This window comes from Calliopsis andreniformis, chromosome 9, assembly GCF_051401765.1.
Source record: "Calliopsis andreniformis isolate RMS-2024a chromosome 9, iyCalAndr_principal, whole genome shotgun sequence".
Classification (NCBI taxonomy): Eukaryota; Metazoa; Arthropoda; class Insecta; order Hymenoptera; family Andrenidae; genus Calliopsis; species Calliopsis andreniformis.
Window position 1 is genome coordinate 7962377 of NC_135070.1, and position 243793 is coordinate 8206169.

General features: G+C 38.9%; 8 protein-coding genes across 13 annotated transcripts; 5 read left to right on the plus strand and 3 right to left on the minus strand.

Annotated features, from left to right (window-relative positions):
* The first annotated feature begins 47295 nt into the window (after nt 1-47295).
* On the plus strand, nt 47296-49811 carry LOC143183946 (heme A synthase COX15). The gene is made up of 6 exons (XM_076385785.1): nt 47296-47673; nt 47743-47899; nt 47990-48116; nt 48378-48510; nt 48583-49207; nt 49278-49811. The coding sequence occupies exons 1-6, from the start codon at nt 47666-47668 to the stop codon at nt 49530-49532; spliced, it is 1305 nt and encodes a 434-aa protein (XP_076241900.1). The 5' UTR covers nt 47296-47665; the 3' UTR covers nt 49533-49811.
* LOC143183949 (ubiquitin domain-containing protein 1) lies at nt 49649-54209 on the minus strand. The gene is made up of 5 exons (XM_076385794.1): nt 54083-54209; nt 53905-54016; nt 53183-53542; nt 52965-53083; nt 49649-52861 (listed from the first exon to the last, which is right to left on the minus strand). The coding sequence occupies exons 2-5, from the start codon at nt 53984-53986 to the stop codon at nt 52700-52702; spliced, it is 723 nt and encodes a 240-aa protein (XP_076241909.1). The 5' UTR covers nt 53987-54016; nt 54083-54209; the 3' UTR covers nt 49649-52699.
* Nucleotides 54136-58357, plus strand: Mms19 (MMS19 nucleotide excision repair protein). The gene is made up of 9 exons (XM_076385783.1): nt 54136-54477; nt 54834-55072; nt 55141-55473; nt 55553-56147; nt 56221-56493; nt 56571-57289; nt 57366-57623; nt 57688-57852; nt 57929-58357. Exons 1-9 carry the CDS (start codon nt 54381-54383, stop codon nt 58127-58129), a joined length of 2880 nt encoding a protein of 959 aa, XP_076241898.1. The 5' UTR covers nt 54136-54380; the 3' UTR covers nt 58130-58357.
* Nucleotides 58358-58393: 36 nt separating this feature from the next.
* Nucleotides 58394-59173, plus strand: Rtp (MORN repeat-containing protein retinophilin). Its single transcript, XM_076385795.1, has 4 exons — nt 58394-58418; nt 58540-58723; nt 58792-58901; nt 58965-59173. Exons 1-4 carry the CDS (start codon nt 58409-58411, stop codon nt 59111-59113), a joined length of 453 nt encoding a protein of 150 aa, XP_076241910.1. The 5' UTR covers nt 58394-58408; the 3' UTR covers nt 59114-59173.
* A 943-nt stretch (nt 59174-60116) lies between these two features.
* On the plus strand, nt 60117-64003 carry Fbl (pantothenate kinase 3 fbl). 4 transcript variants are annotated; one of them, XM_076385786.1, is made up of 10 exons: nt 60117-60253; nt 61622-61799; nt 62177-62355; nt 62419-62592; nt 62675-62842; nt 62918-62994; nt 63071-63247; nt 63346-63481; nt 63554-63667; nt 63756-64003. In XM_076385786.1, exons 2-10 carry the CDS (start codon nt 61676-61678, stop codon nt 63807-63809), a joined length of 1203 nt encoding a protein of 400 aa, XP_076241901.1. In that variant the 5' UTR covers nt 60117-60253; nt 61622-61675; the 3' UTR covers nt 63810-64003. The 4 variants fall into 4 exon arrangements, with proteins under 4 accessions (XP_076241901.1, XP_076241905.1, XP_076241904.1 ...); XM_076385790.1 differs by having other exon boundaries at nt 61622-61784; XM_076385789.1 differs by lacking the exon at nt 60117-60253 and adding an exon at nt 60503-60514.
* Nucleotides 64004-65427: 1424 nt separating this feature from the next.
* Nucleotides 65428-67646, plus strand: Gas8 (Growth arrest specific protein 8). The gene is made up of 7 exons (XM_076385784.1): nt 65428-65742; nt 65812-66073; nt 66145-66405; nt 66462-66629; nt 66699-66785; nt 66866-67075; nt 67136-67646. Exons 1-7 carry the CDS (start codon nt 65585-65587, stop codon nt 67349-67351), a joined length of 1362 nt encoding a protein of 453 aa, XP_076241899.1. The 5' UTR covers nt 65428-65584; the 3' UTR covers nt 67352-67646.
* A 1337-nt stretch (nt 67647-68983) lies between these two features.
* Nucleotides 68984-71883, minus strand: LOC143183948 (galactoside alpha-(1,2)-fucosyltransferase 2). 3 transcript variants are annotated; one of them, XM_076385793.1, is made up of 3 exons: nt 71208-71883; nt 69893-70150; nt 68984-69830 (listed from the first exon to the last, which is right to left on the minus strand). In XM_076385793.1, exons 1-3 carry the CDS (start codon nt 71228-71230, stop codon nt 69290-69292), a joined length of 822 nt encoding a protein of 273 aa, XP_076241908.1. In that variant the 5' UTR covers nt 71231-71883; the 3' UTR covers nt 68984-69289. The 3 variants fall into 3 exon arrangements, with proteins under 3 accessions (XP_076241908.1, XP_076241907.1, XP_076241906.1); XM_076385792.1 differs by having other exon boundaries at nt 68986-69830; nt 69893-70172; nt 71208-71674; XM_076385791.1 differs by having other exon boundaries at nt 68993-69830; nt 69893-70517; nt 71208-71600.
* Nucleotides 71884-89259: 17376 nt separating this feature from the next.
* On the minus strand, nt 89260-243176 carry LOC143183566 (spondin-1). Its single transcript, XM_076385139.1, has 7 exons — nt 243072-243176; nt 235293-235527; nt 132400-132713; nt 130797-130976; nt 98519-98691; nt 90937-91301; nt 89260-89799 (listed from the first exon to the last, which is right to left on the minus strand). The coding sequence occupies exons 2-7, from the start codon at nt 235525-235527 to the stop codon at nt 89588-89590; spliced, it is 1479 nt and encodes a 492-aa protein (XP_076241254.1). The 5' UTR covers nt 243072-243176; the 3' UTR covers nt 89260-89587.
* Between the last annotated feature and the right edge of the window lie 617 nt (nt 243177-243793).

The following is a 243793-nucleotide window of genomic DNA, read 5'->3' on the forward strand; positions in this document are numbered from 1 at the left end:
GACGATATCATATCCATGAATCAATATACACTTTTCACGATTTTATCAGTTTCCCTTGAATTAATATTCGTGCATATGAAATGCAATTTTATACTTTCCGCTAAAGGAAAATTTCATTTAGTTTAATAACTCTTGAATATGGAAGAACGTTAATTAGTTCTGATAGATTTAAGCTTAGTTTGCCTGAGTTAGTAGAGGATTGCATATAAATTATATATCAGGGCGATTCTAGGAGGAAAATCTGTCCTCCAATGGAGAAACGTTAAATTACGAGCATTTATATTCTCCAGAGAAATCTACCCCCTGGTGGCTGCTCGAAAAGGCGGGGTCTCCCTCGAGAGGGAGAGTGATACCGTTACCATGGTGTTATGTAAATCGTCGGATTACTCGGTCCTGCAAATTGGAAATCGACCCTCAGTAGGGGCTAGTGATGGGCTCGAGACTACAATAAAGGATATTGACGAAGATTACGTAAAATTATTCAAATCTGTGTCACAACGAAGGAACTTTCAAGAACCAAGGAAAACTAAATACACTAAAGCTTTCTTTAATAACAGACTTTCAATAAACTTGAAAACAAGAAAAAGAAGAAGAAAAAAGAACCAGTAAACTACAAAAAATCTATGTTTTCTTCAGATTAAAACATTTCAAACACAAAACCTCCCCAAATTCTGCTCAAGATGTCTATCGAAATCTCGAAAGAATTTCTTCGGTTTTAATACAGTTGAAAGGATCAGATAGTCGTTGACAAAATTGCAGAAGACAGTAATGTGGCCATCATCAAAAAGGGAGTGCCACCCTCGAGGTCTACTGGTGGAATGAGATGGGGCGATGCGAGGGCAAGGTGTCACCATCCCCCCCGACATAACGAGGAGCGTGAAACAGGCGCAGAATCGCGTTGAATCGTCCCACGAGTCGCGTTACACGCATTAGCTAAACGGCGACTCCGATTGGCTCCCTCCCACGACCCCAGCCACCATCAACCCCCTTTTACTTCTAAGGTCATATCGTCGGGGTAAGCCGAGAACGCCGAACCAAGTTTGGAAAACGATATTTGCATCCCTGATAAAACTTGGAGACTGATTATAGAATTGGATATGAAGAGTGAAGAAAGGGTAATTTCAATGTATTATACATGTATTAACTGAGGATTGAAAACTTGTTTTTCTTCTTCTTTGCAAGGGCAATAAATTTTAAATTCATGCTTTTATACAAGGAAACGAGAGACTGATATTTATTGAGAGGGTTAGTTTAAATCTTGGGGGTGATCTTTTTGGAAGTTTGCCAGGATAGTGGTTTGTCAACATTGAGACGAGATCAATTATGCGGTACAGATTCAATTTTGTGGCTGTTTATTAAAGTCAAAAAGGGTTTCTTAAAAAATAAAGTTAACAAACATCGAACATTTTTTTCTATTTTTATTTGAATAAATATTCATACATTTAGAGCATTATTGACTTGTATTTCTTGATTACGTCGTTGTATGGGATTGGCTATAATCGAGAAAACACTTCAGTGACTTTCCACTTCGTTACAGTCTATAGTTTACAATGCTATCGATATTCCATTCATTAACTACCTTCTCGCCCCAGACGATACAAGCAACTTCGAATCATAGAAGAAACAGATATAGGTTAATTTGTTGATCTCTTGGAAATTCGTGTAAATAAAAAAACATAAGATGAAAACGATGAGACAGTTAAGATTCCGTGACTTTGTCTTTCCCCCTGTGACGACCGAACCTGCTGTGACCCTGGACGACATATTGATCTACCTCGGCAAGTATACCCAGCATTCGACTTTATAATCCTTCGCCTTAACACGTTGACTGGCATGATGATCATCAGTGATCACCACTTTCAACTTATAATGGTCCTTTAAAATAGTTACTACAACCAGAGTTGTAACATTAAGACTTAGAAGTCTTTCAGAAGTTAAATTGATTAAAACTCCACTTTCCATACAATTTTCTATTTCATTGTCCAAGCATGTTATTACTAGATAACTTTTCAAGAATAAAAAGATCTAATTATATTGTAACATCTGCTTTAATGAAATACTTAATAGTATTATAAATGGCTCACATATTCTAATTTTCAAAATGTTGGTTCTTGAAGTTTAGGACTTATCTCCATCATAGACTTACGTTTTATTATATTCTCTTTTTTAAGGAATAAATTCCTTTAATTCAATCTCCCTCTACTAAACATGCAAGTTCTCTCTCGTAGACTTGAATTAAGATATAATCTCGATTCCCTAATTAGTCTATATCATTTTACTCGAATCACAATAATCTCTTAATCTAGGTGAATTCGGCTGGTACCAGAAGTATCTTTTCTTCGTGCTAATGATATTCTGTCTCTTCCTGACCTTCGTGTACTTCACGCAAACCTTCCTGACGGTGCTGCCCAAAGAATACTGGTGCAAATTACCGCAAGTTCAAGGAGTGTCCAACGAGAAATTGAAGGAGCTCATGATCCCCAGCTCGAAAGTAGTCCCCGACGAGCCACACATGTTACCCTATTCGAGATGCTGGATGTACGATCTGCCCGTAGAGAAAGTGCTAGCTGTGAATAAACCTGACGAAAGCTGGCCCTTGAAGAAGTGCACGGACTGGGAGTTCAAGCTCAGCCACGATGATATACCCTACATGTCCGTCGCTGCTGAACAGAATTGGGTACTCCTTGCTTGTTTAAGCAGTACAGTTCTTGAAAGAAATAGTATTCAATTGATGATGGAATTGATAGTAGTCAAGGTCTACAAGGATTGATAGAGTATACTGCTAAATTTACGAAAATTGATTACTTTAAGGATGACGTGGTGACTTGGTCAATAGAGGAATTTTTGGATTTAGTTGTAAACATTTGACGTAAATAGTTACTTGTTGTGATCTGATCTGACCTGACTGTAACTTCAATGTGTGGGTCTACTAGATAGTTTTATTGGTGAATCTACTATTAGGATCAGGTCGAAATCCTCTCAAATCTTTTTCTCTGTCCACTTTCTCTCCACTTTTGACAGCTTCAACAAATGACAATATCATCAACCGAAAAAGTGCTATTATCAGCTGGTTTAGAACTCAGTCATAATTTACACTGTTTTTCATAACAATAGTTAGTTCCTAAATTACTAATCGTTAATAAAACTTTTAAGATATATTTTTGCAGGTCTTTTACTATGTTCTCTCAACTCATTTAAAACAATCTATGCAACTCCATCATCAATTATATAGTGAATTATATGTGATTAATCAAATGATCAGTCAAACTAGATTTCACTCTTAAATTGTTTAGTCTCCAATTCAGTCTCCAATTTGGTCTTTGAATTCGTCAAAATTCAAAGTCCCCAATAATTCCATCCTCCAGGTTTGCGACGAAGCCTACAAAGCGACCGTCGCTCAGAGCATCTTCTTCGTGGGCTCGATTTTCGGAGGTCTGATATTTGGCTGGATGGCGGACAAATATGGCCGAGTACCAGTTCTAATAGCAACGAACATGATGGGCTTCATTGGAGGCTTCAGCACAATATACGTCAGCAGATTCTGGCACTTCTGCGCCTGCAGGTTCGTCGTCGGCCTAGCCTACGATAACACCTTCGTCATTGCCTATATCCTCGTCCTGGAGTACATAGGTCCAAAATGGCGCACGTTCACAGCGAACTTATCTTATGGGATCTTCTACACTCTTGGTGCGTTGACTGTGACTTGGCTAGCCTATTTTCTGGCCGATTGGAGGAAGTTAGCCATGGCAACTTCCATTCCATTGGCGGCTGTCGTCATCACGCCGTTCGTTGTCCCAGAAAGTGTCAGGTGCTTATCTTGTGCAATGGTAATCTGCGGAACTCGGAATTACCATTTGTTCAGTTAGAGGCAGGGTTAATTGTTGAAACACTAGGTAAACTGCTGTTGAATTTTTCTCGATGAAAGATGGCTGATCAGCAGAGGGAAGTTGAAGAGAGCAGTGAAAATCATCACGAAAATCGAGACAGTTAATCAGGCTGAAGTTCCACAGAACGTATACGAAGAGTTCCTCGATGACTGCGTGAAGCATGCAGAGCATTTGGAAAAGGAGGCACACTCGTTGTTTGATCTTTTTAGGACCAAACGCATGAGGTACTTCGTGTATCAATTAACGTATTAACACACTCGAGACTAAAGCATAAGAGTGCATTAAACTTCTAGAGTCCTAGTGCTCTAAAGTCTTAGAAACCTGGAGTCCTAGAACCCCAGAGTCTTAAATGCCTAGAGTCCTAGATTCATAGAGTCCTAAAGTCCTAGACTTTAAAAGTATTAGAGTTATAGTATTTTAGAGTTCTAGTGTCTTAGAATTCTAGAGTCCTAGACTACTAAAGTCCTACAGTGCTAAAGTTCCAGAGCTCTTAGCTTATTTCGTATCTCTAAATCAAAGCATTTTACTCCTTGATCCTCAATATCTAAAGCAACTCCGACTTACAACAAAAACTGAACACCATCAACCTCGAATTCCTCAAACCACACAAACCTTCTTTCGCTATATTTCACTTACAGTCACTTATTCTCATTTGAGACAATCCTAAAAATGATCAGCCACCCCACTATCACTTCCAACTTATCCTCACCGATAACCCTAGGAGAACAACGCTGCTGCTGTTGGTGTGTTGGGGTATCATTCAAATGGCCTACGACGGGCACATCAGGTGCCTGGACAGTCTGGGAATGGACATCTTCACCACCTTCACAATGGCCTCCGCGACAGAATTTCCCGCAGAGCTTTTCATAATCTACACCCTGGACGTGTTCGGCCGCAGATGGACGCTGTTCAGCGCGGTGATCCTCTCTGGTCTGTTCAGCTTCGGCGCGGCCAGCGTTTCCATTGGCCTCTCTTTCGCTTCGTTCGCGATCTGCGGCCGTTTCTTCATCAATATCGCCTCGAACATCACGATGCAGTACGCCGCGGAACTACTGCCCACTGTGGTCCGTGGCGAGGGGATAGCCTTTATTCATGTTATCGGATACGTCACCTCGATCGCAAGCCCCTTCATCGCATACTCCAGCAGGTTGATGTACAACCTACCCATGATCATTTTAGGCTTCGCGTCAGTGTTCGCTGGGTGCCTCTCCCTCTTCCTTCCGGAAACGCTGATGGAGCAGCTGCCACAAACTATGCTGGTAATGTTAATGTGCTAAAGACAGATCTGTGATTGCTGACAGAGTGATAGTTTAATGCGTGAATATTTTGAATATTAAAAACTTTGACAGTTTAGAATCTAGAAATTTTAGAATATGAAATCCAAGGAGTTTGAGCTTTTTCAATTTTGGAAATTTGAAACTTTAGTAGATTGTAATTTCAAAAATTTGAAAATCTGGATATAGACTAATTGAAATTGGCGAAGTTCTAGGGTTTTGAAATTTAGAAAATTTGGGAGTTTCAAAATCTATCGATTTGAAAATTTGGAAATCAAATATTCAAGTATCATTTTGTTCTTCTTCCTCTTGAAGGATGGAGAATTATTTGGGATCGATCAGTCCTTCTGGGACACACCATTTACGAAGAAGAAGAAGCATCTGGAGCCTAAAGGGCACCACATTCACGCGAGGCATCCTGTCTTGAGGCCAGAGATGCTGCGTAGCAGTATGATTTCTGGCTATACGGGTAATAAGAGCAGGATTGCTGCTATCCGACGAAGGGCCAAGCAAATGAGGTCCATGTTTTTGCCAAATAGCACATCGGTTGCCACGACTCCGCTTGAATATCTGGAACAAATTGAAGGAAGGTCGAAAGAAGGCAATGCTACTAGCAGTAAAGCATAAGCAGAGAGTAAGAATATATTGAAATTATAGAATTACATACGTTAGTCTAAGATATAATCACATTTATAACACTGTTAAGTTAAAAATAGTTTATTTTTAATTCATATTAAGAGGAAGCAGCTGTCAAAACAATAATATGTACAAAGTGTCTAATTTGTTGTGGTCTCTCAATATTTTAATGTATTACTTAATTTTAAAGCTGACTGCCTTGTTAATTGAACAAAGTGGTTCCAAGTTTCGATAAGGTTCGTGTATGTACAGTACTCAAAACCATGTAGTATTGTGTGATATACAAATATAAATTGATTAAATTTACATTCGTGATATTACTAGTTTCTAAGAGACGTTTAAAGATTAAAAATTGTTTAACTTACTCTACTAATGCGTTCTAAAAATTTAATAATTGAAAAGCAAGAAAATTGATCTTTTTCTAGAATAATTAAAGTTAAAAGGAAAAAATATCGTACTGCTCTATTTTCAAAGACACAAAGTATTCGGTAACGAAATTAATAATCATTAAATACAAAAGAGACGTTGCTGGATAGACGTTTAGTTAATTGCCGAGATTAGCGACAACAGAAGCACGACATGTGGCCCCGTTTAGCGCAGACACGTTCCCGAACTCGAATTTCGTTTCCCTTTCTCTGAAAACACATAAATCCAGTCGAAACGGGCTTTTCTTCTCGTTTCAGGGACGTTAGCTCGCTGTGGGTGGTTGGCTAAGAAAAGAATTCATAGGAAGAAGGAAACGTGTCCGCGTTTCGTCGCAAATTTTCAAACTTCTTCAAAGTCATGTTATCATCTTTTATGTATTTTCACATGAAACCACCCCCAAAGGGCTTTTGGGATTTTCTTCTTAAATCTTTGACATTTCCCTTTGCTGGAACACTGAAGAAAAATCAGTATTTTTCTTCCGACATAGTGAGAAATGACACCCTAAGTTAATATATTTAGAAATACCTAAAAAATACAATTAACAATTAGAATATGTTTAAAAAATAGGAAGGGCGATTCTTCGAAGCAGACTTTCAATAAAATACCACTAGAGTCACTCATATATGTATATCCTCAGAAAAGAGTTAAAAATTGCCTTCAACCACCCCACTGATTATCACATAACTCCTCAGCAACAACCCCATATGCCATATGGATTCCTATTTTTTCTTACATCATTTTCAAATACATATAAATTTCTTTTAAATAATTCTTCATTGATGGTAAAATATTTATCAATCATTCAATATGAAAAATACAAACTTTCTAATAGTGTAATTTTTATTTTCATTTGCACAGTGCATTTCCAAGCAAAAATGCGCTGGCGTTGAGGGGTTAATAACAGAAAAAAAAAAGAGAAAGGAAGGAAAGAATTTTCAACCACAAGTGCTCTTTCCAAAAGCCGCTGCCGTGGCAAAGGAAATTCGAGCCAAATTCATGGCTCGTCACTCGACACGCCTAATGGCCCCATAATGACCACCGTGTCCACGAGCACAGGGCACACCCACGCTCGTCACCCACGCGGAAAGCGGCGCAACTTGCGTCAAAATCTTCCGGGCGATCTTTGTCGGCTCGATTTTCGTAGCCGCGCCGCGGCAACCCCTCCACTCGACGAAGAAAGGAGGAAAGTCATAATCTAAGCGGCGGGAGGAGCGGAGCTTTCCGTATTTCAAGGAGGAATTGCTGGTCGTTGACAGGGCGAACGGGCGAGGCTCGTAAATGCGAGATTGCCTGGCCGCTTTACGAGCTTTCTATCGCGTTTTCGGGATTATTTGAGAAAATGGAATCCTTCGCGAGGCCCCATTCACTCGAATACTCGGGAAGGGACGATAGACCAAAGGGGGTGGAGAACGAGTCGCGGAGGGGGAGTTGGAGGGGCACGGAACGAAATGCAAACCAGCTGGAAAATCGTAAAAAGGCGAAAATGTAACAAAACGTAATCGCTGGACGACGATGGGCGGTGCAGCTGCGAGGGGTGGTGAGGAGGGTGTGGAAAACGGGGGCTTGGAAACGAGATACCAGAAGCATACGTCGGGGCGTTTTATTGCGCTCGCGTCCTCTCGAAGAAAGTCTCTCGTAAAAGGGCCGCGGTTGTAAAAGTTTTCCAGGCGGTCGCCTCTTTGCTACGCTTTCACGTTATCGCGTCTCTCGCCGTTTCGCCCTTTCTCTCTATCGCGCTCTGCCTTGTGTCTAATGAACCGTGCTCGAGAAAAATCGGAATGGGGGTCACGGACTGTTTCGTTCTTGCGGCGCCCTTTGCTTTTTGGGTACATTGTTTCTTCTGAGGATTTGAGCGAGACTGATGAAGAGGGTTGGAGCAAGTTTTAATAGCGTTTGAAATGTCTCTGGCAATGATTGAAGTGATGGTGGTGTTGGATTCTGGGGTGAGAAACGCCATAGACCGATTATACCTTACAATATACTTTAGTTTATAATTTATCTTTCTATTTACAACACTAGTTACAATTCAATATTAAGCTAATCCATGCGACATTTAGTACGTGCAAATGGAGTGCACGACTGTAGTATGGATGCTTCTGAGTTTGATCTGAGAGTTAGATTAGAATGTAGAGTGGTCTAGTAAAGTGTCTAATAGAAAAAGGTGAATTTTATTGGTGAAGAGAAATTGGGGAGGGACAGTGTTTAATTATACGTTAATTTTATTTTTTTTTTGTTTTTCGTGAACTTTATTGAAGTATGAATAATATGAGAAGAGAATATAACAATTTATTACTACTAGTGCTAGGTACTAGAATTTGCTCTTATTTAAACTTGCTATGTATTACTATTATTATTATAAAATTGAGATATTGCGGCTAGTAAAGACGAACTCAACAAAGGGTGAAAAATATTTTTGAAATTGTTAAGTACGCCCTTACCACCCACAGTGCCTCAATTGATAATTGATTGCTCTTCGTGGGGAAAATTATATATGAAAAATAAGGATCGTTGAAGATAAGCTATTATAACATCGAGCCCTAATTAGAGACATAAAAAATTAGAAAAGTAAAACACCCTGAGAATTCTTAGAAACTTAACTTAAGATCTGAGTACCTACTAAATACATAAGCTGAAAAATTTTGAATTTTCTGTATAGTGTTGTTAATCATATTACATGATGAAATTGCAGTGACTTCACCATATTATATTTACTATGTTAATACTAATACCACATTAATCAAGGATTAACGGAAACAAGACCCAGAGCAACTCCACCATACCCAGAACACTACCAACCAAACCCAAAGACCAAAAAGAAACCAGGAAACCATCACACTCTCAACACTATGCATCTCCACTTCCCACATTTCCCACCATATCGAGCCCACACATTTCCTATGCCCATTAACCGTTTGATCCAGTACCGGAAATCAGCGCCGCCATTTTGGCGAACGCACCCAACGCAGAACTCCGTTAAGGCGTCGGCGGCAGTAAAACTTGAGCAGAATTACACCACTGCAATTTCTCCGCGATGTTTCGCCATAATCTTGGAGTCCCGAGGTCGATTCTGCTCTTTTTCCACGAGCCTCGAGGAGGCTTCCCGAAGTAACAGCCTCGCGCAACAGGAGGGGCAAAAAGATGGCGGGGAGAGGACAAATGCTATTTACATCTTCCCTGAAGAGAAGGCGCGCATCTCGCGCGAGGATCGTGCTGAATAGAGGAACGGGGCGAGGAAATTGCGAAAATCTTTGAAGGGGCAGTTTCGTTGGGCGGAGTGGCCTGCTAAACAAACAGTAGTTGCCCAGCGAGCAATCACGTAGGAAGCGGAGAATCGTTCGGGGCGTCCGTGGCGGAGGAGAAGATGATCGTTCGAGCTCGGCGCAAGGTGAAAATTGCTGGTTTGGCCGTGGCGCGGCGGCTTCGAATGGTTTCACGATGCATCTACGGGATATGGTAGCCATGGCCGCCTCGGAGGGAATGCCCAGCAGCGTCGTTCGGTTTTATCGGCGCAAATTGCCCGGAAACTCGGCCGTCCGCGCGCGTGTGCCCTTCGCTTACACGCGTTTTTACTGTACGATTACTTCTAGACGGTTTGTTTGCTCTGTCCGCAATCTGGAAGGGTTTTACGGGTGAAGCAGAATTGGTCTTGCGCTGGATGGGGTGCTTTTAAATTTTTATTTTAGCACCGTGAAGCATGACGAGCAAAGAGGTGCGATTTAGTTAATGGCTTGGATATTCGTTTCTTCGCGAGCTGATAAATGTGCAGGAATTTTCATGAAATCTTGGATTTTTAATTTTTTGGTCTTTTAGTAGATAATTACTGAAAGGTACAAAACACTGGTGAACAAATCTTACAATTAGTGTGATAGAAGACATACTTCGCCTGTTAGAAATGATTAACAGTCACATCCAGTGAGCGTGGACTTATTTTAAAGGACAAAGTCTCTGGTTTCGTTGAAGTTGAAGTTGAAGATGAATTTTTCCCTGAAAATTATCCTAGAAAGATTCCCAAAATTTAGTAATCACAGTAGGTGCCTAAGTTTGGCTATTGTTGATAAAGAAGACTGTCTAGAAGTCGTTAGAAGTTATGAACAGTTACTGTGTGGTTAGAAAATGAATGACTTTAAATAATAAAATATAGACACGTTAGAAATAGGAATATTAGACATAACTGTAATTCGAGAAGAAACTCGTGATAACTAAACACACCTATGTCAGGTTAATGCCATACGAAATCACCATACCGAATGAAGCAATATGAATAAAATCTTTAATACCCGTATCTTCACATTGCCGACCCAATAACTCGAGAATTGGTCCATGAAGTAATAGAAAAAGTTATTATGAAAGTGCTAGTAAGGAGATCAGTGACTTCTATTATTAGAAATCTCAATTAACGTTTTATCAGAGGCGCGAAGCCATCAACGTATGGTCAGGAGAATTGAATTTCTGGCGACTATTTCCGCCCAGTCGGTGGCACAATTTGAAAACGATAGCCAGCGTAAAAGCTCGAATTAAAAGGAGTCGAGGCGATAGCGGGCCACTCGCGGCAGCGATTTATGCGAGCGCATAAAAGTCGACAATGCCCGTGTTCCCCATTAAAATCGGTGCCCGTGTCCAGGCTGCTTTACGGCCGTGTCGTAAACATTAATTAAAACAAGAAAAGTCGACGGTGCTCTTAATTTTTCGGAGCGTAATGTGGGTCGACACGACGATAATTCGATAGTTCATTCTGTTCGTCTGATGAATGGAATTCAAGCTTGCCCGATGGCCCAAATTCTGGAAACAACTGAAATAATGAAGTGCTATAAATTTGAAACTCTTGTATTCCTAGCTTCGTGATTTTCTGATTATTAGGTTCGATCCTAAACTTAGAATAGATGGTATGTATTTCGAAATTCCGACGTTCGTAATTAGAATCTTGAAGTTTCTAAATTTTCTGCGACGAAATATGTGTAAGCAAATGCTAGGATTCTTAGATTTGAAATTCTAGGAGTAAGGGAATTCGAAATTTGTACACTTTTCGATTTTACAACTTTTAAGTTGCAAATCTGAAAGCTTTTCAATTCACAAGTTTCTAACTCCAAATTTTTCCAACTCTCAAATATTGAAACTTGAAATTTCCAAATAATACCAAACCTAAAAACCTCTAAACTATCTAATTTCTAAATATAGAACTCCAAAATCCCCAAATATAATATCCAAATAGACAACTGTAAAAATTTCAAATTCCTAACCATATCATTTACAATAACTAATGAAGTTCCACCAAAATTCAACCATTTTCACCCCCATCCACCCCTTCCAAGCTCTCCTAAAAATAATATTCTTTCAAACACTCCTCCATCGAAGCTTGTCACAGACGCTCAAACCTACGAAGACACAAAGATACCTACAGACAAATCCAGAAAGCGTTCTCCTCTACACCCCCGCGTCGAAGCTTGTCCGAATCGCAGTGGGGTGAGAAGAATAACAGCGCCATCCGGGGGAAAGAGTCCCACCGCACGTAGTACATTACGCATTGTGTGCTTACAGTTTATAGGGTGATGCGTGGCTGCTGTACAGACCATAGGACGATCATCCCCCGGCAGTTAACTCAAATTGCATTATGGGAGGGCTGGTCGCGTTCGAGGGCTGATTGCGGGGTGGGCTGGAGCGACCCCAGCGATTGAGGGACGTCGTAACGCTTGTATACTTTACAAACACGATCGTATTTGTACGCTCCATTGTTATCGATCACGAGCGATTGCGATCGAGACGACAACGCGCGAAGATAAAATTAATATTCCATGGCGAGACGATAAAATCACGTCGAGACGGATAAGGCATCATTTCTGGGGATGTTTTTTTGAATTATTTACTCGTACTACTTGCTTTCGTATTTGACACTCATTTCAAATTAATGGACTTGTCTCGAAGTACTGTTTGTATTTTAAGAAGACGGTGAAGATAAATTGTAGAACAAAGAAGATTATTTAGTATTGAGATCAGATCAGTTTCAGATAAGAGATTTGTGATTTTAAGAATTGACATCATTTGAGTATTGTTTCTAGCTAGATTTATTTAGTATGTTTTGTTATACAAAACTTCTCATCTTCCTTCTTCTCAATTCACAGATTTTTCGACTCCATTTAAAAATAACATTATATATTCTATAATTTCACTTTGCAAAAAAGATTGATCATGGTTTATATAAATAAACCAGCTGTCTAGCGTTTAATATTTACTCGCCATATTGCAGATATAGAAATTGGAAAATTCCTAGGATCCTTAAACAGATGAACAAGTTTCAAAGCATTCAAAATCTTTCCACCCACGTTAGAATTAATGTCCCATGACCCGAAAGGTCGACAATTAAAATCGCCAATCTGGATTACTGTGGCCCACCGGCAAAGGCGATCGATCGGTCACGAACCACAGTAACAAGATCAGTCTGACGCAGCACAAAGAGGCCAGCATTGGGCAAAGGGCGTCACGTGCCATTTGATTTCAATTCTGGCACCCTGTCGCCCCCACTGCTCGACACAATAATCCCTATTAAACAAATAGCCTCGATCCGAGCGGGGAATGCTCCATTACGCTCGTTGGTTTCGCTGAAACACGCCTGTTGTTCAAGGATGCGCTTTCTGTGGCCCACAAACATGACTGAGACATTTCAAATATTGAGATTATTAAAATGAAGCCCCAGAAAAAAAATCATTCATGAAGACATGTACCACTTAATCTCGTTAATATCTTTGTAGAAACAATTTACATCATCTTAACCCTTAACTACTACTCCTATTAAAACTTAGCCACTATTAGCGGCCTCACAGACTGTTAATGTTTATTGTGTTATTATTAACATAGAATTGACAAATAAAAAATCTAGATCAATTGTTCTTGTTTTGTACATTAATAGTGAAAGAAGGGAAGTAACTATAAATAAGTAATTAGTAGTGGTCTCACAGTCTGACAACAGTAGTTAAGCGTTAAGATTATAATAATATTTGTAAAGTGAGAAAATCCTAAAGTCACATAATTTTAGATTCTTTCAAAAGCATTTTCTTCCTAGAAACCTCATTCTGGGATCGTCTTTGAATATCAAGGTGTAAGTTACTACATAATTTAGATAGATAAATTTCGTCAAAAAAGGAAACTACTCGACAAACTTTATAATTACCAAAAATCGTCTTCTTTTACTTCATCTTTTCCCAAAAATACACGACTAAGTATACTCGCCTTCCATCAGACCCGTAACTCAGTAAATCACGATCCCCTAACAAGACAGTTCAATCTGTGCCCGTTAATTGACCTCGGCGAACAGGGCGCGCGTGCCTCCTCGTTTTCGGAATTTCGAGGATCGTTCGTCACCCAGATCACGAGAAATCAGGAACTACTGGCGAAAGACCGTGGACAAAATCAGGAACGTAAGAGGGAGGAAAAAATTCGACAGCGAATGAAGAGGAAGGAAATCGGCTGGAATAAGGAAAGAAGTTTCCACGACAGGGTGAGGGCGACGTCGAAGAGAGAGGGAAGATCAATTCCAGGCAATATGTAGAACGATTTCTCTCCAGTCGTGAGTAACGAGAATCCACGGTGGCAAACGGCATCCCCCAGTCGCCTTTCCGTGTATTCTTTACTCCGCTCGGCGATTTATTCTCTGTCGTCTGCTGGAGGTCGCTCAAGGGAGGGGCGAGGGCGGAAGTCGCAAGACGGGGGCCATCTTCTCCTTCGAAAGAAGGTTTTATTGGGCTTTTTATGGGACGAATAAACGTGGATTTGCATGGAACTCGTTCCACCATTCGCCGACACCCGTTTCGACCCCTTCGTTCGTGCGGCTTCCGAGGGTGCAAAGCGATGGTTGAATAAATAAGTGGATGGAGGAGGGGGACGATGGGGTTGGTAAGGAAAACAGTCAATTTGTTTCCCTAAGATTTTAATGCACGTTTGTGGGATGACTGTGTGTACGCGATGAAAAATATCTGTGTTTTAATGCAAAAAAGAGAAGAGGAGGGAAACCTACCCCTTCTAAGATTTTACTGGGTGTGAACAAGAACAGCCGCCATGAAAGTTTAAGATTTCTTTCATACGAATATGCTGTAGTAGTCAGAAGTGAGTCTCATAAAAGTTTGAATTTATTGAACAAAGATTAAAGATGCTCGAATATTTTTTTACTCTTCTGGAAAAAGACAAAAATTGACAATGATCATTTTAATTATAAGTTCCTTGACTTTTCTATGCACAGACTTTTGTTATTATTCATGGATTATTTAATAGGTTTAGTCAGAGGTTAGACATTCGCTAATTTTTATGGATTATATATTGTGATAAATAATATAAAATCTTGACAACAAAAGAAGAATGATATCTGAAGAAGAGTTTTCATAACGTCTGTCGCAGGTGACAAAGATTCTAATAGGTCAAAAGTCCATGGGGTGAGAGGCAATTCTTACAAGATGGCTACGAGCGCAAAGGCAGCAAAGGCCACTGGATAATCCGACAGTTCTCCGTTGACACAGTAAACAGCGTCTCGGTGTTGGGAAAATATTATTCCAAGAAGGGTCCGTTTCCCTTCCGCAGGGCTCGTGAAAGCGATACACCGTTTTGTATCGGAGCCAGGTGGCAAGTTTTGCAGATAACATTAAAGCCAATAAAGAAAATATCACTGGCTAAGTAGAAAGAGGACGACAAAGGACGAAGAAAGACGCGATAATCGTCGAGTAATAATGGCGAATAATGGAAAAATAACAGCGAGGACCGTGGTCTAACGGAACGTTGAACGTTCAAACAGGTTCGAAGTTCAACGATCAGAAAAATGAGAAGAAAAGTGAGAATAAATTTCTTCAATAAGAATTACAGATTTCAGGAAATGCTTCTTGCAAATATCTTCCACTCGAGCTGAAGATATAATTTCAGAAATAAGAATCACTGCTAGAAGGAAAGCTTAGTGCTTAATTAATCAATTCTTCACGCATGAGACACGAAAACTATACTCTCTCGAACATCCAAATATATTACAAAATCCAAATAGGATGCTAATTAATTATTCCCCTTCGTTCAGCTGCGTTTCTACTTTCCTGAAAAAATGTTCGTAGACAAGCCGAGAAGGAGCAGACGGCACGCGCTTTCCTCTAATTCGGAACAGATTTTCGGGGCCATAAATTCGTAGCAAGTCGCGAGAGACACCCTTTGCCTCGTCCCCTTATCTGCCGCCTTCCACTTTCACCGAAAAAACCATGCTCGCGATCGACTTTTACTCCTTCGTTCGCATCTGGCGCGTCTGTCCTTTCGTTTCAGCAGCCGCCTCACCTTAAGGAACCGGAGGGACCACGTTATCTCGAAACACGCCCGTTGTCGAAACATTTAATGTCGTTGGGGGACTTTTGATTCCGACCGAACGCGGAAAACACGGCCGAAACGAAATTCTCTCTCGTGGAACACCGTGTTCCTCGGTTTGCAGGGCAATTAAATTCCCTCGAGAGATGTTACCTCTCCCCCCTGCACCTTTATCGCGATATTCGCGTTTTCGAGCAATTTTATCGCGTGCTTTGAAACCTGGGAGCTGAAAGTGTCGTGTGGAAGCAGGGGAATGACTGAAGGAAAGAAAGCGAAGAGATATAGAGGCTGATGTGAAGGAAGAGATAAGGGGGCATTGGGAGAGATATGACGAAACAGGTAAATGAAGAAATGAAGAAATGGATAAGACGAGAAAAGTGGAGAATTGAAGAGGTAGAGAGATAAAAAGGTGGAAGAGTGGACAATTGAAGCAGTAGAGAAACGGAGAAATGGAGAAATAAAGAAATGAACATATGAGATGGTAAAAGAAGATACATGCTAAAGAGGACAGGATTGATCAAGAACTCTGAAAGTAAAGAGTACATGTACTGGAAAAAGAAGAATACAAGAGAATCCAAGAAAAGAAGAACGCATCCACAGAAGAAATAAATACTAAAGAAAACAACTCTATACACATGTATATACCTAATGAAAAAATCAAAGAACAAACACTCTAAGAACCAAGAACATGAAAATAACAAGAGCATCCATATCACGTACCACAAAGCCGAAGAAAAGAAGAAACAAAACCCCCACAGACACAAGAAAAATAAAAACTAGATACTAAATCAGTTATTCAGTTATTTCCTACTTAATTACAACTTATTCCTGAAAAGGAGACAAAGGACCAATTCTCTTGTAATACCTATCCCTCGAAACATCTCAAGAGAGAAAAGAAGAAACAGCATCGTTCTCCGTCCCATCCCCTTCAGTCGCTGAAGGCGCATTAACGATACCATCTCGAGGCGTTCTTCGACAAATTCATAAAGTACAGTTCATAAAACGTACCCTTAAGATAGACGCGGGCGAAGGAGAAGAGAGAGGGCTCGTAACTCGAGCGTAAACGGGCGTCGCGTTTAAGCCGAGCGGATAAAACGATGGCTCGTGCGAACAGAGGCAGATGCATTCACGTCGAACGACGTAAGTGCAACTCTTGGCACTTCATACTGCACCCCCCCGCCCCTGACCCCTTTCCCATCGTTCTTTACAGCGATCACGGTTCCAAAGGCATCGATGGGACTGCACGGGAACCCGTTGCCGAAAGCTGTCAGCTCGTGAACCATAAAAACGTTCCGCTGTTCGGTTTAAGAAGCTCCGTCATAGCGGAGACGCTTTTTTTAGAATCCCTTGGGGGAAGCAGCTCGTTTCGAAAATGGACAGATACGACATTTCGCTTTCATTGAGGAGATCAAAACGCTCTCTGGTTAATGGATGTTAATCGACCTTCCTGTAGCTAGAAAATTACAAGCCTTGGTCATCTGTAGTAACCCTCAATCGATATGGTGCAAATACGATGACACAACGTGATACAATTGCTACCATTTCGTTATCAAAAATGATTAATAACAGTGAGCATGGAATTCACAATTTTCCAGTTTACTATTATACTGATATTTTCCACGACTAGTATCAAAACTGAGGCAGTATAAATGCTGTGACCGTGTCATATTAGTTAGACGTTAAGAAACGCGCGGAGTGAAGAAAATAAAGATTCTAAATTACCGTCAAACGATACACTCGAAGTCTTTCGTTTGAGAAATGACGAGTCCTAATCAAGCGCCATTTTCGACCCTTCAACGCGAGACAAAAAGAGGAAAGCAGAATCGAGAGATCCAACCAGTCCCGTTTCTTCGCGCGAACAAAGCCTTCCGCAATTTCCGCGGCTGGGGTCCTAATGGCACGAAGAAGCGGAATTAATTAGCGTTTGCTCGCCAGTCGAGGGGCCACGGTATAATATTCGTCAATGGCACTCTTTGCCCCTGGGGGCCAAACATCTAGACGCCCCCTCTCGCGCTCCTCCCTCGTGGAGGACTGCGAGAGAGAGAAAGAGAGAGGGAGGAAGAGGGAGAGGCAGCGAGGGATGTGTTAAAGCGTATTCTAATGCGTGAATGCGTGCGTGCTAGGCCGCGTGAGCGTGTGCACGATGGTTTAACAAGGGTCTGACAGGCTCGTTGCCGTTGTTATTTATCGGTTATGTCGGCGCATCTCCCATCTCGACGAGAAGGAGAGAGGACCAGTCCTCTCTTCCTTCCTCTTCAGATGCTTCCTTCTCGCTCGCCGATCGGCCTTCCCTCCATGCGTTCTCTCTTTATTCCTTTCCGCGCGTGTAGTCACTTCTGTGACCGTACTTTGGATACCAGTAGCGTAGTCATTCGCCATCTAGGTGGAAGGAACAGGAGAGGAAATTGAGAGGATGGACGAAGGATTGTTTGGGAAATTGCTTTTTTTAATAAATGAATAATCAAGGGGGTTTAGGAAGTGGGAATAATGTCTCAATGTAATTTTGGTGTATTCAGACCTTGTCTACTATTCGAGTTAACGCGAAACTTAATTTTTGTCTTTGGTGCTTTTTTAGTAACTTTTAATATTAGTGTTTGAGGTACAGCTGCATTCTTACATGAAAGCATAGTTTACAGTCTTACACTATTTTATGCGGTAAAAATTAATTGAATTATATTATACTTTAAGTAATATTTATTTGTTTAGTGTACGAGGGTTAAAGAGGTATAAGAGAGTTAACTTCATTATGTAAATTATAAATAGAAGTATATGTAGTAAGTTGTATAGTAGTGTACACGGTTGTCTAAAAATGAATTCTCCATAAATTTATACCTTTGTATCAGTGTGATTTAAAAGTGAAAGCTATTACTTACATGTAGATTATAAATCCTTAAAATTGCATCCGGTTAAGAAGGTAATCCTCATTTTCCTTCATTCATGAACTAAAAGCTGTAATACTGGTTTAATCATTGGAATTTATCCGAAAGCATATAAAATCAAACGTGTTTATGTTAATATATGTAATACGATATATTTAATTCAGATTCCAAAGAATAATATAACACATTGTACAAGACTTAATAAAACTAAAGTTAAGATTCAACAAGTAGTATACACCTACTAAGTAGATTACGACGTTGGTGGTCAGCCAAAACGCTCGTACGCGTAATATCACCAAAGTTCGAAAATTAGAAACTTTCTAATCACAGAAAATGACACAGTAAATACTCAATTTCATGATTCACATATATACATATTTTAATTTATAAAACATCAACTAATCGTTTAAAACAAGACACAATCAAATCTACAGTAAACCTTCTGATTCTTACGACTCCAATAATAGAAACTGACGCTTAAATTTCCAAGAACCTAGAATTTCCACGCCCTCTGCCTTCTCCACCAAACAGCTACGAGAACAAGGAACATTATTCCGTTTCCCTTGACGGGAAGTCCCGAAGCTACGCCTATGCGCAAGACGTGGCTTATGGAGAGGTGGTCGTTGCAGGGCTCTCGCCTTCTCCCATGGTTTATATCGCGGCGGGAAGGGGGTGAACTGTTAGGCGCTAGCACGTGTTAAAAACATAACCACTTACTCCGATGGGCTCGCGGTTTATTTATCGCGCGCCGCCACCCCCGCACAATCCTCTCAGGGTAATTCGCTCGCGCACCGTCGGCCTCGAACCCTGAGCAACGTTTACTCCTCGTCCCGCTGAGTGATTTCGACGCTCGACGACGACGGAGTTACGCGGTACACACTACCCTGAACGTCCAAAAATAAGTGAAGTTCCTTCCTCTCGCTTGGAGGGCTCGTTTCACTGGGGAACGTTTAATCGGTCGCATTAGCGTGTCGATATCTTAATGTCGGCGCCAAACAGGCGGTCTTAGAAACATGTTGCGTTAAAAGAGGAAGCTTGCTCCATAGTACTCGCTAGTTGATTTTTGTTGTAGGATGGAATCTCGATATTTTAGATCATTCATTATACTGTGATGGCTTTTTTCTATATTCTGAGAGGGGGAAAAGAGTAGGTATCATTGAGAAGTTGAAAATGCCTCATTGTAAATTCTTTTTCCAATTTGGTTATTTGTAGTATTGGAAATAATTAGAATTAGAGTACTGCTCAGGGGATATTCAGAGTATTCAGAGTGGATTAATTCAATACCTTCAGGTTTTCCCGATTCTATTTTGTAATTAAGTAGTAGAAACACAATTATTTTTCCTCTTTCTGGCAACTTTAGAAAACCACCTGAGTTTGTGTTATTTTTCCACTACTTAGTTTAACATTTTTACGAAGATAGAAAACTAAACACTTTTGCAATGAATAGGTATCTACCATAACAATAATAAATTCCTAATAGTACCATCAGGACCTATCAACTTCTCAATAATACCATCAACATCTAACGCATTAGATATGCAATATTGTAGCATTTTATTTATATTAAGTTCAGAAAAAATATTCTTTTCTCATCTCATAGTTTTCTTTCACTTTTAAATATCATCTTCAATATTCCTAATCTTAAAAGATAGTACACACTTATTTAATATTTTATAATATCCTGCTCACAATGAAACTTCCATTCCACAACACCCACCACGATGCACAATTCAGTCATCCACTCCAAACAATCAAGTACACACATAGACGCTGCCTTCATTTTCCCAAGAAAAGCAACTCCTTCCAACCCCCTTAATCCCCCTTCGTTTTCCATTTTCCAAGGGTCAACGGATGCAGAGAAACCCGCGAAGCGTCGTTAAAATATGGCAGGGCGTGCAGCGATGGGGGAATTCGCATAAACGAGCCAGATTTCAGGGAAATCAGAGTTAACATCAACCGGACAGATTTATCAGCGCGTCGCGTCCCGGGGGAGGCGTCGCGGCGGTGGTTGACTGAGGGGCCCCACGGGCACCACGACCGTTCATACATGCGAATCGGGAAAATTCTCCGCGTGGAAATCGCCCAGCCGACACGCTTGTAACAACAGCCATCAGCGATAGAATGGTGGCGGTATACGCTGGCGCGGGGGTGGGGCGAGCTCTCGTTACGGTTTTAATCGTTTCATCAACTTGTTGTTATCGCGGCGAATGTGCGGCCATTTTGCGGACGATTGGACCGGCAGGAGCCTGGCGCTGGCCTTTGTTTTCTCCCTGGCGGCTTTCTGCGGCAATTCGCGTGGAATATTCGCAGCAACGTGGAGTATTTTAAATTTTAAATGGGAAAGGTTCCTGCGTTTGCATGTATCTTGCGGCACGGAGGAAAGGAATTGGTTGGAAAGGGGCTAATTGTTTTCTGGAAAAGGGGGAGATTGAAAGGTAATAGGTGTGAGCTGTGGTGGTGGACAAAAATGATTAATATTGATAGCTTTTTGGATGTGTGAATTAAATTCTGTATTAGAACTTTGCAATGTAGATACATATTAGTAATTTAATTTTGAGAAACTTCTGATAAGAGCTAGGGAATTATAATGTTTAGTTAACAATAGTGCATTTCATTTCATCTTTTAATTTTTAATACTGAACAAATTAATTACATGCTATTTTAAGTAGTTATAAAGAAAAAAGACATACGTTTCTTTTTATTTTTAAGATTGTGAGATTCAGACTCCATAATAATTATCAATTCCAAAGCATAGACTTGCATCTTCTTCTACTTTATGTCTGAAAAGAAAAATTCCCTTAATTTAATTTCCTCAGGCTAGAAATATAAATTCTATCACACAGATTTTAATTAAATCACAAACTTACATTTTCAAAAATTGAGACATGTTTTGCCTCCAGCCACAAAAATATAAATAGAAGAATTCTCTTATGACAAATAAGAATATTTCTACAAAATGACTACAACAATCTCTCAAAATTCTCCCTTTCAAACTCGCTATTAGCACCCCCAAAAGAAGCTTCATCACCTTCTATTCACCCCCAACCACCTAACGTCCCAGAACTCCCAGCCAACCTTTCACTGCCCAAAAATATCGTAACACTGAAACCGCTCAAAGCCTCACCAGCACCCAGCATCCAAAACAAAAGTTCCCCAGAGCGAGCGTCCAGCAAATCTCCAGATTCGCGTAGATATAATGTTACAACGTTGAGAGTTCACCTACGCTGTTTAATAATCAATTTCGATTAAACCAGGCCCGAGTACAGCGGCAGGCGGGCCTAACGAGGCCATAAATCGCGTAGAGGAGGCTTTTTCCAGGGAAAAGGTCCGTGAAACGCGGTGCCTCCTCGCGACATTCGATCTGTTTTCGAATTAGACGACGGCCACGGAGGTAGTCGCTCGTAAAGATGCTCGGGACGCGCGAACCTAACCCGCCAGTTGTGTAGATTCTATCTGCTAGAATTATGTCTTTATTAGGCGGAATCTCTGTCCGATGACCATAACGGTTCCACGGCGTGTCCGCAGGTGTCCAGGGGGTTGAACCCGCGAGGGGAAAACGGTACACGTTCTCTCGTGTACTGGTTCGAGCCTCAGCTGGGATCGCGATCGTCGTTAGTCACCATGGAGCTAGATCTAGCGAGGATCAACGAGCGACGCAGATCTCGGGACAGTGCACTGTGATCGGTAGCTCGGCTATAAATCTGTCGGATTTTTTTCGCGGGCACCGTTACCTTTTCGTGCCTCCAACGGGATCCCCGATGGTCCTTGGGGGTGAGCAGGATGGAAGGATAATGGGGAAAGGAAGGGAGGAGGGTGGAGAGTGTTCAAGGGAGATCCTTGACGGGATAACTGGGCGAAATTAGGCAAGTGGCTGCGGGATGGTCCTGTTACGTTCAGTTTCTGTGGAAGAGGCTGATGGTATCTCTTGGAAGCGTGTTTTCTTCTGGTGGCCGTGGGTCTTGGAAAATGGTCCATCGCGGATTTTTGAGTAAGTGGTTTCGTGATTGTGAAGTTTGAGATGGGGCAGGATATTTATTTGTTTCTCTGGGGGTTTTCTTTTTAATTTAGGGATGACTCCCGGCTGGAAATCTTCTGGTGAAATTGGGGGTTGGGAAGTTGATTTATGGATGAGATAGTATTAGGCAATATAGTGTTAAATATATGTACATAGTAGGTAGTCTCATAAATAATGCCGCTGGATGTTATTTTATAGCTGAGAAGTTTAATATTTACTGTTATAGTTAATTGCTGAGTTAATAACTAGTTAATCGCTAACGTTTTCTAAGACTACTTTCAAAGTTTCAGATAATTTCTCAAACCATTCTCTTCAAAATTTGATACTTACTTCTTAAGTGGAATGTGTAATGAGAAAATGAGAAACGATGTTATTTCTAATTTATGTGGAGACTTAATATTTTTAGGTACTCTTCAATTTAGCACTGAAATTATTTTATTAAATATTTTTTGAACCGGTAACATAAAAGAGGAAAATCCGAGCTCGTAAATAACAAAAGTTATTTCTTAGCTATCTAGGTCATTTAACTCGTCTTTCCTCGGTCAACAAGTTACAACGTTGTCGGTTAAAAAATTGCGCATCGTTTAGTGCCATAACGCTTTCGCGATTATATTGTTTTTCCGTTAGTAAACTGTCGGAGACTAGGCAATTTGAATGACCCGCCTAATGGCTGTAATTAGGCATTTATTATCGTTAACCCGATTTATTATCGTCATTTCGCTTGTTCGCCATTAAAAGTTTTTAGTTCCACGCGATACCGATTGCCACTCGGCGCATAATTACGTGTAATTTCCAGCTCGTTCCCTGTTCTCGTTATTATAATGACCGCCACCATAACGACATTACGGGAATCTTAATCGTATGCAAATCGTGGAAAAGTATACTAGGTTTCTAGGTGATTACAATTTCCTCCGTCGCTGATCATTTTTCCCTTCGTTAACCGTTTTTGTAATTGATTTCTAATACTTGCCACCTAATTCGAGAACACCTTGTACATCCCGGATATTTTAATACCAGTTATGTGACAGCAATTATGGCCAATAAATTTTACATTTTTTACGTAGAACTAGTTCCTTTCTAAACCTTATCTATCGATGAGCAATATTCAATGGCTTTTGATTACATCTAGTAGAATAACACGTAGTGAATATTTTGCTCTTATAATTTGTTTAGACTACAGGCGGCAGAGTTAAGCTCTTCACAGCTATATCGTCTTCGATCCTGCTTTAACTATTATAATATATATTGAGTGGCTATACTATGAACGACTAATCACTAAATTTTCAATAGGTAAAAATAACAATGAAACGCTAGCAACAAATTTGGTATAGTTTTTAGAGAAATGAAATAGTTAACAAAACTGGATACATTTGAAAATTCCATAGTTTGAAGTATTAGAAAATCTTAAGATTTAAAGGTTTAAAAATCTGAATATTTTAAAGCTTGAATATTGGAACATTTCAAAATTAGAATTTTTGGAAATCTAAAAATGAAGATTATTTTTCATAATTGAGTAAGAAATGAATAAATAACTGAGGGTAACAGTACTCTTTGCCTTCAATATAAACATCACACTAGAATCAAATGAGTTGTCTATACAAGTCCCAAGAATTCGGGGCATTCTGTTCAAAATATTTCAAGTGGAAAGCCCAGTTGGATTCGACATTTCCACCGAACCATCGGGTAACATACGGACGTCCTGGTTTCCCGCGGAGATACTTGACAAACGATGCCCCATAATGTCCCGAATAACAGGGCACCATCGACTCGGGTAGCATTGTCGCGCGGGCAGCGCCGAGCACCAACCACCAGGAGGTCCATGCCCCGGCCACTTACTTATTTTCCCCCCATTGTTCTCGCCCCGACCCTCTTCGTCGAACAGTTTTCACGCTCGCCAGTTTACAGCGGTCCGTGAAACCGTGTCACGTTCCCTTTCTTTCTCGTCCTGTCGAATTAACCGGTCACAGAAGTCACGGTTCCTCGACAGTAATGAGAACCCTGTCGCTTCTTACGACTCTGTTACGTGAAATCTGGACGAAACTTGAGGAGAAAGAGAGGCTTCTGTAAAACTTTGCGAACGAGATGGGTTGGGTTAATAGCAGAAATTGAAGACTTCCTTTCTTGGAAGTTTTTGTTGATTTTCTGGGGAAGGTATGTTGTCAAAGATCTGTAATTTTAGTACTCCGATATGAACAGATATCCTGTACAGCGAATTTAGACTTTTCATTTTGGGCAATCGTCGCAGATAATTCATCCACAGTGAAAATGAAAGATGAAAGCTGCAGTATTTACGCCAGTCCAGTAGTTGAATTCACTTCATTAGTTTTCAATACGTCAGCGAGTTGAACATTGAGTGTCAGAATTAAATTAATAACTTTGTACCTTGTAGAAGAATATCACAAAGTATCAGAAATATCAAGTTTACATTTATCACTGCAGCTTCACCGTGGACGAATCATCCATTTGTTTCATCATAAGTAGAGCGTGGCACTACTTCCTTCGATGTCTACTTTCAATGCTCGCTTTGGATGGCATGCAGATGAAAACAGTATTTACATTTGTCACTGTCGATGATTCACGATGATCATCTATATAGAATTAAAAGTCTAAATTCGCTTTTAGCCTTAGTAGTTCTAATATTAAGTCAGCAATGTGTTTCTACTAGAACGCAAAGTATTTCTCAGCGAATAGTCCTCCTAAGTGTTAATAAGGAAAGTAGGAGGCTACGCCATTGGGTGGAAGGCAATCGAATCGCCATTAGTACTCGGTGGCACTAAACGAGCGTGTTCTCGAAGCAGGTAGCCATCTTCCGCGGCGGCTTCCACGAAAATTAACTACTCGTGGCGGTTCGATTCGAAATTCATTAATTTCCCTGGGACGCGAATGCGCACACACGCCGGTCGGGACGATCACCCGCGGTGTTCCGCTCGCTATTAATGCGCGGCTCGCCTCGTCCCGAAATCGAATTACACGTCGATGGAATTAGCTTCCGTCAACGAGCCGCATCGTTGCTCTTTATTAAAACGCGCCAACGACTGCACCTGCTCGACAAACGATCCTCCCCTCCACCTTTTAATCGCCCTCTGGATCCTCTCCGCCGTGGAATCTGGCGACTTCGAGGGAACGTTCTTCCAATGTAACCGGGGTAATAAACAAAGGTAAACAGCGGAGATAATTGGCCAGTGGCGGAGCTGAAATCTTGAGAAGTTCTGAACTTGGATGTTTGGGATTTGGCTCATTGGCAGTTTAGGATGGGTTGTTAAATGGGTGGAAATTGTGGCTGAGGGTTGGTGGGTGGAGAAGCGTGGCCCTTGAAGCTGGAAGTCAATTAAGAGCTCCAATCTTGACAATTCGAAATTGAAGGTAAAAAAGAAATTATAATATACCTATTTACGTTTTATTAGAGTGATGACCAAACCGAGACTTGCTATTTTTTTAGACACTCGTTTTTTACCTAAAGGCGAATCAGAAAATAATTTCCAGAAATAATTAAGAACAGTTGCGTTGACAAGTTTAGGTAACTAACTCTACATCGCGTTAAAAAGCTCGCGTGATTAATATTCGTGACGCGCACAGAGGGCGCAATAGAATTAATTAAATTACTCCCGTGTACTTATTTGTACAAGCTGATTAATTTAATTAAACCAATCTATTTGCCAAGGTACAGGAATTTCGACGGCCGGCTTAAATGAATGTCGATCGTTACTCCGACAACAGGGACGATCCGTATTAATCCGGAAGTGGTAGGGGCGCGGTGGTGGAAGGACCAAGAGCCACGCGGAGGGATAGTTACGTCACGATGTTCCTTAATGGAGGAACAGATACGATCACCCCCGAGAGGATTTATGCATGTCGCGTGTTTTTCCCGTGGCATTTCGCTATTCCGTGGCCAATAAATCGGACCGAAGTGACAATAAGACACTCGAAATTGGAGGGATCGTTTCGACGCGCGACCGCCATTGATATTGTTCCATCTAAATACCTTTAATTCTTTATTTTCATTCACTAACGCTCTTTTTAGCTATATTTTAAACTATTCAGAGAGTTCAGGGTATATTTTGACACTTCCTAAAGATTGACGAAAAATAATTCAGTACATATTTTTATATTTATCTTACTATACATCTTTTATCTCACATTTCTGTAAATTTTAAGCTAGTAAATTTCAAAATGGACCTTTGATATCAATTTTAAGTTAAATTCACAGAAAATTTTCATTACTGGTTACTTTACCATACATTATATAAATGTCATTGAATGACTAAAAATTAGAAATAATGGAAAATGTACTACCTATACTAATGTACTTCCTTACCCCTTCGGAAGATAGTACATTAATATAGATAGTACCCTAAGACTCCTCCAACGCGACTAAACAATCGTCTCACATCTTATTCTCAAAAGAAGCATAACTAAAATTATACATGAAGAGTAAACTTGATTCTCGTTGAATATTATATAGACAAGAAGAAATGTCCCTTCCCCACCACTAATTCGTCTCTGCTTCCCTCGCCAATAATATTATTCATAAACCGGTCTATTCCCGGACTAATCAAAATCACGAGTGCCATTAAACCAGCGTGGGCCGCGCCCTTTAATCGTCTCCTAACAACGTAACGGGGGCCCGATTTGTCATCCACGAAATTGAGTCGCATCTGCACTGGTCCCGAGCACGTCCGGGGCCGTTCTGCTTCCGAGCGCAAAACGGAACTCCTGTGTGTGCGTGAACCGTGAACCCCATTGGTGTACGCGACGCTTACTGGGGTATACGGTGTCCTCGAGGACAATATAATGGCGGCCGGCGAATATATACGGGCACGGACCATTAATATATGGCCATGGGGGCCATTGTTGCGAATTAGGTACTATTGAGCGATCTATTGTCGATGACAACGGGGGAGCAGAGCTCAACGCTCCGACAACTGCGTTTTGATGAACTTCGGCGGATGCTCCTTGAACTCTCGTCGTTCCTCGGTCTTGAGAACGATTAATTATAAGTAGATTCGTGTCCTTTTACGGTTTACTGCTTTGCGTAGAGGCGTGCTTGGGGAAAAGATTATGAGGGGATGATTGAGGGTGGAAGAGAGTTTGAGGTATGTAGATATCGACTGAGCTACAGGAATCAGTCAAGATTTAGCCAGGAGTTAGTCAAGACTTATTGTTACTCGGAAATTAGTCAGTAATTACATACCATGAAGAGTTAGTCACTTCATTTAGAATTAATATTGTCATATTATAAGTTTTTTTTTATGACAAAATATATTTTTAAAATGCATTTTCGCATACTACTTGAAATTACGTGTAGAGATGAATAAGAAATACAGTTGATGTAGTTTGACAACTTGTATATCGGATGGTAAGGTAGAAATATTCTTCGTTTAAAATAGCTTTACCAGCAGTAGTGACGAAAACACAATGTGTTTCCTACATTCACTAATCGAAAATCGTAGATGGCGCTCGAAAACCACAGGCATCTGTAAGACGTCGATACTTCAGAACATGAGACCTGAAAATCTATAAGCTGGTCAGTCTGTTCTGCAAATCTAATGTAAGGATGAACATATTATACCTTTCTATTTTAGGATTTCATAAGGAATTATTTGATTTGATTTATAAATTGTTGTGAAATAGCAGCTGCATTCTTGTGAGATAGCAGCTGTATTGTTATTCGACGACATCGTCCACATTTCTACAAAGGGCACACACGTATCGTTGAATTTCGCTGTAGCACCATCGAGTAAGTCATTCCATGTTTCAAGGTCAATAACCACCACTGTGACAGTATCAGCTGTCATCTGCACGGCGGCCGATGCAATCCATAATATAAACCACTAGCCCTATTTCAAACAACACATGTTCATGTATCAACCTTCATACTAATGGTACATCTACAGAACACTGCCCATTACACTTGTATAATACACATCTCTCAAATACACTCAAATAAAAGTCACCGTAAAAAATGTAATGTGTCTTTTCCTGATTTATTAAACAATACTACCACACATATTCCCCACTTTCCGACTAAATATACCACTTCCGCTATTAAAACCAGGGCGTCCTATACCATTTATCGAAAATTCCAAGATAACCACTCCCAATCATGTTTCCCTGATATATTTATGCTTCTCGGCCAAACCAAAAGTAACATCCTGCGAAGAGTTACGAACTCGAGATACCTCCATCGGTATCATGTTCTCCTGATACTTACCCTCAATTTCGCCAAATTCTGAGGTTCCATATTGGTAAGTATTGAGAATTCCAGATACCTCCTATGGTATCATGTTCTCCTGATACTTACCCTTAATTTCGCCAAGATCAGAAGTTCTATATTGGTAAGTATTGAGAACTCCAGATACCTCCTATGATATTATGTTCTCCTGATACTTACCTTTAATTTTGCCAAATTCTCAAGATCCATATTGGTGAGTATTGAGAACTCCAGATACCTCCTATGATATTATCTTCTCCTGATACTTACCTTTAATTTCGGCAAAAGCCAAACTTACATATTAGTAAGTATTGAGAACTCCAGATACCTCCTATGATATTATGTTCTCCTGATACTTACCTTTAATTTTGCAAAATTTTGAAGTTCGATATTGGTAAGTATTGAGAAATCGAGATACCTCCCATGATATTATGTTCTCCTGATACTTACCCTTAATTTCAGCAAATTCTGAAGATCCATATTGGTGAGTATTGAGAAATCGAGATACCTCCTATGATATTATGTTCTCCTGATACTTACCTTTAATTTCGGCAAAAGCCAAACTTACATATTAGTAAGTATTGAGAACTCCAGATACCTCCTATGATATTATGTTCTCCTGATACTTACCTTTAATTTTGCAAAATTTTGAAGTTCGATATTGGTAAGTATTGAGAACTCCAGATACCTCTTATGATATTATGTTCTCCTGATACTTACCTTTAATTTCGGCAAAAGCCAAACTTACATATTAGTAAGTATTGAGAACTCCAGATACCTCCTATGATATTATGTTCTCCTGATACTTACCTTTGATTTTGCAAAATTTTGAAGTTCGATATTGGTAAGAATTGAGAACTCCAGATACCTCTTATGATATTATGTTCTCCTGATACTTACCTTTAATTTCGGCAAATTCTGAAGATCCATATTGGTGAGTATTGAAAAATCGAGATACCTCCTATGATATTATGTTCTCCTGATACTTACCTTTAATTTTGCCAAATTCTCAAGATCCATATTGGTGAGTATTGAGAACTCCAGATACCTCCTATGATATTATGTTCTCCTGATACTTACCTTTAATTTCGGCAAAAGCCAAACTTACATATTAGTAAGTATTGAGAACTCCAGATACCTCCTATGATATTATGTTCTCCTGATACTTACCTTTAATTTTGCAAAATTTTGAAGTTCGATATTGGTGAGTATTGAAAAATCGAGATACCTCCTATGATATTATGTTCTCCTGATACATACCTTTAATTTTGCCAAATTCTCAAGATCCATATTGGTGAGTATTGAGAACTCCAGATACCTCCTATGATATTATGTTCTCCTGATACTTACCTTTAATTTCGGCAAAAGCCAAACTTACATATTAGTAAGTATAGAGAACTCCAGATACCTCCTATGATATTATGTTCTCCTGATACTTACCTTTGATTTTGCAAAATTTTGAAGTTCGATATTGGTAAGTATTGAGAACTCCAGATACCTCTTATGATATTATGTTCTCCTGATACTTACCTTTGATTTTGCAAAATTTTGAAGTTCGATATTGGTAAGTATTGAGAACTCCAGATACCTCTTATGATATTATGTTCTCCTGATACATACCTTTAATTTTGCCAAATTCTCAAGATTCATATTGGTGAGTATTGAGAACTCCAGATACCTCCTATGATATTATCTTCTCCTGATACTTACCTTTAATTTCGGCAAAAGCCAAACTTACATATTAGTAAGTATTGAGAACTCCAGATACCTCCTATGATATTATGTTCTCCTGATACTTACCTTTAATTTTGCAAAATTTTGAAGTTCGATATTGGTAAGTATTGAGAAATCGAGATACCTCCTATGATATTATGTTCTCCTGATACTTACCCTTAATTTCAGCAAATTCTGAAGATCCATATTGGTGAGTATTGAGAAATCGAGATATCTCCTATGATATTATGTTCTCCTGATACTTACCTTTAATTTTGCCAAATTCTCAAGATCCATATTGGTGAGTATTGAGAACTCCAGATACCTCCTATGATATTATGTTCTCCTGATACTTACCTTTAATTTCGGCAAAAGCCAAACTTACATATTAGTAAGTATTGAGAACTCCAGATACCTCCTATGATATTATGTTCTCCTGATACTTACCTTTAATTTTGCAAAATTTTGAAGTTCGATATTGGTAAGTATTGAGAACTCCAGATACCTCTTATGATATTATGTTCTCCTGATACTTACCTTTAATTTCGGCAAAAGCCAAACTTACATATTAGTAAGTATTGAGAACTCCAGATACCTCCTATGATATTATGTTCTCCTGATACTTACCTTTAATTTTGCAAAATTTTGAAGTTCGATATTGGTAAGTATTGAGAACTCCAGATACCTCTTATGATATTATGTTCTCCTGATACTTACCTTTAATTTCGGCAAAAGCCAAACTTACATATTAGTAAGTATTGAGAACTCCAGATACCTCCTATGATATTATGTTCTCCTGATACTTACCTTTGATTTTGCAAAATTTCGAAGTTCGATATTGGTAAGTATTGAGAACTCCAGATACCTCTTATGATATTATGTTCTCCTGATACTTAACTTTAATTTTGCAAAATTTTGAAGTTCGATATTGGCAGGTATTGAGAACTGCAGATACCTCCTATGATATTATGTTCTCCTGATACTTACCTTTAATTTTGCAAAATTTTGCAGTTCGATATTGGTAAGTATTGAGAACTCTAGATACCTCTTATGATATTATGTTCTCCTGATACTTACCCTTAATTTCGGCAAATTCTGAAGATCCATATTGGTGAGTATTGAGAAATCGAGATACCTCCTATGATATTATGTTCTCCTGATACGTACCTTTAATTTTGCCAAATTCTCAAGATCCATATTGGTGAGTATTGAGAACTCCAGATACCGCCTATGATATTATGTTCTCCTGATTCATACCTTTAATTTTGCCAAATTCTCAAGATCCATATTGGTGAGTATTGAGAACTCCAGATACCTCCTATGATATTATGTTCTCCTGATACTTACCCTTTATTTCGGCAAATTCTGAAGATCTATATTGGTGAGTATTGAGAAATCGAGATACCTCCTATGATATTATGTTCTCCTGATACTTACCTTTAATTTTGCCAAATTCTCAAGATCCATATTGGTGAGTATTGAGAACTCCAGATACCTCCTATGATATTATGTTCTCCTGATACATACCTTTAATTTTGCCAAATTCTCAAGATCCATATTGGTGAGTATTGAGAACTCCAGATACCTCCTATGATATTATGTTCTCCTGATACTTACCTTTAATTTTGCAAAATGTTGAAGTTCGATATTGGTGAGTATTGAAAAATCGAGATACCTCCTATGATATTATGTTCTCCTGATACATACCTTTAATTTTGCCAAATTCTCAAGATCCATATTGGTGAGTATTGAGAACTCCAGATACCTCCTATGATATTATGTTCTCCTGATACTTACCTTTAATTTTGCAAAATTTTGAAGTTCGATATTGGTAAGTATTGAGAACTCCAGATACCTCTTATGATATTATGTTCTCCTGATACTTACCCTTTATTTCGGCAAATTCTGAAGATCTATATTGGTGAGTATTGAGAAATCGAGATACCTCCTATGATATTATGTTCTCCTGATACTTACCTTTAGTTTTGCCAAATTCTCAAGATCCATATTGGTGAGTATTGAGAACTCCAGATACCTCCTATGATATTATGTTCTCCTGATACATACCTTTAATTTTGCCAAATTCTCAACATCCATATTGGTGAGTATTGAGAACTCCAGATACCTCCTATGATATTATGTTCTCCTGATACATACCTTTAATTTTGCCAAATTCTCAAGATCCATATTGGTGAGTATTGAGAACTCCAGATACCTCCTATGATATTATGTTCTCCTGATACTTACCTTTAATTTCGGCAAAAGCCAAACTTACATATTAGTAAGTATTGAGAACTCCAGATACCTCCTATGATATTATGTTCTCCTGATACTTACCTTTAATTTTGCAAAATGTTGAAGTTCGATATTGGTGAGTATTGAAAAATCGAGATACCTCCTATGATATTATGTTCTCCTGATGCATACCTTTAATTTTGCCAAATTCTCAAGATCCATATTGGTGAGTATTGAGAACTCCAGATACCTCCTATGATATTATGTTCTCCTGATACTTACCTTTAATTTTGCAAAATTTTGAAGTTCGATATTGGTAAGTATTGAGAACTCCAGATACCTCTTATGATATTATGTTCTCCTGATACTTACCCTTTATTTCGGCAAATTCTGAAGATCTATATTGGTGAGTATTGAGAAATCGAGATACCTCCTATGATATTATGTTCTCCTGATACTTACCTTTAATTTTGCCAAATTCTCAAGATCCATATTGGTGAGTATTGAGAACTCCAGATACCTCCTATGATATTATGTTCTCCTGATACATACCTTTAATTTTGCCAAATTCTCAAGATCCATATTGGTGAGTATTGAGAACTCCAGATACCTCCTATGATATTATGTTCTCCTGATACATACCTTTAATTTTGCCAAATTCTCAAGATCCATATTGGTGAGTATTGAGAACTCCAGATACCTCCTATGATATTATGTTCTCCTGATACTTACCTTTAATTTCGGCAAAAGCCAAACTTACATATTAGTAAGTATTGAGAACTCCAGATACCTCCTATGATATTATGTTCTCCTGATACTTACCTTTGATTTTGCAAAATTTTGAAGTTCGATATTGGTAAGAATTGAGAACTCCAGATACCTCTTATGATATTATGTTCTCCTGATACTTACCTTTAATTTCGGCAAATTCTGAAGATCCATATTGGTGAGTATTGAAAAATCGAGATACCTCCTATGATATTATGTTCTCCTGATACTTACCTTTAATTTTGCCAAATTCTCAAGATCCATATTGGTGAGTATTGAGAACTCCAGATACCTCCTATGATATTATGTTCTCCTGATACTTACCTTTAATTTCGGCAAAAGCCAAACTTACATATTAGTAAGTATTGAGAACTCCAGATACCTCCTATGATATTATGTTCTCCTGATACTTACCTTTAATTTTGCAAAATGTTGAAGTTCGATATTGGTGAGTATTGAAAAATCGAGATACCTCCTATGATATTATGTTCTCCTGATACATACCTTTAATTTTGCCAAATTCTCAAGATCCATATTGGTGAGTATTGAGAACTCCAGATACCTCCTATGATATTATGTTCTCCTGATACTTACCTTTAATTTTGCAAAATTTTGAAGTTCGATATTGGTAAGTATTGAGAACTCCAGATACCTCTTATGATATTATGTTCTCCTGATACTTACCCTTTATTTCGGCAAATTCTGAAGATCTATATTGGTGAGTATTGAGAAATCGAGATACCTCCTATGATATTATGTTCTCCTGATACTTACCTTTAATTTTGCCAAATTCTCAAAATCCATATTGGTGAGTATTGAGAACTCCAGATACCTCCTATGATATTATGTTCGCCTGATACTTACCTTTAATTTCGGCAAAAGCCAAACTTACATATTAGTAAGTATTGAGAACTCCAGATACCTCCTATGATATTATGTTCTCCTGATACTTACCTTTAATTTTGCAAAATTTTGAAGTTCGATATTGGTGAGTATTGAAAAATCGAGATACCTCCTATGATATTATGTTCTCCTGATACATACCTTTAATTTTGCCAAATTCTCAAGATCCATATTGGTGAGTATTGAGAACTCCAGATACCTCCTATGATATTATGTTCTCCTGATACTTACCTATAATTTTGCAAAATTTTGAAGTTCGATATTGGTAAGTATTGAGAACTCCAGATACCTCTTATGATATTATGTTCTCCTGATACTTACCCTTTATTTCGGCAAATTCTGAAGATCTATATTGGTGAGTATTGAGAAATCGAGATACCTCCTATGATATTATGTTCTCCTGATACTTACCTTTAATTTCGGCAAAAGCCAAACTTACATATTAGTAAGTATTGAGAACTCCAGATACCTCCTATGATATTATGTTCTCCTGATACTTACCTTTAATTTTGCAAAATTTTGAAGTTCGATATTGGTAAGTATAGAGAACTCCAGATACCTCTTATGATATTATGTTCTCCTGATACTTACCCTTTATTTCGGCAAATTCTGAAGATCTATATTGGTGAGTATTGAGAAATCGAGATACCTCCTATGATATTATGTTCTCCTGATACTTACCTTTAATTTTGCCAATTTCTCAAGATCCATATTGGTGAGTATTGAGAACTCCAGATACCTCCTATGATATTATGTTCTCCTGATACTTACCTTTAATTTCGGCAAAAGCCAAACTTACATATTAGTAAGTATAGAGAACTCCAGATACCTCCTATGATATTATGTTCTCCTGATACTTACCTTTGATTTTGCAAAATTTAGAAGTTCGATATTGGTAAGTATTGAGAACTCCAGATACCTCTTATGATATTATGCTCTCCTGATACTTACCTTTAATTTTGCAAAATTTTGAAGTTCGATATTGGAAAGTATTGAGAACTGCAGATACCTCCTATGATATTATGTTCTCCTGATACTTACCTTTAATTTCGGCAAAAGCCAAACTTACATATTAGTAAGTATTGAGAACTCCAGATACCTCCTATGATATTATGTTCTCCTGATACTTACCTTTGATTTTGCAAAATTTTGAAGTTCGATATTGGTAAGAATTGAGAACTCCAGATACCTCTTATGATATTATGTTCTCCTGATACTTACCTTTAATTTCGGCAAATTCTGAAGATCCATATTGGTGAGTATTGAAAAATCGAGATACCTCCTATGATATTATGTTCTCCTGATACTTACCTTTAATTTTGCCAAATTCTCAAGATCCATATTGGTGAGTATTGAGAACTCCAGATACCTCCTATGATACTATGTTCTCCTGATACATACCTTTAATTTTGCCAAATTCTCAAGATCCATATTGGTGAGTATTGAGAACTCCAGATACCTCCTATGATATTATCTTCTCCTGATACTTACCTTTAATTTCGGCAAAAGCCAAACTTACATATTAGTAAGTATTGAGAACTCCAGATACCTCCTATGATATTATGTTCTCCTGATACTTACCTTTAATTTTGCAAAATTTTGAAGTTCGATATTGGTAAGTATTGAGAAATCGAGATACCTCCTATGATATTATGTTCTCCTGATACTTACCCTTAATTTCAGCAAATTCTGAAGATCCATATTGGTGAGTATTGAGAAATCGAGATATCTCCTATGATATTATGTTCTCCTGATACTTACCTTTAATTTTGCCAAATTCTCAAGATCCATATTGGTGAGTATTGAGAACTCCAGATACCTCCTATGATATTATGTTCTCCTGATACTTACCTTTAATTTCGGCAAAAGCCAAACTTACATATTAGTAAGTATTGAGAACTCCAGATACCTCCTATGATATTATGTTCTCCTGATACTTACCTTTAATTTTGCAAAATTTTGAAGTTCGATATTGGTAAGTATTGAGAACTCCAGATACCTCTTATGATATTATGTTCTCCTGATACTTACCTTTAATTTCGGCAAAAGCCAAACTTACATATTAGTAAGTATTGAGAACTCCAGATACCTCCTATGATATTATGTTCTCCTGATACTTACCTTTGATTTTGCAAAATTTTGAAGTTCGATATTGGTAAGAATTGAGAACTCCAGATACCTCTTATGATATTATGTTCTCCTGATACTTACCTTTGATTTTGCAAAATTTCGAAGTTCGATATTGGTAAGTATTGAGAACTCCAGATACCTCTTATGATATTATGTTCTCCTGATACTTAACTTTAATTTTGCAAAATTTTGAAGTTCGATATTGGCAGGTATTGAGAACTGCAGATACCTCCTATGATATTATGTTCTCCTGATACTTACCTTTAATTTTGCAAAATTTTGCAGTTCGATATTGGTAAGTATTGAGAACTCTAGATACCTCTTATGATATTATGTTCTCCTGATACTTACCCTTAATTTCGGCAAATTCTGAAGATCCATATTGGTGAGTATTGAGAAATCGAGATACCTCCTATGATATTATGTTCTCCTGATACTTACCTTTAATTTTGCCAAATTCTCAAGATCCATATTGGTGAGTATTGAGAACTCCAGATACCTCCTATGATATTATGTTCTCCTGATACATACCTTTAATTTTGCCAAATTCTCAAGATCCATATTGGTGAGTATTGAGAACTCCAGATACCTCCTATGATATTATGTTCTCCTGATACTTACCTTTAATTTTGCAAAATTTTGAAGTTCGATATTGGTAAGTATTGAGAACTCCAGATACCTCTTATGATATTATGTTCTCCTGATACTTACCCTTTATTTCGGCAAATTCTGAAGATCTATATTGGTGAGTATTGAGAAATCGAGATACCTCCTATGATATTATGTTCTCCTGATACTTACCTTTAATTTTGCCAAATTCTCAAGATCCATATTGGTGAGTATTGAGAACTCCAGATACCTCCTATGATATTATGTTCTCCTGATACTTACCTTTAATTTCGGCAAAAGCCAAACTTACATATTAGTAAGTATAGAGAACTCCAGATACCTCCTATGATATTATGTTCTCCTGATACTTACCTTTAATTTTGAAAAATTTTGAAGTTCGATATTGGTGAGTATTGAAAAATCGAGATACCTCCTATGATATTATGTTCTCCTGATACATACCTTTAATTTTGCCAAATTCTCAAGATCCATATTGGTGAGTATTGAGAACTCCAGATACCTCCTATGATATTATGTTCTCCTGATACATACCTTTAATTTTGCCAAATTCTCAAGATCCATATTGGTGAGTATTGAGAACTCCAGATACCTCCTATGATATTATGTTCTCCTGATACTTACCTTTAATTTCGGCAAAAGCCAAACTTACATATTAGTAAGTATTGAGAACTCCAGATACCTCCTATGATATTATGTTCTCCTGATACTTACCTTTGATTTTGCAAAATTTTGAAGTTCGATATTGGTAAGAATTGAGAACTCCAGATACCTCTTATGATATTATGTTCTCCTGATACTTACCTTTAATTTCGGCAAATTCTGAAGATCCATATTGGTGAGTATTGAAAAATCGAGATACCTCCTATGATATTATGTTCTCCTGATACTTACCTTTAATTTTGCCAAATTCTCAAGATCCATATTGGTGAGTATTGAGAACTCCAGATACCTCCTATGATATTATGTTCTCCTGATACTTACCTTTAATTTCGGCAAAAGCCAAACTTACATATTAGTAAGTATTGAGAACTCCAGATACCTCCTATGATATTATGTTCTCCTGATACTTACCTTTAATTTTGCAAAATTTTGAAGTTCGATATTGGTGAGTATTGAAAAATCGAGATACCTCCTATGATATTATGTTCTCCTGTTACATACCTTTAATTTTGCCAAATTCTCAAGATCCATATTGGTGAGTATTGAGAACTCCAGATACCTCCTATGATATTATGTTCTCCTGACACTTACCTTTAATTTTGCAAAATTTTCAAGTTCGATATTGGTAAGTATTGAGAACTCCAGATACCTCTTATGATATTATGTTCTCCTGATACTTACCCTTTATTTCGGCAAATTCTGAAGATCTATATTGGTGAGTATTGAGAAATCGCGATACCTCCTATGATATTATGTTCTCCTGATACTTACTTTAATTTTGCCAAATTCTCAAAATCCATATTGGTGAGTATTGAGAACTCCAGATACCTCCTATGATATTATGTTCGCCTGATACTTACCTTTAATTTCGGCAAAAGCCAAACTTACATATTAGTAAGTATTGAGAACTCCAGATACCTCCTATGATATTATGTTCTCCTGATACTTACCTTTAATTTTGCAAAATTTTGAAGTTCGATATTGGTGAGTATTGAAAAATCGAGATACCTCCTATGATATTATGTTCTCCTGATACATACCTTTAATTTTGCCAAATTCTCAAGATCCATATTGGTGAGTATTGAGAACTCCAGATACCTCCTATGATATTATGTTCTCCTGATACTTACCTTTAATTTTGCAAAATTTTGAAGTTCGATATTGGTAAGTATTGAGAACTCCAGATACCTCCTATGATATTATGTTCTCCTGATACTTACCTTTAATTTCGGCAAAAGCCAAACTTACATATTAGTAAGTATAGAGAACTCCAGATACCTCCTATGATATTATGTTCTCCTGATACTTACCTTTGATTTTGCAAAATTTTGAAGTTCGATATTGGTAAGTATTGAGAACTCCAGATACCTCTTATGATATTATGCTCTCCTGATACTTACCTTTAATTTTGCCAAATTTTGAAGTTCGATATTGGAAAGTATTGAGAACTGCAGATACCTCCTATGATATTATGTTCTCCTGATACTTACCTTTAATTTCGGCAAAAGCCAAACTTACATATTAGTAAGTATTGAGAACTCCAGATACCTCCTATGATATTATGTTCTCCTGATACTTACCTTTGATTTTGCAAAATTTTGAAGTTCGATATTGGTAAGAATTGAGAACTCCAGATACCTCTTATGATATTATGTTCTCCTGATACTTACCTTTAATTTCGGCAAATTCTGAAGATCCATATTGGTGAGTATTGAAAAATCGAGATACCTCCTATGATATTATGTTCTCCTGATACATACCTTTAATTTTGACAAATTCTGAAGTTCCATATTGGTAAGTATTGAGAACTCCAGATACCTCTTATGATATTATGTTCTCCTGATACTTACCTTTAATTTTGCCAAATTCTGAAGTTCCATATTGGTAAGTATTGAGAACTCCAGATACCTCTTATGATATTATGTTCTCCTGATACTTACCTTTAATTTTGCCAAATTCTGAAGTTCCATATTTGTAAGTATTGGGAAATCAAGATACCTCCTATGGTATTATGTTCTCCTGATACTTACCTTTAATTTCGGCAAAAGCCAAACTTACATATTAGTAAGTATTGAGAACTCCAGATACCTCCTATGATATTATGTTCTCCTGATACTTACCTTTAATTTTGCAAAATTTTGAAGTTCGATATTGGTAAGTATTGAGAACTCCAGATACCTCTTATGATATTATGTTCTCCTGATACTTACCTTTAATTTCGGCAAATTCTGAAGATCCATATTGGTGAGTATTGAAAAATCGAGATACCTCCTATGTTATTATGTTCTCCTGATACTTACCTTTAATTTTGCCAAATTCTCAAGATCCATATTGGTGAGTATTGAGAACTCCAGATACCTCCTATGATATTATGTTCTCCTGATACTTACCTTTAATTTCGGCAAAAGCCAAACTTACATATTAGTAAGTATTGAGAACTCCAGATACCTCCTATGATATTATGTTCTCCTGATACTTACCTTTAATTTTGCCAAATTCTCAAGATCCATATTGGTGAGTATTGAGAAATCGAGATACCTCCTATGGTATCATGTTCTCCTGATACATACCTTTAATTTTGACAAATTCTGAAGTTCCATATTGGTAAGTATTGAGAAATCGAGATACCTCCTATGGTATCATGTTCTCCTGATACTTACCTTTAATTTCGGCAAAAGCCAAACTTACATATTAGTAAGTATTGAGAACTCCAGATACCTCCTATGATATTATGTTCTCCTGATACTTACCTTTGATTTTGCAAAATTTTGAAGTTCGATATTGGTAAGAATTGAGAACTCCAGATACCTCTTATGATATTATGTTCTCCTGATACTTACCTTTAATTTCGGCAAATTCTGAAGATCCATATTGGTGAGTATTGAAAAATCGAGATACCTCCTATGATATTATGTTCTCCTGATACTTACCTTTAATTTTGCCAAATTCTCAAGATCCATATTGGTGAGTATTGAGAACTCCAGATACCTCCTATGATACTATGTTCTCCTGATACATACCTTTAATTTTGCCAAATTCTCAAGATCCATATTGGTGAGTATTGAGAACTCCAGATACCTCCTATGATATTATCTTCTCCTGATACTTACCTTTAATTTCGGCAAAAGCCAAACTTACATATTAGTAAGTATTGAGAACTCCAGATACCTCCTATGATATTATGTTCTCCTGATACTTACCTTTAATTTTGCAAAATTTTGAAGTTCGATATTGGTAAGTATTGAGAAATCGAGATACCTCCTATGATATTATGTTCTCCTGATACTTACCCTTAATTTCAGCAAATTCTGAAGATCCATATTGGTGAGTATTGAGAAATCGAGATATCTCCTATGATATTATGTTCTCCTGATACTTACCTTTAATTTTGCCAAATTCTCAAGATCCATATTGGTGAGTATTGAGAACTCCAGATACCTCCTATGATATTATGTTCTCCTGATACTTACCTTTAATTTCGGCAAAAGCCAAACTTACATATTAGTAAGTATTGAGAACTCCAGATACCTCCTATGATATTATGTTCTCCTGATACTTACCTTTAATTTTGCAAAATTTTGAAGTTCGATATTGGTAAGTATTGAGAACTCCAGATACCTCTTATGATATTATGTTCTCCTGATACTTACCTTTAATTTCGGCAAAAGCCAAACTTACATATTAGTAAGTATTGAGAACTCCAGATACCTCCTATGATATTATGTTCTCCTGATACTTACCTTTGATTTTGCAAAATTTTGAAGTTCGATATTGGTAAGAATTGAGAACTCCAGATACCTCTTATGATATTATGTTCTCCTGATACTTAACTTTAATTTTGCAAAATTTTGAAGTTCGATATTGGCAGGTATTGAGAACTGCAGATACCTCCTATGATATTATGTTCTCCTGATACTTACCTTTAATTTTGCAAAATTTTGCAGTTCGATATTGGTAAGTATTGAGAACTCTAGATACCTCTTATGATATTATGTTCTCCTGATACTTACCCTTAATTTCGGCAAATTCTGAAGATCCATATTGGTGAGTATTGAGAAATCGAGATACCTCCTATGATATTATGTTCTCCTGATACTTACCTTTAATATTGCCAAATTCTCAAGATCCATATTGGTGAGTATTGAGAACTCCAGATACCTCCTATGATATTATGTTCTCCTGATACATACCTTTAATTTTGCCAAATTCTCAAGATCCATATTGGTGAGTATTGAGAACTCCAGATACCTCCTATGATATTATGTTCTCCTGATACTTACCTTTAATTTTGCAAAATTTTGAAGTTCGATATTGGTAAGTATTGAGAACTCCAGATACCTCTTATGATATTATGTTCTCCTGATACTTACCCTTTATTTCGGCAAATTCTGAAGATCTATATTGGTGAGTATTGAGAAATCGAGATACCTCCTATGATATTATGTTCTCCTGATACTTACCTTTAATTTTGCCAAATTCTCAAGATGCATATTGGTGAGTATTGAGAACTCCAGATACCTCCTATGATATTATGTTCTCCTGATACTTACCTTTAATTTCGGCAAAAGCCAAACTTACATATTAGTAAGTATAGAGAACTCCAGATACCTCCTATGATGTTATGTTCTCCTGATACTTACCTTTAATTTTGAAAAATTTTGAAGTTCGATATTGGTGAGTATTGAAAAATCGAGATACCTCCTATGATATTATGTTCTCCTGATACATACCTTTAATTTTGCCAAATTCTCAAGATCCATATTGGTGAGTATTGAGAACTCCAGATACCTCCTATGATATTATGTTCTCCTGATATTTACCTTTGATTTTGCAAAATTTTGAAGTTCGATATTGGTAAGAATTGAGAACTCCAGATACCTCTTATGATATTATGTTCTCCTGATACTTACCTTTAATTTCGGCAAATTCTGAAGATCCATATTGGTGAGTATTGAGAACTCCAGATACCTCCTATGATATTATGTTCTCCTGATACATACCTTTAATTTTGACAAATTCTGAAGTTCCATATTGGTAAGTATTGAGAACTCCAGATACCTCCTATGATATTATGTTCTCCTGATACTTACCTTTAATTTTGCCAAATTCTCAAGATCCATATTGGTGAGTATTGAGAACTCCAGATACCTCCTATGATATTATGTTCTCCTGATACTTACCTTTAATTTCGGCAAAAGCCAAACTTACATATTAGTAAGTATTGAGAACTCCAGATACCTCCTATGATATTATGTTCTCCTGATACTTACCTTTAATTTTGCAAAATTTTGAAGTTCGATATTGGTGAGTATTGAAAAATCGAGATACCTCCTATGATATTATGTTCTCCTGTTACATACCTTTAATTTTGCCAAATTCTCAAGATCCATATTGGTGAGTATTGAGAACTCCAGATACCTCCTATGATATTATGTTCTCCTGACACTTACCTTTAATTTTGCAAAATTTTCAAGTTCGATATTGGTAAGTATTGAGAACTCCAGATACCTCTTATGATATTATGTTCTCCTGATACTTACCCTTTATTTCGGCAAATTCTGAAGATCTATATTGGTGAGTATTGAGAAATCGAGATACCTCCTATGATATTATGTTCTCCTGATACTTACCTTTAATTTTGCCAAATTCTCAAAATCCATATTGGTGAGTATTGAGAACTCCAGATACCTCCTATGATATTATGTTCGCCTGATACTTACCTTTAATTTCGGCAAAAGCCAAACTTACATATTAGTAAGTATTGAGAACTCCAGATACCTCCTATGATATTATGTTCTCCTGATACTTACCTTTAATTTTGCAAAATTTTGAAGTTCGATATTGGTGAGTATTGAAAAATCGAGATACCTCCTATGATATTATGTTCTCCTGATACATACCTTTAATTTTGCCAAATTCTCAAGATCCATATTGGTGAGTATTGAGAACTCCAGATACCTCCTATGATATTATGTTCTCCTGATACTTACCTTTAATTTTGCAAAATTTTGAAGTTCGATATTGGTAAGTATTGAGAACTCCAGATACCTCTTATGATATTATGTTCTCCTGATACTTACCTTTAATTTTGCCAAATTCTCAAGATCCATATTGGTGAGTATTGAGAACTCCAGATACCTCCTATGATATTATGTTGTCCTGATACATACCTTTAATTTTGCCAAATTCTCAAGATCCATATTGGTGAGTATTGAGAACTCCAGATACCTCCTATGATATTATGTTCTCCTGATACTTACCTTTAATTTCGGCAATAGCCAAACTTACATATTAGTAAGTATTGAGAACTCCAGATACCTCCTATGATATTATGTTCTCCTGATACTTACCTTTAATTTTGCAAAATTTTGAAGTTCGATATTGGTAAGTATAGAGAACTCCAGATACCTCTTATGATATTATGTTCTCCTGATACTTACCCTTTATTTCGGCAAATTCTGAAGATCTATATTGGTGAGTATTGAGAAATCGAGATACCTCCTATGATATTATGTTCTCCTGATACTTACCTTTAATTTTGCCAAATTCTCAAGATCCATATTGGTGAGTATTGAGAACTCCAGATACCTCCTATGATATTATGTTCTCCTGATACTTACCTTTAATTTCGGCAAAAGCCAAACTTACATATTAGTAAGTATAGAGAACTCCAGATACCTCCTATGATATTATGTTCTCCTGATACTTACCTTTGATTTTGCAAAATTTTGAAGTTCGATATTGATAAGTATTGAGAACTCCAGATACCTCTTATGATATTATGCTCTCCTGATACTTACCTTTAATTTTGCCAAATTTTGAAGTTCGATATTGGAAAGTATTGAGAACTGCAGATACCTCCTATGATATTATGTTCTCCTGATACTTACCTTTAATTTCGGCAAAAGCCAAACTTACATATTAGTAAGTATTGAGAACTCCAGATACCTCCTATGATATTATGTTCTCCTGATACTTACCTTTGATTTTGCAAAATTTTGAAGTTCGATATTGGTAAGAATTGAGAACTCCAGATACCTCTTATGATATTATGTTCTCCTGATACTTACCTTTAATTTCGGCAAATTCTGAAGATCCATATTGGTGAGTATTGAAAAATCGAGATACCTCCTATGATATTATGTTCTCCTGATACATACCTTTAATTTTGACAAATTCTGAAGTTCCATATTGGTAAGTATTGAGAACTCCAGATACCTCTTATGATATTATGTTCTCCTGATACTTACCTTTAATTTTGCCAAATTCTGAAGTTCCATATTGGTAAGTATTGAGAACTCCAGATACCTCTTATGATATTATGTTCTCCTGATACTTACCTTTAATTTTGCCAAATTCTGAAGTTCCATATTTGTAAGTATTGGGAAATCAAGATACCTCCTATGGTATTATGTTCTCCTGATACTTACCTTTAATTTCGGCAAAAGCCAAACTTACATATTAGTAAGTATTGAGAACTCCAGATACCTCCTATGATATTATGTTCTCCTGATACTTACCTTTAATTTTGCAAAATTTTGAAGTTCGATATTGGTAAGTATTGAGAACTCCAGATACCTCTTATGATATTATGTTCTCCTGATACTTACCTTTAATTTCGGCAAATTCTGAAGATCCATATTGGTGAGTATTGAAAAATCGAGATACCTCCTATGTTATTATGTTCTCCTGATACTTACCTTTAATTTTGCCAAATTCTCAAGATCCATATTGGTGAGTATTGAGAACTCCAGATACCTCCTATGATATTATGTTCTCCTGATACTTACCTTTAATTTCGGCAAAAGCCATACTTACATATTAGTAAGTATTGAGAACTCCAGATACCTCCTATGATATTATGTTCTCCTGATACTTACCTTTAATTTTGCCAAATTCTCAAGATCCATATTGGTGAGTATTGAGAAATCGAGATACCTCCTATGGTATCATGTTCTCCTGATACATACCTTTAATTTTGACAAATTCTGAAGTTCCATATTGGTAAGTATTGAGAACTCCAGATACCTCCTATGATATTATGTTCTCCTGATACTTACCTTTAATTTCGGCAAAAGCCAAACTTACATATTAGTAAGTATTGAGAACTCCAGATACCTCCTATGATATTATGTTCTCCTGATACTTACCTTTAATTTTGCAAAATTTTGAAGTTCGATATTGGTAAGTATTGAGAACTCCAGATACCTCTTATGATATTATGTTCTCCTGATACTTACCTTTAATTTCGGCAAATTCTGAAGATCCATATTGGTGAGTATTGAAAAATCGAGATACCTCCTATGTTATTATGTTCTCCTGATACTTACCTTTAATTTTGCCAAATTCTCAAGATCCATATTGGTGAGTATTGAGAACTCCAGATACCTCCTATGATATTATGTTCTCCTGATACTTACCTTTAATTTCGGCAAAAGCCAAACTTACATATTAGTAAGTATTGAGAACTCCAGATACCTCCTATGATATTATGTTCTCCTGATACTTACCTTTAATTTTGCCAAATTCTCAAGATCCATATTGGTGAGTATTGAGAAATCGAGATACCTCCTATGGTATCATGTTCTCCTGATACATACCTTTAATTTTGACAAATTCTCAAGATCCATATTGGTGAGTATTGAGAACTCCAGATACCTCCTATGATATTATGTTCTCCTGATACATACCTTTAATTTTGACAAATTCTGAAGTTCCATATTGGTAAGTATTGAGAACTCCAGATACCTCTTATGATATTATGTTCTCCTGATACTTACCTTTAATTTTGCCAAATTCTGAAGTTCCATATTGGTAAGTATTGAGAACTCCAGATACCTCTTATGATATTATGTTCTCCTGATACTTACCTTTAATTTTGCCAAATTCTGAAGTTCCATATTTGTAAGTATTGGGAAATCAAGATACCTCCTATGGTATTATGTTCTCCTGATACCTAACTTTAATTTTGCCAGATTCTGAAGTTCTATATTGGTAAGCATTGAGAAATTGAGATACCTCCTATGGTATCATGTTCTCCTGATACTTACCTTTAATTTCGCCAAATTCTGAAGTTACTTAATAATAATTTCATCGATTCAGTTTTCGCTAAAGATTTGGACAAAACTTATTAATAGTCAAGGATGGTTAAAGTGTCTACTGGCTGGGCAACCCAAGGGGTAGCGGGTGCCCAACAGCTATTATGATTGAGGAGACCAGTATACATAATCTGGTGGTCAGGAAGTCTCTCCAGAACAGCGATGTTCAAGTACATCCGATGCAATCGCTAGCAACCGAAAATGCCTGGTATCGTTCGCTCGCGATATGTCTTTTATATAATATCTTTACCAGAATATCTTTTGTAAATAGCATTTTCGCTTGTTAGTTGAAATGATGGGGATGAATGAGGAAGAAAGTTTAGTGGGACACCTTGTATATTGGTTGGTATAGTAGGAATTTTTTCTCGTTCACTGACATTACCAGCGTCAATGATGAGAACACAATGTGCTTTCTATCTCCACCGCTTGAAAATTGCAGAGGGCGCTTGAAAACCAGTAGATTTTCACGAAGTCGGTATTTCAGAACATGAAACATGGAAATCCATGAGTTTTCCAATCTATCCCGATAGATTTATCACGGTTCATACTATTTATAGTTCGATATTGAGTCGTTAGATGGATAAAAAAAAAATTAACAATATTGCAAATCGTACACTATAAACATACAATATACAATGTGACGAGCCTATATAGATAAAAAACGTGAAGATTACTTTGCTTGTTACTCCTACGTATTTGTGTGAATGAAGAATAATTCGGTTTATCTCTTGATTTCTCCACAGTTGTTGCTTTTTCTGTATATGTGATATTAATCTGATTTTTAAAAGACATGCAAAATAAATGTAATCTTTTGTTTACTTGCTGTTGCTGAAAAGTAAAGACTTGTAAAAATAAAAGTATTGTTTAAGATAGAAGTACAATATGGCAATGTAAGTGCATAGATTTCAATTAAATATAAAAGTATAGTTATTAACTGAATATTATTTGTGTTTTTTTAGCATGCTTAATGTAACAAGATATTGTACAACAATTGCTAGAAACAATGCAACAAGACTGCTGCCAGTTCGGCAGAATTTATATACCTGTGCTCCAAAACCCAGAATTACAGATAAAGCATTTTTATTAACAAAAAGAAATGCTATTTACTTCCATAAGGTATCACTGATTAATTATAGATTTGAGTTAAAATATAATAGTATGTGTAATTATAATTGTAAATATTGAATCAGCTGATTTTATTTACAGGATTTACTCAAACAAGGAAGCACCATAGCTTTAAGTTTATCATCAAAATCAGTTCATAAAACAGATAAAATTGTAGGAAAATGGATGTTAACTTGCAGTGGCATGGTTTTTATAGCTGTAGTGTTAGGTATAACGGGTTATTTTTTATTTTATTATTGTGTTCGTACTGTAGTGAAAGTTGTTACTGATACAACTTATGGAAAGTAATTCTTAAAACTTATATAGTACTGCATATTATCTTGTATAATATAGTTTAATATATCTTATCTTCTAAGTTTGTATAGTCAATAGAAATTTAAGCCCATATAAAGTATAATACATGAATAAAATATATTACATAGCAAAAATTTACATTAAATCAATGAATTCTCCTATCCTATGTATTTAGGAGGTGTAACAAGACTAACAGAATCTGGCTTATCTATGGTCACTTGGAAATTACTTGGTGAAAAGTTACCTACTACAGAAAGTCAATGGCATGCAGAATTTGAACGTTACAAACAGTTTCCTGAGTATAAAATGTGAGGGTTTATGTTATGAAACTTACAACATTTTTATAAAATCGTATATTTTATCCTAACATTTTATTTTAGAAATAATCAAAACATGACACTAGAAGAATTTAAACGCATTTGGTGGATGGAATATTTACATAGAATGTGGGGGCGTTTAATAGGTGGTGTATTCATAATTCCAGCAGCATACTTTTGGGCAAAAGGTATGCTGAGACCAGAAATGAAAACCAGAGTAGCAGTCCTGGGAATATTGATTGGCTTACAAGGTCTTATGGGTTGGTACATGGTTAAATCTGGTTTGGAAGATCGTTTTGTGGAGCCATCAGATGTACCTCGTGTTTCACAATACCGTTTGGCTGCGCATTTGGGAATGGCATTTATTATATATACAGGATTTTTGTATAATGCTTTAAATTACTTACTTCCTGCCCAGAAACTAGCGCTTGATAATTCGAATATTAATATTAATAATGTAAAAAGGAAACTAAAATCGTTTAGAACATTAGTTCACTCTACCAAGGGATTAGTTTTCCTTACTGCTATGTCTGGAGCCTTAGTAGCAGGAATGGATGCAGGACTTATTTATAACACATTCCCAAAAATGGCAAATAAATGGATACCAGATGATCTACTTGCACTAGCACCTAAATGGAAAAATTTTACTGAAAATCCGACTGCTGTACAATTTGATCACAGAATATTGGTATGTCCTAGAGAGAGTGAAACAGTATCCGATATCTATAACTACTAATAATGAAATGCCGTTTTTACAGGGCATCACTACTTTGTCATTAATAACTTACATCGGAATAGCGTCTCGTCATCACAGGCTTCCTGGAAACGCAAAGAAAGCAGTAGCTGCCGCTCTTTGCGCGGGTTATTTACAAGTATTATTAGGAATTTCAACATTGATGTATCACGTGCCTGTAGCACTAGCTGCACTTCATCAGTCAGGAAGTCTTCTTGTTTTAAGTACAATGATTTGGTTGTGTCATGAATTGAAATATTTGAAATATGCTATTAAATAAAGTTTTATAGAAATATAAATATTTGACTATAAAATTATGTATGATAGTGCACATTGTGTCGTATTCTTTCTCTTTTTTACATAAATTAGGATCTGGTTAAAAAAAGTTGTGACACATTCACAACATTACGCTTTATTTGACAATGCATTAAGTTATAATAATCAATATTCATAAAAATTAATTTACATGTGTATATCTTAAAGTAATATACTTACAATCAAAATATCGAAGTTTAAGTAATTTTACAATATTTTGTAAGTATATTTAATTCCATATTCATTAAAAACAAATAAATAACTATCTTAAAATAACAGTAAACAAACCACTTAGTATTTGCATCAATCGCATAATTCTGCTCTTTTCACGATTTGTGTTAAAATTACACAATATGGACCTGATTGGATTATACTTCTACATTGTAAATCAATGCGGACCGTCTACTAACATCATTTGCATTTTCCTCGTATTTAGGAATTTATCAAATATTAAATGATGTTAGGTCTGGCACCTAATTTCAAAAATCAGCTTTGGTGAATACATCACGTGTTCAATTAGTTTAAAAAAGTGTGTAAACCCTGCTTAATAGATAATTGCTATCTAATTACAGTAACATTTTTATTAGCTTTCAAAAAGTTCACAATATCGTATTTACTAATAATTTCCGATCAGCAACACAGTAAATTCAGCTTTATTGGCAGTCGTGCTATCTGATCTCTTTTCTTTCTTTTCCGATAGTTTTAAAACGTTTTGTATCCATTGGTCCAACATAACAATATTAATATTAAGCAGCAGCAGTATTTATTAGGCGTTTTGAATTGCACTTTCGTTATTGTAACATTTTTTTTTATTTACACTCATTCTCTTTTTTATTTTTATTTCCTTACATGGCAATTGCACCACATCACATTTTTTATTTATTGTTGTATGCATATGAGTATTATTAAAGAAGAATGTTTTCCATTATTCACATAATAAGAAAAAGAACAAATTATTTAGAAAAAGGTTTACACAAAATTTCTATTAAAACCTTCATGCAACAATGTGCAAACAGTAAATGTAATTGATATTATGCTCAAGACAAAGTTCATGTACCATGTTAACCATCAACCAAGAAAGAATTGAATGTAATATTTTTTAACACAATTATAGGTAATTAAAATTCTGTATTGCAAAAATTAATATCAGTCTGGTAGTATTAACCGTTCTATTTAAGAATTTTATACATCTTAATTAATTCTCAATAGTAAATATTTCTCCATAAATGTGAAAGTATCATTTTCAGTTTGTGTGTTGTGAGCTTTGAGAATAGATAAAAGTAATGCTTTAAAAATTCTACCTATTTTACCAAAGAAATCATATATTTGATCATACTAATAATAGTATCTTATTCTTGTGTGTCACTGATGCATTATTAGTGAAGAAAAAGAAGTTTGCTTCTTTATACAAAGGAGTTATAGTTCTTAAACACAACGACCTAATAGAGAGACAGAATAGTAGTATATGTATGTAAATCGAAAATATGTGCTCCCTTTATTTGCACTCTTATTTATAGTATATCAAAGAAATGCATCATAGTTAACATAAAAATTATTTTATATATATATATATATATATATTATATATAATGAAGAAATGTGCATTTTATAAACCTGTATGTTTATGTTTGTAACCATTTCTTCCAGTCATTTATATCTTTTGCATGTGATCATCTGATTTAGTAATAAGTTATTCATATGATTAAATATTTTTTTTCTTTTGACACTCAAATGGGAATAGTGAAACTGATATATGTATCTGTATACATATATTCTCTATATATTATGTATTATACATTCACGCACACGCAATATTATATATTATAATTTTATGATCAATGTATATAAGAAACAAACTTTATCACCGCCATAATACAGTCAATAAATTCACACGCATAGTATGTCATTTTTGTATAGCTATACTTTAGACAATTTTTTTTTTTCGTGCAACATGTGGAGCAGAAGTAAAAGTGAAGTGCTTTCTAGGACTAACAGTACTGACTGACTTTATCGTGTTAATCGTTTTATTGTATACGCAAATAACAAACCAGTGTAAATGATTGTGTTCATAAAATAGTGTGAAAACGATACATTCTGCACCACATGCAATACAGTATTAGTCTTATTTCTTCTCTGTGCATTATTCAGCCGTGAAAACCTTATACAATATTCTATTAGTACTTATAGGAAGGAATCGTAAATTTCAGGCCATTAATAGGCCAAACATGTACTCTTATGAAATAATGCAAATTCGTGACTTATAAACAATACATTTACAAAAATTTAATTAACTGTGTCAAAAACAAAATGTCAAAGAATTTTATACGCTACATATTATGCAAAAATAACGCAAAATATTGTTCCTTTTCATTTGATCTTATAAAAGTTATAATTATTTAGTTTAAATTTTCAAACAAGAATCTTGGGTAATATAACCCATACGAAATGAGTCAAATGCATTTTAACAAGCAGCATATATCTTGATCCTTGTTTCACTATTGTCTATTGCCGTTTTTATATTCAATATAAATTTGTGTAATTTTTTTATTATTATCATTATTACTACCTTCTTTAAATTTATGAAGTATTTCTTACACCATATAATTATGCAACTTGATAAGCAGCAAAGAATAATTGTTTAAATGTATACTTTTTTTTTCAAGTGTTACAGCACCAGCACCTTAGTTGGTAGCAACAAATAAGTATGAGAGCATTAGAATTAAATTATACATGTTTCTCTGCTATAAATTAAATGTCAGTTGAAAAACACTTTCTCATTCTTTTTTCCAATTTTTTTCGAAATTTTAACTTATTCTTCAGTAATTTAATTTCGCATGTTAGCATTTCAAAATCTTTTTCTTGTATGCTAGCATAAATCAATAAAAATTAAATAATCACAACCCATAATTTAAACGCAATGATATTTAATTATTATAATATTTATGTATATTACGACAATTACGTTGTAAGTCTATTTTATTGTAAAAAATCACTTCAAGAATTGCTGCTCTACTCTTAACAATGATACAATATAAAATTAAAAAAATGTATTCTTACTTGAACATGTGTAAGAATATGTTTATTAGAAAGTGATTGGTTCAATATGATTTGTATTTTGACGTATACCTTAGTTCAGCTTGTTTTCATTGGACTATCATCCAATTTTTCTGGATTCACAATCACTTGTATGACATAACCTGGTTGTATTTTTGCTTCTTCTATGTGCATTTTATCACCTAATAATTTTCCACCAAAAAACCACCTTTGACGAGATGGTTCTAAACCTTCTTGACTCTATATTAACACAATTTTTATGACCATGAAACACCAAGTTATGAATCTTTACGAATCTAGTACATATCAACACATATTTCATAAAAAGCAATTTTATACACACCTGCAATTTCTTTTTAGCAGTAGCAATAGTATCTTTGCTGTAAACCGACAATTTAACTTCACCTAATGTAGTTGATAATCTGAGCTTCAGTGTCTGTTCAACTCCACTATCAACAGGTTCTGTAAATAATTAATAACAGAATATTTTAAACTTGTTTACAAGAGAACATGAAAATATTAAAAATTAATCTCCATTTTTATCAAATTTTAATCTATCACCTGAACAATCGGCTGGGGAGTCTCTTCCATTATCCTCTTTCACAATATTAATTGGATAAGATAAGCAGTAAATAGGAACTTGATATCTAGTTCCCAATTCATCATAACATTCTGTTAAAAAGCCATTTGGTACAGAAATGTTAGCTCCATCCAATATAGCTTGTGCTAACTGATAATCCTGAGCTTCTGCTGCAGTTGCACCTGCCCTCAAAGCATCCCATATTTCTTTGCGTCCATCAAATGCAGGTGCAGTATCCCAAAATTCGTCTCTTTTGCTTCGAAGTTGTCCTTCTGTCAAAGGTACATCTGATTTCCATCTAATTACTTCATGACAGAGTGGATGATTTTTTCTTGAATTGCCTGAGTAAAAAAAATCATTTCTTTCAGAGCGTTTTTATATTTTACAGTGTGATACATTTTAATTTCAAATTTCAATAAAACGATACAAAATCCTAAAATTTAAATATTCACCGGAAACGATTAAAAACGGTAAACTTAACATAACACGCAAAATATAACGTTCGATGTCGGTAATGAAACGTTACGATAGACGCAGTGACGATTAATTAGACGAACTCTCACGTAATAAACAATATGCAAATATAAGGTATAACGCGCAATAAATGCTAGATACGATAGCAAGAGAAAAAGCTGAAGTGCCTTCAAGGTTAGCCCGCTGTTGATCGAAATTTTTACGCACTTTATTTTGATTAAATTTTTACCTGAATTTACCCTCGTCGAATTTCCTGTAGTGTCGTCGACGGAGGCGTTTCTAGCCCTCGTTATACCTATGCAGCCTCCCATCCTAGGTGGCTGGAACGACCAAACATTTCACTGAAATTTAACAACACCTCGCATGCCATTTTCGTCCATTTTATCCATTAGATTACAAATTAGTACCATTAGAGGCGCTGGAATCGAGTCCACGGTAACATAACCTAGAACACCGTTAACGCGCACCTATTAAATGGATTTCAAAGTTAAATAAAACAAACTGTATATTTGAACTTCTCAATGAACGCGATAATTCACAGACAGTCGATATATGTGACATAACAATCACACGCAGATGTCGATCGCTTCAATTGTGACGATTTACAGTGAAAAGATTGATTATAGTCGAACACCATACGAATATAGTTTGATTCTCACGTAAGGTTAAGTGACACACAGTAAGAAGGCATATGTAGTTATTGCGATGGCTTCACTTACAAGTACCGTTCTTAAAGAGAAGCTTCTTACTGCTGTCAAAGGAAACGAATCACTAAACGGAACATGCCAGGAGATCGCCTCAGGTATTCGCTAATTACCATAATTATTTTTCCTCTACTTGTAATGTACGGCCTTGGTAGTAGAAGTGAATGAGAAATGATTGCACGTGCGTGAAAAATAGATTGATACTTGATACCATTAAATGAGAGGAAACTTTAGTTGAAATAAAGTAGAAGATAATGATTTAGAATATTTCTGTAATTTGTGACAGTACTAAGAATTAATGAAGATACTGATGTGTTAGAAATAATTGTCATTTTTTTATTTGAGATATCAATGAAAGTAAGAATTACATCTTTAAGATGAACAGGATATAAGTTCTGTTAATTTATGTGTACATTTCTAATTATTTGTTTTATTTTATCTTTATCTTATGTAGGAATACAAAGTGGATATATAAAGCTTTTTGAGATTGTGGGAGAACTTGGACCTTTTGTGACTGACAAAGATGTCAACATACGGGAAAGGGGTATTGAAACCCTTTCTTCTATTTTATCTTATTTGCCAAAAGATTATTTGAATGAAACTGAACTGCATTTTATAACATCATTTTATTCGGATAGACTTAAAGATCATCATAGCATTATACCTGCAGCACTAAAGGGAACTTTGGCAATTGTAAATATTGAAATATTCAATAACAATTATACTATAATAATATTTAAACAATATATATTATTTTTCAGGTTGAAATGAAGCATTTACCTAGGGATTCACCAGCCTGTCTATTTAGAGTTCTTTTTGATCATGTTCAATGCCAATCTCAATTATTACCTGATCGCCGTAACATATATTTAATATTTTCAACATTGTTACAAAACAGATTAGAAGACTTGAAAACTATGGGGCCAGATTTTATATATGGAATAATTAGTGCTATGGATGGAGAACGGGATCCTAGAAATTTGATGCTATTATTTAGCATACTTCCACACTTTATAAAAGAATTTCCATTAGGCCATTTAACTGAAGAAATGTTTGAAGTCATTGCATGTTATTTTCCAGTTGACTTCAATCCTGTAATTAGATCAACCAATCAAGATTTTAATTGTTCATTATCTGTGAATATGAATTATAATTTGACTTGACATTTTTCAGTCTGGATCAGATGGAGTAGGAATAACACGTGATGATTTGGCAGAAAAATTGGCACCTTGTCTTTGTGTTATACCACAGTTTGCTGAGTTTTGTATGCCACTTATACTTGAGAAGTTATGCTCCAATCTTAAAACTGCCAAATTGGACTCCTTAAATTTATTATGCAAAGGCGTGAAAACGTTTGGTACAAAGGGCCTTGAACAATATATAACTGAATTATCATCAGTTTTGAGAAAAGAAATTGTACCAGGTGGAGACCAAGACTTAAAAGAGGCAAGCTTAAAAGCTGTCACATCAATAATAGAAGTCTTATCAAATGATATCAAGCTTTGTGAAAATTTTATTGATGATATAATCACAGATGTAAAGTCTTCTTTGTATGATATACAATTGAGCTTATTTAGACCAACTATAAAATTGCTAGAATGCATAGCTACAGTTAATAAAGAATCATGTGTACAAGTGTTAAAAACGATAGTACCACTATGTCTTGGTCAATATTCTTCTAAAACTTCAGTAACAGATAAAACTGTTTTAATCGAAATATTAAACACTTTTATGAAAATTAGTTCTGATCATGGTTTTCATATAAGAGGTATGTACATAGTTTATGTATTTTCAAGATCTGCATTTTGAAAAATATTTTAAGAATAAAATATTTGACACAGATGTCCCAGAACTATCATGGACAGATATACCACAGCTATATTTAAACGAATTATCAATGGAACACATGGAGTTACAATCAAAACTATTACATGGACTCACAATACAGAAAATGTATCTGAATGGAACTCATAGAAGTTTACTTTATGATAAGATTTGTCACCTGATTGAAACAAATAATAATGAAATAAGAACAATTTCTACTTTGGCGTTTGCTGCATTATATCCACGTGAAATATCTACTTTAATCAAGGAAAGGTTTCAATTAAATACTGGTAAGTTAATAAAATTAAGCATCAATGCATTTTAATATCGTTTTTGAAATATAAATTTATTATATCAAATATTTCAGATGAAGCAAAAATAGAAGTTCGTAAACTGGAAGTAGTAGCAGCAGCAGCTGCTAAAACATACGAATTAGGTACTGAAGTTCTTCCATGCATTGTATCACAGACATCTGCTGCAAATTCTGAAATAAGTTTTACAGCTTTAGCTTGTCTTCACAGGCTAGTTGCTACAAAAGATATTGACTATGATATTCATCACTATCTGTACAATGAATGCAATATCATTGAAAAATTGATTGCTCTTAATGTAACTCCTGAGGATCAGATATTAGATTTGATTTTAAACATTTGTCGATTAATTGTAAGAAAACTTACATCTGAAGAGCAGCAAAAAATTGTTAATAGATACGCTGCAATGTTAAATGAACAAATTTCCGAAACCAATGCTGTTTTAATAATGAATATTATTATCCCTTTACGACAAAACATTAATTTAATCATAAGCTCTAATCTGTTAGAAAATTTATATAACTTATCACTCAACAGCATTTATTCAAATATAAGACTTATAACGTGTAAATTTATTGCTGTTATGCTAAACAAAATGAATGATAATGACGAATATTCTCAACATATTTTGCTATATTTTAAAGAAAAAATAGCTAATAAGTTAGACACAAGTATTAGTATTGAAGCAAAGCAAGCAGCAGTTTCCTTGCAAATGTGGCTAACAAAGGCCATCATTACAAAAGGTTCTTGTAATGCCTACATTCTCTTGAACGAAGTATGTAAAAGTTATTGAGAATTTTCCTGAACAATTTGTCAATACTATTCAACATTTTTTTTATTTGTCTTTGTAGCTGACAAATATTTTCAAACATGATCAAGTAGGTCAATATGTTGCACAAGAATATAACATTTTAACAAATAAGCAAGAAGATGCTTTAACAGAAGACAATTTCTGTAACATCAGAATTTTTTATAGGCAAAGAGTGTTTGAGCATTTAATACAAAAAAATCTTGATTTCGAAGGTCTATCAAGGCAAAATTATTTAACTGCATTGATACACCTACTAGAGGAAGTACCTATGGAACTTCTATTTATGCATTTAACAAAGGTATCAGTTGAATATTAACATAATTATTATCATTTATATATCTATATATATTTCCTTTTTTCAGTTGGTTCCACTGTTAATAGAATCCTTATCTCTTGATAATGAACAATTAATCTTTTCAACATTAATAACACTGAAACTTCTATTAGAGACTAAACACAGTATCTTTGGTGATAAAATACAATGCTTTATTCCAAGATTTTTGAAATTGTGCAGCTATAAAACTATGGTAATGTCTTATGAAATTCGTTTAGCTTTTGATATTATAAATGATTTTGTATTGATTATATTATTGAATGTTTCAGAGAGTTAGGATAGCAGCCCTAGAATGTTTAACAAATTACTGTAATTATCCAACAATCTTAATTAACATGTACAAGCAAGATGTATTAGAAAAATTAGCAAATTCAATTGACGACCGAAAACGTTTAGTTCGAAAAGCCGCAGTAAATGCAAGAACGAAATGGTTTTTAGTTGGCGCGCCAGGAGGAATTACAGAAGAATGATTTGTTCCTGTTGAGTGAAATTAGATTAATTGTAATAAAATGTTTTACGATTGAAAGATTTATGTACTTTTTATTTTTTTAAGCAAACATAAAATTTTTATCATATACGTTTGTTTATACATGTAAAATAGTCTTTATTCCATATTTTTTTGAACAAAGAAATTTAGATTTATCGTATTGTATTCCTACTATATTGTACATAATTGAATAAAGAATTGATTTATGTAATTGGATTGAAACCTGAAAGCTACTCCTTAATGCTTTTAGTATACTAGGAAGATGGGTGATGGTAAGACTTAACTTCCAGTGATTTCTTCTTTTTGATTACTTTTATAAATATTTTGATTTATATAAAAAATGTATTAAACTGGGAGATAACTAAATCAGTGTACATTCAAATTTAATTGTAGGTGTGGTAAAAAATGGTGCTTACAAGTATCAAGATGGTACAAAATATATTGGAGACTGGAATGGAAAAGGTTTAAAACATGGTGCTGGTTCTCTACTTCTTCCTGATGGAACACGTTATGATGGTGGTTTCCAAAATGGATTGTGCTCAGGTTTAGGAGTAATAATATTTCCAGATGGAGCAAAGTAAATGTCATGAGATGATTTCTTTAAATGACATAATTATCTATATTATAACGTCTTTTATGTGTCAGATATGAAGGCGAATTTATGCAAGGTTGGTTCCATGGTCATGGTGTATTTTGGAGGTCAGATGGAATGAAATTTGAAGGAGAATTTCGTGGTGGTCGTGTGTGGGGCTTAGGTACGTGAATAATTGCAACTATGCAATTTTTCAGATAGCAATTAAAAAATTGTGTTTATCTAGGGTTGGTCACTTATAGTGATGGATCACATGGTTTCCCTAGAAATGAAGGTTTCTTTCAGGATTGTAAACTAGTACGTCGTAGACATTGTCCTGATATAATACAAAAGGCACAGAAGATTTCTATGATGGCTCGTGCCCAATGCAGTTAAGTAGTAAATGTAAATAAAAATGAGTAGTATTGAAAATTAATAAAAATATCCATAATAATATTCCTTATTGTTCATTTATCAAATTCAGCTAACAAAAGAATTAAAGTTTTATCTTGAATTCATACCTTTTCATAATTGTACTGTTGGATGCAAGAATGTCCTCAGATGGTTATCATTGCTAAAATTATAGTTTTTCTAATTCATTTATTACATAATTCATGTTACATTAATGAGAATATAAAAAAATATTGTAGACTTCCAAAGTCCTAGAGAGTTTCAAACAACTTCACACTATACAAGAAACATGTAATTTCATAATATTTATATGCATTTCTTTTGAAATTCAATTTTGGTACTGAGACCATCTTTTTTGCACCAACAATACAATTATCGTTATCAAATTGTTTGCAATATAGGCATTGTAGACGAATAGAAATCTTAATTTCAAATTAGTATTTAATTTCATAAAATAAAAACAGAGATGAATTTATTCACATCCTAAAAACCGCTATTAAGCACGTGATCCAACTATTGCAAAATCTGTATACGCACACATGTACAAACGCCATGAACATAACCTGTACTCTTCGAAGTATAGAACTCAAATTTTTGGAAGAAGCACCTCAAACTTCATCAATTCGAGACTATATTTGTCAATCTCACAAGAATGACGTCGTGTCTTCGTTTTGTACACTCAAATATTTTCGACGAAAATTTTTGTACTCCGATCCATGACGTCAGCACGATGACATTACACGGAAAAAGGAAAGATTAACATAAACTCTTCGTGACTGGTGTCCAGCAGTGTCCCGGGAATTTGAAAGGCAAATAAGGGTTAAAGGGGAAGGAGTGAGCATTGGCTAATCTTTTCGAAACATTTCCTAGAGATAGTACTCAACTGCTGTCACGCGATATTGCTAAATCTAGATAACCGAGCGATTGTGACACATTTCGAATATATTCCTAAATCTGATTGAAAAGATTGAATAAAAGTGTAACAACTTTCTATTTGAAGTCACGATAGATTATGCAGTGACAGTGATACATTATCAAACAGAATTACTGTTCAATGGTCAACTAGTCTTAATTAAATTCGTTAACTGATGATCAACAGAAGCTATCGTAATCCTTCCATGAACGGTAAGAATCTGATTCTCCTTTAAACTGACATTTATAGATTAGAACGTGTACCAGTTATTGTTTTCTTTTACTTCCATTCACGGCCGCAATACCGTAACACGATACAGTTATTACATATTCGACCGCTTTGTTTCTCTATCGTTGGCTGGCATGAAAATTAGCGCTTGTATTCTGTCCTCTTTCGCGTTTCTCGATTAGTCAATAGTTAATACATACATATCCAGTGTTGGTACAGTTTCGTATTCTTCTCCTTCGTTCGCGGTAATTAAGATTCTAACGAAAAAGTTGCTGTTTCCGTGGATCTTCCGACAGATTCTCGAGTGTGTACACTCCTGTATGTGTGTGTGCCGACACTCGTATGACTCGTCATTTAAGATTGCACGAGCACCGATGGCGTTACCTCGCAAATAATATTTGCGATTTTAACGCCTGCCGATTCTGTAAATCGATTCGCGTATACGATAGATATTTATTTAGTGACAATTATATTATGCGTGTTGATTTATTATTTTTTATCGTTTCTTACACAACTGCTAGTTTCATTGCAGAGTTTAGATAAAATTTTTTATTTTCCCGATTGTTATATGTATTATATTATTTACATATTACTATGAGTCAAATTTAGAATTCCCCTGTTCTTTTTGTATTTTTCAACGTTTTGAGCTCTCCTGAGTTCAAAAGTACCAAAAAACTAACGATTGAATTCAGTATAAATGTGAATGTGTGCATTGCCAATTTTCATTGATCCATTTAATGTGTGTATGTAGGGCCAATTACTTGTTAAAGTTTGATTTCTATCAGTATTAGTGCACTGCCATGCACTTGTTTCGAGTTGAGTGGAAATTATTTGGATTGGCTTATCCTTATCCTTTGATGCAAGCTCTAGTGTAATCATACAGTGCAAGGCAAACTGTATCTCTTGATAAATTGATGAAGATAATATTATTTATTTTGTCTAATATATGTATTGTAGAAGGTAGAGGATAGTATACAGAGTGTATCTAACATTTAATAAGGAAAACTAACAATGTTTTTAAGATAATCAAGCAATAACAAATTCAAATAATTAGGCTTTTAAATATTTTTTATGAGAACACTAAACAGCAAATGATAAACTATATTTAAATGACCTGAATTATTTTACATTCTTTGTTACTTGTTTATCTAGAGAACATATTACTATAACTTATACAGTGAGTTTAAATAAGTATATAGAATTAATATTTCCATTTATAATTGAAGAATAACGTTTACTAATCCTGACAAATATGGTTACGTATTTACATCACCATTACATGGTAATTTATAAAACTCATCAAATCTTTAATAACATAAATGATTTTATACAATATGTTTTGTTATTTCCAGCTAAAGGAATATACATTGCAGTAGAGTGATTTATCGATAACTCTAAGTTAAGCAATGAGTCCTCAGAGTTATAAAAGTCACATCACTGCAAAAGTTATGGCATCTAATGGTTTCACTGATACTGAAGCTTCAGCAAAGGAGTCCAAAAATCATTCATCACCTTGTGAGTCATTTAATTGTATGTGTGCTTAGAGTAGCCACTTTTATTTTTTATTATAATAATAACTTATATGCTAGTAATACCTAATGAGTTTTATAGCTTGATAACAACTTATTAAGTGATAAACATTTATTCTCAAATGCTTAATTGTATTTTAAATCGCTCTTCTTATCACCTCATCCAATAACCTTTTGATAACTATATCTTAATTTATATTTGTTTGTGCCCAAAAAGTAATACAATGTATTCTGTAATGTAATGTCCCCTTATGTTTTGTTATTGTTTGTATACAAATTGTATTTGTAACATATAATAACTAAGTATTCAAGTATTTCTATATTTATATAATGTTGTAATGCTATTTGGAGTAATGTATTGTTTTTTATACTTTTTAGCAATGCCATGGTTTGGTATGGATATAGGTGGTACATTATCCAAATTAGTATATTTTGAACCCAAAGATATTACAAGGGATGAAGCAGATGCAGAAGTAGAAACATTAAAAAATATTAGGCGATATTTAGTAAAAAATTCTGCATATGGAAAAACAGGCCACCGTGATATACACTTACAGGTCTGTCTCCATAATCTAGATATTAAATATTTCATATGGAAATTAATTTATAACAACTTACAGATGGATAATGTCTGCATCAGAGGTAGACGTGGCACATTACATTTTATCAGATTTCCTACAAGTGAAATGGGAAACTTTTTAGCCTTTGCAAGGTCTAAGGGTATGGCTAATCTGGTAACCACTGTTTGTGCTACTGGTGGTGGAGCATATAAATTTGAAAAAAATTTTAAACAAGTAAGATACATAAGTTGTATTATCTAATCCTTCATAAATATATCATATATAATGTTTTTCTATGTAATTATTTTCTTTGTAGGAAGTAAACATGAATTTAGCAAAATTTGACGAATTAGATAGCTTAATACGTGGTATGCTTTATATAGAGACAACAAATCCACATGAATTTTATTATTGGTCTCATCCTACGGATGATAGTAAATGTCAGAAGGTTCCTTATGATTTTTCTGAACCTTATCCTTTTTTGGTATGTTCAATTCTTTAAAAATGTTTTAAAAAGTTCTTGAAGTCTGAATGTCATATTTATAATTATTTTTTAAAGCTTGTAAATATTGGATCTGGAGTAAGCATATTAGCAGTTTATGGGCCAGAGAATTATAAAAGAATATCTGGAACCAGGTTTGTTATTTTAACAATAAGTAAAAAATACATTGCTTTAGTTGCTTTAATATTGATACATTTATTTTACATTCAGTTTAGGTGGTGGTACATTCTTAGGATTATGCTGCTTACTAACTGGATGTAACACTTTTGAAGAGGCAATAGAATTAGCAACTGGGGGTGATAATACTAGAGTGGATAAGTTAGTTAAAGATATTTATGGTGGAGACTATGGACCCTTTGGTCTTCCTGGAGATCTTGTAGCAAGCAGGTACTGTTAAAGCATTATTAATACTTTAACAAATTAACATATTAAATTTCATGTTTTGTAGTTTGAAAGCTTTGCATATTTGTTAATTGTGTATATAGTTTTGGACAGATGAATTCCAAAGACCGTCGAAATGCTGTTAGTAAAGAAGATCTCGCACGTGCAACGCTTGTAACTATTACAAATAATATTGGTTCTATTGCCCGTATGTGTGCTGTCAATGAAAAAATTGAAAGGGTAAATGACAATTAACAGAATCATTTTACTCAAAAAGTTTTATATGATTCTAATAAAAGTTGGAACATTTAGGTAGTGTTCGTAGGAAACTTCCTCAGGGTAAATCCTATATCAATGAAACTTCTGGCCTATGCTATGGATTATTGGTCTAAAGGGACAATGAAAGCTTTGTTTTTAGAGCATGAGGTGAAGTATATACAAGACACATATTTTTAAACAATTTTGAACATTTTAAATGCCATAATTATATCTTTTTAAATTTTGTTAATTACAGGGTTACTTTGGTGCAGTAGGATGCCTGCTCCAATTCAATGGTGAAACAAGCTAAAATTTTAGAAGATTGCATAATATATAGCATTCCATTTGATACTCCAATTCAAATGAATTTCTTTTAGGAGGATGGTTACATAATTATTTAATATAATTGCTTATTTTTATTATATATTATTTAATTTCTCAGGAATTATTGTATATGTTGTATATGCAGTTCTATTATTACATAAAATTTTGTAGCGGCGAGAACGACCAAGTCACAATTGTATTATCTTCAACTATGATCATGTTTGTTACGGTTTCAATGATTATTCACAGTATAAGTTATTGTATTAAGACACGCTACATGATTGTTGCATAGAGACCTAATGTGGGCACAAACCTTGCACGAATGTACGTATACAAGGTGTCCCATGTAAATGTCAACAAATTTCGGAACTTTCCTTTAACTTTAAGACAAGTTGCCTTAAGACGCATGAGACACCTTGTATAGGAAATTACAACGGACCAAACTCTAAACGCATACAACTTATTTGAGTATTCTTTATATGAGTAACATGAGTCTACCTCATATTTTACTTTTTCAATACTACTTTTATAAATACACGCTCAAAATCCTACGTAGGCAGCACGATATTTGTCATTTTTATAAATTTTCGATCATTCGGAACTATTAAAAGAACGAAATATACTGCATTGACCAGTACTTAATCTGTATTACTTCTATTAGTTTTGTTCGTAATGTTACTTTACTTTATTTATTACAAAAAGTGAAATGTAACAATTGACTTATATGATGACAATTATTGCAAAGATTATAAAACGCATATAATGGTCAGTGGCCACATTTAGAAGTTATTTATGTGCATTTTGTGCATTTTGTAGGTTGAAATTTGAAAAATACTATAGGCGAATTGTATTAAATATTTATAAACACTGTGCAATAATATTTTGTGCATAAGGTGCTTTAAGGATGTGGACACGTAACATATTGTTAGATTATTCTTTTTACAAATTAAGTTGTTACACGACGTACAATAGAATGGAAATCATTCATGGGAACATTTGTATTGTAGAATTGTAGAATGTTTTTGCTATACGTTTTTATATGTTTGACGTTATAGCTAATATATGCATGAATTTAAACAAAATAACAATGGTTTGTTTACACGTTTATTTTTGTGGAATAGGAACATACATGTAATTTTCTTATATTAATAAATAATCCCATGTTTTGCATGAGATATTAGAAAAATTATTATTACAGGATTGAAAATACTGTTTCAATTCTATCGTCACGTTTGCATGCATTTATTAATCGTTGCATTTTTTTATATATACCACTGTTAATAAAACAGTACGATTATATACTAGACTAGACGATAAAATGTCAGTATTTTATGTTCTGTTGCATTCACACATTTTCAAGAGCACCTCTGCAACAAAGGTGATTTTGGTTGCTAAGCAACTGTTCCATCAAAATAGAGTAACTTCACTTTAATCCAATGTAATTGTCAATAAAGACTGTAAATACAGTTTACTATACAGTTAATATTATTGCTGTTTGTGATTTATTTTGCTAAATCGCTATTTTTAATTTCTGAAGCTGTAATTGATATCAGTTCTTAAAGTCTTCCAAGTATTTCCAATATTAATTTTTGCAAACATGGTAAGTTGTATTGTTTATAAGATAAGATTGTATTTTTTACATAATGAATATACTGATATGTTTTAATGTATTAATACGTTTTTTAATTATTTGTGAAAATTTTTTAGAGTCCAAAAAAGACAAAAGTACCTGATACTGTTGGTGTGGCAGACACATCAAAAATGAATAGAGAGCAATTAGAAATTTATGCTCATAAAATACTTGAAGAGATCGAACGTGAGAGAGAAGAAAGGAACTTTTTTCAACTTGAAAGGGACAAGCTCAGAACTTTTTGGGAAATCACAAGGCATCAGTTAGATGAAGCACGTGCAGTTGTCAGGTACTTGTATAATACATTTCTTTGTAGTATTTTAAATGTATATTGAATTAATATTTATTGCTCATGAAGAAATAAAGAACGCGAAAAAGAAGAATTAACAGAAAAACATGAAGCAGAACTTAAATTGTACAAGCAAAAAGTAAAACACCTAATGTATGAACATCAGACAAATTTATCAGAAACTAAAGCTGAGCATATGGTTGCACTTAAAATAGCACAAGATGATCATATAGTTCAAGAAAATGAATTGTTTAAAGATAAAAAGGATTTGAAGAAGATGCAAAAGGAACAAGAAGTGGCACATATGAATGAAATACGTACACTGAAATTGGTATGAAAGGAATCCAAATAAATTTGTATTACTATTGAACAGATTTATACAAATTAAAATTTGTTGTCTAGAAAAATGCAGAAGAATTAGATAAAATGATGAAACAATTTGAATCTGAAGCAGCAGAAATGGAACAAAAGTATGAGCAAAAAATAGCAAGCCTCTATGAATCTCTTACATTAAAACACAGGATGGAAATAACTGAAGTAGAAGAAAGAAAAAATACACAAATTGCAAATTTAATGAAGAATCATGAAAAAGCCTTTACAGAAATGAAAGCCTACTATAATGATATTACCCTTAACAATTTATCATTAATACAAAGCATGAAGGTATGATTAATATGTAATAAAAAGTTATCAATGTCATGAAGTTAATGATATTATAGGAACAAATGGATACAATGAAAAATAACGAGGAGCGCATGAAGAAACAAGTACGAGAATTGACAAACGAAAATAAAAAATATTCTGCTGATTTGAAATCTCAGGAAGAAACCTTAGCACACCTGAGTCATCAACTTTCAAATTATGAAAAAGATAAACAGTGTTTAGCAGTTGGTATTTACAGTTTCTCTTATTTCATCATATTAAACTTTCTAAAATATTATTTTAAATTATTTTAGAATACGAAAAAACGATTGGCATCGACTTCGAAAAACTTCGAAAATTTAAAATGGGAAAATGAAGTATTAGAATTACGTTTTGAAAAAGTATGTTCACAGCGAATGTATTCCACTTTTAATCAAGAATATTATCTCTATCATTCTAATCAAAATATATTTTATTATAGTGTCAATCTGAAAGAGATGAACTACATTCAAGATTTATATCTGCTATACTAGAACTTCAGCAAAAGACTGGGCTAAAGAATGTTCTCTTAGAAAAGAAACTTGAGAAGTTATCAGATTTACTGGAACAACGTGAAGCGCAAATTAGCGAAGTACTCACTGCCGCACAATTGGATCCAATGGCTGTTGTCAATGCTAATAAAAAATTAGAGGTATTTACATTTACACATTTATATATTTATACTTCTTTTTAACTAATCCTTGGTTTACAGAGTATGCTTAACAAAAAGAATACTGCGATACAAGATCTCCAATACGAGTTAGCAAAAGTTTGCAAAGCACATGACGATTTACTTAGAACGTATGAAGCTAAGTTAAAGGAATATGGTATTCCAAAATGTGAACTCGGTTTTCAGCCCTTAAGAGGCAAGGCAGTTAGTACAAAGTTAGGACTAGGACCAGCAGGTCTTGTTACTACAAACCGTTAATTAACAAGGTCTTACTAAAATTGTTTGTATTTTATATTATAACATACGTATATGCGTATATTATATTTATTATTGAATCCGAGTATGCCTTTTTTGAGTGATTAGTGAAACGTAAAAGTAATAAAATAAGTTTGGTAGGGAAAACATATAGATAACTTCCTACATAGGTGGTTTTATAATTATATAAAATGTAGAAGTTATACCACATCCATTTTATATTTTCTTTTTTACAAATTACATAAAATTATCACAGAAAATGTACAATCATGTCAGTGCCTGGAAGTTGTGTGGTTTTATAATTATTTTTATTCCATTTATGTCTTTTCAACATTTTTATAAATTGTGAATAGTGGTACGATTTTGTACCATATCTTTTGACTATATTTTTTATGATTAAACAACCAACAGGCACAAATACATTTTAAGATATTTCATATATAGACATAGACACATAAACTAAACTAATTTATAAAATATTATAAATCGAATATATCAGGTCACGTAGTTAATAAATTTGAAACACTTATATACTGTGTTTATGTAAAATATCTGTCCCTCCAATCTATTGAATTTTTCAGGTTTCACAACATTTATTTCTTATATAAGGGAATAATTTATCATTTTTTAATAATTTGTAAACATTATATAATATCTTGTATAGATATAATTTCGGTATATGTGTATGTATATACGTTTTTTTCCGTATTCGCATATTTATGTATGTATAAATACATACTTATATGTGCATAGACATACGTATATATGTTCTCTTTACATCTTTATGTATATTAAGAATTTTGGCACAATAAGAAATAGAATCACAGTTGAAATCATTGTACATTGTAAGAGTTACAGATCATTAATACTTCTATTTCTGCAAATTTGTCTTTAGAAGAAAGACACATTAAATGAATGCAAATACATTCAACTATCTTTTTTCGATTGTTATGTTGTATCACGAAACAATTCTAAGCTAGTCTAAAGCTAATGATCCTGTAAATAATAATACGAACATCCAAAAGTTATTGTATTTAATTTTGATCACTGTAAAATTTGTATTCCATGTCTCTGCAGATTTTTCGATTAGGCTTAGTTTATCGGTTCATTATGTCAAAAGAATATTGAACCTATTTCAATTTTTCAAAGCCATATGAGTATGAATCACAGTAGTAAAAAAAATAAGCATCTGTTATAATTTTAGACATTAGTGGTCCATTGTTCTGTTGTATCCCTTTCATACGTTACATCTTTATGAATTCTTTAAAATATATTAATTTCCTTATTATCATTAGAGATGTGCAGATTTCTAAACTTTACTTGATAGTGCTACAATCAAGTGAAAAACTATGCAAGTTATTTCTAAGCAATTTATCAGCATCATATTTAAATCACTTTAATCAAAATTTTGTGAAATATAACAATACACTTTCATTTGGTTCTTTCTCATAAAATTGGTGAAAAGATTATAAGTATTTTATGAATAAAATCATAATGGAATATAAACGTTTTACAAATAAATGTTACTTTTTACAAAATACAGTTGTATGCCATCTATATACACTTTAATTGCAAATAAAAATTATTATTCTCTAATTTAAAACGCTGAATATTGTATTTCACAAACCTTTACAGTTATAAAGAAATACAACTAAAATATGTTATGGAATAAAAGTGTTATTTCAATATATGCAAATATCTTAAGCAATACATCAGTATTTGTGCTTAAGAAAAAGATATGGAAATTTTTATTCTTGAGTAGTTTTAAGTCTCAAAATAAATAGCAGAACATGCAATTTTACATTTTGTAAAATGCATTTCCACATTAAAAATTGAAAGAAATGATTGTTTAACTTTATATAAAAAGTATTTTGAATAAAATATTTGTACATGTGTAATATTTAATTTTAGATCCATAGAAAGTGTTCTTTTGATTTTTGTTTAACTCATTATTTTCCAGTTTGGTAAAACATCAGCAATTAAGGTAGAAAAGTATGTAGTTACATTGTATACTACAGTTTCTCCAGCAGCCAAAATTGCCCCAAATGAACCATATGTACCATAATCTATAATACTGTGATTACATGCTGATAAAACTGCAAGATCTTTGCCAGGACCTTTTGCATCCATATCAGAGACAAATTTGATTCTATGTCGTTTACTATGTAAATTATACTTACACCAAACTATATTATCACTAGTCACTATAAATACTACATTATTATACTTGCCAATGAAGTAATCCATTGCAGCAAAGTAGTAACTGACTGGTGCAGGTCTGATTTTCATTTTCTGCCAGAGATAGTCTATGTAATCTGTCCTTCTAACATGTATGCTTACAAAAGTTGGCTCAGGTAACTTAAACTCTTCTGCTGCTTCTCTCAGAACCCTGTCTGCATAGGCTCTTAAATTTGGCTTAAATGTAAATTCTCTTCGAACATCATCTAGCCACATCAGAATGAGAGACCAATAGGCTGCATGCCTGTTAATAAAAATATTGAAAAATACAATTTCCATTATAGCAAATACAATAAAGGGATTCACCTTGGTATGATAATATTCTGTTCTGTGCTATTCCACTGTCCAAGGGAGTTTACAATTTGGCTAATGTCCAAATTGCATCGCCCGATGTAACTTAGTGGTGGAATGCTAAGATTCTCAAAGTACTCCTCAAGAGTTTTCAGTATACAACGTGGCATGAATGGTTCTAAGCCGGTTCTTCTGGCAGTAGCCCATACTGATGCGTACTCCCAGATTTGATTTCCAAGTCTGCCACCTTGGACTGCCGAAACTATTCCATACCTGGGACAAGGATTTCTCCACTCTGGTGGTATTTTGATATTTTTTAGCGTGGTGCGACAAAGGGCTTGCTCATACGTTGAGATCTTTATATGGCGAGCTGGCGGATTGGATGTATACATGGGGAAGAGGAAGACATGGATGCCGAAGACCACTATCAGAGCGAGAACTATTGCGCTTGCAAGTACATGCTGCTGAGCGTGACTCATTATCCTCATTTACTCTTGTAAGGTGCTGTCACTACGTATACATCAATTCTTTTTCTATCCTCCACACTACTGCTCTCTGTTTATTTTCTACTCTTCAACTTCCACTAGTCCAGCATTTCGTATCTACAGGTGTGCCATGTCCTTTGCTTTCCGACGTACATCTTTACAATGATAATATCATTTATATTGAATAACGTATGTTTTCCATATTGTAAATGATAGTAGGATAAGGGGATAATATATGATAATCAATAAAAAATAATAGAAATAATTCAAAACATAAGAATTTCAACACAATTCTTAACATAATTTGAAAGTGTATTATACTGTTCATATTGTTTAAGTTGTTCAGAGTAAGTAAAAAATTGTATGAAACTACTAAATTCAGTAGTAGATATCTGTTTTAGTCAGACAGTTAAAAAGGACATGGCCTTGTACTTGTTTTAAAACTACTAACTTGGCGAAATTTTATTATACAAAGCGTAATATATGTAAAACAAACTAGCATTTCTTCCCTTTGAATCTAAAAATATTATATTACATTTGCGTAGGGGGTCATTATAAAATAGTTAACAGGTGGTGAATTTTAAATGTAACTTCGATATATACAAAAATGTTTATCGTGTATGATATCTATAAATGGCACGTTAAAATATACAAAAAATAAAATTATGAAAAAATAACTTATATTTTTTCATTACTTAAATTTAAAAAAAAAAAGATTTATCAAGAATTTCATTACATATTAAGAATGATATTTCTGACCCATTTCGTAAAACTAACGACTAAATTGCGTTCGATAGCAGAGATCAAATTATTTCACGTATCAATTGCAATATTTAACTACTCACCTGTTCCAATAAAATATTCGCATTGCAATCGAAGTTTACTGCCACCCGCGAGGGTTGTGTCGATCAGCCTGTTGTTTCCTTTGCTCATATTTTCCCGGTAAAATCGATGCGTATCCTATGCATCGACGCTTGTTGCGTTTCCAAGAGACGTTTCAAGGTTTTTCATCGACGCTGACTTCTTCCCACGTATAATTACAATCTACCCCACTTTTTTAGAACGCGGCACTATTTTACAAACGTTTTTTCGGAATAAAACCACTCGGACGAGTTGCTAAATAGCAAATAATCCCTTCTTCGACTCGAACTTGCATTCTTGTAGGGGGATGTTGTCCCAGCCTATGACGTCATGAGAAACTCACCCCTGGACGATATGACCTATAGACACAGCTACACAGTCTTGTACACACGATAGCCCACGATAGACTGGCAGGGATGGTAGAGCTGTCGTTTCTTCTGTTCAGTAACCAGTAACGTCACAGGGTAGAGAGGGAAGTTTTCAAATGGGGTGGGGAGTCTTATGGAAACCCATATGGAACTCCCCTCGTGACCAGGGATGGTATGAAATCTGCTGTCCAGTGACGTCACGAGGTAGAAAGGGAACTTTTCGAATGGGGTGAGGATTGAATCACCTGTCAGTGATTACTAAGAATTTCCACATTATTTGAAAAATTCACCCTCTACCTTGTGACGTCACTGGGCAGCAGTTCATACCATCTCTGTTCGTGACGTTACTAGAGAGAAGAAACAACCCCTTTTTATCTCGTGATATTAATTGACAGAAGGAACAGTAGGTTCCCTGACATCTCTGTGGACTACTGGACAGCTCATGGATTTTTGTGTCGAGCGCCCTCTGCGATTTTTTAGCGGTGGATGTAGAAAACACATTGTGTTTTCGTCATTGACGCTGGTAATGCCAATAAACGAGAAAATATTGTAATATGTAATTATATATGTATATTATAATACGTAAAAGTACTAAGGTACGGTCAACTCAAACGATTCTAATCGAAACTCTCATCATTTCTGTGTCACTCTCAACCTTATCGACTCAGTTTCAAATAAGCTTGCAGCGCCATCTGTGATGGGAATTAAAATTAAATCCATCCCTCAAATACTTGTACCATTTGGCGATAACAAGGCTAAATAATCAATTCACTTCGACATGTTTTCCCTTCCATTTCCACTATTCCATTATTTTAATTCATAAGTTCCATTGCTAGATTCCATTGCCTGATGATTATAGTTATAATCTATACTGTTAATATTTAATTTGCATAAAAGTACAATAAATTAACAATATTACTGTGTAATACTGTCTGAAATAAATCGAAATTGTGAGTGATCTATAATGCAGACAAGGTAAGTAGATAAACCAATCAATAAACTTACTCTTTCGTTTTGAATTGTCACCTCAAATTGTACAAATTGTTCCAAGATGGGTAGTACCACAGTCAAAGGGTTAATAACTTGAAAACGGAACCCCAAACATAATTTCGTTATTCGTTATTTCCCTCTTATTTTGACTTATAGAATCATCATCTGTTCAGTTGTATCATTCATTATGCAACTATATACACACGTCGAAAGAGCAGAGTTACTTTATAACTCGGAGAAGAGTTCTTTGTATCGACAAAGAAGAAATAGAGCATGAAAGTTCACCGTCTCATTTTCGATACTCGGTCAAAATCATGACGAGGACACGATTTTATCGAGATCTTTGGTCGTTTCATTCAATCTTTTCCCGCCACCCCCTCGCCGCCCCGAAGGCCGATATACGCGAGCTTTATCGTGCATTCGATCGACGCTCGTATCCGCAATATTGTTCGAGAAATCGCCTCAAGGCTCTCCCCTGTGCCCACAATGAGACACGAAGGAAAACGTCTCGCGGATAAGCCGGAAAATTTCTTGAACGATGTGGCGCTGTATTTTCGCTCTAGATCTTCAAGCGTATCTAATGGCGATCGATATATAGATACAATGTACGTGCAAAAGGCTCTTTTTTAAACCGAGGACGAAATGGCGCCTCACAATTTTACGACGAACGAAATGGTTCTCTGGTGTGCTACTTTCTAAATTACTTGCTCCATATTCCCGCTATTGTTAGAGTTTTGTATCACTGAAGTTGCATGGAAACGTAATTTTAAGTGTGTGAACGCTGGAGTATTTAATACCCTCACATATTTACAGATGTTCTTGTTATTTTATTCACAAGAGATGAATTTCTCTTACGCAGAATTATTGTAATATAAGAACACGGTGTTACTTGATATAGGTTTACTGTTCACGAGCTTATAGCAAGGGATATTTTTTTTAGCACAACTTGCGTGTTAACAGTTTATTCTTTTTTTGTCGAAAGTGTGAGTGAAGGTATGTACGTGGCAAACGAAATTGTTTAAATTTAAATAATAATAGCAAGTGTTGAATATATAGTATTCGACAATAGGTGTCAGAAATTTGAACTATGTGTCAAAATAAAAAGAAATTAAAATAGTTATTAAAAAAGATAGAAATAAATAGTTATTAAAAAAGAGTTAGCTGACAAAATTTTAATTCCTGGATCTCAGAAGACCCGCTGACAGCTCTCTGAGTGATAACGAATTTATAAGGGCGTATTATACCGTATTATATCTTCGTTTTTAGTAATATACATGCACAGCGTAACCTTTTAGCAGATATGAGTCGTAATAGTTACAGGTATGCACTAATTTACATACCACTCGTGGTCGTATGTGTTAGGGCCGCGCCTGTTAAGGGGTTAATATCTGGAATAATGGAATAACGGGGCACTGAGGATGCTGAATATGTAAAATAGCGTTATACAGCATTCTTAAAGCTACTCTCATATCTCAAAACCACTCTCTAGCTTTTTTTCTTTAATCTCATCTCTGATGAGACGAACACCAACGCACGAATCAACCTTAGAAACCTGTTTCTCATATTCTACAAGCTCGCTGTTGACGAATCGCGAGATTATAGCAAATCGAGATCGTAGTTATCAGTGAAATTGCATTTCGAGGAGGCTGAACTGCATAGAGCTTCTCGACTCTTCCTTTCCACGTACCTGGATTTCCACGAGCAAAGGTGAAAATATTTTTCTCGTAGCAAGGTCGACAAGCACCTCGAAAATGCTCACCTGTACAGTGAAAAGGCAGGTAGGGATGCGAGAGGGTGGTGGGTAGGTTAGAAGTAATTTCGAAATGCACCAGGCTGACGAGAGGGCTTGATGTTCAATATTGACGTTAATGGACAGTTCGTTTATATCGATGTTGTATGCATTTTGCGAAATGCACAGAATGTATTTGCATCGCAGGAGTTCCTTCGCATTAACAGCTGACGTGACGAACATCTCCCAGGTTGCTCTTTCGCGCTTTCAGACCTGGCGACCCTTCGATTAATTTTGATTAAGTCGGCGACCGTTTGTCCTGCAGCCTGTCTGCTCTCAGGCGTTGGAGTTAATCCTTGTCTGGTATGAGGGCATCACAGGATTTACATTGACTCAAGTTTCCATCTACGATAATGGAAAATATTCATAGAAAATTGACATTGGATAAACTAAAAAATCGTGAATTTTTATACAACATTTAACACTATTAATCGTTCTTCATAAGGAAGTTACAGTGACCTTCTCAAGTCATGCTATAACACTAATGCCATACCAGTTAAAAATACATTTCACTGATAGCTTGGTTCTCAGATCAAATTGTCGCTCTTAATTATGAAGTGATCTTCCCCAAAAACATTTCAAATATTGTCTGTGAGTGGTCCTCTAAAAAGATACTGATGTTCAGCGTGGCCCACGCTCGTCACCCTCAGTTTGCTAACGAAGTTACAGTGTCTGGTGACAACGGACACACCCCCTGGTACATTCGCATAGCCCCAGATTTGGTTTACGCGAGGGATAAGTTGGGAGAGAGAGGAAGGTTGGAGGCTCTGGTAGCCAAGGGAAAGAGAGGACAGGCTCAAGGCCGAAGGAGGGTATCTTGCGGAAATTCGATGCTAATGAAGGAAATTGCATAGATGCCAAACCAGTATTTCCCCTATCTCCCTCGTCCTCGCCGCCAGCATCTTCCTATGAAGCGGTAGTAACGAATTTCTCCCCTGCTTTGCGTCTACGAGTCGTGTCTCCGAGCTCGCTAATTTTCTATTTACCAACTCGGTATGTACCGACTGTTACTTCCTTACATAATTCTCTACTTGTTCATATACTTTCTCGCTATGCTGCTGCGTCTGCCTTATGTCTAAGTAGATGTAGTAGAATATTTCTTGAGAGGTGTACATACATACATTGTAATAATGGAGTTCAGTAGGCAGCAAATCTGAACATACCTGAACTGACTCAGACACTCTGGGCCAGAGTATGTTCTCGTTGACCTAGAACACGTTAGAATGGAGGCAAACCATGTTCTAGTTTTAGTCTCTATAGAACATGTCCGAAGTAAGTTTAAATATGTTCAAAACCATTTAGAACATGTCCAAGTTGAGATACAAAATGTCTGGGCTGACGTAGAATACGTTTATACACGAGTCAATGCTGGTAGGTGCTGCGTTAGTTCATATCCACTCTCAATGAGTTTAGATTCGAGTGTTAGGCAATAGATCAAAATCCAGTTTATTTGAAAAAATTGATTTTATAGTTGTCCCTTGTCTATGTTTTATATCCATTATTCTATTTTATTACTCAATTGTTTTGCACTGTTAAATCAACTTGCGCAGAGAATATGTGGATAGGTCATATGAAAAAATGGAATGTAGAGTCCGTTATTTATGGTCCACTGTACGTCGCAGTGTTTTATGGGATAATCGAAGAATATCGAGAGAAATCGAGGGAAAGAGGATTATTACCCTATAGAATTCAGGGTCGGGACGCCCTTCCGCGACGTTATCTCTATCTCGTCAGAGACGTCGCCCTTATTTAAATGGGCTGCCAATGGGAGCGGGAATAGAAGGGACGTTTGCAGAGGGTTGCCATTCTCCTGTATCCATCTCCCGAGTGGAATGGAGGGGAAGGGTCTATAGCCAGAAACATCTTTTTGAAAACGTAATCGACGAGCATTTGTGCTTTTCAGAAGTTCGTACCGCTGGAATTGGACGAAGAATTCTCTTCGTTCAAGAGTTTCCATACTTTGAACAACCATTATACTCTTCGAAGGATTGAGAATTACTAAAGATTGTATGGTAATAATTTTGTTACGAGAGTAGGTCAAGCATCAGCGTTTGGAAAGTCCATGATACAATGAAACTCTGCTTTGCTTCAGCTTATTCTTAAACGTTGCTCCCGCAGATAATTTCCTACGATGATATTTCTCCCGGTTGGAAATGCTCGGAAATGAAAGTGTCCGCGCGGGGAATATTTAAAGCGCATTTGCGTATTCGCGTGCCGGAAAATCAACCCTTCTCTTCCAACCCTCTGGGTGAGTTCTTTTCTAAGATTCAGTAAACTGTGAGAATCTCGATACTTCGAAACATATCGTCGGATTACCTCGAAGTTTTCTGAATAATTTCTCAGCAAAAATCGCAGCTGTGGCGGTTCTCCCATCTGCAGTCGAAAGGAAAACTTAAGCTAGTAAAATTTCCATTCGACTGCAACCTAGTTCCTCACCCCAGATTGCTATCTATAAATTAATTTATCGATTCCATAGACACCAGCATTCGAGCATGTCCGCAACTAGTGTAAGCAAATGAAAAGAAATCGATCTGCTAGCAAATATATATGCCGTCCCGTGGATGATTCCGGTTCAAAAGTTTACTTCGTTTGCAACTGCATTCGTGTTCATTAAATTGCAACCAGACCAAACAAACGCGCTCCATTTTTCTTGGTTGCTTCGAGGCTGTCGATATTTCGTTAACCGCGTATCCTGTAACGCTGTGGATCCAGGACTGAACTCATCGAGCAGTATCCTCTGGCAATTACGTGAATGAAAGTTTGTTTACGTGACCTGGATACGCGGGAGGGAATCGAAGGGGAGGAAGTACCTCATAAGGGGTCGAAGGTCCATTCGTAGTCGCTCGAAGACTGATAGTCAGTTAGGGGAGGGCTAGGTAGCTTACGCCTCTCTCTTGAATTCCATCCCTAATAATAGAGTCAACTTGCGTTAATTACAGAGCCAATTAACGAGCAATTCAAGCTGTTATCGATATTCAAGAGCCAACTCATTTGGAAATGTATTTTTGCGGTGGATGTAGCGTGAACTAGTGACGATAGTAATTAAGATATGAGAATTAGGATAAATAGTTTAATTATAATACGAGGGTTCTTAGTAACAGAGTCATCTGTTTAACTAGATGACTATTTAACCTCCTTGTAGCTGTAGATAAGATATCTCACCACCTTATGCCATTGCGCTGACACTCAGGACGGGATATCTCACGACCTGATGTCGTGATATGGAAGATGGACGAGATACCTCGTCCACAGTGTCCTAGTAGCTATGCAACATCGTGAGGTATCTTGTTCGCAGTGGTGAAGGGATTAATAACGACATGTAATGCAGAAATGCATTATACCGAGGTGGTAAAGCACTCTGTTCATTCTTTTTTTTCCTATCTCCCTAAATTCCAGTTTCTATGCCGAACTCTTCTTTATTGCACAAGTATTTAGAAAAATGATCTTCTCTCCTTAGAACTATAGTTTTGCACGACCGCTACGGTTTGCTACATGCTACATGCATGTCTCTCAAGACAAACGTGGATAGATTTAACTCATTCAGACTTCAACTTAATTTTTCAAAAATTTTATGAGTATTTGTTTTTTACTGAAATTAAGAAGGTTTGAAAATTATCTATAAAATACGAAAAAATCTGTATTGCATGTGGGACAAGTATAATTGAGTTTAGAAATCTTCAATAAAGTAGGTTCAATCTTTTCCTACAGTTAAACCCGATACGAAAGCTATCGATCCTATCGGATTCCCCTATACATCAGATGGACAGTTTCGTGCGTTCAGACACCAGAATTTGGTGGAGCAGCCTCCCCTGGACGCTACTCGATACGTACTTCTCGTTTCGAGAGGCGATCGGCTATTTGCATCTTTATGGGGTGTTTTAGCTGCCCAACCCTCTGTAAACGTATACACGCGTTATTGCCTCATTTCAACGAGGGTCACTCGTAGGTTAGGCCATATCGATGAAATCCTGTCGAATGAGTTGAACCGCGAATGCTATGTAACTTGTTCCTCTATAAACAAGAGTTCCTCTACGTTTCTCTAGTATTTTTATTATATTGAACAAAAGTAATTTAAGATGTTCAGTATGTTAAGGTCTCTCATGAGGATTAAGGTTCACAATACAAATGTGACTTTTTTCTTAAGTAATTGATTGGCACTCTCTACGCAGAATTTTAATTATTTACGAGAAATATCCTAAATTCTCCACCTTGGGAGATTCGCAATTTTTTCCTGATTTTTAATAGGAATTGTATTGTAAATCTAGGAGGTGAGATCTCTGTCAATTTTAGAAGTTAAACACTGAATCTTGCATTCAACAAATTTTCTAAATACTCAAACCAGTTATATTTCTGTTATTTTGTTAGTGTTTGACCATTCGAATGATTTTTACGGATGAACCAAGCAGAGCACAGCAAGTTATGGCGCATCGAGAAGGCCTACGTTTTCGATTTCCTCTTGCTGGTGACCGCGACGCGCACTAGCGAAACAGAACAAAGCCACCCTTTGTCGTTTGCTCATCCGCAGTGGCTGCCGATTCAACGAATTTGCTTCGATCCTGTCCTTTGGCATATTGATCGCGTCGCAACCGCAGCAATCAACACTTCATTCGTTTCTGAATCTTGGATGTGTTAAACTGCATGGAGATTGCTAGCTTGGGTCACCGTCACGTCACTCAATTATCATTAAATTCACTGTTCGCGCTTTATATACTCAGAAAATTGCACGATGTCTGCGTAAGAAACTGGAAACTGGAAATTGAAATATTGTACCTATATTTTCTATGCATTTAATCCTTTTCTGTGGATCACAGCGACTCCACTGAATCGAAGAACTCACAACAAACGCGACCTTTATCAATTTTTACATTTTTCTAGGACAACAGAAAAATACTGCAGCACATTTAATTCTTGTTCAATTAATATTCTTTTCAACAAAATATTCACCACAATACACATTACATTTGTGCTGGGGTAAGTTTCATTATAGATATTATAAATTTTGATTCTGACCACTAACATGTTTTCCCATAATAAAATCGTAAAACTTGACAAGGGCTGTTTTTCATAAAAGCTCTTCAATTGCTAACATAACAAGTACTGTCACCACACCAGCCGAGGTTTAATACTCCAACTACTCCAACTACTTTAATAATGTCTCGAAAATTGCTCGTCGTGTCAAGACGAAATTCCCCAAAGTTTCCAAAAAGTCTTAGCAATCTGGTCTTCCGAATTGACGGGCGGAACTTGCCCTCGGCCTAGCGCGGGGCGGAAGTTGCGCGACGGTAGGGGATACTCTGTTACCTTAACGAATCCATTAATTAAAAGTTAAATCGAGTGTATTTTCGTTCACGTCCTCGCGGCTGTGTTTCAGCCTATTATTCATGCAGGTCCTATATTACCTTCACTCGGGGACCAAATTAATTTCGATTCTCGCCCCTGCAGCCTTTGCCTGTCCAACGACGTCGAAAAACACGAAGTTAAACATTGTATTTATTTCGTAAGTACTGAGGTTCGCGTGATGTTCAATATGCTGTAGTGTATTGCTGGTTCGAAGAATGCTTTCCAACTGTTTACGATCGTCGAGTGCCTTATGAATTTCCCATGGGGAGGTATATTATGGGAAAGCTTGCAGTGAACGCCTGCGCGGTTCTGGATAGAGAGAGATTTATTGGAATATTTGTATGTTGCGAGTACTCGTCTATTACAACATCGATTGCTAGCTTTGACGAGAACGATGACACAGTCGAGGTTCCCGCAAGATTGTTTAGGAAGCCTGGGCAACAGGCTGCAAATCGATTCATATTTGGGTATTATTATTATAATGATTAAATCAATTCTGGTTAATAAGTCCTTTGATATGCATGGTTAATGAATTACAGCGTGTTACTATCTGCATAATGTAGTACAATTGAGTGCGGAACTAGGTGCATAGTAATAATTACCTACCATGGGACCATTGATTATGGAAAAGGGGATTCTAAATATACGTAATTATAGAGACAATTGAGTAAGTATTGTTAGATTGGAGGGTGTACATATATAACTGTGTTTTAGAGCCTTTCTTTTTCATTAGGTTGCGAATAGAATGTTGGGAATAGAACTATTAAGGTTGAAAATTTTGTGAGTAGATAATTTAAGGTTGCGTATAAATAGAAGTTTCAAGATTGCAAATATTGCGAGTAAAGGTTACAAATATTGCGACTAGAGGTCTCAAAGTTGCAAATATTGCGACTATAGAGATTTCAAGGTTGAAAATATTGTGAGTAGGAGTTCCAAAGTTGCAATTACTGAGAATAGGAATTTCAAGATTGTGGATAAGAAGAGACAAAATTACAAGTATGAAGACTAAACCTATTAAAATCACGATTCTACATAAAAAAGAACAGTTGAAAAAGTATTCTATCATACAAGTAACCTTAGATCCGAATTGAAGAAAAGACCAATTTCAGGTATATCACGATTTCCGTTTTTTGTTAAAGCGTCACGTAGACCGCCAAGAAAAGACAAACTTCCTTCCTTCGCTTCAAACTCCGCGCTTCTTTGCTTGTTCTTCATTCTTTCACAGACACCCTCAGTCCCTGTTACGACAGAGCTTCCTCAGAAAAGAATTGTTTTAATAGACCGCCAGCGTCGCGGGAACAACTTATTTTCCAAGTGCCAAGCATCCTCCAAGAAATTTCGATGCTCTTGGGATAGTTCTTCCTCGTCTCGTACAATTTTAGGCCAGCTCGAGCTTCGTTTATGTTTCATCGACTAATTATCTTCGAAACTCTGGTTCAAGGACCACCTTCTGGAGACATCCTCGTGCAAACGAACAGGACGCAAAGTAGGAACGCAAGCGAGCATGAGTCAGTATATTTAACTTATTGTTAGTTATTGACTTAGCTGTACTCAAAGCACGGGAGCAACGGCAGGCGAGGCACGAAACTGAGCCACGTAAGCGCGTCAGGAAACATTTCTTACTGGGTCGGTGTTTGCGCAAATGATCACGGTATAACGAGCATCCAGGGCACGAGGACCTTCTACGTCCATACCTTAAAACGATTCAGCGGATGCAACTTGATTAATCCAAGCCTCTCGAACCATCTTCTCCCTCTCCAACCCAGCCTCTTCCTCGTTTTATATATGGTTTCCATCTCACAGTTCCCAAGTATCGACGACCTTACTCGTCCGTGACCAGGATCCAAAGGGTCCACTAAGTGATTGGCTGCGGTGTACGCGCTGGAGGAATTTACCGTAAGTCTGGAATCTTGATCGACTCGCTTGAATAATATACTGGGAATACCTCTTGGTACCTCCAACTTCGAGATGGCTGTCATTTACGATGACCAAAGTGTTATAGTAGGACCTTGATACTTGCGAAACTTGGATAGTTGTGGGTGAACTTTCTAATGAACTTGCATTCCGTCGAAGAATTGTGAACGTTTCGTTAGTTGAACGTAGTATTATATAGGAAAGTTTGTCATTAGCTATAGTTGCTCTTGACACTGTGATCCTTGTGATCCTGATCATCAGAAAATATTCTTAGCAGAAACTCTTTCTAAAGTCGTTAAAAACTATATTGTAATTGACACAATCTACTGTAGGCCTGGTCAACTCATTGCTTCTTGGAACAGTCTGTACTTCAGAAGCAACAGTCTTATACATATAGGAGATAATTTGCTTGTACACTAGATTTCTAGCCCTTATCGTGATCCCTGGCTCTGTTTTATGGCTCACGACGTCACTACTGAAAGCCCAGGTGTGCATCCATAATTTGCTGTACGAACCACTTGATATTTCAAGGGCGTCTGACTAATCACTGGTCAATACTACTAAAAGGCGTTAAGTAGAAAGACGAAGTGGTAATTTATTTCTCTTGAGCCGAAGGGATGAACTATATAAACACTGAAGAAAGGGGAGGAGTTGATCTTGTAGTAGATATATGTTTGGTTGAGAGCAGGGAGACACCTCCGGCGATTGTTTAGAACAATGTGGTCGTAAGGGATGCGAGCTAGGGAGAAACGCGCTGTGTACAATCTTGTTTGCAGACTAAACATTGATTCTCACGTTCCTTCCTCCCGAGTAGAGCGAACCAATGTATCTGAGCCATTTGGCTAGTGGAAACAGAGACGGATTCCACCTTATCGGTTTATCCTTGCGGAATGCGCCTTGTGTGCAGACTGCTTCTACCCAAGCTCTTCACAAATCCAAATGAAACATATTGAAAGATTAATACTCTTATCTGACAGGCTTCTGCTTTGTCAGTGATTCTTGTTGGAGTATTCGATCAATAACTTCAAAAGTTAGCTCAACAGCTATAGTAATTTGAGATTAATAATAACTTATTGTCATATGGATTTTTCTTCATTTTTTACTGTACAATGAAGGAACATCATATCTAACAAAATGTTCTTACGAATATTCTCCTATTTTTGTCTGAATATAGTGTTTCATCAGGTTCGTCGTTTTAACGAATCGATTGAGACTCCAAATGAAAATGAAATTTCGAACATTTAAGGAATATTCGCGCAATCCTCGACGAAATATGCGACAGCAGTCTGTCACGAATCCCAACTTGAATCCCGAACCGCGTAATAACGACGCAACAAGTCTATCTTGAGTAAGTTCGTTTCATAAAGCTGCGTTTATCTCTTTGCGAAAGACAGACGAAAGGAAGACAAACACGCTAACGAGGCAGGCTTCGTTTCGAAGACGGAACTACGCCATTTCCAAGATTATGGAGAGAGTTATTCTCGTTTTTCTTCGTGGAGGCAAGGCTTGATTAATTAAAACGTTAATATAATTAATCCGTGGTACGGTTTTCGACGGGTAGAAGATAGACAAGGCTCGCTCGTCTGGAAACGTTTACGCGTCGAGGGCTGGTCTAACAAGCCAGAAGACATCCTCCGCTCCTTTGATTTCTCTCTCGTTAAACGTTTGCACTGCCGAGTTTCGAACTCCTCCTTGGTAGTTCCAAACAATGGAGCTACGATTCGATGGATTTTAACGGGTTAAAACACGGGATATACTTTGAGATGTGATCTACCCTTTGAGTTCAAGCGAATTGCCTAAGCCAGTGTCTCTTGAAAAGAGAAATTGTGAAGCATGGCTTTATTCTTGGGAATTCAGATGAGTAGACTTCCTATAAATTGATATTATTAGAGGAATATTTTCGAATTAATATTTATCAGTAATAGAAAATTCATTGAATAGTTGATTCAAAATATGAGAAAAGAAAAATTTCTGAGACTCTCAAAACTCTTACCTTTATCTAGACTTATTAATTAAAAAAAAATATATATTTCGAGAGGTGTTATAATAATCCAATTACTATCACTCAAATAGTGAGTGCATAAATAACTTGTCAGACCACTATTCAATTATAATTCAAGCTTCAAACGATATTCTACTGTTAGTAGATTTAGTATTACACATATTCTACTGCATAGTAGAAATTTAAAAAGAAAATGAGCACATAATTGTAACATCTTCTAGGAAACCTGAAACTCCACCGTGGCACGAACTCTGTTAAGATGTTCCTAGCTGCTGTCGCGAGTTTAGCCAGTCTTCCCGTCGCTGGCGGTTCATTTCCTCTCCCAAGGAACAAATACCTTTCGAGCAACTGCTGGGAAAAAGCTTTGGCGGAAGAAATGAGCGACATTAACGCGATTAACCGTGTACGAGCGGCCAAAGAACATTTGTGAATAGCAGAGAAGCCAGCGTTCATGCAGCATCATTGCACTTCGTTCGTCCTCGAGAGCCGAGAGTCGAGGGCCAAACGAAGGGTGTCTTCCACCCTCTTATCTGGCGAAGCAGAGAGGTGGTGGCTTCCAAGATCGTACGCCTTCTAGGTATTGTATTCCGAGTACCTGTCCCAGCTCGTACTCGTCTCTCCGCCAGCAAACACGACGTCCTTTATTTTCGGGTAATGTTGCGTGATAACAACCAACGCTGCCTGGCCACTTTCTCCTCCCTTAGAATGGCTCCGCTGGGACGATTATTAATATCGTCGACCGACTCGCGAACAGGGATCGGATCGTTAACGGAGCATTGCCCAGGAGGATTTTGCTCGTTCAGTTTTTGAGGAAACGTGGCTGGGTGATTATTTTGACGCGTTCGTGACGATTTTAAAATGAACCTGGGGCTGAGGTAAATTGTTCTAAAGGGAGGGATCGTTTGTTCGTAGATACTCAACTTTTTAGGGAAATTTATGGATGGCTATTTGATTGGCGTCTAGGTGTATGCCAATTTCACATTGGCATGTGTAATCTACTGATACCACGTAATAAAGTGATGATCAAAAGTTAATAGTAATTCTGGGAGAATTATTAGCTCTTAAATTTGACAAATGTTCAGTTTCTCTTGTTCTTGGATAGTCGAGTTTCCAAATTAAACATTTTGTTTAATATTTATGTGTTCAAATATTCAGTCCTCCGATTTTTAAATATTTCTATTTTCAAATATCGTAACTAAAAAATTTTCAAACATTCTTATCTTTGAATGTTTAAATTTTCAAATACTTCAGTCTCCCAATTTTTAAGTACTTCTATCTTCAAATCTCCAAACATCTTAATTTTTTCAAATATTCCAATCTTCGATTTTTTAAATAGTTCAATCTTCAAATTCCCAGATTTTTTTAGACCCGTATATCTTCAAAGTTTTGAATCTCCCAATTTCGAGACTACAAAACCGAAAAGCTGAAATCTCCTCTTGCAGACACAATCACAGGTAGGTACAATCTTCACTTAAAAACGAAGGATTCTTTAAAGCTAACGAAGGAGGATGAATGAGGCAAATGGTACGAGCTCGTATCCTGAAATATTAGCTACTTTATTATTATACGAATACCATTCATACGTCACAAGTGAAAAATATTGTTCGAGCGAATTTTATCGACAGATTTTATTATGTAATATAAACTTACGTGTTATACATTGCTACATGTTCTTGCTTAACGGCTAGGTCCTATCTTCTAGGTCCTTAGATGCTAGAATGCACAGTGACTTGTACAGAGAATCATTCCCCTTCCTTCCCTTCGTCGCTCCGTCATTGATTTGTCATTGTCCTTTTGAACCTTTCGCGCGCAAGGGAGAAGAGAGAAAGAGAGAACACGCGGGGTCGTAGAAGAGCGGAAGGATAATGCGTGGGAGGGTGCGGGGATACGAAAGAAAGAAAGAATTAACGTGAATTAAGGAAGAAAGACGGAGGAAGGAGGCAAAGACAGAAGGGAGAAGATATACATTTACACGAGCGTCTCTTTGGTAACGTCTCCTCCTTGTTATCTCGCGCTTTTATTTCTTAGGCAAAGTCCAGCTACTACTCCTTTTCTCTCTCTCCGTGTCGTTGAAACTTTCGTTACGAAAGCATCCCCTCGAGCGTTTAGTTTATAAAACGTTCATCCTTAATGCTGCTAAAACTGCGACGGCTTGCACGGTCCTTCTTCCCGACAGAAATGAAAAGCCTTCCCGTTCCCCGTCAACGGTAGTATTGTGCTTCGAGAAATTTTCGCCGTTTCACGGATTAAGCGGACTCGCGACCGTTCGCCTCCGCGACACGTTTCTTTGTTCCTCTCGAACCTGAGCGAAGACGCGTTCTCAGCCGAATTAATCTCGTTTGTATCCGTACAACCCTCCACTTGTCCCTTTCACGTCGGATTACGATTTTTGCCGTACCTTTTTTCTCCTGACTCCAATCAAGCCTTCGATCATTAAATTAAAGCGAAATTTTATCTACTTTTTGGATTCCTTTGATGTCTGAATCGGTTGAAGGTTAGATCAAATCTGGATCGTGAAATTGTTTAATTTTGATTCTCGACAGGTTTTATTTTAATTTTTTTTTCATGTAATTTTGCGCGAGGAGTAGTATATTTTATGGGGAAATTAGTATTATGGTAGAAGGATAGAAGGGCAAGCCGTGCGCACAGCCCACCGTGGCTGCTATGATACGAGCCTATTAATTAACGAGTTACGATTAAACGTTAGTTGTTAATTATTATCGTTAAATTTACGCCTAAGATATAATACACTCACCTAAGACGTACCTGATGATATCTTTTTTTTTTTTTTTTTGTAAAAACTTCCCTGTCGTGGAAAGAATCTTTCGCGGAACGAGTCTTCTTGTTTAGATTTCTCATTCTATTTTGTAAATCTTGCGCGAATTCGACGAGGTGAAACAGGCGTCACGAAATTGCATTCCTGCGTCGATACTGTTTCGCAAACTCACTTTTCTGTGACCTTTCGATCGCGTTACTTATTCTTAAGGAAAACAGCATTGGGGGTGTTCCTGAGCTTTACTCTGACTACGATTTCTTTCACAAAGAATATTGTGTTCGATTGTAGAGGTATTTCCATTTGGAGCCTTGATTATAAGGAGATTCTTTTTGTTGGAAAATGCAATATAACATGTAGGTCTTCAAAAGTGTTTAAATAAGCTTATATGTAGATAATCCATAAATTTATTCGAAATCGAAAATTCGATAAAATTAGTAATCCAGATACAGGTGACTATCATTTACAGAAGAGTCAACTGAATTTGATGTTTTTAGAAGTTATACAATTTTTGAATACACGAGGAAAATTTATTCCATCATTTAGAGTTTTAGAGCGTGGAAGTCATTTCAAGATCAATTTTTTAAGAAATACTAATATGGATTGTTATATTTATCTGAACTTGTAATTTCTTAGTGATCAGAGAGATATGAAGATACGATCCAAAGGAAACTTATATATTTTCTTTACTATATTTGGTCATCCCCTAAACAATATTTCCAAAAATCATTTTATTTGTAAAGTAATTAATGCATACTGTTATTTTTAATCACAACTTTGTTAAATATTATATTCCACCACCATTTCCTATTTATCAGATAATTTTTTAAGTCTTTCTTCAAAGTATTTATCACTTTTTGAGCTAAAATGTAAAACAAGAAACACCATTATTTATGAAATTACCTAATACAATATTTACTATTTAATACAAATTGGAAATATACTTCAATATAAATAAATCAACCTGTATAACTTCGAAGCTCTACAAGCTACAATCTTCTAAAAAAAGAACTCCCCCACAACCAAGCCTCCAAACGCACATTTCCTTAAAGGGGTTAGCGCAATCAGGGTCAAGGAATCGCGATGCTGTTAAAAGGGCGCGAACACGAAAACACGTACACGCACAAAAACTTTTGAATACGTGTCCTGGACACGTGTTGCAAGAGTCAAAGAGGAAAGCGCAAAGCCAGCTTTGGACGAAGTACATGCAAGTGAAAACCTGCGATCGTGACGCGAGCCAGCCAACCCAGCCTGAATCCTCCCCGAAACTTTTTCATCGATTGGATTCTTCGTTCTTCACGCGTGCAACACACAAACAGACATATACACGCAGAGGCTCGCATACACACGCAGGCAGCGTTCTCTCGCGCGAATCCAATGGGCTAATTGCCTTCAACGCTTCAGTCTCGGGGAGCTGCTGGAGATTTTTCGAACCATCGGAAAACTCCTGTACTTTCTTTGCTTTTCCCCTCCTCTCTTTGCTCTGCTTGTTCGTTTTCCTTTTCCGTGTTCACGAGGACGACCGAATCGCTCGGTTGGGTATCCGGCTCGAGGGGAGCTGGATGCGCCTCGTGTTCGAGTTTCAGAGAATCCCCGCCTGGAATTCGTTCCATGGCGGCCAGGATAATTCGTAACCCGACTCGAATTCGTTTGGCATTTCGCGTTCGAATTGCAATAAATTTCCTTTCGATTTTGGTCGGTCCAGACGGCGGGACAAAGTCGAAGTTGCATCGCGTGCCTTTTGTAACCAGCATTTCCATGGTTCATTTTAATCCTTGTACGACGAATGCAGGGTCACTTTGACTCTAAATACAGTACAATATGTCAGAAGTATAATTAACTTATTTGTAAGAATTATACAAAAAATACACTTATTTCAGGTATCAGGTGGAGAGAAAATTAAAAAGAAGCAAAGTATATAATGTTCAAAATACGTTTTTCTATATAATTTCTTCTCGAAATTAGTTTGCAATAGAAATTCTATTATGGGTAAAAATGCACCCTGCACTCGTCTCCCATCTTCGTCGAGGAGCATTCGTCTTCCGACGGTTAATCGGTACGAGAAAGATGAATTCAACGCGGAAGGTTTCGTTAAAAATAAAGTAGATCTGGATATAATTGGAAACGCTCGAATTGTTTGCTCACGTCCGGACTTGCAAAAAATATCGTGCAGGAAACGCAGGCCCGATTGGCGATCGATTGAGAGTTGTATCGACGAGTTTCTGCCCTCGAAAGTAGTTCAAATTAAACGCTGTACACGCCCTGATTCACTGTTTCCTCTACAATTTCTTCACGAAGTCTACAATACTTTAATGTTTCCTTGAGAAAGTGTGTCAATTTGTTTAAGGGCCACTGAGTTCCAATCAGTTCATTCTCTGATGGTCGATTAATTCTTAATTGGCGGGGTGGAGTCCTATGCGTCACTTGAGCGTTGTTAAATTATGGAGTCAAACGAGAGTATACGTATGTACTCTCTTTGAAACGATTATTTACTGATTGGTCTACTAATTCTGAGTAGCTTTTGGTAACAAGTTTGTGTATATGGATCAAGTGTCATTGATTATTGTTAGCATTTTATATAAGTGTACAGAGATGTCCTGTAATAGATAGTTACTTACTACTTCCATGTTAAAATCTCTAAGTTGAAAGAATTATATTTTTTCAAATTCCCAGTCATTCAGAATCATAGATTTACTTCCTAATTTTCAGAACAAAATCCCTTCCTCCTGATAACTTCGCTAGGAAACCCCCAAAAACCACGACTATTACTAAACACCTCTGTGTCTTCCTGTTTTCGCTGTCAGAACGTACACGCGCGACATTTGACATCGCGAATGAATGATCAACAACGGGTCCCCCAACAAGTGACAAAAAAACCTGAGAGATATCGAGCGAACTTTCGAGGGACGAGAGCAGTCGGATCAACGATCGTCGATCGAGCAGCCTGACACGCCAGGCCAGGGCGTCGTCTCTCCTGGGAAATTGTTGACGCTACAACTACGATAACGTTATCGACGCATTCTAGCCGATCACTAATGACGATCCACCGCGTTCATCCTAGGTATTTCCACGCGCAAGACCCGCTAGGGCGCTCCTCGAATCCCTCCCATTTTCCCGATCGGTCAGGGTGAATCGTCTCGATGGGTCGATGGACCGCGTCCACGGTGTCGCATCGCCGACGACATCGACTACCATTGATAGCTGTCCACGAGAGATTTGCCATCGGAGCAGGGGCTCGCGCTGCCGCACCATTTCGTCTCCTTCAGCGGTGGACACGAGGACCCGCCGCGCCGCGGCTTTATCGTTACCTTCCGCGTCCTCTGGGTCTCGCCGACGCCGCAGCTACGGCTGCAGGCACTCCACGGGCCCCACTCACCGACCTTGCAGTCCCTTGGAGGACCTGCAATAATCGACGAGCGTTCTTACTTGATCCATAGTTGGTTAAACTCGAGCGGAATAAATTGTACGTAATACTGAACACGTCGATTCAGGCTGCGATTGGGAACGGGATCGGCGTGTCGAGACAAAGAGGAAACGAGGGGCCTTTGATCGCTTACGCGGGAAATATGATTATCGGATCTGGTTTATGCAGGAATGAGAGTGAATGAAAGATTGCGTGAATCAGTGATTCGTTATGTTGCATTAATACTATTACTGTTTCTGTATCCTCTTTGATAGAGTCATACTTTTGTGTCGTTTCGAAGGTCTAATCTTAACCCTTGACTGTTCTGGTGGAATGTTTTTCCGAACTTTGTTATCGATACACTTCAGATAATAATTGATTATACTAGTTGCAAAATGGCATACGAAACAATGTGATTTGACGGAAGATTATTGGGTTCTGAGGGAGCTATCTGTTAGTAGCGAAGAAAAATACCAATAAATATATTTGTATATTATGCCTGGGGTTTTGCAGAACCTTATGAATAGTTAAGGGTTAAGAAAAAAAATATAAAAATCTCCATGTAGACACACCTGGTAAGTTTGGAATATTTTAGAACGTACAGAAGTGTCTTTTTTGTGTAAATTTAACATAATTTATCTTTTGCAGATATTTTTAATCTGAACTGTGTAGTTTCTAAACGTAAGCTTCTGTAGTTTCTAAAATACTATGATTTGTAACTCAAACGTAAAGTTAAACAAATTTTAATAGTAAACATGAAGGATTAAGAATTTAGAAAAGACTTCAATATTAGGTATTTAAAAATTTGTAAGTAATCCTACAAAATAAAAGCCTGCATATAACTAAACATACCTTTAAATATTAATTCTTTCGGTACACAAAATTTATACAACTATGAAGAAAAGCAGTATCTACTATAAATTTTTTACTACTATTTTACACTACAACAAGATGCAAAAATATTCAAAATTATCCAAAGATGCAACCAATTCAATTTCATATTTTTTTGTAATTGTTGCCCTTCCTCCATAGTTGGACAGAAATATCTTTGACAGACACTACTTATGACATGATCTACTAATATGATTATAAAGAAAGTCCTCAAGAAGATAACAGCAGAATTTATGTACTCACGTGCTCTTAATCGTTTTCCTTTGGACGTCAGCTTATGATGCTTCATCCTGAACCTGTGCTGACGCTGACTCCCGATGTCGGTAGAATTCCACGAATGACCCAGACTGTTCCCATTGGTTGCGTTCGCCATCTTCCTCTGAATATCTTCAAAAATTTGAGCCTTTTGAACCTCAGCCATCTGCTTGTATTTTTGGTAGTAAGGCCAGCCAGATTTCCCTTCGTATTTCGTGGCCTTCGGTGCAGGCGTCGCCGTGAACCTTGGCTTCTGTAACGCGTACGATGACGCGATGCTGTCTATGATTGCTGCTTTATTGTCTCGTGGAACGTCTGTCACCACCTGTCCACTTCCTGTCGTCGTCCAGTATCTGCGACAGAAATGGTTCGTGTACAGGTGCTGTTCGAGTCAAAGAAACCACTGTTTCCATTAAAAATAGTAGAAGTACTGTCGAAGGCAGACGAGTTGTAACTAGGGTTGCTCTGAAATTCTTGACAGCGAAGGGAAATTCGTGATGGAGTAGGAGAGAGGAAACTGGGACTGTCATTGGGCGTTGGGACTGGTGGGGACAGCTGCATTGTGTTGCTAGACGATGTCCCCACCAATTTCAATGGTTCCCTCTACTCATGGTTGTCGGTTTCAACCCTATACGTAGGGATGATCAACATCACATTCGTGATATCGTGACATCATGTATATTTATATTATATTTTTATTATACTTTTGGGTACATATTCGTATATTGGATTTCATCATATTGTTAATGTTAAATTTACTTTTATATTTCAAATATTGGTTTCATACTTTCATACATGTTTAATACTACGTGAAGTGTTCCAGAAAATATCAATAAAACGACTAATGAAAAAGGTTGATGATTTAATACAATGATTATGTACATAAATAAAATTTATTTTATGACAATTTATTATGATCCTAAATAAATTTAATAAAATAAGTTATTGTTTGTTGTTTCTAATAACAGTGATTGCCAGGAATCCTCACTCTATTCCAATTCCCTTTCTATGGCTGTAGGGGAAAAAGGTTTACGTTGCATTTTCAAAAAATTCGAGATAAGGTCTTAATTGAGATCTAGAATATAGACTTTATATTGTCGAAAAAAGGGATATTAAAAGAATTCTTTCACTTAAAAATAAAGGTTCAAGAAGACGAAGGTCCATAAGACACTAAGTTGAAAATTTTAAACATCTCAAAAACAAAAAAATGTGACTTAGGTGATTTTGCATCTAATTTGCATCACAGATACCTCTTTGAGATGATCTGACTATCTAGATTCTAGATATATAACTTTATTGACAAGTACCTTCTCCTCTTTTCACCTCTCTCTCTCCATCTTTGCTAACCCCATCACCATCATTCTATCATTAACTATCACACTAGTATTATGCAAGTGAATACTTTCTACTTCCTATAGCAAACCTGAGAAGCGTTTCCATTGTTTCATGGCACCCTAAAGACTCATCCGCGCCCAACAGTAATAGGGTGACGCTTCTTAATTTATTTCCCATGCATTTGCATGATTTCAATTTCGCCAGACATCTGGCTCACGTTCTGATACGACGGCTCTTGTGATTGGATCTCCGACCGTATTTCTCGTGTCGAGTAGATTTTGTTCGCTTGTATCAGGATTTCTGATTGCTAGTGAACTGATTGCTGGTAACAGAGCAACGATCGTGGAATATTTCAGAGAAAAGGGAAAGGGAATCAGAGGTGTTTCTTTTTTTTTTAAATATACCACATTTTCGATCGATGCTTGTAAAAATGAATTTTCCAGACAAGAGGTTTGCACAAGTCGATTTCACCACGCGACAGCCATTACGAGAATCGCGGGAAAAGTTCACTTGGCATACCTCGTTTACGTCCTCCTTATTATTAATGGTCTCGTTAATATTAAAAATTGTTGGCGTCGTTATTTGCTTTACACGGTAATTTACATTTATGCGGATCCAGCGAAACTATTTTTCACTTCCTTTCCACGCGGCCTCCTTCCCGTCCATGAGGGGTTTGTAAACTTCGCGTAAAACAGCGAAATAAACTATGGTTTCGTCCGGGATTTAATTATCTTTTTTCCAGGGCAAACTGTGCAACCAAATGAAGAGGAAAACACTCCACATTTTTGCGGCCATCCACCATTAATACACAATTCCAGGGGGATTGTTGCACCCATGAGTTGCGAATTAACTTTCATTCAGATTCCACGAATTTCGTGCCTGTTATCCAATATCTCTGCAAATTGTTATTTTAAACAATTCAAGCGAAAAGATAATTTGAAAACGATTTTTTAAAATTCAGTCGTTCCCTAAAAAAAATATTTCAATAACCCTGTTAATATCAAGGTACTGATCTATGGGTATATTAAAACCCTTCTAACTCCTAATTATTTTTACTGTTAAATGTATAGAAAAAATATAAATTTCTTTTGGTTAATATGCTTTGGAAGGATTGATCGACACGTGGAAAAAATTTTGTTCACCAATAATAATATTTATAATGAGTACAGAATTTTCTTTTGATCCATGAAGTCTATAGAAATATTGGCTTGGCAATTGTCGCTGTGCGTGTGGTAAAGGGGTGGTCACTAAAAAACTGAAGTTATTGGACCATCCCTTAAATATTGTTTATCAGGGTCCCATGGCGATTCGAACGGTTTTACAAGATGACATCGATCAGAATGTATCGTTCGACGAGAGGACAAATGTATTTGTCGTGCGCGCTTCACCGTATGAATGGGAATTAATTAAGCAAAACGTCACCCTCGCGCGTGTAATTGAACATTTATTTACGAAAATACGTTATTATATCGGATTTGCAATTCAGATTACTCATTAGTGCGACCGGTTGGTCGGTCGGTCGACAATTTTAAAATGCAAATTCTCGGCTTGGCATAAATTCGCATCGGACAGCTGACGTAAATTCTGGGCAGCTGGTTGTTTCTGGTTCCCGTCGCTGACGGCTTTGTGAAAAATTTACAGTTAGCCTATTCGAGACGAGCAGTCGAAACGATGACGTGGCCTCCTCAAAGCAACGCGGAGTTAGGTTTAAAAAATTCATTGTTGCTCTACGATGCTCGCTGAAACTGCACGTTCACTCGTTGCTAGCTGTGTCACGAATCCTCGCATCTTTCCTTTATAAGAACAATTGTGATCTTTTGGTGGATTCGCAAGGGAAATGTTCAGATCGTTCCATTTTCAATCTACATAGTGTATTTTTGCTGCATGGTAATTTGCCGACTTTTGATGTCACTAATAGAATATTGAGTAATAGAATATCAAATAGTATTGTAGACAGTCGATGACTAAATTTGTATATACTCTTTTCTTAAATTGTTTGGAGGGAACACTGCTCTCAGGTAAGTATGTCCAAAGTAGCTACGCTACTATAGTATGCAGGGTAACGACAGGTGTCAGAACATTTAAATGCTGATTCTACATGCTAAAATAAGTCGAAAATCAAGAATGACAAAATTCTCTTCGAGGCTTTTTTTCTGTGTTATTAATTTTTGAAGTTACACGCGTGAGGTGTCTGTGTCTGACTTGAGTTATTCTACTGAGGTCTCTACGCTTAACTTGGTGAATGCACGCCGACAGTAGAATAAGTCGTAAGTCAGACATCTTTCACACGAACTTTAGACGAGCTTGAAAGAATTAATAACGTTGAAAAAAAGTCTTGAATGCTTCTTTTCATACCCCTTCTAGCCAGAATAAAATGTTTGGAAAACACTATCGTTTATACTTGATATACAGCTTGTCCAAGCTGAAGCAGGCCACTTAAATATCTCTTTTGTTTCTAATGACACGAAAATGGTCCGTCGTTATTTGAATAGTTTCGAAGGAGGAATATCATGGGATAATAATCTTTTCTGTAGAATCATTTTCTTAGTTTTTTTTCAGATATTCGTGTTATTAAAAACAGAAGAGATGATTAGGTGATCTGCTTCAGCTTGGCCACCCTGTATGTCAAATATAAACGATAGTGTTTCTCAGATATTTTATTCTGGCTAGAAGGGGTATGAAAAGAAGTATTCAAGACTTTTTTCAGAGTTATTAATTCTTGCAAACTCGCCTAAAGTTCGTCTGATGCATGTCTGACTTACGACTTATTCTACTGTCGGCGTGTATCAATCAAGTTACGCGTAGAGGTCTCAGTAGAATAACTCAAGTCAGACACAGACACCTCACACATGTAACTTCAAAAATAAATAACTTAGTCACCCTGTGTTATTAACGAGTATCATTATCTATTGAGTATGACTACTGAGTATCAGCATCTATCTGCTACATATTCTACTATTCCACTATTCAAAGACTTTCATAGCATTCTTCGAGTTTAACATGCTCTGCTTCCATCCATAATGGATCTACTGAACTTTCCACGCATTTTCTATTAAATCCAAGGTGATTAAGTAAAACTACTAAGATCTTTTTAACTACTGTCTTTTCTCTATAAGAAGTAACAGGCGTGTTTCCAGGGGCTGGAGCGTTTCAATGGAATCGTTTCGACCCTTCTAGACGACCATCAACGCCTCGAAAATTACTCGAGAAGGGAACCCGCGGAACTGCTTGAGTCGGTTTCTCGGTTAACGCGCGAGTTTCTTCGAGCGATAAGCGCAATCGAACCTCTAGATTATCGCTCGTTTCGTGTCGAACGGTTGTGGCTTCGTTTGGGGCCGATATCCCCTCGACTTGGACGGGGGAAAGAGATCGAATCGATGAAAGCCAGGTTCGACGACGTGTGAGAACGATGGTGGTTTTAACGCCACGTCAAAACGATCACAACCTGCACACGGCTATTCGACCGTTCGCCGCAAAAACTCATCGTCGTTTCTGCTAATCGTTCTCACACGTCGCGTCGTCAGAGTTGCTGGTCTCCCAGCCGTCAGTTGATTCCGACGAGCGTTATAAAGGGCACACCTTCGACGATTTATCTGCGTCTAGATGTTAGCCGTTTCTCTTGGGTATTATCAGCTCCCTGCTGATGAAACTGAAGACATCGACAGCGAATTCTGGCGACCAATAGGACTACCCTTCGTTTATCACGTTTCTTTGCTACAGGCTGGAGGGTCGTTAATGAAGAGAAGAGCTACTCTTCAAGAGTGGGAATTTCAAATGTTTAAAGCTTCAAATTTTTCAAATTCTTAAATTTAAAAATTTTCAAATTTTTTCAGTTTTCATTTCTCAAACTTCCCAAACCATCAAATGTAAAAATTTTATTTAATTTTAATTTCTTAAACTTCTCAAACCTCCAAATTTTCAATTTTTCAATATCCAAAGTTTCAAAGTTTCGAAGTCTTTTTAAATATTTACTCCTACTTTTGGTTCCCAATCCTGAAATTCTGTATTTGAACTCTGAAAGCTCAATCAACGTGATTCCACCTTAGTATGATAAGGGTTAGCCTTTTGTGGGCGAATGTCGACAAATAGTAGTCCGAAGTCATGTAATATTAAATGATTCGGTCTACAAGGGTTTAAAGGCCCTTCCATGAATTCCCCTCTCATATCCAACTTCACATCAGTTTTCAAACTTCAGTACCCTATAAATTTTTCTGAACTTTTCCATGACCAGCCTCTCTGTTCAAAAGTAAACCTCAATAGTAATTTTCAAGACTTGTCGTGTTCGAAATCGAAACAGTCGAGGGTAGAACTGTAATGCACGTTCTATGCGCGTAGCTCAGGAAACATTTACCAAAGCAGCAAGTAAAAGTCGCGTTCGTTTGAGACGTCGCGATACGAAGCATCGCTCGATGAGACTGTTCCCGCGTAAGCCTCGGAATAAAAAATAAATTTCGTTCGACAGTATTTCAATTTGGTTAAAAGTTTCGCGCCTGGAGCAACGTATTTTACGCTTGTCGCTGAAGCGCCAGCGTCCGACGCAGCCATCGCCGTGTTTTCATAACGAAGCGTGGGTACTGGAATAAAAAAAGAGAGAGGTTGCTTCGAGGATCGATCGATCGAGCCTTTTTTCGAGAATGTTCCCGTCCCGATGCTTCAGTTTATCGATTCCATCGCGAGTGAGTGTTGATCTAGACTGCTGTCTTGCAATTTTTATTCGACGCGAACTTCGCGCGTAGAGTAATGACGAATTGAAAAATGCGGGGTATTTGTTTTCGAGAGAACGAGAAAAGGAAAAACGAGGAAGTCTGAGCGATGGATAAAGTTTAGAAGAAGAGGAAAAGTTACGAGGTTCTGATTCGTTTCGAGAGGATGGCGTCGATGGACACGTGCGAGTAGCCGGAGTCCAGCCGGATATTACAACGATAAGGGCACTCTACTTTGTTCGACCTTATCGCAGGAATTGCCACTGAGCATCGGGAAGTCGGTGGAAAGTAATATTGTTATCGGACATCAGTTGTCAAATATATATATTGTATATAATGTTGTATACGTATGTATAGACGAGAGAACTGGCGACAGGAAATATATTTGATACAGTTACGTCCTTATTGCATTTTCATGAGATCAGGTTTACGATGGCTAAGCAACAGCCAATGAAGGGAGGAGAAACGATATTAAGCTCCAGGCCATATTAACTTCTTAAGGAACAAGCTTAGGACAGACGAGACACACCATATTGGAAGACACATCTTATCTTTGAGACTGTTCACTCTATAGATACATTTCATCAATAAAGAATTACAAGTTATATGACAGGGTCTGTAATTTCTTTACTAATTCAACTTATCCTTGCTTCCACCTTTGTTTAAGACAATTTTAAACTTTATTTTCTTGTACCTATTTCTATTCAATAGTACTATTATTTTAGTTTTTAACTTCAAACAATGTTAATAAAATCTTCCAATAGAGGCTGACAAACGAAAGCGTTCCAACAAGAAGAAAAATGCTTCTAAATGCTAAATGCCTTTATCTAAAATTGAAATCACTGTGCAGAGATTGCGCTTTTAAATAGTGAACATAGTTTCGTAATCGCAGCTTTAAAAGGTGACAATTCCACTCGCGTGATTCCTACGATCTTTGCGATTCCTTCAATTCAGAGGGACACTCGCAGAAATGGTAAAAAAAATTTGCAACGATTCCCGAATGGGGTTGACCGTGTCGATTACGAGGCACAATGGACAGACGCAAGGCGGACCCTCGATCGATTCGTTCAACTCCTTTCGAATGACCAAGGAAAAATATCTTTTCAGCTGGCGCCTTCGATGATGTTCTATTTTCACAACTCTCCTCGTGATACGTCTGGACATTGTCGCGCGGTTTCGAGCCTGCCAGACCCGGATGTCCTTTATGCGCGAGTGTCTATTCAACGTGTTCTCCTTCTAGTCGAAGCTTCGCTGGCAAGCGTTTCCAGTTTGGGATCTATTTTTACGATCTCCGCTTTCTCTATTATTTCCCAGCGAATTGAATCGGGTTACACGAACGAGACGTCGTTTGCTCTCTTTTCTTTTTTTTAGAACCTGGATTTGTATTTTCCTTTTCCCCGTATCGAGCTCACGCAACGCTTTTCGAAATTCTCAAGTTATCCCACGCATTTCGATTTTTCCTCGCTTAAGTTGGTCGACGATCCAAGAGGAGCGACGCGATAAAAATAAACGAGCAAACGTAGGGAACGTACCTGTATCTCTGAGTGTCCATTTCCTTCCGTTCCTCGGCGATAGCCTCGTTCAGGTCCCTGTTCGGATCGATCCCCCTGGGGGTCGGACTGTTCGCTAGTAGATTGTCGTTGCTGACGAACTCTACTTCAACGTCGTCTTCGTGATACGTTTCGGTTAGCGTGTACTCGCGTAGCTGTAACATAGGAGAACGTGGTTTGGATGAAGAACGTTGTCAGACGCATTTTCATGGGGGTCGACTGGTGGGGATTGTTAATGATTGGGGCTTTGAATTTTATTGCGATAAAGGCAGCTTTTGAGAATATGTTAATAAGATTGATTGACTTCAAAGTAAATGTTCCAGTAGTCGATTATATTCCAATAATTGGAAGGTAAAGCTATTATAGAATATTATATATTATAGATAATATTATAGAATATTATTACAAAATATGAGCTTAAATTTCAATGTGTTTAATAAAATACAAAAAATAGTACATATCATAAGATAGTATATTGAGCTACTGGGATTTAATTCAAGTTTCAAAGTATACAATTTTAGGGTTGTCTACTTAGGTACTGGGACATTTATCTAATAAATCTTCTCTATGGTATAGTTTTCTTGTAATCGTCATTTGCTTCAAGAGAACATAACATGGAAAATTTATGATTATAAAGAAATGGCTAAGAGGCAAACGACAGAAGCTAAATTTGTGTGTATTAATTGGACTCTATAAGACAGAATTCATGTTTCTGAAGGAAGAAGCTTAAATACTAATAATTAAAGGAATTATTCAGAAACAGGAAATATTTCAAAAATAAAGATATGCTAGTTATTCCACCTTGCTTCCATTTTATTCGCGTGAGAAAGATCTTCAAATATACGTAAAAAATACAAGTTGTGTATTTTAAACTCTCCCTTTTCATATCATAATAATGTTTCTAATTTAAATACATGCTTGTTCATCTTTTTTCAAGCTACTCCACTACTCTGAACTTCCTTAACGCCCAAGTAACCAATTAATTTTGTTTTTTTCTGTAGAACTATCTCGAGTAACGTAGGTTCTGATTACAGTAAGATTCTGTAATTATACTTTATTTCTCTCATTCCTAAAAGACCACACGCTTCAAGTGCCCCCAAAAAAGTCACTACGATGTATACTTTTCTCTAAAAAAATTACAAAATTTCATACTCTCTCACACCTCTAGATTGCATAAAACAAACCCTTAAAATATAGAGAAGCAAAGCCACAGAAATTTCTGTAATTTCTGCATCAGGCCTTAATCGCGTCATAGGTTGACTGTAGAACGTCTTCTCGCTCAAAGTCAAGAATTTTTCAATCTACAATATCGCGCACCTATATCATCGACCAGCATCCAGGAAATCCTCTTACTGGAAAATACAAAGTAGCCTACTTTCGTTTCTTTCAAACTTAATATTAAGTTCAGAGGCCGCAATTCCTCGCGAAACAGCGAGAAGCCGGTCGCTCGGAACTGCCTGAACTTCCGCGCGGTGTTGCGTCATCATCACTTTCGAAATTTGAATCGACGGAATGGGTCGAACGGCGGCTTCAAGGTGAGCTCAGCGTTGAACTTTGTGCATTCCCGCTTGAACAAAGCGCACCTAAATTATCCAGTAATACCGGTGGATAATAACCAGCCGAGGATAAACCGAATAATCGTGAAGCAAAATTTCCCCTGACTCTATAATTTTCGACCGGGAAACTCGAATCGATAATCTCGTGATCACGCTGTCCCTTCAATTATCCTGGAAATTCTCATCTAGTTGGCTCTCTAGGTGGCGGGAACATGCTCAAATAATTCCTAATCGCGTCTCGTCGATTCGATGGTAAGATCCTCTATTTTTGAAACGCTATCAGCACCACTGTGTCGCGTTATCCTGTGATATCCTCGCGACTCGAGACGAGTGGCAGTTGATTGTTATGGGTAATGCGTGGAGCACGTGGCAGACTCAGCTTATTTTTGTATTGGTGGTATAAAGTAAATTGGTGCTGGGTAAAAACGTGTGAAGTTATTTCGAGATTCCTTGCAGGATCGATAAAAAATTCAGCACTGAGCGTCGAGACTTAAACGTGCGATTCCATTGAGGCAACAACGAGCAACATCTTGTTGCTGTTCTGTGTTCCTTGAAAAAGTTGTCGTTTGTTCTAATTTATTTGTGTTTCTGTTATTAGGGACGATGTCGTCGCCTGTTGCTTGCTTCCATTTGGAACAAGTTTTTCTTTAGTCTGCACGTTTTGTCGTCTGATTTTGTAGCCGCTGGAACGAATATGGTTTATACGAACACTCCTTTACAAAAGTATTAAGACACTTGCTTGGTCAGGTCATATGTATTTGGGAAAAGTTCTAAAATTAGTAACGAATTGCACTTGCAACGCCTAAAACTTACGTGAAATGTGTCTGATTTATTCTACTATCGACGTGCACTAGCCTGGTGGGACACAGCGAAATCAGTAGAATGTGCCTCAAGTCAGACATACTAGCACCAGTAGAATAAATCTCAAATCAAATGTAGTAACCCCAGTAGAATAAACTTCAAGTTAGACACAGAGATTTAAATAGAATGAGCTTTACGTCAGTCACAGAGAAATCAGTAGAATAGATTCAACTTGGGTTCCAAAAATTGAGACTCCCAATTCAAATACAGAAAAATCAGTAGTATAAATTCTAAATCAGAAATAGCGAAATACCATTTCATTTTACTATGTAAAATCACCCCTTAAAATTTCTTCAACACTTAGAGAAATACATTCAAACCACACATACTGTACGTGTAGAATTTGTTGTAGACAGCAAATGCAGCCTAGAAAATCCAGATATTCCTTGGATCGTGTTGCTCCAGTCTGAACAAAAAATTTCTTTAAGTTACAGTTGGATGGAAACCTTTTGGAACATGCAGCAACACGAGGCGACAAAATGGTGCTCGTTGTTGCCTCAGTGGAGCTGCACTTTAATATCGAGCAGCCTCTCAACTGGGGAAATACTTGGCCCGTATTGCGGGATGAAATTTTCAGGATCGACGAATGGAACGGCGTCGCGAATATCGCGCTACCGTGATTAGTTCTCGCGCGAAGGATCCCTAGGGAGACGCATCGACAAACTATCGGCTCGCAGTCACGATTGATCGAGTCGGATCGATTGGCTGCGGCGGATTAAAGGCGACAGGACTTTACGTGGCGGTCCCATGCCGCTCTGATCATGCTTTTTTTCCCTGCTATTTTCTGTCTCCCCCAAGGACTGCCTTTTTCGACCTGCGATGGAACGGACGAGGAGATAGTCAGGGGCTGGCGAAAATGTAGGGAAAAAACCGCCATCGTTATCGAGGCGATGGTCCCTTTTGTAGGAGGGTCGTTAATGGTGTTAAAATAGGTGATAGGGTTTACGATAACGTTGAGCACGATGCTCGGTTATAGTTACGGGTATCGGGCACGTGAAATTATAAGCGGGGAGGGAGGCGATTCTGTTGTGCAACGTGAACCAGTTCACATCAATAGCTAGTGGAGCAAGTAGAACTGAGGTCATTTTCTGAAACGGTGAAGGATTTGAATGCACGAAAATTTTTAACTTTGAGGATTCGCAGATTTCAATATTTCAATGCTTGTACATTCAAAAATTTCAAAATTTAAATATTTGAAAGCTACAAGTTTTAAAGATTTAAAAATTGACATATTTGAATATAACGAAGATTTGAAAATTAGAAAATTCTAAACGTCAGCAATTTCAATATAAGAATACTGCAAAATTTAAATCTACAAATATTTGAAGATTTTTAATTTTCTCTCTCTTTATTCCTTAGAATTATTTTTTTCATCTTTTCATTTTCATCTCCGTTAAGACAAAAGCGAGTTATGAAGACACGAAGTGACCACGAAAAAATGTCCACTGTTACAGAGTTTACTTTCCCAGGCATAATTAAGAGCCCGCTACGAAGGGGCTGTCGATTTAAATCTTTCTGAAAATGTTTCTACCGTCGAGAGTTTTAAGCAGACGAGGGTAATTAACTTTATCGGGTGGAATTAGCCGTATCGTATTTTACACGGGACGAAGATAATTACATGGCGATAAGGTCTCGTCAGCATCGGCCGCGAATTAAATAGGACGGATGAAACCTGTCTCTTTATCTCTTCCACGAGTTTTCGAGGGTAATACGATGACGAAGTCCCAGCTTCCTCTGGAACCTACTTACTGCTGGGGCTTTGAAACTGGGCCGAGCGCTAATTAAGGTCTAATTAATTGTTTCACGTACGGTGGTAGCTTCCAATTATGGTTTTCAATCGATTATCAGAGTCTGTGGCGGATGTGCGACTTCGTATTGGACGGGACAGGAATACGGTAAAAACGAAAAGTTAAATGAGAAGAATTGAACGACGGTGAAAAACGTGAGGAAAAATTGGATCCTCTCTAGTGACACGTTTCTTAATAATCTCTAATTGATGACGCATGAACGGCTCGAGCACTAAGTACTTTAACTACTACTTTTTGTTCCTAAATACCAATGAAAGTGAAAAGAAAAAGGAAAATTTGTTCGTCTCCATACTTCGAGTACCATCTCTTTATTGTATGTTATTTTTCGATATTACTATTTAAATAAATTTTTCACCTGTCTCTGATCAATGTATAAGGCGTTCATGTACCACAAATTATAACAGGCAAAACGATCTTCCTGTTTCTCCATAAGTAACGTGAGAAGCTGCATCAATTTTCAAAATGGAAAAAACCTTTTAAATTCTGATACGTCCTATCCCATTTCTCCTAAAATAAACAATGAAACTTTTTCCCTCTTATTATTACCTATCATAAATTTTTTACGGATGAGGAAATCGCAGGCTAACAATAACATGAATTCACTCTACCATTTCTACATACATATAAAATACATTCATTCAGAGGCACATAATTCCCCCATGAAAGTATTACATATTGAGTTTCACCCTCAACTCACACAATAATTGAAGTAGTTAAAGTGGTTTAATTAGCCTAGTGTTTCGAGCGTCATCGTGAAATCGTTTCTATTTGTCGTCACGTTTTAATCACCAAGGGTCATTGTCGCTCAGGGCAAAAGGAGAAGTCAGGATTTAGAAAACTAGATACGTTCTTTGGTTGCAAGTCCGAATCCTCTCGCACCACTTTTCATTTTCCGCGGCGGAAACCACCGACATTCGGGGAAAGAAAAAGCCTTGGGGTCGCTGGTTACAGAGAAAACGGAGCCGTGAATGGAGGTTGCGGCTGACGCCAGCAACGGTTGATATTACCAACCAAAACATACCTATGTACGTGACTGAGAAAATTACCCTGGATATACGTTGCGTCCCTGCAGTAATATTCGAGCGGGGTTTTCGTTGTATATGCGTTCCTCTTATGTTTTTCCCATGCTTCCTGAGATACACTCTTTTGCGTGCATTCGTCCAGACTCATTGTTTTTACATTTCATCGCGGCTACTTGTAATTCTTTGGCCTGACACGAATGGCGAATCAGCAGAATGCTAGGGTCAAGCGTATGTAAGTTTCTACTCTTTGTCAGCTCATGCGAAATGTTTGTTAATTTCAGAGATACATCATTTATGGAATCTTAAGGAACAGGTAGTATTTATTAGAGATGAGTAAGGTTCTTTATCTCTTATTTTTGGTTAATTCTTTTTGACAGTTTTATGAGAAATAATGTCTATTACTAGTAGACTATTATGAATGCAAATTTTAAGTTTGAGGAATTAAAAATTGTAATGTTTGAGTACTTGAAGATTTAAAGATTTTAAATTTTGTATATGTAGATGTATGAACACTTCAAGAATATGTGACTGTTGTTCAGTTTTGTAAAAGCGATTGAGTCAAGAAAGACGTGTGGGACGTAAACAGTTAATTTGATCTGTTCACTAAAATTTGACTAATATTCAATAATACCTATATTAAATATAGATTATGAAAACTATGAGATTACAAAAGGTCCCTTTACTCTAATTTAACAATTCAATTCTAAAAATCGAATACAAAATAATTAGGACCTGTGATCGATTAAACGTTAAATTAACAAACCGAAATATAAGCTGAACAAAACCAATATTCATCTCTAGCAATAAATACAAGATACTAGCTTTATTTAATCAAAGCTACCTTCACGAAAAAATTCAATTTCAGGTTAAAACTAGCTTTCAAACGTATCCAAACAACCTGGTAGCAAAATTCTTGATTTTCCAACACGTAGGAAAATTGCGAAAGCACAACGGTCGAGCAGATTCCACAGAATCGTGGAAGAGAAAACAAAACGATAGGGGGGGTATAAACGAAGAGCAGTTATTGTATTTATTACAGTTGGTGCATGGGGAGGATAAGGGGGCCGGAGGGGAAGAGGACAGTACAAAAATCGAAGGGGAGAAAGCGCAGAGAATAAATCTCTCGCGTATTTACGAGCAGTGTATTTACGCGTTCATTTGCTCGGAGCGGCGGCAAATGTTGGCAAGCGAGTGGTACGAGTGCTCAGCGAGGGGGGGTGGAAAGAGGGGACGGGCGAAAGGCAAGGGGTTGGTTAGCCTCGGGGCGTAAACACAAATTCGAAAATTTCGTCCCCTCCGGTTTCCGTGCAAACGACACCTTCTCGTTCATTAGCGAGCCGTGTCGCGCTGAACCTAATCTACGCGAGAGTGTACACGCTCGCAGACACGGACACGCGCGGGCAAAACCAATGGCTCGTGCGGCTGACCCGTTACCTGCGAAGGGGGAGCGCCTCGACTATTTACTCTCGACAACTCTAACAACTCGCATAAATTTCGACGATCAGTTTTTAGGTCGACTGCCCTGGCCACCGAGTTCACCCTTCCAATCAGTCTTTTTCTCCTGTGCCACCACTGCCCTTAACTATCCTGCATGAACACGATGCTGCGATTGAATTAATGCCTCGGGTATTTAGAGCCGAACGTGTTTTCGGGGGACTGTATGAAGTTTAACGCGTTCGATGGAAATTTTCATAGACGTTGGTTCATTTTCAATCATTTCTACTCGATGTGACGGACGCTTTTAATGTCCTCCTCGTTATGGCGTCGCTGGTGATCACAATTTTAGATACGTGGCGCTTTCTGGAAGCGCTTATAATAAATGAATGTTAACGTTCATGAATTTTTAAGGAAGATTGACGTTAGTAGAAGTGAATTGGCGTGGCACGAAACGATGTATTGAGAATATATAGAATATGTTCCTGAAGCGGTGGTATAAATGGAAAGATAGCGATTTTATGTGTATGAAAGAATTACTTGAGGGTGGGGAATAAAATTTGTTAATATTGCTAGTTACTTTCGAGAAAATTAAGCTTGAATTTTGATAGAAGTACGAAAATACAGGTTCAGAGACTTGTGGGTAAACAAGGGAAAGGGAACATTCTCGGTCTGACCACTGACTCTATCTACTTAAAGTAAGAGTAGCCCACTCCAAATATTCAAAATAGTGTTTCGAAGCAGACGTTCTAATTCTCTAAAATTTAGGGTAACTTTCCTGAATATGAAACGCCATCAACGAACTTTATTCTATATTTCTAACTAATTAAACAAAATTTTTTAAAAGGATGTACTAGAGATATTAAATTAATTTTTCACATCAGCGTTAAGCTTCAATTCTAATGTATCAGGTAACCTACTTAAAAATAAAAAGTAGTGTCATAAAATAGTATCCTCAGTTTCTAGGACTTTATTATTAAAGTACCGGGACACACAAGTTTTAGGTTGTTTACTTCCTGGAACATTTGACATCTTAAGAGTTTAGATATTGGGACATTTACCTTAGCTGAGCTATATTTCTTCCAGCATCTACAGAAGCAAAAGGTGAAAAGCTTCCAAACAAACCAGTTGCCATTTTCCCTCCGATTATCGAAACGTTCGAGTTTCCGTCGCAAATCGAATTGTTTGCGTCCTACATCCCTCTATACATACATCAATTCTATTCCATTTCCCCTTTCTCACAGGTCTCTCCTTTGCTCTTCAATCTTCTCTTACTTCCAGCGCGACAGTTTACAGAGCGTCCCTCTTAATTGCTCCAAACGTTTGTCAAGCCTTCAAATTTATCGAATCAGGTGTTCCCCTTTCCCTCGCCCTGCCATCGACATGTCCCAACTGGGTAAGAGTTGTCTCGATCGCCTCGCGACGTCTCTCACGTTCAAAATTCGCGAAAGCAATTTCTCCATTCCTCCTTCAACGTCAAGCCAGTGCAGCATGCACTTTGGGTTTTAGGAAAGCTTGCCTAAAATTCCACGATCGCTGCTCGTAGATAGGGGATCCTTTCCCTGGCAGTAGGCGGATTTCCTCTCGATGTTTGGACGCTGAAATTCTCTCCGCTTGGCTCGTCGAAGCAAATGCACTTCTGCGTCATCCTCGAATGAAACGTTCTTTTACACCCCTGTTGCAGCGGCGATTGTTCCATCGAGAATTGCCACCAAAAGCATTGCTCGAAGCCTGCTTGAATACACTTCCGTCGCGTGTCGAAGCGATCGGCGACGCTGCGCCACGCTGTTATTACTATAATAACGTTTATGCCTGTATTACAGTTAGCACGAAGAACGTGCGCGAGGAAACCGCTCGACTCGCGAGGACAGGAGTTTGGGAGTGTTATTACTTCCGGCAGAGAGCCGTTACGATGTGGTTCCTTGAAGGTGGCCGTACGAACTTCCCTTCCACGCCTCCAGAATTCGAAATTAGGCGCGCACACGCGTAGCTAAAGTCGGGTCGCTTTGAGACAGGGAACGAATTTTCTCTTTCCTCTGGTCTGTCGTTTCCTCCCACACTCACCAGTACTTTTTCAGGCCCAGTACTCTTTAGTATAATAGGACACCTGTTATATTATTATATTATATTAGGACACCTGTTATATTATTATATTATATTAGGACACCTGCTGTCTTCAATGTACTTCCATTTTACAATGTATATGATACAATTTTAGGAGGTGATTACACATATTAAAATAAGACGAGATTTCGCTGTGTCTGATTTAGAACTTATTCTACTGATTTTTCTGTATTTGAATTGGGAGTCTCAATTTTTGGAACCCAAGTTGGAACCTATGTCACACTGGGCAAATATAATCGTTCAAAATGGCTGACACGGCATCAGCCACTACCGATCCTCGTAATCCACGTGAAGCTACGAGCAGCTTGTGTAAATCTACTTTTGAAATAATTATTAATACTGGTGTTCAGCTATATATATTATTAATAATAGTGTAACCACTATCCTTCACTCTATTCCACCGAGTTCCCATCTAGAGACGCGCTGGGCACGCTTCGAGGTGAACTGCTCGTCGTTTTCATAGCCGCAGAGATTCTTCGAGGCTTTAAAGCGTGAAAGTTCCGCGGCTATAAAGCGACCACTGACAAATTTAACGACGCTCGTTCGAGTTTTAATCGCGGGTGACGCGACCCTGTGGATCACTGAGAAATAATAAAAAAAAACGAGAGAGTCAGTCACGCGAGGGAAAAGTTCGAGACATGTCGGGCACGTTCTCGCAGTTCTCGACTACGGAGTAGTTAATTGCATAATACCCTATTTGTGCAAATTCGACGGAAAACAGTGGAAACTTTGTTAGGACGGGTAAACGGGTCCGCGACCGTTTCACCTGGCAAACTGGAACAATTCGTAGTAGCGGTGAGGAGTTTTCGAATCAGCGACGTCCTGTTGACTTAATTTAAACGGTAATAGGGTCTGGTTAGACCTTCGGCGATATAAGCGAGCCCCGTCCGCGACTTCGCGCCGAATTTAACCCTCGCGATTCCTGCAGGCTTTCTGCATAGTTGGGTGATCGATTTACGAAGTTAGTACGTACCCTCGATCGTCGTAATTCTATTAGCAGCGGAACCAGGACTATTTTCATTTGGCGAGCAACAATGCGAGGGGATATGTATACGGCAAAAGTTTGGAGTTGCAACCTTGGTGCTCGAGAGTGAATTTTGTTATCTGTTGCATTTTGCTGAACGATCGTAGGTTATCCAGCGAAACGAGGGAAGGGAGTAGACAGCGAGTTTTAATTAAAAATTTTGTAAATATTGAAGCTTTCAAACGTCGTAATGTTTAAATATACAACTCTCAAGGACTTAAATTTTCAAAATTTCAGATATTCAATTTTTCAGAGTTTCAAATATTTAATTTTTTAAATATTCAAGTCTTTCAATGTTTCAAACTCCAAATAGGTATTAAATATTCAAATTTTCAAGTATTTAAAAAATTGAACAATAACGTATTTAATAAAGATAGAAATATCTAAATTCTTTTACGTTTTTAAGTGTCTTCAAATCTTTTTATTTCTGAGAATTCGAGTTTTGAGAGACCCTTTCAGACAATCGAACTTTTGCAAAAAATTTGCATCTAAATCGTGCAATGTATCTTCATAAATTTATAGTTACCACCTAAATTCTTACATTATTTGAGCAGCATACCTTTCGACGTTCCAATCAACGCCCCATCTCAATTAAAGAGTATTTTTCATGTTGGAAAGGGAGAGCACGACGACTCGGTTGTAACGGGTGGCAGGATGATCAGGAAGTCTGATCACGAACGCGAGAGGAACAGGCCTGGTCGCCGAGACAGGTGGTGGAAAATTTAGTTTGCTAGAAACTCGAATAACTCGCGTAAATTTCGCCATTCGGTTTTTGGGCACAGTCGTCGGTCATTCGACATTACCAATTTCTATTCCACGGCAGTCGTTGTTTTTCTAACTAACGATCGGCTGAACAACACAATTTCGATCTGTCGATTTGCGCATTCGCGTCGCGGGACCATGGTTAAATCGATGAACGACCGATTAATCATCGACACGGTTTTCCTTTCTACCAACTTCCTCGAATCCTCGTTCATAGGTGCCTAATGGTTACGAATCAATGACAAGGAAAAGAACGCAACGCTGGAACTTCTGTTTCAACCTGATATCGACAGCCCGAGAAATGGCTTCTTCTTTGTGGTTCGCCTCGCGTCTTCAGCAATTATCGCTGAAAACGTGGGATAGGAGTAGAAGAATTGTTAGCATGATGACACGATCGGGGAAGAACTGTGAGAGTTGAATTTTCTAGGTTCTCAGAATTTTGAGAATGTTCCTACGAAGTCATATCCTTTTCTTTGGGAAGAAATAATAGCATCGGCGAGTTGAAGAATAGTACAAGTACAAAAATTATATTTTCAACCTACCCCAAACACGTCGCAGCAACCATCAACAGTCCACGAAATAAAAAGAAACTAGTGTAAATCGAATTAGCAAAACACTGTTCAATTTCACAAAAATACTCCAATTGTTACACAACAGTAAATACGATTGAAATTCATCCGCTTTTATTCCCATATCATTTTTCTCTTTCCATTCCAAATATATTCCGCGGTCATGACACAAGTGGCCGTGTAATATTTATTTTATTAGGTAATTCCATATACCATCAGGTTTCATATTACAACCCTGTCCCCTACCATCACCTCTGCACGAAACACCATCATGTCGAAAACCGAACTCCATAAAGCACTAAACAGAATTATACATTCTACACGGGGAATTTTATTCGAATATTCGTGCACCGCTGGAAGCGCTGAAAAAAGCGAGCACAGGCCCGACTGTCCCCTGCCGCTTTTTAAACGCGACCAGTCGGCGATATGACCGCGGATAACTCTCTCCCTCTTAATCCCGTCGCGAATTAAAACGCTTTCCACGGTCGTGTTTTCCTCCGCTTGCCGCGGTCTCTCAGTTCGTACCGCCTACCGCTCGTAATAAACTGATTTCAACCTCCGATGCCTCCGTTTCCTCTCGCCGTTTAGCTTGGCGACCCGCCGCGCTTTGTTTCCTAATCAATTATTCGCACGGAGTAATTAAACCCGTGAAATAGCGCGGCACATTATTTTCCACGGGTCGACGCCGCAAAACATTCGAAATTCTCGTCGCGTCGGTGAAGCTGGACCTCATAAATCTGCGGTCGGTGAGGTACACCGAATGTCCTGCGACCGCCATTCCTCTTCGGGCGGAGGATCCCCTTGGCGGCAGTGCAGCCCGTCCGCGGGCCATATATGTCCTCGGTTCCTTGTAAAACCTGCGCCACCGCGCACGAATCTGCACGTGTTACCCGCCCGTTTCCGACGGCCAACTTCCCCGGCTGAGCTACTTCCGGCTGATGGCCCGACTAATCGCTCGGACCAGCTGCTCTCGGTCTACTCGATTCTCCGAGCTGCAAGAACATTTACTCGACGAGACGGACTAGCCCGCGACGAGTGCAGACCTCGTACTGGGAATTTTGTGATGTAGTAATAATGGGAACGTGCGGTACGTAGCATGTGCGGACGTTGGCTGGTGCCTGAGAGGAATGGCTTGCTACTGACTAGGGACTTCCGAGTCGAGAGGTTAATGATCGCTTGGATTTTCAATTGGCTAGGGGCGTAACTGCGAGGAATAATTTTAGTAAAATGTTTAGAAGCACTGTCGAGGACCTAGTTGCTGATCAGAATTCAATTTTTGATTCATTTAATATTTAAATATACATATGAGCTTTATTTTGATGAAAATTTGTTCTAAGAAGTTAGTAAATAGTTTGTTGTTGTCAGTTGTTGATCAGAACCCAATTCCTCATCAGTTTGGTATTTAAATACGTATATGAGTTTTATTTTGATGAAAATTTGTTCTAAAAAGTTAGCAAATAATTCAATGACCCGTAAAATGTTCACATATTTTTATATTTATACGTAAAGTTTAATAGCTGGTAGTGAGACACGATTTAAATGATCAGCTATTTCTCCCTTTATATGTTTTGTTTTAAGAATTAAATTATGATTTAATTATTATTATTTTCGCACTTAGTTCAATAACAAATTGAAGATGACACGTAAACTTATATGAATAACGAACAATTTTTTGGATTTGGTTAATTATTTCATAAATATGTTAGAAAAACTATGCTTCTTACTCTTAGGACATCAGGAACTGGTTCCTTGATGGTAGGTATTTATTTATTAATTTTTATGAAAATTATAAGGCTGTCTTATAAATTTTGAATTTAAAATGAGGGATCTATGAAAGTCTAATTTATATGTTGTAAATCATTCCAAGGTTCCAAGTGAAGTAAAGTTTCTTTTCATTTAATGTTATTATAGCACTATGTAAACATATATTGAGTGTTTTAGGATTCGTGGTATAACTAGAATAGTATGAAAATCAAGAATAATGAAATTACGTGGGACTTCTATTTCGAGTTATTAATTGTCGAAAATACACCTAAAATTCGCCTGAAATATGTCTGACGCAGGCACTTATTCTACTACTGCCAGTACGCTTGACCTGGGTACGGGAGTCGGCAGTAGAATAAGTCACTCACATGTCAGACAAATTTCGCGCGTTTTTCAGCAACTTTATTATAGCCCGAAAGTAAAGTTTCAAATACAGTTTCGTCATGTTTTATTTTCCTGTTATTTTCTCTTGTAGAATCACTTTCTGCACAGTTGTCCCACTCATTTTTAGACACCCTGTACAATTATCCGTGACGATCGACATCTGTCATCTAAATTTTACTTTTCTATCAAAATTCGAGGAAGAATGAACAATAACATTACCTCTTATTTATAAAAGTTTCAATAACATGAATGTGAATGAATATAAGTTGGGATTTTACCATATTTTGTCAATACTGCAATGTATAACGTTTTTGCAGTCACGTTTACTGTGAATGTTCACGTTCGCTCTGAAATCATGTTTCAGTGATAAAGCTCTTGAAAACAAAACAACCTAGGATTTCCTCTCTTCGACTCTCCTAAAAACTGTGCCACTAACAACACATTTTTTGCATAAACAATCCGATTATTTCGTCCCCTTCTACTCACTTCTTTCTACATTCCTCGAACGTTCAACACACGATTCCCTCAAGCTTTCATCAAACAATTCTACCATAACTTCACATACAATTCCATTTCACAGCAGCTCGATTATCCTCTCCAATTTCACCTACTTCTCTTAGCCCTCTTCAAATTTTTTCAAACAAAATTCACCGATACTTTCATTAACTCTTCCACCACAACTTTGCACAGAGTTTCACTTCACACAGCAACGATTCCACTTTCGAGTCAATTCTAAAGACTCTTATGGAATGCGCTTCATTTGAAATTCCTATGCAGCTCTTTTTAGCCCTCATCCAAATCTTTTCGTCGTAATTTTTCGCGCAGTTCCATTTTGCAAAGCGACGATTCGACGGGATGGTGTCGCGGACGAGGACAACGAGATTGCGAGCAATAACGAAAACAGCCAGGGACGGAATCGTTTCGCGGTATCGAGGGCAGGCGTGCAATTACATCGGTGCCCGAGGAATAATTGAACGGTTGGATCGATTAGAATGACAACGCGGAATTAGCGACGCGACAACAACGCGCGTATTATTAACGCGCACGCGAGCCGATTTCTCCCTTTTGGGCGACGCCATGCTCGTTGCATTTATTATTATTAATGCATGCAAACCCTCTCGATCACGGGCTTTTTGTTCCCGTCCATAACGCTGAAATTTAATGCCTTAGGCATACACCGCGAGAGTCGTCTCGCTTGTTTGCACTGAATTCATCGATAGCCTTGCTGAAATCTCCAAGTTAGTACATGTTCAATTTTTGGCTAGTACTCGTCCATATTTCCATGCCTTAGAATTAAAGTCAATTATAAAGGAAAAATTTTACTAGAAATCTAGTAGGGAAGGGGGGCAGGGAACAGCAAGATGGAGTCAACGAGTGTTTTATGTAGTAATGATTTTGGTCAATTTGTAGTATTTTTATGCGAGCAGAGATTAATATTTTGTTTCGAGAAGTGTTGATCTTATTTTTCATTATCTTTAGATTTTCGTGTAATAAGTTACAATTTACAATAACAGTAATTATGGGATGCTATCAACTAAAGTGTATTCTAAAATACATTTTTTGTGCTTGTGGAGATTATTCATGAGAAAATAGAATTAAAATTATTCATAGGAAAATGAAATTATCTTTCATTTTGATTCGATGTAACATGTTGAACGAGACGGAGACATTATAATTATATGAACAATTATTTTTTGCATTTTTTGTTTAACACTTAAGAGAAGTATTTTGGCATAGTTGTATAATCAAATGGTAATACAACATCTGCTATTAACTAAAAATATATCTTCAATAAGTACTATGTTCTACAATAATTTTTCTTTAACGTTGCCATCCTGTCCACCTTTCCTCTACTTTCCTTCAATTGTACATGTTAATAAATAAGCTTAAATAAAAAATAATTCTTCAATTTATACGTATAAAAATTCTTTCTTTATAATCGATTTTACTCTGAAGGCACAGAAATATTGGCAGATATTCTATACATAAATTTCCTGTTATTCTCAGTTGTCGTTCTATCGTTAATGCTACACACAACTCGCCAGTGGAATAAGAAAAATATGAACAGACATTTCTACGAACAAAATCCTACGTCAAACCGTCAAGCTTAATCTCCAACGAGTGAGGATATTGATAATACTTTACGTTTAGGGCGATGTTTGCTTATTTTCATTAAAAGACTGTACCTTCTGTAATGCTACCATTTAACATTAACGTTTACCACTGGAACACGTGTCTGCGAGATAAAACGAGAAATTCTATTATTCAAACTCTCCCATTCAAAACATTTCCATTGGAGTAAAATAAGGAAAAGGAGAAACGAGAGCAGCGAGCGGGAATTGCCTCCCGATTCCTCCGACGAGGACAAAGAGGATCGAGTATCGTTGCGTCAATTCTGTTCGCCTATTGTATTTGTCCAAAGCCAATAACTCGCTCGCTGCACCCTGCAACGCTCTTTTCGAGTGCACCCACGTGCACGTGCTCCGAGCGTGTCCCGAGCTGACTCGCGAAGAGGAACGTGACGATGCTGCGAGCCAACATACTTCCATGGTTTTCGCCCGTTTGTTTCATAATTTTTCGATCTCCCAAGGCTTCGACTATCAGCGTAACGATTTGTCAGTCGTTGTCTCTCTGTTTTATTCCGTGAGCATGAAACGTATCTCTGCGGGGCGTGAGCCGAGTGTGAAAGTATTTTCCCGTCGCCACGATGACGAGGCTTTTCGAGGCTGAAGAACGCGTTGTGGGTTCGATGAAAGTGCCTTTGTGCCCCGCGTCGCTGTCGCGCCCTGGTCACCTGGCGCAATTAATTCTTGAGAGTTTATTAAAAATAATTGCGAAAGTAATTGAGTCGTGGCGGCGAACGTAAGCTTTTTATTTGCTGGCTGCTCCAACCCCTCGCGCTCGTTTTGATCCTCGTTCCAGCGAGCTTTCAGATTAACCGTTTCGATTATACACGCCGTGTTCGTTTACGCGATCGGACGAAGACGGGGACGGATGAATGGAAATGAATGCGAAGGTATCGTTCCCGGGACACAGGGTTTATCCATATTTATCCACGGGAAGGTGGCGCGAGAACAAGCACGATAAAATCGATACGAAACAACAATGCATGTGGTTAATGTGTCCTGTGGTGAGTAATTAATGAGTGGGAAATATGGAATCAAGATTCTGTGTTATATAAAAGATAAGAAGCCTATCACTTTTTTTCAACGTGGGAGACGCTCAAACTTTTAAGCTTGGAAATTTTTTAACTTTTAAACTTTTTTATTACTCAATTTATGTAATGTAACAGTAGCTAACAAGGGACATCACTTTAGCGTCATCTTCTGATTTTGATGAAACTTGGTATACGAGTAGGGCGTTGAAAAATGTTAGACACGTATCTTTTCTTAGCTGCTGATATTCATGTTAAGAGAGTGAAAACCAATCACAAAGTTGATGTGAAAAATTCGTTTTCGTAAATATCTTGAAAACTATAGAAAAAGGTGATAAATATATTTTTTATAAGTAATAAATGACGTAAACAAAGTTCGAGATATTTACGAAAATATATTTTCCACCCCAAATTTGGGGTGGTTTCCACCCCTAAAGAAAAATATATGTCTCGTATTTTTCGATGCACTACTATACCAAGTTTCATCAATATCGATAAATGACACTAAAGTACCAGTTCCTTGCAGTTCTTTGTAAGTACCTATAGAAAGTAGTGATTGCAAAAAATGTGAAATTTCTCAATTTGATATTCACTTATACAATACCGCTTGTAAGTATTCGAAAGGTGTCACACGTTGAGAAAAATACAATAAGTTTCCTTGTAGTAACTGATGTATATTCTTTACATTTGTTTCATATTTCTACTACATCTTAAAATGAAGTATATAATAATTACAGTAATTGTATTTTAGCAGTAATTAATAGTTAGCCCAAGCAAAAAATATCGATTGCTACCGATAAACCTGCAATTTTCCAAACTTATGAAATCCTTCGAATGCTTATCAGCGGTACTGTAAATCATAATATCTATTTACTAAATTAAACTACTTACTCTCACTTTCCTTAAAATCCTGTATCAACAATTACAGAAAACTAGCACCGAAAACACACAAAACTATCAAACCAAAAACTTCCGCGTCTCTTCCACTGAATCCACCTTCACTGTCACCTACCACCACCGACCACTCTTTAATCGAAACTAATCCCCAAAAACTTCCTCTACAAGCATCGACTACACTACTGCCAAGGACCCCCACTCCTCCAACCATCTCCCAACCTTTCAATTCCTCTCATCCAATGAGTTTCGTGAAAATCGAGTCACGTGTAAACGTACGCTCATTCAAGGCGACCACTGCCACAGGTAATAAAGAACACGACGTTTCTCGCCTCGTCGTGGTCCTGAATTACTCCTGAATTACCTCGTGTCCAGCGGCTCGCGACGCCTCGAAAAAGGAATATCCTTCGTTTTTGCCGCGTAACGAGCCCCGCGGATCGATATGGCGTTTTTCCGTCGGCAGGACACACACGGGTGAAACTGGCGAGTGACAAAGCGTGAGAGAAGGGGGAAGAGAGACAGAGGTCAGGGGGTGAGAGAGCGTGAGAAGGGGTGAGTCGCGGGTACTCGACGCGCGACATTAAACGGATTTGTCCAGCGTAAAATCTATAATCCTGGAGCCGGGCGATAATTATCGCGGCAGTCGTCGCTGTAATTTAATAATTGCTGGTAATTTTCCGTCGTTTATTTCCCTGCTGCACGCTCCGAGCCCCGAAACCCCTGGTCGGTCTTTGCGGCTAACGCGATCAACGATCAGGAAGGGAATCGTGAGAAATTGCAACGCTGCCAGCTCGATATCGATCCACTGAAACGCTCGCGTCCCGACAGGCGGGTTTTTGGAAATCGAGAACCGCCCCTCCGTTGGGAATTTATTACAGATTGTTACGGCTATGCGTAATCCCCACCTATTTCAGTGGAGCTGGAGAGGGAGGCATGCAATTATACGAGGTGAGATACGCGGGGTGCAAAAAAAGGGAGGGAAATTAGTGGCTCTTTGCTGAATTTTTAAGGGGAGTTATAAGGTAGCTGATCCAGTAATCGATCGCTTAATAAGAGTTTGTATTTAGTGTCGAGTCTTTTAATGAGAACATATGTTTAAAATGAGAAAAAAGGACTTTTTTGAGTAGTCAATTTATCAGTTTACATCGTTGAAATTGAGTGGACTGTGGATCTTTATATTTATGGGGAATTTCAATGTGTTATAATGCATAGAATCCATACAATATGGAAAAATGTAAAATTTATAGTAAGGTAAATATACTTTGTAGTATTTGAAAGCTGAAGCAAGTCTCTAATTATGTTCCATTGCTTTAATTTTGGATATGAAAATAGAAATTTATATAAACATTCGCAGTCTGGTAATGATATTATTTAGTAACAAGGAAGAACTTAGTATTTTTATCTAAGGATGTTGACTCGATACTTGATCAGCACTCAGATCACTTCAATAAATGATGATTTTAATATACTTTTTAATTTATTTTATTATTAAAAAGAATTGTATTATATAATGAGGTATCTAAACTTACTGTGTGATCAATTTGAGAAAGTTCAAGTACTGCTATCTTATTAGTATTTATTGAAGTGATCAACTACTGGGTGAAAATTTCAAATAAAGAGATTGCAATTAGTAAACCTAATTTTGAGGTCTGAAGTATATACTGTAATTTCCTAATGGAGATAACTAATTTGATATTCTCTGTTTGCAGTATTTTCTTTGCTCTACTCTCATAATTAGAGATTGATAATTATTTTATTCATTAGTAGACTGCAGATTCAAATTTTCGTAATTGATGTTAGAATAGTGGAAATTAAGTTAAAATACGTTTTAGCTTTGAATTATTGTAACGTGTATACCTCTAATAAATTTCGTAAAACTTCCATCGATTTCCTAAAAATGAGAGTGAATTAATACTTCTTCAATAGACTGTTTACATGTTAACACATTCATTATCCAACCTCGTAGTCTAGCATGCATTACCATAGATTGTGCATCATATGCGATGCATGGAACAATCAACGTGTTAAATGCGTCCACCGTTGGGAGCAGATAAGTTTTAACCTAATTCGATCGATTGGAGTGCAGTAAAATCATAGAGACTAATCAAGTCTCAATATTCGGAATAATAGTAATGAAAGCGTAGTAAAATATTAACGAACATTTAAACTATGGTTTAATAATAGTTTATTGAAAACAATTATAAAATTATATACTAGAAAATGCTTCAAATTTAGATTTAATACCAAAACGTTAATCGAGGCCATAACGAAGAATATTCTACAAACTAATATTATTTATTATATACAGCGTCATCATGAATATAGAAATATTTATAGTATAGAATTTATAGTATAGAAATATTTTGTATAGAAAAATTGAGAAACATTTAAACAGGTTAAATCTCATGCATTTCTAACAATCAAATTAATTTATACATATACAGAAGCCAGTGAAATTAGTTTACCTTAAATAATTCCAAAACACAATACAGATAGTAGCGAGCTTATAGCGAGTAAATGTTAAAAGTCAGCACGAGCCTCAAATGGTGCGCTGCCAGACTTCCTCCTTAAATGTTCATCTTTATTATTCGCAGCATAGTTCCTGTGTTACCATCGTAAACCATGGACTTAACTTTACGCCAAAACTTTTCCGTTCAGCTTGTAATTAGGAGCAGTGAGCTGCGTTAAATATACCCTAGCCGGCTGATTTCGTTCCACCCCCTCCCCCTGTGAGTCGAGATTCGACGATACTTCTTATCTCCCCACGATTACGTTGTAACGTTCACTTTCTTGGAAAGTTAGCAGAGGTCGATTGACTTGAGCGAAAATTACGACGTGGTAATAAGTCAAAGGTCGCTTCAACTTATGAGCGAATTTAATTGTAAATGCGATCGATGGCAATAAATAACGATGAAGGGTCCACTCAGAATTTCATAAGATAATGAATGGTGAGAGATGATGAATCAGATAAAAAAGCCCACCACCTTGTTTAGAAATCAGTTTTGAATTTCGATAGAAAATCTACGTAAATTAATCTCTTGGCGCTGAATTTTAGTGAATTAAATAAACTTGGAATTTTATGCAACAGGTAGTGCAAAATTTATTTTCTACGATAAGTATTTACTTTTTTTCATGACTTGTAAAGTGAGTAATTAATAAGCTATTATAATCATATGTACTGTCATCATGAAATATAATGTAATAAACTTGAAGAAATTATACTAACAATTTTCTTCCTATACTATAATTGAATATTTACTGTCTTGGAAGGGTTAATCAACCCTCAGACTAAAATATCAAATACTGTGTGTACCTTTCACAGAACATCTCGTCTACATTTTGAGCCTGTGATAGTCAAAGAGCTTCCCCAGGGCTGGGCAGAGCGATGAATAATTAAAGGGACCATCGACACTCTGATTGTTGCGATTTTATAATTGCGTGGTTGGTCATTGCACGTCGGAACAAATCGTGTCGTGAATGGGGGTAGACCGCATCACTGGCATCGCTTGCATCGCCACTGACCAGCGTGAACCGCTAGTTAATCCGTCGATAATCGGACAAGGGTGACAAACCAACGTCGAGGAGGGTGTTCATGGAAGAAGGGAAGAGATGGAGAGCCGACACGATTAGCGAGCAAGCGTAACTGATGCCTCGTCGCGACTAAATAAACGAAATGGAAAAGAGCTGAATGAGAGGCGGAATTGATCATAATTCATATAGAAAGAAATTTCATTTGATCTGGAGGATGATTCCTCTTTTAATTTGAAGAAGTTAAATGCTCCCAATGAACTTTTACGTATTAATATACAATATGTACCTACACTATAAAATTTACATATCGTTTCTTAATTTCACACACCAATTTACTTTTAATCAAATCTAGAAATCGTTTCTTAATTCTCTGAAGTAGTTAATTAAAGATTGCTTCATTGAGTCCTATGAATTAATAAACAAATTTTTGTTTAATTTATAGAATTTTATTTTGTTATAAGGCTTGTATGTCTATACGTGAATTTGCTTTAAATAAATGAAATGTGAATACTAAACTCTCAAATTGAAATTTAATGATTCAGAAGACAGATATTGAAAATAGACTAAGCAAAGTAGATTGCCCGAATTTCTATGCAAAGCACATTTTTGACAGTTCGATCTGACGGGTGGAATCATTGCAGTTGCGAACCGTGCAGCTGCAGTCAATCGATAAAATATCCAACAGCTATACCTACGTTGCACTATGATTCTGATTCTGAGTTTTGGGGTCGACTATGTTCAATACGTACATGTATACGTTTTGTTCGTTACCAGAACTGAAACAGGCGCAGTCCGCGCCGACTCAATGAAACAGAGAACAACATTTCGTGGATTCCATAAATTTTTCCTTCATCCGAGTTACCCGAATCCTCTCGTCTGAATATTTCACGCTGGAAACGCGGCGTGCTTCGAGTCATGAATTGTTTCAAGGAAGCGATATCGATGCCTAGGCAGAGCATGAATATGAGTTTCGCGTGAATTAAACATCAAACTTTAATAACTTTCTAAGAAATTCGATGAAATATCGAGGAAAATGATACAATCCATAGGGGGTAATACACATTTGCTTCTCATAAACAGAAACAAATTATACGAATTGAAAGATGGAGATATCTGAGTAGCAGAAACCCGCAGTGAAAGTGATAAGTTATTAACATTAAATTGACAGTAAAATACTGTCCAATTTTTTATGGTGAAATATATATTCACTGACTTTAAATTATAATTACACTATAATATAATAATATTCACTGACCCTTGATACATTTCTCAGAAGGTTGTGTCATCTACCCCTCTTTTTTTCTGCTCGGTCCTCTGGTTCCTATTCCAACAATTATCCTTCTCCCCTCTTTTCCCTTCTTCTTTGGGTACAGGGTTGATCAGGAGGCAGAAGGGAAACGAACAGAAGCCCTCAGAGGGATGGGTCAGGAATCAGGTATACAACCCCCTTGCAGAGAGTGGAAAGGGACAGGGAACCTCCTTGTCCCTTGTGGTACTCACCCAAAGGACCGCGGGTTGATCCGTCCTCGGCGAAGTCAGGAAGGGAACTGACAGATAGGCGGTCCCCCAGGGTTGTATTTATAACTTTTACAGAGGACGAGATAATCACACCAATTCGACTGATTGGCTGATTGAATCCGCCAATTCAAGCTAGCGAGAATTAATTCGCGAGTGGTTGATATATCGAGTGAGGTAGTGATTCTAGTTAAAACTCCAGTTACAGATAATATTAATAATAATTTTGTCTAATGTTTAACATAAATTGTTAACAATTATTATTTTTCAGTAGCAAAGTTCATACGAGTTCCTCCAACTTTGAAGTGACTGCTTAGCTGAAATAAATTTCACTGTTTTCTTACTTTTCAAATTATTTCTCAAATGTCAATAAATATTCAGAACAATTAATTTTAAATTGGAGCATAAACGTCATCATGTAAATTCTTAAAAATCGAATAAAGCTACCTTTCGTCACCGTTCGAATAACGTGTGGCGCGAGACCCCGACGAAACGATTCTTTAAGAAACGTCTGATATAATAACTCAAATTACGACACTTTGAAACTCGATGAGATTACTCGCGGCCCGCGGCAATAAGACGCAAACTCCACCGTCTTTGAAGTTTAACGAGGGGTCGAAAATACGTCGTAAAAGTGCACCTTCACAAAAGCTGCGAGGCTCTCGAATCTCGTAGGGACAAGACCCTTTTGACTTATTCAACAGCGATTGCGTGCCCGCAAAATATTTATAGTCGTTAATTAATTACCAGAATTTACTTTGTAGTTTACAAACTCGTTTCGCCCTTTGCGTCCGCAAACAAATTTAAAATTTGCAACTAACCGAGTTTGATTCGAGTTTCAACTGTATTTGAGGGACCTTTGGCGCTGGTTTGGAGAAATACAATTCTTATTTTTCTCGAAATGAAATTTAGATTTAGATTTTAGAGTATATAATACACATCCCTGTCTAAAAATATTGAAACACTTGCTCGATTACATCATGTGTATGTAGGATTATGAAATATGCGAGTGAAGAGTTTGAGATTAAGGGAATGAAGTATATGAATGAGAAATAGAATGAAGTGTAGTGAGAATGAAAACAGAATGAAGTATAATTAAAGAAAGGGAGATCAGTAAAATTTAGAGAAAAAGAGAAACGCTAAGAAAAATTGTACTTTATGTACAAGAGCTTGACTTGATTAAGCGCAATTGTAATATTATAATAAATTTTGTTTTTCCTTCGTTCCTACATATATTTGGAAAAAGTTCTAAAATCAATAATGAATTGCACTTAGAATGTTTAAAATTTGCGCGAAATGTGTCTGATTTAAAACTTATTCTACTACTGACATGTCTCACTGGATATGTCTCAAGTAAAACAGTAAAACCAGTGGAATAAGACTCAAGTCAGACATAGTAAAACCATTGGAGTAAGACCCAAGATAGGCATAGTAAAACCAGTAGAATAAGTCCTGAATCAGACACAGCGAAATCAGTAGAATAAATTCAAATTCAGACACAGAGAGATCAGTATAACGTGTCTTAAGGCAAGCACAGAGAAATCAGTAGAATACGTTCAAAGTCAGACACAATAAAATCTCGTCTTATTTTAGCATATACAGTTACCCTTTAAATTTCTGATTATTTACGATTTCTATTATAAAATGGAGGTTTATTAAAGACAGTAAGTGTCCCAATACTTTTGCATGAAGATGTACTTCGAAATACAAGCATACAATAATGTCTTTAGAACTGTATTTTGCGGAGCAAAAATTATAGCATAAAAGTTTTGTTACTGTCGAATAGTATAATAGCAGACCCAAAATAATTCTTCGACTAGAGAACTACGACTCAACTAAGATCGAATCTTTCACTGAAGCTATTTTAACGAAAACAGTATCGATACATTGTACCAAGAAATTTTCACGAGAGACGTTTGTCAGCGGCGAACGAACGAAGTCACACGCTGGTTTCTCGATCGGTCGAAGAGCAACGGGGGCGCGCGAAAAAGCAGTCACGGGAAATAAATCCTTACGGTCGGGGAAGCCCATAACGTGTCACCAGTTATAAATTCCTACGTTTCCGCGGAAGTTTGAAATAGTGTCGGCGAACGGAAAACGAGTCAGCGGTCCTCCGTCACTGCACTCTCTTTCGGCTTCTTGCGCCCCTCCACTTACCAGCCTCCCCTTGAAATTGAGATTTCACTCGATTCCAGAGGAACAAACTTTTTCGGCTCATTTTTTATCGGTCGCTGAAATTTTCTCATCCAACAGTTACACTAGCTCCCTTCCACTGAAACCTTGATCGATCATCGATCGTGTAATGCTCATCCCTGCTGAGAAGTTTTAGGACACCAACTATTGTCGATGAACTTTCATTTTGCTATGTAAATTATTAATATTAAATCACTTTCTTAAATAAATTTCTTTATGAATACACGTTTCTATTGGTAGTTATAAAAGTAGTCTAATTTTAAGTGAAAAATTTAGAATAGTTGAGATTTTCAGGTATTTCATGCGTTTCCAATAATATGTCTAGATATTTATACATTGATTTTATGTGACAAACTGAACCTTTCTCAATTTTTTATTTAGACCACTTTCATAATTACTGGAATATTTAACATATTTTCTATATGTTATTTATTGAATATACAGAGTGTTCAACACAAAGAGTTAAAAATTTAGAGAAATAATTTAATATATAAAAACAAGATAAAAATCAAGCATAATAAAATTGCGTTAGAGGCTTCGTATTATACTAAAATATGTCTGACTCGTCTTGCTGTATTGACTTATTCCACTAGCATCGCTACGTTTGCCTAGTGCCTTGGCTGATCCAAGCCGTCAGTAGAATACCTCTCCAAGCCAGACACTCTTCACACACAGGTTTATCCTTAATAATAAATACTTCTAGAACGAAGCTTCCAGGGCAATTTCATCATCCTTGATTTTCGCCTTACTTTAGCATGTAGAATCATCTTCTCAAATTTCTAACTCTTATCACCTACCCTTTCCACTCCATTAAAGTACAGAATATATTCAACATATCTCGAAATTTATTAAAGGCTTTTACCCAACACTTTCGAGCAGAACTGCGTCCAAGGAGCATCTACCTTCGCTCCCCTCGACATTGTGATTCATTTAAGCCGTAGGAACGATCGCGGGAACGACCGATAGAACTTTCCTGAAATTGACGTGGAAAATAAGATTGGCCCTCGCAAGACGTGGAACGTCTGTATTTTCCACGCGAGGCACACGCGCTTCAGGCGCCCCGAAATCTAATATAGCCGCTTATTTACGTACGTTACTACAGGGCGAAATAATAACGAGCCCTTTCACGCCCCTCGAAAGGGCAGAATGCGAGACTCTTTCGACGCGGGCGTCGTTGTTTGCTCCAGAACTGCGTGCTCGGAATTCCCCGCCGCTCCTGAGCACACACGCGCGCGCTTTTTCCTTTCTGGAATCGAGTTTCCACGGGACTTCGGAAAGAACGGTTTACGGGGAACAAAAGATCCGAGCTGCGCCACGGTGCGCGGGGGAAAAAGAATTTCCCAGACCGCGTCGCTGGCTGTCGGTGGCCCTCCATAGCGAATCGATAGAAATTTCGTCGATAAGGGGACGGTCGAGAATTCTCCGACGAGGCTGTGTCGCTCGAAACGAATCGGCGGATTGCATCTGCATGTTGATGCCTCGGGACGTGGATGATCAATCAAGGTATCTCGGCGGGTCAGAGGTCGGTGGTGTACTGGGATCAGTCGAAGACCGTGCCCATCGATAAACAGCGAAATTGAGATTCAAGGGTGAGCCGAGGCACGGGCCTGTCGCGTTTGTCTCGTGAACAACGTCGGTTATCTTGACGCTGTAGCGTTGACACGGGGATGTTAGGGTTGAATTGGTCACAGAGGTCGCGGGCAATCGTCTCGATTATCCCCTGCTTAGTCTGAGTAATCCTACCTCGTTTATTTCACCCGACACGATCCTTCTTTAATTCAACTTCGCCTCTCTGTCGTTTTCTGCGGATTTTCAGGCCTTTGAAATGGAGATGGCTAAGGGGAATCGTTAACCCCTTGAACCCTCGCATCGGAGATCGAGGAGGATTCGGTAGAGTACGTTTTCTGTGTTGAAACGTTTACTCGTTTATTGCGAGGACTGTTGCTTTTGAAGATCTTATTCCATTTCTCGAATTAGTTTTGAATCTTTTCTTTCAATGATTCATACTCTTTTCATATCCTTTATTTTAGAAATAAGTAATATTAATTTCAATGAATAATATTTCTTTTACTTATTGGGATCCTCTTTTTAAATAGTGTATTCGACGATCCGTGTGATGAGAGCTGGCTTTTTGTGGGATGTTCATTTTTTAATGAGACTGCCAGCTTGTTACAAATCGTTCAATTGAATATGTTATTATTTCCTTTTAGTCCATGTGGCCAATAGTATACGAGATACTATCAATAGAAATCCTTCTTTTGAAGAAGTTAAAAGACTTAAGACTTTGAATATTGAAATACTTATGTGAAAAATGAAGAATTGAAATACTTGATAATTTAAAAACGTGAAAATCTCAAAATCGACAATTCTTTGAATAAAATAATACACCTTCATACATAGAGTTTCATAAATTGGCAATAACTTATTCAAAATTGAGTCTCACAGTTAAAAAGCTCTCCCCCTTAATCTTCTCTCAGGTGAAGGGAACGCGAAGAAAGAATTTATTTCCTCAAATTAATAACCATGGCGTTAATCTCACAAACTCTCTCAAAATTTATCTTCTAAAAATGATATCACCGGAGGTGTAGCTTCTCGTTGCAATTTTTATTTGTCTTAAATATCACGCTTTATGAACGACCGTACGTAAATTATTTTCCAACTGTGCCATGAATCCAGGATAGGGAAGAGGCAAATTACTTCGTAGAAGATGGTGGAGGTGCAGCGTAATCGAGAACAGTCGAGATAATCGAGCACCTATGAATAGTCGGTAATTACGTAAAGTACGCGCGAACATCGAAATATGCTGGTGCATGCGCTCGTGTCATGGTTAACCAAGCTCTATTGCTTTCAGCCAAGTTGGGATAAGCTGGTCGGCGCCGCTTTGCCAACTATCGACGTCCCTCCCTTTATCTGCACCCGACAATACTAACTCACGGCTTACGAGCGTTAACGATCCTCACGAGACGCAATCCAGCCCCTACCAGGAACAATTATAATCGGAAATTATTAGTGCAACCGATACGACGTTTGAAAATGTTTAGGAATGTTAACCTGAATCGCGTACAGTTTGGTATTCCCTGATTTTGACGTAGTTTTGTAATATAGTATTGCATGGGTAGTTTAGGGATTGTGAATTTTTGGCGATATGGAGCTTGGTGGTATATTAGAAGAGTACATGATTTCTAGTGCTTTTGTGTTAGCCTCTAGGTCTTATTTGAAGTATCCTGGTTCCTCGTTACTATTATTTAATTATTAATTTCTATTTGTAAGCTCAACTCTTGCTAGTTCCCACTTTCTACTCTTTGGTTCCTATTTGTAAACTCCCTATGGCCTAGTTTCAACTCCCTAGATTCCCTAGTCTCCACTCCCTTCTTTCCTATCTCTGTTTCCTTATTCCCCTTATCTAATCCTTAATTCTATTTTCCTACTTACTAGTTACCTACTATCTCCTATTCAGCCTATTCCCTCTACTTCCTAGTCGTTTCTCTACTCCCTCTCCTTCCTTTCCCATTTCCTAATCCCAAATTCCCAATTCCTCCTTAGCTCCACGCTGAACCCCAGTGAAATCAGCTCGAAAAGCAAAATATTCTCCTGGTGAGTAGAACTATTCCAAAATAGTTACTATTAATTACTGAAGGGAGTAACGAATAGGGATTCCCATTTAATTTTAACGATTACACGAAGCCCCTTAATTAGGTAATCGCAGGAAGTTTCAGTAAGCAAAGTTCCATGGATGACAAATACATAATGGAGCGGAAGACAGGGCGCAGGCGACAATCCCCTAGTTTTAATGTGCCTTAACAGCGCTTCTGATGTTTTCCATCCCTCGCGAGCAGTAGCTTAATATTCCGAGCCAGGCATTAAACGGGGCGGCGGAAAACAAACGCGCGAGCAAGCACGGCCACTTTGATAGGGTAATATCGTCGCATTAAGCGGAACGAACTTAATTGGCATAAACGATAACGGAGGCTCCTAGTCGAATTCACGATCCCCGAACGCAGTATCGCTGATTTCCATTCGCCCCCCGCCTCACGGTATTTATGCCGCGACCTTTTAGGATATTAATTTCGAGAAGGCTCCATACGCGTGGAACTGGGTCACGGAATACGAACGAGCGCGAACATCTAAGAAAATATCGAATTAAACTTCGCGGTGCCGTTTTGATTAAACTTCCCCTCCCTCTGTACCCGTCGATCTCGAAGCTTGTTTTTTTTTCTACCCACCGAGGAAGGGTGAAAAGTTAGCAAACTCTACCCTTACTCTTCACCAGCCCCTGGAAAGCAGATTTCATGCAGTGTTCGTTGACTTTTTGGATAACTGGATTCCTCCAGTTCTGCGAACAATGAGCTCGCGTACATTTCCAGATAAAAGTGTCGAGCCTCGAAAACTGTCCCACATCCACGCGCGCAGACTACGTTTAATGGTGGTCCTCGTGCCATTGGGCGCTGATGCGTTCTCTTAGTGATTCGTGAACAGAGACACTATCGATTCGAGAAATCGCAGGACGATGGAACCTGTCGCGATACGAGGCGAACATTACGATTACGCGCTCCAATTTCAAGCTTAATGGAGTACCTAAGATGCTCGGGTTTAATGGAAACTCTCGCGCGATCGTTTCTTCCTCTCGTTCTTTTACAGCTTTTTTTCTCCCTGTGACGAAGAACCGTGAATACATTAGTATTGCCCGCTGGCTGTAATAACGGACGAGAATTACTGGGAAATGAGTCGTGGTCTAATGTTTCATGCTTCGTCGATTTCCACGGGTTACGCAAACGCGAATTTTAATCAATTTGTAGAGTACGCCATGGCTTGAGTAAAATCGAATTTTAATGAGTTTTAGCGAAATTTAAAGGTGCACTGTTTATTAAAAATTTGGAGGCACTTCGTGAATGAAGGATCTAGCAACAATTGCGTCCACTTTCCAATTATATTAAAACAGGAGATTCGATTCTACTTAGAGGAAAATATTCATTCCCAAAGCAATTCAAATGAATGTACAGTAATTTTTACGAAGATCGACGAGTAATTTCAAACCTTCTACTGAGCTTATATTCTTTTCCAAGGTTTTAATTTTCTATTTCCTTTTAAGATCTCCATGATAATCAGCCAAGTATAAACTCGAAAAGTGCTTCGCAGACAGCTGCAAAATATCTGATTGAACGATACTCATCTCCCGCACATCTTCGAACGCAACAAGGTGTTCGTTGAAACAGCTGACGAGGCGTCATGGGAGAAACAAGTTGGGGTGGATTACGCAAACGCGGCAGCGAGCAAATGAGACGCGAGGGAGAGAAGTCGTCGGTTGTCAAGGCTGTAAAAGGTCTATCGGATTAGTGGAGGAAGTTTGGTAAATACAGTGTAAGCGATGGGAGGCTGAAGGCGGAAGAGGAATCGAACGAATGGAGGACAGGAAACTGTGATTGTCGCAGGAGTAAAAGTGACTTATCATTTGAAAATCTGAAGTCGAGGTTCACCAGCAGAGAGAGAGAGAAAAAGGGCGAGTCAAAGATGAGGTAAAACTGAAAGAGATAAGTCAGAGAGAAAGGGGGACAGGAAGGTGGGAAGATGTAATTATCAAGTTGAACGCCAGCCGCTGCCCGAGAATCCTGTTACAGTTGCTGTCTTCACTCCTTCGAATATTGTTCGTCTAGAGTTCAGTCGATGGCTGGGAAAGAAGTTTCTTCTTGGGAGTGGTCGAAGAGGTGAAGGGTTGAAATTTTTGTCAGAAACCAGATGCTGAATTTTTGCGTTTGCTTTTAGTAAATAAATATTGACGCTGCTTAAGTGAGGACACTTGCTTGACTACAGTGTGTCTGATGTGAAGGATGGTTTCGATGTCGAAGAAGCGACTTCCGTGAAAAGGGATACGATAGTGGAGTGTGATTGGCAGCGATTAAGCTTTTAAGGTTTTAGGGCATAGCGTGCAAAATATGAGAAGCAGCATTTGTTGGTGAACGAGTCACACATAAAGAGAAATTTCTGATTGTTAAAATTTCAAGTACCTACTGAAATATTTCGCAATTTTAATTTACAAATGTTTAAATTTATAAATATTCCAATATTTTAATACTCAAGTTTACAATTACCCCGATATTTCAATATTGAAATTTTAAGTGTAGGAAGTTGTTTAAAATCTTCTTTTGACCTAATTTCTCCATTCCAGACCTCAACATTCTATTACCCACATTCTCAGGAATAGTGTCAAGACGAAACTCGTAACTATAACCCAGCGTCTCCATAATACTGCGTAGAAATACCTGTTATTTATACTATAATAAACCTTTTGACGCATTATCTCCGTTCCATAGCTAGCATATTTCCTCTTAAAACTCATCTTTCTGTTATCCAAGTTCATGAAACGACGACACGAATATCTCTCATTAAAAGAATGCTTAAGTAATGCACAGCGGATAAATATTCCTTCTAAAGCTCTAAAATATGCTATTTAATCCTATTATTAAACTACAGAATATTCCCAGCTATACAAATTTCAAGTAGGTGCATATTTCACTGAAAATAGCAGCGATTTTATATCCATCTAGATCAGGGTTCGGCTAAGTAATCGTAAGGGCTGCGGGCCAAACTCGGTCCACCATCAACTTTTGTTCAGCCTATAAATTAACCCTTATCATATTGAGGTACAGATGCTCAGAGTTGAAATACACGTTTTCAGGAATTAGAATTCAGAAAATTGAAAGAAGTATATGAAAAGATTTTGAAGATATATAAATTAAATATTTGAAGGGTTTAAAAATTAAAGAATTTTTAAAGGTAAAAAGGGTTTACAAATCTGGAGTAACCCCACCTGACATGTAAGGATTAAGAGCAATTTTTGCACTTCTAAAGTATGATTTCAAAAAGGGGCTCTATTCACCTTATTATTCACAATACCTCAGTAAACAAGTACTATAAATAGTTGTACTTGTAAATCTACTTTAATTTCGTGAAAAAAGAATTTGTGGAAAAATTGTCTATGTACTTAATTAATTAATCTCTTGGCTGCGGAGTCTAAACATATCTGGATAATATCATCTCATAATATCATCACACAAAATATCAAGCATACCGTCAAGGACCCAGTTCCTGATCACTTAAGAGTAAGAAACATGATTTTCCCAACGTATTTACAAAAAGTTAACCAAATTAAAAAATATATGTCATAAAAGGTGCAAAAATACTAATAATTAAATAATTATTTAGTTCTTCAAAGGCACCAATAGCTGATCACTTAAATTACATTTCACTACCAGCTCTTAAATTTCACGTCTAAACATCAAAACAGGTAACAATTACTCACTAATTTCTTAGAGCAAATTTTTATTAAAATAAATTTCACATATGTATTGAAACACTAAACTGATCAGGAATTAGGATATAATTTTTATCAAAATAAATTTCACACACGTATTTAAACATTAAACTGATCAGGAATTGGGATATAATTTTTATCAAAATAAATTTCACACACATATTGAAACACTAAACTGATCAGGAATTGGGATATAATTTTTATCAAAATAAATTTCACACACATATTGAAACATTAAACTGATCAGTAATTGAGATCTGACCAGCAACTGGGTCCCCGACGCTAGTCCACAATAAGCTATCATATCCACGACTCTGAATCGAGAAGTCGCGCTAGTGAGAACAATTCTGAATTACCTTGGTGAAAGTGAGGGTTGCTATCGGCGGCAGACGAGGTAGATGCGGATAATAGAAGCTTCCCGCGGGATGCGCCGGATATCGTGATGTGATCCTGTAGACGATTCCTTGGGGCTGCGTCGGCCAATTGGCGGCAGTGAAGGTGAACCCGTTATCCGTTCCTCCATCGAGCGGGTCCAACTGGAAAAAGGGGGCCGTCGAAATGCGAACTGTGAGGTTCTTTCAATGGCGGGCGGATTTTAATGAGATGGGAAGAGCTGCTTTCGATTCGCCCTGGATCCCTTCGTAAATGGGACACGACCTATATACTTTCCCGATCGACGCTTGTCAAACGTGTCCGTTCTCCTTCTCCGCCCTTTTGCAGTCAAAACTACTGGCTGCTTTAACGAACCAAGGATTATCGATACGCTCTGTCGCATTCACGGCGGGCAAAAAAATTTTCCTCTCTAACGAGGCCAGCTTTTTTCGAAAAGGAGGTTACTGTAACTTCAACGTCGAATAAATTCAGAGATTCCCTCGGTTATCACTGTTGCGAGGAGTCTTGGACGCGCTGAGTATCGATGCTCCTTGCGGCGGTTCACTGCGCGAAACGTGGCTTCTGAATATTTTGAAAACGGAGGGAACTATTTGCGTGCAAGGAGCTTTGGTACCGTGAGATCGCGGGGGTTAAAGCTGATTTATGTCTTGTTCGGAGATGGAAATGGTACAGAACGAATCTGCTTGTGCAAAGGTTGACATCATTTTTTAGTGAAATTGTGAATGTTACTTGCAGAAGAATTGATGTAAAGTAAGAGAAGTATAATGGTAAACACGAATGCAGATCAAGTGTTGGTGGAGAGTAAATTGTTGTAGGAGTAGTATACACATTGTCAAAATAAGATGAATATGGAGAATGATAATATTAATTCTTGTTGTGAAGGTGGCTAAAGTTTACGTGACATGTGTCTGACTTGGGACTTATTGTATTGCAACTGCGAGTTAGCCAGGTCAGAATCAGAGATATCAGTAAGATGTAAAAGCTTTGAGTAGCTATATGAGAAGGCAAAATTTTAGAATTTGAGAAGTTAGATTTGTGTCTTAAACAAATATATGAAAATTTGAAAACTTTGAATATTTGAGAGTTAAAAATTGTTTTAAATCTCTGAAAATTTGAAAGTCTTAAATATTTGAATATTCAAAATTTGAAAATTTTGTACTTTAAAACTTCTATTTTAATTATTTGAAAATATGAGATGTGTGTCTGACTTGAGACTTATTCTACTACTGAAGTATCTCACCAGACACAATAGTATAAGTAGAATAAGTCCTCGAGTGAGACACATTTCACGCAAACTTCACATATTTCTTCAGCAACTAATAACCCAAGTACAAATTCTCAGACATAATTTCATCATTCTTCATTTGCACCTTATTTTATCATATAAAATTATACTTCAGCATTCCTAACACGTGTTCTCAAAAATCCTGCACAAGAATTCGCATCACGTTACCTCTCTACAACGTTAACTTGAACAGTACCATATTTTTACGACTGCACATCAGAACAGAGAATATAAACTAGCTTTAAAGCCACAAAGCATTTTTATTTGCGACGTTCACATACCTCAACAGTAACTGTATCGACCCAATTGCCTTCGACACAGAGCTGGAAGGAATCCACCCCCACGAACCAGTCGGGGCTGGGGTTGATGCGCGCCATGATGCTGATTAAGGTATGATTGCCATCTAAAAACGCTCGTGCGATGCTGCTCCCTTCCCCTTGCGGTATAGATGGCCCCGTGAACGAGTGAAGGCTGTTCGGTGAATCGCCATCAGCGTCCAGGCCATCGGTCCTTCCTGTTTCCACGTACACCCTCGCCCCACTGGATAGCCTCTCGCCCAATCTGTACAGTGTGTAGGTGGAATCATGCGTTCGACCTAGAACACAACGCAATGCAGACCTTTACGATTCACTGTGCAATATCGACGATATGTTTTACTGGGGCGTACAGAATGTGTATATCGCGGAACTTCAATATTGGGGATATCAATACGTGCAGGCGAAATTCTTCTGTTGTATGGTATGAGGAAGCAATGGGCACGATTATTTTCGGAGAAAAATGTATTTCAATGCTGTTGCTATTAAATGCAAGCAATTTGGGTCACGAGAAGAAAGAGAACTATAGATTTATAGATCTCGCTTGGTCGTTTGGAAGCAACTGAAAGGTTCTCTCAATGATTTCGCGGGCCTTGATATTTGTATACGTTTTCAATCTTTTGCTCCTAAAAGCTAGAGAAGTTAAGAAGTATAGAACAAGTCTGTTACGGTTCTTTTTAAATATGGAAGTTACAAATTAAAAGCTCGAGTATTTCCTGACAAATGAAAGACATTTCCTGCCCACTTTCTGATACCTTCGTCAAGTTATAATGACGTTGGAATCAAAGACTGTGCTATATCATCCCTCTACTAGATTTTAATGTTAATTAATAGAACAGTATATCCTCGAATATGGTGAAACATTCAGTAAGTAGTATAACCTCGGATATAGTCAGGCATCCTTGACGCTTACATAATTGACGTACATCACTCTGACAAATCTGACAGTAGATCATATTATATTATTCACAGCATTTCAAAAGTTCGTTTAAAAATAAAATAAAAGCAAAGATATCTCAACATTTCCTTGACCAAGGAATCCCTGCTCGACTGACCCGCGCCTCTAAATCGTCCTGCATTATCGAACATTTGCAAGAGTATACCATAACACTTTACCGTGTGCTCGCTGAAATGCTACAATCACGGGAACTCGCTTTGAACAACGCAGAATTAATTAAGGAACAACATAGCGTACTTGGAGAGCTACTCGTGCCGTTAATTCGCTGGAAACGATCAATTGAACGCAATATGTGGTCGCGTTAATGCTTGCCCTCGATGCATTCAGAATGTTCGATGTGCAATCACGTTTGATGGTTCTTGGCAACTCGAAAGCTTCAGCAGTAACACCGACACAGTTTTCGCCCATCGCGGCGATTAGAATTCCCCCGTCGCGAATTCGTGCCCGAAATTCATCGCAGGGCATAATAAAATATAAAAAAGCTGTGCTCGGGACTCAGAGCACGTAGCATCTTCGTGGAAACTCGCGCGTGAAAACAGGAAGAGGACGTTTATCGTCCCGAAATAGGGCCAGGACTCGCGGGCACTTCGAAGTTTGCTTTTAACGTACATCAAGAGTTTGATAACGTTGCCGCGCCAGTCACAGACTAGATTAACGTTTTCGTTAAATCAAGTTTCACGATCGATTCGCCACGTTGATGGCCCGTGAAAAATTACGGACGATGGAGAAGCATTGTACACATTTCGACGATGCCCCCTCTGCTCTCCATTAGCCGGGTCACTGACTCCAGAGCTTTCCCACGGTTTTTTAATTTTCCTAAATCCTGACCCGTTCCCACGCTCGCGGGCTAATCGCGTTTTCATTTAGCGCGGAAAGCAAACGTCGGGGAAACGAAGGAGCTGCGTTTGCCAAGTCCTTTTGAAAAGCTGGGATTCCACTAAGGTGGTACGAGGCAACGTGTACCATAAGTCCCTTTAATATTAATTTCCTTGACGTCTAAATCTTGTCTCATTGCTGAAATCTCATTGACACTGATTTATGTACATTTTATAGCACGTTTCAAATTCTCAAGTTTTCTGTGATAGTGGTAAAAGGAAATGTCATAGGGTCCATTAAAGTAGGTCTACACTACATATTGTACAACAAAATTATATAATACATATGTATAACATCTCTCTTTTCTGTCTTCTAAAAAGATATTAACATTATACACATGTCTTTCTTCTGTTTTCTAAAAAATTCTGTAACATTGTCATACAATATAACACATAGTGTAGACCCAGCTTTAGTATTTATTAACAGTTATAGAAACTTCTGTAGTATATTCATTCTTTTATCTTCCTTGCTTTCAACTTTCACTTTCTTCTAACTCCTATACAGTTTCTCAATTTTAACAAATTCAGCTACTATTAGAGAGACAAATAAGCCTTGGAATTGAAAAAGTCTTCATACTGTGTAGTTTAAAGTATAAGTACTAACCTCTTCCACTACAACTCCTTATAAACATCTGAATACCACTCTCTAAAGCGCACAGCAAAATGTTTATATGAAGAACCGACGGTCCAAAGTTCGATACTAGCCCAATTAATGACGTGAATCTGGCTCAAGAGATCTTGCCACCTAGAGCGAGTTGCGTCCCAGTTCGAGAGGCGCTGGTTCGAACCTATTAAGGCTCGTAGACACCCGCATAATCGACGACATAAACGTTATTCAAATGGAGTCGGTGTACACCGTCGAGTATTGCGATTCAGGATCACAGACGGCCATTAAAATTCATGAGCACAGTCCGTGTAATTTCGTTTTTACGTGCTCGCACGCATTAATACGGTCTCGAAACCAGCGAGACCTTGGGACTCGAGCGTTTTTTCCGACGACTAACGACGCTTTTTTCGGGGGTGGCGTCCACGAGTATCGAGGGGGTGAACCACGTGGACGTTCGCTCGCTCGCGTCGAAACTTCGGCCGCGTTTTCAATTTGCCAAGCTGCCCGACAAAACGTCCCTGGCTGCGGTTTCTCTGTCTGGCTGACTGGATGGCTGCTAGCGGACCTGAAATTCGCTTTTCAAAGGGTGGACTCCGGCTTTTCCGGCCAATCCCTCCGCCAGCACGCGACGTCGCCCCTAATTCTATCGACTGCCAGAGAGACTTAATTACTTGCAAAATTAGCGCAAACCGCGAGGGAAATGGCTCGAGCCCGCTGGGGATTCGTGGACTTTGCGTACAAAACTGTTGAAGAGGAGAGCTGGCTAGGAAGAAATTCATTGTTGAAGAAATTGGAATCCAGATCAAGTGATTTTAGTCTTCAGAGAGTCGAGGGAGGGAGCCCTCGATAATTGAACGTTAGGTAGGGAGCAGGGCTGAGAAAAAGCTGTGTTACTTATTGAATAAATAATTCTAATAACGTGAATGCATTATTGACCTAGTTAGTAGTATATGGAAAAGATATACCTATGTGAAATTAAGTGATTTTAGTTCTTAGGGAGTCGAGAGAGGGAATTATCGATAATTGAATATTAGGAAGGGAAACAGCTGAACAGAAGCTGTGTTACTTATTTAAGAAATAATTCTAATTTAATGCAAATACATTATTGACTAATTCGACAGTGTATGAAAAAAGATGTGTACATGAAATTAATTAATTTCAGTTTTTAAAGAATCGAGGGAAAGAGTCCTGTATAATTGATTATTAAGAGTGAAGCAATGCTGAGAAGAAGCTGTGTAGGTTATTGAATAAATAATTCTAATTTACCACAAATGCATTATCCACCTGATCCATAAGAAATATGCAAGAAAAGTATATATACCTATCTGAAATCAAGTGATTTTAGTCTTTACAGAGTCGAAGGAGAGTGTCCTTCATAATTGAACACTAAAAAAGGAAAAAAGTTGAACAAAAGCTGTATTACTTATTGAATAAATAATTTCAATTTAACGCAAGTACATTATCCACTTAATCAATAGTATACAAAAGAGGGATACGTAAGTACATGAGATCCTAAAAACTTTTACGATCCTGTATTCGTAGCTATGACCAGCACCAAATAGTCTAGATTTATCCCTCTGTTAGAGTGTTCATCGATCCACCTGCTCATTTTGCTAATAAAACACACACACTGTACGAATCGATAGCTCACTACGATTTAAATACCGACGGATACATATGTACAGACACGTCCATATATTTTTACAGATACAGGGCTGTTCGTTAACGACGCATTTCGTTTCCGTACGTGTCGCTGAATTTTATTATGTCAGTCGAAAAAAAACACAGATACTCTCGTTTATTCCACGCTACATAAATTTCAGATTATTACTCGTTTCCATTCCTCGTCTTTTTATTGTTCTCGGACCTCGATGAAAACGATTACGCGGTTTGGTTTATCCCGTTTTTGTGCTCTCCTACTTTTTCCTTTTTTCGTCCCCCACCTTTTTTTCGGTTCCATTTCCGAGTCAGACTTTTCATCGGAAAAGTGGGAAAGAGAAAAAAAATATCATTTATCCTCGAAAGTGAACTAGTTGCGTCGACGGGGCACTCGAATTGCTTTATTAATTAGATAAATTAATACACCGTTCTCACTGGCTTTTCCGCTGGTCCTGGTCGTCTCTATATTTTTCCAGACTTCCTCGTGTAATATACAATAACACGAATCCATAACATAAAATTGTGCTTCTCTTTTTTGGAGAACGACTAGGAAAGCGTTGATATATTTTGATGGGATGTCCGCTATAAACAATACAGCAGCTTGAAAAGCAAAATTACGTAAATCAGGTTTCTTTTTCGAGACACAGCATTTGTTTCCATAAACTCAAGGCTCGGTATAAATGACGAGTCTACGGGAAATAGGTAATATTTTATTGAGCACACGGTTTATTCGTCGATAAGTTATTTCTACTTTATTAAGAGCGAGAGAAAAAGAAAACGAAACAGAAGTTCCAGTAAATAAAAGCAATAGCGATGAAGCTTAGAATATGTTATGTTTTATGAACTCTTGTGCTTTCGTTTTGAAAGGAAAAAATATTTCCAAACTGCCCTATTTCTGTTAAAGTTATAAAATTTCATTTCCCACGTTTCAATTGAAACATAAATGCACGATTCATATAATTTTATTCTAACTAGTGATTTTTTCAGAAATAATAAAGCATTCTGAAATTACCCATTTAGGTACCGAGAGCACATAAAGTAACCAGGCAATTACAAAATACAAGTAGCAGTTATACATTTCCCTAAAAGTATTGCAAAATCTAACAAAAAATATGTAAATATTCCCTGCTTACAAATCAAATATTTTACTCCATATTTTCCAAGGAGAAATACTGAAATCATTTATGAAAAGATCTACCATAAGTTCCATTTGAAATACCAAATATGGTAACATTGTGCATCGAATGAATCACCCCGAAATCATCTCTCGTAAAGATTCCCTCATACTTCCATTTTCATTCATCTTCTAACAGCTATAAGTCAACGATCACGCTGCACATGTGTAAGAGGATTTGTCGACGCCAGAAGACGCTGTTCGACATAGTTGTTGGAAATGGAGGCTCGCGAAGGTCCATTAAGTTCCTGGAGGACATCAGAAACGAGAATTCGTTGTAATCGCGGCTGAATAAGGCAGACATTCGCCCCCGGACCATGCACTCGGGATATCATGTGGTCGAAGTTAGTTCCAAGACTTCTCGAGTGAGCCTCGAACGGATGCGACTTCGCTGAGCTATTCGTAAAACCTGAGCGGAATTTGTCGAGCTGCAGGGGCGACGCGCGTCCCACTTTTCAACGACTTTGTCGCCTGGGCTGTTCGAACGTTTATTTTTTCCCTTCTCTTCCTCCTTTCCTCTCTTTGCTCCTTCTCGAACGCTTTTCGCGTGGAAATTTCTCATTCCCGAAATGCGTTCGACTCGATCGATCGGAAAATCGGGAATGCGAAATTTCCAATGCTACGCGAGATTACGGTTAATTTTGGATACCCAAAGGGTTCGGTGGTTGATTGTTTTTCTTGAAGTTACCACTCTCTGGGCGATGTATTCGATGATGCACTGCCAAGAGCGAAGTGGAGCGAATTTGAAAATAGGTTGCTAGATGTAATGAGAATACTCTTTTTTGCCTCGTTCACGTTCCACCGTGTAATTTTAGTTGGATCTTCCTGCGCTTGCGAGGAAGTTTTAAGCAAGGTAAATAAGCTTTTAAGTATTGAGTATGTAAATTAATTTGGCGCTTTTAAATATGCCCGTTTCCCGTAACTGTTTTAAATTTAAATATTTCCACGGCTTATGGCGTTTTTAGGAAATTCCACCTGTTTCTATTTTACTTTACATATCTTGTTATAAGGGTAGATAAAATTAGAATTTTCTTTAAAACGGCACTGAATTAATTTTTAAGTTTCATTTCCTAGAATCTATCAATGACACTTAAATTTTCCTTAAGAAGACACTCATTTGATTTACATGTCTAATATTATAATTTCCTAAAATAGACTACATATTTAAAAAAAAGAAATTAAATACATCTTTGTGGGGGCATAGAAATTTAGAACTGAAACACTTGTCTTTTACTGTTTATTATAATTCCTGCTTAATAAATTTTCGTGACCAATTTAAGATTTTACTTTCATATTAAACATTCAGCTGCAAATCTACACAATATTATCCATAATCACCAGCCACTATATTAAGTATTAATTATTAATACTATTCTACTCTCATATACTATATCTCCATAACCATATTTTGTTTCTATCTTCCTCTACTTGAACACTCTGTAACTATCACCATATCGAATAAGGGGACGTTTTCCCCTTAACTACGAATAACTAATAATAATAATATTTTCTACAGGATGAAAAGTAGTACTTAAAAATCATGTACCAAAGATAACACAGGCACGATCACAGCAGCCCATATCTGTACACGATTATCAAAACTTTGCCAGACGCCACCCATCTTGTCTCGATCCCACTAAAACGCAATGGCCCGTGGCCACTGCTGATACCGCTAATTCCGTGTCGAAGATATAAATTTGTTGGTGGTGTGCGAGCGGCATGCATAATCGGCCGACCTACCCATTCGGCGATCCGGGCCAAGACAAATGGTTCTGTTCTCGAAAGTCTCCCCCGGATGATTTGTCAGGGCGAGGTCCCTTGTTTCGAGCTCCCGATATCGAGTGCCGGAGACTGGTGAAAACGAAAGGCCGTGGGCCGATTCTCTAACGTGCATACATGCCTGCGCGTGTTCACACGTACACCAGGGACTAATTAAAAAGGTCCCGTATTGTCAGGGAGGCTCATTGTTCAGCCAAAATCTCGGGGGTAATGGAATTCCTGCAGGCCAACGGTGAAAGCAGCTTTGTTCTTGGCACGTTGACTCCCTGGCCTGATGGATTTAGAACGAAAAACTTGGTGGGGCAGATCTGACTTGCTTGGGAAGTAGGCAGCGTGGTACCTTTAAATTTCGAGGTGGAAGGGGTAATCTAACTTTCTTACGTAAGTTCGTGGGAACAGTTACCTTCTTGGGCTTTCTGTAGAATACTGGATTAGTGAGGACGATTCGATATAGTAATGGTAGATTGTGTGATTGGGACGCATCTTCAAAATTTTTAACTTTTACTTAAATGTGTGAAAGTTCTTTTAATATTAGAGAAATAGCTTGACGAAAAGTGTCAAAAATTTAAACTATCTACATATAGTGTTTCTGGATACTAAAATAAGAAGAAAAGGGGAAGATAGATTAAATTAAAAAATTGCATTTTGGGTTTCGTTTTTGAGCCTAAAGACGTCTGAAGGACGTGTAAAATATGTCTGACTTAAGACTGACTTATTCTACTGCTGACGCGTACTACTCAACCAGGCACAGTGAAGTCAGTAGAATAAGTCTAAAATTAGATACAAAGAAATCAGTAGAATAAGCCCCATATAAGTCAGACACTTAGATATTTATAAGTTAGACCTGTATATAAATTCACCATAATTTATAATTTTATAAATTATAAATAACCGATCTTTCAATAGATAGTAGTAGCACTACTAGTATTTTTCAGTAACCAGATAATTTTCTAAAAAAAAAAACTACTTTATTTGCCTTTTTCAAGAATTGTATGTTTTCGACTTCTCATAATTTTCTCACAAGAATATGCTATAATTATTCATACATAAAATATTAAATAACGAGTGTCAGAAATTTTAAAGGGTAACAATCCTAGAAGTCTAAATCTTCTCGTTCCATGTACATACAAGCTCTTAACTATCTTTCAGCATCAAGCTTGTATTAAAACAATCCTAATACCAACCAATACCACTAAAATAAAGTCACCAAAAATGGAGCTTCATTCCTCCCAAAAATCTGAAAAATTCTACATTTCCCACTAGCAGTAACCTCCAGCGTCAGTATCCAGTTAATCCAATCTTATCAAGAGTAAACAAAAGCAGCAGTCGCGCCGAGGCAACCGCAGACGGTGGCCGAACAGGCGCGAAGAAAGCAGAGAAACGCGTATGGCAGAGTCTCAGGCAGCTGGAGCGAGGAATCTCCGTAGCCGTTGGATCCAACTCGATAGAAGTTTCCTAACAAGTCGGTCTTAACTCGATGCAACCGCGAGCCGCCCATGTCCCACGTGCAACTGCGCTTCCGTGCGCGCTCCGCGTCGCGGCCCCGCCAGGAGCCGACTGAAACGCGAGAGCGGGCGAAACGTGTACCCAGAAAGTGGATAACCCAATTTCCTCGGGCTCCCTGTACCGTCTGCGTTACCAACGACGGTGTTCCGCGTGCATCGCATGCCAGCTTCCCTGACTGCTGACCTTTTCTTGTTTTGACGCCGCACGTCTGCAATTGTTCCCGCAAACGACGTTCTACACCAACAACTTTCAACCGGGCCAACTTTCTTCTTTCGAGGGCCTGCCGAGGCGGGGAACTTGATTTCCCGAAGTCTGCGAGGCTGTAGACTAATAGAGGTAGTTTCTCTGGGATTCTGCTCTTCGAATTCGAGCGACACGTCTGTGGTTGTAAGACAAAACGATCTGAGTCGTGTTTTTAAGAAATTCGAGCTGAGGCTTTAAGTGACATGTGGAATATGGAATTTATATTTTGAAAGAGAAGAAAGGGAATTAAAGGAGTTTTTTTTACTTGAAAATAAGGGTTCGAGGAAACTCAGAACTTCTATGAGCACGGGATTATGCAGCAATCTAAGAGATGGAGAAAAGTTATCGAACAGAATGGCACGTGCTATATTGATTAAATGTGATTTTTAGTAAATGAAATTTTTCTTCAATTTTTGTCTGAAAAATGGGACGAACTTTTGTATTAACCCGATTCTGTGGAGAATCAATATGAGGGTTGCAACTGAGGAAAGTCACTGTAATCGATTACAGAATGGAGAATCAAGAGTTAACTTCGCTCACGTACTAATAAACACAGGAGTTCATTTCTTTAGAATTAACCATTTAGCTGTGGGCCTCGTGAGAATTACGTTCGACTTATATTGCAAAACTTCTGTGTAGGATATTTTTCATAAATTCCCTTCTTTCCTATTACATCTCATTAATACGATGCTCATAATGAATCTTCATAATGAGTAAAATTAGTTTGCGATTTTATCCAGAAAATTGGAAAAATCGTCCGCAATTGGAAAGATAAGTAGCGTAATTTGCAAATTGAGATGGAAAATAATTAGCTCTAATTAGAATGCACATGTGGGTCACGGGAAAGGAGGGCGTGAGGCTTTTGAAATCCGCGAAAAAGAGGCCACTTAGAGCCAGTGCTTTAGCAGAACAGTCTGATATGTCTGAAAAGTGAAAATTAGACATGAAGGCTGTCATGTAGGACCACGATTCGTTTCGACCCTGAAAATTAAGAGGATTTCTGTGGCCCCCTGTCGAGGCGATTCGAGGGCACCGTCGATGAAGGAAATGAAAATTCACTTGGCCAGATTTCACGGGAAACGAACGATTATTGGACGAGTAACCGGACGATGCGTCGCAAGGGGTTGAAGGGGCGCACGAGATATAATTGGTTTACTAATGAATTTATCGGAAGCGGCAATTAGTTTGCATCGAACCGGACGATCGATATCGGTGGCGAAGGAGAAACAAATTCGGGCACGCGCAAGCTTCTCCAATAACCGAAACGTTCCCTTCAAATATTTTAATATATCAGAAATCGAAGCAAGTGGAATAACTCAATACTAAATCGTCCAAATAGCTTATCTCGTTAAAACGAAACAGAACATGCGATATTTTAATTCTTTGTACTCGGAATATCGGATGTACAAACATAGCAGTCTTATTTAAAACATTTCCAAGTACAGAGGGTTAATATAGTACAGTTTCCATTCGGTGTAATTACTTTCCAATTATTGCTGCTCAGTTATGAATCACTGTGTTTATGAAAAGATTTTCCAAATTGAAGCGTCACGAAGTAGAGCTCAAATTCTTATTATAAATTTGTATATCGTTTCTGGTTTCACTATTTGGTCTTCAAATTTGGCTCGTAATGCTGTACAGAATCCATCCTTTCGCTGTGGTGTTCCACGGGCACGAGGAAACGGGACTACATCACGCGTAATTGCAGAAAGCTGGCACTGGAGGACAAACCAGGAAGGTAGGCAGACCGACGTAACAATGAAGTATTCGCGCGTTTGCGTTGACCGCAACATCAGCAAACAGCATAGAAACGGGATGTCGTCCATGTCGACGTTCGAAGGCACCGACAAAACGAAATGCAGCGTTGCAGTCATCCTATCCTGTCGGATTTAACGCGAACGCCAACTAATTCGCCGTAAAGCCACATAAATTTTGAACGAACGTTCCACCCTCCTACTGAAATCTATCGGTTCAAGTATTCCAGAGAACTTTATCCATTGATTTGCGGGAATTCGAAATTTTGACTAAATTTAACAAATTCCTTGATTTAGGAACTCTCTTGACTCTGGGTCAAATTTATACTTTCCTTTTTCTTGTTACGATGCCTTCAGGAAAGCGATAACAATACATTTCTTACATTGCTACTCGATATTTTTACTGGTTACTGTTTATTTGAATACTCTAGGGAATTTAGTCACTGATTTGAGAAACTGAAATGTTGATTAAATTTGACAAATTGCCTTCACATATTTAGAAACTCTTTTACCTCTAACTTAAATTTTCCTCTTCTTTTTCATGTCAAAGTGTCTCTAAGCAAGTAATAGTATCAAACTCATCAGACTTCTACTCGATAACCCCTCTGATAATTGTTTGAATATTCCAGGGAATTTAGTCACTGATAAAATCCTCGAGAGGTTTAAGAAACTCTATTAACTCTAAGTCAAATTTTCTCCTTCTTTTCCTCGTCGCGGTGTCCCCAGAAAAGCAGTAACACAAAATCCCTCAGACTTCTACCAGATATCTACACTAGTAACTGTTCGAATCTTCCAGAGAATTTAGTCGCTGACAAATACCTCGAGAGGTTTAGAAACTTTGTTAAATCTCTAAGTCAAATCTTCGCCTACTTTTCTCATCCCAGCGTCTCCGCGAAAGCAGTAACACCAAATTCCTCCCCTCCTCGCTCTATTTCTCCTCCCTTATCTTCTTGTCTCGCTGACTGAATATCGCAGATTCGACGAAGGCTGAAAACGAACGAACGATCGTTCTGGCTGCTGCAACTGGGAAACGAGTGTTTCGAAGCCGTGCAAACAAACGGCGCTCTAACGAACCGACACGAGTTCGCGCCAAGTACCCTGGTTCCGGCGCAGCGTCCCCGTGAAACGGTTAAATGGCACGCATTAGCCGTGGCGACGCTTCCTACTGGCCATTTCGCAGGATTTCCAAGCTGAAACGTACACCAGGGATGCTGTGCAATTGTTCGCCTCTACTGGCCATTTTTACGCTAATACTTGGCCGCAGCTTCCTGGCTTGCTTCGAACCGAGCTAGCCGAATTAGGGACACGGCAGAACATTCGTGGTCGCGACCACCTTTAGGGGATTTGTTGCCGACGGTTTGAAACATACTAGCTGTTAGCCTGGACTGAGATTATTGGGTGTAGCATGAAATTCTAGAAGGGTGTAGTATGGAAATCATCTAGATTTATGAGTGATCTTGTGAATCCTCATTTCTTGTGATATATTAGTATCGTGAGTTCAGTAATTAGTTTGCTTTTGGTTAACTTCCATCACTTTCTATTTTCTTCTTAGCCCTTTCAGACCTTGTACACATTACAGTATATGATACTTTACTATTTCGATATTTGACTCGAAATATTAAAACTGTGATTGTAACCATTTATCGAAGTCTTTCTTATATTTTTTTGTTTTCGAAAAATCAGGTCTGAGAGGATAATTTACTTTTTCAAGGGGAGAATATACGATGACTGTGGATGACTGTTGGATGGATATCTGATGATTCAGATTCAGAACTTCGTCTCGATGAACTGAACCTATCCATTATTTGGTTCTTTGAAGATTGTCAGATTTATAATATCTACATTTGGTTTTTGTCGAAGAAAACGAGGGAAAATTCTGCATGAAACGCAAGAAATGACAATGGGTTCGGGCTAGCTGTCGCCTGCAGAGAGTCATTACTTAAGGCAGATGCTATAAATCCTGCCACAGGATGCGTCTATATGTGATATCTGATAAAATTAGCTACTGGTTCGATTTTACACGTATGTTCGGCTCGTTTAGATGTAGGTTTAGTTCTGAGTGTCTTTTTGCTCCATGTGATTGGGTTTATTGGTGATTTATTTGTGGTTACGTGGCTAGAATCGAGGCAGCTGACTGTAGATTTATCGGTTTATTTACGAGATCCTTGTAGCGAACTGTAGGGGGATTCTAAATGTTTCAGAAATTAGTTCCACTAGTTCTATCTGAGTTTTGCAGGAGTTACTTGACGAGGTTTGAGTTCTTGAAGAGGACTGTTTGTGTTGATTGTTGTTACAAGTAAATATAAGCAATTTCTAATTAGCAGAAGGTACCAGGAGGAACACGTTTAAAGTTGGTTAGTTGTTGTCGAAGGTGCAAGAAAGGGACATATTTAGAGACTTTTAATTAGCGCTGAAAATTCACTTTTACATTTAATTATAAGAGATTGCAATATTCATAGGATTTGATACCGACAGGAGTCACTTTATCTGCTTTTATACGTTTCTTCAAGAACCTAAGTTCCACGTTACTCAAGAGCAGTATAAGTTCTCTTTTCAGATTAACATCACCCTATTTTTATTAATTCTATGTTTTTTCTACTCCCTAAATATAGAGATAAACTAGTATTCTTTTAGTAGACCAGGAACATATTAACATAAAACCTTCCTTCGTCAAATATTGTGCATGCCAGTCAATAGAATCTTCTCTACTTCATAACTTCATACTTCACACTACAATTTTTCGAAGCTTATCACAGCAACCATCAAGCATAAACCACATAACAACTCACACACTCGCTGTACTATTAACTTTAATATAATAATTCTGGAGTACATTTTCTCGAGGACCTACTATCTAAATTGCTACTCCAATCAACATAGGATAAGCACTCCTGTAAATATCTAGCAGTAGAGTTTGTCGACCCATGGGTACTCGATTGCGCAGCGGTCTAGCCCGTCAACTAGCCTAAGCTGTAGCAAGGAGTGTCGTGAAATTAACAGACCAGACGCCCTCGGTTCGTTTACCATGTTCTACTACGCGAGCTTCGGCGACGATGCTCTTTAAGCCTTCGACCGAAGGACCAGAAGTCGCGGGGACTTCGTTAGCGCGGCTTTTCAAGCTGAAAGTCAAACAGTGTCGCGAGAGGATTACGACGTTTCGTCTCTGTGCCCGTTTATAGAAGGACTCTGTGTCTAGTACTAGGGCAAGGATCAACTTCGCTCGACAAAAAAGGGCCTGTGTATTTCCAACGAGTTGCGTCGACAAATCGGCGACCAAGCAACGAATCGCGAGAGTTACAAGTGGAATTTGGGAATAATTACGACAGATCTCGCGTGCACCTTTCTTTCAGTAAGACAGACTAATAGAATGCAAATTTAAAATTTAAAATTCTTTCGCGAGATTGCGCTCACGCCGCACGAGTTTCATCCCGTGAATGGTCGGGCGAATTTTTCCTCGCGAGGACGGCGCCACGATTCGTCAAGATTTCTTACTGACTCGCGAGATAACGGAGATGAGCTTTTCTGGGTCGAGTGTACTTCCCCGACGACAAAGGAAATAGAAGTTGTCGCTAGGCTGCGCTGGTTATTTCAAGGTGCAGGGACGAAGGAGGAAGCAAGGCATCCATTTTTCTTAGGCTTTATTAATTGTTATCTTTGAGTGAAGTACGAGAACGATTCGACTGCTTTTGGTTATAAAGTCGAAATTATGATTTTGATGCAGTTTCAAAGTTATTGAAAGTGGAAGGTAAAAGTGGAGTACAAAAGTAAAGATGACAGCTTGTTTGAGAAATATTTCTCGCATTCATTCTGCCAATTTATTTCTCTTAGGAATTTCTACTTGATCACTGTTCCAAGTTGTTCTAACTTTAATATTGCCTACTATAAGTCAACTAATTTCTGATTCTTCAAATATTTAAATACTTCTAATATTCAAACATGTAACTATTTTTATATGTACATATTAAAAGTTTCAAAGACTCAAACATCAAAATTTTTATAATTTCTCATCATTCAAATATCCAAATATTGAAATTTTCTAATACTTATGTCTGGTAATATAACAAATTTTAAATATTTTCAAATATTTCAAATTTTTAAATATTTTCAAATATTTCAAATTTTTAAATATTTTCAAATATTTCAAATTTTTAAATATTTTCAAATATTTCAAATTTTCTAATACCTATCTAAATTTCCTAATAGAACATGTTACCCAGTATTATCCTCGTAAATCCTCAAACTAAAACTTAAAAATAACCCAAAAGGACACCAAAGGATAACATATCCATGTCGCCCCACCATAAGAAGTGTCATCGTTCGGTATTCACCTTTCATCACCATCAAGAACCTACTATGCCAGACCCAAGGAAGTCGACATTTGCTGGCTCCCTTTTAAGGTCGTGCACGAGGGTGGCGAAAGCGGAAGCAAGGGCCACGAGGGGACCTTTCAATGCCCCTTTTTCGCTAATTATCTATTAAGTAAATCACCGATTCTTCTCGAGGGGTTGAATGATATTCCCTGGCGAGTCACCCTCGAGTGAGCCTCTCGCAATCAATCAAAAGGGAAGTCTCGTACCAAACAGAAGAGTCTCAACATTTCCTCCATTTCCAGCCAACAAATTCCACGCTGGAATAATTTACAGAAACGCACGAGCAGCCATCGCTAATCTACTCCACACAGCTTTAATAAACCCGTCGCGAACAATAAAAAAGCGATAACGAAGTCGCGCTACGCGATATTTTCACGGAAATGAAAGAGTCGGGGAGAATACGTCGAACTAGGATTCATCGTACCAAAAGCATAATGGATAGCGATACATTTCAACAGGTTGAAAACTGGCCTGGGCTTTTTTCCAGTTTTTCCCAGTGAGATATCGACGAACAGCGTACTTCATTTAATACAGTTAATACGCTCTACACGCAAGTACGCAGAACTGGCAGCCATTGTTCGCCACCAGCAAGTGTTCGACAGACCGCACAGTAACTGCTTTTCTCATCCGCGCCGACAAAAGAAGACATGTCCCATTGACGAGCATCCAGCCAGTCGCTGAATCGTCAAGAAAACGTCTGAGGCATTTGCACGCATTTTCGACCCCATTTCACGGCCGACGATGCTCACCAACGAAGCTAGTCGGGAATAACACTCGCCAGCGAACGCAGCTGCCGCAATCAGTTAATGGTATAGCGCCCCGAGCGCAGCGCGCACAATAGATTAAAATGATATTGTTGAGGCTAGCCATTTGATTAACAGGATCACGTTGAGAGTTCTAGAGCAAAAAAATTTTGGGAAAAATTTTGTCTGATCGTGTGCTGATGCCTTGAATGACGACATCGATTGTTGTCTGGTACCCTTAAGGGTGAGACCTCCTGTACGTGTCTGACGCTGCATCTTGCGTCTGTGTCCAATGCACGTATTGTGAAGACATTGAAGAAATAAATCTAGGAGAGAGTATATTGTATACTGAAAACTGTCGTATGCACTTAGACGCAGACGCAGGTCACAGCGTCAGACGCGTGTAGGAAGTCTCGCTATTAAGAGTGCCACTAGTATAAGAGTTGATATTTGAGGGCACTGACTCACGCCGATTGAAGGCTTGAATTTCGTATTTCTAATTGTGAGGTATTTAGGACTGAGTTAATAGTTCTCTGGTGTCATGATCTCTAAGTTTCTACTCGATACATGTAGCAGGGTTGTCACACGAATTCCCTCCTTGGATATAGGGAGGAAATTGAGAGGTGTGAGAAGAAATAGCAGGTGTCCCATTGATATAACTCTAGGACCTATAACCAAGGACTCATGAAAACTTAGCAAGATGAGACAATAGAACATCTGCTTCTTCCCCACTCTACCCAAGGAGGAAATTCGTGTGGCAACTCTGACGTGTATCCAGTCCATGTTCGACATATTAAGTCTCATAAATACAGACGCGGTCATGAATACTCAGCGAGCTCACCTTGGCGTCGATTGTTCGATAATGAAATCAGCGACCCCTTAACGACTTCGAACCGAATCGACAGAATTTTCCGACCCACTGTCGCCCGAACGCTTTTAAGCTCCCTCGTCCCACCTGCCCCGCGGGTCGGCTGGAAAATATAAGGCTCTCAACAATTACGTAACACTCGTTTCGCTCGGCTCGACTCCGCTTGGCTCGATTCGGCTCGGTCAGGTTGGCGCCTCGTATTTATAGTTTGACCTAATCTCGCGGTGAAATCGTAAAACACCCGGCGAAAGGAGAGGAGAAGAGAGAGGCCGCTCGCCTCGAGCCACGAGCTTTACGCAAACGCCCTGTCACGCTTCTGGCATTCGTTTTTGCCCACCAGTGCCCGACAGCGACCAAATTAACGCGAAGAGGTGAGTAACCGTCGCTACCGCGTGTCTCTGGCCCGCGAGGGGATCGAAAAGAGCGAACGATCTAAGTCATATATGTGCAGGGTGATTTTTTCGCTGGTGGACACAAAACTGGTGCCAATGTCTAAACGTCATAACAGAGGCCCTGTCCCTCTAGCTGATAAGTTATTGAATGTGTAATGTTTCAAATGCTAAGCATCTAAGAAATGGAAGAAATCGCTGCAAAATTTTTACAGATTACACGCTCAAGTGTCTTCGCTGCAGTAGCTGTCGTCGATGACAAATTCAATAGCTTATCGAGTAGAGAGACAGGGTCTCTGTCATGATGTTTAGGTGGTGGCATCGCTTTTGAGTCCACTAAAGAAAATTACCCTGTATAAGATTATATGGGGCATCAGAACTGAACGTGCTGAAGCTAAGATGGAAGGATGCAGATATATATATGAGAAGTATACAGGTTGTAACATGTATAGGTTTCAATATTTTAAGGGGTGGTAGAATACTCCAATTGAATCAAAAAATGTCCTATAACATAGTCTCCGATTTGCTTTCATTTTACAGTAATAATGCTTTAAAGTTAGCACTAACTGACTCGTAGTTTACTGTATAGATATGTTAACTTTGAAGCATTATTACTGGAAAACAGAAGCAGATTGGACACTATGTTATACGATATTTTGTGACCCATTTGAGGTCTCCTATCACCCCTAAAAATATCGTAAAGTATATATGTTACATTTTGTATAGCTCCATCTCTTCCATGTCTGCTTGACCGTAATGCGCATGTGTATTATGGAAGGACAGAGATACACAGAAACTATATAGCTCCATCCTTTTTATGTTCCCTGGAGTTTAATACGCATGCGTCAGAGAGATGACGAAAAGAGACAGAGATGTACAGTGGCTCCGTGTTAGTTCACCGAAATTTTCCCGAGGTAGTTGGCCGCCGCTATCCCCACCATTTCTTGGAAGTAACTTCGTTAAGTGTCTTCAGCATGACGAATTTAAAGTAAATAAACGTGACCTCCCTGAACAAGACTCTTTCCTCATTATATCGTTTAACAATATCTCACTCGCACTTATTCTTTATTACCATACCAATTTACCCATTCTAAGATGAACGACTCAGAGACAGAAAACACTCGAGAATTCCTAGAAGTAGGTCTCTCGAGATAGTTGGCCAGATATGGTTCCCAAACTATGGCCAACTAACGCGGAACCATTGTATCTCTATTCTCTGATGTTGGCTTCATTGGCCTCTCATTGAAGGTACGCCCAATACCACACATAGTCTTGTACATACACGATCTAAGTATTCTTTGGACAATCGACTTGGGGAAAAAGGGCTGGAGGCTGAGCACGGGACGAGCGTGAATGGAGGAACGATACGATTCGTCGTAACAGGAGTTCAATTTACCCGAGCATCCTGGAACAATGAAGAGAAATTACGTGCGGCGGAAGGCGAGGAGGAGAGGGGTGGCTGCAATTTATCGCGTTTAACAGCGTCGACGTCGCGGGAAACGAAGAAATCACGAACTGTCTCGTTCGTCGGGTAACGTAAACAGCCACGGCTCGTTTCGACCGAACTGATACCATCTTATCTCAGGGGAGACTTTAAGGTGGCTCGAGTTTAACGATCGCTCGAAACGACGGCCACTTTCCGGGGAATGATCCTTCCGAGTCGGGGGAAAAGAAATCTTTCAAGTACACGAAGCCAGAGTCCTATTAATCGATCGATTACCTCCGGTTATGTTACTTCCTTGGGGCCCAGAGTATCGCGTTTGACTTTGCTTCGGGAAGTGAGGGGGTCGAATTGACTTGGATAGTTGCGTAGACTAAGTCTGGCGCTGGGGGGAAGAAGTTAGGTCGAGGGGTAGTGGATGAGGGGAAGCCTGATGATTTGATTTGGAGAGCTTTGCAAACAATTATGATGGAGATGTTATTATAATATATGTAGAACAGTGCTTTGGGCGTAAGTAGCCTGTGAGTACTGCATTGAAAGTAGATAAAGTTAGAATTATTGTTGGGAGAACCATGAAATAAAAGGAACTCTAATTAATTTTGCTTTGAGAATTTTATAAAAAATTATGAAGCCAACAAATATACTTAGTACTATGTAATTCTCTATAAATATCTAATTTAATAAACTTCCCATTTGTCTCATATGATTTTACTATTATATGGTACTACACTAATTTTATAAATTTTTTATCAACAGAGAATTTCAATACACCTATTGGTTGATCTATTTTATGAAAAAATAATTAAAACTAAATCCATCCAGTTTACCCATAACAAATAGCCTGCATGTCCTACTACTATGTATATTTTTCTCTTGCATGTTGACGTTATTATTAAATTTTCACAATGACTGATTTTGCATGAAAGTTAATTTTTTCCCTAAATTGACAGAAGCTTTAATTCATTCGTCAACTAAACTGTTCATTTGGGGGTAAGGAGAACAGGAGGGACCTAAGGAGTACGTTGAATATCGTTGAAGTAGTTGCAAGAAGGAGGCTTGGAGAAGGTCTAGTCGCATGATTAGGGATGAGCCACTCGACTCTACGATGCCTGAACGGTGCTCTCCAGTATATTCATTCACATACGCCAGGTAAGACAGAGTAGTGGCTAAGAGTCGTCTGCTTCTCAAATTTCGTATTCTAGTCAACAGAGCCCTCATTCACTCTACGCCCAAATTCACTTGCCTCAAACTGTACCAGTTACATTTGCTACATTTGACTTAGGGGAATGTACACCTAATACATTTGACTTTGGTCACACAGTTATTAATGGATTCTAGTGAAAATGTCGAAGACTGGCGCTACGTGTTTCCCTCCCAATACAGAACGTCCCAGGAAACTCAGAACACTTAAATTTAAAAAAAAATTAGAGGTGGGAAAAAATTTCAGTAAATAAAAGGAAATTAATACTGTTCATTTTTTACTCTCGTGTATCTGAAAAATGTAATTGCACTTTTGAAAATGAAACTTTATACTTTTAGCCGCACTTGTCGATATAATTTTCCATTTGCGGCTGTTATAAAAATTATGAACCCTCTGACTGTGAGCCACGTGGAAAATTTTTCCCTTTATTTTGCAAAACTTTTCCTGAAAATATACGCAAAAAATTTCTACAATGTTTGCCTTCTGTTGCTGTTGGAGGATTAAACTACTCATATTTTGATATTATTCTTGTAACCCTCGAGATCATTCAGATTCTCTGAGAGTTAAAACTTTTAACTTAAAGACTATCACACTTAGAAATTTTCTAAATTACTTCAGTGCATCCTACTTTCGTAGACCACTTTATACATCATTGATTCAACTAATACAACCACAGACTTCTGTATTATACACTAGACTGCTAACTCCCTCCTATACATATATAATGTATTCCATACACAGACTTCTATATAACACAGAAGTATTACAAGTGCTTTTGCCTCTTTTCCCGCTGCATGTGCTTTAGTCTACATACCTAATTTGTACATAGAAGTTGGAACGCCGCGCATACAGAAACTAGCATTCTAGTGTATTATACAGAAGTTTGTGAGTAGGTACACCCAGCTCAGGCGAATCTGACCGCATTGCTACTCTGTTTCTTTCTTACACGAGCCATTGGATAAGAGTAAGAGAGATACAAAATGTCAATACAGCCAGAATGGCCTGAGTCGGCCATGCAACATTTGCCTGGTCACAATCAGAACAGCTGACTGTAGAATTCATTATCTCCACTAAATTCCCTACCCATCATCTGCCTATAACATCCCAAAATGTGTCCCAACTCCAGAACTTCGCTGTCCGAACATTTATTACTTTTTCGTGACTTTCTATCCAAGAGGAACACCTAGTTCACAGGGTGACACCAAAATAAATGATTCAAAAAGATCTGTTACAAGCGTCCCCAACTCTCCATCACACAGGCTACCCGTGACAGCTATCCACGAACCGTGTTTATATCTCACGAAGAAAGAGTCATCCTGTCTATTCTTATGACCTATTTTCACCCTCAGAAAGAGTAGACTGCGCCACCAAAGTGGGAGCACTTATTTCGACGTCACCCCGTGCCGCAACTGGCCTTAGATCACAGTGATGCGTCGTGCGCGTGACACTTACAGATATTGCGGTCGTGAGACCAGATTCGCACGTACCGTACGAGCATTAAGCGAGAGTGGCGCATCGGGCGGATGCATTGAAGCAGGTCTCTCTGTGCTGGTTCCCGGACGAGCGTTTCCTCGTAGGACAATCGTCGGTCGGTCTACATCGACGCGTGCCTTCGCCGGAACTAATGCCACAGGGAATTTCATGTTTCCTCTGCAGCTCTTGGACAAACATCGGGACAAAGACAGGTCTGGGTTATCCATTGGCACTGCCACGAGAGCCCGACTGGCTACGTCCGTCTCAAAAGACCCGGCTCTCCCTCTGATACGACTGAAAGCGACTCCCCCGCCCGCTGCTCCTCTCTGCGAGGCCATTTGCGAAATGATTTCGCTATATCGCCCAGCTCGTCCACTCGCCTCCCGTGCAGGGGGTTACGTGATTAAACCCAGGAGCACGCGTTATCGTGGACGCGTTTGTACAACGGATGTAATACGTCCGTTTTTGCGAACGCTGCGCCCAGCTGAACCAACTCCCCCGCCCTTTTCACATTTCCCACCACCCGTACGTTACGACCCCGTCAACCCTTCCCGTTTGACTCCGAAAGCCAGCCAACGGAATGGTAGATACCGTCTATCCTTTTACCATGCACGGTTGATCGTTTCGCGACCCCATTTCATTCAACGTGCCCCTATGCTTTTCTGCCGTCCCTTAGTTAGTCGATGGATCGTATGATTTGATGTGTGGAATAGAAGACGGCAGTGGCAATGGAGTTTTTGGAGAGGATTGAAAGAGAAGGAAGTGAACTGTGTTTGGTTTTTTATTCAGTTAACACTTTGGGTATGGGAGCAGATAATGGTTTTTTGTTGAATTGTTTTGAATGAGAAATAAGTAGAAATAGAATATGTAAGATAAATAGGGTAGGAATTGAATTACTAGGTATTATATAAATAGATTTGGGAATAGTAGACAATTTAGAATATTCTGTGTTACTAGTCTCTGTAATATGCTTGGAAATTTTTCCTACTAAATATGTTAAAAACTGAATTAGAGTAAATAGTAATGAATAAGGTGAGAATCTCCATGTCACTTGCAAATGTAAATGTGTAGGAATAAACTGACAAGTGATATAGATAAATATGGAATATAGATAGATATAGAAATCGACTTCCAATATCGATTTTCACAGGAGTAGATCCTAAGTAAATTGGATCTCCAGAGAAAGTGAATCTCCAGAAAAAGTGGATCTCTAGGAAAGTAGGATCTCCAGAAAACTAGGATTCCTAGAGATAGTGGATACCTTGAGAAAGTGGATTCTGAGCAAAAGTATGATCGCTATCAAAAGTAAGATCCTCATAAAAGTGGATCCCCAGCTGCGTCTACCAAATATTCACCATAAATTTTTCAGCAAGATTAACATTCTAAAACTTCGTTTGTTCTCTATCACAGTACCCATCCACAGAGCATTCGTTTTCAGCTAGTCGACAAACTGTTTCGACCAAAAATCGTTCTTCAACGAATGATTCGATTTATTGGTTTTCTCTCCAACGCTGGAACGAAAGCAAAACTCGGACCGGATCGCGTGTACGGCGTGCAATTTTTCATGAACCGAATGCTCCCTCGACACCTTCCCACGCTTGTTCGTCACCGTTACAAACAGGACCGAAATCATTTCGCACGGTTCAGGAATAGCAAGTGGGGGTGGCGCGCAGCATCTCTATGTATTTGTCGGGAGGCTTTCGGGATAACGAGACCAACCCCCGGCCGAAACGACCCAATTCTTCCGCGGAACTGTCGATAGCGAGAAGGTTACGGGAGAGAGAGCGTAATGGCGACATCGATCGATCGGAGCCCAGGGATCGAGCAGCTTCCTATAACTCACGTTGCTTCTTTTTCCAGGATATTTCATGTACATAAATTTTCTGACCTTTTGGGGGAGTTACCATGCTACATTCATTATGCAGGAGCTGCGATATTAAGCTGCTCTTACTAACAAGGTTTCAAAATATGAACTGGCGCGCGATGGATCCTGAAGAATTATTTTTCGTTAAAAATGAACGTTTATAGAGTTTCCAAAAAATTATTTAGGCTCCATGTAATAGGGTTAACTTAAACGAATGAATAAGTTATGCTGTATAAATTAATTAATATAGCCGCTAACTGAATATAATGAATTATATCTAGTTATTCTAATATTTATTAATTAATAATGTTATTAATATTAAAGCCATTTGCATGTAGAAAATCTCATCTCATTATAATTCCAAAGAAATTCATTCAATCGAGAGAATGACAAATTACCGTGGGAACATTGAAACGATGGGGTGTGCCGAAACTAATTAAGGAATAGATTACGGTATTTGCCGAGATCGTTTTGGTTGATCCCACCGCGAGAGCATGGCAAGATTAGCCTGTGGAATTATGGGATTAAATGACACCACCCACTCACCCTGTATTTGCCTCCTCGATTAATCAATCAGAAGAGAAAAATACTCTGTTGCCATTTTTCATCCCCTCTAACTGGTTCGAAGATCCACGCCTCAGGAATATCTTGCTCCAAAAAATTATTTTTATATTATTACACATAGCTTTCAAAATCCCCATAAGGTAAATGTCCCAGTAGTTGATCACGTCTCGATACCAGAACAATAACATTATTTTTATTCAATTTTAGGCTTAAATTCTAATGTATTAGGTATTCTTAATTGAAAATAAAAACTAGTATCATAAAATAGTATCCTTAATTACTGAGAAATCATAATTTATGTACTAGAATATGCAGTTTTAGAATGTTCATTTACTGGGAGAATTGACATCCTAGGCGTACAAGTATTGAGACATTTACCCTAAATCTCCACTTTCGCAAGAAAATATATTTCCGCTGCACAATGCCTCCCTCTGCATCGAGTAATCTTCGCAGGAGCAATTTTCTCGCGTCTTCAATTGTTCACGGTGTATTTCAGTATTCCCAGATAAATCAAACAGTGTGTATTCTGCCCCAGCGGGCCGCGCGAATATTCCTCGTTGAAGCCGAGGCGAACTACTGTCGCGGTGCAATTTTTAGCAGAACATTTGCCAGATGGATGCGCGAGAATCCAGCTTTAATTCCAGTCGTGGGGGATCGATTGGTCTGGCCTGTCGACGTGAATTAGCAGGCTTCGAATCGTAGAGCGTTTTGGGCGCGAGCCCAAAATTGTCGGATTTTTTCGTGGTCGAAAAACACTGTCGGTTCATGGACACGATGGACTATACATTTCCCCTGGATTCGAGTTCTGGTTCCCGGGGCGGCTGACGTCGAAAAGAATTTCGATAAAAGGGCCGCGGGCATTTTTTCGGAATATTACCATTGTTGGAATCGCGATACCCTCGCCACCGCGTTTCCGCAGAATTTTCATATTTTTGGCCTGGAATCTCTGCCAAGAATTTCAACGGATTATAGAAGGTCGCGGAATTATTTGGGGATTCTCCGCGAGTTCGCCTCTGCGGTTGCTTTTGTAGCGTCGCTTGGTTCGTCGCGAGTGGAATGGAAGGCTTCTCCAAACGGAAAGATTTTCGGTAAATCTGAGAGGGAACGAAAACTTTTTCTGCCAGTTATATAATTATAATATTATAATCTCTTTTGATATAGACAAGTTTTGGTTTATATCATATTTGTATTGTATGGCTGCAAAAGTATGAGTAAATTGTATTTTATAATATTCAGAGTGAATCCAGATTTAAAACAGGGGAAAAATACCCCTAGTTGAGATACAGTATTAATTTACTGTGCGTTTATGTAGTGTTGCATTACGCATTTATGTACACTTGTAGTATCAATTTACTATACGTGGAATTCGGGGGTTAAGTTACGATATATCTGATTAGTTACATGAGTACAGGACACCCTTCAATTATGTCTGATAGAGTGGGCAACGTGCAGTAGATAGCATCAATGATTGATCAGACGCGGATGCCTAATCGTACGACAGTTTCCGATGGTGTAAATGACATCTCCGTCACAATTCGTTTCTACTTTAAACTACTGTGCAGTAGAACTTTAGAAAGTCAAACACGAATTATCGTTAACTTTTGGGTTATTTTTCCATTATTTATGAAGTATCTCATAAGTAATTAATATACCTAATATGTAACTAATCCTCAAAAGGAAGAGTGTGCTACTGAAGAGTAGACTTCAATAAAAAGGAACTTTGATAAATCATAAATCATTTTTGAATGCAACTGTAAAACAACTATATTAAAAAAATAAATAATCTACTTAATTTAATATTTGCTATAACATAATTCTAGATAACTAGAATCAGCCGTTTTGCTGCTCATTAAAATAAAGAATTAAAGTTCTGCCCACACAATTACCACTAATACGTCCCAGTGAAAAAGTTTAGTATTAGTCGGACGTTGCCTCTTTCTTCGTGGAATTTGTGTTAAACTGCCAAAACTCATTTGTAGTTACGTGCCCCGAATTAAATAAACTAAGTCTGCATAGATTTAGAGAGGTATATGAACTAAAATGTGTTCAAAAAGTTCCAGAAAGAATATAGGCCAAAGCCTGAGAATAAGTGCTTTACACTAATTTCCCCTGAACCTTTCCTTCACAATTTTTCTTATACACTTACAAGAATTTCCAATTAATAATTCCAGTTCATAATCTCGTTTGAAGAACTTTCTCTGTATAATAATCGCCTACCAACAAGCGCCAATTCAATTTCGAACACAGAAATGTGCTTCCTCTTCACATTAGTCGAAATACTAAACGCATTTCACCAGGGCCTCGTTGACAACGCGTCTATATTTTTCGCGGAACACAAGTCAACGGGTCCCGAAATGTCAGGAAATTGCTCAAAATGCAGATCGCGGAAAGAGCACGATACGCGGCCACGTGTAACGCAATATTGCACAAGTTCGCGGAAGTTTCGGCAAGGGGAAGCTTCCGCTGACACGCGAGACCAGACAGTTGAATATTACATGCGCCACTGCAACGTTCCTCGTTGATGCTGGGAACATTGCTGGATGCAACGCGGTGAGAAGTTACGTGGTTCCTTTGCGAAACGAGAGCATCGATCCCTGCAAGGAGAAAGCCTTTCGACATCCCGATTATGCCCATTTTTATCTAGAAATGGAGACAGTCTATGCTTTGTTGGCACGCAGTAAGGGAAACGTTTCCACTTTGCAGTAGATAAAGCCACTGGTCAGACGTATACTTTACAAGGGAACTCGACGAAATGTGCGCCGAGTTTTTTGTTCAATTTTTTTTTAGGTGTAAGAGAGAACAAATGAAACACTTTCACAAAGTATAAAAGAGCGCCTTTCTCTCATTTTCGAGAAATTAATTATTGGAGATATGAAAATTTCTATATGGGTGTACAGCTTACCAGTACCTACGATTTTTGAACAGTTCCTAATAACTTCACAGAAAAAATTAGTATATGAAATTAATTGGTATACTGTGTCATCAATAAACTGCAATAATTTAGATTTCCGAAATATTTTTTTTATTTAAATAAAACAGGTCAATTTCATTTTTTCACACGTAACCATATATTTTTAAATGCATTATTTCCTGCACTTCTTTGTTCCTTATAAAGAAGTAATAAACTAGTTTCTCCAAAAGTCATTATTTTGGGAGATATATCGGAGATATATAGAAATGTTCATACTTTAAATAATTAATTTCTCGAAAATGAACCACATGCGCTCTGTCCTACTTCGTGAAAGTGTTTTATTTGTCCTCCCCTACATCTGAAAAAAACTCAACAAAAAATTCTGCGCACACTTCGTAGAGTTCTCTTACCAGTGCATTCGTATCTAATCAAAATTAAAGTTTAATTTTCTCTCAAACAGGGAGTGATATTAAAAAATTGTATGTCACCCTTTTATTTTAATCTTTTATCTGCAATAACCGCTTTGCCTAATATACTATCGATTCACGAGCACTTATATTCACTGCTATCTTACGACCGATATTATCGATATTCGTGGCCATCGCGCGTCGATCACATAGATGTTCGCATAGCTTGTCCGAAATCGTTCCGCAGTCAAACTCTATTACCCCGTCGACCATATCCACCCCATCCACATCCACTTCCACTTCTCCCCTTCGCCTGCTGTTGCAATTAACGGTAATGCAGCGCGTGTCGAATCGAATATATTATTACGAAACCGTTAGCGTTCCAGTTAAGAGTGGAGACACGATGAGCACGTCTATCTCTGTTATTTCACGTTTAATTAAATAATAGAAATTCTGTTCTTTTTTCCAAAAAGTTTAAGATTTATTGTGTGGTATTGCCTATGGTATTGCCACTACGTCTTGGCCATAGTGTCAGTGGAACACAGGCGTCTGTTAACCCTCATACGACGAATGCAGTTTGACCATAAATATAGTACAAGATGTCAAAGCTGTAATAAATTTATTTGAGAATCGTATAAGAAAGAAGAATCGTATAAAAAACAGAGGTGGGAGGGTATCTGAAAATGTTGGGTCGTGCAGTGTCCTAGTCGGGTTAGGAACTCGAAAATTTATATACTTAGGTATCTGAATATTATGACGTAGTGGGATGATTCTTCAATAAAATACTAAAATGTTTATAAATCTGAAAAAAAATGAGTATAAAATCACTCTACCCTCGACATAATATCTGGGTACCCGAATGTCATAGATTTTCGGGTTCCTGACCAGACCAGAGCATTACATAATCCGACTTTGACTTCAGGTACCCCCAAAATTTTGGGTACTCGAATACCACAATCTTTTGGGTCCCCACCCAACCTGACAACAATCATCAAAACCTCAACCGAGGCTCAGATACCCGCAATTTTCGCGTACCAGCCAACCTCTACCATCCACTGACTTTAATAATACGTTTTATAGCTCAACGAGGGATTCAATCTTCGCGTATCTTGCTCAATCAGCAGTGTATCTTAGGAGTTACTACCCCCTTGCCGAATCAGTCGTAGAAATCTGCCTGCCGCTATGACTCGGCAGTGCAGGGCTTTTTCTCCTCTTCGTTTGCCTCGCGTGCTATCGTATCGTGGTCAGCAGTGGACCCATAGGTCACTTTTGAATTTTTCCGCACACGTGGCGGGACGGAGGTTAGCCCCAGCGGCCATAAAAGAGCGAACGGGGCAATTGAAAACTCCGGTCGCGGTTTATAGACGTCCGTTTGTATATATTTCAAGAGCACGCTGCGTTATTCACGTCTATGCTCCCTTCTCTCGCCTGGCTGGCCATCCATGGGGTGGGCTCGAAGAACTTGGAGAATTTCGGGGAGAAGTAGGGTCGAAAGGTCCTCGTTCAATTTGACCTTTAAAATGACATTTTTTCTTCTCTATTAAAAAATTGATGAATACTTTGTGTTATATGAAACTGCAGCAACCCGAAGTTTCGTTGAAATAAGTAATTCAGTAAAGAGATTTGAATTACTAAGGACTAACACAAATTACAAAACTCTACAAAAGCGAAGTGACTATAAAGTTTCAACGCAGGAATTTAATAATCATTCGTGAACAAATTTTTAAGTCACTGTGTAGTCCAAGGATATTGCCCCCATTTTCTTCAGTTTTAGTACTGGAGTGATCTACCCAGTGCTTTAGTAAATTTGCTACTTAATTGAAAAAGAAGTTAGCATGGAAAGGTTGATTTCAAAGCTTCCATTCAGCATTTACTGAATATTTTAAATATTTCCCTCCCAAGTGGATCGCGAATAACTGCACGACCGTGCTTATTAATTATAATATTCTCCCCACTTGTTACCCTCAACGTTTCTATACACTCGATAAGATACAATACCAATTACAGCGAAGAGCAACCCAGAAGCTAGTCCCATTAGTGCCCTGAGGTCTGAAGCAGTGACATACTGGGAGCACAGGGTATACAAAGGCAAGAGCCCAGGCAAAACGCGAGGTATCCAGCTGGTACGCCTATTCGTATGCGCATCGATGTACGAATTCGTATGGTAATGTGAGCGGGGATATCGCCGAGCACCCTCCAGGCGCTTACGATACTTTTTTATTCCCAGGCGAGTCGAGCTTTGGCGAGGGCGCGTAAAAAGCCGCGCAAGCTTTTCCGCGGGAACCTCTTCACCCTGCCGCGATGACGCGTATCAATCACGCCTGATCGAAGGACGTAACGAGTGGACAGCGATAACTTCGCTGACCTGCGCGCGTCAACGTTCCAATGCATTTCGAATGCGTAATGCAGATGGAAAGGGTGGTTTTTTCCTTTGAAAAACGCTACGTCCCATTTCCCTTTCTGTGTCTCGCTTTTTGCCCGAGTTATCGGCTCTTTGACCGCCCGTGACGTTTTGTTTCCTTTCGTCGACAAAGAAAGTTCACACACACACACTCTCTCTCTGTCTGTGTCGTTTAATCCAATTCGAAAAGCCGTTTAGCGTTGTTTTCTTTCATTTCCATCGGACAGACGAGTCCCTGTGGATTTTTCCCAGCGAGCGTAGGCGTCGAAACGGTGTCACTGGATCGATCGAGATCCGTCGCGGCAACAATGTGTGCTCGACAAACGTTTAACCAGGAGGATGACATCGAAGAGAGAGAGCGCGCTTCCAACCCCTCGAACCACGGAAATTTTCCATCGGGCCCGAACAATTTCCTGGCATCTCTCGCGGTTCGATTTGTCGCCTAATCGACTTGCGGGGCTGCGAAAATAGCCTGACGTACGATGGTCCTTCGAAACGGTGCACGATTAGAGAGATAAGGTCGAGCTTTTAAATTATCCAGGAACACATATTTCAGACCACGAAATATTAGACGAGAGAGTCGTTTGTTTTTGACATGTGGAAGTTGAAACTGCGTGCAGGAAATTTCATGTAAATTGTTTTAGGAATGTTCAGAAGTAGATAGAGGTTTCAGTCAAACATAGGAGATTCTTTCCAGAGGCAGCTTCAATTCTACCTTAATTAATTTAATTTACAGCAAACTGAACTATACTTTGATTGACCCATGAAAGAGCAAAATTAAAATTCCATTTTACTGAAATGGAATCAGGTTACACAACAATTATATTTCACATTCTTGGTCTGATTTTTGCCTGTGGCGTTATCGGACTTTAATTTCTACTAACAGTTCCCTCGAGAAATATGGAACATCGCGATCGATGATCCACATCGTTCCCCATGCCGCTTCCACTTGTTCCTTTGCCCCAGGGAATTTTTGAGTTATCAAAGAATAAAGGATTGGAAGTTTTAAGGAACTGCGCGCTCTCCTGGCGCGAAGTTTGCCAGAAATGTTGGCACAAGAGGCAAGGAAATTCTCGATGAAACGTCGGGGAGAAGAAAAAACGAAATGGTGGAACGAAGGGACGACCGATTAGAAGACACAAGGGGAAAAGCGTGAGACTGCACGGCTGCTCGGAGCGGCTTTGCTTCGTTTGTCTTGTATTTCAGCGACCGATTCTTTTATTTCCTCGCGGAACACGGTTCCTCGACCCCTTTCCCGCCTCGACTTCCGTTTGGCCGTTTCGCTGCTCCGAGAAGAATTAAGGGGAAATCTCGTCCCGTGCGCCCAGCTTACTTACATCTCCACGGAATTGTTTGCTCGCACAAATTAGTTTGTTCGGGCGTGGGATTTCTGACGTTCAATTCCATTTGCCCGAAGAACCAAAGGAGCGTGTGCAGACGGCCTTTTAGTACGAATTTCCTTCGTTCGATCCTGACGGACTTTGTTAATCGATGGGGCTGATTGGACACGAACGTGTGCGATTAACTGTGATTTGGAATAGAATTTTTCTCGTGATAAATTTCAATTAGAATAGGAAAGCATTAACTTTGTAGTTAAATTTGAAGAAAAGGTTTGTAGTTAAATTTGGTGTAAACTTTCTGGTTAAAGTTGAAGTCGAACCTTCTAGCTAAATTTGAAGTGAAACTTTGTAGTTAAAGCTGAAGTTAACTTTAGAGTTAAAGTTGAAGTTAACTTTTCAGTTAAAGTCGAAATTGACTTTGCAGCTAAATTTGAAGTAAAACTTTGTAGTTAAATTTGGTGTAAAACTTGGTAATTAAATTTGGAAGTAAAACTTAATGACTAAATTTGGAATAAAATTCTGTAATTGAATTTGAAGTCAACTTTATAATTAAATTTTATGTCACCTTTGTAGTTAAGTCTGAAGTCAAGTTTATATTTAAATCTAAAGTTAACTTGGAGGTAATTTGAATTTAATTCGTCTAAAATAAATCATTAATAGTTTCTAAAGTCAGTTCATCTACTAATGATAATGATTCAATCATATTTTCCAGTTGCCAAGAAATGAAACAAGAAAGAAACTAATTTAAAGAAATCGCAGGTAAGTACATTACCTAGCTTCCATCAAGGAAACACTGTACCTGCATTTAATATAATATAAGTTTCTTAGCCAATTACTGTCCAAAAAATATCCAGAATATAAGGGCTTGCTATTTCCTTTCAACACAAAACTTACCAATTAATTTGAGTATATTCTTATTTTCGATCCAATTATCCAATGCTCGCATTATCGCAGAAGTACTAAACAATTTACAACAAGGAACGACGCAATTGCAGGCAAAACTAGAGAACGTTTCTGACAGCCACGTATTTCACGAAAAGGTTACGGGTCCTGAAAGCAGAAGGAAACTTTTCCTTTCGGTGGCAACCTCAGGTCGTTGGCTAACGACGCGAACAGTTGGAGCTGCCGTCGTAAATCCGTCGCGAAGACCGGAAACCGGAAGGGGGACCCCGAAACGACGACATAGGAAACGAATACTATCATTGGCGGTCGCAGAAGTTAACATGTAGGAGAGAAAGGACGAAGAATAAGAGGGGATAGAGTTTTTGTTAATCCAAACGTGCGAGCGAGCGATCTCATCGCCGAGAAGCGACAGGAAACGTTGAACGATGAATGATTCATGAACCGGAAGTGAGAGGACCAACGCATGCCAGGCGTCGGCTTCTTGTGCGTCGAGGTCGTTCAAGGAATGCGCACGTGTGACATTTTGCATGCAAATTTTTATCCAAACGATTGCGTTAATTGCGATGAAAATTCTCTGTGTTCCCGCTTTATTTATCAGAATGGTCACTGGTTTATTTTAACGCGACTAATGGGGAAAAATGTATGATAAAATTTTGATGAAATGCGTAATGAACGAAACGGAATCAGTAATCAAGGAATTTGCAATTTGGTTTAGCGAACTCCCATTAATCGTCCCTCGTTTGACTTTAAAATTTATGTGGAAATAATTAGCAAGTCGAATCGTTGAATGTGTATCGATTTCGTATCGATCACTTACTGAATCCCATGGGACACCTCTGCCGTCGTTCTGGTCTGACCAAAATGGACTGTTACTACTTTGCCAGCACGTTATCTCTGCATCGAGCAGGGTGAATCGAAGAAATCAATATTGCGCTTTTCTAATAGCGAAAAAATATATTTTAAACCTATTTTAAAAAATTTAGTAAGTAGTTCTTCTTATATTCTGAAGAACACAAATGATCCTTCATGTTCCTTTTTAAAACAGAGTTTACGTTGGAAGGTATGAAATTGAAATCTGTCGAATTGAAAAAATTAAATTAAAAAATAAAAAAGTTTACTAAATCGATAAAAATAATGATTTTTTACTATTTTATAACATTTCAAGAATTTATTATTCAAATTTTGAGAACTCAGGCACTACTATAACACGAAACTTTCATCTACCATTACAAACGATAAATAATAAAACAAGACTCTACCCCTATACTTACTTCCACCCTAGTTATCAGGACTTCGCTGACGTCAAAAGTAAAAGGGGGAAGAAAATCTCGAACATTTCCCAAAGAAGAAGCAGATTAACCTTCAATAGCCCATCGTAGGGTTCTATCCATTCTGCTTCTTTAATTCTAGACAGCATCGTTCTGATAATAAAATTATTTCCGCAACGAAAGTTGTGCCGATTGCATTTATTAATTATTCCCAGTTGCATGTGGTAACACGTTACGCGTCATTAATGGCTGCAGTCCAAGGCTCTCTGGTCAGAAGAGATATTTCGAGGCACGAATTTCTCGATGCCTGGACGAAACATGAGTCGACCCCGCATGGAAAGCCATTAGGGTTAAGGGGTTGTTGCCTATGGGTGTCCAGGGGTCACGTCGAGTTAAGGGTGGACAGAACGTCCGGCTGTCTGACCGTTTGTTCATTGCATAAACAGTCAGTAAATAGGAGTCGATTTACAAATGACTGGCTTCGGTTTGTGTGTCTCTGCTCTGTGTACAGAAAGCGGCGCGATCGATTCGACCAACTAGGCCACAGTCACGATTATTTTAATGGTACTGTTCTTAGACATAATGGGTATGTTTTCGACATGGTTTCTCAGGATTCTCTATATCTTAACAGTTCTGAGCGAAATACGAGTCTGTTTATTAGATTACTATTTTGTTCTATTGTATTGTATTGTATAATCAACTACAGTGCTTCAATAATTTGATTTAAGTGCATCGAAGTGCTCATAAAATCAGCATTAGAGAGAATATTGGAGCACTGTTTTTAGAAATTCAAAACAGCATGTTCGACAATAGCTGTCAGAAACTTTAAGAGATGAGCCTACATATCAAAGTAGAAGAAAAATAAAAAATGATGAAATTGCATTTAGGACTTTGTTTCAGTTATCAATTATTCTAAAAATGTCTAAAATTCGCATGAAATATGTCTGACTGGGAAAGTACTCCACTGCTGGAGTGCAGTAGCCAGACACAGCGAAGCCAGTAGAATCAGTCCCGAGTCAGACACATTTCACAAGTATTCTATCCTGTCTTCACTTTCGTCTTACCTTAGTACGCAGAATTATCACTTAAAATTTCTAACATCTGTCATCGAACACTCTATATAAAAGCTTTATGCAATTTAAATATTAAAGCAATATATACTATACGAATCACTCTTTAAAATCCTTTCACGATTAATTCACCGTAATGCTGCACAACAGAGGCACATCGCGCATTTCGTTCTAAAGATCTTCCGATCCATTAGCACTCCCTCGCTATCCTATAAAATATTTTAACTCACATTCGTTACACTCTGTACACACATCTGCTCGTGTACCTTCTACCACCCATCGATCAATGTACACCAAAGACGTATCATCAAACCATTCGAAGCCGAGCAAGCTTCTCAATGATAAATATGCAGGTATCGCATGACACGTGCAACGGATAGCTTCCTGTTGGATCGCGGCGCAGGTAAAGGGCTAGAAAACGCGTGGCTGCGTTACAGGGCGGGGTGTATCGATCATGTTTCGTTCCCAGCGGGAGGCCTGCCTTGTTTTCACAGCGAAATGGAAATTAATTTCTCGACGATCCAGCCACGCGCGAGACTGGCTGTTGGCTGGTCTCGTTCGGCAGTTCGCGACCAGGCTACAATTTGACGGTCGTTACGAGCTCACGAACCGTTCGCATTAACAAAGACTGACGAGCGCACAATGCTGCGACAAAGGCGAAACACCGACGATCGCCGAAACGTGAGCCATCATCTTTGCTGGCTCTAATTAACGTTCCTTTAAAGTCGTCGATGACGGATAATCGATAAAGTCGACAGGATCGTGAACGTCTTACGAGCGCGTTCGCGACATTTGCATAATTAAATCTTGTTCACCTGCCCGTGGCCTGTCTTATCCTATGCCGTACTTCTCCTTTACTATCGATCAGTTTTACTGCTCGGAGGAACGAGAATGACGCTAATTACGCTGCTTAGCGTTAACTGTACTGTCGTTTGTAATTATCGCTTTAATGTTTTTGAGATATTGAACGACCTTCGATATCGAGGCACAGTTTGCCGAGTGTTAATTAGTTTGTTGACTGTTGTAAATGGTTCCAAGTGACACGGAGCTTAATGAAGCTCCTTAATAAATATCAAATATTTTGAAATTTCTTTATTTGAAAATATTCCCGTTTTCAAAGGTTTGAAAATATTCCAACTTTCAAAGGTCTGAAAATATTCCAACATTCAAATCTTCAAAAATTCAAATTATCAAAATATTTACATACCCAATGTCGCAAGTCTTGCAAAACGAGCGTCAAACTCGAGCAACTTTCCTTCGCAAGACGCAGGGTTTAATAAAGCCCCTTAATAAATATCAAATATTTATAAATCTCTTGATTGAAACATATTCTACGTTTCAAAGGTTTGAAAATATTCCACTTTTCAAAGGTTTGAAAATATTCAAACTTTCAGATCTTCAAAAATTCAAATTATCAAAATATTTACATACCCAATGTCGCGAGTCTTGAAAAGTGAGCGTCAAACTCGAGCAGCTTTCTCTCACAGTTACACACTACAATTCTTCCTTATTTCTCCAAGGACTGCACAATCATAGACTTTACTACTTCACTACGTCGTAGCCGTACCACCACAGCTGAAGGCGCAGCTCACAAAACACCCCACTTTAATCACATATCACGACATCTCGATCCCTTCCAGAATCCATCCCTTTCAAGCAACGCCACCGGAAACAGATCCCCATAAAAAGTCCCTTTCTTGTCTCTCCGACGACAGGGACATCGAATCACCATCGAGTTCATCGATAAACCCCTAACATCTGAGCAGCGCGATGGAAACCGAAAGTTTCCATCAAGGAAGGAAAGCGTTACCTTCTCCCCGCGATCGATTTCGGAGCGTTTCCGGTCAGTTGGCTGGCCAGTCAGCGTCGAACGATGATCGCAACGACGGAATCCCTCGGGACGGCGGAAGCGACGAAGCGAAGGCTGAGGTTTTCCCCCCTCGCTCTTTCTACCGTCTTTCCATCCCTCCATTCTTCCGTCACGTGTCTCTAAGCCGCGTGTGTCGTTCAACGAGCTTTTGACCCGCTCGTAAGCTTCGAGTTCAGAGGACGGGTCTTCGAGGAGAATCGAGTGGGGACAGCAAAGGTATTCACGCAGTTGCGATTTTTAAACGCGCTGTACATAAATACACTATGACACTAATATCACGAACTTCTACGCTTGTCTTATAATATGAATTAATTTTGTGTAGAAAGTGTTATAATTGGAGATTGTTTTTAATCAGAAATGATGTGATCGTGTTGATGTCTCGCGCTGAACTGACCTTTGTTTGACGTGTATTCTATAATCTTGAGTCTTGTGCTTTCCTATTGGCTGTTTTTCACTCGATAGAGGTGGTACAGCTTTTTGCTTATTGGTTAGCCCTTGATAGGAGAATGGTTTTTGATGGACGCGAGAGACAATGCAGGGTCATTTTTACTCATAATGGAATTTCTATTGTAAACTAGTTTTGGGAAGGAATTACAGTACCGCTCGTAAGTATTCGAACGATTTTACAAGATTCGAAAGATACAGATTTATTGGTAGCAATTGATATATATTGTTTAGATTAACCATTAGGTACTGCTAAAAATACAATCACTGTAATTATTATATACTTAATTTTAGGATATAATAGAAATACGAAACAAATGTAAAGAATATACATCAGTTACTATAACGAAACTTATATTTTTCTCAACATACTGTACTGTAAACAAACCCATTTTGAATAGTATAAAATGTATCTCTTCTTAGTTTTCCATACACTTGATACATGAAATAAGTGTATTTTTTGTATGATTCTTACATACAAATTTACTAAACCTTTGATACCTTGTATTGTCAAAGTACAGGATCAAAGTGACCCTACATTCGTCGTACGAGGGTTAATGTAGAGATGTGTCTAATTGGGAAAGAGATGGAGTTAAAGAATTCATAAGGTAAAAAAAATGTCTCATAGCAATAAAAAGACCTAGGAGTCTAGAAGTGGCCCTTGTTTTCCGAATATTTCGAAAATTCCCAACCTTCAATAAAGTAATAAAGAAAAAAGTGTGTTAACAAATTGTTAACTGGCAATTTTACGCAGAAGCATTTCAAAAATTGAAATACTTAATGCAAGTGCAAACACGAGTTAACTCGTCACCGGTCAACAATGTGTTAACATACTATGTAAATTATTTTTTCGACTGCCAGAGAATTAACCCTTGCTTCGAATGTCGTTAGATCTCCCTGCTAGAAGGCTTTGTTGACGCGTTGCGACTTCTCTGCGTCTGCGGTCTGAGCAACGCGGTCTAATTCGCGGATGTGAGTCAGACGCTGTACGCAATTAGGAGCAGAAGTGGTTGTACACGAGTCTATGTCTCGCGTGTTTTCTGGTTTCTCTGGGTTTCGCGAAGTTGGACTCGTTGTTCCGTCTCTGGGTCCTTATTCCTGTACTTTGTGCTTGAGGTTTGCGAATCTTCAATGGTACTCGTGGTAGCATATGAAGATGTATTGCATGCTTTCTTGTTATAGGTGCACGAGTCTACTGATGACGAGTTGACAGTGAGGGATGTGTCTTTGAAGTGGATTCATCTACAGGAATCTGCTTAGGAAGCTTGCCATTTGAAAGTGCAGTATTTGTATATGGACACTAATATGGCAAACTCTAATGAGTTAATTAATTAGCTCTACTAATAACCTAGTGATTTATTTTTACTTTTACAAGTGAAAGCAAAAGTGTGTCGAAATAAAATTCATCGCTGAAAATAATCTGATAATATAGTGAATATAGAGAGGAGTTTCGAATGAGAATTTGAGGTATAAGTTCTGTAGGTTAATAAATTCGTTAAAGTGATCTAATACTGTGACCACTTAGTTCTCCTGATTTTGCAACGAATTACAATTACCTAAGCCAAACCTTTTACAAATATCGAGAAAGACTGAATTTTGTGACTGTTCTATTTTGATATTGATCAATTTTCTACGTACAGTTACTGTACACTTTGTATCCTCGTATCCAGCAATAACGTCACAATTTTTCAAGGTATTTCTTTTGACGACGATTGCTATATACCGAAACATGTGTTCGTTCGCTAAGTCCATCATCGACGTCCATTACGAATTATGAAATAGCCAGAGGTCGCGAAAAAGCTTCTCGACGTCGCTCTGGCAGCGTTGAAAAGATGAACAACCTCCCGTCCGGCGGTAAATGGAACGTTTATCTGGACGTCGGCCAGCAGTTCCCTCAAGTGTCGTTTTAAGGGACACGAAATAATCTCTGACCGCAGTTGGTCGTGGGATCGAACAGTTTTTCAGACAGACGATCTCTTGGAAGGCTGGCTAACTCGCTGACCCAACCGCTCATTAGGCGTAATCTGACGAAAGCCATCATTAATCTTCGTCCCAGGGTTCTTTCTCCTTCCTTCGGTCGAGCTTCGTTGTCTGCTTGCTTTCACGAGAAACTAGATCCGATCGGGACGTAGAGACCGACCACAGCATCGATTTTCACCGTGGAAGCCAATTAATCGCATTATAATCACCTCGCCATTATTAACACTTCCATCGCGTTCATATGTGAAACGTGATCCTCTTGGCGAGCTTCTTGTTGAGTAGCTTTGTTGATTTTTGTAGCGAGAGTTAGAATAATATATGAATATAGTCTTTTGGAATATTTTAAACGTTTTTGATAGACGAATTGTGAAACTTCAGAATTCTTAACAAGATTTCGAGTATAATATTCTCTCTCATTATACGATCACTGCTAATGTTTTGTGAATCAAATTACACAGTCTCTCTTTCTGATAAGTAGACTGTGAACTTTTATACAATTTTAAATTTTCATGAACACAGTTAAAGCACTGAGACCAATATAAAAATTTTCTTCGTTCTTCAAATACGATAATTTGCACTTTACTTTCATATTTTATATATTTTTTAATATTATATAAATTTTGTAATGTGTACACGTCTAAAATTTCCGTAAATGCATAAAAGTCCGCAGTCTACTGATAAGACTGAACTAGGCTGTCACCAATATGAATTGAACCCAGAGACCTGCGCCCCGCTATAAACACGAGCCTATATCGAGATAGCCAAGTAACTTCCTGAAAGCTTTCAAATCCAAGTGGATACGATGGCACACAATTTTTCCCTGTCGAGTCAGCGGGACCGATCGTTCAATCCTGGAACGCAGCAATTGATGTGCTCAAAGATTAATCCTCCCATCGATAGTTGATGGCTTCGATTGTGGAGCAACTGGATTGACGCGCTAATTATTAAACCCGATCAATTAACTTCGAAATTGCCGGGGGCAGGCGAAAGTGTGCTCGCCCGCGCGGAAGCAAGGTTATTTATGGTCAGTTTGAATTGGGGAACTTTGACCGACTAACAATAAGTATAATCGAAATAGCCCTACGATAAATGCGAGCTGATGTTGCTTGAATCTGCATAACAATCGGTCAAGCATCGGGCATGGTTCACTGGTTGGTCTCGAGGGTTGCGAGCGAATAAATTACTTGCCCTTGACTCTCGCGTGCACGCGGAACGCCGATGAGAATTTATGACGACAGCTCCTGGACAAGGGGGTCGAAAGAGAGGGATCGAAACACCGTGACGTGTTCGTTACTGAGGTCGGCGAAATTTATTGCGAAAAAGGTATCCCATGAAGAGGAAAATATCTGGAACGCAGATATTCGAATGAAGTGGACACCTTCGTGAATAGATGAGTTCATCGAGCGGGATGAATAGACGCGAAAGATTCTCTTATGCATCGCAGGAGGAGGAAATGAATACCTCGTCGGGTTTTCGTTGGGAATGTAAAATTCTTGCGGGGCTCCTAATTTTTTTTATACAAGGGGATTGTAGGATATGTGTAGAATTCAAGGATTCGAGATTTTAAGTTTTAGAATTCTTGAGTATTCAAATTATCAAGTATGGTAGGTTTCAAACATTCAAATATAATTCTATAGCTGTTATTTTTCTGTTATCTCTACATTCTAGAAGCTTGTGTTCCATATACACAGCAGGTGAATTTTATGCGTCAACCCCCCAGCAAAGGACTCGAAACCTGAATACTTCTGTATCTAGTCTACAATTTCTAACTCAGGCAACGTAAATAGATTCAACGTAAACTAACATCGGAAGTCAAAGCATTTCCTCTACGTCGAAGGACTGTTACACATCAACGTGTATTTCTCGCTTCTCAAAGTAGACTTCCCAAGTCTCTCTATACAGCACCAATCGTACACCAACAGGAGGACAGTCACTGAAACACATACACAGACACGCAAATAGACAGATAGGCCGAGCAAAAAGCAGAAACAGCGATAGGGCTGACACAGGAATAAAGAGACCGAAGGTGCAGAAAGAGAAATACTTGGCGGGAGTTCGTTGTTTGTCGATTGCAGATTCCACGGGAGTGATTCATGACAGTTCACTACTTCCCGCTGCATTTTCTTCAGTCTCTTCCACACGCTTCCTACCCCTTTACACAGCCTCCGTCTCAACTCTTTGTCTTTCAATCTTTTCGAATCGAACCCAAAATTCTTCCACTCCTTTTTGTCTACTGTGCAATTTCATTCCCTCGATCCCATTCCTACAATCCCCCCCTTTCTTCTCAGCTAGCCTTCCTTTTTTCCAAACATCCACACTCTCTGTTGCTCTCCGAGTTCTCCAACACCTACTCTAGTTCACCTAAGTTCCCTTGTCCGTCTGATCGATCGCGCTTCTATGGCCAGTTCGTTTTTATTCAGTCCCTCGACGTGTATCTCTTCAGGAATCTAAAATTCCTCCTGGCTCACGGTCGCTCCCATTTGTGATCGTTCCTCAGTGATCATGCTCGTGTGTCTGGCTGCTCCATCCCCGAGGGCTCCCTCTTCAGCCGGGAATCCTCTGCGTCGAACGCGCAGAACCCTTGATCCAGCGGGGGAAGCAGGTGGCTCGATGCGTTCCGTCTGAGCTGAGGATCGGCCAGCAGGCTTTGTAACCGAATCATTAACAGGGAGCCGGTTGTGTACACAGACCGTGCGTTTAGTTCCTAATCGGGATCTTCGAGGGAGAATTAACGCGGCTCTTGATCTTCGAGGGGTGGAATTGTTACTGTCGGAACGGTTCACTGCCCTTCGAGATAATGCGATGCAAACGGCGGAAGCCTCTGCCACGGGATACTTTCGTCGTCAGTTGTGGCTGCGTTTACTTCTCCGCTTGGCAAAGGAAACAGGAAACTTCCTCTTCTATGACTTTGATGTACTTTTGTGGAGCGCGTTGCAGGGAGTTCGGCGTGGAGAATATTACTGGGATTGCAAAGCAAAATAGCAAGATCGTGTATTTTTATTTTGAAACATACTGATGTCGGAAAGTTTTGAACCTCAATTCTATGATAAAGCGAATTCCTTGGAAAATGTGATTCCTTTCGTTTTATCATGTGGCTGTAGATTTTAAACGTATACGCTAAATAATTTTGACACTTAATTGTCATTTAAGTGAAGTCGTTTAATATTTAGGATAGATGAAGTAAGATTTATGTGGAATAAGGGATTATCAAATCTTGATGTTTAGTAATTATTGGGAATTTTGTCGAGTGTACCTCTTTCAGTCTTTAAAGTATGTGTCTTAAATATGGTTGAGAAGTGAGAGGTTAAATTTCTTTATAGAACCCCTGTGGAACTAGTCTCCTCTCCCTTTTTCTAGTCTTCTATCTGATTCACTTTTCACCTTCTAGCTCTTCATCTCTCTACCCCTTTAGCAGTAATCTTTAATCCTTCATCCTAGACACTGATCCTTTTTTCTGAACCTACACTCACTTCGTTTTTTATCTTGTTCCTGTCTTTCTCTCATTTTAATTCCTTCTCCCTTTCACGTTCCAAATTCTTAATCCCTTTCTCTAATCCTTAATCCCTTCGCTAGAACCTTACCTATGCAATTCAACTTTCACCTTCTTCTAGTCCCAACAGTTAATCCCCTCTCTCTAGTCCCAAAGTCCTTAATCCGATTCTCTAGTCTCTAATTCCTTCTTTTGAACCCAAACTTCCCTCTCAACTGGCACTCTCAAAATTCAACTATACCAGTTTCGAAAATTTCAAATCTTATCAGTTTTCATACTATCATCTTGCATTCTCACTATAATCCACATTTTTAGTTATCAATGTGATTCACGATCAAACTAACAGTAAGTGAAGACGCCAGACAAATATTTACAACCAACCGAGACAGCAAGTTCGAAGTTGCGAACGAGAAAGGTCGTTTTTCTTGTCGCGAACTTCGAGGTCAAAGTGGAAAGGGACAGATAGTGGTCAGACATTTTTTCTTCGAAAATCTATTTGCTCGAAAGCAACATTCTATTCTCATGCACGAAGAAAATGATATGGAAGGAGTTCTCCCCCTGTAACCTGTTTCTTCTGCGCCGGCTGGATACTTTGAAATTGTCTAGCGGAGCCGAAAGAAGATTGACGGTATTTTGATAGACTCTGGGAAGTTGCTGGCGTTCAGAAGCCTCGAAGGAAAAGGATACACCTGGTGCAGTGGTCTTAGGATCGATAAAGAATGAAGTAGTTCTGTCGATTCACGAATCCCATTTTTCATCTTGAGGCGTCTGCCAATGAGCAGAACATCGATTCGTTGTCATTTGGATTCTGCATTCGAATCTTTTTCACTCACGTGTATAGTACCTATACATTCTGACATACTCGCATATTTAGAAAACCCTTCTATTTAAAATTCAGGCTATCAATTATTTTTAATACCTGTCTCTTAATTGCCATTACATAGTTATAAAAAAGTACCAACAGACAATATCTGTACCTCAATGCCAGAATAACCCAAGTCCATTTTTTTTTCAAAATTAAGTTTCTTATAGGATCCTATTCCTTTCTCTTCGTTTTATCAGAATAATAGGAATTTAGTTAAGTTACATTATAAGTGAAAGAAATTTAATAGTATAAACTACTTCGAATACTATCTTAATGAATGAGTAATATCATTTGTTTTTCCGCTTTCCTGAAAAATAACATAAAAGGACTTGAGCTACTCTAGCTCTAAGGTACAAATAATAAGCTCCATAATTAAAGCGTTAATAATTTTCAAATAAGAAATAAATCCAAGAACACAGGCTTCGTCAAGCAATCTACTAATCATCTTCAGAATCATTTCCATCCTCGCCTTAATACCTTACAATATGAAACACCGTTGTCTATTTACGAGACGAGAAACGAATCGTCCTCTGAAAGTATGGGTCCACAGACGAACGCTGGGAATAGCGATAATTCGATCGGGGACTCGGCTGAAAGAACATCGGGAAAAAGATAAATGAAAGAAATCGTGGCTTTTCGACCCGAATCCCCATCACCCATCCCGTCCTCCGCGATGAGTCGGCACTTAATACCTTTAATATCGGCTTTTATTAAAACCTGGTGCTTCGTGGGCGTCGGTGAATTGGGGGAGGCGGACGAAAGAGCACGAGTTTAATAAAAGCGAAACAAGCGGCCGAGCCAGCCAACCGACGAGGAGAATATTTGCCCAAGAAATAATTACAGGCTAGGTAGCCCTCGTTGCATCTTATGACCCTCGCGCGTTGCTCGCAAACATAGTTATGCACAGAGAACGAATTCGCGAGGTGAACGTACACGACTAACATACACCTGCACATTACACTTGACGCATGTGGAATGGCGAGTCGCTGCCACTGCGATTTCATCTAGGCGAGCATTCGGGATGACTGGTTACAGGATTGCAGCGCTTTTGTGAGGTCTGTCGCTGGTGAAAGAATTGGTGTTTGCCAGAAAAGAAGGATTAACTCGAATTGGACACTGAATTAGAAGAAAGGATGGATTTACTGAGAGGTTTCTGTGTATGTTAATGTGCTCTAGAGGAAGGTGTCGAGGATTTTTTTCTTGTTTGCGATTGATTAGGTTTGGATATGATTTTGTGTGAATAGAGTCAAGTAAGAGATTCTGATTCACGAGTTGTATTTGCAAAACTAAAATAGGAAGAATGTTGAAAGATGGAAACATTTAAATTATTTGAGAATTAAGGAATTTGAGAACCTGAACATTTAAAAGTCTTAATACTAAGAAATTTTGAATATTTGAAATTTGCATATTTTTCAATGTCTAAAAATTACAACATTTGAAACTTCAGAAATTTGATAATTTAAGAATTTGAAAATACGCAGATAAAGAAATTTAAAAGTTTAAGAATTTGAAATTTTGAATATTTAAATATCTATTTAAAATTTGAAACTTTAGAAATCTGTAATTTCGGGAATTATAGAATTTCAGAATTTGAAAGTGGACATTTGAATAACTACGCTATATTAATACATATTTAAACGTTCGAAATGTGATCGTTCGACTAGTTTCATACTTCTTTCACATTTACAAGTTCACCATTGAAAATCGTTGTTCGACAGATTGAAAATCCAAAAAGAATTTGCCAAAATTCCTGAGATTTTTTGCACAATGGCACAACACGGGCTGCTTAAACTTTTTATATATGTTTTCGGCCGGATATACGCTTTCGGTATAAATTCGTCGAGATTTGTATTCAAGACGATGCTCGCCGGAAGCAATAGGGGGTGAGGTAGAAAAAGAGCCAAGAAGGTCGATGGACGACCGTAAATCAGAAGTCGGCGGAGAGTTTGAGAAATCCGTGAAAGGGGGTGTAGGTCAACTCGGCCTGGTACTCTTTTGAGTATTTGGAAGATTCGACTCGTCGCTGTGGTACGCGGTAAAAAGGTTACCAAAGTCGAAAAGCTGGAAAGTAAAGACGGTTGTTCGTGTTCTTCCACCCTCGCGTCCTCGACTATCTCGCCTTCCAAGGTACGCAACGCGACTGATTTATTTCCAAACCCGTCGACGAAATACCCCATCCCATTCTACCCTCAGGCTACGTCTCGAGGTAAACCGCGATCGATGCATCGCGAAATTCAGCTTTTTCTTTCCTCTGTCTAATCTTCCTAACCTAGATGCTTTTAGTATATTAGAAATTAAGATACATTTATTTCTTGTCTCAATGAGTATACAATTAGGTAATAATTATGCAATTAATTTCAGTAAAGGTTTTCGGTTTTCATCTTAGTATAGTGAATTTTGATTCTAAGTGTTCTCGAGACAGCTTATTTTTATGGATCTGAAGAGTGTAGCTACCAAGAGACTTCTAAAACATTCAAAACTCCAAATCTTTGAATTTTTAAATTTTCAAACATTGAAATGAGTACTCAAATATTTAAATTTTCTTGATTTTCTAATTATCAAGATTTCAACGTTTGCTGAGAATTTAATACGATTGAGAGATTCTACTGATCATTAGTTTCATAATACGATTAGTCTATCACCCATAACGTCTGATGACTAATTTATCAGCTACGAAGTAGACATGCAATTCCTTGAATGTCGCAAGCATCAGTCGTCGGGTTTCGAACTCGCTCTAAGAAATATCAACTCCCGTCGGTAAGCAGGACGAGATGGGACGAAACACCGTTTACGTCGACGTCACATAATTCAAGACTCGAGGCGATCCTTGCTCCATGAGAATCTTCGTTCGCCTGTTAGCTGCGATGACTGACGATGCGACGACTACAGGCGTTCCTTTGCGCCTTGTGTCTCAACATCGTTTATAGCAGCGTTGCTTCGACGACAAAGGAAGAGGTCTGAAAGCTGTTAATTCCGTCGACCTTGTAGAAGTTGACTTTGACAACTGTTAATGTCTAGCTGACTTCTGTGTCGCAAGCAAATCGATGCTGGATCGAATCATGATGTAATGATGAATAATAGTGGGTTGATCTTGAACCCAGGAACTTGATATTACTAATTTAAGGCAATCAGGTGTGGAATACGTGGCCCTCGGCAAACACAGGCTCTAATTGATGCATACCAAAGCGCATCCCTTGAATTTCGATTAACCAGCCCCTCGAAATCGCGAGACAGGAGCGCACGCGCGACCCTGGACGCTTTCGATTATAACTTTAAATTAGTTTCGTTAAGTTTGTTACGCGATTACACATTGCGTTCTTAGCTGAGGATAATTATGTTGCCTCCTCGCGTGAGCGCGAAAAGATTCCAAGCTTTTATTGGAGGGTCGTAAAGGACAAAGCAGCTTAAAATATGACGCTGCTTAATGCACGTTCGCTAAGGACGAGACCGAATGCTCTTTCTGTAAGAGTTCAATTTTCATTAAGATCGTTGACTCTTAATAGTAATATCCAGGAAATTCTATAAAAGTATAGAAACTAATTTGGTTGTACTTGCGTTTGATAATTATTTGAGGAATCAACAAAGACTAAAGTGATTGAATTTCTGCGGTCACTATTCGCTCATCAGGAAATTGCCCTATACTGACAAAATACTATATCAAATACCACTGTTACAATATACTGGTACAAAATATCTTCCAGTAACGTCACGAAGTAGACAAGTGCAGGTACAGCAGGATATTTGATTGCATTGCACTTTTCTACTTCATTGTTGTAAGTTATTAGTTATAATATAATTTATTATAATACAGGAATCTCACATATCCAGTAACACAAATTAATTGATATAAAAACAGAGAAAAAACACAGAAACAAACATAATACAAAAACTCTATTAAGGCGACGACAATGTCGTGTGCTCTCTAAGACTCTCGGCTTGCAACTGAACAACAAACCAAAAGGAACCCTCGTCCACACAACAGACGACCCTTCCACTACCAAACTATGCAGCATTAAAGAAAACACCAGCTATTGGCTATCAATGTCAGACACACCTGACATCATCGTTGCCTTTCATATATTCATTTTAACATTTATGACATCATTGAAAGGCATTTTATCCCAGCATATGGCATTACAGCCCACTGTCGACTTGGTATCCAGAAATCTATCCTACAAACAAACTTGATAAGCGATCCTCTCGTCCCATGGTATCAAAGTCTCCCTCTGTCCCCTTTTAACAGATCAACTGAAACGTGAAAAGAGGTTCCAATCCACGCAACGACGCGTCAAAAGATCGATCCCCGAACACAGGAGGAGTTCACCGCGTTTTCGATTAACCCAACTATCAAAACCACGTGGCGCTGTCGCGTTTGCAGCAATGTCGCAGGTTGCCGCAGCAAGTCGGATCAGAAGTTTAAATTAGTTTTGTCGAGTTGGCCGACGCGGCCACGTCTACGCGTGCCCGTCGCGGGCTAAACCTTAATGCGTTGGCCATGATTTTGAATTATTGGATGTACATAATTCCCTGGTGACGGATGACGGGACGAAGGTCGCTTAGTCGCTCGTTCAGGCCACCCTAATGGATACATACCAAACTACATCCCCCTCAGCCTCAATTTCGATTAAGTGCTCCATCAAAATGGCAACCCTTGAGAGAGCAAACGGTTAAAGGGCACCGTCTCCGCTGCGCCTTGTAATTGGTCACCTCGGTCTGGCCGACGTCTCCCTCAGTCGGTTCTGTCGTCGTTAATTGCGCCTCGACAGTTCTTTTCTTATTAATTGAATTAAAGGGGAGACGCTCACTTCCAGATAATTGGTTGCTACTGTGCTTAAGCCAGCGTAGGTTTGAATATTCTCCTCGGTACGCGACCCACGTGTGTGGGCTTTAAGATGGTGTTTGAATTTCGACGGAGCATGAGTGCGTCAAAGTACGGTTTTAGACGCTCGAGAAATACTGTGAGCCGAGGGAACAGTGCTAGCTGGATCGTAACTCAGCTCACGGTAAGCAAGATGGGTTTGAGTCGTCTCTTCGTTCTCCTGAAGCGCCTAAAATTGTACTCTGATGCGCGAGTATTCGGTGGAAATTTGAACTCGATATTCACGAACACGAAGGGTGTTACATAGGGTTTGGTATAGGGCTATGCTATGGATTAATAGATAATGAAATTTCGAAAGTTTCATTTTTCGTCATTACATGATTCCGTGGCGTATATTATTTATATAAACATGAAGGATTAAATAAAGTGGATGAAACCATAGAGGTTGGTTTATATGAAAAATACTATTTTTCCTATTTTTTATATTAACACATGGACTACTATGTATATTTATGGGTGGATCACTCCTACATGGTTAAGAGGTTTTAATAGCAATAAAAAGATTACAGCGACACATACTAAACCACAGAGTGCGTTATAGGATAAATGTAGAAATAAATAACAGAATTGTTTTATTTATAATCTGGTCAATACTAATGCGAGAGAACTTTTGGGGAATTTAATATGACAATCGACGTGTTAAACTATTTCAAAAACATAGTATAGGATATATTGCATTCATCCTTTTTTTAAATAAATAATATACAAGTTTAGAAGCATACAGCCGTATTTTAAAACATAGCAACTCCGTTTTTAAAAACCTTTAAAAATACAAGAAACCGAAATTCTTATTCCATTAGAAGTTGTGCCTAAAATACTACACATTTTTTCTACTATTTTTTAATATTACTAAAAGTTTATACGTAACTCCAACTGTATATTAACCGTAAATGAAATAAACAAATACCAACAATAATAATTCTAACGTAATATTTAACTGAATACCTCACATACCAAGCACGCTTAATGGACGTCTGACCAAGCCTCGACCTATACCACTGATTGTGTTCCCAACGCCTAAGGGACACACGAGAAAAGGGCAAAGTATGCTCACCGAGACTCGCGTGGAGGGCACGAGTATCCTGCGGCTCTTCTCGCAATAGAGAAGTTTCAAGCAGCCATCTGATTCCCACGGATGTAGGACAAAGTCCTGTCTTTGAGACCGCGAACCAACCGGGCAAATGTATGGGAAGTGGAAGAGCAGAGAACCGTCGAGTCGAAGCGACCCGAGGAGATGCCAAGTTCCCCCGTAATTGAATCATCCATAATTAACGCAAATCTATCGTGCTCCCTTCGCGTCTGAGGGCTTTATCGCAGAGTAGGAATGGAACTCCTGTTGCGATTAATGATAAGACGATTGGGAATAGCGATCCTGTCTAGAGCTCGATCAATTCTCAAATGATTATATGAGATACAGTTAAGTACGTATTCCCACCACTTTTTTAATATAATTATTCACTTTTCGTATAATTAAATATGTAGTAACTTTCAATGTTACAATTTTTCCAATGTTTAAATATCTCAATAGTACCTACATTTTTAAAATGTCAAGTTTTCCACTAATCAAATATTCAAATATGTTAATTACAATTATTCAAATTTTCAAAGTTTCAAAATCCCTACAAGTTTAAAATTTTCAAAGTGGCAGAATTTCAAATTCTCAAACACTCCAAAATTTAAATATTCAAAATTTTAAATCTCCAAAAGCCTTTATCATTTTTTCACTTTCCGGATTATAAAACCGACTATTTAAATTCTGGAAAACTAGAAACGTTGGCACTTTGAAGATTTAAGTAGATTTGAATATTTGAATGCGAGAAAATTCCTGAAATAGAATCATCTACCTCGCCAACACTTTCGCGCACAAACCCAAAGAACATAGGTATCTCCGACACCTGGGCACCTGAATAACCATTTTAAACCCTAACACATAAGCGACCTTAGATCTACACAGGTCAATCTCTTCCCAACATTCGTCACCCACCCCACGCTCGAGTCACTAACCCAACCGCAGAGCCCATGATTCACCAGGATTTCTCATACTCTTCCACACTCCACAAATTTAGAACAGTTTATTGCCGAGACAAGCTGTGCAGGTAGGCATAAGCAGGGGTCTATGTGCTCGTTGGTTCGTCGGTTCCAGCCCACCGGGAAATCATCCCCTAGGCCTCCAACTGCAGCCAGCAACCCGTTCCTCCGCCCCGTGACCGTATCCACGTGAATTGCTCCTCCAGCCGTACTCGCCCTTCGGCGATTGATACACGGAGCTTAAATTATACGCCGACCTGATCCCCGACGCGCCTTGGGCGCCGTTCGAACATGGATAGGCGGCGGATTCCGCGCGATCATGGATACAACGCCCTCGGTACCAACTGACTGCCATTTTTGCGCTGGCTTATGGGGTACAATCAACTTGTAGATCGATGCGTCTAGGAACTGCGGGATGAGAGTATGAGAGTCTTGTGATGGATGGAGGGTTTTGTTCCTCAGGTGTTTTCTTAAGGGATTTTCTTATGTATGATAGATGTATCAGAGATTAAGTTTAATCTTGGATATGGCATGGAAGAGTATTCAATTTAGTGAGCTGAAGTTCTAGGCATAAGATGTTCTGTTACTATTAAGCGAGTAGTCATGCTCAATTATCGTCACTGATCGTTAGCCACCGATCAAAGTTTAAACATAGAAATTATATAACTAGGAAATACGTCGTAGTAGATAATTTTGTATGTAATATTATTACTTCTTAGATATGATTACTATGTTGTAATAACTTTTTTCGAAAACAGAAAAGAAACACAAGTATAACATCGCTTTTTTCTATTTTTTAAAACATCAAAGTTGTATAACTTTGTACGGTGTATAAGTTACTTAAGTTATTGTTATAAGTACAAAATTATATAACTTTTTCATACAAGATGTATTGTAGACCAACTTTTAGAAACTTGTTTTTCCCTTCAAATACTATCAAGTGTATTTAACTTTCGATATTTCGTCGAATTTCCTATACTATATTCCGCATATTTTTGCATTTTGCTACAGATGTATAAAAATCCGCAGTCTAATAATTATCAAAGACAGACTATAACTTGTTTCACATAATTTCAATCTTCCCCAGAATTTATGACAGCAGTCCTATCACAGCGAAACATCATTTGCATTGTATCCCAAGCACAAATCCCAACCCTCGAAAGAGTTGAAAAACTCCGAGGCCAAATTGAAAAATTCTAACTTCAGCCACCGCCCGCCCCCAAATTCTATCACCGCAGCGCCGACGAAACGCAATTTTTAGCGCAGCAACGTAATTTGCATAGAAGCATTCCCCGTTCGCAAATCAATCGCTCCCACGGCCCCAGCAGCGCAGCTTCGGCACTTTTTGCCAAACATCGATTGCCCCGTTCGGAGATAATCTCGTTGCGGGACTAACCGTGCATTCCCAGTTATAGTTTCACGCGGGCAGGGATATCGCGGCGGCGTTTATCCGCGGCTGCCGACCCTCGAAATTGTTCGTACCCTATTGCAAATCTCCGATTAGATATAGGCAAGCGTATCGATCGGGGCGCACTCGAATTCCGCCGTGTCCGACCAATATGCGGTTTCGCCTCTTTTCATGGCCGAATGCCTTTAATGGTTTGCACGAGGATTCCCTTCGATTGACCGTTCGGCTCGATGCCGATGCTGTTGTCGTGTCACGCTGCCCGTATCATTTAGTTGGATCAAATTGTTCTTCGAAATTCGTGTTACCTTTACCGATTGACTCTCTGGATTATATCGGTACGAGAGCGTATTGACAGCATTGAACATTGGCGTACGACGAGGCAAACAGAGTCTATACATCTCTGTTTCTATAGGTACCTTTCTATGTGATTTCTATACTTTTCGATTTAAACAAACAGACTAGAGGGTTCAGGCGGCGTGTTTGTACTTTGTGTACGTGTAGGTGTCTTGATGGAACAGTCGAGCAGTTTACACGGAGTCCACGCGTCCTTGCAGTAAAGGGTAGCTCCCACCCTGGGTCTCGATGGCAATTTACCAATCGGCTTTATTAAATTTCGCCACCTCCAATATGGCGAGATAGCGGGGGTGGTTTGTCCCCTGCAATCCTGCTGCGCTTGCTTCCCTCTGACTAGGTGCGCTCACGATCCTGAATGTGTCTGGATCTCCGAGTATGGAGCAGAATCCTTGAGCGTTCCGAAACAAGCTCCCTACATTTCGACCAATTTCCTCGTGAGCACATCGAGATTGCCTATGTGGAATAATTAACGGAATTAGCGGATCGATCTGTCGGGATTAAAGATCTAGGCATAGTGCTCTCTGTTGTGGATGCGATTCTGTTTAGAGGGAAATGTGAAGAAACTTAATTGGAAGATATTTTAAGGATAAAATTTTGTGGATATTTTTGAAGCTGAATTAAGGGGTGTGAACGTTGTTCTTGTAATAATCTTTGTTGCAAAGAATATGGTAGATTGTAGAATTCATAATCTTATATATGCAGTAGAGTAGAAACTTAATTAACTTAGTCTTAATATTTATGTCTGACTTGGGACCTATTCTACTGTCGAAGAACAGTCGCTAGATGAGGTGCAGCGATGCCAGTAGAATGAGTCGAGTCAGACATATGCGATGCACCTGTCACAATTAATAACTCGAAAGGGACGCTTGAAACACAATTTCGTGATTCTTGATTTTCATTCTATTTTAGTGTGTAAAATTATTTCTGAAAATTGTTGACACCTATTGTGTAACATTTTGTACATCTCTGTGACTTAATAAAAAAGTATCGGTTTAGAGGATTCTTTCCCTTGAAAAATGGATCTATTGGTGAAGTTTCAACAAGGGTAAGCAATGACAATAATAATACATACAGTTGGAAATGTTAAGGAGAAGAAGAAAGTAAACTAATAGATTTCTGCACACCATCATAAAAATTGCACTCTCTAATATGTATTCCCTCCATATTTGGTGCAGTCGTCCAATAACCCTGCACTCTTGGCTAAATTTATGATCACTTAGAAAACATTTCGACTCTGACAATACGCTAAGCTAACAATAGCCAGGATATAACAATCCTCGTACACGATACATTCTCTTTTGTTTTACAATCACAGATCTCTGAAATAAATGATTCATCGCTATTTTACATAGGCAGCACGACAAAAGCACAGCCACAGAGAATCAGCAAACTGCTCCCTTTGCTCCTGTGCCACATCGCTACCCTACTTTCCATCTCTGTATAGTAATTCCATTGATTTCAAAGCAGCACGCACGTAACAGATACAAGCAGCAAAGAATTCACGAAATCGTAGGCGAAATCCAAATCCAATGATGCGCTATATTTCCACAACATTTCCAATGAATTGGCAGTCGCTGCCAATTCCCGAAGGAAGCTATTGTCGGTATTTGCGCGCGAGATGAGCTAAAACCGCAAATCGGTTAAAACCACACTGACACAGTTATACTCTCGTTCGAGCGTGGAGTCGACGCCGCTGCGCAGCCAGCTTGAAACGCCAAAGAGTCGCGAGAGGATCTGAAAAATACGCTGACAGGAATTACGCTAGCTGCGATACCAACTGACTCCAGCTTCTAAGATCTCTTATCGTGTTTATCTTCCTCGAGACGCGCCTGCAATCGACTTTGATCCATTCTTTGCCCATTTGCCAGCTGTTCGATTCCTAGCTTCCTGCTGGCGATGAATTAGGGATAACGAAGGAAAGTCGATCAGGTCTGAGGTAACATACAGAGTGATTCAGAAATTCCAACCGATAGAGCAGAACGATATAGCGTAATTTACATATAGAGTGACATCAGGTGGCAATTTCGTATTCAAAATTTTATGGAACTAATGATTGACTCGTTAAGTGACCAGTGTGACGCGTTGCTCATTGACAGGGACTCGATGTCTCACAAAATGGTCATCAATAGACACTCCATATCTACGAATTTCAATATTAGGATAACTGAAAAATTGACTAAAATCAGAAATATTATAATTGAATATGTTAAGAGCTCTTTGTTAAATTCGTGCAAGACTCAGTATGAATACACTATAGGCACTATTTTGTATGTATTTGAACATGCTCTGCTCTATATTTTCTCTTTGATACCAAAGGACTTATGTCCATTAATAAACCACTATTATTACACAAAAATTATTCCTGTCGTTATTTTCACATTCTACTCACTCAATTGTCCTCTACCTCTGAATCACTCTATAAATCCATATCTATCTGAGAATCCCTAGACCCTTAGCTCCAAGGTAATAAAGTACCTGTTATTACCGACTTTCAACTCTCGCGAGACTATTTCCTACAGGATCATCAAACGCAGGAACTAGATCGACCGAGTCGAAAGCCACACGTTCGCGTTATTATTGCTAGTGAACAATTCAGCTTAGCGGTAGGCCCTGTTAAATCAGGATCGAATCTTCCGGACCAATCGCAATCCCCATTAACGTGCTGGAACTCGGAGAGGATGGCGATGATCGCGGTGATGGTGGTCGCGTTGCGGTCGCCGACGACCAATCGCGCTCTCGACGTCCCCCGCACTCGCATCCTCGGCAAAATCCAAGGGACTACGAGCCAAACGGACGGACGTGGCCAGCCGTGGGGCTTGGCTGGCTGGTGTCAGCTTCGTTGCCTCGCAGCTAGCGATTTATTGGTCCCATATGGGGGCAAGGATCGCGAGTGTTGCGAAAAAACGCGTGATTCCAGCACACGCGACCGCCGCTCAGTTGTCGGCTTTCAAAACCAGTTTGCTCGGGGAAAGTGCGATACGAGTAATGACAAAATGATATAGAAGTTTCACTGTTACGAAAAAGAACGAGAAGCCAGCGGCACATGACGCTCGCTGCGTTATAAACGACCGCGAACGTTTTTTGCGTCGGACTCAGGGTGAAAGATAGCGGAAAGAGTCCTCTTGGAGGACGGGACCTTGGTAACGGTCTGTCCTCGCCGTGACTTCCGTTAAGGGTCCTCGTCTGACGTCTTCGAGGCATACAGTTCGATGCAAAAGTTTCTCCTTGAATTCGGTGTAAAGTGCAAGCGCGTATGCTAAGAAAATGTATACATTTTTAGTAAGGTGAAACCAGATATGAAAGCAGAATTTTTTTTTATTAATGAGTTCTCATAGTAAATGTACGTTACCTTTTATGATACAAAATTGTGAAATTGTAAGAACCTGGACTTGAATAATACATAGTTTGAAAAGCCCTAGGTCACTTGTGAGTTATTATTTAAATTGAATGTACAAACTATTTTACATTCATTTTCTAATTTAAAAAATTTTATGAAGTCACGACAGTCTTCTTACAAAGTACAGAAAAAAAATGAATATTTGAAGAATGTAGAGAGGTACACAGAAAACGTGAAATTTCTTACTGCGTGAATTCTATTTTAAAAGAGTACATAAAGAATTGTTTCATGCCTCTATAATAAGAAATCATCAAAAAATATGAGACTCTTAGGAAACGCTTTAAGGAACGAAAAATGAAAAATTCATGGTCCTTCCGGCACCTCAGTAATTGTTTCACGAGAAACCACCTTTAGTACCTTTAATCTGGAACTAAAAGCAAGTTTCTTTTATTGTCAGCAAGCAGTCGCGTAATGTTGATTTCTTTTGTTCCACCCCAATATTCAACTATTCCACTTGAAGTCACAGAGGCACGAGTCTATCGTATCAGATCTCGTTTGGAGTAAAAGAAGACAATTATTCAGCGAAAGAAAAACATTGACAGAAGCTGAGAAAGTTCTTTGGTAATTGGTAGCCGCATTCCGACAATCTTTTAAGAGGATGCACGACGAGCGATGTTTGGACGAAGTTATCAAAGGCGGCTCCCGAGGCGAAGGAAAATCTTAAGGTCTCTTTTCAGCGCTCGGATCTCGGCGAGCCTTTTGAAACGTTCTGTACCTTAACTATCCGCAAGCCGAGTATCGTATCGTCCCGTCGCACAAGTGCCACCACTTCAACTCTTCAACCGTGCCGAGGCGTGGGCTTAAAGCACCATCCAAAGAAAATATTAGGGTCGCCTGTCACCCCCGTATGAGCTCTCAAGCGCGTCCCTGGCTCTGGTTCTGGTTCTAGCTCGCCTTAAGCATCGGTGTCGCGAGCATTTACATGACTCTACCCTCCTCGCTTCGCCATATCCAATCCCGAACCTTCTCTTCCCCCTTTTGTCTTTTCAAGTTGACGAAGGATCAGCCCTTGGAACCGGCTGGAGCAACTCGGGCGTTAAATTGCAATTGAAAGAATCCTAGGCTATGCTGCGTGATTGTTTCCAGGGCACGCGGCTGTTTTGTTGAACATTTCATCTACTGTCTGACGTAGAATTGGTTGAAGATAGATTTTTGATTTTTAGTATGCCTAGTACTCTGTATCATATAATTTTAATGATCAAATTTCCAACTCATTTTCAAATTACAAATTTTCAAAGCTTCTTTGTGTAGCAGCTTTTTAAACAAACTTGAGAGCCTCCGTTTTGATAATAAATAACGTAGTTGAGAATCAACAAGTCTAATGTTTGTCTTATTAAACATCACCAATATTTGTTGCGATCCTCCTCAAAATTAACATCATAAAAATTCGCGAAAATAGCGCTGGATTAGTTCCAATATCAGTACATCAACTTGTAGACATAAAAGTCGAAGTGCTTTTCAAGAAAACTTCTTTACTTTCTATTTCAGTTACTCGTTAAAATAAGAAAAAGTAGATTCGTGCAATTTTTACAAAGCAGCCATGAGGCAATACACAGAACACTTGAACTGCTCATATGTGGACGAAGATCAATTAGGAGAGTATACTCTCTGGAGAAAAGGTCTTGCCTTTGCAAAATTCAAGGTAATTCCGTCTGAACGTCCGTCTGGCCGAAGCTCTATTTGATTTATGGCAAGATGTGCGAAAGCAAGAGCAGGGCCGATATTAATCCCTCGCGAGTTTGTGCCGTTGCTGCGTCTAAGCTACCTTTGTTTGCCTCGACACCGATCGAGATCGTCGACGATAGCAGTTTCGCAAGTGGGTCACGCGACGCGACCAGATCGGCGCTCCTTGTAATTCCTCCCGCCGAAATCAGGATCTCGCATTAGTTGGCTGCCTGGATGCGATTTCCAACAGAAATGGAGTCTCACGCTTGGCTGCTCGACCGTCGAGCTCTACTACTGGCTACAAGTCTGATATCTTTGACTTTATTGGCGGTCTCTGCTCTTCGACGTCGTTCTAACGACTTCTGCGAGCAAGCAGCGTCGTTTTTCTCTCGATATGGGAAAAGTAGTATAGAGAGCAAATGACGTGGCTGTTAGAAATTGCGATTATTAGAAATTGAGAAGGAAGGAGGTTCGACCTCACTTAAGGTGAATTTGACGAGTGGGGCGTAGAAAAGGGGATCCTAAAGAAAAATAATATTGCTTGCTCGCGAGGAGTATCAAAATCAGTATTAAGAGCAAATAATGTAATTTCTCATAAGACAGAAAAAAGAAACTATTTTACGGATATTAGAGGTACGTGATCATAAGTTAGTCGTATTTTAGAACTATTGTTTTGGAATAATCTAAGATACATCGTACCTGTTTTTTAATTTAAAAGAATATTATTTAGGCCTCACCCTATCCTGTCAAAAATAGTCCAGTGAATATTAAACTTTGTGTAAAATTCGAATTTGAAAAATAATTATTTTTACCTGCCACCTTGTGATATCTTATTTCACTGAGAAAAGATTGCATATGATGATTATGGATATACACTCGTACTCTGAATTTCTAACAGAGTATAAAGAAATATTGACTTTCCCCAATCCTACAATATGTCCTGGGTACACATAGGCTACCAAAGGATAGAGTGACTTTAGCAAGACAATGGAGTCAAGCGAGTGAAAGGCGAAGAGGAAAGAGATATCGCTCGCTTCGTACGTTTAAATCGCCAGCTCCTGGATAACGCTAGGGTAACTCTGCAGGAAGCCCTAAGGAATTCTTGGGAACTTCAACGGTTGAAACGACCACGATTTCTGCTCGGTACGTTTGACGGAGTAACGGTCGTTCTCTCCTATATCCACCAAGCACTTTCCGATATCGATTAATGGATTAATTCGACAAGACTGGCAGCGAGCTGGCTATGGATGGCATCAGAATCTGTATGGATTAGCCAGACCAAGGAAGCACACAGAATATACCTTCTGGATAAGTAATTGACCGACATAGCCTCTACTGTATAAGACCAATTGTTGTTTGTGATTGCAAGGCAAAGTGGCACATAAGTAAGTTACAGTTTCCAGAAATTTGAATTAATGCCTTAATTAAATTCTAGGGATATGGGTATTGAGCAGAGCAAGGGAATGAGTTGAAGAAAATTTCCTTTTCATAAAAGTAATGTATAAAAAGATTTATGGTTGTTACGTTTTTTGAAGTTTCAGGCTCAAACAAGAAAAGTTTGACCATAGAAATACTTGGTTATTAGAAAATTTGAATATTGAAATATTTGAATATTTAAATGCATATGTGTTTGAAAATTTCAGCGTTGAAATATTTGAATATTTAAATGCATATGTGTTTGAAAAATTCAGCGTTGAAATATTTGAAAATTTAAATATATGACTGTTAAAGAATTTGAATATTTAAGTATATGAATATTTGGAAATTTGAACGTTCGAAAATTTAAATATTGTAATATTTGAAAATTTCGTATTCAATTATTTGAAGGTCCCTCATACATTCACAAACAAGTCCACAAGACAGAGATTCCAAAGCCAAAACATGAATTTTAAAATATGAACACTTGACTCATAATCACCGATGCTTCGGTGAACTCTGACACTCAAGGGATAACTCTTAGCCTTAAGAAGACGACCTTCCAGGTCTCATTCAGCAGTAGACTCCCTTGTAACACAAATTCTTTTACCTCAGACCTCAATTGCAAGGCCCTCGATCCAGGCGTTCCTCCATAGGCTTCCCGGCGCTATTGTGGTCTACTTAAGAGACATTACTGAAATTGGTACCGAGTAATTGCGCCGAGCCAACGGTTGGAAATAATTGGATTCGTTTCATTTCCGAGTGCGCCAGGCCCGACGACGCGGCGCGTTGGATAAAAAGCGCCTGCCGCTTTTATCATTTTCGCGAGAGCCGAGACCTCGGCCCAACGACCGAGAACCAGTCCCTCCCCTCGACTTCGCGACAGACCCCTGGTTCCAGGGAAGGTGGTTACCATGGCCCAGCGGCGCGGTAAGATCTAATTTAGCGGGAGTTAAATAATTTAATAGCTCGTTTCCTCGCGGTCCCTCGCCGTGGCGCGCCTTCTGTTTGTTTATAGGTCAGCCAAGCCCTGAGCTTCGAGTCGGCGAAATTTTGACTCGTTCGCCGCGCGCAAGGTAAATGCTTCTGTTTTATTTCTGAGCTCGGGTGGAAAAAGAGATCGAAGGAGGGGGGAGGGCCGAACAAAAGGGAAACGGAATCGTTAATTTTAAACGCGAGCTTCGCGCCGTTTCTGCGCCAGCTGCTTTTGCTCCGACCATCGAAAGAAACAAGCCCAGCGCTTCGAGCTCGCCTTTTTCCTGCACGTTTGCTGCTCCTCCGCGGACGTGCTCCAAGGAGTCGAATCTCCACAAGCTCTCGGCAAATCCATGTTGCGCCTTCAATTATTTTTCGGCGTTGCTGCTGAAATTAATTTCGTGTAGCTGGTTTGAAACGCAGAGGAACCCAGACGCGGTGGAAATGCGAAAGCAGACTTTCATTTTGTAGAAGGGGCTTATTTGATTATGGGCCAGGGTGTAAATAAGGAGAGAGAAGTTACTTCTACCTGGGCACGTGCCAATTTCACGCTGATGCGTGAGATGTGCAGAAGGGAGACGATAATCTGATAAGTATGTTGGGAAATGGTGGCTGATGTATTTATTGTAAATATTGAAATGGTTAAGGGGATTTTGTATATTTAAATATTTCTGTATTTGAAAACTCAACGATTATGGCATTTGCAAATTGGAGCATTTTAATATTTAGAGACTCGAAAACGAAAATTTGAAAATTGACTTTTTACACTCAATGAGTGTATTATAATATTCGAAAAATTTAATTTTTGTATATACAATAAATATGCTCATTAAAAAGTTTAAAAAATTAAATTTTTAGACCCTAAAACTTATATCTAAAAATTTTTAAATGTTAATATTAAAACACTTAATATTATCAAAAATATTAGTATCAAACTAATAACAAAAGATAATAATACTAAAATTAAATATTAACACGTAAAAATATAATTCCTAGTACTCGTAAATTTGATGGCTAGAAAATTTGAATATTCAAAGATTCAAAAATTTGAACCTTGGCAAGTTAAAATTGGCTAAGTTTAAGTATTGGAAATAAGTGAAAATTTGAACACGTGGATTTAAAAAAAATTCGAATATCTCAACTCTCGAAAGTTTGAATATTTGAGAATTTAAAAAACAAGTACGTACATCATCGCATAATATTTTTCACTATATTATCCTTTGAGAAGTGTACCTTATAATCGAAGACATTCCCATAGCAAAAGCTTCAGGTACCTTTAATCACCGAGCTATGATCCTAAAGAAATGAAGCAAACGGGCGACAACGGACTAGTCAGAAAGCAATTTTAAGAAAATCCGGCATAATTCACGCTCGACTAGCCAGCAGCCTCTTTGACGTCGCTAAATCCTTGCTCGTTTTCCAGCCAAACCTCTGACCGTCCTTAATTTGTCTTGCAGAGCACGTTGCACGCCTCAAACGCCACTTTTCCGCTCGAACGGCCCGTTCCAAACGGCGTGCCAAGGAGACCTTAACACGTCCGAGAGCGCTCCAGAAGGAAATCCGTTCGAGTTGGCTCGGTTGACCTCCTCGAGCACGATGAGATATCGTGGACGGTCGACGGAAACACCAGTGCCATAAGGGCAACAAACTTGAGACGAGTCGCGACTCGAAGCTGAGAAATTTGTAAGAGTTCAACGCGACTTCGTCGACGTTCGAGACAGAGAAGGGACGCAGTGTCGAGAACGAGCGCGACGACTTCGAGGAACGTATTGGCGCAATCGCGTCGGAGTCGGGAAAGGTCGAGAAAGGGGATCGCGTTTCAGCGGGGAAATTTGGAAAGTTGAGCTTAGGCAGCGTACACAAAAATAGGAAAACGATTGCATCGAAGTTGGAGAACTCGGGGAGCGAGAAATGGGTCGCGTTTACTTCGAGAAACTTTAAGAAACTTGCGAGAAATCGTGCTCGACTCGGGGAGCCTAGGAAGACTGGAGAGGTGATGGCGTGGAGCTCATAAAATCGCCGAGTGATCAAATAAACGATCTGCTGAAATCAAATAGTCGGTGGAAAAGAGAAGTCTAATGGAGGAAAAGATTCTCGTTAAATCTGAGAGCTGAAACAACGGTACTGGGTCCTGCTCCAAGAAATTGGCGAAACTGTGAAGGAATCGAGTCCTAGTCTCTTAAGAACAGAGAAATCGAGAACTATCAAAATCCCCGACTCGGTCCAGAGAACGAGTGCAGAAATAGAGGAAAACTGTCTCGTAGATTCGACCCCAGGAAGCTGGAGGTGAACGCAAAGGCGGCACAAAGGAAGAGGAAGGAGAGCAACGAGAGGAAGGAAGGAAGGGAACAAGTTACGAGGTTGTATTTATCCCGACTTAACCTACGACAGACCTAGCTCAACCTCCCGAGACACCAGCTCGACCAGGTCGAGCCACGATCGTGGATAAGAGCAAGAGCTACCTGAAGCTGCTTCCTCGAATCTCGGGAATAAGGGATAGCGAGTGTGATACTGGTAGAGGTGGCGCCGTTCAAACTACCCAGAAACTAACTGTTCGTATAAATTTGCGAGGATTCGCCTGCGTTCGAGTGTAAGAGAGATATGGAGACCGGATGAGGCCAACCAGGACCGATGTCCTGTCGCTCTTCGCCAACCTGTCGCGTTTACCTGTGCCTGTACTTGTACTGAAGAGTGTCCCGTGGAAAAGTTATCGCATTGAATATGGAATAGAGTTTCTATATCGTGGGTTTACTGAAAGAGTGATAACTAGGAAAAGTACATTTTTGGGGAAATTGGTTTGATACTTTTTGTGATACAAAATTATTGATTACGCAAGTATTATCATTCTTTGTATTGATCATGGTAAAAGGGAAGATACACTGTATACGTATATTAAGAATTCGATACTACATTTCTAATTTTATATCACGATTCTAATCTTAATATGATTAGAAATTTTACAAATATTGTTATTAGATTTGAGGATATTTATGTAGGTTGAAATTTTGATAAATTCTATTGGAATAATAAAACGAACTGAAAATTCGTTTCAGCCTTTAAATATTATAGGGTACTCTTCATTTTTAATATTTTATATAATTTTGCATATTATGTAGATTCTGTACTCCCTGGTACACTTGAATTTTTCATAACTGCATAAAAATTCGCGGTCTAATTACCATTTATTCGATACCAATGCTTAATTTTAACTTCGATACTCATCGGTAACCCCCAGGTGCAGCTATGAAATATTTATCAAGTGTTCATCATTAACGTTTCTAAAACATTCAGCATATCAAGAAACAATCGCAAAATTGAAGGTCATTAATTTATAAACACGTTTAGTCATTTCCTCTACAATTTACCATTAATGTAATTCATATGGAGGGTAGGCGACCGATCAATCGACCACAATTATCGAGTATCATAATTTCATAAGCGGCGCGCAGCAGGCTCGATAATCACCGCCTATACAAGATTACGAGGGTTTTAATAGCTCAGCATTCTGTTAATCCAGTTAGCAGAAAACTCGACAGCGATCATCAGCGATCCCGCTGAATCACCTTCGCGCCGATTCTTCTCCCTTGATTTTCGCCAGATTATCGGTCGCCCCTGTCCTGGCCATGGGGTTCACAGGCCTGCTCGACGTTTCCATTTATTGGCTATGTCGAGAACCTTCGATCGAGAGAGTGGATCGGGGAACGAGGGCAGCGTATTTTCAGCGATTAGCGTAAAACAGATGGGACCACGAGGAGAAAGGCTGACAACGATCTGCGTGGCAATTTTGTTAATTATGCGAAATTTTGGGAGGGTCGACCTTCGAGCTGGTTCCACGGTCACTCGATAATGATACCGATACCATTATCGATACTATCGTAATGGCATCAGCGCGGCGGGGCACCAGCGATATATATTAGTTTGTTCCTATTTGCAACGTCAATGAATGTAGCAGACGTTTATTTGACTCAGGAAGTATGCAATTTATCGTTCTACAATTTTGATGTATTTTGCTTAATATTTATTGAATATTGAAAATATTAAGAAATGAAATTTAACAGTTCATGGAACACTGAATTATTTGTAAGAATCTCATTTAAAAAATTTTTTTATTTCTGTATTTCTCGAGTTTCTGAAGACTTTCAAGAGATTCAATTAACTATATCACTACAATTTCCGAGTGTTGACGTTCTACATTTCACTGGAGATCATATACCATCCTCCATGCAGTTTCATAAAAATCGAAGGACAGATTGGGTGCTTCCTTCATGAGCGTTTTGTTATCAGAACGAGGAAAAGGCACCCAGCCAATAGGCAAATGGATCTGTTTGGGCGTAGGTCAATGTTTCCATATTGCTCAGGCGATAAAATGTCGAGCCACGCTCGTTAAATCCGTTACATAAACTATTATAAAACTTTCAAGCGGTTACAAGTGATTTCAAAATTAGCAGACACTTGGCGCCGCTTCCTCGCAGATGGAATCGATTATGAAGTACATAATAGCGTGGAAACGCGACCTCCTCGCCACGAATTCCTCGAACTGAATAATAGTTCCGGCGTGAGTCATGGCCGCCCGAAGATTACGCCTCCGAGTTATTTTTATTTGCGATTCGATTCTATTTCCGAGCGGGTTCCTCTCGAGGCATCCGATCTCGCCTGAAACCGTGGCTGCTTTGAACGGCCGATTCCACGTCGAGCAATAGGAAATTAGGTGCACGGACGCGGATAAATGTCAGAAGAAAAAGGTACAGCTTCCGATCGGGACTGCTGACAAAGTCAGATGGAGGAGCTCTGCCTCGACGTCTGACGCGAACAGGCTGTTTCCACTTCCTCCGTCTTCCAGTTTCGGATTTCCACGGGTTCAGATCTGTCCATGACTGATATAATTCAATTGTCTTCGACGAAATGGTCGTCGTTTTCCCTCGGTTAGTATTTATGTTCTTCTGTGTGTTGTTCATGAGAGAAAAATAGTGGTTTAAGTATAATAATAGCGGCTAAAGGAAATCGTTGAATTGCTTTTGGTTCTTTTTTCGTTATGATTTAATAGTGCACCTTTTATGTGTCTGTATTCTACATTTTTTAGATGCTGCTTTTTTTCTGTTTTTGACTCTACTGTTTCTATTTGAATCACAGAATTAATTTGAGCTGCAGGTATTAAAATACCTTTGACCTCGGGGACATATCTATGCATGTATGTACTTTAATTCTCTTTTAATCTAAATTGCGTTTAAATAAATTAAATGTTTCGTGTAATTTAATATAATGTTGCAATTTAGTTTGAATTTTAGTCTGTTGAAATTCCTGTAAATTAGTTTGCTTTGAATTTTTTAAATTTAAATCTTCCACAACTCTATGCCGCAATATTACTCAACAAGAATAAAGAAATCTCTTTATATAACTAATGAGTGCTGTTGTTATTTCATATCTAATGAAATATTTTTTGTTAATTTTGAACAATTTCCTAATGAGATAAAAAGAAAGTCACGATATTCTTCGGTGTCGGACTATACTACAGTTACACTACTCGAAACAGAACAATAAGTCGACCAGGAAAGTACATAGATAAAATAGAAACTAATTTTCTTCACCTTCTCCTAAATCACATTATGAATCTTCAAGAATATGCCCAAAAGAGAAGAATCAATACTAAAAAGGCATTAATGATGTCATAGTCCTCTGCTTATTTACCTTCCCATAATGTCGATTCCTTTCAATTACTAAAATTGATTCCATCGCAATTAACTATCGATCACTGTCGAAGGGTCTCATGATCTCGAAAATCGAAGTGCTCCCAAAACGTCGCAGCATTTTCTGGTCGACGAGACTCCTGACGAAGGACCTCGCAAACGACTGCCACTTAATCGCGTGGGCAATCCTCCGCGCAGCATCTTTTTTCATCTGGTCCAATTACTGGCTCTATCCAAGACCTGCAATTGCGGCTGTCTAAACCCAAGAAAATTCGGACTCATATTTTCACGTCCCCCTTTTGTAAAACGACAGCCAACATCGTTTGGCCGAAGCAATAAGCTCAAGTTGCTAGGGACACTCGATACCTTCGAGGAATAATTGCTCGTCAAGCGTCCCCATGCACAAGACACCAAAGACGTTTCTTCGTTTAATTAAAAAGAAAGAACTACTTCGTTGGATTCTTCAGCAACGTTGCCTTTGTCTTCATTGCAACGGTAGAAATTTCAAGGCAGAAAATATGCTAATCGAGTCTTGATGGAAGTGGGGGACAAAAAGTGTCGGGGCGAAATGATTTTCCTTCGATTTAAGTTAATAGATGCTTCAACCCCTTAGGCGCGCAGGCTCTTTTTCTTCGCCAGTAAAAACTGACCAACATCTTCCTTTATATAAAATTATACTTTAAAAATACGGTATCACGTTTCCATCAGCCTTAATGGAATGCAAATTAGCTTTGATTACTACTGATTCACCAGTCAGCTGTGCTATCAAATGCACCGAGCACGTGCATTAGAGGGTTAATAGTTAGCAATTGTCTCCACCTCGTAAGCACGCGTTCTATAAGAGCAAGTGTGCTCGAATAAATCGAATTCGTACTTGTGGACCTCAAAAGGACAATTCACTGCATTTCACTGTTCTCCAATACACATCTGTGCCTGTTTCTTCTCCTTCTTCAGAAGACAAGAGATCTGGCGAAATTCGCCATCGACGATCTCATCATAATCGTCAAGGCTGCGGCGAGCGGCAAAGTTTAAGGAAGCCAAAGGTTCGAGGTAGACAATCGCGGGACCGTGACAAACTGAAACTCTCGTCAAGCAAGTTCCTCGAAGGAAGAGGCGAAACTCTGGCCTCGTCGATACGACCCTCGAACATAGTGGAACTCGGGGGGAGGTTCGCTCGCTTCGAAAGCACTCGTTCGCGCCATTAAAGTCACAATTTCCCCTGCACTCGTTCGGCGAGAGAAAAGGTGAAGGAGAGCGGCCGCTCGCGGCCGAGCAGCTCCAACGAATTGGTTCGAGAGACTCTTCAGGAAAGTGCAGAAATCAATAGTCCTCGCGCGACTACCGCTGGCACGCCGGCACATGGCAAATTGTACACGAATTCTGAACAATGGCTATTGATTGCACGGAAGGAATTGCCGGGCATCGAATATTCCAAACAGTCTGTAATCGAGCAGATCGAATCACCGTGATCAGACACGCCTACCCGATGTCGGTGCTCTGAGGTGTCGCGCTGACAGGAAATTGGGAGAAAGTGTTGTAGATCATTTCTGATAATACTACATGATTTCTGGTAGCATCTAGTCTTTCATTTCTCACTTTGGTAGAAGAAAATAAAAATTTGTTTAAGAAGGAAAGCAAACTCTGAGCGAATATTTTTATTTAAAGAGTTGATTGAAAGTGAAATTTTTGGAAGTTTTTCTTATGAGAACTATAGACCTAGTAGTTTCTAATTTTGTACCTAAATTTATCTTTAGTTGAGGTATATTCTGGAATTCTTCTAGGTATTAATGTGATATAGTAATTAAGATATTTAGGTTTTCTGTAAGACCTGAGATTCTACAATTTAGAGATCTACATCTGATCTTAGACACATAAATATCTGTATAATAACATTGGGTTACATAAAAGCACTTTCTACAATGGGAATAGAGTATTTCCTCCACTTTGTGGTAACCATTACCCTACAAACTCCTCTACCCGAAACTGTGGCTTATTTGTGTATCTGTTACTGCAATCTCTTGCACAAGAAACTTAGGCGAAGAAACATATTTGTTATGAACATTATTCCTCCAAATAAGCCAAATATTTCTCAAGAACTGTAACAAACAAAAACTACCAGAGATAAAACTCTGCACGACACTCCTGAATACGTGGAATGTAAATCCTACAAGAATACGTCGATATCTTACGAGCAAAGTTCCCTGCTACCTCAAGAAACACGTGTAATCGAATTCACCTTCTATTCTTCCCTCCACGCCTCCCACGTGCTTTATTATTTACTCGGTATCTGTTTTCAAGAATTTTTCTTCGAAGATCGAGGGCTCGTAAATAAAGGAACGCGAAGGGCCTCGGCCGTCGGCCTTCTTTATTGTACGACCTTCGATTAAAGAAGCCCGAGAGACCGACCCTCCCTCAGCTGGGTAAATTTATTTGTCACTTGAAGGCAGCAGAGCGTACCAATTACCGCGGGAACACGTAGATTGGCTTGCCCACGCCAATCCCATTCACCCCACGAAAATATCCTCGAATCGACGTTCCTAATCCAGGTAAATGTCGCCGCAGATCCAATTAACCGATGCCCATCGTTCATTACATCCGCTCACCCTACATCTCGACGCAGATAAAAATGTGCCCTTCTCGACTCTCTCTTTTCAAGCGGTCGACGAGTTCGCAAGGAACGTATCGTTTCAACTGGCACAGGGCACCTCCCAAAACGAGAATAATTGCTGTTCGCGGTGACTCGAACTTTGTAACGTCTTAACCCGGCGTTAATGTTCCCCGTGGCGCACCTAAGACGATGGAAACGATAAATTCGCCTCGCGCCATGATTAATTGAATCTCGAAAGTAACGTCTGATACCGTGAAAGGGAGCACTTAACGATCCTCGCGTTCCAACCAGGGGGTGAATATTCCGAGGTTTCATTAATTGACCAAGATCTGCGTGCAGATTAAATTGGCTGGAGCCGAAGACCCCGTGAGAAAGTGAATTGCAAATCTCATAAACCCTCGCCACTGGAGGGGCGCCTGGTGTCCTGGAATTCAGATTACCTTTCTCGGGAGGTGAACAGCTCTGACGACTCGACGGGATTTCTTTTGCCCGCGGAAATGTATTTCGCTGGAGGGGATATAATATGAAGAGCTTGGTGTGAAGATGTCGCCAGTTTATGTGGACGTGGGATGCTTAGAAGCTTCAAACATTTAGGAGATTTTCTATTAAATAGTGAATATGTGTCAACTTTCAGATGTTAATTTTGATGAAATCTGGAAGAATGGCATAGTGATAATGTAGGTAATATGTTTCTGTTAAAATACTATTAATTACAGATATAATTTTCAATATTATTATGCTGTAGAAATAAAAGTTTAGAAAAATATTGAATAACATTTCTGTTCTAAAGTTAAGGTGGAATAGGAACTCTCAAAGTTTAGAGTCTAAAAATTATTTCTTAAAAGATATCTTGTTATTTCAGAAAATATTCAAGTTCAATACTTCTTCTGTCTTTATTCTACTGTAATTATACGATGCATAAGTATTTGAACATTTTCACCTTACTGGAAATTCATGAAGTACTTATACTTTCTTACTTATACTTATCAGTATTTGTAAACCTTGTAAATCGTCTAAGATGAAGTTCGTAGTCAAAACTATATCCTAAAATTTTACTTCATGTATTTTACCTATCGCAACAATGTCAAAGTCTCCAAATATTTATGTAGGATAACATACATGAAAAATCGTTCTATCACAGAACTCCACAATTTAAATCCTCCCCGCACAGCAACACAAAATCACAAACACACCCCCAAGGAATGAACTGTACTTCAAAGATTTTCAAGACCTTGCCACAAACCCGCAGTTCCAAAACTACACTCAACCCTCAGCAAACTTGCAAACACACAACCACCCTCGTTCACCTGCAACTAACTAGGCAACTGACCCCTAAAAGTAGCGTAACTCAGAGCCAGAGAGGTCAGACCGCAAAATGAGGAGTAGGAGATGAAAAGCGCATGAGAAGGGACAGGGTTCTAATAACCACTAGACTCGGGGAAAGGCTATATCATTGGAAAGCAATACAATCGCGTCGAACGAAAGCGGACGTGACGTCAACAAGGGTACAATTTAGCCGCAGGGGAAGAAGGGTTGGGAATTGGTTCGGTGCGCGACACCGCGCGCGTCCTCCGCGGCTATTCATCTCGGCTCCGCTCGCGTCGCTTTCGAATTCTCGAATTAACTCCCATTCGATCGTGTAGCGATCGGTTTCCGACCGCCGCCCGCGTTTCCCATCCATCTTCGCCCACCCTGCGCCAGGGGAGCGCCACCGAATTTGCGCGGCTATATTGCACGCCCTGCGTGCGTGCATGCGTGGAGCCTTCATTTAGGTCGCAGCCAAGATCTCGTTCCTGGTGAATAATTCATTTCGAAGCTCCTGGAGCCGTCGACGATACCGAGAATCACCGCCAACGAGTCGAAACGACGCCTCGAATCCCTGGACTTTGCGTCCCGAGGACGTTCGATTCGTTTCGCGTATTCAAAAGGGGAGAGAGGACCTGGGTGGGGTGTGACTCATCGGAAATCCAGGTGTACTGACCGCCGCGAATAAACCCGATTCAAACGAGCCGGATTTGCGCACGATGGCTCGCCCTCTTGACAAATTCGCCCGCGAAAACCGAACGCGATTGCGGTCCCCAGTAATCCTACGCTGTAAGCCCCGCGATTAAATTCGTTTGGCGTCCCGGCCGAGGATTCGATAGCCAGCGGGGCAAACTTTTCACCTGTAGCCTGGCGAAACCGACTTTCCACCGTTTTATGTTAAGGCGCGAATACGGCAAAGTCCGCGAGCAGTATGGAAATTAAATTTTCTAGAAATCGTCTGTTCGCGTACTGTTCTTGGTGCTAGCGAAAAAATTGAGTAAGGGTGATAAAAAGTTTGCGAACTGTTTGCTATTATTATTTGCGAACCGTGTTCGCGAATTGTTCGCTGATGTAGACCTAGATTTATATGTCGATTATATGGGTTGGTCTTTGCTTGGAAATTGGACTATTTGAGGATGTTAAGGAGTTCAATGTGGATATTCTAATGATGTCGATTATTGTTTCAAACGTGGAGGGATTGTTGAATTGTCGATACGTGAACTAGTGGGACATTTTGACTGTTAGAAGTTGGGAGATCATATTCAAGGGATATTGTAAATGGTGAAAAGGGGAGATTTACTTTTAATCTCTTTTTAATTGAGTTTTTGACTGAGAGCCGTTTGTGACTGTATCCTGTGTTGCTATACATGTCACTGCTGCCAATTGTGGCTTGAATGATTCATTGACAATGGATATTGTCGATCTAGTATTGTCACTCAATATTGATTGCCAGAGGGTTCTTGACACATAGAATGAGTAATAGCAATGGACTACCCCTAGCGAAAAGTTTTCGACTAAACGCAGGAATACGAACTTTTTTAAAAATATGGTTCTTAGTTTTTGAATATGTAAAATACTTCCATATCAAACACATCTAATTTACCTATATATTTTATATTCATATGATAGCATTTTATATTTCAAAAACTACAATATTTTTAAATATCTTCATATTACTGCATTTGACTATAAACTTTCCCTCAGGGATAATAGTATCGAAATATTCCCTAATGAATAATAAAGAAGCGTTTCCGTCACATGAGATAACTGTTCAGATTAAAATCCCTAATATATTAGTGTAACGAGAAAATTCGCAATATTTTCACTTATGTATCTGTCTATAAATTTTCCAAAAAAATATGCAAAGAATATTATAAGTCAGTGGGACATACTGTAACGTAATTAATAATCCCATGTCACGAGAACCAAATTAGTTAGCCACGCAGGGCGTCCCAATTACGTCATTCTTCATATAAAAATTATTTTCGGTCCAATCGACGCGATGTCGAGGACACGCAGAGAGGAGGCTGTCAGCGAAATACTGTTGCGCGAAATAACATTAGACGCGCCCGTGGGTGCCTGCCGTCCGAACATAACGATATATAGGGGCAAATAAAATTATTCCTTGTTACGTCGCGTCTATCCTCGTCTTCTTCTTCACGCGGCTAGCGGCTGGGTGGGAAAGGTTGGAGCAGACGTTGATTGGCTCGGGCTGCAGCCTTTCTCCCTTTTGCTTTTCACTCCGTTGCCCTCCCCGTTTCCTTCTTTTCGATGTCCTCCACGAAAATACTTCCACGCTAGTACGAACGACGACGAAAACGAAAACGCCCTGAGAATTTTCGTCCTTCCCTCCCTTTGTCCCGGCGTCTTTGAATTCGTCGCGCGGGCTGATCTCAGACGCGGCTTGAACTTGAAGTCCCGATTCATCGTTATGACAAAATGATATTTTTGACGTTGGAGTTTTAGATTCGTCTACTTGGAAAATTGTCGAAAACTTGCGAGTATTAAAATACACACTTATACTTTTGACTAAGTTATGTATTTTAATGAGTATAGCTATTATAAAGACTATGAAGAGCGATTAGAATGTGTTGTGGGGAAGGCTGTGAGTACAGAATTATCTCTCTGCTCTATTCTATCATCTTCTTTATTCTATTCTGACGTTTTAGATTTTTCTTGGTGTATATACAGGATGATTAGTTTATTTGAAAAATCCTCTAATGTGTGTTGGCAGCACTTACAATGCTAATAGCATTTAGAATAAGGGTTTCTATATAAACTGATCACTCTGTATGTATATTGCTAGTTTTTGGTGGGAAAATAAGGACATAGCCCTTGCTTTAGTCACTAACTGAAATTATGATTTGGATTATGATTTAGAAAGTATGCACATACAGTGACCTAAGTTGTTTCGAATAGAATATCTTATCAAAAGTCAGAATATCTTTATCCTTTATGAACCAGGACTAAAGCTAATCATCCAACATAACACGATTTTTTAATGGTGCGTTTAGACCAAGCGAACGAATGCTCGTTCTTCTCCCACTTCAAGAAAATTCAATTAGTAATAAATGAATAAACTCGACAAATAAATGAAAGAATGCTCGCGTTACTCCAATTTCACTGAAGTGGCGAGATGCACCATAATCTGTAATATTTTCACTCCAATTCGCACAGCGCCTCTGCAGGTAAAAATCTCTACCCTCAAAGAGCTAACAAATATTTTGATCTCGCCGCGTCGAGAAAAATAGAAACATAGAAAAATTTCATTTCGCTGGGCCGTTTTCCAAGGATAGAGCGCCCTTCTCGTGACTACTCTTAATTGGCCCAGTTTGCTCGAAGCTAGAGGCTGGTACTTCGTAAAACTCGATGCCAAATCCTCGCAGGCTCCCCTTTTTTCCCGCTTCCTTTCGTTATCTCGAACATTTTCCGCCGTCCCTGCCCGCCTGGATCTTCGTTATTTCAGTCGGTCGAATATTCGGCCTCGACTCCTCGAAGGATGCTCGAGTCTTGTATGGCGAGAGTCAGCCGTGGGGGCCACTAACCGAAAGCCTCGATAACCACGAGGCGGTTTCCTTCGTTTTGCAGCGAGCTTCTTGTTCCCGGGGCAATTTCGAGCGGCGTGACGGCGGACAGGCGGGCCAGCGGGAAAAGTTGAAATAAAAAGCAGCAAGAAAAGGCAAACGAGCCGGTAGCGCCTTATTACCAACTCGAGACAACTTCGGCGGAACGAAGAGTCTGCCTGGAAACGAACACTCGAGGAGACGACGGGAAGAAAAGGGGGCAAGGGCGGCTAAGGGGCGGAACGAAATCAGACGAAGGCCCCGCGGTGCATCTCGAAATCCCGCAGGAAACAGACACCGTGTCTGCCGTTTAATTTCACTTCCTTATCTCCCCGGACTCCCTGTATAATCCGATGCCTGCAATTTTCCGAAGATTCTGAGGCTCTCTCCGCATAACTATGTTTCGCGTGGCGAGGATAATTCGAATCGTACAAAGATAGCTAGAAATTGTATGATTTCTAAATATGTTGAAGAAGAAAATTTGCGCGTAGGTATAGAGAATAGGAAGGTTGCCGAAATTGGATCACTAAAACATTTCTTACTGTGGGCTAGCAGTAACATATTTTGAATATTTAAGAGATAGCGGAAAAATGTTGCTACTTATGCGTTCAAGATAATATAATTGACTTTTTCGAAAATTTAATGTAAAAAGTTGGATATGTAGCTTCTTATAATTGTGACATTAGTCACTCAAAGCAATTGGGTTCCTAGGATGGACCACTGGAACTTTACACTGAAAATGTAAAAAGTGTCTGAGTCCAAATTTGGCGACATTTCCCTACTTGGTATAGTGATAATAAAATTTGAAACATGATTCGTTTAAAAATTTTGTTTCAAAAATTAAAGAAAGGTGAAGCTATCGCCTTTAAAGTAGTTTAATAACAAGTATTTCTCTTTATCATCTGCTATCTGTTTTCCACGTTCTTTAATTTGAACCACGGAAAATGACTGAAAATACACCTTGAAAGAAATTTTAATTTAAAAGCCGATTACAGCGTTGGAGCATCCTTTGTATTCGTTTGGTTTACTTCTTTTGTAATTTTTGTTCACTTCTTCGAGTGCAGGTTCGTGAAAGGAAAACATTTTCAGTCAGCTTCTGAGATTCAAAGTAACGTAACGTGGTTATTAAAATATACCAGAAATATTAACATAAAGGATTCAATTTTGAAATAGGTGTGTAGAATATCAAAGTGTCTGCCTCGGAAGTAATGGTTCAACATTCATTTTATTTTAAAATAAAAATGTTAAACTAATTGAAAATTAGTTTAAAATAAACTAATTTTACTAATTAAAATAAACAGAATCCACGAAACAAGCGAAATAATTCCAGTAACCATTTTCAAAAGATACAAATCTTCATAATTGACAATGTTTGCCAATTCTTACGAAAACTATCTTCACAGATGACATCAAAGCACGAAAGTGATCTAGTTCACATGGAATGACTCGTATGCAGTATTCTGGGATTTCTAGAGACTCATCTTACTGTGCACATTTCACTACAGGAATGTTCTATACATCCACATACATAATGTCATTCTATCTATACAAAGTGTAACAAGTATATGTTGACACATACTAAGAGATAGTATGGAAGCTCAAATGGAACATAAAATATTTTAAGACATAGTGTACAATCTGCTTCTATTTCGCAATAATAATGCCTTCAAGTTGACATACCTCATATGCAATAATAATGCCTTAAACTTGACATACCTCATATAAGATTCTGTACAAATTGAAGAAAAAGTCTTAATATATTCTGCTGTATCTCCTACATGCATGATGTCAATATATCAATAAAGTCATATCATTAAGACGTTCCCTGTCGAGATGAAACTGACGCACCATCTCAAAACTGCTAGCCATGCAGCTCGCCATTAACTGAACACAGACATATTTCGCCATAGTGCATGAACAGCAACTTATGGAGTTTTAGGCGTGTACCAAAAACGGTACACGTGGCACGGAACTAAACACGGTGCTAAATAACCATCCAGTATCCCTCTATCGCGACAATCAAAGACAGACTTACTCTCACTCTAAATCGTAATTCCTTCAACCATCTCCGAGTCTCAAGGATGTTTCAAGCGCTCTAGAGCACGTCACAGGTGTAACTAACAAGTCCCTCAAGAAACCGTAAATTCAGGACAGGACAATACCCGACGATAAGACTGGTCGAAGCGAGAAGGACGAGAAGCCAAGGAAATAACACGAGGTTCGCGAGAACAAGCTCGCTATTTCCGCCCGGTGGACCCATTAACGGTGCTTTCGAGAAGTGGAAGGGAAGCAGAGAGGGGAACGCAGCGGCCGGGAAGATGGTAAAAGCGACGAAATGCGAAATTAACTGCGAACTCTTCCTCCTCGGGTCGTAAGGTGGAGGCAAGGGTCGAGTCTCGCGTTCCTCGTCGAGGGGTGGATCGCGGACGCGGCGGGGAGAAGTCACACTGAAAGTCAAATAAAGTTTTAAATTCTTAAACGCTTTATTACGTCGGGCATTTAAATTTGAATATCATTCGATTACGGTGTCAGCTCGACGGGGCCGCGAATACCGCTCTCAAATTTATTCCTCCGACGTCCGACTTTCCTTCGAGGAATCGTTGCTGTATTTTTTATACGAGCTCCTTCGTCCCGAATCGAGCACTGATATCAAAAGCGCCAGTGCTTTGAAATGCGTTCAAATCGTCGTTAAAATATGGAAACCGATCGCGCGACGTTTTAACGCATCGAAATATTTCGTAATCGGCTCGCAAACATCGCGACTCGGTTAAAAATCAACGGAGACACGCGCAGCCGCGTCAAATGGCTAAGATTTTTGTCGATGCTCGGTTCAAACGCGATGGAACGACACGTCGCCGCGAGAATCCAATGGTTTTTGCTCGCACGACCTCGGCGGACCGATAATATATTCGCCAAGTGATACAAGCCAGAAAAAGTGACACCGTTTGCTGCCCAGATTACCCTGCTTTTAAAAATTTCTCGTTCAGACCGAAAATTATGCGTCATTGCTCATGGAGAGTTCGCTGATGTTACTATTTGGGCTGACAAAATGGAACGAGATTAATAATGCTTTCACAAATAGCGAGGAACTAAAGGTGTAGACCTGAAAATGGATTATAGATAGAATTCGTTTGGAGTCATTATTTAGAATTTAGGAAATTTCTAGTGAATGTTAATAATTACGAGAGAAAGGGGTAATGGTGGTCAGTATTATCGTTATAAAACTATATTCCTGATTTAAGTAATTATTTTTTTTTGGTGTTTTGTAACACGACTAGTTCAAAACTAGTAAAACGAATGATGATTTTATTTTTCCATGCCTCAAAATAAAATTTGAATTTAGTCTAAAAAGGCACCGACTGGATCTCCCCAAACATATAGAATTCTATCACAACATACAACTCTCTTCAAAATCACATTCAACTACTAAAAATCCTACAAAGTTCTCAACATCAAACATTTCCATAGCAGCAGCCCCCAATCTACGTCCATTGATCTCTCCTCGGCTAAAATTCCCGCAAAAAGTCCTCGAGCGAAGAAGAATAGGGTGCAAAGCACGCAGAATAGTCCGTCTAACAAGAACACGAAGGTAGTGGTGGCATAGGAAGCAATTCCGCGTGGTAGCGAGAACGTACGCAAGGTGGAAACGGGTTGAAAACAATCCACGAGCATTTTTTTTGGGGAATCCAATTTGGGGAGCCCGAGGTTGGCCAGCGTGCATATTTTATATGTCGGTCGCGAAAGACGGGCAAGAAGCAGGCGGAGGTGGAGGGAAAAACGCAGGGTCAACCGGCCACGAAGCGAGAGCGAAGTCTGAAAAGAGTCGGTGGAAATGTGGAAGTCGAGGTGGACCACGTGAATCGAGGATGAGAGAGTGGGGGCAGTAAAGCAGGGGTCGTCGCACGAAATAGAACAAAATCAGACACGGTGGTTCTTCAAATGCGTAATTGAAAATTTCGTTACGCCACTGACGACTCTATTTATGTAGGATTTCAGTATTATTTTCGTGGAACTCCGACTGTTTCCCGCTACGCCCTGCGTAACCGAAATTGCATTACTCGAACCTCATTTGCGTTTCGACGGAACCACGTCTATAGGGTGAGAAGATCCGCCAATTTTTCCTTTCCCCCTCGGCGCCATCTTGCAACGACGCCCCCCAGCCTCTTCTCTTCCCGAAAATCGGCTGGCGTCTTGAGAGCTCTGGACGAGAATCTGTGCAAAAAATACAGGGGTAGGAAGGGGGGAGGAGGCCACAAAGGCAAGGCAAGGCTTCATCCCCAGCGTTGGCCGATTTTGTTATTTCGGGGCAGCGGGTCGTGCCGCGACTACGCTCCAGGAAGAAAAGCTGCAAGGAGCTGCAAAGGGTTTAATGCAGTTCTTGGGTAATAACCGAGGGTACGAGACAAAGAAAGCAACGACGACGGAAAAGCTGACAGAGAAGAGGGATCGTCGCGGGGGAGACAAAGAGGAAGCGTGGCGAAGAACGAAGGAAAGGTGGGGGTGCATCGAGCTTGCTGGAGAACGCGACCATGTAACAGGAATGGCTCGACCCTGGCCACGGTTGATTAAGCCGAAAATACTAACGGTTGAATGCGACGAGGGCCAAGGGAGGGTGCGTTAGTCGCGAAGCCAGAAAAAGGGTGGCACTGAAAGAGTACACCCTCGCTGGCCGGAAGAGAAAGGCTAGTCCGAGGATTGAGACATCGCGAGGGGACCATTCTATCCGTCTGATGTTTGCTCGCCTCTTTGTTCCCTTACATTCATCCCCCTACGCCAATTTTCCATCTTGTCACGGAAACTGAGAGTGTTGATCATGCTTTTGGATTGCTTGGAATTTAGCACGTACGTATCGTGGACAAATCCTTCTGTTGAGAACAAGAATTTCTTTATACGAGAAGGCTAAAATAATAGTATGTATATTAAATAATTAGAAAAGTTATTGAGTGTATCCAGATATGGGGTGGTCCACTTAAATAAGGTCACCTATATCTCCTCCAAAAGTTATGATAGAAGAAAATTATTCATGCAATTTGAATGGTGTCTAGGGACCAATGTCCTGTAAAGAATATTTTTATAAGTCATTTTTGTAGGAGTTATTAAACTCACCATTATTTTTAGCACATAAAAAACTTTCTTTTGTCGCAAAATATATTATGTATTTAATCTGGAAAAATGAGAGCTTGTTCTGATATGAAACATCAAACCTAGAATAATTAAAAGTACATTACAGTCTTTTAGATAATATTCGAATTGCATGTAAAATACTTTTCGTATCATAAGAATTGCAGAAGTTATTTAGGCGGCCTTGCTTAAGTCGGCCACCCCTTATAAGATATTCTATTACCCTTCCACGAATGAATAACTGTGTTCTGTTGTCCCTAATAACACACCAGGCAGAAGAAAAATGATACCTGTTATTTGAAAAAAGATCAGAAAAAAATAAGTACCTGTGCGTTCATATAGCGTGTATTTTATCGAGCGAATATAATGTCCAGTTAACTAGGGTCAAAGGTGTATTGAGTTTCCAGGGGCGCAGCTCGTAATCCCTTAAATCGATCGAAGAGGAGAGGAGAGTATCATCCAGTGAGTGTAACGTGCCGCGTGGATGGCTCGAATGATTCGGGGTGCGAACAACAGTCGGATACCAAATGGAAAGCCGGAACGAGTAGAGGCGAGAGTAGTACCCGCTACTTTTATTAGCAATATCGCTGGGATCGATAAGCATAAAATTCATAACGGTGCTTCCCCGTGAATACAGCTACCCTCGATCCCACGATATCCTGCACTCGTCCCCGCTTCCCCCTCCTCCCCAGTAGATATACCATTCGACGTAGCGTGCTTTATTTTCTCCTTGATCCGCTTTATTTTCTTCCTCTTTACGCGATATTACCCATTACGAACCGAAGCCGATCCTGTATCCGTCATTCCATCGACGAATTACTTCCGACGAATATTAAAATCAACGAACCGAGTGTATTCATTTGATGGCGGCTGACTTTGTGGTTCTCGCTGAAATAGGAAGAATAATCCTACTACTTCTGCCAATAATGGCGAGGTTTCTAACGAGTGGTAGCTTTTTCAATGGGTTTAATACTTCCTGCTTATATGTATAGGATCAATGCTATGGTATCGATATTGGAACGCTGTATTAAATGAATTTTTAAAAATCCATTATCAGAATTGCAGAGATGCTTAGCTCTAGTTAGGTATAATTGACTGAACGACTGAAAATTTAACAAATCTGAATATGTTTCAGAGAAAAAAGGAATTTAAAAAAAAAGATTGAGAATTCTAAGTTTGAAGACTTTAATATTCTGAAAATCTGAACAGTTATTGAACACTTGTATGGTCTAATTTTATATTTTACTATCGCGAACTCAGTATTCAATTTTCGTAATAAATCAATATTTTATCCAATACTAGGTACCAGGTTAACAACCCACATCCGTCAATGTTAGAATAACGACACCACTTAGGACTTGAAGGAGCCCTCGCCGAGGGAAGAATGTCATCGTCAAGGAAACCACCCTCGAAACGATTCGAGACCGCTCCCCCACCGTTTGCCGAACGAAGTTCCTTGTTGTTCGTTTCGATTTTTCATTTACTTCCGTCCCCCGGTTTGCGATCTCTTTCAACAGAGATTTCCTGAAAAGTCGCGGGAGCCCGTTGCGTGTCGTTCGCGAGAACCTTATGTAACCCTCGTCCCGTATCCACCCGAAACCCTTCTCGTGTTTGTCGCCCTTTAGGGGACACCGTTGTAATCGTGTGCGCGAGGAACGAAGACAAACGGCCGCCAGGGAACAAATCCGAAAAACTACGGCTTCCGGGACTTTGAGAGAGTCTCGCGGAAGGGCTTACAGCCTCTGTGCTATCGAAGCTTCCTTTGATCAATGCGTCGTCCTGTGTCTTCGGAATTCTACGATTTTTTGCATCAAGGATTTGTCTGCTTCGTTGAAAGTCGTTTGGTAAAATGGAGCATCGTGAAAGTAATACGCGAGGAAGTAGAGACAGGGGAATTTGTACATAGTGTGGAACTTGTTAATCAAATTTAGGACGTTTATAGTTTAATGTAGGTACCTACCTCGAAACAAAGTTTGCTTAAGTTGTCCTACTTTTCGGCTAGTTATTGTTCTAATGTGACTTCTTAACTATTTAGAGACTGAGATAAAGCTACTCGGGATTGGTATATTTGATACTGTATTCTAATTTTTAAAATAAAACAACTGAAAAATAACTGTATAAAGTAGACATTAGTGAATCAATAAGAGAAACATTCAAGTTTTAATTACTTGACGAATAAAATACGAGATAACAAATCTGTCTAGACACCTTAATGAAGTCTCATAAAAATGTAAAAATGACTCTGTCTTACAAACACAAATCTGAAACTAATAAACCAAGCTACCATTGAATTCATAATTATTACGGCACACTACAATAAATCTCAATGCTTCCAAAACTCTACATCCAATTACCAAGTCGCTGGAACGAGACACTAAATTAATTACAGCGCAAAGGGTTAATTGTACTAGAAGTAAAAAGAATAAAAGAACCAGCGTAATCCCACCGTCACGGAGGCCAAATTAATAATTCAGCGGTCGGATATGAGAAAACTGAAGAAGGAAAGAGAAGCCAGAAGGCCGCGCGTAATCGAACTCAATAAAGAATAAATGAGGCGACCCCTCGAACGCAACCAGTCCGTGTCGAATTAGGAAACCCAGGAGGACAGGAAACAGGAAAACCCGAGCTTTCGGCGATGCTCGCGAAATTTTACGAGCAGGCTCTCCCCACTGACTTTCCTTATCAGAAAATCTCCGAGAGAAGCGCAGAAAATCCCCGAAAGAAACACGTTCCTGCGAGGAACACGAGTAACGGTCCAGCAAGCAAAATTTGATTAGAAGCAAGGATCCAAAATCCCCTTCCCCCTCGCTCGATCGTCCGCACCTCGCAGAATTCAAAACCCCCCGAAACGGTCCCTTTTTTCCTCCCGACCTCTGACACTGGAGCAGAATTCTAATCCCCCCCAATGGTCCGTTTTTCTCCCAGTCGGTCGCCGAGTGAAATTCAAATCCTTCCTTCCGTTGAAGGATAATAAACGCGACCGAACAGAATTCAAATCCTCCGAAAGCCACGCGATCTCGTTGGACCGCCATAGACAGCGTTACCACGCGAAACTGTAATCCCTTCGAACGATGGAAAAGGATTCGATCGCGCTGGGATTAGCAGGCGAGAGGGTCCCCGATATTGAGGCGGCCATCGGCGACCATCTTTAGACTGCTTTCGGCGAACGCTCCGCGACTTCTTGCTGCCTCTTCCCGCCTGTTTCATCGAGGCTACGTCACCCGAAACTAAAATTATCCTCGCCAAGCACTGGGTGCTTATGGTCTATCCGCTAAAGGATCTCTTCAACGAAATCTCTCGGCAAGCTCTCTCCTTCCTCTCTATATCTCGGTGTCTCGACCCGGTCGAGGAGGGGCAAGAAGACGACGAATGGAGGGGGAGAGAATCGTACTTAAGCAGGAGCCACGAGAGAACCGTGGATATAGCTAACCTGAGCTTATTATACATAAGCGAAGTTCTCTTGACCGCGCACTCGACCCACTGAGCGCCACCTTCAAGATAAGGTTAAGAGGGGACGTGGAGCGTGGAGGTTTCCTAAAGACCGAATGTTTTTCGATGGAATCATAAGACAGGTGCGAACCCGTGCTCCGTGATACGAATTCGTCAGGTTCGTATCGGCGAACTCGCCTCTCGCCATCTCCTTTACGAGCTCGTAAATTCGCGAGAATGCTAGCTCCACGTATTCGACGTGAACATCCACGCAATCGATTGGGTAGCGCAGCTGCAACAACCCGATCTTTTCTTGTTAGACGATCTCGGGTTTTTTCTTTTTGGAGTGGTGGGTACTTGTGTGATGTGTATGTGCAGCTCGAATATTTTTAACTTTCTGCGCACACGTAAGACAGTAGTTACAATTATGTTAGTGGTATGTTAATGACCAGAAGTTTGGAATTATTTCGTAACATTTATTAAAGTTATTGTGTATAGTAAAGTATTTCTGTGGAGGTAAGGTAGACCATAAGTTACATTTTTAAAAAATTTGAGTTTTAGGTTTAAATGAAGCTCAGAAGATGGAATTTGTGCTTCTAGCAAGTGGTAATTGGATGTAAAGAAATTTTGAAAATGAAATACTATAGAGATACTGAAATATTTAAGTATTCGAATATAGAAAAATTCTACAAGTAGCTTCAAGCCTACTTCAAATCCTATCCAGGGAAAGTCTTGCAAAAATAACATTCCTGAATTAAATAAACACCCACGCAAGTGCTTATTAATCTTTCAACATTAACACACCTTGTATATTGTTAATTGTTACCTAGAGAAGCACAGTGTAAACAGGAATGAAGATTACATCAATAGAATGCTTATGTTTTCCAAGATAAATACTTGAAACTACTTTACTAATATTCAACAATTATTAAGAAATAATTTAAAAAACCTAAACAAAGCTGTGGTAAGCTATATGTCACTGAGCAGTAAAATAAATTTCTAGTTCACTCATTTCTTGTGTCCACTACACAAGACCGAGAACACGGTGACGTCGGCGAAACGGTAATTGCTCCTCGCGCAAGGATCACGTCTAAATTAAAGCAATCCCAGGGTAGCCCGATCGACGCCAACCAAAAGCTAGGCTCCAGCGCGCTGAAAGACGGCCAGAGCTCGCTGATAGCGTGCCGTTGTCAGAAGCTCAGGTTGGCCTATTCCCTCTTACGTTAGAATCTGGACGACTGTCTCGAGGGACGTCTGGATTCCCGGCAAAGAGGACTTCGACTGTAGTCCCAGTAACGAGGAACCTAGGTTCCCAGCCTCGTTCTAGTTAAGAGATAATGCTTAATCGATACTGCCAAGGAAGGGCGACGTTATCGTCAACCCGCTGCAGGCAACTGGCGAAAGAGAACAGAGGAGAGCGGAAGACGCTCCCAGTGTTGTTGCGACCCTCGTTGCATGCAACCAATTTCGAAGCCGCACGCGCCATAACCGTAACGTCTATACGCAGTCGATTATACACAGCCTGGTGTGTCTGCGTATTAATTCTCGGCGCGGGTGTGCGAGTCGTAACTTTATTATCAACGAGCGTAACGATGCGGCCCCTGGAAGCAGCGCGCTGCGAACTATGCCCTCGGCCTTACTCGCGGATCTTGCGGCCACTGCTACGTGCGAGTTACGTTCGTCTTATCCGTGTGGAGATCGCTGCGAATGTTGACTCTGTCTTAATCTATTGCGTAGCCTGCTGCGTTGGGAACTATGGCTGGGAAGTTTTGAGGAAAGTCTATGGGAAAGGCAGACCCTTGGGGAGAAAATTATGCACTATGCAGTTGCAGGAGACAGATTGATGGTGGTGTGCTGGGAAAGGGTCTACGCAGGTGAAAATCGTTGGTGTCTAATGGTCACACTTTTTGAGAGTTTGAGCGAAAGATGTGATAATTGGTATGAATATTCAATGTATTCTGTGAATAGTTTTGTAGTTGTAAGGCAGAACAAGTTACGTGTTTTTGTTGTCGAGATATTGACGTTTAAAGTTTTCAACTTCAATACTGTCTTATGAACTCTTATGAAGTCTTCTTGGTCCTTTATTTTTAGGTGGTACAATTCTTTTAATGCTCTTTTCTTTCTATGAGTATAAATTAGTTAAAAGTTAAGAGTTAAATTATAAATCAGTACGTCAAAATCATAAACGCATGCATTGTAACCACAACCTTCTTCATCTCATAAATAGTTGGAGTCATTTGTTTAGAATTCCTCTGAGGATAGAGCTACCCTAAAGTTTCCTTCACACTCGCCCGATGTTTATTTTACTCTTTCCTCTCTTCAGATCTCTCCCCTCTTTCATCCATCACCCTCGTTATTTCCTTCTCGTAGATCTGTCTCCCCTCTTGGTTACTTTTTCCCTTCGCGCTCCCTTTCATTTTTCTCTGACACTTCCTTTATCGTTTTAATCGTTTCCTCGACTAGCCAAATTTAAATTTCCTCAATTCTGCTCGTCTACTTCTCCAGTCTAACGACTTTCTTAACGACCCTCCACTGGATTCCCCATTGAACCTTCACCAACTGTCGTCCCACGCGTGCTTCTTCCGCCTTGCGACAGTTTGACGACGGAGCTACATCTCACGGATCGTCGTCTTTGTATGCTAACTAGGAGGATGAGATAACTTTGAATCGGCCTGCCATTAGGCGACAGAATGCTCTATGGATTGCCTGTGTCTATTAGCTGATTATGATAGCAAAAGTATCGTTTCCTCCCTTGTCATCTTTACAAATCTCATGAGTGTACTATTCTTAGAATTATATAGAAAAATAACAATTTCTTTTCAATTAACTCAAAAATATTGATCTGCCACTTTAAAACAGTATTTACAAAAGATTATAGAGAGTAACACGAGGACATGAAAAGATTCTTAGAAAAGAAATTGCTAAGCAGCTCCAATCGTTCCAAGTAATAATAGTCACCGACTAAACAAACGAAAATTCGACTGATTTAGCTTAGGCGCACACGACTGATGATTTTGTCAGTCTAACTAAAGGCAAATTACAGCCTTAACAGAATTTTATATATCAATTGTCTTCTTATGGATAAGATAGAAGAAGAAGGATTTGCAGTCTGTAATCGGTTTTTAATAAAATCTGTAAATTGTTGGTCGTGTGCCTCTATACTAAGTATGTAATGAAAAATTTCATGGAACCACAGCCATAATTAGCAAGGTGTATAGTATGTACATCGCAAAACTCGACTAAAATCGTAAAGCTTCCACTTTTGCTCATAGTTCCTCAGCTTCTGAAGCATCCTTCTCATTCTCTATAAGACAAGTTTTCGTCTAAACTACAAGCAGTCGCTTTCGCCTATTTATAACGACTTTACAGGCATTTCCACGGCAGCATGCGTTAGCAGCGCTCCAACAAGCCGACAAGCGAGCAAGCCAAAGATCCACGACCTTTCCACTCGACCCAAGGATCCCCGACAAATGCTCGCGAGCTCGAAACTCGTGCACCTCGCTAATTTTCCCCTTTCCTCGTGAATTTCCCTTTTTACCTCTTTTTTCTCTATTTCCAACTGTTCTTATCGCCGTTAAAGAACGTTTTCCGTGGTTAAGCAAGAACAGACACGATTCAACGCGAGCGAAGAAATGATTAGATTCAGTTAGCATCGAGTGGGTGTCGGCTCGAAAAACTTTGCGCTAAAAGGTGTCAGCTAAGAGGGGAAGACAAGACAGCCTCTTCTAGAACAGCGTTTAATTGACAGACCAGAAGGAGTCGGTCAAAGACGAGCGTCGACGACGTAGCTATATATGCATAATTGGAAGAGCTCCGTCAAAGGTCTCGTTTCGAGAGGACGCTTTTGAAGAAAATGTACAAGGAACAAGCGTCTGAGAAAAGGGGCACTGGAACCTTTAAAGGGTTACTGGTGCATTAACTGCCTTTGCAACTCATCTCGGCGATGTTGTGTACCGTTCGTATTATCCATCGAGGACGACGACGAAAACGAATCGACCGGGACAGCCATCTCGTAAGCCGATTTCCTCGCGTAAATTAGAAACGATACCTGACCGAGTACCTCCAGAGCCTCTCGAACAAGGACCAGAATTTTTCTTTAATTAACGTCGAAATAAGCCCCCGCGCTCTCGAGGTCCTTCAGGATCCCAGAATTAAAAAGTAAAGAGTTTGTCTTTATGCATTCGCAGTCACGTTCCTTCGACCGAGAGTGCAACCCCTCAGATAACCCTTTCGAACCACGCACCATGTCCCTTCCCTTGCAACGGGGGGTAGCGACGAATTTGCAGAATGAATTGGTCGTAACGAGAGCGCCGTTTGTTGCATATTTTAAAACGCGGGAAAGCATCGATGCGCTGCCGAGGCAGGGTGATGCTCGCGTGTGACAGTCATCAGAGAGAGAGAGAGATGTGCGTAACGAGATGGGAGCAGAGAGTCGAGGGACGCTGGGACGCTGGCGTGTCTCTGTACATAAATAGAGAGTAGCACGATACCATCAACAATTCATCGCTATTATTACAGCCGCTCTAACAGCGTAGTCTACGACCGAAAGAGTACGGCAGCACCCTTGGCGAGACGAGGGCGAACGACGCGACTGGCGTCCTCCTCCAATCAACCTACTCCACGCGCAACCCTTCTAATCTACATCCTTAATGACGCAGTTTACCTTCTCAAAGTTTCTGCAAAGTAGCTGATAACGGGCTGGTTACTCGAGCCTAAAGGAGGAGGCTCGTGATTCCTGCAATTATTTACGAGATCGTTGCTCTTCGCCTAGTCCTCTGATTTTGTCTTGCTTTATTGCGCTCGTGTCTTTTCATTTTTAAGGGCGATTTGAGAACTTCATTGGAGCATAGTGATCCTTTGATATGGGTGAGGAAAGACGTGGGGTGTATAGAATTTTTTCTTTATCTATGGAAACTAAGTAAATATCGGGTTAATAATTGTCACTGTACCTTTAGTTAGGAGATTGACATTAAAATGGTTAATAATGTAAGAGAAGCTACATATAATAAGTATCCACGAACTTTCTGTCAATTTTTGAAACTTTGAAACTTATAAAGTAGGAGAAGTCAGCTTGGACTTAAATTCCCAGTACTATATAAAAAATCCAGTTTATCTATGAAATGTTGACCTCAGTATTATTACTAATTTTCTAGTTAATTCAGAAGATTCGAGTAGCTAGCTTTCTTTGCTCTCATCAAAACCATAAATGACAACTCATGATAAATTCTTTCAAGTGTATAAGTACTGATAGTAGAATAAAGTAATAAGCTTATAGCGAGGAAACAATATACCCTGTTCAACGAGAATAACTGTCGTCTCGAAATAATTAAAATTGCAAGAGGTAATCGAACCGCTCGCGAGGCTCTTATTCGAAAGTTCATTTGACCCAACAAAGAGCTCTCTGTTTCGATCGCAGAATTAAACATTTCAGGCACACGATTACATTCCGCAATTCGATTTAATTAAAACTATTATTTACGCTTGGACGATTAATAATACGCGCTGCCAGGATCCACCCATACAACTTATAGAACGCTGTTGTGCCCACTAAAATTTATTGTCCTCCTCGAAAGTCCCCGATTCAATTATTTACGCCGATTCCATCGTTCGCCAATAAAATAAGATTAACGCTATCGTCGAGACTCGGGCACGTGCGTACGAATAATCGAGCCATCCTGTTTATCTGGGAATCGTTTACAACGCGAAATATTCACGGTAATAAAGCAATCCCCGAGGAAACAATGGATCGATCGACTACGATGATCCTCGTTCGCGACAGAAGAGTTTCTCCGTTCGGCTCGAGATGAAATCGATAGGCTGAACGCGGAGCCCGATAAAAACGCGAACGATGGGCGACTCGGAAATGTTTGCGATCAAACGCGACTCTCTCGAGGTCGCTGTGCCATTTCCTACCACTCGGAGCCAGAGCGTTTAAAATCGACGGGCGCAGGTGGCTCGGATCAATTTGTCCTCTGACCTGTTCGTCAACTTAAATCGACCAGCCGGAAGTTCTAATTTATTTAGGAGAGTTCCGACAACGGGGACAGGAAGGCAAATGTTTTCCAAATCGAATCGATTAAATTGGCGGACCATCGGGAACCCATTGAAGCCCTCGGGGGAAAAGGAACATCGCGATATTCGATGTTTTAACGGCTCGAAGCTTCCGATAGCTGCGAGCACAGAACCTGGAGGAGAGTTTACCGAATAAATTTTTGGTCACAAATTTTATTGCCGCCGCCTTGGCCCGCATACTGAAGCAGTACTACTCTCGGTTGGATTCGATATTATTCCTCGTACTTTCCCTGAATCGCTTTTTCGCCAAAGTGTTTTCGTAATGGAGCCACGTTCGAACGATTACGCGCGAAAATACGAAATTCCCATTCGTGGGGATCTTATAGTTTCAATGGACGAAGTTTTAGGGCAAATGTGAGCCACCTGTTTTTCAGATTGAAACTGACAATTTTTGTAAGCGTTTGTTGTGGGTGTTCAAATGCTACTGCGTAATTCTATTATTTCTTGTTTTGTTTGTATTGGAAACCTTTGGATTGGAAACTTTTCTGAATTGGAAACTCTTTTTATGATAGAGATTTATAGGAATTATCCAGTAAATGCATAAGGTTTCGACGACAGGTGATTATTATAAAATCGATTTTAAATGCTAAAATAAGATGAGAATAAAGGCAGACAAATATGTGTTTGGAGCTTTGTTTTAGAATTATTCATTGTTGAGAAGACGCCTAAAATACTCGTGAAATGTGTCTGACTAAGGATATATTCTACTGATTTCGTTGCATTTGATTTGGGACATACTCTACTGGCTTAATTGTGTCTGACATGAGACTTATACTACTGGCCTTGCTATGTCTAACTTTGGCCCTATTGTACTAATTCTATTGTGTCTGACTTGGAACTTATTCTACTGCCTTATTTATGTCTGGCTTCGGACTTATTCTACTAGCTTTTCTGTGTCTGACTCGGGACATAGTTTACTAATTTCCCTGTGTCAGACTTGCCTCCTACAAGTTTAGAAGAACAGTAGAACAAGTCCCTAATCAGATACATTTCACAACTGCTTTAACTACTTTTTTTAACAACCTTATAATTATCTTAATATTCATTTTCGTTTTATTTTAGCATCTAGAATCAATCCTTAAAATTTCTGTCACCTATTGTCGAACACTCTACACATGTATATTAAAAAATATAACACTGAGCGAATTGAGACAATACCAATTTTATCGAGACTGTTTGGAATCATTCCTGAGGTGCAAAGACTGTTTAAGAATGCTGCAACACTCTGATCTAGTCTCTGATCAATGCCTTCCACTGAATGTATTCAAATCTTTCGTATCTCCCGAGGAATCTTAAGCAAGTGCTTGCTTTTCTTCTGTGCCGTGTAATTGGCAGTCGAAGAGGTCGCCCAAGTTGGAAAGAAGAAAGGCAATGTAGCAGTTTAACGAGATAGTCGTTTACGAAGAAGCAGGACACCAAGGATGACCATTAACGCGAAAATATCGAAATAGCCGCTCTTTGTTTCCGCTTTCGCGACGTCGTATTTATTCAGCCGGAACTGGAAGCGAAACAATTTCGACTAATGGGCCATGCACCGGATAACAATTCCAACGTTGGCTGACCAGATCTCGGTCAACAGACTTGTCGCGTCTCTTTCTCGCGTTGGAAGCTCACTTTCCTGTGACTTCATTGGAAGACGTTGAGATTGTTTCACATTTAGTAGAGAATAATTTCTATTCAGAATGCAGTAGTCTAGTAGAATTATAAGGACAGTTTCTGTCGCTCTTTATAATTGTTGACAATCTCACTATTGTATTATATATAAATAGCTCATGTACAATCATTCCTATTTTAAATAGAATTTCTATTTTCTCAAATTTTCCCTCCATATTGAATATTTTATGTCTCTTAACTTTCAATAACAAGAGTCTTACTAATGCCATTTTCAATCGCGTTTTAGTAATGAAATAAATATCTAAAATGAGAAATTGCATGTTTTGCACCTCTAATTTTGCAATTTTTACTTGAATTTTTAAATTACTAAAGGATATATACCAGCTAAAAGGTAAAGTCACGATCCTAGTTTCGCAGCTTTCCATTTTCATTCTATTTCGCCCCAAAATTTTCTCCCACTTGTCATCAAGGTCCTTGCATTAAATCGCAATAAAGTTTGCTTTCAATCTGCAGGCGATTAAAGTGTCACAGTGGAGCGTTAATCGCGTCGACGAATGGCATTCCCGACAGCGAAAAATGCTCGTCGTGGAAGAGACGTGTTGTTTCACGGTTAGCTCGACTCTCGGCGCACCATCGTCCAGAGAAATATTTCGCAGCTCGCATTCGCGCGCCACGAGCGTTCAATTCTTATGCAAATACACGGGTCGATCCCATCTGAGAGCAATCTTTGTTTCACTTCCGCGAATTTCAACTGCAGCGTACATACACATAGGCGGATGAGCGTCACCGTGGCTCGGCAACAATCGCGCATTAAACTTTTCTTTCTTCGGGACTTTGCCCCTTCAAATCTCCCATTTTCCACCGTCAAGCTTAACACCCCGATCGATAGTCGCTTTAAATCGCGCGACCAACTTTTCGATACATCCTCCAGGGCGGTTCAAAACTGGGGCTGTGGTCAACAGAACTTTGCACGGCACAGTGATTTCTCGATACTCTAACTCGTCGTTACTTCTTGAATTTTGTGGAATTATTTAGCATGAATGAACTTCGTTTGTTATCTGGGAAATACGGGGTAACTTAAAAGTTACTGAGATAGTCTACGCTGTTCAAAATAATTCATTCCAAAATTCATAAAAATTGACGAAAAACATACAGTTCACCATAAATGCAATACATCAATTTTCGTTAACTAAAATGGAGAAATTAATAAATCGTACTTTTAACTTATGATTCATGAGTGATACTACCTACAGATACATTAATATGTTTCCTATTATTTTCAAATACGTAATCATTAATACATATGATTATTGTAAATAGTATTATTCAAGAAACGATCCAGGTAATTTATTAACTCTCCACACTCTTTCTCTAGTCTTCAAAAAATGAACTAACAAGGAGAGCCCATGGGCGTGGAAATCGTTTTTAAAGTAAACTTTAAAGTGAAATTTCTCAAGAACAAAAGCTCATTTTAACAAACGATGTGAAACTCTTAATACACTATGACTGTCTATACTACAAATTATATCCACTCTTACTCTAAAAGCTCTCCTTAAGGACGCACAAATCAATAATAACAATGTCACTCTTCTTTTTGAGTTTGTCAGGTGTTTATATAAGTATCAAACACTGTACCCTCATCGTGGACCACGTTATTTTTCCATGTACAAAGCGTGCCAAGACTCAACACGATTTCAGAACATCAAAGTAACCCCAGCCCTTCGCGAGGGTTTGCTAATTTCTGAACTTTGGGCGTCCAGGGTGACGTCAATCGTCCCTCAAACTTGTCGAAAGAACGAGAACTATATTCTGAGCACGTATTGAACAGACTATCCTCACGTGGCATTGGGGGATCGAATCCCATTCTAGAGCCAAGGATGATCCCCCTTGAAGAAAGGAAAGAGGACGCACGAGTCTCGAAAATCGGGATGCTTTATAACGCTACATTAACCGGCAATCTTCTCGCCTACTGTTGCACCAGGGGGATGGCGACATTCGTCTTGCCGACGGAACGCCGCCGCGGCAGGCTACGTCGATTAAACTTTTAATTAGTCTCGCGGTGGCTCAAAGAAAAAAGACTTCCGGAAACTTGCTCCCGACCCAAAAGACGCGCTGTTCCGATGCAACTCGCTCCACTTGTGGCTAACTGCACCCTCCAGGTGCTCTCAGAATTTAAAACAGAGACACGCGTAAGGTCAAAGGAATCGCTGAAGCTTCGATGAAAATCTGGATTGAGGATAGTATTCTAGAGATGCTACGCGAGAGCAAAAAATGTTCAGGTCGTAAGATACGATTTCTTTCTATGTCTGTGGACAGCTGTGCTGAGACTGTGAATTTACTGTTTAAGAACGTAAGCTAGAACTAATGTAGGTATGACCTAAAATTAAGGGGAACTAAATAGTAAGTAGAGAAAGAGCTGCTGTGTAACGCAAATGTACAGAAGTGCTAATTATAATATGCTTTAAGGTCATTTTACCCCAGAAATTAAAGAGAAAAGGTCTAAGAGAGTTGAATATTTAAGTCTTGGGATATTTGAATACTGAAACATTAAAATATTTGAAATTTTGGACATGCATTTGCAAAATTTAGTACGTAAATATTAGACAGTTTAAATATTTCAATATTTGACTACTCGAATATTTATCATAAACATTAATGTTATATATAATATGGAAGCAAATTGAAACTACGTATGCATAGAATGATAATCAATAACGTTTCATGAATAAATTCCCAAGTCATTCTAGATTGTGAAAAGGCAGTGCATCGACCTTCCAGAAGCTGCAGGGTGCGTCAGAAAAAAAAATTTGCGAAGCAGTGCTCTAAAAAATAATAAAAACTGCCGGACGTAAAAGGACAACCATATTTTCTCGTTTTTGCCAATTTTCCCGTGTTGCACCCCTTCCCCACGTTTAACCCCACGGCTCGCACGCTTCTCAGGAACGACGCTAACAAAGTACCATCTGTTCCTCCCCTTTTATCGCGCTGCTTCTCCGCCCCCCGTTTCTTATTACTCCTCGCAATCCGTCTCGAGACGGCGGCACGGCGTTCTTGGCCAGGTTTTGAAACAAACGAGAGAGCACTGCACCCTCGCAGTCCAGCGGTGAAAGTGGCTGCAGAGGGCCGAGGCAGCACGGGCCGTCCAGCTTCACAACTTTCAAAAGAAATATTAAGTGGAGACTACGCTGGCTTCGAGTCGAAGCGGAAAAGAGGTTGAGCTATCGAGGCACTTTGCATAATTTAGCTTCAACCTCATCCCCGTGTTATTCTACTCTCGGCCGTCCTCCGCGAGCCACCCCCTTCATCCACACCGTGTTTCCTAGGCTTTCGAGAGGTTATTGGTTAACGAAGAAACGCGCTCGCCTCGCTCGCCAGGAGATTGTTTTCTGATGTTGGCGGCTTGCTGGCACCTGGCCTCGCGATTTATTCATGAAATCGGGAGGAAGCCTGGGTAACCTTGAAGCGTGCCTCGAATGGGAAAAACTTACTAGGGAACTTTCCTCGAAAACATCGACTCGTTCGCTCGACGTTAGAAATACAGCAGGATCTCAATAAACAGGGTTTGGATTACCTACGATTTTTGTTAGACTGCCACTCGGTTTCTCGCTGCTTTAACGATAAGAGGATAGCAGAATCTTGGCTGGGACTCAAAGCAGAGTTTAATGATGCTCCACATGAAACAAGACTTAACTATACAGAGTGTAACAAATATAGCTTTCGATATTTTAAGGAATCGAACACTACGTTATGGGACATTTTGTGATCCAATTTGAATCTCCCAACACCACTTAAAATATCGAAGATTATATTTATTACACCCTGTACATGCATATATTTTTTAACCCTTAACTGACGAGATGAGGTTTCAGTTACCCCGTAATACTATTAAAATAATTGGTAATATAATCTCCGCATAGGAACAGTCTTGCAGCCAGTAGCTGCTCATTAGAGTTGCCTGCTAATAATCATCCTAGGGATAAGGTGCTACAATTTCAGATTATACGAAGTGTGTAAAAAATATAAATTTTAAGTGTCTACCTTTTTTATTATTTTTAGAACTGTCAGGAGTTAAGTAGATGTTCTGGATTTAATATACTCGGTTAATCGAGCTCTCACTATAATAAATGAATAAACAAGCCTCGAGGATTAAGTATGCACGCATGGAAGCGACATCAACAAACAAGTAAAGGTATCAGGCGACAAACTCGGACATAAAGGAAGCGAAGAACACAAGCGCTAGAGGTAATCGAGGGGTGGATGAAGGTCGGTCGGCGAGACTGCGAAAAAATAGCGACGTGGGTGGATCGTGTGTTGGCAAGTGGCGGTCGGCGTTTTCACACGCTCGTTCGTAAAGCGTTTACGGCGCACATAGGGAGTGACGGCTTTTGATCGCGTGGCAGGGGGACCGTACACGCGCGAACAGGCTAGTCTACCACCAGCCAAGATCCCACCGAGACTACCCAAGAATGTTAACGACCTCGTCTCAAAGCCAGCTTTCATCCCTTTCCAGATCTATAAAAAGATTTCAATCAGGAGTCTCTCTGACCCCCCTCGATCACTGTTACTTCGCCCTCGCTGCGAGAAACTTCGACACTTTTTCTTTGCCCCGGCCATTCGAGATGCTCGCGCAGGAGGCACTGGTGAGTAATTTGGAAAGAAAATAACATCCTAGAGTTTCGGGTTCCTTGGGTAAATAAACTCTCGAATGGAGCTCCTTAACCAACTGCTGCTTAAAAATTACCTACAGAATTTCTTTGGGAGAAGCAGCGAGTGGAATGAACAATGTTTTAACTGGGGGTAAAAAAACTAATTTGCTGTATAAAAATTCAAAACAGAAGAAAATGACAGACCCAGTATTATTGGACTGCAGAGAAAATTAATTTTTCCCTTTACTGTTTATAAATTGTTATTTTTTTAATATAGAATTTTCCCTCTCTCAGTAAATGATTACTTCATTATTAATATTTCAGTGGTTGACTAAATTCTCTGCAGATTTTAAATGAAAATTCTCTTGTGCCAGAATAGCAAATATACATTGTCCTATTTAAAGAACTAACGCTGAATCACGCAAGCTACTAACGCTGATAACGCAAAGCTAAAATACTTTTATTTATCGTCTACAATTTTCGTTATTATCATTACGTGTGTTTTGAACTGACACTGATTAGAATTGCAAAAAGTGTAAATATACATATTCCCTCGAAAAGTTACCACTTTGATCTACGAGACTAGACGTAAACGTTAATGACTAAGACTTTTAGTGCAAAATACATGAAAGGACGACCATGCTACAAGATATCACATTAAAGCAACGTGTATAATATCATTAGTTACAGCAACTACATGGTAAATTTAGAAACTTGTTCCCACGCGATCTTACCACTCGTTTACGAGGTAAGACTTCGGGGGAAGCATTCGACGAGGAACATCGACGTTCGGACGGGTGGTCGCCACGCTTATATCGATTATACTTAAGCCGAGGTATTTAACTTGGAGAGTAAATTCTCGAATGTACCACGGTACGAGCATGCTTGGGCTCCATGCTACGAAAACGCCTCTAGCAAATGGAGCGAGTCCACCTTTATCCCTGTTAGCGGTAACGCCAAAGATCCCAAAGACTATTTTGCCGTTAGGTAACTCGCTCCGCTTCGCTCGTTTGTTTCCATGACCCGCCGCGACCATTTTCGGTTAGCGGCGTTCTCTAGAACTTTGTCGCAACTAGGGCGCATCGGTTTCAGTTTTACAGCCCTCTGACGCAAAAGTGCTCGGAGGATTAAGGACGCAGGACGATGTGAGCGACGATTCACCTTTAGGCTGTTCGTGACATGATAGATGCCACTGATAAGCAACACTTCAAACTGTTTGTCAAATGCCTTTTATTCGGGGGAATAGAAAATTTGGAGATGTGGAAACAAAAACAGAAGTAAGCATTCAGTGGTAGCAAGGTCAAGTTCCACTATTTTTAATCGATTTTTGGATACCTCTACATTCTGCAAATCTATATTTCATGTAATATCTATTATTAAAAAGAATTTAGATTGTATTCTACCTACTTGGTACAATTTCTATAATTAATAGAACATAAGAAATTAATGTTCTCGAAAAAAAATCGTTGCTTTGACTATACATATATTGAGGGATACAATTTGACAAGCTTTCGAAAAACATGGTGCTATAATTTCACACACCGTACAAAACAAAATCGTATCAGGTCAGAAATCGTAAAATCTACGTATCGCAAAACGTTTTCGGTATCATTTTATTTTAATTTCCACCGTGTATAGTGCCATATACCATACCCACTATGCCTTGCCGTGCTAACTACCTTTCCAATTTGCAGAGATTGCCAGGTGAAATGTCCGAGCAAATTGCAATAATTGGCAACGTCGCGTGAACATTGAAACGTAATTTTTATTCCTCTCTAGCAAATTACTTTCTGTTCCGTGTTCACGCTCCACGCGCCACGCAAAATAGCGGGGAAATTTTTAACAGTGCCCGATTGTGTCGCGAATCAAACCAATAGCGACTGACGATCAACCGACGCGGCTGATCGAAAATGCGAAAATCTACCTGCGTTTCGTTAAATCAGCGCAGAAAATATTTCACTGCTAACATTGTCAAATTCGCATAAATTTCGAATTATTCAATCCTCTCGTTTGGCACCTCTGAAAGAGAACATTTTGAAAAAGAAAATTTGATGCGTTCAATGAAATTAGGAAAAATATTTGGAGAAATGCTCGGGTGTTCAAATTTTCCCAATTTTCTGTTTCCCCATATTTTCCAATATTTTCAACGTTCCATTTTCACAATTTCTTCATTTTCCCCGATTTTCCCTTTTTCTATTTATCTACTTTCTAATTTCTCTGTTTTCCAATTTCGCTACTTCCTGATTTCTCTGCTTTCTGACCTCCCTGTTTTCCCATTTCCTCGTCTCTCTATTTTCTCATTTTCCTGGTTTCTCCCCATTTCTCCGATTTCCTCATTTTCCCGATTTTCCCTTTTCTTATTTCCCTATTTTCTAATTCCGAAATTCCTGAATTGTAAAACGGTCAACTCTTCTTTAAATATAACGTGCCAATTTTCATAAGAGAACAGAAACAAATTCAAAGATTCAAGTCAAACGCTTCAGTATCTGAATAAATAATAGAAAGATACAACACCCCCAGTCTAAAGCACTGAACCGATTCCCAGAACAAAACCTCTTAAAATTTTCAAACTGCGTGGTTTCGATCCCCCATTATGCTACCCCCGGCTTCGTTTTTCCACGCGTTCGTGGAAGATTAAACCGGTACAAAAGTAATGGTGCGCTGTAGCGAAAGGTAGGCAAACTGAGGAGAAACAAGAGAAGAGAAAGAGAGAGTGCTCTCTCGACGGGCGGGACAAACCGCGCGCAAACATAGGCAATGGCGACAAAAAAGCAACAAGGAAGGAAGAATGAGGGTCCGAGTAAATAAATTGGAGGAAAAAAAAGACGGGAAGAAAGGGGATGAAAAGAGATGAGTCGAAAAGAGTTGGGGGGTGGAAGAAGGGGCTACGACAATGCGTAGTCGAAGCGGTAAGCTCGAGGGCTCGCGTTTATTAAATCAACAAAAGCCCCACGGAGGGATGCTTTTCAGATGCGAGCGGTACATCTGCTACAGAAAGCTTTTCGTCGTATTCCTCCTTCTACTCTCTGTCTTCTCTCTATTTATTTATCTGTCCTCCTCCCGTTCTCTGCCCTCTTCCTTGCCTCCCCGTCTCCATTCACGCTCACCCTTTGCGGCTTGTCCTTGCTCGCGCCCGCGCTCGCGATAATGACAAGAGAGAGGCAACTCCCCGTGTATTCACCGAGAAACCGGATGCTGGTTTTGTTTCGCGGGTGTTGCTCGTAAAATGCGGATAATTTTAGAGCAAACTGCCTCACCCCGCGAATCAAACTACAAATTAGACGGTACGTTGATCGTCTTCGAGGTGTTTGCCGCTTGTTTGCCCTCGGAACCGCTCGTTTCGAGTTGCCTCCCTCGCACCCCCTGCACACCATTGGAATTCCTGGATGTCCGATATCGGGACAATTTGCGCTCCTCGAGGGGCTTTGCTTCCTCGTTATCCGCTTAAAACGAAAGCCTTCCTTTTCACTGTTTTATCGGTGAAGAAGGATCGAATTTCTTTTTATCATGGATAATCGTAGACTGAGGATACTGTATTTGCTTTAGTATTATCTACTATACTTTCTTTAATTTTTAATGTCGTAGGTCATGAGAAATATTATTTATGAGAGATTAAGCGTATTTCTGCGGAGATATTTAGTATTTGAGTCTCCAAATAAACTGGTATTACAAACCAAAATTTCAATTTTTTCATGAATTTGTACTTGAGAACTACTTACTTCAAATCGATCCCTTAAAAGTTGCATCTATTTATTAAATCAATATATCTACATTTAATTTTTACTATCTTCAATCGCACCTCCACAGAGTATTTAATTCTAACTATTACAACTCGGTGAAAAACTCCTAATAACAAAAATATACGTGGTGTTAATCCACTTGCTCAAACTTTTTGCCAACAGCCTCCATGGGACAGAGATTTCCTCGCTCCATTTTCAAACTTGTTATTTTTCTTCTGGATAGAATCTACAAAAACATTTCATTTTCCCAGGTGCCAGGCAATTCGTTTAGTCGAGAGTTTAGAAAAATAACAAGTAGTCTGTGAGTGTTGGTTCGCGTCGTTTCTCATGCTCCGCCCATTTCCTGCAGTCACAAATTATTCACGAGCTCATCAGTATATTGCAGGAAGCGGCGGATGTGTTTACACCGCGGCATCAAAGCCAATCGATACATAGTTCTGACGGCGTCGTTCCTTGGTAGCGTGTAAACAAATATTTCACTTGCAATCTCGTATGATATTTTTATGGAACGACTCGATCATCGATGAAAAAATTAGCACCGTGAATATAAGTGATAAGCTCTCAATAAGAGAGCTCTTGTCATAAATTCTATATCTATGAACTACGATTGCGTCTAGAGCGAACTTGTACAGTGACAAGGAACGCTGGGCTGTGATTAGAATCGACGATTGAGGGCGACGTAAACGACGAGTATCGAGATGCCCTAGTAAGATGAATCGGCTACAAAGCGAGCCGATTCACGAGCAAAGTGGGACGTAATGCGTTTGACGTTTGCTGAAACTTCTGACGATGTAGGATAGCAGATGAAGAACTTGATAAAGATAGTAGAAATTGATAAAAGTAGCGAGACTTTAAAAGTTTCAACTATCCTTCGTAAAGTTTTCCTTTAATTTATTTAACTTTGGAAGCAGTAGAATAGTCTTGCATTTCGTAACTCATAAGATTTAAAACGCACTAGGGGAATATACCACATGGGTGTATAAGAATCCTCTGCTCAAGTTCCAAAATTATATTTAGATAACCCTATGAAAACAGTGGAACCACATTGATTCAGGTATGAAATAAATCAGAAAGGAATAAAGAAGTACCGAAAAATACAAACATACTAAAATACTTAATACAGAAGCTACTATCAACCCAGAATACATAAATGTATGATCCAAATAATGAAACATATCTAATGAATGAAAAACAAGGAATTTAGAATCCTTTAAGAAGGTGGTCCACCCAAACACAAGTATCATTTATCAAATTAATTCTCTCAACTGAGGTAAAGAATCGAACGCTCTCCCTGTTTATGAAAAGCGCAAAAAAATAAGGGAAGCATATCGAGGACAAGAGGTGAGTAGTTAGGAGCCGAGGAGATGCAGCGCAAAGATGAGCTGCTTTGAGACGAGCCGACGAGAGGGAAGCGCCTCCCATTCCGGCTGCTATTCATATTACCTGCAACTTCAATTCCGAGGGCCTCGCGTCTGCGTCTCGTTTTAATTAACCAGCAGGCCTAATAAACGCATCCACGGTCGGCGGAGCTGAACAAGCGTCAGGGCCGCGACTTTTTATCCGCCAGTTGAGGCACACGCGGAGAATGCACCGGAATAAGGATGCCCGAGGAGCGAAAGAAACCGAGAGAGGACTTCATTTAGTTTCTGCATTACGGGGCAAGCAAGAAACGCCCCGTTTTCAGGAAACTCGCGACGCGTAGAGTTCTAGAAAAACACGCGCGGTGATATCGCTCTTCGCGAGATTCGTTTCAGTCAGATGCAGTAAAAAAAAAGAATCTTCGCCAATCGTCACGAATTCCAAGCGATCACAAATTTCTTGCGTCGACGAGGCGCGAGGCAACTGAACAAACAGGAAGAGGAACGAGGAATTTCGTCGACTAAATATTGGCCCGCTTTCTTTTCCTCAGCCGCGCCACTCAGCGCGCTTTTAGCGCTTCCGGTTCTCGGAAGCTCCCCTCCACTGGCGAGGGTTCGAGGTACGACCACGAACGACCGCGCCTACTGTTTGTCACCGAAATCTCGGTCGACGAGTAGAATCGACCGATACCCGATCAGCCGCAGAGAATCAAGGAGCAGCTCTCGGCGAGCGCGCATCCAAAGGGGAAGTGGCGCGAAGTGCAAATACGTACGTCACCGCCGCGAGTCGCGGTGCACAGCGCATCATTTTTTCTCGATTCTGCTGCTTTTCGGCGTCGATTCGAGCGCAGCTGGTGTACGAGAAAGGAGAGAGAAACGGGAGCAAACCGAGAGGCCGACTCTCTCGGTTCGAGCTAAAAATACCTCTCCTCTTTACCTACGCCCCCTTCGCTCTCGGGCACACCCTCGGTAGTCTCTCTCTCCTTTTCTCTTTCTCTCCTCTCTCGCTGCACCCTCTCCCTCGCTCGTCTCGCTCCTCTCTCTCCACCTCTCGTCAGTCGACTGTTCTCCTATCCCCGTCCTTCCGCTTCTCTCTACTCGAAACCGTCGCTCCGCGGCTATAAATAAAAAAAAAGAAAAAAAAAATAACGAGAACACCGCGCGCGCTGCGGGTGTCTCGGGAGAAGAATAATTAGAAACGGCCCTTGGAGCGTCCGCGCGAGAGAAAACTTCACGGTGGGGAGAACCAGCGTCTCGTCCCTCCTCTCTTTCCGTGTTTCCTTTTTTCCCTCTTTTATCAAGTCTAGCTTTCCCAGTCGGCCACCGATTCACCCGATCCACGCATGCACGCCCGCGTCGGGACGTCCCGTCAAAACTTCGGCTACGCTTTCGCGGACGTTCGTGACACGCTTACGGCGGCCAACTCTGCACGGATCGCTGGTAATTTCGAGTTGCTAGTAGAACGTAGTTTGCTAGCGGGGCTACTCTCGCTGAGGGACTGTAATGCCTAGAGTTCGAAGAGAAATATTGGGATTTGAGTGAGCCGTGGTTATGGAGGGACCCTCTGGTTCTGTGGAGCGTTTCCAATGGGAACTCGCTACAAAGTGGGCGTAGTTTTTTATAGTTTCGCGTTAGGTATTGTCGGGGGTATCGAAAGATACATAGAAAAAGTAATTGGGAGTAATTGGGTATGTGAAGTAGAATTTCGATGGGGAATTTCGTGGGGAATTGGTACGAATATTGAGATTATTGATAAAGTACCTTCAGAGATTGGAGATTCTTCAGTGCTGTTCTAAATCAGGAATTTAGTTAAATTAATGTATAAGTGGTCACAGTTTCAAGAGTATTCCGAGATACATATTATGAGAAAAAATTTAATCTGTATTTAAAAAAATTAAAATTTCTGTAATATTAAAAAAGTACCAATAACAAAATCATGCATGTCCTCCTTAAGCCCTGTAAAATGCCACCATAATCAAATTCATACAAACACAGACACTTGCCAGGACTCATCAAAGCTACTCTATTTAAAGCAATTAATCCCACTTCTTTGCTTACTCAACTGCTGCATTAAATAATAATTAAAACAACTGAACAGCACAAGAGTCCTCCAACCCCCAAGAGCGTCAATTTCCAACGAGCTTCAAAACGGAGTAATTAAGCATCGTCGAGCATAATACGGGCGCGTCGATATCGGCGAAATAAACGTCGCGAGCAACTGCGATATTTTATTAATTCCCGCGCACGTTCGCGACCCCGTATTTCTGGCAGCGTGCTCTCGAATTCTCGAGCCTGTGCGGCCAAACGAAACCTCGCTAATGCAAAAGCTGCCGCGTACTATCTCGCTGGGACAATATCGGGAGAAATACGGAAATAGTCTACGTGACCGTCGATGCGTCCGCTTCAATCCCGACGGCATTAGAGGCACGCGTTAACACGCTCTCGCCTCGTAGCGATAACGCTGCGCGGCACATCGACACCGAGCCTGGTCGGTGGAAACGGAAGAGAGGAAAAGTAAAGCAGAGAAGAAAAGAAGGAAAAGGGGAGCTGGAGATAGAAGGGGATCGATAAAGAAAAAATCGAATTAAAAGAGAAGGAGTGGACGAGGATTACTAGACAACAACGCGAACGCGTCCGCGTCGATTTTATCGTTCCTTCTGGAGGCGGAGGAAACAGAGTAAACGTTGCGTGGGTGGAATGGGAGACGATGGTCGAAAGATGCGAATTCCATTCCATTAGTCGACCGTTAACGATCGAATGTGCACGTTCCTCTCTATATACGTAGGATGTATTCTGGAAAGGATTCCCTCATGAAGGCACCGAGGAACGCGTAGTCAGAGGGGGGATGCCACCCCCTCAATAGCTATGGGTTAGCCGTCGTGCAACGAATCGTCGTAAAGAACTTTCGATTACGTTTCCCAGCCGTGTTTCGTTCGATTTGGTTTCGAGTTCGCAGCACATATCCCCTCTCTGTGGACTTCGGTCGAGGTTCTCGCTTCAATGTTTATTGCCAGCCATGTACTTTTTGCACCCTCTATCTCGCGTTTCTGGGACGGAAAACGCGACCCTTTTCACCTTCTTTTTAATTTCACTGGGTCTCCAAGGTTTTCGAGCTCGAGGAAGCGTTCCTCGAGAGACCTCTCGTCTTATAAAAATATCTATCTGGCTGGAAAATAGGGAAAGGGTCACGTACGCGGCGTAAAACGCGTCCCCTTGCTGTTCCTAACGAACAATTTCTGTTTTACGGAGATTCCTAAACGTGGCGGCACAATGGAACCACGCACAGTAGAATGGGACGGTCGTCGTCAGACAGAAGGACGCGTCGCGTAACAGACGTAGAGTGGATCACAAAGGCTGGGCAGTGGACAGAATTGAGGTGCTTCATAATTGCAATACTACAGTCTTTTTGAAGGATTTACTAAACATTTGTTGAAAATGAATTTGGGTATTCTTTTTCTACTGATATTCAGAGCAGTCTAGACCTCAGCTGACAAAATAAATGAAAAAAGTGATAATTAGTGTATTCTGCGTGGAAATTATTATAAATCTGCATTATAAAATATTTTTTGGAGTATTTTTGAACATTTTTTTGATAAGACCAAATATGCAGTATTGCAATATGAGATACCTTAAAATAATTTCCTGATATAAAATACCATGTTTCCTATGAACAATCACACTATCTTATACAGAGGTCTTTTAATAAAAGATAGTGTCTATCAAAAACAAAGTAATTCTTTAAAGATACACCTACCATTAAAGATAGTCTCCTATATATTATTCAAGTACCTAAAAAGAAACAGCAAAAATTGTAACAGAGAGCTGAAGGAGTGAAGTGAACAATAAACTGTAATATTTCTACGTTACAGTAGATTGGGTCAGTGGTCAGACTACGATTATTCCCCTTACTTCCTTGAACCTCTCAGGTGTCTAAAATTTGACTTCGCCCGTATCCAATCAAAACATCAACCTCAATTTTAACACTATAACAAAAAATTGTATTCCACATTCTCCACTTTAATTCTATATTAAAAATGAAAAATTAATTTCATGTTAAAAATTAAGTGGAGAATGTGGAATACAATTTTTAAAAAGAATTGTTAAATTCTCTGTCAGAGCTGGCGGATCTTCCACCGTTTCTAAACGGCGTCACATAATTTTCCATAAAATTAGCCGAATGCCTATCGCAGCCAGATACCTTTGTGACCAACCGTGTTTGACAAAGCGAGAACCCGACTAATTCCTCGAATTCCTGCGCAAAATCGACGACGCCCCGCGCGATAAGCGTCCTGGCTTAATGACAACAGCAGAGAAATTCAGTGGATCAGTTTTCGCAGGACGAGGAGATCCTGGGGAGCCATGGGTCGCGAGGTCGTGCACGCTAACGATTCACGAATTCACCCCCGTGGAGCGTAAAACAAAATGCCGTCGACGCTGGAAATGCCGCGCATTCGCATTCCCCGCATATCCGCTTTTCCCTCTTTTCTGTTTCCTTCGCTCGGCCGTCCTTTCCTCTCCAGCACATCCTACAGCCCCTCGTTCCACCCCATCGACTCGACCCACCCTCGATTTTCCACGGGAGAGCCGAGAATGCGAGGACGGTCTTTAAACCGAAATTCAATTTCGGCAAACGCGTGCCTTTCTAATTCGAATTTGACATTTCTGGCGCGCGAACGTGTCCTCGGCTGCGCCGCTGGCGAGCAAGCCAACCGGGTCGAGCTGATTTATTCGACTTTCGATTCTCCCCATCGACGCTGGGGGCTCGGGGAGGCGTCGCCACCGCAGTCACGGCTAGAAAATGCCAAGCGTCGCGGAGTTACGAGGCGCTAGGGAAATTTATAGACGATAAGGGACCCGCGACACCTGTTCCCCCGCGGGCGACGATTACCGACCAATATGGGTGTTCCTCTTGTTTATGGAGAGAGCGAAGCTTCGCAACAATAGGAAAATTTCTTCCTCTTCGGGGAAGACTTTTGTGATCGAAATACTTTTAAGGTATTTTCTGATGCATCGTGCGTCTTGGTTTTCTCTGTCTAGCGATGGTATTTGGATTTGTGCTCGCACGGTGGTTGGTAGATTCGACGTGTTTGCGGAGATGATATCTCGCGGATTTACAAAGAAATAAGCTGCCAAGAGCTGAGAGGTGGTTGAGATTTATGGGAAAATAGCGTTCAGACTCACCGATCAGCTTGCCGAACTGCGCGGGTGGCTTCCATTCGGGGTAGTGTCGTGGAAATCGCGCCCTCGACCAGTAAGTCCTTAAAGTGACTTTATACAGGGCCAACTTATCCTGCTTGTCCTCTTTCTCTTGCCTGTCCTGAGCGAACGACCCACACTGGGCAACCACCAACATCAACCGTGTCCCTAGCAACGTCAACAGCAACGTCGACCACTGGAACCACCTTGCGCCAAACATCTGAAAATTCGTTAACAAATATTTAGAACACGCTGTCCTTTCCTGTTCCAATTCCCCTCTCTGTTTCCTTAATAGTTTCCCGATAAGTTAGGCAACACGTTATTATGCGGTTATAATAAAATTTCTATTAGCCTGTTCGTCAATGAATTGTTGAATATTCGAATTTTCATATTCTCAAACATTGAAATTTCTAAATGTATTATTACTCACGTGTCCTAATACTTTAAATATTCTATTTTAACTTTTCAAATATCCTACATTTCAAACAATGAAGTTTTCTAATATTCAGCTTTTCAAATATTCAACTTTTAAAATTGTTAAAATTTTCAGAATTAAAATATCTGGTTGTTCTAAAAAACATCTAGGTACGACATAACTGCTCGAATATCGATATTTGTACGCATTTTCCCATTTCCCTACAATCATCACAGTTTTACCATATCAGCTTCTGATCAGCCAAGACCATTCCCTGAGTGGTAATCGAGGTTAGATCGACCCTACCCTGTAGGTCTCACGAGTACTCCATTTGCTGCGTGGAGTTGCGTAGCTTAAAAGGGTAATAAAAGGGTAGTTAAACTGTAACGTGCCCTACTAGGAGGTACCCTCTCAGCAAACCTGTCCAACAAAAACTAGTGAACTCAAACTTCAGCGTAGCTACACACACCCTGTGTCATTATAACAAATCACGATTTTCCGAAAAGTTACACACCCATCTGCCAAAAACTTGAACAACAAGCTCTCTAGAATGATGAAACACGCTGTACACATAGAACGCGTGCATTCAAGGAGATTCTCTGTACCCTGCATCGTGTCCCAGTCTGTTTACATATGCAGATTCGTCAGTGTACTCAAAATTCAGATCGCATTCGAATCGCTTCCGACCCACCGACTCTGTTCCGTCACTCGCCCGTTTCGCGTCGACGTCGCCTTCGCGCCATTTTCCAACACGCTGCGCAATCGCGTTACGTTTGACCGTGAAAACTCCGCGGAATCTCCCATCAATCGCTTCCACCTTGATCCCCATTCGCCAGCGCAGCTACGATCGAATCGTGCTCTGAAATCATTTCCCCGATTCTGGGAACACTGAAAACAGTAACATCCCTTGGTACCCCTGGCTCGGACGAGGAATTATATCCAGATAGCAATGTCAAGGGAGCTTTCTTGCTCTAGTAATGAAATAGTCGTTGAAACGGTTGAAAGTTAATCCCACGGTTAATCGAGCGAATCGACGAGGAAGCTCACGTGCACGCGATACACCGCAATTATCTGGCGCAGGGAATTCTTCCCAGTCCCACGATCGCCAAGTTTAAAATTTTCTGCTAAGCAACAAGTTGTCGCGAGCACGATTGCTTGTTAGCACGTAAATAACGAAATGCTGCGAACCAGTCAACCTGGGCACCTCTCGTGTGTAGGTACCTATACATCGACAGACGTGCGAAGATTTTACTGGAGTGGCAATTTTGTCGTAAACTAGGGAACTCTTTATGGACGCGTGTTTTTGTACCGATAGGGTGTATAAGGAGAAAAATCTTAGCAAGGTTTTAGTGATAATAAAATGATGTGAAGTAGGTAGATTAGTGTGCCTTACATAGACTCTTTTGCTACTTCGTATAATGTTCTTTCATTATGGGCTTTGGAGCTGATAGCAACGAGCTTAGAGAGCAAAAGATAACACATTTTAAGTTTAAAATTTTGAGTTCTAACCCTTATGTTGAGATTATATAATTTCCATCAATTCAGCTTCCAAGATTCAAATAAAAAAATATTCATTTCTGTGTAATCGAATTGCAATAATTCTACCATATTTTGTTGCAATATTACCATCATAGTAACTGACAGTTAAACGTAGACTTTCTAAGTTCCACTAGGCAGATATAACTAAGAATGTCTAAAAAGAATATTTATGGAAGGCTCCCAGTTACAACAACAAACCCATAATAAAAGAATATTCTACTTTTTCAAAGCATTAGTTTTCATCCACCTCAAAACCAGAACTAAACTTTCCACACCACACTTCCTCTCGACTCTCAATTCTATTTTTCCATAAACTCTCCACTATCCTATACAAATACTCCATTTAATTAACCTACAAAAAAATATACACGCACGCTGCTCTTCATCACAATCACAAGAGATAACGATACATCCTCCTCATCAGATCGAGATTTAAATAACATTTAAACGAAAAAAAAGGCGACAAACTTTTTCCAGTTGGGTCAGGCTCGCAGCAGGATTTACAACGAGGGTAGAATAATCGACTGGAGCTCGAGCCTCAGACCCCGTGTAGTCGAGGCAATAATAAAGCGAGACGGTGGTGGAAAAGCGAACAGGGAGTCGTGGGTGGGGGTATCGGGGTCGGGGGGAGGACGGAAGCAAGAGGTGAGAGGAATAGCCGGAAAAGACGAAGTTGCTGCGCTCCCGTCTCTCTGGATATTCAATTTCAATCGGATTTCTTGAGAGCTTCATCCCCAGAATCCGTTACAAAAGTTCGGTCGCGACGCAGACCGAGGAACCGGACCGATTTCGACCGCTTCTCAGCGACGGGAAGGGATGAGGGAGGGAGGGAGGGCGTGTTTTAAAAGTATACGACCGGCCAGAAGTTCCTCTTCTGCTCAGTCGTTAACTTTACCCGAAGACGTAACTCTGCCTTCGTTTCTTGGTCCCTTCTCTCTTTTTTCTCTATTTTTTGTTCACCGACTGGTTCGCTGTTTACCGAGGAACGCGTGTTTTCGCGAACCTTTTGAAAGGTCGAATCTTTTGCCAACAAATGGGGGTGCGTTATTGTACTGGGGTGGATGCCCTCTGGAGAGGATTATAATTGCAAAATGAATAACAGAGGCTCGGTGAATATTATGTGGACACATTTATAAACGATACAAAGCTGTTATTATATGAATACCCTTCGGCAAGTAATGGCAATTATTATATCCTGTGTGTGGAAGTAGTGTATGTCGAGCAACTGCTACATAGTGATATATCGATATGAACTTGTCGCTAGTTCCTTTGTTGTTCGAAATTATCTTATATTGTATTTGACAAGGCAGAGACTCATTTTACAACAGGTAAATGGACCTTGAAATAAAAGTATCCTCGCTAAAGATTCATGATCCGTTGATAAACTTATGGAAGAAATTGTTTTTCTCAGGTAAAATCAAGCTGACAGCTTGCTTCTATTTTATTCACTTGTTTTCTCTGAGTGATTTTTTAGATATAATGAAAACTGTAGCGAATTTATAAAGGGGTTGTACTATAGTGATTTCAGTAAGCACCCAAGTGCAAAGGATTAATAGTGAAGAAAGAAGAAGGTACTGTGACACAAGGATTAGGCACATCATTTTGATCACTTAGAGTATTACTGTGTACATGTGTAATGTTAAAAAGTATACGAATAAAATACTGCTAATATTAACAAGTACCCAGTACTGCTAATATTGATACTCTTTAAAAAGCCATCAGTGGTCGCATTAAAAAGAAGGAATCATATTTTTTATTTTCCTGAGTAAATATTGGAACAGCCGAAGCTGCAGAAACAATTAATTAATACATTTGCGATAATTAAACAAGGAAATTGTGCTGGAAGTCGCAACCGTAATTCCTATCAGATAATAACGAGATGAAACTCACGATGCATTAATAACCATATTAACGTGAAATCAAACAGAAGGATAGAGACAGAGGGAGAGCACATAAATCTGTAATTATTATGGAGAATGCAACTAATTGAAACTATGATATTATATTTCTGGCGATGTTGAAAGGAAACAGGCGGTAATATTCACGAAGAAAGCAAACAGGTTTTAGTTTCGAGATAATTGGATACCCCAAAATCCACGATCTCGACCAACTCGCTGCACGCCGCACCGAATCGACCACCTCTAACTTCTATGTACCTACTCTTTTATTGTGGAACACGAAAACTCGTTAATCGCATAAAACACACATGACCAATCAATTTCGTTCCTCGATTCTCGAATCGACTGCAGACAATGCCGACTCGTCAACAAATTTCTGTCGAATTCCACAGAGCTATTTGGGTTCGAAATCGTCGAAATACGAAGAGGAAAAAAAATCAAATGACTAAATTCTCGCGAAAGCAACAAAAGCAAAAAGAGAGCTTACTCGAAATTTAACTACGATATTTTACGCACACCGTAATGAGAGAGACGTATGAAGTCAAAGCTAAAGCTACGATTGCATCGACAATGGTTCATTTTTCGCGCGGATGTGACCCCGTTTTTAAAGTAGAACGAATGACGCTCGAACGAGACAATAAACACGACGATATCTAACGATGCAGTCTATTGAGAGAAGCGTACGCGTAGAACGATCCCGATCAGACTGTAATTATTTCAGGTTACAAACCCCCGATAACAAATCCGCAAATCTACCGCATAACGCCACGTATAACCGTGCTCTTTCGTCATCTGCTCGTGTTCCGACCAACGATATGTATTTCCACGATGCAACGCTTTCTGTCATTTGTTTCATAACACTATGAAATTTTACTCGGGTAATATTACACATATAGTTTCAATATATATTTTGTTTAGAATTGAGCAAAAGAAAGCTTAAAATTAGAAAACATATCGTAATATTAGAAGAAGAAAATATTTTTAGTGGCAAATGTAATTAGAATATTTTAGAAGCCAATAATAATAAGGTAACAAACAAAAGTTGGAATTAACACATTTTCTAAGAAGATAGGTGGTGGGAAAATTCTACAACAGGTTACTGTAGACTTCTACTTGTACAGAGTGTTGAACAACAAGTGTCTGAAATTGCAAGAGGTAATTCTACGTGCCAAAATGAGACGAAAATCAAGAATGATAAAATTGTGTTTGGGGCTTCGTTTCAATGTTATTAATTGTTGCAGAAAGGTCAAAAATTCTCGTGAAATATGTCTGACTTGGAACCTATTCTACTGCCAATATACTAGCCAAGCCCGGGACAGCGAAATCAGTAGAATAAGTCTCAAGTCAGACACAGTGAAGTAAGTAGAAAAGCTTCCAAGTCAGAAACGTCGAAATCAGTAGAATAAGCCTCGAGTCAGACACACTTCACGCATACTTTAAGTGTTTTCTCAACAATTAAGAACTTTGAGAGCCTGAAGCCCAATTTCATCTATGTTCATTTTCGTCTTACTTTAACAGGTTAAATCGCACCCCTTAAAATTTCTGACATCTGTCGTTGTACACTTTGTACAAACATAAAAGACAAACTTCACTATGTCTTATGTTATTACTATCACAAAAAAATATAAATGTTTAGGCATATTTGCTATTGCTAACTCGTGAAATTATAGCGAGTGAAGACTGTATTTTTGACATATATTATTATTTAATAATATTCTGCATAATACAACATATTATATCTGGAACTTCGAGTACAATTTTTAAAACTGCACTGCCTAATAAAAACGCTAAGCTACCAAATATATTTTTTCGCATCTATCTTAAAGATTTAATGCACCCAAAAATCAATATAGCATGAAAGGAAGAAAATTACGATCATTCATTCACAACACCTAACTCTAAAATCGATATCCAATTCTCTTTCGAATACCACAATATTTTAATCGACTCTAAAAAGTTTCAAACACCTGATCAGCTCGGAAGATTGCTTTAGAAAAAAATTACACGCGATGATACGGAACTTACCTCGACCCCTCGGTGGCGGCACGTAAAAGCGAGAAAATACAGCAACACCATGGTCCGTCGACTTTTATTTCCACGGCTACGTAACCTCGATTCTCGCTGTCACGTTTCCCTTTTTACTCGCCTAGACATTACGCAACGAGCGAGACTCACAGGTCCCAGTTGCCTCGCGAAAACATCCAGATTTTCCGCGATTCCGAGAAAAACAGGACGCGGTCGCGGGCTTCTCGCGTCGTACGAGAAATACGATACGACCTTATGGGCTAATGCTCTTGTAGATCCTCCATTAGCTTTGTTTACAAGCGAGAGGTGACCTCAAGTCAGCATAAAGCACCCTGTTCCATCCTATTTTCGCGAAACAATCGAGAGCTTACGAGCTTCGACATGACCGAAAACATTCGCCCCACCCTTCGGGAAAGCGCATTGAAAGCAAAAGTCAAAGCAAGTCGTATGTACACAGAGTTCAATATCAATCCTGTGCACCGTTTTCACGGTTCAGGGAACTCCTAAAGCGACACGGAAAATCGATATAGCAGTAAAAACTGAAACTCACACTTTAAAGCCTTATAACAAGGTAGTAACTACTGGTTCTCGATTGCTGTTCCACACTAGTTGGATGTAGCACGTATTATTATACAGTGCTTGTCTGATACAGTCTCACGAATTCATAGCGATAGGCTCTACTAAAGTCTCACATTTATGGTACCCTGTTTTGTACTATGGAAAATGAAAGTGACAATGCATGCACGTACAATTTCATCGCTCCAAATAATTTCAGGCCATAGAAAATTAGCAACAATGAGCTTATACCGTATGAAATCAAATTTTACAAGCTAATTAACACTCCGAATTCAGTGACTCAAATTGCACGTGCTGTAAATCCTGCAGCTCTATCTCTTAACCACGTACTCCGAGTGCCTTACAAACGTTCAATGCACAGCTGCATTGACCAACTATCTGTATACATCAATACCAATCACAGAATAAACACTCTGTTTCATCGTGAACCCTAGTGTCAAGAAACAATAGAAACCCAAGCAGAACCATCTAACTTAGGGTAAGCTAAAGGTTCCAGTAACTGACCATGTCCCGATGACACTAACTCTAGTTTTATTTCATTTCAATCTTAAATTCTAATAAAAACAACCAGTATTAGTAATAAAAGAAAAAAGAATATTATCATAAAATAGTTCAGTTACTGAGACGCGATTCAAGTGTTGAGATATATGCAGTTCTCGGTTGTCCATTTACTGGGACATTTGACATCTTAAGTGTCCAGGTATTGGGACACTTACCTTACGTGTCCACTTGAGAGTAGAACTACCGTGAGTTGCTCCAAAGAGTACTCTCAGATAGTGTATTCGCTATCACTGACACTGCGTTGATAGTCTAAGCGCACACCTACCGACAAATTTCACATGTCAATTGTCTTTGTTCGTGAGATAGAAAAAGAAGGACTATTCAGCCTGTAATCGATATTTAGACTGACAATTGTGTCAATCATCGATTGTCAATAGGTGTACGTTTAGACTAATTGAGAGTGTCCAAGATACATTCGCTATTTCGGAGTACTCTCAAGAGCAACTCGCGACTGGTCCACTTTACCCTCAAGTGGACACATACCAAATAAATATCATAGGTCCGCGACCGAATCCGACCCTCCACTTCTTTTGACCGACCCCAATCTATTTCATCGAAGTATTTCTAATTCATCCTGATAGAAATCATGAAGTAGCAACTTGCTTTAGTTCATTCAATATTAATTTGCTTTATTTAACAATTTCACCTGGCCCTTTACTCGGAGACCAAATAATAATTTAGCCCCTGAACTAGGAAAGGTTGTCCATGCCTGTCATAGAGTATCAATAGAAAATCACAGAATAATTTTACCTTGTCCTCGATGCTTGACGTTCGGTCCCTCTCCCTCTCAGTCTCTGTCCTATCTCTCTATGCGTCCCAGGACGAGCAGCGGGCAGTGGAGTACCTGGGAAACCGAACACACCTCACATATCACACACAATCGTCGCGCGGGACTCGGGAGTAGGACCCGCGGCAAGAGAGTCGATCGTCGCACGGGAACCGAGGGACGAGGACACGTAATGGCGCGGGAACGTTTCACGGGCGCGGGTACGTTCGGCCACGAGTTGACGAGCTTCCGGCGCGCGAAACAGAACGGGACAGAGAGGAGCAGCGCACGGAGAGACGGGCGCCGCGGCGCACGGATTTGGTCGCGAGCGAGCGTGGCGAGTGAAAGAGGGAAGGAGGTTCTCACGTTTCACGGCACGGCACGACACGACCCGACACGACGCGTCTCGTCTCGCGGACGGGTCACTGCCAACGGTTCACGCGATCTATTCAACTCGAGGGTTGCCGCGGTACTGCGAGGACCGCGGTGCCCCGCGACTAACCCTACCTGTCCCGCCGCGCTACCTACCCGCTTGCCTCCCTTTCCAGCCGTCCCATTGGCCGCTGGGTTCGCGCCGCCTCGCGCCATTAGTCGGTTCAAATCGGGACTTGCGCGACACGCGGCTCCAGGCGACGCGTCGCGACGCCTTTTCAAATTCATTTCCACCCGTTCCTTCTTTTCCTCGGGGTGACAATCGCGGCGCTGG

Coding starts and splice junctions, on each gene's coding strand:
- LOC143183946 (XM_076385785.1), top strand. Junction 47,900..47,989: donor ATGCTATTTACTTCCATAAG/GTATCACTGATT, acceptor TTTTATTTACAG/GATTTACTCAAACAAGGAAG. Junction 48,511..48,582: donor CAGTTTCCTGAGTATAAAAT/GTGAGGGTTTAT, acceptor ATTTTATTTTAG/AAATAATCAAAACATGACAC.
- LOC143183949 (XM_076385794.1), bottom strand. CDS start 53,986: ATGGGAGGCTGCATAGGTATAACGAGGGCTAGAAACGCCTCCGTCGAC. Junction 53,543..53,904: donor TTCGACGAGGGTAAATTCAG/GTAAAAATTTAA, acceptor TTTTTTACTCAG/GCAATTCAAGAAAAAATCAT. Junction 52,862..52,964: donor CTGCTAAAAAGAAATTGCAG/GTGTGTATAAAA, acceptor GTGTTAATATAG/AGTCAAGAAGGTTTAGAACC.
- Mms19 (XM_076385783.1), top strand. CDS start 54,381: ATGGCTTCACTTACAAGTACCGTTCTTAAAGAGAAGCTTCTTACTGCT. Junction 54,478..54,833: donor ATGCCAGGAGATCGCCTCAG/GTATTCGCTAAT, acceptor TATCTTATGTAG/GAATACAAAGTGGATATATA. Junction 55,474..55,552: donor TTCCAGTTGACTTCAATCCT/GTAATTAGATCA, acceptor GACATTTTTCAG/TCTGGATCAGATGGAGTAGG.
- Rtp (XM_076385795.1), top strand. Junction 58,724..58,791: donor ATATTTCCAGATGGAGCAAA/GTAAATGTCATG, acceptor TTTATGTGTCAG/ATATGAAGGCGAATTTATGC. Junction 58,902..58,964: donor TGGTCGTGTGTGGGGCTTAG/GTACGTGAATAA, acceptor GTGTTTATCTAG/GGTTGGTCACTTATAGTGAT.
- Fbl (XM_076385786.1), top strand. CDS start 61,676: ATGAGTCCTCAGAGTTATAAAAGTCACATCACTGCAAAAGTTATGGCA. Junction 62,593..62,674: donor TTGAAAAAAATTTTAAACAA/GTAAGATACATA, acceptor TTTTCTTTGTAG/GAAGTAAACATGAATTTAGC. Junction 63,248..63,345: donor GGAGATCTTGTAGCAAGCAG/GTACTGTTAAAG, acceptor TTGTGTATATAG/TTTTGGACAGATGAATTCCA.
- Gas8 (XM_076385784.1), top strand. CDS start 65,585: ATGAATAGAGAGCAATTAGAAATTTATGCTCATAAAATACTTGAAGAG. Junction 66,074..66,144: donor AAATACGTACACTGAAATTG/GTATGAAAGGAA, acceptor TTTGTTGTCTAG/AAAAATGCAGAAGAATTAGA. Junction 66,786..66,865: donor TAGAATTACGTTTTGAAAAA/GTATGTTCACAG, acceptor ATTTTATTATAG/TGTCAATCTGAAAGAGATGA.
- LOC143183948 (XM_076385791.1), bottom strand. CDS start 70,365: ATGAGGATAATGAGTCACGCTCAGCAGCATGTACTTGCAAGCGCAATA. Junction 69,831..69,892: donor CAGAATATTATCATACCAAG/GTGAATCCCTTT, acceptor TTTTATTAACAG/GCATGCAGCCTATTGGTCTC.
- LOC143183566 (XM_076385139.1), bottom strand. CDS start 235,527: ATGTTTGGCGCAAGGTGGTTCCAGTGGTCGACGTTGCTGTTGACGTTG. Junction 98,692..130,796: donor CAACCCTCACTTTCACCAAG/GTAATTCAGAAT, acceptor CCTATGTTACAG/CTACGCGAGTACACGCTAAC. Junction 89,800..90,936: donor AGGAAAACGATTAAGAGCAC/GTGAGTACATAA, acceptor CGATTATTGCAG/GTCCTCCAAGGGACTGCAAG.